The 288,358-nt window shown below is 38.6% G+C and overlaps 1 protein-coding gene and 1 long non-coding RNA gene across 2 annotated transcripts; one reads left to right on the top strand and one right to left on the bottom strand.

Annotated features, from left to right (window-relative positions):
• The first annotated feature begins 113,028 nt into the window (after positions 1 to 113,028).
• DLGAP2 (DLG associated protein 2) lies at positions 113,029 to 262,434 on the top strand. Its single transcript, XM_065679172.1, has 11 exons — positions 113,029 to 113,304; positions 179,542 to 180,611; positions 196,367 to 196,578; positions 211,176 to 211,323; positions 214,918 to 215,137; positions 234,476 to 234,825; positions 245,181 to 245,266; positions 246,437 to 246,852; positions 255,256 to 255,347; positions 259,765 to 259,917; positions 262,216 to 262,434. Exons 2-11 carry the CDS (start codon positions 179,610 to 179,612, stop codon positions 262,432 to 262,434), a joined length of 2,898 nt encoding a protein of 965 aa, XP_065535244.1. The 5' UTR covers positions 113,029 to 113,304; positions 179,542 to 179,609.
• Positions 262,435 to 279,799: 17,365 nt separating this feature from the next.
• Positions 279,800 to 282,851, bottom strand: LOC136014413 (uncharacterized). Its single transcript, XR_010612685.1, has 3 exons — positions 282,766 to 282,851; positions 280,572 to 280,691; positions 279,800 to 280,414 (listed from the first exon to the last, which is right to left on the bottom strand). It is a non-coding gene; the product is annotated as an uncharacterized LOC136014413 (long non-coding RNA).
• Positions 282,852 to 288,358: the final 5,507 nt, after the last annotated feature.

Genomic DNA, 288,358 nt, shown 5'->3' with positions numbered 1-288,358 from the left:
ATAAAAGCATTTTATATGGCTCAGTCATCCAAGTAAAAGGGGACTGATAATTTGAAATTTTGCACCAATCCGTGAACTTTTCTTTACCAAACAGCTTATAGTTTTGTACAGGAAACAGGTTCAGTCCTAATGCAGTCTCAGACAGAACCTGTCAACCTCTAGTACTGTATCCCCTCCCTGACTTTTACTAGTTTGAGTGGGAGCTTCTTGACATTTTTTTGGTGACATCAACCTAAGGAGATTTGTTCTGCCATTGCTGCACATGACTAGCACATCATCTGTGGAACTGAGTGGGCATCTAAGAACTTACACAATTGTAGTGACAGGACAAGGGGTAACGGGTTAAAACTTAAACAGGTGAAGTTTAAATTGGATATAAGGAGGAAATTCTTTCCTGTTAGGGTGGTGAGGCACTGGAATGGGTTGCCCAGGGAGGTTGTGAGTGCTCCATCCCTGGCAGTGTTCAAGGCCAGGTTGGATGAAGCCTTGTGTGGGATGGTTTAGTGTGAGGTGTCCCTGTCCATGGCAGGGGGGTTGGAACTAGATGATCTTGAGGTCCTTTCCAACCCTAACTATTCTATGTAGTAAGGATGGCAGGATAGCTGAATACCAGTTATCAGCACGTATTATGTTATAGGGTAATTTAAAAAAATATAATTATTTTTGTATTTTAACACATCTGTGCAAAACTTCAGCAGCCCAGGTCTAAATATGATGTACTGTTGCATCTTGAGTTTATTCTGATCTGGTGCTGCAGTAGCAATCACCTTGCTATGTAGGAGAGCGTTGATGAATGAAACACACCACTTTAAAATTCTAATTTACTTAACACAAGTGTATAGTAAGAGATAACACTTCATAGAGGATTTCTGAATTTCAGAAGCAAAATGTGAAGAGCAAACCAAAAAAACATGTATTTTCTTTTGCCAAAGGAGTGTGGGACATTAATCAGATGCAGCATCCTAAACCAGCAAAGATACTGCTGGAGCAGTGATCTCCCTGTTTTTCCTTTGTGCTCATTCTTGTAGGGGCTATGATCTTATATACCTTCTTTTTTTCTCCTTTGAATTTTCATTACATGTAGCTAGTTTTATGTGTTTTTGTTTATGGTGTTTATTTTCTTCGTTGTGTTCTAAAAGCAATGCAGAGCTCTCCAAGTTGCAGTTCTTTTAGGAACATTTGCAGTATGTGCTTCCTCCCCTGGGTCTCAGTGTTATACTGAATGTGTTCTCTCCAGACACCTGTTACCGCACTGTGGTTTTACTCTCAAGGACCCCTTCTAGAATACAGGCTTTACTGTAACCATACTGAGCAGTTACTTGAACAAAACTCTGCAAGGCTGCTGTTGACCATGCATCATTGCAGAGATCCAACTTGTACTCCTGTTGTAACAGAAGAGTCACTACATTCACACATACATCAGTCTAGACCTCAGTGTTTTATCTTTCGGTGGATAGTGATCATTAATGTTTTTACATTTTGTACTGATAAGGAAGCATAATGTTTATTTTACTACAGAAAAAGAAAGAAGCATAGAAATATTTAGAATAAGGCTTTTTTTTTAAGAGTTAGTGGAGGCCTGGAGGAATAGCAACCCTCTATGATACAAATGCCCTGCTTAATATCTCCAGTGTATATAAATGTTGATAACTATTCAAAGGTTAAACAGAATGCTACTATAAATTGTAACATATTTTCTAATTTGTTTGCCAAATAGACCTGGTTCAAACATTGTTTCAGCAGTGAAACATTTTTTCCACTTAACTGTGTTCTGCATCTTTTTCCAGTTTGAGGTCATTACCCTGATGGGGAATCAGAAAGAGCAGAGAATGCTCTTTATTGTATTAAAAGAGTTCTCGTGAAAATCTGTGTGCTGATTGCAGATTTATTTTAATAGAATATGCCATGGTGCAGTTACCCACAAGAGGTTTGCATGAAATACCATGCCATATAATACAACTGTGCTAGTGGCAAAACAGTGCCTTCAAATGTGCTGGTTTCAGTTGCTGTGATTTTGGGGGGGTTGTTTGTTTGGTTGGATTTTTATTTCGACTTGATCTAGTTTATAGCTTTCTTAAAAGGAACTGCTTTTTAGGTGTAATAATCTCTGGAGGGTTTTACCAGCTCAGGAAGCTAGATGATCGACACCCTGTCTTAAGGCATTGCCTACTAGCACAACCCAGAAAGAGGTACATCCCTTTTGTGACATGCTGTTGGCATTCCCGTTTACTTTGTGGTTACTATGAAAGCCTAGATTTCTATCAGCCAGTTCTTGCCTAGCAGTGTCTTCCCCTTTTTATATTAGTGCAGTTGTTAGTATCAGTACTTTGCCTACTCTCCATTGAATTTTATCTTCTGAAATTTGAACGCACTGAACTTTGTCAAGATTATTTTAAATTCTGATGCTGAAGAAATGCTTTTTGTCTCTAGAGTGATATGAATGCAGCTGATCTGCAATTGTGTAAATCATTGTGGAAAATATATTGTAGTCCCAGATTTGGGCCTGCACTGAAGACATCCTACAAGTTTGGTGACTCCAAGTTTGATAATGGCAGGAATGTTTATGGGTTTTTTTTCCACTGTTGTGTTTCTCTGTAGTAGTGGTTATATTCAGGTTATAATTAACAACAGTGTTTATTAGAATTTGCAGCAGTATCACCAACAGTAAAGTTATTCTTACATTTCCTGATCAGCAGACAATTGATTGGCTTTATTATGCTTGGGAAAGTCTTACTAGCTGTTTATAGATTGTCTTATTTTCTTTTATGTCTTATGTTTTGATAGCTTATTTTGCAGTATTTTGACTATCAAAGATAGATTAATATGTTTCTAATTTCCTCAGCCTTTCTTTTTCCCAGTAGATAGAGGTGTATTTGCTATTCTGGTACTTCTTTCTGTTTTTGAAGGTGATCTCTCTGGTTTGAAACTGCTTTTAGCTAGTTAGAAAAGTTCTTTGCAGTTATTCATTCTCTGAAGCCTGGTATGTCTGACATTTCAAGATATTTTTCAGATTCTTTTCCTTTTCGGGTCTTCTATTTAAAATGCATTTAATTTGGTAGCTAGTTATAATTATTTTTTCTGTGTATGAAAACTGATGCAAAGTGTTAAACACTTTAGCCACCTCTGTGTACTATCCATATTTTTGTCTCATGTCCAATTAAATAATGGCCTCTTCCTTTCTTTTGTCTTCCCATAACTGCTTAATGTATTTATAGACTTTTTCCTCATTGCCTTTTATGTCTGTAGGTGATTGAAACACATGTTGCATCCCAGTCTTTTGATTTTTATACATATGAGACATGTAAGCTATCCATTATGCTTATCACATTAATCATGTCCTCTTTTTCTGTTTCCAGGTTATTAAGAAACTACTCATGCACTTAGAATGGTCTCTTCCTATTTTTCCTACATACACTTCAAAAAGGGGGTTGCTTTTGTGTATTCAGTATAGTTTCTCTCAGTAGGTAGTGGCTCTCACATGCTTATTTATCCTTTAGGTTATCTTTTTAAGAGATTTTATGTGGCATTTTTTTCCTCTTTTAATCTGTTTTGGTTGGATTTTTTCACTCAGAACAATGATTTCAAATATTTCTTTCATATAGTAAACTTCATTATTTCATAGTGATCCTGTATTAGCTCTGCACTGCCAGTTGATTCATCTATTAGTTAAAACTGAACCTACAATGGGTCCTCCCCAATAGCTTTTTCCATCTCTTTAAGCTTACTGGACTTTTGCACTAAAGATTTGATGAATTATGTACCCTAAAAGAAGAAAAACAAACAAACAAAACAAACCAAAACAAAAACAACAACAACAAAAAACAAACAAAAAACCAAACCAAACAAACAAAAAACCCAAAACAAACCCAACAGAGAGTCCCCAAAACCCCTATGTATTCCTTGACATTGACTACATTTTCTCTTACAGGGTCAACCCAGAGACATTCAATAGATCATTAGTTCTTCCTGAATTTCAGAATAAGTGTTCTAGGTTTGCAATTCAATACCTCCTTGCCCAGTCTTATTAAAAAGCAATTTTTTCACTGTGTCTCTGTGATATTTATGATATGTATAGATGCTTTTATGTTTTCCTTACGAGTACCCTAATATCTGGCATTTGCCAGAACATTCAGGTAAAATTCTATTATTCATACTCTTTATTTCTCTTATAGCCTTACTACTATGCCTAATTTCTGTGTTCTGTAATTACCTATGGGCTTCTTGCAACTGCTTATTACTCTAATAGCAAGATATCATTCATCTGCCTCATACTCCAGCTAAAAACTTCCTGCTTCCCGTCAGGTACTTTCAGTTATCTTGTGGGCTTTAGGGAGATTCTTGAGATTTAGTTTCCCTTGGGGATAACATAGGGATTGCCTGGCTGTTGGATTTTACCAGCACAATGTTCCATTGTTTCTAGGTTTTAAGCTTAATATACATGAACAATCACTTTGTCTGTCTTTAAATCTTCTCCTTAAAAGGTTAAGGTGTATGTGTAGATGGCTAATACTGGGCTGAACATCTGACATAATAACATGAGAAACAGCAGGATGCTAGAGGCAACCAAATGGGAGCAATTTACATGTAGATGATCCATCCTGTCCTTTGGTAACATTCAGAAGATGGCCACATGACAGACAGCAGGACACTATGGGTAATGAATGAAAGGTTTCCACTAGGTGAACAGAATTGAGGACCAAAGCAGGATGTAGCAGGGCAACTCTATCAGAATCACCAACAAGGGTAGGAAGTTAGGAAAACCAGAGCCAGTGAGGAAAGGGAAAATGGAGTGGGCTCTTTGGGTGGTAAAAGGGATGAGTTTGGGAAGAGAGGGGGGGGGAAAGGAGTATAAGATGAAGCAAGTCATCTACTTAGAGCTGTTTTGGGAGTACCCCTTGAGCATCTTTCTCATGATGAGTGCAGTCTGTGACAGGACAATGTATCTGTTGCTGCTGTGGCCATGCTGGTGTCTGACTGCCTTTAGCGGCCAGGATGCTTGCCCTAGGGCCAGTGAGGGACCTCCTAAAAGAATAGACTGGACATCCTAACAGAACCCTTGTAAATGCACTGATTTCAAGGTTGTGAAAGTCTGTAGACTTTGTAGCTTCAGCTCAGCAGCTAGAGAAGGGAGAGAGACCTAAATTTGATCAGATTGACAGAAAGACTTCAGTCTCAGCTTCAAAGTCAGCTGCATAAGCAATGGGTATGTGCTCCTGGGCAGACAGCACACAGTACTGGCACACAGCCACGCAGCAGCTATTAAGAAGCCTGGGAGAAAGACTGGGGTGAGTTTAGGAAAATATAGGTTAAAGAGGAATGGAAGGAAGCTGAATGACTACATGAGGGACTGTTGTACAGGATGGACATAAAATACGCTAGTCAGGACATAATTGGAAACAAAACAAAAAAAAAAAAAAAAAAGAAGAAAAATGCTTTTATAGACCCCACTTTTGGAACAATGTATTTCTAATCCCTGTGGATTTCCTCCAACACATTTTTTAGTGAAGAGAAATTATTTATTTAGCTTCCTCTTTCCGCAGTGAATCATCCTAATCTTTCAGGAAAATAATCATCACAAACTTTAGACTTGAACTGTGATAAAAATATAATTTTTTGCCTGTTGCTTTTCTTTCAAACTTTATCTGCCAATTATTTCTATTGTTCTGACTCGGCACTGGTAAAATATCACTCTTATTCTCACAGAACTAACATCATCTGCAAATTATCTCCTTTGTTCTGATGTCTTTTCCATAAAATGTTCACTGACTTCACCTATGACAAGCAATCTTTGTGTCATCCATTTGGGTAAAGAATGTAGTACGTATGTACCACAGCTCTAGAGCTGTTATTGTGCTGATCCCAGATAAAATTTTCTACTGTCCTCTGGTGTGCTGTGCTCACAAAAATAAAAACAATTAGGCAAATAAAACTTTCTTTTCAAATCAAACATATTTCACTTAAAATTCTAATCATCTTGTAAATGTTTGGGAATCATTCAGCAGTTTCTAGTCATGGATAACTCAGTTTTAGTCTTCATGCTTATTGCTGCCATAAGATAAAGTACTAGTGACCCCATCTAAATCAGACAAATAAGGAGGTAGGAGCCAGTGGCTTTGATTCACAAGGTTTTGACACTGCTGTGGTTGAAAATGTTACCTTTGGCCCTGCTTTCTTACCTGCTGGCGTTGATAGCCTTGTCATCTGCATTTTTCTCTCTTGCAACTTCAGGTACTTCAAAAGCCTATCTGTCATCTGTATGTCATTCAGTTCAGAAAGACTAGACTTAGAAGACTGAAAAATACCAAAGCCTGAATGAAAAAGGCCAAAGCCATCCATGCAACTTGACACAGTAGAGGGCATCAATCTGACTTCAAGTCATTCTCTTTTAGCTCAAACAAAACCACAATCATCATCCCTACTCATACATCACTGAAGTTGCTCTTCCCTTAACCCATTAAAGACTGCTTTATCTGTTTGTCTGCAAACAAAGACTCAGCATGGTTAGATCACTGTTAATGTTCTGAGAAGCTGCAGTTAAGTAAGTCTCCTTGTTTTCTTTGCAATTTGATAAAGCAAATTCTACCATTATGGATAAGAATTGCTGAAATTTATTAGTGAAGTGGAAAACTAAAAGATAAGGCACAATGTATCTTAAACAAAGTTGCTTTTTTAATCACAAAGTTTACACAGTAGCCATTTTATGTCTTTTTTCTTTGCTATCTCAGAGCGCACTACAGTTGAGCACAGTAGCTTTTTCAGTGTACAAAAACGGTTTTGGTAACGTTAAAGATGCTGTTTCTCCCATCTGTATTATCTTCTTTTTGCCTGGCAACTTCCTATGATATATGGTAAAATCTATGAGAAAAATCAGGTGTTATATTGTGATTAAAATATCTATTCATATCAACCTTCATGTGGAAAGGTTAGTACATATTTGCATGGAACACTTGTACCATAAACTTCATGCTACATTATTTTGTAGACTATATATGAAAAAAAACCCCACCAAACAAAACAACCAGCCAGCTTTGAAATTCTCTATCATATACTGATTAAACTTATTAGGTCTTTTTTTTTATTTTTATTTTTATTTTTTAATGTGCCTTTGTCTTTATAACTGAAATTACTAAAATCTGCCCTAAAATGATCTAAGCTAGTTTTCCATGCAGCAGCAACAAAAATCTCAATTTCAAGTATGGTTTGTAAGACATACGCTGGGATCCTCTGAGGTATGTTCACTTCCCAGTAACATGAAGTACCATTTGCTGTCTCGGTGGGAATTGACAGATATTGAATGTCAAGCCTGTCACTTGTCCGTTTGTACATTTTGGACTTTAGGATTGTGTCACATGGGAGAGGAATGATACTGAGAGAATGGAAGAAAAATGCATTTTCAGGAAAGAAAATACTTTTCTCTATGGAGACTGGTATATTTTTAATTGCAACTGTTATAAGCACTTGTCTGGCATAATGGCTTTGGCATGATGCCTTGCATCAAAGACGGCTAGTTCTACGGCAGCGTCTGCAACCTGAGAGAAGTGGTGGCTCCTTTTGTAGCCTTTGCAATCTTTGTGCCCTCCATGCCTGGGTGGCTTGGTCACTTCACATAGCTCCTTGACACCTTTATCAGTCTGTGTGTGTTCACTGCGCGCAGTGGGCAGCATAACTTTGCCTTGCATTCACCATTGCCTACAGGCATATCCACAACTACATTCTTACTCTAGATAGCATGAGCAGTGAAAGGAATATCATTACATGTACACTTTCCTTCAGATAACAGGGAAGACAGTAGGTTATATTAGAGATGGAATATTTTTTTTTGTCCAGTATTGTTCTGGTAGCTGGCAGGAATCTGAGGTAGGTGTTATCAAATTTAGGCAATAGTGCCTATTAGTTTTTCTAATGTAATGACCTCTCTTTATGCCATTTTGACAAAACTTGAATATCATGATTCCTGTTATGAACACCTACTTTATTTCTCAGCCAATGCAATCTAATATATTAGTATGGTCTCAGCTGATTTGTAACAGTGTTGTTTTAGCTTTATAATGAGAGATTAAACAAATAAATTTAACAAGATTACTCTCATAGAACGGTATGAATTTCCAGCAAATAGGATTGTGGAGCTAATTTTCTGGAACCAGCCCCTCAACCACCTTACCTAAAGCAAATGCTGCTGGCCAGTATATCAGCTTTCTTCATGCCCCTTCAGGAAAACAAAAAATGACAGTAAAGACAGAGACACGCAGATAGAGACCTAGTCTGTACTCAAGAAGCCCTTTTGTAGCTTTAATAATGATCATTAACATAATTATTAATCATTATTCTTTTCTTTCCCTAGGCAAAGTTAAGGATTTATTATGCAGGAGTATTTATTTCTTACACCTTTGGCTCTGGTTTTGACCTTATTTAGTCCATGAAATTAGAAACAAGTGACCACCTCTGATACCAGGAAGCTAAGGGAGGAATTTTTCTTTCCAGTATTCCACTTAAGATGTTATTATACCCTGGCTCATGTACAGGTTTTCAGCAAAATATCACTTACTGAAAGATTATTATTTCTTTTAGTTCTCTGTGAAAATGTATGTTAGGACATTCTGACCCATACCCACATGACCATAACACCTTTATCCTCCAATGACCACTTGTTCACATTCAGAAAAATCACAGTCCTTTCTCTAACTACTCATTGAACAGTAAACTGTCAACATAAAAAAATAAAATCACTTGATGTTACCCACTGGAGACAAACAGTGGAAGCACTTACAAGAACCTTTGAGCGCAAGGCATTATTTTATGATTAGATTTTAAATGCACCAGAGTTTTGTAAAACATACCTAACTCATTCAAGCACAGTGCTCTTTTCTTCAACTTCATAGAGAAAGGAAAATGTGGCTGCTTTATGGGGGGAACCGTTATGTTAAGCCAGTCTGCCTGGCTGCTAGGCTGATAGGGAAAGAGTGAGAGCTTTGAATGATTAGCAGAAAAGTAGACAGCACTGATTATTTCCACTAAGGGCCAAAGGCAGGGACATAACAGATCACAGCAGCCTTTTGCAGTTTATTTTTTCATTAAAGCAGCACAATCCGATTCCTCCTGCTTCTCATTTTCTACCTGAGAAAACTCTTCACAAAAATAACAGAAAATTTTGCATCAGACACAGCAATAAAAATATCAATAATATTTAGGAACCTTCTTGTTGGATGGTAAAAGCAGGAATTTGCTTTCATAGTATTTAACATGTTGCAGGTTTCATCATGCCTGTGATAGACACCATTACTAAAAGTTGATTTCTGTGAAAAAGGGCAGTGATGTTTGTTACTTATTCCATGACTAGGGTAAGAACCCCCACAAAATCAGAAAATACCAGATTTTGAACTCGTTGAACACTGCATAAGGAAAAGGAGCAAATTCTGTATAAGGCTGGATCAGCCATGTTTCAGGACTGTGCTGTGTTGGAATGTTTTTCTTTGTTACAGATACTGAACTGCATGAACTGGTGAATAACTTCTATGGAGTCCCCCCTTGTATCCATGCCCTTTTTATGGAACAGCTTTCTGGAGCTGGTCTTTTTCCATGGTATACATGGTCATATGTTTTCATAGGAACTATATGGCATCACAGAAGTGGCTAGGAAGCTTACTTGCTGAGGAGAGAGGATGCCTGAGAAATGGGAGCAGCCCATTGGTTGCCTGATGACCAAACTAATCAAACTGTGAAAATAATGTTTCATTTTTCTCTGATAAACTAAACATTTCAGCTTCATCCAAGCTTGGTGTAATTTAAGCTACGTAATGTGTTGAAGGTTTAGTTTTGCTCCAGTTGTATATACAAGCAATTGCTGAAACTCTGAACTTGGATTTCCATAGGATAGAAATTCTGATACGTGTTAACTAACTTACCTTGTAAGTGTTGCTAAGTACCTAGTACATCAGTGAATTAAAATGTTAATTTAAAACTAGTCTTAATATGTACAATAAATATATTATTCAGAAGTAAATATGGCAATATAATTCTGTTCAAAGATATGAATCTAGAGGCATCCTGGGGATGAAATCTGTGTCAGAGGCAGTTTCATTCCTATTGTCCTACTGAAGTACTAATCAAATGACTGGTAATAGAAGCAAACTACCACTTTGCTCAGTAAAGGCAAATTTGTGGTTGTGTTGTTATATGAAGATAAGACTGCGTGTTTCCTGCCTACCAGATAGAAAAGAGGAAGCACTTAAAGGAACAAGAAAGAAATAGTTGGCATATAGAAATGTACAGTAAAGGTCTTATATTTTCTTGTGGATGTGGGTTGAAAGTTCTCCAAAGGACAGTCAAGATCTAGAGAGAAGTTCTGAAGAACAGTGATTTCTGTTCTGTTAAAAGGAAAAACTTTGTTTTTCAATAGCGGTTAAAAAGTACTTTGAGATCACTAATTCTCTGCAAATTTAAGGGATGCAATCAAAGAAAGCATTTACAAATATGTTCTGTTCTTTGATCAAACTGTAATTAATACCTGGTATATGTCATCCATTATACTAAAATTCTGCTGAATATATTTACTCTGATGACTTGTTACTGCAAGATTTGCTAGTTCAAAATTATGTTTATGCTGAACACTCCAATGCTACATTATATTTGGAAAGCAACCATTTTTCCATTAATGCTGGAACTAACGAAAGTATGTTACAGATTTGTGACCTATGTTCCTATGGTACACTAGCCTGGTCCTCCCTCCTCCTGTTCCTTATAAATAACCTTCCTCACACCCCAAGAAGAAGGAAGAAGGAAGTCTTCACTTCCTCTGTAACATCTGCTAAGCCTCCCTATTCACAGTATGCTTGGCTCTCTCCCATGTCCCCTAAATCCCAGCTGCTGGGGAAGGAGCAGCCTGTATAATAGCTGATTTCAACATAATACTTGTGCTGATTGAGAGACCGAACAAATCTAATAGTTGCTGAGCTTGTATGGCTGCCTTTCCAATAGGGGTCTTAATTTGAGTTTCTGTTTCCTCTGCCCAGATGCCAGTATCCTCAGATCTTTTAGCAACTTCTAAGTGTCAAGCTCCCCTGTGAAATGCAGAGCAGTGGATGAAGATGATGGGAATAGTGTGTAGGAGAGACAGAGAATTGCCAAATGGTCAGATAGTTTAGTTACATATATTTAATCTCCTTATCAAAGCAAAATTTAAAAGGAGAATGAAGTTGGAGAAAGGGAGCAGCTTGTATGTGTGTGTCCTGGTCCACAAATGGACTTCAGGTTAATGGCACATCGACATCGCTCTAGAGACTCCCCAGTATTTCTGGATTTACTCTGAAGCAGCCCCATTCCTTCCATCCTATCCAAATCTACCTACAATTCACCCCTCTCTGATCCCCCAAATTACTTCCCCTACCCATGCCCCACAGTCACATATCTCTTCTTCTGCAGTGCCCCTGCTCCTGCAAAACTGTCACAAGCCTTGGTCCTATTTCCTACCCCAGACTCTCAGTTCTGTGGTACCAAACCTTTCCGCCTCCACTTCTCCCATGGGACGTGGCTGAGCTCAGCATTCCATCTACCTATTTCCCCAGCCAGGTCCAGGTACTGCGATTTACACCAGTATGTCTGAGTTGATGCATTGCCCTTATGTTCTGGATTTGTTCCGAAGTCCCTTGGACAGACCTGTTGGCTGCTGCAACATGTACCTTTCCTAGGGCTTCTTGCTTGCCTTGCTGATATCGATGTCGTGATTCTGGCAAGGATAGAGACCTGTTCACAGAGGAGAAATCTGCACAGAAATGGCAGTGAGCACTTGTGTGTGAGCACTGTAGCGATCAAGAAAGAGGAGTGCTTACTTTGCAGGAGAAAACATAAAGGGCTTGACAAGTAATACACAGCAAGGAGAAGGCCAAGAAGGGATATGATTGCTCTCCATAAATATATCAGAGAGGTAAACAGCGGGAAAGAAGTAGAGTGATATTGTCTAAATGATATTGCTGGCATAAGAATAAACTGGCCATGAATAAATTGCAGTTTGCAACTTATAGAATGATTATAACCACCCAAGACTGAGGCTCTGAAGCAGCATTGTAAGAGCAGTAGAAACAAAAAGAGCCTACCTAGGCTTGGGTGGAATTTGTCACATCATCAGTGACGCTGGGAGAATCTCAGTCTCAAAAGCACTAGCACTGGCACATCACGTTTTCATCTGTAGTGCCCTGCCTCGCTGCACACTCCCACACAGGCCAGAACCAGGTGGAGAATTCTAGAGGGTTCTTAATAAATGCCTTAAGCACTAATAATATCGCTTTACTTGGTGGTGCATCTATCTATTAATGTAACCTGTTATCATCTTTGCCTTCTTTTCTCCAGCAGCTGTGAAATGATTTGATGGTTTTAATTATTTTTCATAATAACCCCCAAATTCCTCTCTTGATTAGCTTCCTAGATGAGATTTCCATTTAGTACATATTCTCTAACTTGGTGTTTGGTTTCCCTGCTAATTATCTCACATTTTTTCTGTGTTAAGCTGCATTTGCCATCTGCTCATCCAGTCACAAAAAATAATGGAAAACCTTTTGAATCCAATTGCATTCTCTTTAATTACTGGCTCTGTCTCCAGTTGTGTTATTACCCACAGATTGGAAGATCTTGGGCCAAATAATTGATAAAAACCAGTGAGATTCCTTTGATTTTGGCTGAACCATGGTGACACATACTGAGATCCTGATCTTTCACTTCCTACTGTTGTATATTTTAAGTTCTCCATCTTTCAAAAAAAAAAAAGTCTGAGTCATGCTTCTCTCCATCTTCAAACACAGTATTGCTGCTGTGTTTCCCACACTTAGACTCAGCTCCTACTGTGAATGAGTATTTCCTTTAGCCATTCTCTGAGTGTACTCTCTCCAGGGAATTCAGAAGTTAGCAGCACTTCCAAAGAACTTCAATGTCTCAGTCAGTGTGAACTGAGCATTCATTTGTGGCTATGCATATGTGAACTTCTGCACATGTTTTGCAATGCCAGTGCTTACAACATTAAAAAAAAACAACCCCAAAACCAAACAACAAACCACCTTTAAATTCTCATATGTATCTTTTCTTCTTCTTCTGGCTCTACTGTTTCTTTTTTCAGCTTCTCAGTGTTTATGAATACCATTTTGCTGTAATTATTTTAAGCCTTACACTTACTTGGATTCTGTGGTGTTTGTTACCTCCTGGTACTTGTTGAAAAAATATGTTCTTTTTATGAGTTGGTCTCTTCAGTCATAGATTCTTGTTACCAAGCTCCTTCTCACAAAGTCCATTCTTAAGCTTTGTACATTTCTGCATCTTTTGCTAGATTCTATGAAGAAAAATCTCTTTCATGGTAGACTCTGTTATTTCTAAATCAGCTGAATTGGATTTTGGAGTTATTGCATAACGACACCTACCATGTAAACTATGGAGTACTGATCTTTCCACTGTGGAAAAGTATTTTGTATAAGCATAACCCTTGTACATGGTTAGTTTGAACAGTGTGACTAAAATTTCATGGCAAGGACACAAAGTCATAGGTAACACAGGTTTAATGCAACATTTGATCTTGTGTATCGGAAAGAATAATGTTCTTATCAAAGGCCTTTTTAAAAGCAAAGTTGGGGCTTCTAGTTAGCTGGACAAGCAAGCTGAAGAACTGTTTAAAACCCGCCTGGATTTCCTCAGGGCTACCAGTTCTTTCGTATTCCTAATTGTTGTTTCTACAATTGATGCCATTGATCTCGATTTTTCTGCTTTATAAAAAGAAGTATCAGTTGAATAGTAATTGTAAGCATCACATTCAATGCCTGCAACTGCAGATAACCCCAGTTTGGGGTTTTACCTAAAGCTTTGTTTAAGAGATACTTCTCTCCTCTCAAATATAATTTAACTTTTTCACATGAATACTTGTCTTTTCCATTTTTTTTAATTTAATTATGCTGCAACATTATTACATTAGCATAATCAGAATATGTACATTGTGATCTCTCTTAATAGACAGAAAATAGGGTAAAGAGGAAGGAACAGATAATATAAATTTCCTTTATTTTTCATATAGAAGCATTTAAGGCTGTCCTTAATCTGGGCCAATTTCACAGCAGACACATTTCAGAAATAAAAGAGCACTTCATTCTGCTGAAATCAGTGTTAATATTTACCTGTTTGCTTTTGTAGGTTTTGCATCCTGTGTAATTATGTGAAAGGATGTAATTTCATATCCAGAACTGTATTTTACTTTACTGAAAAATCATCTAATTATTTCTTTATTTAAACGCTATGGGACCAGATAGAACTAAAATTATGACCCTAGAGAAAATCTTGTGTGCCTTCAGAACATGAAATGTTAAAAAAGTATGTGCAGAAATGTTTTGCGAATATTCTCATTCAGACTCCTCCAGGTAGTTTAGATGCTAAATGATATTTTTTTTTGATTGTTATTAGCAGCATGATACTAGGCTAGACCACTCGTACCATAAAACTTCATGTAAGCCAAAGAATTTACAGATCTAACAGATAAATTTATGTTATTACTAGTGCCTCATAATTAGTTCATGAAGACCGTACAGTTATTAAAAAGGCCTGAAATATTAATGAAGAATTATATATATTGTGAAACTTGTTTCTGCTTATAGTCTACCTCAGCCTGAGGTACTCAAGTCAAGCAGTACTTGTCCAATTACATCATCCAATAACTGAAATAGTTTAAATAAGAAAACAACTTAGGTTATAGCTGCACTATAGCTATGGTAAATCATGTTATTCTCCTTTTTTTTTAGGGATGAAGTACTAAATTTAAAAGACATTTCATACCTCTGTATGTCTGTTTTCTGTTGATTAGTAATTCTGTGGTGTTTCTGTGATTAAGACAATTTAGCATTATAAACTACTCATTTATGACATTTATTTGTGAGCAACTTCTGTATAATTATTTCTCATTTTACTGTTGAAAGCTGGATAATATTTTTTCATTACTTGTCTCTTGCAAGTAATTAAATATTATTTCCTTGTTAATAATAATCTCCTTAGTCTCAAATTTTCAGGAATTTACCCCTTAGTTACATCTTGTAAGTAATTTGATGGAGGCCAGTAAAACTGTAGGAATCACATACGTGCCTGTTCATAGTCTCTAAATTCATGCCCAGCCCTGCAGATAACCTCACTCAGGTGACTGTTTAGGGGTCAGTCAGCAGCATTTACTATGGTTATCCAAGAGAAAAGGCTGCATTAGCAACAAACTTCTTGTGAGTGAATCAGATTTTCTCCCTTTTAAATGTTCAGGCAGAAAACCAAACCGAGGGTGGCAGTTTCTTGGCATAGACTTTGAACACTGGATCATAAACAGAAAACTGCTCAATTGTTCTGTGATTTTTCTTTTTTTCTTTTTCCTTTTTTTTTAATGTAAACTTGTTTCCAATTTCTTCTTAGGGCGTAGAGAAAAGTTCTTATTCTAAGACTGAAAGAGACACAGTAGAAATGTCATTTAATGAATCTGGAAGAGAAAAAAAAGGTAGTTCTGAAGAACAGAGAGAAATTGGAGAAATTGATTTTGCTTTAAACTCAGTTGACTAATGTAAGAAATTACAGGCACTTAATATGGACTAGCGTCTTTTCTGGGCTTCTGCTTTTTTACTGTCTCGAAAGTGATGAACAGTTATACAATTTCATCTTATGTTTGACACTACAAAGTGTTTCATTTCCAAAAGGCAATAATATTCAGATGGGGCTATTAACAGTATCCTGCCCTTAGGCTAGACTGGTCAATGAAATTTGCTGCAGTGATGTTAATGCCAATGATTTGTACTTAATTAGCTGAGTATATTATACATTAATTTAATCTGGAGACTTTTATGAGGGTTTTAATATATTAATAACAATGTCTGAAATACTTGCAAGGCTTGTGCTGAGATTCTAATTTCGGTGATGTTTAAGAATCAGACAGAAGCATCCCATATGAGTTTGGGTGTTTGCACTTGAGGTTCCTTGAAGTTTCTAAGCCACACATAGAGATCTGTGATAGTTAGCAGTTACAGTTCTGGTGTAGTGCATGTCAACAATTTTTATTTCAACCTTAGAGGTCCTTTCAATGATTATGCTTTGTACATAGACTCTTAACACTGCAGATCTGGCCTTCTTTGTAGCTAACTATTAAAGAAATCACCAGACCATTACGAAAGTATAAAGGAAGTGAAGGTCAAATCAGTGATAGACGATGCTAGCTTGCTGCAGGAATCTAAAAGGTGAGGTTGCCTGAAAGAAGTACACATTGCTGTGTACATGACGCACTGAAGAAAGTAAAAGGACTTCTACAGTTGAAAAGAAATAATAAATTTAAATCTGCTGTTTCAGCTTTGCTTTGGGCTGTTTAGGGTTGAATTTATGAGTGTTTTTGCAAAAAGATTAGACTATTTTTCAGTCACTGATTTCCATATCTCAACTTTAGCTTCATGAAATATCGTTAGACTCTTGACTTCTATCTCTTTATTGAAATTCTTTTTATCAAAGGATATGTCCACAGTTCTGATTAATGTTCATTTAATTTCAACTGGAATTTTGGATTGGTTTTGTTTATGAATGTTGGTAATGAATGTTCATTATGGAAAACTTGATGCATAAAACATTTATTGAGGGGTGACCTCATCAATGTTTACAAATATGTAAAGGGTAGGTGTCAGGATGATGGAGCTAGGCTTTTTTCAGTGATATCCAGTGATAGGACAAGGGGCAATGGGTGTAAACTGGAACACAGGAAGTTCCACGTTAACATCAGGAAGAACTTCTTTACTGTAAGAGTGACAGAGCACTGGAACAGGTTGCCCAGGGGGGTTGTGGAGTCTCCTACACTGGAGATGTTCAAGGCCCGCCTGGACAAGTTCCTGTGTGATGTACTGTAGGTTATCCTGCTCTTGTGGGGGGGTTGGACTAGATGATCTTTTGAGGTCCCTTCCAACCCTTGGGATTCTGTGATTCTGTGATTCTGTGTGTGATTTATAGAATCATAGAATCATAGAATAGTTAGGGTTGGAAAGGACCTTAAGGTCATCTAGTTCCAACCCCCCTGCCATGGGCAGGGACACCTGACACTAAACCATGCTTCCCAAGGCTCTGTCCAAGCCGGCCTTGAACACCGCCAGGGATGGAGCATTCAGAACTTTCCTGGGCAACCCATTCCAATGCCTCACCACCCTAACAGCAAAGAACAACTTCCTCCTTATATCCAGTCTAAACTTCCCCTGTTTAAGTTTGAAGCCATTACCCCTTGTCCTATCACTACAGTCTACATATTTCCAGATATGCTCAGTTTTGTACCTTGCTCCAGCAGCAGGGCTTAGTCCAGGTATGAATGCTCAGTTCACCAGAACTAGTTAGGAGCTTGGAGCTGAAGTTCGTAGCTGTTTTACAGAAATTGAAACTTTTTTCTGTTTTGCTTAACTCACTAGAAAGTTTCTGTTACCCCAAATTAATCATTATTTTATATTGTAAAAGATAAATTTAAGCACTCTTGTTATTTTGAGCTTAGGTCTGAGTCCTGCAATGAGGTCTTTGTCCCTTTGTCATGTTTATGGTAGAGGTCATGTGTGTATATCCAGTGAGATGAAAGCATTTGAAATCACCAACAGAGCAGACTGATTTTTTTCAGAGAATGTTCAAGATGGAAAGGGAAGCCTATTTTTTGTCAGTTCACTTTTATATTTTTCAGATTCAGTTTATTAACACTTACTTGGCAACAAATGCCATATAGGAGAAACAGATTTTTGTTTCTTTTTTTGAAATCAAGTTTAATGTTTCACACCAAATTTGTGTTTCTTGTGTATTTGCCCATTCCCACCTGAAGACAGCATTTCAAATGGGGAGCAGAGACTATATGGAAGCTCTTATCCTGAGATATGCAGATCTATTTAGAAATAACACTAGATCTCAGAAGTTGTTATAGACTAGTCAAAACAGAAAGCCTTACAGAGGATGGCTCAGTGCTCTAGTAAACAAGTTTTGTTTCCCCCCAGCCTGTATTTGATCCTGTATTTAAGAAGGAATCCACGGTGAATTTCCCCTGAGGACAGTAGAAAAGGCTCATACAGCAGATCAGTCCTAGAGCGGTAGTCTCCAGCTGTTGGGAGACATTGCCTGGCACATCGGAATTTGCTGCTGTAAACTCCTCAAGTAGTCACTTAGCATGTGAGTCCACTGCATATTTGGGACTGGACGAGTTCAAAGCTTTAGTCATGTGTCACAGTCTTTTTGTGTTTGAGTGCCATTTCATTAGGAGCTCAGAAGTGTGTCTGCAGTAGTGCAGTCTGGCTACACCCTGGCCTGCGTTGGTACAGCTGGTAGGTTAAAGGGATTGGCACTTCAGATGCTGCAATTGGAGTAGTGCCCAGTTCTGGCCCCTGCCCATCCCTAAGCCAGTGTAAGAAACACACACAATTTGAAAAGTGTCCAGAGGATGGCCACCAGGATGTGTAGCTGGAGCATATGATGCACATGGAGACACTGAAGAGACCTGGATTTGTTCAGAGAGGAAGCTAAGAGGAAAACAACGCTAATTGCTGTCCGCAGCTGCTTAATGGATCATTACAGCCAGATGGAGTCAGGCTCTCAATGGACATGCACAGTGAAAGGACAAGAGGGAATAGGTGATGCAGAAGGGAAATTTCAATTAGACACAAGTAAGAAACTCTTCATGGTGAAGGTGGTTAAACACTGGAACAGTTGCCCAGAGTGACTTGGTTCTCCTTCCTGGTGGATTTTCAAAGCTTGAGTGGGCAAGGCCCTGAGAAATCTAATATTACTTTGAAGTTGACAGTGCTCTGAATTGAGGGATAAAGTCCTAATGATCTCAGGAGGCCTCTTCTAACCTGTACTATTCCTGGTTTATATATATTACTGGCTTTACATGAAGGATGTCATTCAACAGTCTTGCCCAGGTGTGGATACATCCTGGACTTGATCTCTTCCCCCTTCCAGCGGCTGCATAATTTTTTTTGTACACCCTTTGTATTTAAAATTACTTCCTTAAATCTTTCAAGTCAACTCCCCATTCAAATGCTTTTAAAATCTAATTCCTCTTTGAGAGAAAAGAAGAAAGGAGTGAAAAAATCAATTTAACCTTCAAAGTACCAGAGTATCAGAGTGTGTGATCTACTCTATGACTGTGCTGTCCTATTCTGTATTTTTTGCCATGTATCTTTGGCTCTTTGTTACATCATGCTGAACTTTGATTTATTTGGTTTTATGATGCTCTGAGATTATTGATGAAATCTCTTTAAATGAGCAAAGTGAAAGAAGAGAGAGAAAAACAGGAAGAAAGTAAAGGAATAACGATAGATAGCCTACTGTCTACTAGTAATAGGCTACTTTTGCATTAGTACAGTGTTGAGATTTGACTGTGAACCTGCAGAGCTCCCAGTGACACTTGCATCGGCTCCAGGGGCGTTTTGGAGCAAGCCTCTGGTGCAGACTGTCTTCAGTTTTGTATTTCACAGAGCTCTTATGGGTCCCCACTCACAATTTTTTACCCCCAACCTTACTCACAATGGTGTTTTCCATGAAGATGCCATGATGCGATTAAGGGGTGGTAAGTTTCTTCCCCTCAGCTATGGGGAATGTCAAAGCTAGCAAAAAGAGTGTAAAAATGAGCAGATAAACATGTAGGTTTGCTCTGTATAAACACATCTTCTGGTCTTTTTTGGACTCATTCAGGGTATTTGGACTCTCCACTTCGATACTGTGCTTTTGAAATGCGTATCAGAAATGTGCTAAAGCACATATATTTTATTGCTGTGTTTATGACTGTTCCTCTGTAAAGAAAGTATTTGTGTTCAGATCACCAAGAGAAACATTAGTTGGTGGGCTTCTTTTGCCTTTTTTTTTTTTTTTGGTTTTTTTTTTTTTTAGTGGTTTATAGTTTTCTATTTATTGCTTCAATTATTTTTGTTTCCCTATGAAAATATTTGATTGTCTGATCTCATAATTCTTTTCTGAAATCTCTTTTGGCATGATTAATGCATGGGCAATGTGTAAAATCCATATGGAGAAGGATCTGATGTGCAAGTATTGTGAATAGGTTCTGGCATTGCTTTGAGCATGAGCCTTATATTTTTATCTGTGGAAAAGAATAGGCTTTTAGTAGCTGCTTTATGCATTTCATTGGATGTCAGTTCATTTGCTCAAAAGGAAACAAAGTTTGCTGCCAGGTTGGTTGATTTTCTTCTGCTTTAGGCTCACTGTATTTCAATAATGGCTATTCTGTATTCTGTTTTTGTTTAAAGTGAGTTCTTTCAGTATCTGCCCTTCTCAGAGCTACTCATTCCCCATGCTCTGACTTTCCCAATATAGCCCAGCTGCTGATCTCTTAAGGGCAGTGTCTTTTCCTATTGTATTTTTCTCATTCCCCCGAACTCTAGTAGATACTTGGTTTTACTAAACCCAAGGCCTGATGCTGGGCAGCAAAAGGCCCTTTGTTATGAACAGCACAGTTAAAAGGAAAGATTCAAGAAAGCTGAAATTGTAAACACAAGGAATCTCATCCTGAGAGTGGTCATACAATAAGTGACTAGCAGTGAGAGGCAGGCAGGAAAGTAGGCTCTTATGCTCAGCAGGAAATGCTTGTAGAAGTAGTTTCAGAGGGATGAAATACATTTATTAGTTATATCCACAACAGTTCCAAACAATTGTTGTTATTACATTTTTAGTATGTTCTGCATGATGTACTGATGGCTGGTATTTTTATGTGTAAGCACTATTGTTCAGGAGAATAAAAAAGGTTTCAGGATAGACAGATCTGTTTACACTCATAAATGTGTGTATACATTTATATGTATAACAGCATGCTTTATTCAGACTGCATAACTTGAGATATTTTTTCTTTATTTCTTTTATGACAGTTTATGGAAATAGGCCCAAACAATATCTGAGTCCAAATATAGTTGCCTTCTCTTCCTATTATACTATTTGTCAGCACACAAAATACTGTAAGAAATAGTGGTTTTGTGTAGTATCATTTTGATTATTTTTGCAACTCCATAGTTTCAAACAGTTGCAAGGAGCACCTGGATTTCACTTGCTTTATGTGCATCATGTGAATAGTGCTCTTGCTGCAAAGGCAGACCAACAAAGTATCCTTGACTTCATTCTTATGATAGCAACTGCTTAAAGTACCTTTAGTGAAATTCCTGTATATAAGGATGAGATGAGATCTCATCAAGTCAAGAAAATAGTGCTGCCCAAAATTAGGCCAGTGGCATTCTTAGAAATATATGAATGTTGCAAAAGTGTAAATATTCTGCTCTTCCTGGCAGTTGAAGAGCTCAGGTCATGTGCTGTGTGAGGCACTTAGAGCTTTAAGATACAGCTAAGTTGGAAAGATTCCAAAGGAGAAAAGGCTGGTTGCTTTTTTGTAGGTGTCTCTCAGTGCCTTACTTACATGAATGACTGAACATGGAGCGGGAGACCCCCCATGGGATTTGCTATATCATCAGTGTGGAACACAGAGGCTGAATGTGAATGAGAGAACCTTAACAGACATGATAAAATCTTGCTGTTTATGCTATAGGTCTCTTATGCTGCCATTTCTGCTGATGGTATTGTGCAATGAGATATCATAGAGTCATAGAATCATAGGATTGGTTAGGTTGGAAAAGACTTTTAAGATATCAACAAGTGTAAAAAGCTGCAGATAAATAAAAAGATGTAGGAGAAAAAATGAAAAGAGGTAATGGAAAACATAGTTCATAATACAGCTTTTATTGGCGCAGTTATAACCATGTATAGCTGTGTTTAGATGCAAATATTGGATTAAAATACTGAAAATTATTAGAAGCCTCCCAGTTAAGCCTTAAATTATACCTTGTTTTTCAGCTGCAGTGAACCTCAGTATAATGTATGCCTACCCTGTATCTCTAAGTGTCACAGAGTTCTGTTTCACTGACATCAGTAAAATGATGTAAAGAGACATTGATGAAATAGTGTCAGCCACAGCTGCATTTCTTGCCATTAGAACCAAAATCTAAAGCACTATCTGCTATATATCCTCTCTGGAACTTGATCTCTTTCTTCATTGATCTTTAAATTATTATTATTATGCAGAAATGAAAGTGGAAAATAAAAAGCAAATCAAGAACTGTTTTCTGTGGGGCCAACTGTAATTCTCTGTTAGACAAAAAACACCTCTAGCTTTCCTCTCACGCACTGAATTCTGAATTCAAACAGGCAGTAATAATAAGTAATTATATAACAGGGGTATCTTTTTCTGGCCATTCAGTAAATAGATTTAGACAATGATGGATGGAAAAAAGATAAATATAAGCAACAGAGAACATACATGTTTGTAATTAAAATTTAAAATACTACAGAGAAGGATGGCAGCAGAAAGTTGCTGCCGAGGGTTTCTGGTAGTGTCCCATGAAGAGAGACATGGTCTCTTACACAAATGAAGTGGGAATACAAAACATGATGTTTTGTACAAAATGATGTGGCATTATTCAATGCACAAAACCTGATGTGGTATTATTCAAGGGATAGTTAGAAGGGCTGACTGCATCCCTTTTCTGAATGCAGTGCTGAGGTGACAAGTCATCCGAGCACTGCATCTCTCATTTCCATATTATTTCTTGTCTTACCGTCACTTCCATGTATCTTGGTCAAAACTCATCCAGGTTGGACTCCATGACCTGGATAAATCATAGAATCATAGAATAGTTAAGGTTGGAAAGGACCTCAAGATCCTCAAGTTCCAACCCCCCTGCCATGGACAGGGACGCCTCACACTAAACCATGTCACCCAAGGCTCTGTCCAGCCTGGCCTTGAACACTGCCAGGGATGGAGCATTCACAGCTTCCCTGGGCAACCCATTCCAGTGCCTCACCACCCTCACAGTAAAGAACTTCCTCCTTATATCCGATCTAAATTTCCCCTGTTTAAGTTTTAACCCGTTACCCCTTGTCCTGTCACTACAGTCACTAATGAAGAGTCCCTCCCCAGCATCCTTGTAGGCCCCCTTCAGATACTGGAAAGCTGCCATGAGGTCTCCACGCAGCCTTCTCTTCTCCAGGCTGAACAGCCCCAGCTCAGCCTGTCTTCATACTGGAGGTGCTCCAGTCCCCTGATCATCCTCGTGGCCCTCCTCTGCACTTGTTCCAACAGTTCCATGTCCTTTTTATGTTGAGGACACCAGAACTGCACACAATACTCCAGGTGAGGTCTCACGAGTGCAGAGTAGAGGGGCAGGATCACCTCCTTTGACCTGCTGGTCACACTCCTTTCGATGCAGCCCAGGATATGGTTATCCCTGTTGAGAGGCCAGTGTACTTTAAAGTGTAGTTAAATATTAAATATCATCCAGTATTGTCTTTAAACTGATTCAAAATATTAGTAATATTGTGTTGTCTTAGTTTCATTGCATTATACAACTTGCATGGCTACTTTGAATTGTAATTTCTTCATAATGACAATTTTTTATTTTTCATCTGGCCCACTTGTTGTTTTCTTTAGTGTAGTTCTTTATAGTAGATCTTATTGTACTTGCACAGGCCATACAAGAAAAGTATATATAAAGCAAGGAACAGTGAACATGTTTAGCAGAATAATTTATCTTTACTCAATTTAAAATCAAATGTTGAACTCAGCTGTTTGGAGAAAGTATGTTGGCATTTACATATCTGTTTTATTATTTTTAGTTTTACTTGTTGTTTAGGTTAGACAAGAAAAAACTATCAAAATAAAATAAATTTTATTGTAGCTGGGGGGAAAAAGAGCTTGTGTCTTCATGATAAATTAGTTTCTTCAGAAGATCTTTCTCATGACCTATTTTGTTAGCAAGTTCTTGTATCTGGGAAGATTATTTATGTTGGCTAGACCATTTCAAAATGATAGAGTGAGATAAATGATATAAATACAGGTTTTCCTTGTTCTATTGATTTACTGGGTCCCAAATCTCTGAACACTTGCCCATCTTTGTCATTTTACTTTTGAGAACAATGACGAAGAAGTTACTCACATGTATGAGTTTGCAAGAATGAACATCTTTGTTAAGTGCAGCTGATTAACAACATGCTTATTGTTAACAACATAAAAATAGATAAGTCCTGCAAAAGTATCAAAGTATCATTGTAATACTTCAGATGAATCAGATATGTAGAGTCATAATCCATTACTAAGAATTATGAGAAGAAGCTTAGAAATGTCTTTGTCTGAAGTATGTTAATGTCCCTGTTCATATTCCATCTGAACATGCAGTACCTTAAGCACTTTCACTCAGATGTCACTTCATTCAACACGGGCCATGCATCAGAACTCTTACAATTGGTGGGAGACTTGGATCAGGGAACTGGTCTTACTAAGACTTGATTTTATTCCATTATTTTTTCTGAAGGAATGTGAATACCAACTTGCATATGGGTCAACAGACAGTGTTCTCATTGCAGACAGGCAAACTACATTCTGGGCTGTCAAGATGAGTATCATCAGCAAACTGAGGAGGTTATTATTTACCTCTGGTGCTGGCGAGTCTGTGTGTGCAATACTGTGCTCAGTCACTGGGGCTCTCTGCTTCCAGAAACCGGAAATAATTGGAGGGATTCTAGCAAAGGGCCCTCTGGTCAGAATAGCTGAAGGAGCTGGGGATATGTAGTCTGTTGAGGTGAAGATCCACAGCAGACAACAGCAATTTGAAGAGTTACAGACAGGATGGAACCAAAGTCTTTTTGGCGGTGCAGGGTGACGTAACAAGGAAGAATGGCCACAAACTGAAGACTGAGAGATTCAAGTAGGACCTTACAAGGCTGATGCAGCCCTGGAGCAGGCTGCCTGCTAAGGCTGTGGGAATCTCCATCCTTGGTGGCTTTCAGACTTGATTATCAATGCCCCAGCTGAGCTGAGCCTGTGTTGGTGACAGTCCTCCTCTCAGTGGGAGGATGGATGAGATGACCTTCAGAGGTCTGTTACAATTGACATTTCTCTCTTGCTGTGAATGCTAGTGTGAAGATGTAGCCCAAGTCTAACACCTCTTACAACACAAAAAATGAATGTGTACTTACATAAAAATGATTTATTGATGTATCTATCACATGCTAACATAGGTTTCTAAGGCAGGTTAGGTGCTGTTTCTTTTCATGAACTGGAAAGCCACCTTAACCTTTTAAGACTAGTTTAGTAGTTGAATGTTAATGCTGAGACACCCAAACTTAGGTGAGGTACATCTCAGCGGAAGCAATGTCATTTCACCTGGTGGATAGTAAGTTTTTGCACTGTTGTTGTGTCCTTCATTGCTGTTATCTGCCTCCAGAACTGAAATTAGAAAGTGTTCAGATTAGTAAACATGTTTAGTACTGAGCTATATTCCTGAAAGGTCTTTCCTACCGTGATACAGCGACGTTCTTACAGAGAAAAGACATTGTAGTAAGTTTCAAAACACAGTTTCTTTACAGGATCCTAAGATTTCTGTATAGTGTAAACCTAAAAGTACTTGAATGTGATGTTTTATATGATTTTAGTCTTGGAAACTTAGAACATACAATGTTTAAACAACAACTATAGAATGTACAGATCTAAATAGACTTAATTATTTCTTCCTCTCTCACACGCACACAGAGTATCTGTGGAAACCAGTGCCCCATGCAACTTCCATGTCATGTTCATGTGTCTAGTAGAAGTGGTTGTATTTTTGTTTGTCACTCAATCTGTATGTGTCAAGCACAACAAAAAAGAGTATCTAGCCTTATCCCACAGTAGCAAACGACAATAGGGAAGTTCATAAACAGAGGGTTACTGGTGAATCATCCACATCAGCAGCCAGTTTCTTACCATTGTAGAGAGACAGGTGCTGCTGTCAGTTCAAAATGATTCCCAGCCTCTGGAAGGCATACACTGATGAACTAAAAGATACAGACATACCCCCCTTAAACTCTTCCCAGGTATGCTGAGGTAGGGGAAGAAAGACCTAGGTTGCCCAGGAGCATGGACCTTAAACAAACACCTGAAAAGTCCAAAAAATGGCAGGGATAGTGCTCATGCCTAACCAGCTTTTGGCCAACTGTCTGACACCAGTCATAGCTGCAAGCCTTATTTTGCAGTTAGATTGCCTACCCTGCTGCAGATGTGCAATATTGGCACTAAGTTATGCAGTGAGGAAAAGACGGAAGCTAATAATTCGTAGTGTGGAGTAGGGACCTTTGGAAGATGGTGTTTAGAGCTGAAAAAAGTCAGGCAGATTCTTTGAATTGTAACAAACCAGTGAAGCAGTTGTTAGCAAGACATAGAGGATCAGCAAAAAGAAGTTCAGAAACCAAGTCTCAGCTTGTTCTTCCTAATTAATCAGGATACTAAATTGCAGAGACAGGCAGCCCCTTTCAGTAGAACCTCACAAAGTCTTTGAATTAAAAGGGAAAAAAAATCTTCTGAGCTGCTTCCTCTGCACCACTTCAGGTTGTGGCAAGAGCATTTTTCATCCAGCAGTGAAAGAAACAGGCCTGTGCTACCTGAGACTTTCCATGCTTTTCACTGGGAGGGGTTCTCAAGCTTGCTGTTAGGGTGGTTTGAGTTTGTCAGATCTGCTGAGGACGTTGGCTAGTCTATCAAGATATCATTCAACTACGTGTTTCATGGTGTTGAACTGCCTTAAAATCAATTCCTATCATGCAACTTTATGCTGTTTTAAAAGTTGCGATCCACCTATCAGCAGCAGAGTTTCCTGGATAAGCATATTTTTTTTTTCCAGTTCCTTTCCTTCATGCACACTACAACCCCTGGCCACAGTAAAAACCCAATGATTAACATTTTTAAAATGTATGAAAGATGTAGGGTCAAGTACCCTGCAAGGCTCCTGTGAGACAGCCTCTTGTCTCTGTGGAGAAAGTACTTCTAAATACCTGGCAATGTCACCATGACTCTATAAAGGTCAATCTACTCAGGGTATGTGTTTCATATTCTAGGTTTCTGCCTTTTTTTTTTTGCCTTTGACTGAAGATCACAGCCAAAGTCCAATCTCCTATTTGTCATTCAAGGGGAAAAATAATTTCAGACAGCTTTTGAATAAATATCAGGCATGTTAAATTGCATTTTATACTGAATTTGTATAACAATGTATCCACGCACGCGAGTATGTGTGTGTGCGTGCCTTCACATGCAGATATATATTTGCTTCAGCATGCTTGTTGCTGTTAGAGATGTAATTTTTTTCAGCTGTGTGTTAAAATGGAGATTTCGGAGAGCTGTGATTTAAAATATACTGTGCTGTCTTGCTGTAGTAAGACTTTTCCCAGTACATCAGAATTATCTGCCAACTTGATTACATTCCCTATGATTTCAATTGATTCTGGTATTTAGATTCTAAACAGAAACTTTGTATTACAGATTGATGCTAACACCTGAAAGTAGCTCAATCTTGAGGGATACTTTAAAATTTCTCCTCCATGTGTGTATAAATGTGTACGTTCTGCAAAATAAATTTCGTGACAGCCAACTTCCCAGTGGTGGCGTGTGAATAGAACAGTAATTGTATATTTAGAGACCGTTGTTTGTTATGATGGATTTTTATTTCGTTCACTTCTATACTTGAATATTTTGAAGAGCATAACTGCACATTTACATTGACTGTTTGACTTTTGCCTGGGAGGGCTTGGAAGTCTTTTATGAGAAAGAAATATAACAACTCTGTCTCTTATGGTTTGCTACCTCCGATAATAGAATATTAGAAGACTTAAACTTTTTATTTGAGTGGCTGTTGTCATTGCAGTATTGTACATCTATAAATACAAAAAAGCCATGTAGAAGAAAAAAGTCCTGCTACATGAATGCATTCAACTGGAGTCTGTGAAGGCGACAGTTATATAAATGTAACTAAACATTTATATAGTTCTATTTTAAAATTCTTCCTGCAAAAATTCTTTTTTGAAAGTTGTTTTGCAGCTGTTAAAAAATGGGTACCAAAAATAGAATTGCACTTTTCATGCTTTGAGTTCTATGAGTTTTGCTATACTTGAATGCAATTATGACTGATCTTAAAATCAATAAATTATAATTTATCTCTTTCTTCTTTGCAGAGTCACAGTGTACACTCTGTGGGGAACCTGAAGGTGAGCATGTTTTTCTACTAATATTTTTCAGAGCAGCTAGAGGTGAACACTTGACTCAAATGACACACATGTACAATAGCTTGGAAAAAGTATCTGAATGATGAGAACCAGTGAAAGACATTCTTCCCTATTTTAGATATCAAAAATGAATTGAATTAAGATGAGTAAAGCACAGTACATGCTCCAGGCAGGAAACATCTTAAAGGACAAATACTCCATTAGAGCAAAAATTGAAATATTTACTTCATACTCTTTTGTGTGTTTGTCAAACTAATTTGGGGTCAGAGACAGTGTGAAGAGACATTTAAGGACATCACTTTGAAGATGGAAAACAAAGAGACTGGACATAAAAGGGAACTGAGAAAATGTTTCTATAATTGATAGCACATTTACAAAGAACTATGAGGGGCTAACACTTTTTAGCAGCTGAAGTGAATAAATATCACTTCTGAAATAAAGATAATTAAGCAATAACTGTTTTTCAGTGCAAATACATGCCCACGTGAAGGTATTTGGTGTTTTATTTTGTTTGGATTTTTTCCAGGTGACTTATTAAATGCCAAGGTGAGACCCACAATTTACCTAAATGAGCATGACTTTTAAAGTAGGCCATTACTGAAAAAATCTCTTTAATTTATTTATTTATTAACCTTGGAGCTCTTAGAAGCAAAATGTCAAAAAAAGCTGACCTTAGTTTCAAATCAGCCATATGGAGTCTTTCTAAGAAACACAGTCCAAAACAGCAAATGCAAATGCTGGAGCAAAGTATATTAATAAAATTAAAATAATAATAACAACAATAACATCAACAATAATAATGATAACAACAATAATAATAATCTAGGCTGTTCCCAAAGTAATTCAGTTTTATTATCTTGAATAGTTTCTGAAAAAAATGAAAAAAAGAAAATTGAAACTTCCAGGGTTTTATAAATTTAGGAAGGAGACATTATTAAGAGATAAAGCCTGGAAGGGAACGGCTTTGAGACCTTGTAACTAGTGAAGTAACTCAGTAAATTAAACATTAATAATCTGCTTCTCCTTTGTTATCTACTGACAAATAATTGTTTTTAGAGATTTGTTTTGCCTTTGCATTCCTTTAATAAACAGAAAATTCTTGATTGGTTCATTTTCTTTGTCTTTCATTTGATGAATTTATAATAGCACAGATACACATATGAAAAGGAAAAATAAGAAAAATATTTGTTTGCCTTTCACGATATTCCTTTCATTATAAATTTGTCAAACTTTAACGTTATGTGTTAGATTAGTTCTGTTTTATTACATGCTATGTCTGCTTTACAGCAGTAATTCTCCTTTCTTTTCATTACTGCTTTTATACCTGTTCAACTTTGCAAATTTTAATAACTGTACACGGACTTTGTAAAAAGGGAATTAAAAAGAAAAAGTAATAAAAATGTTTAACATTTATGTGACTAAAAAAAATACCACAATCAAAAGATAATTGTATGTACTGCTGTAGGAACAGTCCTCAAGAACATAATGTTCCATTTTAGGCTGAGTAGAAATGAACTTTCCCAGGAGTGAATGTCTCCTGGATTACCATGCTCTCACCTCAAACACAGTATTACTGGAATGCCAGTCATTAATTCTCTGTCTCAAATGTCAACATATTGTCATAAATATCAGCTTAGATTCATGATAAGATTTAGAATTTTTGGGGCTTTTTTTTTTTTTTTCAATTGGAATTTCTGACTCTTTTCTGTAGCCTTCAGAAATCTGCTATATTCTGTGGCTTGTGCTTTGCATTTTTGGTATCTGAGGCAAATTTTAAGATTATCAGTTAATGGCAGATACCATTTGCCTCTGGGTTCCATTTTTACTCCTTTTCAGATAAAAAAAAGAAAGTAGAATTCAAAGTTTACTACATACATTAATGTACGTTAGTGTATTAGGATGAATTGCCAAATTGTAGGGTAGATATGCCATGGTGTAGGCCTCCTATATTAATTTCAAGTAGTAAGCATATTCTTGTACATGAAATAGAAGATATGGAGAAACTTCCCTCACCTGGGAGAAAGATAAGGCTTCACATCTCACCCCTTCTGAGTTCCTCTGAAGCTGTTTGTGCCATTTATTGAAAAAACCCCTACAGGCAGCTAGTGGCGAGTTTCTGAACATCTTCTACCTTCTGCAAGAAAGGTGGCAGGGTGGAAGTGTATTGCAAGCCACAAATTCTGGTTGTGAAATTGGTCAGCTGCAGTCCTCACTGTTCTTGTGATGGTTTGTCCTTTCTCTAACCATCACACCCCTTTCAAAACCAGCAGTTTGTGCTGCACTTCAGGAAGCAAATGCATTTGTCTAATACACATTGTTGCACAGCTATGGGACAAATTGCGTGCGTGTAATATAGAGCAAAAAAAATACCAGATACGGGAGGGATCTGTGTCGCAATAGATTTTATGTTTCAGTCTTTCATTTCACCTGTAGAATTTGTAGATGGTTGTGTGTTGTGTCCTCCTTTGCAGCCCATCTAAAGAGAATGAGTTGAGAAACACTGAGGTCTCTGAAAATCTGTCTTTTGTATGAGCTGAAAAGTATTATGTGTTCTGTTTCAAAAATCATGGGTTTATGAGTTTGCTCTGCATTATTGACAAGCACATCAGCTACCACTCTTGTCAGTGAGAGATGTTTGAAGACCAGGAAGCCTATTTTATACTGGTAGGGAACTAAAGTTGTAGGAGGCAGAGATGGTGGTCTGATAAATCCCATTAGTGTAGATGCTTTGAGCTGTTGTGTCTTCTGGAAATGCAAGAGCAGCAATGGCGTATTTTCAGACAGGCAACAACAGTGGCCTTTGCAGAAGGGATCTGCAGTTGACATATTACGTTGTCATGGTAAACACTGTTGGGTTGTTTTACTTTTGTTTTTTCCTGCTTAGATTTCAAGTGAGGATGGCATGTTATAAACACGTTTAGCTCAGTCACTGTGACAGCCAGCGTACTGTTAGACTTGTGTAGTCATGAGAACTTTCAGGAAGAGTTATGCCTATTAATCCTCAAGCAGAAGTTTCTCTTCTTTCTAACTCTTGGTATTGCTTCATATAAGTTTTTGAAAGGACCATCCTAACAAACATAATTTTCTGTATTACCAAAGCGGTGACCAAGTAAGTTTGATGGCAGCTAAGATTTCAGTATACCACTCTGTCTTCTCAAAGCCTGTGTAAATGGAAGCTTTTCTTCCAGTCTTTTTTAATATCCTTCACAACTCCAGTAGTGAGTTACTGTTTCTATTCATGGATCTTTGCCTCTCTTTTTTATGATTATTCAGTTTCTTTCTTTCTTAAAGATGAACGGGCAGTCCTGTACAATATCAGTACTTCTCAACATTTGCAAAAATAGGCACCTCTACACATTCTTTGATAGCACAAGCTTTATCTGAACACGCAGATCTGGAAGACATGGTATTAAAAAGGAATACCTCTGAAGGGGATGTTTCTAGTGAAGTCTGAGAAGAATTCATACAATGTCTGGCTCTGTCCAGCATTGCAATCTGTTGCCTGTTTCAACAGAGGAAAATAAGGATGAAGATACAACTGGTTTCAGGTAGTCCTTTAGCACCATCTGCTACTGGCAATTGAGACAGAACACTGGGAACAATCGCCTTTCATCTGGCTCTCTATTGATAGGGTCAATGTTCAGGACTTGTCGCGATCTTAGTAGCTGAGATAAAAAAACTGTGGAAATTTGTTTGCATGTCCATGGGAGAGAAAACTCCAGTTGATGTTCCTGCAGGTATTAAAGCTTTCTTTCCTGTTACTGTGATGCTGATAGCAATTTCCAATTTATTTAGAAGTATTCCATGATGAAAATAAGATTCTCTGTGTAGAAGCCCCTAATGAATTATGGCAGTGGTAGAATACACTGAGCAATTATGCAAAGACCTTTGAGTAGGTAGCAGGCAGTCCTATGTACAGTTCACTTTGTTATCTGGTACCTCTTGGTCCTGCAGTCTAAACACAGACTGTAGCATTCATTCTGCTGGAGATTTTAAGTGGCAAATGTCCTTTTAATTCCACAGCATTTAGTAATCAAGTCTGTCTCACCATGCATTGTGAAAGATACCGATATGCACAAAGGCTATGATTAACAATACTCTCTTCTTTGCTGGGATCTATATTAACTTTAACATCATAGAAAAAAGACTCATTTGTCATTAGGAACAGTTCAGTGAATATGTCTAGTTAGGATGATAGTTAAAGAAAACAAGCAAAATATGAATGTTTGTAAGGAATGAGTTGGAGAGTACAATGCGATACATCCCCACTTGTGCATGCCAGAACTATTCTAGCCTGAAATACTGAGTTGAATTTTTGCTCACCTCTACTACAAGAGAGGAATATACAGAAGAAGTTAGGAATCTAGAGGTGTATAGTAAACTTTACAAGATACATAAGGAGCAATCCCACATGAATGAATATTGACATGGTTTGCCTCATGTAATTTAGAGAAGGTACCACTCAAAAAAAAACAACCAACCAACCCACCAAAATAAATCTACTGCATTTTTGTAGTACTATGGTAAACGAAACATCCCATTTTCCGTGGAATCATGGATACCATGTATTCCAGTTTCATAATATATCCAGACCATGTAAACACTGAAGACTGGAGCAAGTATAACTGCGAAAAGCAAGTGCAGTTATGGAACTTGCTGCCACAATATGACTGCTGAGATTGACCTCTAATTCAATTAACACTGGATGTTTCAGTGAAAAGCAAGAATGTTATGACAGATTTGGGATAGAGTGAAGTCCAGTTGTAATCGGATTCTGCTTCAGCATCTCAGATCCCTTCTGGGAAGTGGTATGCACCTACAGTTTGAAGACCATGTGGTGACAGGACAAGGTGGGGGATGGCTTTAAGCTGAAAGAGGGTAGATTTAGATTAGCTATTAGGAAGAAGTTCTTTCCTGTGAGTGTGGTGATGCGTTGGCACAGGTTGCCCAGAGAAGTTGTGGATGCCCCATCCTTGGCAGAGTTCTTGACCAGGTTGGAAGGGGCTTTGAGCAACCTGGTCTAGTGGAAGGTGCCTCTGCCCATGGCTGGGGGGTTGAAACTAGATGATCTTTAAGGTCCCTTCCACCCCAAACTGTTCTGTGGTTCTGTGAATTAAGTTTGCCTATGTTGGTGGTTGTTAGATTTACTGGCTTAACAATTGTGATAGCAACCTCAGAACAGTGACTTTCTGTTAATTAGTAAAGTGAAAGTTACATGTAAAAGGAAAGTTTAGATGAAACATGTTTATTAATGTAACTCAAAGTGAACACCCTTTTTTTCTTAAACTTGTTCAGAAGGTTGAGAATCTTCTGATAATTATGTATTATCTATCAATAAATCCAAGTGTCAGAAGCTTGGTTTTTACTACTGATTTACATTTTCAAGCTAAAATGCCAACATAATTTTTACGTTCTCTAAGAAATTAGTTCGTGTAAAATTTTTAACCAAGTTACAGGAATGCAAAAGGATGTCACTCATTTACTTATACAGAAGTTTCTAAAAAAGCAGAAGGCCTTTTAATTTGAATAAAAGTTGAGGATGGATTTAATTGATTTTGGGGTTTTTTTAGTAGAAGAATTTTGCAATCAAAACAAATAGTTGAATTGTTTGCATTTGCTCACAAGATGCATAAAATATTCAGTAGAATTTGGTAAATACAAGAAATACAAATAAATGACAGCACCAACAAAAAATTCTTACCTTCCTTGAGGAAAAAAATGTCTTTTTCAGGTGTATCAATATTAGAGTGGTGGATTTATTTCAGGAGCTACCAGCTTTGGTGTCTTCTGTGCTCTGGTTAATACTAGTTGAGGTTTGGGGAAAATTAAGTATGTGATTTTTTGTATTGTTGAGGGAGGGGGTTAAAATAAAGAATCTGAATGGTAGGTAGTTCAGAAAAATACCTTAAACTTGGCAGTATGTCTTAATATTGATGATGTTCCATCTGGGTAGTTCTGGCTTTGAATATAACATTTCCCTGGGTATCTAGTGGAAAACTATTACAGGCATATTAATAACTCTAGAGAATTTTGCTAATCTTCATTTCACTAAGTTTAACAATTAGCAATCCACACTGAAAACTGGCAGTTTTACCACTGTTAGCAATGACTTTCAAGAGTCCTGTAGTCTTTTTATACTTATGGTGTATTTACTAGACCAACAGTCTAGTCAACACAATCTGAAGTTGTCTAAGGAAGGAAAGTCCATTTCAGAACACATTTTCCTGAATTTTAAGGAAACTATAGCACATAATGAAATCTACTTTGCTGAATTTTAATATTGCTTCTTCTCCTGATAATTGTAAAAATATCACAGTTGTTTGTTCAAAATGGAAATTTTCTTGTTCTGTATTTGTAACATTGAAACAGTTAAATAGATTATTGTTCCTGCTATCAACATTAATAATAATAATAATAATCTGAAGTGATTGACATAAGGATGACTTTATTCAGTAATGTATGAAAAAAAAATATGTAAATGATCCATCAAGCTCTTTGATCTTCCTGCTTTGGTACATTTGTATGTCAGCACCTTGGTTTTCGGCAATGCTCAGGTTTGGGTGCCTGTGTGAACTTCCTTGCTAACAGTTAAATAGGTTCTAGTAAAATCACTGGTAGTATGAAACCTCCTCCTGACCCAAGAATTGCTGATAGACCTTTAATTTCTTTAACATTTTAGCTACTGCTCTCAAAGTGAAGTGATTTGACTTTTCATCTTCATGTAAACTTTTCCAAGTTGCATAGGAATGTATTGCTATCATTCTTTACTGTGTAGTCTGTAAATATTGACTATTTAGTCTTTGAACAAAAGGAAATATGCAAGTTAGTGACATTAAATACTTTTCTTAAATAAAATAACATTCAGAATTTAGAGAATGTTCAAAACTAAATGTTTCAGATCTCTTTCTCACTAGGCTAATCTGTCATATTTTACTCATTAATTTCTTTAGGATAGCCAGTTATAGTATACTCACAGATGCATTAGTCTTGAACGATGGTAAGTTTTATATAAAGTGAAGAGGTGAGATATGTGTCATGATTTTTAGCAGAGTTACAGGATGTTTTGATTCAAACAATATTGAACAGCATGTTGCTACTATATTTTCATGTTGCCTGCATTTGGACAGACAGCAAATGTTGTCTACAGTATGCCTGCTGCTTTCTCTGAAAGATTTAGTTGCAGAGAAAGCCCTCAGTGGCTAAATATATTTGAAATATTTAAAGATTTAATTTTGAACTCTTCTAAATTCTATAGTTTACCTTTGTGTATTTTGCAAGGTTATATATGGCATTAGTAAAATTAATATTTTTGTCTATATTCAAGGAATAAAGTTCCTATAACAAGGCATAAAGTTGCCCATTTTATTCAGTTGTATTTAAATCAGCAACAGGATACTTACAGGACTAGGACCTCTGTAAGTTAAGTGTGAGATATGGTGATCTCCATTTCAATAGATTTCGTTTGCAGAGATTCTTCTGTAACTGAAGATAAAAGTCCTAAAATAAAAGATCTCAGGTGCATTTTAAAAAAATTAACTATTTTCTTTACAGAAGTGTTTTCCAGGCCTTGAACTGTCATTTGTATTCAGGCTAATCTAAATTCAGTATTCCTCATATGTACAGGGAACAGCTGTACTCAAAGCTACTTTGTCGTCCTTTTTTTTTCTATCTCCTGATTCACTCTCCTGGATAGTGCAAATAAAAAATAGAACAAAAACAAGCAAACAAAAACCTGATTTAATTTGAACAATAGGATGTAATCCCAGATGCTGAAGGTATTATTTGTACATTCATTTGACATTGTTCTGATTGTAAAAAACCCAAACAAAACCAAACACAGGGACCATCTCATCTTTCCTGCTCCAATATGAGTAAATAAATGAAAAGCTGATTTGATTTTAGGGGGTGGGGGTGAGAGATGGCCTGAAAGGTCATGGTCAGCACACACTAAAGATTGTATGCAGCTTCAGTAATGTTTCTTCTACCCACAGTGAAGTAAATTGCATGTGTTATAGTGCTACAGACTTCAACATTTGCTGGGGTAGGGACCAGTGTGAGTAAGGTCAGTGCAGCCTAGAAGATGCTGATGTTTTATATTTAACTTTGCATAGAAGTATGTATGTACACATACACATTTCTTTTTTTTTCCATTTTTCTTATTTTGCTATGTAGCACTCTTTTGTATTACGTAAAATGTCCTGTTTTGAGTATGCTTATGTGTGCCAGATTTGTTTGCTGTATGTTAATTTCTGCAGTAGCGTGTTTCTCTTAAAGATGTTATTTTACTTGTATCATAAATGAAATATTTACTTTATAGTGTAAACTGTCTGTGGTTTCCCTTAGCTTCTAATTTTCATGCTTTGCAATGCTTGGGATTTGTGTATTCATTCAACTGTAAAACTCCTTTGTACATATACATAGTAGATCTCTTTAAGTTGAACAGTAATGTCTCCTGAATATTGCCTGCAGCTTCTAGCTTACTTTATATTTTAGAAAGATTCTTCCATGCCTTTGTAGGATAAGAAACATAGTGGATTTGTGCCAAAAGAACATACAGATTACTTTTTTAAAGGGAAACCAAATTTCAGCATAATTTCCTTATTTAAGTTAATAATGATTTGACCAAGTAAAGTTGAAGCGGCAGATCTTATGGTTCAGTTTTAAATTCTGCAGTGTATAGCTTGGGGTGGACAGATTGCAAGCTTGATTTGACTTTCACCACATCACTCCCTGGATCTCTTCCTTAGTCCCATGCTCAGGGCATGCCCAGGTGGTCCATCTGCCTCTGCAGATTGCTGGTTGTAAAAGTTGAACATGAATGAGATGCAGTGCTGCATAATATCATGGGATCTTCTGTGTGCAAGACTAAGTTACTGTTTCTCAATCAGTGTTTAATTTTTGCAGGTGGGGGGAAAGTCTTAAAATAAAAATTGATGGTTGTAAGGTTTGAGCAGCACAGCTCTAACAAAAAACAAAGAAAAACTTCCCTTCCTATCACTGTGCACTGTGACCTTCAAGATCAAATATTTCCAATCCATCTTTTGGAACCCTATGCACAAATAAATTATATTATTATTATTTCACACATGTACACATTCTGTTCTGACTGAGCAGATAATGAATGATTTTTACTTTGATTCTGGATCATCAATCTGGAAAGGTGAAGAAACAGTGTACTAGGAAAAGGAAGCCTTTTCTGAAGCCAAAAACTGCATTAATTTAGAAGAGATTTCCATGCAGAAGGAATGCTGACTTCTCCTAGAGTGTACATTTGCATAAATCTTAGATAACTTCTGGCAACATTCACCTCAACAATGTATGAAAATCCTGAGCTGTTATGCAGAGCTACAACTGGTATTAGTGGAAATACTATGTAGAAAAAGAACAAGGACTTTCACAGCAAAAAACTTCAAGCAGAATTATTCAGACTTCTGTACCTGATGATTATTTTCCAGCAGTTTGCCTTGCAATTTTAGTCACTGGCATCATCACACACCTTCTGAGATATTAAAGCCAACATTTGTCTGTGATAATATGTGACAAAGGAATAGCTTTGAATATGTGGTTGGGAATACTTTTTTGTATCTGCTGATTGTCCATGAAAATTAAAAATATGATGGCAGCAACTGTGTTAATAGCAATTAGTTTGTGCAGTTGAATGTTAAGCATCAGTGCTTGTCTCTGAAAAACATTTCTGAAAAGTCTTGACGTGGCATTGTTCCAGTGGCTTGAAAACCTGGTTTCCAACTGCATCCAGAGGCATGTCCTCCACAGTGCAGTTACTAACCCAGTGATGGTTTTACAGGTTTTAACCCCATACAATATAACTGAAACTTGAGTCAGTGGGTATTTACCCACAGCTAATTTTTCTCAGTGGTACAAATCAACTACCACTGTGTGCCTCAGCATGCTTAATAAAAGGAATAAGCAGTTACATTAATGATGCATGAAGGTCATGGTTCAGTCTTTGTTTTACTTAATGTAACCCTTACAAAGGGACAAATTTATTCTATCATATATAGGACTTCAGACATGGTTTAATATGGATGAAAAAGAGGTGTATTTTTCACTGTTTAGAATGGACTCAGTTTTTAATTAGAAACTTCAAATGCTGAACTCAGTTTCACTAATGTCCATTATCAACCTTCTTTATGAGATGGACTAATTATTACAACATGGAAATAATCCTTCTTTCAGCATGTGTGGAGACAGTAACTTCTCAGAGTTTTATTTTGTGTTAAGTTAACCATTGCATTTTCTGTTTGCCAAGTGTATCATGACAGTGTCCTTTTTAAGAACTGAATGTTTGTGTTTGCAAATCAGACTCCATTCTGAAAAGAAACTTCTTAAACTGTTTCTCAGCTAACAGTGTCTAGATTCCATCTCAACAGTCTTGGTGCTTTAGCAAGAGAATGCAAAACCACATTCCTGATGTAAATTATTGTAAGTTATGGGTTTTGTGGTCAATGGCGCAGAATCTAGCTGGAGGTCTGTGACTAGTGGAGTTCCTCAGGGGTCGGTGCTGGGACCGGTGCTGTTTAATATTTTCATCAATGACCTGGATGAGGGAACTGAGTGCACCCTCAGCAAGTTTGCTGATGACACAAAACTGGGAGGAGTGGCTGACACACCAGAGGACTGTGCTGCCATTCAGCGAGACCTGGACAGGCTGGAGAGTTGGGCGGGGAGAAACTTGATGAAATTTAACAAGGGCAAGTGTAGAGTCTTGCATCTGGGGAAGAACAACCCCATGTACCAGTACAGGTTGGGGGTTGACCTGCTGGAAAGTAGTGAAGGGGAAAGGGACCTGGGGGTCCTGGTGGATAGGAGGATGACCATGAGCCAGCAATGTGCTCTTGTGGCCAAGAAGGCAAATGGCATCTTAGGGTGCATTAGAAAGGGAGTGGTTAGTAGGTCAAGAGAGGTTCTCCTCCCCCTCTACTCAGCCTTGGTGAGGCCGCATCTGGAATATTGCGTCCAGTTCTGGGCCCCTCTGTTCAAGAAGGACAGGGAATTGCTTGAAGGAGTCCAGCGCAGAGCCACAAAGATGATTAAGGGAGTGGAACATCTCCCTTATGAGGAGAGGCTGAGGGAGCTGGGTCTCTTTAGCTTGCAAAAGAGGAGACTGAGGGGTGACCTCATCAATGTTTACAAATATGTAAAGGGTAGGTGTCAGGATGATGGAGCTAGGCTTTTTTCAGTGATATCCAGTGATAGGACAAGGGGCAATGGGTGTAAACTGGAACACAGGAAGTTCCACGTTAACATCAGGAAGAACTTCTTTACTGTAAGAGTGACAGAGCACTGGAACAGGTTGCCCAGGGGGGTTGTGGAGTCTCCTACACTGGAGATATTCAAGGCCCGCCTGGACAAGTTCCTGTGTGATGTACTGTAGGTTACCCTGCTCTTGCAGGGGGGTTGGACTAGATGATCTTTTGAGGTCCCTTCCAACCCTTGGGATTCTGTGATTCTGTGATTCTGTGATTCATGAATTGAAATAAGCCTCTAAGCTAATGTCATGAACGGCACCATGGAGATTTTATTTTTGCTTCAGTAATCTTCAGTTCATAGTATTGTTATAGCAGAAAATTAATTCCTTTACTGACAAAGAACATGTGGACATTTTCTTTTTGCCTTCGTTTTCCTTTGTATTTACTGTAAATTACTTTTATAATATTTTTTGTGCTGGACAGTAATTTTTGCTTTTCTGGCCATGGTAGAGTATCTCATAAAGTGATTGTTTAATCGCTTCAATATTTGCCTTGTATTCCAGAAACAGTGTGGGGGAGCTGGAGGATATTACTGAAGCTAAGCCAAAATATTCTACTTTTTTGGTCTATGCTAGTATGCTAGACACTTTAAGGTCAAGAAAAGTCCATGTGTCATATTCCGGCCTTTTTTTTTCTGATTCTTGATACCACAAGGTTTATGTGTGTATTATGTTTTCTAGGTAACCAGCTGCTTAAACCCAGCTTGGGAGAGAGTTTCTTTGAATGATTTATTTCACATTGTAAAAATGCTCATAGAAAAGAACATACTATGAATGCCTTTGACATGAGAAATTCTTTGGAGGCATCAGTAATTTAGGAATGCTGCTCAATACCAGAGGTCTCTGCCTGTAAAACTAGGTTCTGAGTGCACTCTGGTTTAGGTATGGGGCTTGATTATACTTTATATTACTGAATGTCTTCTAAGTGATCTAAAACCTAAAAATGTAAAGGAAGAAATGCTTACTTTAGACACAAGGCTAATAATGTATGGGATTAAACTCCAACAGCCATAAATTTAGTTGTAGCACACACAGGCTGAGAGATATTGCCAATGGCAAACTCAGCTTTTTCAGGAGTCTGAATTACACTTTTGGTACGTAAGCGACAGATTCACTGACTGATGGAGGACTTCAGGTAGCAAAGGGATTGCATTCCACATAACAAAGGAGAAACCAGAGTTGTGGAATGGAAGTGGGGTTTTAGATGGTGGGACTTGCACAAGAGCAGAATTGTGAAACCATAAAGAACTTCTGCACTACCATCAAAGGATGGTCAAAAGCAGCAAGGAATGAGCAGAGATGTCTATCTGTGTTTTATTTTTATGACACTTTTCTTGTGAAAAAACTGCTTTTCTTGTTCTGGATCATGAGTTATGTCACAATAAGCTAAGTGTGATTTATATGCAGAATCTTCATAGATCTTATTTATCTGTTAGTATTCAATGTCTTCAACCTTGAAAAGGGGAACTCAGATTACCCACAACCCAAGGCGAGACAAACTTTTTCATGATCCCCCAAAGCAACATAGCTGAGCTCCAAGTTCTTATTCTGTGAGGTGGTAGCAGAGAGATCACGGGAGGAGATTAAACACACCCCTTTATCTTACTGGGGAAACCAAATACAGCAGCAGCATCTAGCAGAAAAAGATCAACTGTGGATGTGATAGAGAATGTAACAGAAGACAGAGGAACTCCAGCTTCATCATTGGAATTCTTGCTCTGTTTCATTGATGCAGTTTTTCCCAGACTCACAGCCTCCAAAGGTTGGTGGGTTTAACACCTGCAGTGAATTTGCTGCCATTTCAGCATTTTAATGTCTGTGGAAAATGTTCTCTGCTAAACTCTGTATTACCTTTTTGACATAATTTCTTCATGCTAGCAAGCTCCAGATTTGATGTGTCTGAATGACTAGGCATCCCAAACTGAAATTATTAACTTGTTTGAAATGGAAAGGCTAAGGAAATTTTGCACTAAGATTCTTCTACAAGATAAGTGAGGTCAAAAACTTTGTTCCTGCACCTGTGCTCTATTCCTAATATTATCTTTTAGAAAGATCAGCCTCTGAATATGAAGACATACAAAGACTTGTGAAAGATCTGGCTTACTTTGTAATAAGTTTTAACTAGACATTGACGAATCAATCATTCCAGCTCACAGGGGAAAGAAATAGGCTATTTGTTACTGTCTCAAAGAATGATGGAGAGAACAGGCAAAAGAGTTGGAGGAGGATCCAAAGCGGAACATTGACTGAAACAGAAACAAATTACAGCCCTAGCTGACTGTGTAGTCGGATGCTGCCCCTGCTGACTGATTGCAAGGTCTTCTGGTCAAAGTACACTTCATATTGGGTCTAAGTAACTAGCATTCTGTAGCAAATGTAAGGTATCCTTACAACTAAAAATGAGATTACCGATTAACATGTGATGAGTTATATTTTCAGTTAAATCTTTAAAAAAACCCCAAACTCTAGAGACGTAAATTCAGTACTTAAAAAGAGATAGGAATGTTCCATATTGTATTTTGGGACACAGATCCATTTGCAAATAATATATCCTATTAAATAATATGCTCTTGTAGCTAGAAAAGGAAAATTTTACAGTCACGATATATGGCTTTCAGTATATCTTTTTTTGTCAGAGAGTATTTTTTCTAAAAAAAACTTCTGCCAGAGACTTAAGTGGTTCCAACTAAGAATTAAAAAAAAAAACAACAAAAGAAAACAAAAGAAAAACCCCAACATTTGGATGATTTTTAAGGTTTAAAAGCTATGGTAATAAGCAATGCAATTAAACACTGCTATTTGTTTCTGAAAGATACGTAGGAATCCCAAATTAGGACATTTTTTGTTGTTTTATAGCCTGGTTTATTAACAAGGGGAATTTCTAATTATTATTTTTTTAATGTAGTAAAAGAAATGTGTCATATTTTAAGCTGTTGCAAATCAGCATCACACAATGTTGTGCTATTCAGTAGGCAGCAATATGACCACAGTAATAAAAGGTTCTGAGGTGGAACCTAGCACATATAGCTAATTTTACATACCTAATGCTTACACACAAGATGTTTATACTTGTTTTGTAGTGATTATTTGGTTACTAAATTCTAAATTTCAGATAACATATAGTATGTTTTAGTTAAGTTGAGAGAGACCTGCTCGATAAGCTTTATGATCTAAACCTGGCTCAAATGTATCCAAAAAGAAATTTACGAAGTGGAAGTGACACTATTTAGCAGAAGCAACACTTCAGTGTAATTTGAAGGAATGAATGGTAATTGTTTTCACACTAAAATGTTGGGGCACAGCAGGGCAATTCCAAGAAGTGCCAGGATCTTCCTCCCTTATTGGCTTAGAAAGAGATAAATGCATTGTAAATATTCACATCTTTGATGTTCCTTATAGATCATTTTTCACTCTGTGGTAAACATCTCTCCTGTCTCACCCTGAATTTAGTGCCCTACATCTCCACGCCATTCTTCTTTCTGTTTCCTTGCAGCGTAATGCATCATACTCTGTCTACTGTTAATATATGCACAGTGGAGGATTTTGTTTCTTGTTTGAACAGGTAATACATTGATTAATAAATGCTGCATAATTTATTGAAGAAGTCATTGCTCATACAGTGATAAGTTAAGCTTTCCTGCAACACTGAAGTTTTGGCAAGCTTCTTTCTGACTGTAATTTTTTGTGGGTAACATTGATAGAGCATCTCTCCTCAGGAGAAGTGACTATAATTAAGACTAATTTTAAAGAGGTGACCTGAAATTCTAGTTTGAGGTTAATTTTTAAAGAAAAGGTCAGACTCATTGAGAAGAAAACTTCCAATATAAATATAGGGATTCAGGTGACAATGTGCTTACTAATGTTTTGTAAAATAAATATACTCAGTAGCTGATTGACAAGCTTGCCTTTAGAAGATGTGAAAGACCCTTCAGTCCCTATTCCACTTAGTTCAGAAGAGGGACACGAAAGCTTAGTCCATTTTCCAGATAAATGCCCTGGTCTGGTTTATAGGCTAATGCAGAACAGGTCTCCAGCGGCCTCTCTAATAATTCTTTCTTTGAGACAGTAATTGGTTGTTTATTCATAATGGTACAAGAGAAATAGATAAACATGTAAACCAGAAATGGAAGCAAACCTGAGTCACGTCTTATGGTTCTGTTTATAAGGAATAAAAATGAAAAGTGCATGGAGACGACAGCTCTGTTCAGTGAATTATTCCATTTTCATAATTTCAATCTCTTTAATATTTCCTATGATTTACTTCTCTTCAGTTTAAGATAAGTTAATGTGGATAATAAGATCTAAACCATGGCCTCCTTGTATGCATCCTAACATGTTTAAGAGACATTTGTAGAAACATCACGTTTCGGAGAGACTGCGCACTGGATTACTAGGTGTAAAGCCTCACTATTTACAAAGGCAAATTTACTGAATATTATTTTGAACAATAAAAAGAGAAGCTTATTGTGCTAATTGCCAGTAGGTTTCTGGATGGAGTTTATGATGCTGATATCAGCCTGTTTGGTTTGGATTCTCTTTGACAGGCAGCTTCCTTTAGAGTGTGACACTGAATCTACTGTGCACACTGAAGTGCTTGAATGTACAGACCTGGCTAAAGCAATGGGGCTGCTTGTTTCTGGACAGCTGCCGCACCAGCCTTGCTCTGTATGACCTTCATCAGCTCCCAAGGGTTAATTTCAAACTGAGCATAAAGCAAGTGGCTTCCCACAATGGCTGACTAATCCAAGTCTGTCCACTTAACGTGATTTTTGTGCTTTCAGTGCATATGAGAAACAAAAAGACAAAATAATACTCTGTTCTTTGACATGTTTTGTTTACCCTCAAGTCAGTTTGTGTCTCTTGCCATTCTACTGCACTTAGTAGTGAAACAGCCTTGATCCTCAGAACACATTGTATGTTTACATCAAGTAACGAAGGTGAGCTCAAGGGCTGCTGTCTGAGTGCAGATCAAAGCTTCACTGAGTGGGTTGGGTTTCAGTTTTGTTTTTGTTTTTGGTGTTTTTTGTAATGAGAAAAAAAAAGGTGCTAATGTAAAGAAACATTATATTCTTAATTAAGCATATAGCAGAAATTAAACATAATTCTGAACAGGGCATACCAGTTTCTTAAGTAAGCTTGATATCCAAATTCATTCCGTCATTTGCCTCTTTTCTCAAACTGATGCACAAGAGAAGGTTGGCTAAACTGATCTACAAATTATTTTCCTCTGTTTCCTCTCTGTTTTCCTGTTTGTCTTATTTTTACCAAGTAGACTTCCTAAAAACCTAAATCACATAACTGAGTATTAGGACTTGTGATTGTTTTGTTTACTAATTTTTTTCCAGGGTGGTACACTTAAAGGATAAGGTAGCTCAATGAGTGGACAGAGAAGAAACTTGCAACAAGAGTAATAATTTCAGACCAACATATAGTTCCCAATTTTAGCAGAGAAAAGTAGTAAATATTTTTAAAACTCCTTCATATCATTCTCTGCTTCCACTGCCTCTTCTCCCTAAATGTCCATGAACTGCACTCATAACAACACCACAAGTGTCATACGTTAGTAAGTATGATGCTTGACAGAATTGCCCTGGAGGTTCAATTACTTGGGTATGTAATGATGAATGAAAACTGCCACAGCTCTCAGAAGATCTGCAACAGACTGGCAGTTGTTTGATCAACTGTGCAATCCCTATTAAAGCTCTGGTGAGACTGGAGTGTTTCAGTAGTTACAGAATATAGGCATGTCAGACATTTGGCTGTTCCCAAAGCACAACAATGCTGTGGAGATGCAAAAAAAAAAAAAAAAACCTCACTTGCAGAATTGCAGTTGCTATGCTGTGTCTGGAATGCATATAACCCCAGGATAAATATTTCAGTAGCTGAGGACGAGCAACCTACCTATTGACACCTTTTCCAGAAGGTGAAATAACCTATTCTTGGAAAATATCCAGAATGGGAGAGGTTAAAAAAAAACAACAGCAAACCAAAGCAGGGTAGAGGAAGGAAGCACCATGGGAGCTGCAAAAATATTGCTGGTGCAAGGTGATGTAGAAGCTTGGCTTCTGAGTTAGTCAAAGGATGATTATCACAAGACACTTATGCATTCTGCTGTTGACCTACTGAGCTATGAAGGGAATGACAGCCATCCTCTGCAGGATCTCAGGAGACATTCTGAAGTGCATGGTTGTCAGGTCTTGGACCAAGAACAGCATGTGCAATTTCAAATATAAAATTCAACTGTGAAATTGCTGGCTAGTGTCAACCAACAGCCTAAGAAAGGTTAATACATACTGAGGTGTCTACTCAGCTGTGCAACTGAGCACATGATTTGCCTTAAGCGGTTAAGTTTAAATATTTAATTATATTTCAGTAATAATCAGCTGAAGCCTGTGTTGGCATTTTTTGTTGAATTAGGTATATTTGTTTGACAGCTGTGAAAAAAGAAATGCTATTTGTTTCATAGATCAATAGGACTGCCTCACCTACCATTGAATTCCTGTTGAAAAGTATTGGCTAGACTCATAGCTAATTCAGCCTTAATTGTCAAGAATGTAAAACTGACTACTACAGTGAAGCTAAGTGAAGTGGGATGATGAAAGTGGGGATTTGGGGCTATATATTGGGAATTGCAAGGGTACATGTGTGCATCTCTTCTGTGCTGTATTTGCGTAGTCAAACTACCAAAAATAAAGAACATCTTAAAATGATAAAACCTCGATGTATCTGAAGTGGGACCTGTTTATGAAAGAGTTTCTGTATGCAAACCTATATTCTAAAAGCCTCTTTCCATGACAACATTGCTGCTGTTATTAACTGACAGTCAGGATGCTTACATCTATGTTATCAAACTAGTGCATTTTCTATATACAGATATCCCATGATACCTCCAGCAGTTAATGCGTCCTCTGTAAACATAGAGAATGAAGTTTAGTTTGCTGTTGAGCAAAGCCTCCTTTCAGGTGTCTTTGCTGTTACAAAAACAGTCCAAGTCTGTTTTTCTTGCAAGAGGCATTCACACAAAAGCATATATGTATCTGTAATGAGTACTTTTATCACTGTAATCAGTTTTGAGCTTAATATGTTTAATTTAATTCATTGACTATTTAATGTAAGACCTCTATGGTGGGAAGGATGAACGGTGAATGATCTGCAAACCTCTTCTATTTTAACTGTACATTCTAAAGGCATTTTACACTGAATTGTATTTTTTTTTTTGACGTGAAAATTGGCATTCTGGAAATATTCTAGCATTTGATACTAAGTCTGTTTTCTATATATACACCAAATTCTTCTGTGCCTACAGCTGTGTCCATAGTTTTCAGTGTGAATCAGTGTGCTGTATGTGTAAGTGCCCTTAGTTTTAAATGGTTTTAGTCTAAAAACGTATATTCTCATTTTAGATACAAAACACGTCATAGCTATAACTATTAGATTGCTTGAACATTTGAGTTGTACTAATATTTACCTTTTCCTGCAAAATGATGGTGAAATAGCTGAGGAAAAATATTTTGACCAGCTTTCCCACCACTTGCTCACAAGTGCTATTTGTTATTAGCTTAGGTTTTTATTTATTTTTCTGGTCATTCCCAGGAAAGCATCAGGAAACCATGTGTTCTGCAAAGGGAACAGCTCAGAATGGTGCCTTCCGTAGTGTTAGTTATGGATGAAGATTTTTGATATGTTTTGCATTTTGTATACTGTGTTTTGTACACCAATCCATCATCTTGTCCTCCTCATCCCTTTAGTCACTTAAAGTGGTTCCCGAAGAATGAGCTGCCTCTCATGAAAGAGCTAAAAGCTCTTTTTAATTTTTTTTTAATAAACTCCCGAGTTTCAACCTGTAGAATTCCTGGGGAGGAATTCTGAGGAACTTGGGTTTTTTTGGTTATTAATCTTTATAGATGTTCATAAATTTAATCCTAGACTTGTTTCCAAAAATTAAAGTTCATTACTCAGCTGCAGCACAACTTACCAGTGACACAATTAAAAAATGAGTGGACCAAATTGCTATAAAATGCAAAATATGGTCAGTGACCTATAAATTAACCTTAAAAATATAATTCAAAAGAGTATTTTGTTCTAGATGTCTGGTAAAGATAAGGACTGGAAGAACATGTAAACCCTGAACACCATTCCTAGTAAGTCCTAGGTGGGTTATATATCTCTGCCGTATACTGCAAGTAATGGTGTCTCTCCTCTACCCTGTGCCCCTTTCATCTCTCACTGCTGTAGGCTATTCATCATCTTACAGATACAGTTATTGTCCTTCTTTCTCCCCCAGCTCTTCTCTTTTTGTTGTCATCTTTTCTCATTCCTCAGCAACTTCAGGATTCTTCAGACTCACCTTCAAACCTCGTATGTCAAGCCTGCCTACAGCTTGGCTCACACTTGGCCCTGCTGTGACTTGTTTACTTTGATTTAATTAAAATGCACCCATCCAGAACTCTGGGCACATTACTGACTGCCCGCCTTGCAGAACCTTTAATTTCTGCAGTATTTTCACACTGCTTTCTCTCTGTGCCTGCAACAACCTCCGTCTTCAATTACAAGCAACCTAAAATTTCTCCTTCAAAATCACCTTTGAATCCTTGCTAGGATTTAAGTACCAAACCCCAATTTTTACCTTCTTTAGCAGGGCAGGAATTAAATTTATTTCAGTCACTGAAGAAATAAACTACAGGAGTTAGGAAGGTTTATGCACAGGTTAGACTAAGTCATTGTTTATTTGTGGATTCTTTTTTCCTGATGGTGTTAGGATTTTTATGCTAGTGTCAGGAGAGTAGCTTTTTCATATGAACACTAATTCCTGTGCTATGGCTGAACAAAGCCTGTTGTCCTCTGTTATCTAAGAACCGTTCTAATGGGAAGATTTAGCAAATGGGAAAGTGTGTCTTCCTAAGTGAGCAAGTGGCTAATCATGTTCAGTGATTTAAAACAAAAATAAAGAAAACAGTGTGACTTCTTATATACAGAACCTTGGCTTTACTCTTAAATGCCAAGAACATCGACATCACTCTGTTAAAAATGAACAATTCAATTAGGAACCTGAATAAACAGAATTTTTTAACCTGTTGGATGCATTTGTTTTTTCAAGTAAGGGACCTTTCTTATCCCTCTTTATTTCTTTTCTTATACAATTGCAGAATCAACTAGGTTGGGAAAGACTTTTGTTTCTGTTTCTAGTTCTGCCCTCCAAGCTCTTTCTCACCCTGTCTTCCCACTCCATCCTAGTGCTGCTCCTACTCTCTGCATATTGCTCATGTATTCTGGATTTTGTTTGATGTTTTGATTTTTTTCGTACTCTATAGCCATAATCAAACATCCTGCACCTTGCCTGCCACTACAAAGAGAAGTAACTCTGTGTGTGAGCAGGCAGGGCACAGGGGTAACTACAAAACCATGGTCAAAATGCAGAGTCAATTTGCTTTTGTTTCCTTACCAAGTGGGGGACCCCTGAAGCAGCACCCAGGCTGAGGCACACAATGGGAATGCAGGCACTGTGGAGCTTGGTCCATGCTAGAGGATCACTGAACCCACTGTTTTCACATGTATTTCAGGGATTCATGCAGGTGTAATTTACCACTGTGCTTTGATCCTTCCCACAGCAGTGCAGGAAGCCCAAGCATGTTTGATACGGTGCCTCTGGGTCTATCACAGCCCTATGTTTTTAAAACACAATTGTTCTACTTGTCTAGCATGCAAGACTAACAACAATTAGTATGATATATATGTTTTTCTACACCCCACCTGCAAGTCACTTGTGTGTGTTTACAATCCTTCTTGTCCTTCTTTCGTTACCTTCCCACACCTTCAAGTCTGGTGATCTGACCTTTCTTTAAAGACCTCTATAAGGTGAGATGAATCTTCACTGACTGTAAAAGCCATGACAGAAGCAGACATCACAGAAGACTGCAGATATCAGCTCTTGGTCAGAAGAATCCCACACTTAGCAACTCTTCCAGTTTTCTTTGATATGTGCTCTGGGAAGGCCTGGATCATTTGATCCAGCAGTTGCTCAAGATCTGATACTGTCTGGATTTCCCAGTTCTGCCTCTGGAGCCTCCACAGAGACTCCTAATGCTCTCATTTCTGTGATTAGAGAGGAGAAAATGTTTCTTGCTTATACATTGCTGGGTGGAAAGAGTAATCACTGATACTGGAAGTAAGTGGTTTAGTACTTAACAGACATACTAGGACCTTAACTCAGCACTTTGGATATAATGTGGATTATGCTTCTAGGTTCTCTAATAATAAATGCTAGAAAGTACTTTAATTTCGGTTTCATAATTTAGCAAGACTTTAGTTCATGATCAAAATATTTGTTTATCTACCGCATGCTTAATTCCGTATTTCTTCTAGTTGATGTCACATTTCTATTTATTCAAGTATGACCTAATCTTTTATGGGTTTGAAACCCAAAATGAGGTCTTTTTATTAAAAATATTTTTATTCTATTCAGAGAATCACAGAATGGTTTGGGTTGGAAGGGACATTAAAAATCACCCAGTTCCAACCCCCATGCCATGAGCAGGGACACCTTCCACTAGACCAGGTTGCTCAAAGTCCTGTCCACAAGTCCTGAACACTGCCAGTGATGGGGCAGCCACAACTTCTCTGGGAAACCTGTTCCAGTGTCTCACCACCCTCGTGGTGAAGAAGATCTTCCATTTATCTAATGTAAAGCTACCTTCTTTCATTTTAAATCCATTTCCCCTTGCCCTATTACTGCTTGCCCTCATAAAAGGTCCATCTCCAGATTTCTTGTAGGCCTCCTTTAGGTACTGGAAAGATGCTGTAAAGTTCCCTGGAGCCTTCACTACTCCAGGCTGAGCTAGCAGAACTCTCACTCTGCCTTCACAGCAGGGGTGCTTCAGCCCTCTGGTCAGCTTTGTAGCTTCCTCTGGACTCACTCCAACAGGTCCATGTTCTTGTTACGCTGGACGCATGAGAGCTGAATGCAGTACCCAAGGTGGGGTCTTGCAAGAGCACAGTGGAGGGAGAGAATCACCTTTGATGCCTCTGTGACTGAAGAAGAAATTTTACTTCCTACAGGTTAGAACATATTATATATCTATTTAGTAATATATAGCCAGCCAATGTGATTAGTTATGTAGATCAAACAAGGGAGACATTTTTAGCAGTAGAGCTCAAATTTTTATTAATTCTACCCTATTTGGATTCTGTTTTTTTCTTGTGTTGTAAATTAGCACAATTTTCCTTAAAAGATATTTTCCTTTTTAGTGTATGCTTTGAGGTTCTAAAAATTTTGCTTTGTTTCTTCTTGACCTGCAAGAAAATAACTTTTTTCTCAAATGTTTTCTAATTATTTTAGTATTTGTGTACAAAGGCCAATTAAAGCAGTTCTGGAGAAGCTGAAAGAATTTATTTCAGAAGCAAAAGATTCTTCTTGCTAAGCTTCACTCTTCATATAAGTCCTGCACTTGAGCAGTCTGTTCCCCAACATACAGTCTTAGCTCCTTCCAACTCCTTTATAACAATATATTCTGACATTCAAAACTGCAAAAACAAATTCAGAGTACAAAACCCTTTGAAATATTCAAAATGCACAGTGTTTCATGTACTTCTATAGGTATTTGCTCTATTAGCTGATACTACAGTTACCTTCACAAAGGCTTTATCATATGAACAATGTTTCATTACATTAAGTTTACTCATATTTGCTATCTTTTCATCTGCAAATTCAGCTGAAAGTTTGACCAAAGAAGCAAAGCAAAAATTTACTTTAGCTTGACAAGAAGGATAAGTAGCTGCTATTTAAGTCTCTTAAGAGAGAAAAATGGATTGGACTAAGTAAATAGAATGTGTTCTGAAATCCTTTGTATGCAATTTAGAGTTTCCATTAATATGTTCCATCATAAATTTAGTTGTTTCTGGCTCTACGAGATCAGTCAACGTTATTTCATTTTAGTGTCGTCTTGCTGGATAAAGCTCAGTGGCAGTGCCTACACTGATGTGCCTTTGAACACAAGACTCAAAATCTACTGGACAGGGTCCACAGTGTGGCTTGGATTAATTGTACCCATTGGTCTAGATGAGTTCGTTAACTAATCGCTCTTACTGTACTATCAGTGTACTATGACAGTGGCAACCCTCTGACTCTGCATCCTGGACATATGATTTTGTTGCTTTACTGTGTACCATCATGAAGACCTTTCACATTCCTCAGTCTACTTGAGTAGTCTAGGAAATATATTTGTGTCAAAAGTGCATTCAAGATCATAATCCTTTATTTTTCTCATAAATCTCAACATAATATCCAGCCTAGTGTGAGACTGTGGTAATTAAACTCTATACTGAAAGCTATGTGCTTCATGGATCACTGGATATGCTAATTACATTTTACTAGGACTGTCACCTGTATTTATATTATAGTAAGCAATGGAATAATTGCATGTACTTTGCAAAATCAGAAGTTATGAACACATTTTAATTGTGATGTTTTGTTGCTTTTTGTTGTTCTTTTTTTTTAATAAAACATTAAAATCTGATTTTTTTTTTCTCTGTGCACAGCTAAATGAAACCAAAATCTTAATCTAAGTAGGTCTGCTGAGTCTTCTGTTCACTTAATAAAGTGTATAATTGCAAAGTATGATGTGTTTTCTATCGCAGTTCATTTTACATGTCCTTTTACCTTTCTCTAAATTGGAACGAACAGTTCAAAGCTTGAATAGAATAAACAGATCTATTTTGTGTAATTCAATAACTGCTGAGAGAGGGCTCATATTGCACAAGCTGGGATGTTATCGATACCATTTTTCTTCACTGCCATGGTACATGAGTACTAACTTAAGGTCATGAAAAAATAGAGTATCAATTGGATTGCAATAGTTTTCTCATTTTCAACATTGGGGTTTAGGAGCTTCTTTAATTTTATTTTAAATTTTATTTTTATTTTTTATTTAGCTATTAGATGCAAGCAGGGAAAACAGGTAACGGAATGAATATGTATGAACATCCATTTCCAATGTTGCCAAATTCTTGCTTGCATTTTTCCTGAAAATAGCATAATGATAAATGTGACTTCCTTGCCCACCTTCTTTAGAAAAAAACACAACAGAGGGAGAGTTAGGCTTGTTGCAAAATTAATACAGGAAAATCACAGGAAGATGTGGAAGGTAAAGTAAGAGGCTATACCTGTCTGACCTTTTTATGGAGCAAAAGTTTTATAAACAATAAGAAAAATAGGTCAGTTAGAACCTATCACTATTGATTATATTTTTTCACTAAAAGACTGCAATTTCATGATAAAGAATCAAGCCATTAATGTTATTAAGTGGTATTTACCATAGGTGATTTTTTGATGTTTTGTCACACATTTGTGTGAAAAATAATTTTTTCTATAGAAGTTCCAGGTGAGGAACTTCTCAGGAAGCTATACAGATGGATGGGTTTTTTGGTTCTCTGTTCAGCTGCCAGAGAGTCAGCTCCACAAAACTGCAAAACAAAGTCTGGTCCAAAATTCCAAGTAAGCTCACAGAGAATGTGGATAACAGGAAGTGAAAAAGAGGAACTTTGCTTTAAGCAAACTAATGCTTTTTAATTGAAAGAAACCAAACAAAACACCACAACAACTTCTGATGGTATTCTGATTCCCTATTTGTCTACTTCAAAATGCTGTATTATAAATCACAAAGCTCTGACATGCATTTCAGTCCAGCACAGTAACAGCTTACCTCAGTTCTGCCTCTGAAAGGTCTAGGCATTTTTCAGCACTTAGAGGTGTGCGGGTTGGTTACCTGTTCAAACGCAGGGCTGTGATTGGAGTAACAATGCAAATTCTGAACCATGATAAAACTCTTTCTGTACGTGCTCCCCTAAGAGTAGCAATATGTCTTCAGAAGGACGCAATTTAAAAACGAAATTCCACTTTATTTATATTAAAAGAAATGTCTCTGGTTGTTTCCCTGGGAGCAATGATGACCTTTTGATTCTAGCTGCGCTAAATCCACTCCTACATAAATTTGAGTACTTTGAGTATTTTTCAGATCTTACATCTTTTTATGATCTTTTAGGTTTGTTTTGGGTTGTTTTTGTTTTTTTTTTTTTTCTCAGTTTCCTGTTCTGTCGTGTTGTATTTACCAGTCTGCCCCATTTTGTTTAAACTTCATTGTTCTCTGGTAAATGAAACAATGTTTATTTTTGCAGAAATGTTACATATGTACTGAAAATTACAGGAGTCCCATTATTTTAGCTTGAGATGGTTGTTCTGAATCTAATTCTTACATCAGTAGGAATTTTTCCCCTCTTAAAGTATACTATGGTTTATGTAAAAAAAATCAAAGCCTGATTCTTGAGCAGGACATCCATATAGCAGCTGAGTAATCAGTATCATGCTGACGGTCTCGGTTTATCCACCCTGTCTGGACATCAAAACAGAGCTCTTAATAATAATGGAAACATGGGACAGGTGATTTAACTTTGTAATATGCCTTCGTTGTGATAAAATTGTTGTCCGAGTTATCTCAGGAACTTAGGTAATGTCAAAAATGAAATCCTCAACCTTGTCATAGTTTAATGTGATGGATTTCATAGTCCATTCAATATTGTATTGTTTCATAGAATCATAGAATAGTTAGGGTTGGAAAGGACCTTAAGATCATCAAGTTCCAACACCCCTGCCATGGGCAGGGACACCTCACATTCAACCATGTCACCCAAGGCTCTGTCCAACCTGGACTTGAACACTGCCAGGGATCGAGCATTCACAGCTTCCCTGGGCAACCCATTCCAGTGCCTCACCACCCTCACAGTAAAGAACTTCCTCCTCATATCCAATCTAAACTTCCCCTGTTTAAGTTTCAACTCGTTACCCCTTGTCCTGTCACTACAGTCCCTGATGAAGAGTCCCTCCCCAGCATCCCTATAGGCTCCCTTCAGATACTGGAAGGCTGCTCTGACCTCTCCACGCAGCCTTCTCTTCTCCAGGCTGAACAGCCCCAACTTTCTCAGCCTGTCTTCATACGGGAGGTGCTCCAGTCCCCTGATCATCCTCGTGGCCCTCCTCTGGACTTGTTCCAAGAGTTCCATGTCCTTTTTATGTTGAGGACACCAGAACTGCACACAATACTCCAGGTGAGGTCTCACAAGAGCAGAGTAGAGGGGCAGGATCACCTCCTTTGACCTGCTGGTCACGCTCCTTTTGATGCAGCCCAGGATATGGTTGGCTTTCTGGGCTGCGAGCGCACACTGAAGCTGGCTCATGTTCATTTTCTCATTGACCAGCACCCCCAAGTCCTTCTCCACAGGCCTGCTCTGAATCTCTTCTCTGCCCATCCTGTAGCTGTGCCTGGGATTGCTCTGACCCAGGTGTAGGACCTTGCACTTGGCATGGTTAAACTTCATGAGGTTGGCATCAGCCACCTCACAAGCATGTCAAGGTCCCTCTGGATGGCATCCCTTCCCTCCAGCGTTCCTTCAATAACCGCATTGTCAGCAGAGGTTTTCAAAGGTGAAGTTACCATTATATTCTTCACAGTCATTAATCGTCTGATTGTTTAAGTATGTATCGTTACTTAAATACTTGAAAGTCTGCAGCTACTAAGTTGGCATCTCCAGCTAAAATGGATTCATCCCAGTGATTCAAATAAATTAGAAGCTTGAGGTGGCTTCATCCATAGTTGTTAGTTTAGAAATCTCATATTAAAAGTGGCATATATTACTTGGTCCTACTTGATTCATCCGTAGTGGTCAATATCAAATGACAATTCAAATAGATGACATCAAGGAGAAAAGTAATTTAGTCCAGTCTCTGAGCTCTGGCAGGATAAACTACACCTAAACAAGCTGTGCCAGCAATATATCTGTACTTAAAAACTTCCAAATACATGATTCCTGATTTCTTTTACCCTAAGAATTGAGAAGTTTCTTCTCTAGGGGAAACTGAGCAAAACTTGGCCACTGAGCAAACCAGATCACCCTTTTGTTTATAACACATTTTTGCATGTTGCAAGAATGTTACTCTGTATTCTCATTTTTAAACTAATAAAAATCTGTGGCTTGAACCTTTGCTTAGAGGTTATATTTTCTACTTTCTTTTCCAAACCCTTTTACTGTTCTCTGCAATTTTCTTCATTTTATCTCCATCTCCCTTAAAATGTTGTTGTGGGAAGAGGGCACTTCAGTATTTGGAGCTCACTGGTGCTGAATTGAGTGCAGTTATTGCATCTTTATCTGCTCAGCTGCTGCTTACCCTTTTACTCTGTGTGTTATGACTGTGTTTGATTGCTGTTTTCCAGCCTCAACACTTGGTGCTTGCTTCTACTGAATTCCAACCAGCTACTGAAATTTCAGTCCTAGTCTAAAAGTAATTTTTATTCCAGTCTCCAGTGTGCTTAGAACCCCTCTGCACTTAATGTAACAATCAAATTTGGTCTTGTCTTTGTCATTACTTCAGTGGAACTGATTAGAATGCTTGGTAGATCTCAGCCCTTACAGTCCCCAATCTAGTCCCAGTTGAAATCCTCTTCCAGTTTGACAGCAAATCACTGATAATTGTTTGCTGAGAGCAATTTCTCAACTGGCTGTCCACCCACCTAATGGTGATTATATCACCTGCATTAGCTTATTTATGAGAGTATTATATGCAATAGTGTCAGAACTTTTACTAAAAGTCAGGATATATCATATCTACAACTTCCTCTTTATCCAGCTAGCTTGCCACAGAAAGAAAGCAAACTGGCTTGACATGATTTCTTTTTGACAGATACATATAGGTTGTTTTGCCATCTTCTAAGAATTCACAGATATAATAGGTTTGCCTCAAAGTCAAGCTCAGGAAGTGTAGGCTGGATGAGCAGATGGGGTGGACTGAGAACTGCTTACATGGCAGGTCTCAGAGGGTTGTGATCAGTGGCACAAAGTCTAGTTGAAGACCTGTAACTAGCTGTCCCCCCATGCGAGGGTCAGTACTGGCTATGGTATTGTTTAACTTATTCATCGATGCCTTGGATGCAGGGATAGAGTGCCTCCTCAGCAAGTTCACAGATGATACAAAACTGAGAGGAGTGGCTGATACCCCAGAGTGCTATACTTTCATTCAGAAAGATCTAGACAGGCTGGAGGGACGGGCAGAGGGGAACCTTTTGAAATTCAGCAAAGGCAAATGAAGAGTCCTGAACTTGGGGGGGAATAACTCCATGTACTAATACAGGCTGGGTGCTGATCTGCTGAAAAGCAGCTCTGTGGAGAGGGACCTGGGGAGTCCTAGTGGACAACAAGCTGTGGATGAGCCAGCAGCTATGTGCTCTTGTGTCCAAGAAGACCAGTGGTATCCTGGGCTGCATTAGGAAGAGCATTGCCAGCAGGTCGAGGAGGCAATCCTTCCTCTCTGAGTAGCTGAGTAGCCCTGGTGAGGCCCTACCTTCATTACTGTGTCGAGTTCTGGTCACAAAGAGAGACCTGGCACTCCTGGAGCAAGTCCAATGGAGGACTACTAGGAGGATTAACGGTAATGGTCTGGAGCATATCTCCTTAAGGCAAAGCTGAGGGAGCTGGGCCTGTTCAGCCTAGGGAAGACTCAGGGGGGACCTGATGATTGTGTATAAGTATCTCAAGGGAAAGTGTCAAGACAGTGGGGCCAGATTCTTCCCAGTGATAGCAAGTGATAGAGCAAAAGACAGTAGGTATAAACTAAAACACAGGAAGTTCCACCTGAACATGAGGAAGAACTTTGTTACTGTGAGGGTGAATGAGCACTGGAAGAGGTTGCCCAGAGAAGCAGTGGAGTCTCCTTCCCTGGAGATATTCAAGAGCCATTGGCACACAATTCTGAGCAATGTGCTCTATGTGACCCTGCTTGAGAGGGAGGTTGGACTCAATGACCCCTGGTGATCAGCCATTCCGTGATAATGTTTAATACTTAACTCTAAAGTTATTAATTTGACTAGGTGGTTCTCTGTTAGCCCTGGGAAGTTTTTGTTTGTTTAGTGTTTTTCCTTGTCCTACAGGTTCTTGAGAAACGCTTACTAATATTCAAAATTACAATGGGTAATTTCCTAAAAAGTCCAAAGTGAATATTTTCAATCTCTACTCCAGTGCTTGCATTTGACTGATCCGCATCTTTTTTTTTTTATATTTTCTTCATCGGTGCATTCTAATATCCTTGTTAAATTAATTCTCTTAAGTAGGTCTTCACAATTTGTAATTTGTGTGAAGATTTAGGAACAGGCAATGGATAGTTTAGCTGCCTTTTTATAATCTGAAATTTGGTCTCCATTCACTTTTACATTCTTTTGTTTTCATCATTCCCATATAGTTATGGACCTTTTCTATTGCCTTTTCTTTCTTGTTTTATTAATACCTTTTTTGGGGGGTTTTTTTTAGACTTTAGTATTTTTGATTTCATGTAAACTACTTTTTATCTTCTGTGGTACGTGCTTGTTATCATACGTTTCTATGCCTCCTTTTCTTCTTTCAGATCATTAAAGAGCTCCTGGCTCAGCCAGGAAAATGTTTAACTTTGCTTCCTCTATTTCCTTCATATACACACAATTTGTCTTTGTGCATTTGATAACAAAGAGTACAGTCTTGCTAATGGGAATATTTTCAAACTATATGCTAAGATTAATTGAAATATGGATTGCTGTTTTTCTGCATGTACTAGGATGTATTCCTTGAGTAAGCTAGTAAATATTCTACTTTGTTTTTCTTAACTAAGAAAAAGCAAGACAGATTTTGAAGCTTACACACAAAGATGAAAAACATCTCGTCGCATTAATGATAGCAGAAACAGAAAAAGATGCAGCTTTCAGCAGACCAAGTCACTTAGATTAGCAAGCTGATAGTTGTTGGAGGTTTTCTATAGCTATTCACAAGAACATTCAGTTCTTCTGCACTTGATGTTTTGGTCTGGAATGTATCAAGAGTGGCTTAGCCAACTGGGTTGCATTTTCTGTTCCCAAAGGTTAAGGCTGCCGGCAGGAATTAGAAGATACTACCTCTCAAAGAGACAGATGCTGTCAATCGCATTATCAGTTACTTTCTTTTATGTAAGATAGCAACTCTCAGCAGCTGCAGAGCCTGGAATTCAGTAGGAACCAGCGGCTGGAAGATGTTGCCTTCATTAGTGCCTCTGACGATGTTGTCATTCCTAGTTCTTGGTCCTGTATTAGCCCTGTTTCATAGCACCAGCTGCCTCTACTGTCTCCAGCATCTCTCTCTTAAATTTCTTACTCCAACTTTTTCTTTATGAGACATTGGAGGTATTTGAAGTCCATTATCCATATTTATTTTATTGAACCTTCCAATTAATTTAAATATTAACTATAATAGCTGTTTTCCCAATTAATTCCCTCCCTCTAGATTCTCACTCAATTCCTTGCTATTAATTAAACTTAAATCTGACATAGCTGCAAGCTGGCTCAGTTAAAGGGAAGCTCTGTCCATCCTTCTTTACTTTCCAGACCTCCTATCATGGTATTGAATAAACTGGACTCTTCCTTCTTCCTGAATTCAGAGGAAATATACCTCTTATAGAGTATAACACTTTCTTTTTTTGCCTGTCCTTAAAAAATTAATCTTACCACTCAAGTCACTATTGCAATTCTGTGATTTGTCTCACAAAGAAATGGTGAAAATAATCTTTCTGTAACTCTGGTGGTTTAGTAGACAGATAAAACATTCTGTCTCAAGAGAAAATGATTTCACAAAGAATTCCAGAGACGAAGTATGCATACGAGGGTCTAGTAGAACTTTAAAATACAAGCAGCAGCTTGCCTGAGTCAGGAAATAATTTGAAAGCTGCAGAGTGTGGGCACTAGTTATTTTTCAGTCAGCCAAAACACTCTCTTCTCTATAGGAAAAATGTTATCATGCAGCAGCAGGCAACAATGCACTTTACTTGAGAATTTTTGCCAGAGTGTTGTAAGGATTTCCAAAGCTTTATATAATATCTCCCCATTTATCATGATGTTGTTTGCAAATGGAGTAATGTCAGAAAGCATCGCTGCAGTATTTTGTGTGAATTTATTCTTATTATAGAATCATAGAATCATAGAATAGTTAGGGTTGGAAAGGACCTCAAGATCATCTAGTTCCAACCCCCCTGCCATGGGCAGGGACACCTCACACTAAACCATCCCACCCAAGGCTTCATCCAACCTGGCCTTGAACACTGCCAGGGATGGAGCACTCACAGCCTCCCTGGGCAACTGATTCCAGTGCCTCACCACCCTAACAGGAAAGAATTTCCTCCTTATATCCAATCTAAACTTCCCCTGTTTAAGTTTTAAATCGCAAAGTGTGGCTATCCCTACTCTGATTGCTTAGTTTTGTTACATTCAGTCTACTCTTGTTTCCCCAAGTGACAATATTTATGGTGAAAGACAACACACATATGTTTCTTCATAACAAATTCTCAATAGGTTTTGATTCTGCTAGCCTTAATCTCTTACATACTCATTTACATAGGTTAGGAACCTCTTTGCCTCTACTTATGTTATATATATATATATATTTATACTAGTTGATATATAAACTTACAAGGGAGATTTATAATCTAAATAATTATCAAAAGCAAGGGAGAATATTGTTTGTGATTTCAGTGCTTGAGGTAGGAAAAGTATTCTAACCATTAGGGGCCTGCAAAATCACTGTGAAAGAAAACACTGGGAGAAGCCAAAACTCTGGGAAAATTGCCTGCTTCTTGCAGCTCCTAAATGATGCATTTTTACTTATCCTTTCTGCAAAGTGTCGCAAATGCAAAGTTTGTTCTTTTCTGATACCTAAATTGATGTAGTGGCGTCTGCTGCTGAGAAATGCTGAGCCTCCTCAGCTGGGAGAGAAGGCACTGGGAAGGCTGCTTGAGTATCACATGGGATACATAAAACAGAATTCTATGAAAGGTTGGCTCCTAGGCAGTTCAGATTGATGTTGGAACTCCTGACTTTTTTCTCAGTATTCCTCAGTTCTTCATGCATAAAATGGGGCATAAGGAAAAAAAAGCAATTTGTGAAATACTCTTAAACTCAAGTTGAATAATCTGTGAAGCTAATAGCTACAGATATTTGACTGCTTACTGAGACAGTAGAATATTGTATAGGAACATGTTAAGTGAGCACCCAGAGTTCTGAGTGAAGCCAGAACCCTGTGGAAAATAGAATCAGGTCATGTAATTCAGAGCAGTAAAGCTGGGGCAGCAAATTTAAGTAGCCCAGGAAACTTTAATTCTTGCACTTCCTATTGAAAGGCTCATTTATGAAAATAATGGTCTTTAATGCATTTTATGTGTGTGGACAAATTTACAGCTGGTTGGTTGCTGTTTGTGAAGTAAAGTGTAATTAATTGTCATGCTGTTTACTTGTTTTCCAATGGAAATAGGTTTTTTTTATTTTTACTTGTTATGTGAAATGGTATCTTTTAGTACCTTTACAGAATATCAAGCAGCTTGTCCTAATTTTCACTGTGAGCAATAGATTCTGTCCAAAGGGAAAAACAGACAAAAAAAAATTCAAAACAACAACAACAACAGAATTAAAAAGAAAAAACAAACAAACAAAAAAAAAACCACACAAAAAAAAAAAAACAGAAAAAACAAAAACCAAACAACCAACCAGAAAAACCCCAGACCACAGCTGATATGTCAGTAGGAACTGCAAGCAGCAGCTGTGAGCTGTGGACACATACTTGAGCCTGATGAACACTCAAATTTATTAACCTAGGAATACATACAAAAAATCTTCCAAAGAAAATGCTGAAGTGTGGAAAGGCATGTCTTCCCTCACTGTCCTCTCCAAAGAGAGCTGTTGCCAGTGCTTGTGCCAGCTTATGAAGTCTGGCAATTGGTTGACAGTGTATGGCTGGCTGTACCACAGGGCTAAGTAGAAGAAGATCAGATTATCTCTACCACTTCAGTTAGGAGCATAGGCTTTTTCCTTGACATCTATTTACTCTGTGGGGGAATCATGTTCACCATAATCCACAAGAGAGAAAGCTGGGAGAGGAGCACTACAGAAAACGTGCCAATATGAAGCAGTGGGACCAAGAAATATTCTCACAGCAACCTCACCATGGTATGGAGTACAAACCTAAACCCAAGCAGGCAGCTGTGCATAAAATAGCAAAGAAACTCAAAACAGAGCATGTGGGAAAATATCAAGGGTGTACTTCAGAGAGCACAGTTCATTGTGTCTCTTGCTTCTGACAGACTGAACATCCCTCTTCTCAGAGCCATTTCTGAAATACACTGCAAGACTGAAACACAGATCAGAAGTTAGGTCCAGTGAAATCAACTGCTTCCTCCAACAAAGCAGTGCAAAAGAGCTATCAACAAGTCCTTATGAAACTTTGCTTTAGTAACACATTTCCTCTGGACTGTGTGGGAGGGATGAGTAATAGGCTCTCACTGTGTTTCACTCATATACTCTTTCATCCCAGAATGGATACACAGTATACTATTTTCTGGAATCTCAGCAGTAGACCAGTTGCTTTGCAATTCATCAAAATCGGCTATTCTCTATTTAAATAAGTATTAACATTTCTTCATAGTACTTCAAATATAAAGTGTCGGCATACCTGTGTTTAAATATTTACTAGAATTTTCATATATGTTTAAAAATGTTGAAGATCTGTCAGATGAGAGGCTAGAAACTGTTGCTTTCGAACCTGCGAATAGTATGTGCTATGTTGGAAAATCATAATTTACCTAAAACTTTTGTGCAAAGTAGTTCAAATGCAGAGACTGTGTTTCAAATTATCTCAGGTTTAGTAATAAAAACAGACAAAGTGAAGAAATGTTGAAAAGCGGACCTACATTGTTATAATTTCTCTGAAAAAGTTAGCTATGAAGGTCATGTTGCCTGAGGGAATCCCATTTCTTTCTCATGATTTATGGTTTCCCCTTTCAGATATTTTTTTACTTTCTCCTATCTCATCACAGTAGATAATTCCATTCTGTCCACATCATGCCTGATTATTTCCACCTGTGCATATATATGTGCATATATATAAATACACACACATGTATATCATATAATATGCATGCTTATATACATATATAGATACATACACCATTGCATGACAGACCACTTTAGTAACTGGCCTTAGACTCTTAGTCTACCTACAAGCTGGCTGTTGGATCCCAGGTCCCCCAGTTAGAAAGTGGCACACAGACAAAGCAGCTGGTTGCTGGTATGCAGACCTCTCATCCTATTTGCTATGTAGTCCAGCTTGATACTCAATAGCATTCACCCATGCCCACTCAGAACAGAGGTGCATTGACACAGAAGGTAGATAAAACAGGATTAAATGTGTATATAGAATAAATTATGGTAATAAATCACAGGGCATGGTCACACAGGCGTACTGTGCACTCTCCTATTTCCAATTGATTGACCCTTTTTATCCCATCTACCTTCTGTGCTCCCACTCCTCTTCCTCCCTGTGCCACCTAGTTACCTCCCTTTCTCCACCTTTAGTCCTTCCATTAAACACCCAGTAATAAATTTCTCACATTCCCACAATCTCTTTAAAATATCCCACTCCCAAAATTTTACACAGTCTCCAAAAATATTCTTCCCTGTCTGTTCCACAGTGAGTCTCCTCATAGACAACCACCCCCTTCAGCATGGAAGGTAGTCACACAAGGGTGTTTCTTTCATGGGGTCATCTTGGGGGGTTTCACCCTAGGACTATGTGCTAACCATTCCCATTGGTGGTCTCAGGGAGCAGGAGATCCAGTGAGCCACTTTTGACTGGTTAGGTTACTTAGGTTCCTCTACCTGGCATTGCTCCTCCAGTCCTTACTGAGGTCTTTCTGTTTATGCTGATTAGCTTTTGATAAAGTAATGTAATGCACGGGAAAAACCTTCACCCTGCCCACAATATGTAAATAGTACTGCTTTGTGGAAAAGAAGTTATCTGTATTCATTCTTTGAAAGATGTTGTCAGTACAATACTGGGAGGGGATTTTTACTAAAATCTAGTACCAAAAAATGGCTTACAAGCACAGAGAAGATTTTTCAGAAGCATTTTAACAATCAAGAGTTGATTACAAATATCAAGGGTAAGAGATCTCTAATCAATCTTTCAGTTTGCAGTCTTCTGTGGTGGGCTAGTATTTCATCCAGTACAAAGCCATTGTGTTCTGCTTAATTTCTCACTCCTTAGTACTTGTGAAGTCCATTTTCTGTGGCTGAAGATTCACTAAATGTCCAGGATTAGCTCTTGCTATCTAAATCATATTTAAGCTGTATCACTTTAACGTGAAATGACATTTCAAGGTCCTTTACACAAGGTGCACGTTCACTGAATACTGTGGTGTCCAGTGCTGATCAAAATGACTGAGAGCATAATGGGGAAATAGGTGAGCTTCCCATTCTGATTTGGGGCAAAGGAGAGTTAGTACCCTTGGCAGAGTTGGATACAGAGCACAGGAAAGACTGGGATACCTGGAGAAGAAATGACAAGAAATCTGGCCACATGTACTCTCAGAGAATGTAAGGTGCAATCAGGTCTATTCAAACTTCATTAGAGTGTTTAAAGTGGGCCACACGAAAAAATCTATTTGGATTTGTACTGAAAAACTTGGAAGGCAAACAGTGTGTATTAATGACAATGAAATATAATCAAAGAATGAAAGTATAAAGTAGAGCAAAGCTTATATGTATGTGTATATGTTCAAGCTATTAAAGCTAGTTCCTAAAGGTTAAATATGGTTAGAGAAGGACCGGTGTAGAATGGGAACAACATGACTATTAGTTACATATGTATGTTAGTACACACTTGTGCAATACTATCTCAAATCCATGTAGAACTAAGTTTGGTGTCTGCTGTGATTGAATTCCAAACCACATACATATATGAGAAACAAGAGGTTTTATTTGTTTAGTTGTTTTGAGGGTTTTTTTGTGCATTGTATGGACAAATTCCTATTAAAAGCTTTAATGCTTACTGTAAGTTATTCCTGTGTATTCAGCACTCACACCTGACATGTGAGCTAATGCAAAAAATCAGTGTCCTTCAAACATTTCTTTAGTTTATAGGAGAGGAATATCAACTCTGGAAAGCAACACTATTACTTTACAAACCGTCCTTCACAGGGAAGGTCATCATAAGATACTCAACAGAGATTCATAAACTGAAGCAGATGAAGATGAATTTTACTCTGGTTTGTAGAAAAACATGAACTTATATCAATTTTACAGGACAGGTAAAGCATAAATCTGCAGCAAAGAAAGGCTAGTAAAAAGACCAAGTGTAGTAAAGAGATTTGTCTTTAGACGTGATTATGAGGTAGGCAACAAGTCAGTAAAGTGAGAGGTGGTAAACTTCTATTTTTAGGACTGAGAATTTGGGAAGTTAAGGGAGGTGAGGAGGGAGGGAGAGAATGAGTCTGGATAACTGGTGGATGGTGGATTAATGAGAAAAGGATGAATTCTGTGATGCTTTGGAGCCATTTAGTAGGTTTGTGTATGAAAGGAGAGAGTTAAAAAAGATAAAAGACAATGAAAATTCTGGTCTGAGCCAAAGGGTAGGTATGTTTGCTGGTGCTCAGTGGGGAAGCAGGTAGAAGGAATTGATCTGATTCATTATGAGGTTTTGCAATCTGGATTTTTGTATGAGAATGAATTGTCCAAGAAAATCATCATAATCAAGGGAGAGAAGGAAGAGTATAACTCATCTGACCTCAGCTTTAAGATAAGGTAAAATTATGCCTTAGGGTTGCCTGTTTTTCATCATTGACTCTGGAAGAGAACCTAGATGACGAAGGCGGATGCAATGTCTGTATTAGATATCTATATTTGGTCAGTGAAACACCCTATTCCCCTCCATCCTGCATTTCCTATGCTAATTTTCATTTGTGTAGTTCATCTTTGTAACCTCAGGAGAAAAAACATATGAGGCTAAGAGAGCGGGTGCTGAAATTTTCATGTGTTTTCAGCTCTTTAATGAGTGTAGTCTGTATCGAAACTGAATCGTGTGTTACAGTGCCCAAAGCTGATATCTTCAGGCCAAAAAAAAAAAAAAAAAAGGAAAAGAGGAAAGCAAGACCATAATCTACTCATAAATGCATGACCCGAATCCTGTGTGAGAAGAGAACCCTTGCTGAGACACCTGCACCACAATCGTTTCCCATTTTCCTCTCCATTTCCTCAAGCTGTGAGCACACAGACAGTTCCATGAAAAATTAGGGCTCCTGTCAGCTGCTCTGTTTTGTTCTGGGGGGTTAGAAGAGTTAGAAGAAATCGAGAAAACAGATATAGATTTTCAGTCTCTCTCCACTGTACTAAATAAAAAGTCTATCTGTGTCTTTGCCAAACTTAGAGGATGTGAGGTCTCTAGATGAATATGAGTACATGTTCAACAACACATACATCTTGCTGAAGACCTTTACGTGCAGTATTACTAATATGTAATTATACAACTAGAGTGTTAAGACAGACTGAAATTTGAGATGGGCTGTTAAAAAGTTAAGTAGTAGTTATACTAATTTTCATTAGCTTTCCTTCTGAAACGAATGTCAGAGCCCCTCGAGTACGCCCAGTCTCTTTTCCATCTCCAAACTTTCTGTTTTCACTATGTCATGTCTGTCTCCTACTGTTCTTTCCTTTTATTTCTCTTCTCACACATTAATTTAAGAGTATGTGACACCACTGCCAGTGAAACGTGCGGAGAATTTAGAGTGGCTGTGCTTGGTAAGCCCGGATACTGAAAATACTACCCACTCATGCACCCCTGCTGTTACTTTTTTCTTCTTAGCTTAAGGATATGTGGCTTTGCTGTCACTGCGGTGCAGTGTAATGGAGACAAAAGCTGGTTGTCCTGCCCTGGTCTAACAAAAAGTTTTTACAGATGGTCACTTAGGGTGTTGTTACTGGGATGGCCTGCTTGGGATTCAGCAGAGATTCTAGGAACAGTGTGGGTGGGAATGGCTTCACCTGCCAGACTTCTACCCTGTCTCTGGCACCATGTGCTGCACAGCGTGATGTGGGGACAAGGACTGGAAACAGCCTGCAGAAAGAGACTGTGTAACTCAGTATCCTGCTGTCACTGGCAACCATGTCACATAAAACAGTAAAAGTGCGGAGTTACACTGCTAAGCTGTGGTAGAATCTGTTTCAAACCTGTTTAGCAAGATGCTCAGAGTTGTTCAGGTGCTGACTGGAGAGAATGATGAGTAAGAGGGCAGAAAGGTGATAAATTTATTACTGGAATAAGTAGGAATAAGGAAGTAAGAGGCTGGGGAGAAAGAATTGTAAAAAGCAATAAAAGCAGAAGAGTAATGTACTGAAAGGTTTGCCTTGGCAGAGAGCAGGCAGGGTGAACGGACATGCAAACCTTAAATGCTCTGAACAGATCTACCTCTGATCACTGTGGCAAACTTAAAGTTTGCAAATATATTCAATTACTGACAGTTTATATCTGGTTATTCACCACTTGTAGTCAATTGGGAAATAGCAGCATATTTATAAAATCTCTTTTGCAGATGAAGTTACTGTGATAGTTCTGTATTATTGGGAAGCTTTTGGCAATGTGAAATCTGAGGACAGAAATAAGAATTGTACCTTTCAAACACAGGAATAATTTGTTCCTTTTCATTATTTAGCTCAAGTGAATCATCCCTGCCCTTCATCTCCCCAAATCTAAAGATTGTCAGTATAGATAAAAAGAAAATGCATCTTATCCTAGCATTTACCTTACTTAATTATCTTTTCTTTAGTGAGGTGTTTAGGATGGAGATAAACATTCCATATATTGCCTACACAAACAATAACGTAAATTAGTATTTATTGTCAACCTAATCGTAAAATATCATCTGATTTTAGCTCTATATTGTTAAGTGTAGTGGTACCAATATCTCCTCCATCTTTTAAAGATGCTTAGTGAGATGTGAAAATTTTTCTGTGCCTTAAACTCTTGTTCACAAATTCCAGGTAAAAATACAGCTTCCAGATTTATCTTGTGGGTTTGGGTTTTTTATTTTATTTTCTTTAATGACTGAAAACTTCAATCTGCTATTTAGTTTTCAGAGAGTTAAGGAAAAAAAACCAAACAACCCTCTTAAGTATAAAGAAAATTTCTTGGTAACAGGGTTGGTCTTTGCATTGAAAAAGTACTGACCAATGCAAGGCCTTTTTTTGTTTTAACTGTCTTAGTCTAATAATGTGGTTTTGCTGCTGGAGTTGTATAGTTTGATTCCCACTGATCATGAACTTAGGTAGAATATAAGTACATGCTATGCGAAAAAACCCGCCAGAACTGGTCTTCTGAGTAGGTCAGTGTAAATGCTGTAATCACACAACCCTTTGCCCATGTTCTGTCTAGTTCACAAATGTTATGTTCTCTTGATACCATCCTTGAACCATCTGTTCAGTCATTCAGCTGTAAAACCAATGAACATTGTATAATTTGCTTAAGTACTTCTCTTAAAATTGGTAACACTCGTGTCTGCCTAAAATATAGATTTCCATTTAAGAAAATAATAATTGATTGATTTTTTCTTGTTTACTTCTGGTTTGCAAAGAGTTTTGAGGTGTAGCACAGCTTTTGTAATAGCATTTTTAAACGTGCCAGCATAAGTCTATTGGGAGTAACTAAGTGTAAATACCACTAATGAGTAAACAAGTGTTTAATCCAGGTTGGGCAGATCAGTGTAGGAAATGTTTAAATCCTAGAAGAAACAAACAAACAGGAAGTGTGGTGCTGCAAATTATTTCTTTTGCTTTGTGAGCTATTTATTTCCAAATCACTTGGAAACCTCATTATGAATTTGTCGTTTTCAAAATACCAGAATGTTGAAAGGTGATGGAGCAAGAGAAAATACTTGAGGTCAAGGAGGCAGTAGTATCCATAGTGATTCTCTCTTATTTATAGCATGAACAAATGAATCTGGACTCAGTTTGCCTATTTGTATGTCTGCTACTTAAATACTTTTCATTCGTGTTACAAGTCTGTCAAAATAGAAAATACTGTGTGAGGTACAGGATTTGGGCTGCTTCCCTGCTTGTGGGTGACCTTATCCCAAGTTTTCCATTGTGTGTGTTGCTTAGTCTCTTTTTCTTCACAGTAACAGCAGTTGTCCACAGCCATATATGTTATGAACTTGTCATCTGGATTCCTCATGTTGTGCCCATGCCTGGAAGCTTTATCGGATGCTCTGTTTGATCCCTTTCTGTTCACTTTATACCTCTCCTCTCTGAAGGGCTTCTGGTCATTGCAGGATCTGAAGAATGACAACAGCCTAAAACAATCCTATGATTTTGGCCCTGACTTCTAATTAATCTCTGTTTTCATTCCCGTAGAGATCTATGATTGATTCTTAGAAGGCCCTGTAAGTCATATAAAGAGCACAAAGAAGTAGAATGCTATGACAACGTGCTGCAGCAACAGGGAGAACATCCAGTTCAGCTTTAAACTTTTGCCAATGTTTCTGTAAAAGAATTTATTTGAAGTTTGTCACATACTTGCCAGCTAACTGTCCCTCCTACACGAAAATCTTGAAGTAACAATATTCTCTTTCCAAAAAGACATGTTTAGAAGCAAAATTACTGTGGAAAATAACTGAGCTGCAGAACTGCTTTGTGCAGAACCTTTGCCTGTAAACCAGGTATGCTGAACTTATGTGACTGTTTAACTGTCTAATGAAAATAACTGTCACAGTAAATACCTCCTAGCATCCCCAAGAGAAATTTTGCTCACTTTCCAAAGGGAAAATGTTAAGGACAGTAAGAAAGTGTCCTATAACTACCTCTAAACTTTCAAGCTCAGAGTTTGGATGTAGTCATGGCTTCTTCATCCGCCTATTTCTAGCCTTCTGGGTGCCCTGGTTTGCAAGGCAAGAATACACAAGTTTGTGACATGGTAAGAAGTCACACAATGCTTTGTCCAAGTCTCTGTTTCAGGTGACTTCAGAGGTCAGGATCTCAGAAAGTATTACATAGTGTGGTCATGATTCAGTTTACATGCAGCCAAAATCACTTTCCCTAATATTTATTAGTCTTTAAAAAGAAATAAAATTCAAACTTAGTAAGATTTGAAAACTCTGAGGAGTCTGGATTTCAGGCTATTATCCTGACTCCTGGTATGTAACCTTAAACACAAGATATTAATAAATTATGCACTCTCTTGGCTACTTATCCACCAAATTTGTGTTGCTTTTATTTATACATTTTTTGAACCAATGTAAGGCAGACTAATATTTCAGATTATGTAAAATGAATGAGGCTTTACAAAGGTTAAGTTTCTAATCAGCATTCAAGGCCTTACATCATTTTAATGATGTCTTATTGAAAGAAAGAAAGAAATCCTGGAAGGAGTTTGAAACAATAACTAGCAGATTGAAGGTGAGACCATAAATGAAAAAAATATCCTGCAGCCCAGGACCCTTTCTGGTTAATGTTCTCTGCCTGAGCCACATTTTCCTCTTCTTTCAAGCATGCATTTCGTGTGCTTAATACAGCACTCAGACACTCCCAGTTTTTACTGGAAAAAAAGCTTGACAGAGTATATTCACCTCTCTAAAGATCACCCGCACATCACTCTTAAGCTTCTGAAGTCAGAGAAGTTCTAGTCCTGCTGAACACAGCAGGACTTTGGCTGCTGGCCCAAACGGCTATTTTGAAAAATTCTTTACCTTTTGCATGGGTGATCAAAGGTGCAACGGTGAGCCTGACAAGGTGGCAGTGCTGCTGGGACACTTGTGCTATAGCTCCTAGAAGGACAAAAGCTTAAAATTGTTTCTTATAGAATTCAGAACAGTAGAGAGTGTATTTGCAAATATATGTTATCAACAAATACATTTGTTTCACCAAAGAAGCCTGGAAAATGTCAAGCCCAGAGGGTGAGTATTTTAAAATGATGATGTGAAAACAGGAATGAGATTGGAAAGTATTTTACAACCTGTATTATAGCAGATTTTACCATAGTAAGCAGTATAATACCTTGCAGAAATTTCATTCTGCTCCTGCCTGTTCTGGAGAGATTTCAGTAACAGTCTGGCTAGTTTGTTTTGGTTTTGTTTTTTTTTTTCTTTTGTGGTACAGGATGACTACAGTAGACAAGTCCCTTGTCACTGAACTGGCCATTCATCAAGATCTTAACAGTGTGGCATTTCACAGGTGTCTGTGCAGTTTACAGTGCATTATAGATTGCTTTTGTAATTGAGTGTTGCTTCTTTGTCATGACAGACTGGAGATGAAATAGGGTACAAATAGCAAATAAGATATAAAAAGGTAACATTTAATTTATGTAATTAATGAGCCTTTAATAAATTGTTAAAAGATTTTCCTTACAGCAAAATTGTATGGCCTGTGATAACTTTTTCATATATCCTGCCTAAAACAGACTCTGCAGGCTCTAGCTTGAATTAGGCAATCACCTTGTGATCACCTTTCCCTTATCTTTGTTTATTCTTTCACAATCACAATTGTAATCCAACCAACAAGAGGCAATAAATTCCAAAGGATAAATTGTCTTTTAATTTCTGCATGTGCAGTGCCCAACACAGAAGGACCTCCAAAAAAATCAAACGATTGATGCTAATAAAGGCTGATAAAACACCCCAGCATTCCATCAACATCCTGCGCTGAAATATATTTTCAAAGCTTCCTCTTTGCATTACCTTTCTAATTCAAAAAAGGAAGAATAAAAGGCATGATAGTGAAATATCATAGGACCTAAGGGATTGTTAGAAAAAAATTACTGCTTATTTCTAAAATGATGTGTGGAACCTTTAATAAGATAAAGGAATTGTGGGATACATTCCAAGAACTGGAGAGTTGCAGATAAACACTGAGCATTCGAGAGAGAGACTGGAAGGAAAACAAATGCCTTTGAATATAGTCTTGCCATATGTTTGTAAGGCACTATTGCTGTGATGAATACCTAAGAACTTTTATTTAAGGACCGTTTCACCAAGGTCACCTGTCTGGGTTGTTTGCATAGTATTCAGGTGTAAGTGTTCAGGGAATATACTACATTACAGTACCTGATGCATAAACTTTAGCCTTTTACATCATCTATCATTCCACTGGTGGTATAGTCATAGTGAAATTCTGGTTAGCTACCTTTGTAAGTAATTTTAAAAGTAAGGCTGGAAATCTGCTCTTGTGTAAGAATAATAAGAGAGAAGATGTAAAATCCTGGCTGAAGTGCAATTATTACATATTTTGACAGGGACTTAAGTGGATGAAAGACTTCTTACCAGGTTTTAGCTGTCATTCTAACTGCATTCAGGTTTGGAACAGAAAGAAGGGGCTTCACTGATGTATCTGCATGTCTGTTAGGTGCTTTGCTTCTAATAAGCATGGCTTTGATTTATATAGTTGGAAAGTACACGTGATATGACAGCTATTTTTTAAATATATAGATATAAAACCAAACTAAATTCTGTGAGTCAGATGAAATTTAGATTTTTTCTCTTGAACATTCAGGACTCTTTCTGTCCAGGGTGCAGTGAATAATGAATAATATCCAGGGTTTGCTGCTTGGTTTTCAAATTAAAGGTGTATTTTGGTATAATATCATTAACAGAATGAAAAGTTAATTAACAATAATGGATTAAATTTGTATGCATTTGTTAAATACTACTTCTCAGCAATAGATTTTGCAAAGTATTTTATGTAGGTCTAAAGTCTGATCACAGTTCTCTTACCAGCTCTTTCTAGATTACTAGGAGAGCTAATAGGTTACCGTCAGGATTTGAGCCCAGTTCTGAAGTGTATTGATTTGTGAGTTGTCTGCTAATTACAAATACTAATATTGCTGGTAGGAATGGCATCTAGCTGTGTGGCAATTCCCTTGTTCATTGTTCTGACATTTCTAGACCTAGTATTTCATTGTGCACCTGTGCTGTGTCCCTAGTGAGTTTATGAACTGCACAGCTGCTCTTGTTTGTTGTTAACAAGTCTCAGTCTCACACAGTTTTCTGTTGTGTGGAAGACTGCTAGATTTTGACCAGTGAATCTTTCTCATCTCAGCATTGAGGACTAATTGACTATTTCGTTGTTAGCGTTATTCAGCCCTTGTCTCAAAATAAAACATCATTTCTTGTTTTAGCTTGCTTATGGTTTTAGCTTGCTTTATGTTTGAATTCCTTTTTAAGAGTCTGTCCTTATTTTTGTTCCAAAGAATAACTTTTGTTTGGTGACTAATAACGTTATGTTTAGTCAATATGATTCTTAATATCATTGCTCAGCGCATGTTTTGTGGTAGATGATGTTCCAATCACAGCGTGTGCCCTGTGTCCTGTGTGGCTGCCAGCTGCAGTACAAAATTTTCTCCTTTTATTTAAGTAATTTTGATCTTCCCTGGTGATGAGTTTTGCAACAAATGCATGGCATTATGCCACTTTGGCATAGCCCAGGGTATCTCATGATGGATGCTTAGAGCACTCTAGGGTTTTCTGCTGTGTAGGCAGTACTCTTTTATGCGGTTTCATGACATGAACACTGTTACTACCCTATCAATGTCTGCATCCAGAACTCTTTGCAGTTATGTTTGAGATCTTGCAGAAGGAGACAAGACATCAAGAGAATTGGAAAAAGGCAATCACAGTGCTTGACTATAAGCAGAACAAAGAGAACAATCTGGCAATTGTTGTCAGTTAAGATCAATCCTCAGAAAAATTCTTGAGCAAAAAGTCAATTAGAGTAGAGGAGCAAAGCACTAGCTGTCGTGTATCTTATATTTGATGCAGTACACTGTCTAGGACACTTTTATCAAGAACCTAGATGATGGAATAGAGAGTGAGTTTCTTGTATCTTCATATGATCCAAAACTGGGAAAGACAGCTCTTACGCTGGAGGATGGGATCAGAATTCAAATGGTACTAACAAAGTGGCAAACCTTGTGAAAATATACACCAGGTATTATTTACTGCAGTGATACACAATGGGGACAGTTGCTTTAGTGGCAGTTTTTCACAAAAAGCTGAGCATGAGACTACAGTGTTACGAAAAATTCAAGCACAAGGCTGAAGTATAGCTTACAAGATGTGTGAAGTAATCCTATAATCAGGAATAAATGAAGCATGTGGTAGACTAGCCAGCTAGAGAGCTGCACTGTACTTCAAGAGGTACGTGGTCCAGTGAAGACAGTCCAGAAGAAATGAATGAGATGGGTTACAGTTCTGGAAAATTTGGACTATTTTGATATTGGAAAACACTTTAAAATGGCAGAGTCAATGAAGAACTGTCACAGATTTCTTGGTAAGTGATGGAACCTCCGCTACTGGAAGTTTTTAATATCTAGGCTGTCCTGGGTTTAGGGACACATCTGCCATGACATAGGCAGACAAATTGGTCTTGGAAACAATGTAGATACCATTTATTTTACCTGCTGACTAAGCAGATAAACTAAATTACCTTCAAGCCCCATTTTTCTCGTATTCTGTGATTATTAAAGTGTAAATTCAAAGTTTTGGTCACAGATGAATTAGACACCAAGTAAGTGGTTAATATATCTTCATGGGTCATTACATATATAGAGGTTGACAAAAAAGTCAGGGAGCAGGGGGATGGCTGATTCTTCAGGGCCAGAGAGCCTGGGTGACCCAGTGCAGATTGTCCCCTCATCTATGGGGCATGGTCACAGGGAAGCCGAATGCAGACAAGGCCAGCAATGAATCAGGTCCAGGGTCTGCCGATAGGTTCCAGCCTGGAGCAAAAGGACATGTGGCCAGAAACAGGGCTGGAGTCATGGCTATAAGATGGATCCAAAGTCCATCCAGAAGCCAGGTCCAGAGACAGAATGAACACAGGCTGCAGCCTTTGTCCAAGGCACACATTGAGAAGATGAACTGCCAACAGCACAGGTCTTGGGACCACCGAGGAAACAGGGTCAGAAACACCCACACACCCATAGCATTGCTCAGGCGGGGAACTGAGGGCTCTGAAGTGAGCTGAAATGGGCTCCTCCTACCCCGATGGGGTGCTGTGCAGACTGTTGAGGGCTGTTTGTGCCCTCAGGGGCCTGAAAAAGCAGTCATAAAGGAGTGTGCATGATCTCTGTTTGTTCTTCATGAGGAATCCCGGCTTGATAGACACAGAGGTGCGTTGTAATTATCATACAATCTCTTTTCTTCAGAAACAAGAGGTTTAAATTCCAAGCATGCAATTCCATATTGTATTCATTAAGCATTTTGTTTTTGTAAACTAAGTTGTGTAGTTAGGAATATTTTACTAAAACTAAGTAAGCAACAATGTGTTAAGAGCTTTTGTTTGACTTGGACAGTTTTGGCAAGGCTGGTGTAGTTACACGGAGCTGTCATTGTTACTGATGCTGATATTAGCTAATATCTGTGATAGACACTGGTGGAGGAATTGAAATTCTTCCATTGTCTTCTAAGCAGGTCACTCTTATAGCTTTTTCTTATCATCTGACCTTGTTCGTGCTTGTACGTCTGTCAAGGAGCATGCTCCTGTTTGATTTTATTGCTTATTTTAAAGATAGGTTCTACCATTTTTCCCCATGTTAACAAGTAAATTCGAGGAATAAAGGAAAAAGTTATTTAAGAGCAGCAGAGTCAGGACCTTGCAATAATTTAGCTGACAGAATCTCACATCAACTGCATCTGAATCTATTCTTGAGTATACTAATGTTTTTGAACCATTAAACCCAGGATATTATATTATTTTTCTGTTTACTAGTTCCCTCCATGCACTACAGTGGTGGTCTTTGTCATTTTTTGCTGGGTTGGTTTTTTTTTCCCCACTGAATTTAGACTAAATATTCAATCAGAACATAAAAGTTTTCTGTTGTATGGTTTGTATTCAGCTTGAACTACTTGGTGTCACCTTGACGATAAAACTGGGATAGTGTAACAGGTGCATATTGTCTTGTTCTTCCTCACTGTTTTTCAGATGTTATGTTTTGGCATGTTAGTGACTGTCAAGGGAATATTATTGATCTGCTGAGACATCTGCTCCACTCACATTAATTTGACTATTCTTTTGTGAAAGATGAGTTTCTTACAACTTCCCATTCCTAGCACAGTAATACTGGCCAGGTCTTTGCAGCTGGAAATTAAACTTATTTAAACTGCATCTCTAAATTACACAGTTTTTGTTTGCTCCTAAATGAGTGCCTTTCTTTTTGTTGGAATTATCCCATCATAAACAATTTAATGAATAAAAATCTAAATATATGAATAGTTAATTTACTTTTAAAATGCATTTTAACTCATTATATTTGATATAGCAGAAAAAAAAAAGCAAAACTTTTTGTCATAAAAGAAGCTTTAAAATATTTTAGGGAATGAGACAGAAATGAAGCAATTGACCTTCTTATAAGAGGAAATGAGTTAGTGGATCCAGGCAATACTATACTTTCAGTCATATTTCTGAAAGAAAAATCTGATCATTTTATTAAGTTGAGGAGGGAATAGAGCGGAACTCAGTCGGGAAGTGACATGCTAAATGCAATAGAAAACTGGCAGGCATCTTTTAAACCTGATGTATCCAGTATCCAGAACAGGACCTCCAGTTTCCTTCCTTTAATTTGATCTGTGATTCAAAAAAGCCTTTTGTATCATCCAACTTGAAAAATGCACTTTTGTCTTGACTTAATTTAATGGAAACAGTACAGATTTAAAAACTCTTGAAGACACAACAGTCATATAATCCAAGTAATTTAACTGTCCTTGGTTTAAGTAAAGCATTATTTCTAAAAAGTCTTAATTTGTGTCTCAAATAAATTTTATTTCAAGAAATGAATGAAGCTCTGCTTTGAACGTCAGTTTTATATTTCCCTGTAGTTCTCCTTATTCATACTCTTTTATATTTTAGAAGTAGTAAGCAGATTAGAGAATAAACTGGTTTTCCATCTGCGTTCTAATTTACGTGGAACTCAATTAAGAGGAAACAAAACTTGGTGGAATTTACCACTCATTTCTCTTACCTGCCTTATGAGGTGACTTATGATTACTTTATCTCTTGCCTGTTGTGGGAAAGACATTTCTTCCGGAAACTTGCAGTACTCTGGTAATTACTTAGGAGCAGTTAGCTACTTTACAGACCCACATGTAGGACCTAAAATATGTAAATATCCCCTGTGGTGCCTTCTAGATTCACAGAACCAATGGAGTGTGAACTTGGAATGAAAAGAAAGAGAATGAGGGTGCATGTGGAGGAACACAAACAACAGAGGGAAGTTAGCATTTCGATGATACAAAAAAAGAGTGATGATAGTGAAAGGTCTGAGCTTTTCGATGCAGAGAAACAGTGGCCGAATATATGTGCATGATTGAGTGATCACTGTAACAGTTTCTGTACAATGCTGCAATCAACCTTGACATCTTTGTGACCATTAGGAAATTTCTACAAGTATAGTATTGCATGTACAATGATTTCTGCAAGGTCTTGTACAGACAAAACTGTACCTTAGAATGCCAATAAGTAAAGTCTTAACTCTGATTTTAATCCTTAAGAGAAAGTAAAGTCAGACCTTGTGAAGAAATAGCATTGAATTCTGGAAGGGAAAAGGTTTTCTGTCTCAAAGTAGTGATACCATCTCTCTTGAAAGGAGTATGTTTCCATGGACATTGACAAAGTATGAAAAGTTAAAATTTCAAATGCTCATTAATGTAATCTAGTGTTACACTTCAGGTGATACTGTTCTGAAAGAAAAAATATCTTTGGAAGCCTGTGGAATATAACTATGCAAATATATGCATAGTTACATAGGTAGGTACAGATATATTTCACTAGCAGAAGCTCTACGAGCCCAAGAAACGGGACATAATGTTTCTGTCTGCGCTAAACCAATTTTGCGATTTTCTTTGCTATCACTGAAATTTGAAATTATATTAGTATAATTATGAGTGCACTGTATAGGATGTGCTCTTGCTTCCATAGAACTCAATGGCAAAATTTCCATTAATTTAAATGGCAGCAAGAAAGATCCCCAAATGTTCCCATTAAGCTGTTCACAAGCTGTGCCTTCTTCATGTTAACCAGCAATGAATTTAGTCAGTGCAGCTGATCATTTCACATTAAAATAATAATAAACAGATGTGATGACAGCCTGCCATTTTTCATTCCTTCAGTCAAATGCTTGATGTGATGGACTGTGTGATTTCTTCATTTAATGAACTGGCAGCTGAAGATGCAAACTCTGTAACAGACACAAATCAAAAATGCTCACAAAAGAATCTTTAATGTAATTTAAGAAATATTTTAATGAACATCGATTTGTTCGTCGGCTTCCTTTTTCAGACAAAGACCTTGCTGAGTGTTCTATGTTTAAACTTGTACATTTGAGAGAAGGAAATGGAAGAAGGAGGACCAATGCATTCAGCTGTTTTTTTGAGTAATGCAACCACATGCCCTGTATAACCAAATAAGCACAAAAATTCAAAATAGTAGAGTGACAGCAGACTTTGTTTAACATAGATTCATCAAAAAGTCACAGGCATCATTCTACTTTTTTCCCTAATTTTCATGTATATAAGAGAATTTTCTCCCTCTGTACATTATGAATTATGTTAAGTCCAGATTACTGTCTTCTCACACACGTAACTGTAATCTGTGGAACCCTTTACATATTTGGGCAGGGAAAAGAGCAAATCTTCCTTTTCTTCCATGGCAAATACTGTCTAAGGCTTTCTCCTCCTTCTCTTTTGACCCCTTTACTCACCTTTTTTGCTTTTGAAGACACTTAACAAACTCTATTCTTTTCCATTAGCCAACTGTTCAGAAGGAAAGGACAATGAAAATGTAATATTAACATGTTATGACAGAAAAATTGTACTGTTTTTCAAATACCCAACAGCGTTCATTGTAGTTTGATTTTACTTTTTTTGCCATAAAACTCTGGTAACTTGGTCTATTATAAACTACATAATGCTCTTTGTGGATTCTTTCCTGTCATGCCATCACTTAAAGTTTTCCCTGTTCCTGAAGAAAACAGGCTATGAATCTGTGTTGCATGGAAAAATAGCTTGAAATCAGCCATCTATTTGAAAAAGGCAATCCCTGGATGCATCCCTATATGCCCTTTACCAGTAGAGCCAGTGCACAGTTTTAGAAACCATGGAGTTTGATGCAAGATGACAAAAAATCACGTCTTTCCAAAAGACTGATGCACAGATATAAAATCGTGGAATCAGAATCGTTCTGGTTGGAAAAGACTTTTAAGGTCATCACATCCAACCACTAACCTAGCACTGCCAAGTCCACCACTGAAACATGTCCCCAAGTGCTACATGTACACACCTGGCAGTGGCAGCAGCACCAACTCTGCTGGAGTGCAGAGAGACTTTAGGCAGCCTTCACTAGCACTTTGATAGCAATGATGGAGGACACCTATCATAAGTGGTACAAGTATTGTAATTTGACCCCCCTGCAGTTCACCACAGCCTCACTGCCCCATCTTGAGCCAGGATTTCCCAGAGGACTACCACAGGCGTGCTGTCCCCACCACATTTGGAATGCAAAATTCATGCACGTAGATTTTTGAAGAAACATTCATAGCTGAATTGTGGCTTATAGCGATGTACTTTTAAAGAGACGCTTTAGTACCACTTTTCGATGTGACATTCTTTGTTCAGAAACCGTTCCTTTTACAAAAGAGATTTCAATACAAGTTTTTACTAGTAAGTAGTAATTATTTTCTTACTAATTCCTATAAAGTTCTATATGCAAATCAAATTAAAAACTTATGAAAGAAGACCTGTAAAACTTTGATACTTGAAAATCTTCCTAAATTCTGTTTGGTTTAATGTTGGGTTTTTTTCTCCCATGTATCAATGCTCAGTGCTCAGGTAGATGAGACAGAAAACCTCATTTACTCGGATAACAAAATATGACCCTGAAAGAGTATGTTATAATTGATTGAGGGTAGAATGGCAGCCTCTTGTTTGCTGACATGTTATAGATAGATTTATTGTTTCAGGAATAAATACATACTAAAATGCCATCTTTGGAGTTGTGGCTTGACCTGTTCCTTTTTTAAAGAATGTGATAGAAATCTGCTCATTAATGTTGCTTTTAATTTTCTACTCACGTTTTCTTTGAGAGTGTTTTCATAAAAGGCAGAAACATTGACCCATAGCTCTTTTACAATATAGGTTGGCACTGAAGAATATTGAATTAATAATAACTCTAGCCTGAAAACATATGGAAGCATTTCCAGGACCTAACATGAAACTTCTAAGTGTGTGCCTTAATTGGACAGTTAGTTTAACTGTGGCTCAAATATCATCAAGAAATAGATCTGATCTCCCCAGAGCTAGGAGTAGGAGTCTAATTTAGGTACCTCTTCTTTCTGTTACCAGTTTAGGGAGTCTGGATACCTAAAAATAAGCATTGTGAATACTCCACGAAGGCCCAGTTGCAAACTTAACATTTGACAAAACCAAGTGAATTAGTTGTGTTACTTGCAGGTTAAAATAATCCCCCTCTAGCTACTGCTGTGATTGCTGAGAAGCTTTAAAAAAGCTTTCTGGCTCAGGTATTGTCCTAATGCTCATTTGCAGTTACTAACATCTCTGTATCTTTTCACGGGGGACTTAGGTGTTACTTAGCTATGATTTCACAATGATAATGCAGAAATTATGATTTAGAGCACTAGGAAGGTCATGTATAAATAGACTCCATAAGTAACACAATAACATTATTCACCTGTTGTATCCCACTTTACTGTGTTTTAGTGCCACACTATCAGTCACTGTTACGTGGGAAAATTGAAGCACAAAGCACTCAGAGACACATGCTGTTCTACCAAACTCTGATTTGCTTAACCCTGCTACGTAGTGAAAGGTAACACATTAGGTATAATTGCTGAGTTGGAGTAGTGAAATGCGGTGAATAATAGAGCTGTCTTCTCTGTCAAGGGAGAAGGATGACCCTCAGGCTCTGATCGGGTACAGCAGTCCTAACCAGGGCAGACATAGCTGAATCCATTCTTCTCCCTCTTCCTCTGCCCCCGTTTTTGCACAGGCTGTTGTTCTCAACCCATCTTGTTACCTCCATTGTATTTTCAGTTTATTTGGATTGTCTGTGTGTTGAATGTGTATTTCTTGTCCCCTGTCATGACCTAAAATGGATTCAGCTCAGTTCTTGAAGTTGTATTCCTCTGATGACTGTTAACTGGCTATCTGTGGCTTGTGTTCATACCCTCAGGCTCTCTAAAACCATACCATGCTTGTCTCTTAAGCTTTAGTTATCATATTGTGCTTTAACTCTCAAAGGCACCCGCTAGAATCCTGTGATTGCTCAATCAGCAAGGGACTCCCAGTAGTTAAAGTACTACTGTAAAAATACATTTTTGTATTTTTCTTCATCTGATCCAAACCAGAAAATTTATAACAGAGCTAACATTACTTGGTGGTGCAGAAAAAAATACCAAAGACAGCCTCAAAACATCAGTTGACACTTTTTCCTGACAATTTCCTAATCTCCTTGCGTTACTCATGACACTATATAGCCAGACTGACATCAATATTAAGAAGTGTTTTCTTCATAAAGATCATTAGCTTTGATTATCACATAAGATCATTCTGATTTTCTACATTTAAAATTGGTAATAGACCTCAATAACCTTATCAGTAATCCAAGGGATAATATTTAGCATGAATCAATACTTACGAGCAGAGGTACAGCAGATTTTATTGTGTCCTTAAAAATGTGGTCATGTTCCTGTGGTCATTATAGTAACACCTGTTACTATATTGACTGCATTTTTGCTATATATATTACATTCAGAAGACTGTATTTTCTTTTTAGAGATGAATATATAGGATATATTAAAAAATTCCATGTTCTCACAATTTTTTGGATAGTCTTACTTCAGGCATTGTTCAGCTAACAAGCCCTTTTTAGGGGAAAGGAGGCTGCTTTTGCAGGATATGGCAGAGTAATATTAGACAACAGCTCAGCTTAGTCTTTCCTCTGGTACAGTATACACTGGATTAGCCATACACACAGTTCTGAATACTGCCTTAGTCATTAGTATGTTTTCAGTGTCCACCTTTGAAGAGTTCTGTTACATGAGACATACCTGACTCCCTCCAGTACTTTCTACTTCTTTGAGACATGAAACGCCCATAAAATATTAGGGGTTTTCCTTTAATATTTTTTTCAGTTTGACAAAAACTGGTGGAATATATTGGCAGAATGGACCTTGTGAAATTAGTCAAGCATAATGTTCAAATAATTAAGAAGAACCCAGTACGCTGTTTTGTAACTTCCAGTGTTCATTTGTCTAGCCAACAGTGAACAGCTATTATATCCTGGAAGTTCCTGTCCTTATGGTATAATTGCATGCTTTTATTTTTATAATTTCTTCATACTCGGAAGAACAGTGTTACTTGGGTTTTAGTTGGGGTTTTAATGTTTAGAAGTCTGTGTGATGTTACCATTTAAAATTTTCAATCCCGGTTGACTGAATAGTATATGCTCAGTAGTTTTATTTTCATGTCCCAGCAAAGAAAAAACACCAGCTCACTGTGTTTCAAGGACAAAGATTTTGTTGCGTACTTGTAGTTTTTCAGGACCTTTTTTGGTTTTTTTGAACAGTGGCTTTATAACTCATTGGCAGCTTGGTATGAAATGAATTGGATTTGAGAGATTATGATGGGGGCAGAAAATTATTTTGCCGGAAGGAATAAATATGGCATGTAAACCACTTAATAAAACCCCTATGAATGATTCAGCCTATTGGTTAATAAATACACAGTGCCAAAGCTAAAATATCTTGGTTTTGTTTTCTACTTCAGTTTTTTAACAAACGCTGAAACTGTCAGATCATATAGTTCATTATGCTGGCAAATAAATACAGATTGCCACAGCTAAAATACCCATGGGTTTGTTTTGCACTTGATTTTTTTAGGAGAGATTTGTTGTTGTTGTTGTTGTTTTTCAATAATACAGACTCCTGATTAATAAAGTATTTCAAAATATTTAGTTAGTGGTTATTATTGTTCCTCAGTGTTTAGACTCACAGAAAGACTTTGAGTGTCACAAGTACACAGGCAGGCAGACTGACGTATTAATACTTTCATACCAGGGAAGAGAGTTAATTTAACCAACTAAGATGCATGGAATATTTTTAGCTCTTATCTTTTACAAATATCGATTAAAAATTCCAGAATACCAAATTGTCGCTGGTGGTAGCTCTCATAGCATAGTTACTCAGCTGTTTTGTTTGCCTGATTCTTATTCTTTCTGTAAAGTGTATTTAGGGAACAAGTTGGGGAGTTAAAAAGGACCACTGCAAGCTAAGCTTCAGGATGATTGAAAAAGAAGAAAAAGAAAAAAAAAAAAGAAAAAATATTTTCTAGGTTATGTAAACCAAAAGGCACCACACTGGAAAAGAGAACCTTACACAAACACATTTGCAGGTATGATAAAAGAGCAGTGTGCAGCAAGGAAAAGGCTTTATTGCTTTATAACTTTTATGATCGAGTACATGTGAATGCAGTAGCTCTACATCTTCAGCACAAATGAATGCCATACCCACAATTCCAGCAACCTTTATTCTATTGAATTACTTCTCAAAGCTTCCACCTCTCTCTTTTCACAGTCTTGCTGGTTTTTTTTCCCAAGAGAAAATAAAACAGAATATGACATGACCTCCTGTCTTTGGCTGACTGTTCTTCTCCTTTTACCCTTTTCTTCACGTTCAGAGAAGTTTCTCCATCTCTTTCCTTCTCTCACCTTTCCACTGCTTGAATTTCTATATCGTTCATCTCTCCTTTGTAAGATCATGCCTATTTTATACCGAACTTTTCATTACTTGCCACAGGCTGTAAGAGACAAGGTTGCCGCTATTTAATGGAAACTTCTAACTCATTGCTAATTCTTCTTGACTTTTCTGATGTTTTCGTTCCTATGTCTTACACAGAGTAATGCTTGTTGTAAGAGTGACTTTTTTAAAACTACACCTGCACAGCTCTGGTTACAAAGAGTTTTACTTCTCACCTAGCAGACAGACGTGATTACAGTAAGCCAAGTCCTGATTCAACCAACCTAAGATATATCTACAACTTAGAATCTGCTCTTTCCTCTTAGCTGTGATTCCCACAGGTGGGGAAGCTATTTACTTAGAGCTAGTTAATGGGAAAAACAATCACAAGAGCATTGATTGACTTCAGGCTGTGTGTAGCTGGAGCAATGTGTGTAAATAGGATATATTTATTACTGTCCTCTGCTGATATTTTAAGACTAATGCATCTTTACTGCTTCAAAAATGCAATCTCTTTCAGAAATCTGATGAGCTTTTTCTACTGCAGTGTGTGATTCACATATAAACTATGTCTTTCTTGTGGGCGTTTAAATCTGGCAGTCTGCATGCAAAACATCCCTGAGCCACAAGACATCTCTAAAAGCATATAAAAGACACTGCTGTAGTCTGAACATTTAATTTCTTCTGATGAGTTACTACTGCAAGAGTTTATAAAGAAAATACACATGCATACATCCATTTAACGGGTAAAGAGAGCACTGCCACACAACGGATTCATGCCGGTTCTTGAGTAAAGAGCATCCTAGGTGCACATTAAATGTGGGTTAACTGAACCAAAGGAGATATGGCTGCGGCAGTGAAGTTCACACCATAACCTGTCTAAAGTGCTAACACTGTCAAACTAATGTTAGATTTATTCTGAGCTAGGCCAGAAAGTGCCACAACATTTCCCTTCCTGAAGATCAAGCTGTGACAAACAGGATGGCAAATGGATAGTCTTTTCTATTTCATCATGTTTCAACACTAGATATCTAAAGATGTAGTGCTGAGCAGGGATTGTAATCAAACCCCTTTGATTTATCATGTGATATTTTTCAGCTTTGCAAAAAAAAAAATAAAGGTTTTTCTTTCAACTGTTTTAAAGTTATGATAAATAACACATAAATCGATCTTAAAAATGTTTGTCATAAGCAGCAACAGTCATCCAACAAGCTTGATTTTCATTTGTGTTTTAAGAACAGAAAATTTTCTGATGGGTTTCACAGTTATGAGAATGACTGGTCAATTTACAGATTAGGCAACTAGAAATACAAATGATAATTCAGGCCACAGAATTAATAAATGTATTTTGTAAATATTCCACAAGTTTAGGAAAAGTATTTCTATTTTTTTCTGTGTATTATTACTGACAGTAGAAGGCTATATAAGAAATAAATAGTAATAGACAAACCTATTACTGGAACAAAAAGTGACTGTTTAAGATTCCACTGGTTTGGAGGAAATGCTACCTGGTTCAAATACTATTGTGTAAATAAAACCTCTGGGGAAAGAAAAAGAAAGTCATTGCTTCAATAGGGGTAGAATCTTCTTCCCTCTTTCTCTATCTTCCTTCTTGCTATGAAAAATGTGTGCTGGAGTCTGCTTTCATGCTATTTATGTATAGATTCTAAATGCCTCCCTGTTCTAGCACCTCAATAGTGAGGTTATCTTTGAGCTATGTTATGAACAGCTTTGGCAGTTGTTTTAGTCTTTGGCAGTCTTTGGGGCTGGGTTTCTATAGGGAACAAAGTAACACAGGTGGACTTGCAGTACTGATTTTGTGACTAATTTCTGAGGAAGTTCTGAGTAAATAGTGTTTTCTACCTTGTTCTTAATGTTCATTTCCCCTTTTGGCCAGTCTTAGCTGTAGTTCTTCCCTCTGTGGGTGGGAAAACTCCCAGAAGATCTGGGAAGATGTCTCTGGCAGTATTTGTAGGTATGACCCTTTCTTCGATTTCACATCTAGTACAAAAGAGTTAAAACAAGAATGGTGGTTTATACACAGCAGAAGAATCTGATCCAAATAAAATCCAGGATGTGTTTTGAGAGCAAAACTGTGGTATGAAAATATGTTGGGTTGAGTCAAACGATGGAATATTTTTTAAAATAAATCTTTTTAAACACATTGTATAATTTGGAGCTCTATGTAGTTGCAACAAGGCTGATACAGAGTTCAAGGAGCTTTCAATTTTTCCATTTTTATCTCTAGTTACAAGAACTAAATCTTTTTTCTGGGAAATCAATGCTTAAATTGTAAGAAACTCACATGCATTGGTACAGGATGCAAACTAGACAGAACAAGTAGAAAACATTTTGTTCTAGGGTTCATGAGTCTGTTTTACCCCCTCTGGGTACAGATTATGTTTCAGGACATTTGAATAACAGTACAAAAAAAAAATAATCAGTTCCCTTTGTAGCTAAATGAACTATGAATTAAATTTGTTATCAGATGACCAGTAGCTGCTAAGCATTTTCCAGCTGAGTAAGCTAATAAACCTATTTACTCTTTATGCACCAACAAGCACAGGCCCATTAGCTGCAGATGCTTTCAGCAATATTCTTTGACATATAGAAGGTCATTCTCCTTTCATTGTCTTCATATCTCTATAGTTTCATGGTTAGCAAAAAGAACAGCTGCAATAGTTCTACTGAGTAGCTAATTAGTAATTTAAAATTGCAGTTGTAAGATTTATATCCCCTTTAACCTAATTCTGATGGATTAGTGCTTTATATGCATTTACTTTGAAAACTCTTGATTTAAACTGAAATCACCTGTGCTAATTTAAATTGTCAGAGGCTTTATTAGAATTTGGTAGCAAAAATACCTCACACATCAAAAGACCTTGCTCCTGTTCTCTTCTTTGCTATGCAGCATTTGAGTGTTCGCTTACAAGAGTCCTGTCACATGGTGGATTGTGCAGAAGCTAATGGGTGATTTCACTTACCATGTCTTTTGCTAAGTACTGCATACTTTCCCCTTTTCTAATGAGGTGGCAAGACAGGTTTAGTGTTCCAATACATTTCTCAGAAACTGTTGCACCCTTGTAAGCTTCTGCTGTACTAAAATGAAAATGCATTATTACTTTTATTGCCAAGATGCCTGTGTTTTCTTCAGCAATTTCAGTTACAGCTGCCACGCTCATTTTCTGTGCTCTCTTGCAAATATTTCCCAGAAGGATGCATCCTGTTCACAGTACAAGTTCATGACACAAGAAACATCAGCAGGAGACAAAAGAACAGACTTCATTTTTGCTTTACAAGAGAGATAAATTTCATGATGTTTTTCTTGTTGAATCTATGGAGTGCTGCTTCTGGACCTAGGAGTTGTTCTGCTTGATCAGAGCAACAGTTGTTTTAAATTCATATTCTACTGCAGGGAGTAAGATACCTGAAGGAGAATATATTCCCACCAACTCCATCTAGAAAAAGCTCTACTGCATGCTCTTTTCCCTTCTGGGGAGTTTGTATCCTGTCTAGTAATATCCAGTAGTTCCTATTATTTCCTTTGTTTTCAATTTTATTTCTTTTTTCTCTCATTATTATGCTATGTAAGCTCCTCAAGATCAACAGAGGGATTTAAATATCTGCTTACATTTCTTTGGGATTCTCAGTTTTCATTTCACGCCTCCATTTGGGTAGAGTGATTTCCAAGTTTCTACAGTTCTACCACGTTGCGGTAGAACGCGTCTGTAATTGCTTGTACCAGGCAAAGGGTGAATACTCATAACATGTTACTTTTACTAATGGCCTAAGATTTTTAAGGTATTTTTACTGTTATTATATTTATTGATATTTACTGTTATTATTGATAAAAGATACTAGACATACCTTGAAGTTAAATGATAATAAATCCCTTTTTTTATTCACTCATTTTTCTGCATTCCTCAGAGATCCCCAACTGTTCAGATTTCAGTCGGGGAAAAAAATTTTAACTTTCTTACTCACTAAATTAAAATTGACAGTGAACCTTGAAACCAGCTGCAAGGGACTTTATGTCATCAGATGAACCTTCCTGCTTTAAGGCAATTTGTTCTGGAAGAAATATGGCTGGTTATACTGTTTCTTATTGCTGCATCAGTACTGGGCTGTGCTACAGATTAAGAAATCTACCTTGCTTAGCCTTCATTTCTGTGTATTCTTTGAGCTCTGCTGGCATTGACTTTTTTTGAATGGAAATGCTGTCCTTTCTTTGGGTTGCCTCACAGTTTTTGGCATACTTACTTTGGTTGCAGCAGAACAGGATCCAGACTTTGCTTCTGCTTTTGCTTACAGCCTCTTCCTGGTGTTAGTAGGATTCAAGTGATTGGTCTTGGTCAGGTCCTTAAGCTGTTGTTTCACAGTTCTGTGGTTAAAGCAGGTGTGAGGAAATTGCAAGTACTTAGGCAAGAGGTAAATAACTGTATGACACAGAAAAGTGTTTTTCAATGCCTTTAAAATTCTTATCTCAAAACTTCTGAAATACCATTTCTTTTCCACAAAGAGTTTGAGTTTGAAGAGCTCTTCTATATATGAACAATCCTATGTATAAATACATAGGTCCAGATTATCGTAAGAGCTCTACTGACTTCAGTAGTCTCCATCAATTTCCATTCTCTGCAAACCTGACCTCTAGACACAGTATTTGAAAGCTTATATTGTTAGAGTTGTTGTTCCATACCATACTTTGTTCTGTTAAACAGCTGCCTAGGAATCTTATTTTCTGAATTGGTGACCAAGCTGCCAACAAACAATTCTTCACCCTTCACATCTGGTACAAAACCCCAGAACTTCCATTAAAAAATATACCAAATAACTGATAATGTAAAATCTTTCAACTGAAGGAGCATAATTATAGTGAAAACAAAACATGTGAGATCAAGAATATACACAAACCCTGAAATAATAAATAAACCCTGAAACAAAGCGTGGTTTAAGAATAAGAATAGAGTTTTAGACAGAGGGACATTGACTACAGTATTCTTTTTAAAGAACCTATCTCTTCTGCTCTGCACTTTCATGTAGAGAAATTTACGGTGTAAAACAGTTGTTTCACTTATGTATGCATAGTCTTGTAATTCTTTAAACAATTTTTCATAAGAAAGTTATGCCAAAATCTGAGTAGGCAGTCTGGGTCTTGAATCAATCAGATGTTTTGCTGTGTACCTCATGACCTGTGCTGCACCTTTAATGGTGCCTCAGAAACGCTGTCAAAGGCCTTCACATTCTAAAGCAAGATTTCTTTGAGCAGAATTTAGAGCAAACAGCACTTGAAAACAGAAAATGTCAAAATGAGTGGGCTAAAATAACTAGTACTTGTCCAATGATTTCCCCCTGGCCTCCATGTCCTCGCAGGGGTCTTTTCTTCCCCTCTTGCTCCCAGCCCAGGAACATTTCAGCTGAGTCCTGCAGTGCCTCAAATTGCATGCAGTCCCTTCTTCACAGCTAGGAAAGTTTCTCATTCCACGGAGCCAGGCTGGGTTCCTGTGCTCTGACAGGCATACTGACCCACGCCATCAGCTGTCTGAGCCCTCGTCACTCCTGTCCCTCCTCCTCTGGCCTCGCTCTGGAGACCTCTCTCACAGAGCACATTTTTGCACTCTCCTGGAGAGGATCAGCCCTGCCCTTTCTCCACACACTTCACCAGATGGATGTACAGCCACCAGAAGGCAAACAATGGCTTTCTTCCTCTGGCCAACCATTGCCTATAGAAAGAATGCATCATATAAAAACAATAAATAAAATAGATATTTTATGTCCCAGTTGAATAGATTTATCTTTTTAAGGAAATTTCAAAAGACAGTTTGGGCACCAGATGCTGAAATTGAAAATTATACTATGCTTCCTTTTCTGAAATCCTTACACTGACATTTCTAGGACAATTCTAGTTTGTCTTATTACGAATGTATTACAATATTCACAACTTCTGATTCACATATAGCTTTTCAAAGTGTTTCAGTCCCATATATAGGCAACAGAGAGAAGCATGTGTCATTGAAGACAATCACAAGGATCTTTCCTCTCTGTTGACATGATGGTGCTTACTTCCAGAGGAGTGATTCACTAGGTGTAAATTAGGGAGCTATTCAGTGTTTGGCTTTCTCTGGGGACCAATTTGGATTAAAGCTAGGTCTCCTTACATGAATGCTTATTCTTGTCACAGCACTGACATTCACTGTCTCCACAGCCTTCCTCCTGGAGTTCTTGGGCTGTGGTATGAATACTGATGTTAAACTGATTACCAAGATGATCCCTCCCCAAATAACGTCTTTGTAACTTTGAAAATTTCCATGGCATGATTTACCATGCAGCCCCACAAATTGCTGCATACCCAATATTTTGTCCATTATAGTATCAGATCATAAATTTAACTCACTGCTCCTGGAAGCCCCATGCTCGGTTTCAAGACAAAACTAAAGCCCCAGAGCCTGACAGTTACCAATGCCCTGCCAATGTTGTTTTGGTTTAGCTACAAAAAATTGAACTTCTGTACTTCTGACACACTTGAGCACAGGTTTTGTGTGAGCTGTTCACGCAGTTTCTATTGTTGCTAGAGGCAGTTTCAAAGTCCTTTCCAGTCAGAAAGATCATCTCAATTTTCATGTGCTTTCACAGCAGCAGTAATAGGCTGGTGAAATATGGCTAACTGGAAATGTAAACTTTATGAGCAGTGTCTGAACTTTTAGCTCAATGGCATTAACTAAGGCAAGAAGGGAAAATAGGACTGTTGTGTTTAACATGAAATAGACCTCAGGAGTATGTCCTTCATTCTCCTTATTTTTGTTTTATTTATATTTAATGAACTTTAAGAAAATGAAAAATAAAAAAGTGTTAAACTAGCCTCTTCTATGGGTTTGCATCCCTGAATGCAACGCTAGGGAATGTTCCAGCCCCCTGCCTCACCAGAATTCTGGAGGAAGGGAAAAATATATTCTCTTAATTTCTTCAAATCCTCACCCTTCCCACCAGTTGTGCAACCATACCGTGGGGGTTTTTTTGGGTTGTTTTAGTAATATTTCAGATTAAGGGCTCCAAGGAATAATAACTGGGCAGAACTCCCATGCCGACAAGAAAAATACCCTCATATTGTACCTAAGTTCTTACTGCAACTTTTGTCCTCCTGATCTTTGCAGTGACTTCCTTTCTGATGCACCAAAGGACTACTTAACAATTGTTTTTCTGTTGACCTTAATGAAGACTACCTGTAGCATTCCCAAGCTTCACCAAAACTTCAGATTTCTAAGAAATCGAGTTACATTCCTGAAAAGGGTGAAACTTTATGACTAAAAATAACTATAGTCACGTGCATAGAAATAACATCACTGATGTGCTTAGAAACAAAATGATAGTGTTGCTAGTTGCTTATGACTTAAGATGAAAGAGCAAACCAGGGCTTTATTTCTACAGCCTCTCTGTAAGCAAGGAATAGATTGCATTTCAACTTTATCTTATAAAGCCAGGTGTAAACTTACAACAGAAAATGCAAAACTGCATATATGCAAAGCCCTTTTTATGTCCATCGCTTTTGCTATGGTATTAAGGTTTCTGTCTGACACTGTTCCTTTTGGTCTCAAGTTGCTTTGAATTTAATGAGAAGCTTCAAGGAAGCACCACACTGTAATCTATAAAAGAAGATTTTGTTTGTTTTTTTTCCTACGCGAGTGCTTCATTTAGATTTTAGCGTTTCCCACAGTGCTTCCCACAATTCTGTGTTGCTCTTAATTGTGATATTCAATTTGCCTTTTTTCTTTCAGTTTGGTCTAAGCTGAATCAGCACAGGAACTGTGTGAATATGTAGTCCATTATGTATCTTGAAATATTCCTTCATGTGAGCTTTAAGGAACCTTTTAAACTTACTCTTCTTTATATTTTTAAGCTATCTGTATTGCACTGAGATTCCTCTTATGTTGACAGAGCAGAAAATATATAGGTCCACCACTGGCTGACTGGCAAGGACCAATCTAATATTAACTCACAGTATTACTAGTAGATCCCTGTAATAAACAAAACATATGTTTTCAGAAAAATAGGGCAAGAAAAGAACACAGAACAGCCAGTCTATCCCCTGCCTCCACAGGACTGGGGACGCTGAACAGATGTTTGGTCTAACATGGATTTCAATGATTCCAACGATGGAAAGGCCATAACACCCCCAGCAGGTCTGTTTCTTTGCTTCACTACCATGCTGTTAGAAAGTTCAGCTGTTTGACCCAAGTCTTCTCTGTTTCAAAATAAGCTCCTTAATTTTTGCGTATGAAACTTGAAATTGATTCTTCCTTCCCTTCAGCAACAACAATTCATGCAATTGAAAGCTGATATTGTACCCTGTTGGTCTTATCTCTGATAGACTTAAAAGCAAATGCTCTTTCAGTCTTTTTTCATAGGTCATGTTTTCCAGAGTTCTGATCAGTCTCTCCTCTATACTCTTTCCCTTGTCATATCTGCACATGGCTCAGGACCTAACCTGTTCTGGATGTGGAAAGAGAACGACTTTCCATGCCCTGTAGCTTATTCTCTTATATATATGTCCCACTATGATGCATATTTTTTCCAGAAATAGCATGATATTGTCTACTCATATTTAACTTGTGCTAAACTGTAACTGTAATAACAAACACTTTTTGTGTAGAGCAGACTCTTGACAACTTGTCCTCTATCTAGTGTCCAGCAATTAATTATTCCCTCCTGAGTTCATTATCTTGTACTTGTCCTTAGTGAATCCAATCCTATTTTGTTTACTTTTTCTTCAAGAAATTTCTTTAGTTTTTCAAGGTAATTGGAAGCTGTCCTCGTGCTGTCCCAGTGCTGTGCTGTCCCACCCGACAAAAAATAAGTCAACAAATCGCCATCACCCATTCATCAGTACTGAATGGGGACACCCCCTTTCAACTGTGAACTACTAAGTGCTATACAAGATTTTGACTTTCCATCAATTCGATATAAATTAATTTCATCTAGAATGTGTCTTTTACAGTGTGTAATACCGTTGTCATGTGGGCCAGTGTCAAAAGCCGTAAGAAAGTCAATGTAAAAGATACCTAAGTAAGTCTCCTCCTCTCATGAGAGACTATTCTGGTGCAAAAAGAGATCAGATATTCAATTCTAGGCAGACTAAATCTTGCCTTGTATTCTTCCAAGTTCCTATACACCCTTACTTGTAAAATTTCTCCTTTCTCCAGGATTTGTATTAGTACAGCTTTATGACTAGTCCTGTGCTCCCTGCCTTCTCCCTTTAAAGGTTTAAGCTCTGTTTTCCCTTTGTAACCTCTTAACAGCTAGTCCATTCTCCACAAGAACTGAAGTAACCTATTAGTCTATGATGTGAAATAAATGTTCCTACTTGTCCTACAAGCCACAGCTACCGAGGAGCAGTATGCTTCTGCCATAGCAGAAACCTGGGAGCCCCCTTCTCCAGGCATTTGTCTCTAGTTACCCTGGGCTCTGCTCTGGGTCTAGCCAGAATGAACAGTACAAAGCCAATCATAGAAAGGCATAAAAGAAAATCCTTGAATTAAAAGGAAAAAAATTTCTATAACTAACAACTGTATGTTTGTCCTCTGTCTACTTACAAAAGCCCTGTAAGAAGTTGTTCCACAATTTTTCCATAGTTGTACTCACATGTTAGTCCAGTTGTTTTCAGGTCTGTCTTCAGGTAGAATAAATCACCCGTGGATATATGTCTTTCTTTGTTGGTTCTAGAAGGAGACTAAATATTCAGCATATACTGAATAGCTAACTCTTCCTAGGCTACATGCAGACCAGTAGTATTGCTGGGAATAGGCCAACACTTCCTGAATTCCTTGATCTGGCATTCTACGTCTTTTATTGTTGCCTTTGTGCATTGTATTACAAAGGAGAAATTTCATGTGCAGCTAAAATCTAGGAAGGCCAACCTGTGCTATGTCTCTGTGTAGGAAATGATTCATTTTTTTCCCTTGAGACTCTGAAAACTCCCAGATTACGAGCATTGCTAAATGTAATGCAGTATCTCAGTTTTATTTTTGATGCTGTTTTTAATTCCAGCACCTACTTTAAATAAAGTACACCAAATTACCAGGTATCATTTTGAAAACTGCCCTCATAGTTAGGGGTTGAAATAATATATATTAATTATACTAATAGAGATCGATGTGATTTCTGATTTTTGAAGTATTTTATATGTTACTGATTATAGTTTTCCGCTTGGTCATAGTGGAACAATGTTATTGGAGAAAAAAATAAAGGAAAGATGAAACATATTATTCTTCCCCTTTTTTTCTTTTCTTTTTCTTTCTTTTCTTGAAGCATTTTGGTTCCTGGGCTCAGGGATGAAGTTTGGCAGAATATTTGCACAACCACTCAGCATTTTCAGGTTCTTTATATGAATTTTTCAGATCTTGTGTCTAACGGATTCTGCAACAAAATAAATACTTAAATGAAGTGAATCCCTTAGGAAGTAATCAGAGAGGCTGAGGGCTCTCTGTTTTGCAACACCTGATCAGTTTATCCATTCTTTGAGGAGATAGCATGTCAAATGTAGAATATGCAGCAACCAAGATGCAAAGATTCATTTATATGCTTTTCCTCTGTATATAATCACCAACAGTAGTGCTCACACACAAGGACCATCCATCATCCAGTGATGTTGGTGGTGGTGAAAATCTGAGATTCAGCTGGGAGCTTATGTGCGCAGCTGTCTCACTGGTAGAAGGGTGACGTGACCTATTTTCAACAGCCTTGTCAATAAAGTGATATTGATAATAATCCACCTTAAGGTACATGTGCAGTACTGAAGACATTGCTAAAAAATACGAGTCTTTATGATGAAGAGAGTTAAGGCAGATGCATAGGTTATGCATCTAGTAGTTGAATCTAGAGGCAGAAAGGAACTGGGAAAGACCCAGGAGTAGTTTTCTGGTGAAGCAGCTGGAGCTGTATGTCACAAGTTGTTGCTCCATAGGTTTAACTAGCCTGGCACTCGCATTGCCGTAACATCCAACTGCTGTCTCAGGACTCAGTGACTGCCTGCAGAGCAAAGGCTTGAAGAGGAGAAAGGAGTTGTCAATGTCATAATATCTCTGTGATGAGAAAATAAGTATATTTTATATTTATAATGTGTGAGGAGGAAAGGAGACCAAGACTAGGCAAGCCTTGTAAGGAAAGGAGCAGTAGAAGTGCAATGTGAAGAGAAGTATGTGGGGACAGATGGTGTATGTCCTTGGGACCTCGAAGGATGGTAGCAAACTGTACTTCACCATTGCTGCTCTAATGGCTTAGAACCCATTTTGTTTGGTTGTTTTTTTAGTAGACAGCTGAATCTACTAAAGTAACTTAGAGCAGATATGATAAGGATACCTTCAATCATGGTTAAAGACATATCGATGTTATCAGATTCTCAACACTACATAAGCTAGGGTGAAATACTGTTTGAATTTATTTAAAATCCATTCAAGAACTGGAAAGCTGTACACTTTCTTTAGAACACAGAAAGACTTGAAAAACAGGTCTTGTAGCGCTGTCTCAGAACAGAAAGAGAAAGGTAAAAAATTCAAATTTATTTAAAGTTAATTGTATCTTTTCTGAGATTATAAAGCCAGTTCTGAGAAACTGTCTTGCCTGAGCCTGCTGACTTCAGGTTTCTCTCATCATTAATCTTTCTTACATTGTGTGTCATACTCAGTTTTAGTAAGGCAATTAAACTAAGGAATGGGAAAGATAGATATTATCCTCTCCACTTTATGTCAGTGCAATAGTTTTTCTAACAACTAAATCGCTGCAAGATTTGTAGGACACAGAAAACATAGCTCCCTTTCATGAAAATAATTTCATTCACTATAAGTGTGTGAAAATGATTGGATCTTCCAGAATCTTTCTGACCAAGAGTAGTAAAATTTACACGTCTTACAATTTTAACAACAGATCCTCTCATAAAGTTTAGTTGTATCAGGTTCAATGCTAAGTTTTACACCAAGACAAGAATCAAAAGTTGTTTAGACTGCTTTTTTTTCCTTTTGTTTTTATCTTTTTTACATTGTAACCAAAGTTCCTGAGAGTCACACTATAACATAAAATTAGAAAGTAGTGCTACCAAAATATGTTAACATTGCCAATAAAAACAAGTGCTACCAGAGGGTTTCTTTGAGTTTTCTAAATTGCAGGATTTATTTTATTTTGTTTATGGATGATGTCCGGAGTTATGAGGTTGTTTTGAGGGGTTTTGAGGGTTTTATTTTTATGGCTCTCATGTTATCAAAAGTAATGTTGCATGGAATTTCATATTCATAATATACCCAGATAAGAAGACATTGCTTCTACAAAGTTTAACCAGTTCATTTGGAGGCAGATCTATTTCCATATCAGAGTTGGCTTTAAAGAAAAAAAAAATATGCAGCCGTCCTATTGTGTTAAGTAAACTCCAGAATATATAATACGTAGACATGGTAAAATATGAAAGCGGGTCTTCGTAGTTTAGAAAAGATGAGCTCAAATTATCTGCAGCAGACCAGACCTGATTTTCAAATGCAGTTAATTTTAGAATATTCTGGTAATATATTTTATATTCTTTTCCTTCCATTTTAAACTGCTGATCTTTCAAGACTGCTCCCAGAGAACAAAGCAGTTTCAATGCATTTTCTCTCAGAAAGCTTTTCAAAGCTAAAGGTGGTCAAAGTGAAAGAGGCCCGTGGCAATTTGGCTGCTTGCCTGTTTGCATTTCAGGGCCCCATATTAACTTGTGCCTCACAGGTATGTATTCTGGGTTTAGAGGTGGTAACTGAACTGTTTGCTCTGTTTTACCTGTGCATCCATGCATTTCACAATAATCTTCAGAACAGTCATACCTAGGATTTAGGTTATGATTAAATAGTTGTTATTTCGTCTAATAGTTCAACATTTAAAATCTACAAAATTAAACACTTTTGGTGGTGAACCATGTTCTGTACTGGAGTAATTCCATTGACTTCAGTCAGTTACATGATGAAATAACTTTCCTCCTCTGGTTATATTCTACATGAAAAAATATTGAAAGGACAAAACTGTGCTGAAAGCATGCTAAACCAATCAAGTGAAGCAATCAAATCTGGAAATGCCTGTGGGCAAAAGCCAATTCAGCCTTTACTTTTTTCCCTTGTGCATAGAGATTTTAATTACATTATCACAAACTTTTCCCCATGAAATCTTTTCTCCTGCTTCATGGTCTTTTCTTTCTGAATTCAGTGCAGACTTTACCCCTATGAAATCAAAGGGAGTCTTGCAGTTGTTTCTGATATAACTCTGGTGTTTATCACTGAAAACATTGACAACTTTTTTAAATCACCATTTCAGAAGCTGGCTATTGTTCAGTGAATGAGACATAAGCAGCACATCATTGTGCAATTTTTATTGTGTGCTTCCTTGTGTTGTAGACTGTTGACCCATTCTCATAGCCTTTTATTTATATGGTGGAAGTTCCTTTGTCCCTTTGTCTCCATCCAGTGGGAGAGGTCAGTTAGTTAAGAAGGCAAGTTCTGTAAATTATATTTGATAGAATCATAGAACAGTTTGGATTGGAAGGGACCTCAAAGATCAGCAATTTATTTGTTCTGATAAAGGCTTCCTCACAGGAAAACATATTCAAAGAAAGCAACAGCTTGGCATGATGTGGACCTGTCAACTTGGGCCCTGAAGCATAGCAGCTAAGTTCAAATGGTTTTGGACTACAGCTATTAATCTTGAGATGGCTTTTTAGCTCAGATGCAATGTGTCATGAATGGGCCTCTGCTATTTCATGATCCTAGTCACTGTGCGTGGGGTCAATAGGGGCCTCTACAACATGCTTGCCTTCCCCCGTTTTTAGCATTCTCAAACATAGGCACAGGCATGCTTCTTGTGCAATGCCACATAATTTGCTTGGAATTTATGAACTTTCCTGATTTCCATCACTTTCTTTAATAGCCTGGCTAGTTCATACTTCTCTTCATTGCATGGAGTGTGGGAACCAGTGAAATGGAGTACCTATTTCGTGATTTGAACTTTTGTATTCTGTAGCTTTAACATAGTTCTTATCTTCTTCCAGGCTCTTTATGCTTCTGGTAGAGAAAAATACATTTTCTGTCTTTTTATTCTTTTCCCTGAAACCAAATCACATTGGTTTAAATTAAAAGTTTCTCTAGAATTTTCCCCTTGAAGATGTCTTTCACAAGACCGGCCTATGCCAGAATCTGTCTATATACTGAGTGCTGTGATACGACAGGACAGAAGGAAAACCTACACTTGCTGCTCCTCTCATTGACGTCACTCTTGAGAAAACTCAATAAGAGCAGGACTGTGGCTAAATGTTTTCAAAGATTTAATTAATTTTAACACAGTCTCTTCAGACATTGCCACAGGCTTGGAAAGCTTCAACTAAACATGAAGTTTGAAGAGGCACTAATGAGAAAGTAAAAAAAACCCCAAACAATCACCATTTTATTTTAGCATAATTTTTTAGCACCTATGTTGACTGATTATCTTTGAAATATTAAGATTAATTTTTCTTCATTTTCAGAGTACACAGAGCAGTTGTCAGAGCACACTAGATTTCTGAACTAAGATCCACATGAGAGCTTAAATACCATTTTGCAATAGAAACTGATTTCCTTCATGTCTACATCATATAGCTGGTACCCCAAAAAGGATATTTTTCTCAGAGTCCAAGTATTTGTTGACCTGATGTAAACTTTAAACCTCCTGCACAGTACTCATGTATAGTGACAAAGTGATCCATTTCAGCTTCAGTGATTTAAAAGCTCTGAGAGATCTGTGCAATTATTCTTTGAAATATCTTGGAAGCAGAATAAATAACAACCAACATTACTTACATTTGTGTTGTTTCACTAGTGTAATCCTTAAATTCTGTTTTAAGACCAGTGCCTAACAAATTCCTCATGCTTTCATTGTAAGACCTTAAAGTTTTTAGTCCTTATATTGGAAATATATTTGCCTTCCATGTAGAAACTTAATTTGTGGCTGTTATTTGGTTGTGGTTTTCCAAATTAACATTTTACAATTTAATGGCTTTTTTTTTTTTTTCTTTTTAACTCCTTTGTTTGTCTTCTGGGATGTAGAAATGCTACATTCCTCTAGCATTAATCAGTCTCTTTTGTATACCTCTTTTGGAGATTACAAGATGTATGCACAAACTGTGCCAAATCTCTTCTGACTTTTTCATCTGGAAAGGCATTATCTGTCAGCAAATTCTTGGGCTTGCCACATGGAAATCCTGTGCTTTCAAGATTTTTTTCTTCCTTTTAAGTACCTAAGTAGACTTTTTTTTCCCACTAGCTTTTGAAAATCTAATGTACTTAAAAGACTCAGCTTGTTTAGTATAACAGCAACTGTCCTAATATTTAGTAAGTCACTGAGTCAGCTTTGTCATATAAAGCTCAACTTGGTACTTCAGTACTTTACCTGTCAACATATAAACATAGTTATTTAGCCTTTCTGAAACCAGGCAGGGCATCAAAGGCTTGAAGGACTGCTTAATAATAAGTGCTCAGTTTTATCTGACAAAAGGCAAAAAAGAAAGGAGAATGAATATGAAAAAATACTGTGGCTTGGCCAGCAGAAGGTAATGAATGATATATGAAAGACCAGATCAAGCTGCGCACAAATCTGAAAGCAATCTGACATGAGTTAGAGGAAGGGAAGTTGATGCTGAGGTGAAAATGAGAGAAAATTATCTTTTGTTTAAAAACGCCTGCTGATTCAAGAGCCTATGTTTATAGAAATTTCAAGGAACAAGCAAAGTCACTAAAAACAGGGAAAGTGTGAGAGAAAAGGCATTTCCAGAACAACAGAAAGAATGAGATAAACTGAAAAATCTGACAACACAAAGAAGCAGCTTCCGAAAGATATGTCATAGTGTTTGACATGAATAGTAGCGTGAAGTGGAATACATGAATTTCACACAATTTCTTGCCTTTCTCATGCAGAAAGCAGATTGAGAAAGGGACTGCAATAAAACTGAGCGGATACATTATTTTGCAGTTCACTTTTCAGGAAACTGCTGGAGTTTTAATTATTTTACTTTCTGGGATAGTATTATCAAACCTCCTCACTTGCCCAGTGCTTCCCTCCAGAATTGCATCAGAAGTTTTCACAAATGTCTCAACATTGCATAAAAAGGTTAAGTTTTATTTAGCATATTTTTACTTCATCTATTGTATGTTTTTTTGGTCTGGAAAATTTGATAGCTTGAGAGTCATGGTATTACCATATCATGATGTGCATCAGGTTATTACTTCTCCTTAATTATGGAATGCGTATGTTCCACATTAATGCAAAATAGATTTAAGTTTAAACTTTTCATATGGAAAGAGAGTGAGATTAAATGCATAGGTTGGATTCCAATAGACTCTTAAAACTGTAGCAACTATTTAGAATCATAGAATGTTGTGGGCTGGAAAGGACCTTAAGATCATCTAGTTCCAACCCCCTGCCATGGGCAGGAATGCCTCACCCTAGACCATGCCTCCCAAGGCTGTCTCCAGCCTGTCCTTGAACACTGCCAGGGATGGAGCATTCACAGCTTCCTTGGGCAACCCATTCCAGTGCCTCACCGCCCTTACAGTAAAGAACTTCTTGCTTATATCTAACCTGAGACCTGATGAAGGAAGCATGTTGCTCAGGACTGTGTCAAGAGGGCTCCTGAATATCATAGAATTATAGAATAGTTAGGGTTGGAAAGGACCTTAAGATCATCAAGTTCCAAGCCCCCTGCCATGGGCAGGGACACCTCACACTAAACCATCCCACCCAAGGCTTCATCCAACCTGGCCTTGAACACTGCCAGGGATGGAGCACTCACAGCCTCCCTGGGCAACTGATTCCAGTGCCTCACCACCCTAACAGGAAAGAACTTCCTCCTTATATCCAATCTAAACTTCCCCTGTTTAAGTTTTAACCCGTTACCCCTTGTCCTGTCACTACAGTCCCTGACAAAGAGTCCATCCCCAGCATCCCTATAGGCCCCTTTCAGATACTGGAAGGCTGCTATGAGGTCTCCACGCAGCCTTCTCTTCTCCAGGCTGAACAGCCCCAACTTCTTCAGCCTGTTTTCATATGGGAGGTGCTCCAGTCCCCTGATCATCCTCGCGGCCCTCCTCTGGACTTGTTCCATGTCCTTTTTATGTTGAGGACACCAGAACTGCACACAATACTCCAGGTGAGGTCTCACGAGCGCAGAGTAGAGGGGCAGGATCACCTCCTTCGACCTGCTGGTCACACTCCTTTTGATGCAGCCCAGGATAAAATCTTCGGCGAAGAAGACTCCACAACCTCCCTGGGCAACCTATTCCAATGTTCAGTCAATCTCTGAGTAAAGAAGTTCTTCCTTATGTTCAGGTGGAACTTCCTGTGTTTTAATTTCTGCATTTTGCCTTTCATTCTCTTGCCTGGCACCACAAGAAAAATCTGGCACCATTGTCTTCACACTCTCCCTTCAGATACTTATACACATTGATCTCCCTGAGCCTTCTCTTCTCTAGGCTAAACAGGCCTATCTCCCTCAGTTTTTCCTCATAGGAGAGATGCTCCAGACACTTAATACTTTTTGGTCCTTCTCCGAAGTGACAAGTTATAGGAGGGAAGGCAACAGCCTTAAGTAGCTCCAGGGGAGATTTGTATTGGATATTAGGAAAAAATTCTTCACTGAAATGGTTGTCAAGCATTGGAACAGGCTGCCCAGGGCAGTGGTTGAGTCACCAACCCTGGAGGTATTCGAAAGATGTGTAGATGTGGCACTTGGGGTCATGGATTAGTGGTGGAGTTGGCGGTGTTGGGTTAACAGACTCGATGATCTTAAAGGTCTTTTCGACACTGATTCCATGATTCTAAGGTGTTGATTATTCAATGATCAGTCATGCATCATTTAAAAAGTGCTCCTGAGCTTAAAAATGTTTGTAAATGTAGATGTAGACAGTTGTAGTTGTAGAGAAACATAGTTATAGACAGATGTAAAAGATCAAGTATATTAGGAAATTTGTTCTTTCACTTCTTTTATGGCTAAACCAGCCACACAAGTGTAAGTCACTGTGGAAAGTATGAATAATGTTTGTATTGATGTTTCTGAGAAACTTTTTCATTTATTTGTGTGAGTTTGTTTTATGTATGTACACAATGAACTTTGAGTGGGATTCAGCAGCTGTAGCACTTAAAGTTACAGTGTCCCTGTAGATACAGCATGACTTCCTCAAAGCATTGGGACTATTACAAATGTGGTGAGGACAGCACACCTGTGGTAATCCTCTGGGAAATCCTGGCTCAAAATAGGGCAGTGAGGCTGTGGTGAACTGCAGGGAGCCCAAATTACAGTACCGATGGTAGGTGCTGTCCATCAGCACTATCAAAGTGCTAGTGAATGCTGCCTAAATAAAGTCTCCCTGCACTCAAGCCGAGTTGGTGCTGCTGCCACTGTCAGTGCTGCATCCATCACTGCAGGAAACTGGGGCTGGGATTTCAGCCATAATGTACTTGAAGTTTCCTGATGAGAGCTACTTTGGAAAGCATTAACATTCTGATCTCAAGATGGCTATATGCAGTTGGAGTTTCTACAACAGTTTCTGATGTTATTTAAAAACCCTGTATGAGTTTGGATAAACCAGTCCTGAGGCCATGATTACGCTAGGAAGCATGACAGAGAGAGCTTGCTTGGGATCAGCAGAACAAGAAAATGAATTTATGATGGCTTTCAAAATGTAAGGAAATAAGTTTTGGGGATTTTTTTATTTTTAATTGGTGGCTGTTTTTCTTTTTTTTTTTTTGTTGTGGTTTTTTTTTTTTGGGGGGGGTTGTTTTTTGTTTTTTATTTGTTTTGGTTTGTCTTTTTAAAGCAAGACTTTAGTAAAGAGATGAGGCAAACATAAATTGTAGAGGAAGAGAATCAGAGCATGATCCAGTTAAGCTGGCCAGGGTCAGTCAGTCCAAGATTCTTCTACTCTGAAGTATGTCATCACTATGAACCTACTAAAGAAGCTCAGCCAAGCCAAACTAGACCTGGAGGGTATGTTAACAATCAGGTCTGTCCAATATCATAAATACTATTTATATAACCTAAAGGTTTTTTATAAAACCTAAAGGTTTTATATTATTAAATGGAATATGAGCATTTATTCTGTATAGGGGGTGGTGATATTTTAACCCAAAAGCCCTGCTAAATACAGCTTCAGGAACACAGAAATGAAATTAAGGACAATATATTTAATTAATATTTGCTACCACCCAAGGGGAGGGAATCCCGGAAAGTTGATTGTGTCTTAAGAAAGCTTTTTGTTTTAGTAAGGCGCTTTAGTAAATCTGGAAGTGTATTTTCCTCCTTTATCATGTTGTTTTGAATAGAATCTTTTAAGGATAATGTGCATTTGGTAGTATTACCAGCTTTGTGCTTTGGTAGTATTACCGGTTGTGATTATCACAACTACTATGTAAGGATAAATTTGCATCTGGAATAACAGGATTTTAGGTCTCCCACTGGCTTCTTCTGCTAAAGCATATCACATAGCAGGGGAGAGGCTGCATTACATAAAAGTGCCTTCTGTGTGAGCTTGTAAGAGTGATTTCTATAGGTGCCTAGGTGTATGGATGGAGAAATTTGTGAGGATACAGCAGGCTGCAGAAAGCATGTGCAGCAGTGTCCCAGACACTGATAAGCTCCTGTGATTGGCAGTCTGACTGACTCTGCAAGAACTGATAAACTTGGGGCACCAAAAGTAGGCCACATCTGGCCACTTGCCCACCCTGGCATCAACAGCCACTTGTATAAATAGGACCACATTTAAAAGGATGCTGCTGCTACATGCAGCCAGGCTGCAAGGTTACATACAGACCTGATGAAATGAAAGACCTTTTGAGGGACAATGTGGAAAGCTACATAGGAGCCCTCATGTGCTGTTACCACTCCATGCCTCTGCACAGACAACTGGGGTTGTCCTCCCAGACATGCACTAGTGGTAACTGTGAGTCAGTGTGCAAGCACAGAAGTGAGCTGTGTGAGCAGACATGCATGGGCAGTGTGAAAGGTTACCAGCTATCATTAATATTAGATGGATTCTATTAGTTTTTGTGGAATAATATTAAATGAGAAGGCAAAATATAAGGCTACAAGCATCATCCTGTACAACTGTACAATGATTCTAAGAGGGTGGAGAAAACTAGCAGTGAGTTTTGCGCTAGAGGCTGGCAGGAAAAAGGTTGGCTTTGTCCAGGACTCAGGTCTTTGAAACGGCTAGTTAAAATGAGGCTATCAGATTTAGCAGCTACAAACCAGCTAATATAGGTCTGTATCATCCCCATATTATTCTTGTGGCTATCTCAGATCCACATCCATATATGTAGATTCTTTTCCTTAAAGATGTTTTTGTGGTGAGATTCAGCTCCAAATACTTACACTATAGGTTATGTAGGGAACCTTCTAAGCATGCGCTGTATTTAATGAGAGATTTTTTTCAATGGAAAGAGCTGTTCTAACCATTCATCTGACCAAGACTGATTTCCACTTTTTGATGTAATTGATTGATTCGATTTCCTCATTGGAGCTAATGGAAGCTCAGACACCTAACTCACATGAAGACAACTCGACTGAAGAAAAGTAAACTTTTATCCCACTCTTAATGATGTCATAGTAAAGAACACAGACAAAATGAAACCCTGGTTAACACTGCACGTGTGATCTGCCTGTCTCAATATGGTGCAAATTTTAACCGATAGATTGATGGTACCAGGTTTGTTTGTTTGCTTGTTTTCCTTTGAATTATTTCCCAGAGTAAAAGTAAGTTCAAACAAGCAGTGCAAGTGAGCAGTGGGTGTGTGACATGGTGATTCTACTCCTGTGAATTCCTGAGTGCAACCTTTATGCTCTTTTTTCTTCTCATTGGGGAAATTTTCACAGGAAAGGTTTACATTCCCATTAAAATGGTAATCGTGCAGTTAACAGGATTAGTGATAAATTAGTGTAATAATATGTCAATGAATCATAGAATCATAGAACAGTTAGGGTTGGAAAGGACCTTAAGATCATCTAGTTCCAACCCCTCTGCCATGGGCAGGGACACCTCCCACTAAAAGAAAAATAAGAAAATAAGAAAGAGTATGAAAAAAAGTTTTTCTGCAGTAGGTTAGGGCACAGGGGCACGATAATGATAAATTGTGCAGACCCAAGTCTGGTCAACAGGACTATGTAAGAGTTGCCTCTACTGCAAAAACAACTTTTTGGTGAATAATGCATATCATTTCCAAAGATGAAGGAAACTTTCCCCCTCTAGAGGCTAATGCAAAGAAATGCTTACCTACTTGTAGTTTACCCTCTGGATTTAGATTTGTGTAGAACCACATTAAACCCAAAATCTGCGTGCAGCCAAACTCCCAATCCAAATCCAGTCCTTGGAGTTATATGTCAATAGTTTTCACTGACCTAATTGTCAAAGCTATAGTTAACTGTACATTAACTTCTGGTTAATGCAAAGCCATCTCACACATAGAGGGGGTGTCAATGACTGGCTGCAGTGCAGTGCTCCACCTAGGCATGATGAGGAGCCAACCGAGAGTTTATAGCTCAGAATTCAAGGGTTACAGGGACAGGTGACATTATAGTGGAGTCTGCTACAGGCTGCCCAACCAAGAAGACCAAGCAGAGGAAATCTTTTACAAACAGATAGAAGTGGCCTCACGTTCAAAAGCCCTGATCCTCAGAGGGCTTCTACCACCCTGATAGCTGATGTAGGGACAACACAGCAGGGCATAAGCAATCCAGGAGATTCCTGAAATGCGTTAAAGATAACCTTGCTCTCCAAGCGATAAAGAAGCCAATTAGCAGAGGGGCTATGTTGGACCTTGTGCTCACCAACAAGGAGAACATCAGGCTCATAGACATCTAAGCAACCTGAACGCGTACAGGTCCATGGGACCCAATAAGATGCATTCATGGGTCCTGAAGGAACTGGCAGATGAAGTGGCTAAGCCAATAGCCATCATATTTGAGAAGTCATGGCGATCTGATAAAGTTCCGACTGACTGAAAAAGGGGAAACATAGCCCTCATTTTAAAACAGGGGGAAAAAGAAAGGAAGACCCAGGGAACTACACCGTGGTCAGACTAGCCTCTGTGCTCAGCAAGATCATGGCACAGAACCTCCTGGAAACTATGCTACGGCACCTGGACAATAAAGGGTGTGTTCATGACAGCCAACATGGATTCAGTAAGAGCAAATACTGACTGACACATTTGATGGCCTTCTATAATGGGGTTCCAGTGTTGGTGGATAAGGGAAGAGAGAAGGACATCATCTAGGTGGCTTGTGCAAATACACCTCTTGTGGATAAGGAATTGGCTGGATGGCTACACTCAAAGAGTTGCTGTCAACGGCTCAATGTCCAAGTGGTTATCAGTAACAAGTGGCATTCCTCAGGGGTCATAATGGGACCAATGTTGTTTAACATCTTTGTCAGCAGCACTGACAGTGGGATTGAGTGCACTCTCAGCAACTTTGCCAATGACACGAAGCTGTGTGGTGTGATCAATACACTGGAGGTAAGCGATGACATCTAGAGAGACCTGGACAGGCTGGAAAGGTGGGCCAGTGCAAACCTCATGAAGTTTCACAAGGCCAAGTGCAAGGTACTACACCTAGATTTGGGCAATCCCAAGTACAACTACAGCCAGGGCAGAGAATTGTTTTAGAGAAGCCCGAGAAGAAAGACGTGTGGGTGTTGGCTGACAAAAACCTCAACATGAGCCAGCAGTGTGTGCTCGCAGGCCAGAAAACCAACCATATGCTGAGCTGCACCAAAAGAAGTGCAACCAGCAGGTCTAGGGAGGCAATTCTCCTCCTTGATTCCACTCTTGTGAGACCCCACTTGGAGTACTGCATTCAGTTCTGCGTCTCCCAATATAAGAAGACATAGACCTCCTGGAGCAAGTCCAGAGGATAATCAGAGGACTGGAGCACCTCTTCTGTGAAGACAGTTTTAGAGAATTGGGCTTGTTCAGCCTGGAGAAGAGAAGGCTCCAGGGGGACCCTAAAACAGCCTTCTAGTGTCTAAAGTGGGACTACAGGAAGAGTGGAAAGGGCATGTAATGACAGGACAAGGGGGAATCGCTTTAAGATGAAAGAGGGTAGATTTACGTTAGACATTAGGAGGAAGTTCTTTCCTATGAGGGTTGTGAGACACTGGAACAGGCTTCCCAGAGAAATTGTGGATGCCCCATCTCTGGAAATGTTCAAGACCATGTTGGACAGGGCTTTGAGCAACCTGGGCTAGTGGAAGGTGTCCCCATCCATGGCATGGGGTTTGGAACTAGGTGAGCTTTAAGGTCCCTTCCAACCCAAATCATTGAAGATTCTATAATCTTCAGCCACTGCAGCTGTATGCTTGCTCTTTACTTTCTTCTTTGTGACTAGCCTAATTTTTTGAGTGGCTGGACCTTGCTCCTTTCTTCCTGTTTAAGAAGACATGAGCTTTAGAGACTTCATGACCCAGGTGTCTGTGCACATCCACAGTGGCTCCTGAGCTCTGCTGCCCAGTTATGTGCTTTTAGTGAAATAAGATTGAGTCTAACTATGGAAGTTTAGCAAAACAGAGATACTCATATCCTGCTGGTGATATAGAAGCAGGAAGAAATATTTTATTTTCAAAAGAGTATGATTTAACATTCATTTAGCTTCTCCTAACCTTTCTAAGCAGATATCAGCTCCCAGAGATGGTTTGGCATTTCATCATCCCACTGACAATGCCATGGAGAGCCCTTAATGTTAAATGATTTAAATGTGCTCTGCACCTTAAATATGTTTTCCTGTGTATTGTAAAAATGATCCCTTTCATTTGGCATTGGTACTCTGCCAATGAGTGCCAGTGGCAGCTATACCCTTCTTTGATATTTTACTGCAAGAACAACACTAGGAGCACCATGTGAGTGGAAGTCAAAGGTTGTGTACTGGATTGTGCAACGTACACTGGTTTGAAATACGAGAAACAGGGCCCTACAGGCAAGGTATAGACAGGATTACATCTTTGCTAATCAGCCTTAGGAAAAAACAATTACCTTTTTGGCCTGAAAAGCTTGTAGCTTTGCCAACATCAGTTTTGCATTGATCTGATGAAATGAATGTGGTGTACCAAAGATACTGCTTGCTGAGAAGTATGCCCTCTTTCCCTTTTAAAAATCATACCATACTATGTAACTGGAAGTCATCTTTATCATCAAATCAATCTTTTTTCTACTTAAATCAATGACTTATAGTATGAATTGGGAATGGATTGCATGAATATAATTCATTGCTAATTGCTACTGTGGACATGCCAACTATTTTGCCGTAAAGAGGATGGAAACGTGCTTCATTTGTGTGTACTCCACTTTCATCTCATACTCCTGCTGTTTGCTTAGGAAGTCTTATGTGTGAAAGTGAGTGGTGCCAAATCAGGGCAATTCATCAAATACATAGAATGGAGGCAAACTGGATTCCACCTGACCAGGTTTACTTAGTTGAAAATCAGTCCAAGAAACTGCAAAGTCTTCTCAACAATAACAAAAAATGTTTTTCTCCTGCCCATGATGTCCATAGAGGAGTAGAAGAAATCTTGTGGCAGAGATGAATACTCCTGTTGTTTCAGTCACAGAAAAGGTTTCTTTCCATTATAACTGCAGTAATTGCATGTATTGGAGTCTAGCAGGGAAATGCTACACACTGTATTTATCTTTATATGGGAAACTTTACATTGCCAGCCTATGCAGTGTCAGTTCATATCATTCTTTGTGAAATGTAATGATGGAATTGGGGCATGTGGATCATGATTTGTGGGTTCAATATACCATAAACTATTCTGGTTTCAGCTAGCAAAGTAGGTCTGATTTGATTTAACATTTCACAAAGGACACATGTGCTCGGGTGACAAACTACCTTGTTTTCAGTTAGTGTAGGTTGACTTGTTAGAAAATAAATGCAGCCACAATTTACATCATTAGCTTAACACAGAGTATTACAAAGTAGTGCTGTTTTATGCTGAGACAAGTGCCTAATTAATTTACTCTAAGTTATCTGCATTAGTTTCAAGATAGCATTTTCACAGTGATTTCTGCTGCAAGTCAGAATATGTACATGTGCTTTTCAGTACAAGTCCCACTTTTTCGGTTTGGGTTGCTTTTTTTTTTTTCTTATAAATCCCAATGTCTGAGAAGATATGGTTTCACTGCTATAGGAAGAGGACTTTTATTTCATCCTTTCTATTTCTTGAATTTTAAGTTTTTGCATCAGGATACTTTCTTCAATAAAATTACATAGAACAGATGTTTTCAAACACATTATTGCTGTGGCACAGTATGTGCACAATGCCAGCAGTTTGGCAATTCAAGAATTACACTGGTTTTGGATGATCCTTATGGTGGCTGCATCCAGTCTGTTTTCAGACAGCAGTCACTGCATAGCTAGATAGATATCCATTTATGCATAATATGGGCTTGGTAGGGTTTTTGTGGGCTACTAGGAAGCAACAATGTTCTTTTGTCTCTCAGTCTCTGGAAGGAAAAATGCTGGAATTAGTTTTTCTTTCTGCTGTACATTACGATAAAGTTTGTTATGATGGTAGAATCAGAATAGTTAGGATTGGAAAGAACCTGAAGATCATCTAGTTCCAGCAAAGCTTGAGACCCCACATACTGGAAGTGTTAGGTAATGCATGCTGTTTGCTATCCTGGATTTCAGAAAGCAATTCAGTCTAGTACATTTATCACATTTTGGGTTGTTTTCCTGCTGTGTTCACTCACAACAATAAGAATGTTCTCAGTCCTCAGGAAATTTCTCTCATTTAAACAGTTGCAAATTATTAAAGCCAAGCACACTTTCCTCTTGTTTCCGGTAGAAGTGGTATATCGAGGAGTTCATTGGTAAATATTTTCCCAATAATTTCTTACAGTCACTTACTGTATTACAAGTTCAGGCTTTCTGTGGCCTAAATCATTAATCTAGAGTCTTATAGGTATTGATTGCTGCAATCAGTAAACAAAATCTTTTTTTTTTTAGATAAAGTAGTTTAAAAATGGTGCTAGAAGTTCCTAATAAAGTGCCTAAATTGCCCAACTACCTTTTTGCAGGCATTGCTACTAAATACATTTGATTCCTATAAATGCCAAGTGAGCTCATGTGTACACATATCAGAGTAAATTGGTCAGTCACAATCTGCTTGCTGTGCTTTTCCAAGAGGACATAGCTACTGCATGCCTCTGCCATCCTACTTGTGCAATGATGGGAAGAAAGACAATCCGAGGGCTGTACATGCTGTCACGGCGAGCTAATTGGGAACTGGTGGACTGCTCCTAGCAATATGCTCACATCCCTGTCTTGCATGACAGAACACTACCTACAAAAGGGGGTTTTGGCCATGTATGTCTGAGAATTAGCCTTACACCTTGGTAATGCAGTAGCAATCCTAACCGATCTTGTGACTGTACTTTATCAGAGCTAACTACTCTTAGTTCTGGCTACAGATTTACAAGTGAATCTCTGGGTATAACTCCTCAAAGTTACTAAATACGTATGTTCTGTTAAGAACACAGAATTTCCAAAGATGGGACAAAGCACTTCAAAGACAAAGTTATGGATTCTGGTCCCAGTGCAAGTTGGAGAGGGATCATTCTGGTGCCATCAGTGCTACTGGTGCACCTTCCCACTCTCTCTTCAGATAGGAGTCAACCAGTGAAGCCCTTATTTATGCCTTACGAGGCCAAGAAGGAATACTTTCAGTTCTCTTTTTTTTAAAACAGCTAATTTTTGGAAAAAAAAATAAAAAAAAAATATGAAAGAATGAACACTAGGATGGACAAAATTAGGTCTGTTATTTGTTGTGATCAAGAAAGAAAATCTTATTTTTAAAATGGTATAATCTAAAAAGCATTCTGCAAATTTCTAAATATTGTTCTTATGTACAATCTCAGAAGAAATGCTTACACTGAAGATGCAAGCTTCTGAGACCATAGCTTCATTAAAAAATACTAATTCCTATTAAATTCTTATTTAATTCTTATCTAATTGCAATATATCAACCTTAAATTAAATGAGTTTCTCATAAGTGTTCATCTTCAGATTTTATTTTACATCTTTACAAAACTATGGAAAGGAAAAATCTCCATAACGTAATGCTAAGTGTTCTGGTCTTGCTTTTCATATATATATATATATATATATATATATATATATATACATATGTCTAAAATTTGATTTTGATGATAATGTGATATTTGGTACCAGGTTTGGTTTTGAATTTTCAGGTTTTTCAATATTAAATTAGTGTTAAAGATTATTTTTCACTGTTTTAATTTCAGATTTGGATTCTCTAACAGGGCATGCATTTCCAGGTAATGTGGACAGTTAGATTAGATTATGTTCTATGTTTGTTTTATATTGAATTTATTGAGTTTTCCTTTGTGGGGGGCAAACGTTAATTGGGGTGCTTCTGACAGCATTTTGCTACATGTCAAAATTGTGCTATTAGGGTTTTTTTAAAATTTCAGATAGATGAAGAAGTTGCTACTACATGCACTAGTTTAAAGAATAGAACTGAAAATCTGCTTGAAATATTAACTGTGGTATCTTTAATATTAAACAATTCAAGGCAGGGAGAAGCATTAACCCAAAATACCAAATCCTAATGAAAAGAATTGAAGTTAATTTAAACTTGTACATGATTCTGTAAGGAAGAAAAAGACCCACATCTTAGTGTTTAAGGAAAGCTAAGATGCAAGAAATACAAGGCTGGATTTCTAGTTCTCTTACTAGAAATATATAGGAAACAGGTTTTGAACAGCAAGAACGTCATTTCAGTAGAGAATTAAAAAAGGATGAGAACACAATTATGTTAATTCTCTGGATTCTACCGTATGCATCCATTTCTATGCTGTGTGGAAATTAACTTTAAAAATTATTCACTCAATTAAAAATTTTAGAATCTTACAGCTATAATTTTTTAATAATTCAAACATTTGGAGTTGGGAATTTTTTCACAGAAGGAGAACAGTGGAAAAATTGATGCTCAGTAATCATGTGAACTTCTGTGTTACTTGAGTAAAAATTTTGGCACAGGAATATAAGTGAGCATTCCGTAAAATAAGGTAAATCTTTGCTGCAAATGTGCAGATGCTTCCTGTACTCAAAATTCTCTTGCATAATCCTCCAAATAAATAGGTTGTGAAAACTAAGGAATATTTTTTGTATGCGAAAGAGATTCAGTAAAAATTTGTGACTGTATATATCATTAGAACAATATTAGTCTTCATTATGTAGTTGGCTTCTAATGTGGCTATTTCATAATATAATATTCCTCCTTCAGTTTTTGTTTATAAAAAGTATTCTTTAAAAACTATGGGACAGTAGATTTATTTTTTTTGAGGTTTCCCAAGCATTCCTTCACTGTGGCATTAGGTGTGCTGCAGGAACCTCAGGAGAACAAATGATCAAAAAACTATTAGAAGTTCATTATCATGAAATTTGTCTGCAGTGTGGAGCAGATCCAGATACAGAGTCTGTCAGAGCTATTTGTACTCAAATACAGCAGCAAACAAGTGATGTCTGTGTGAGATGTCAGAAGAGTGTAAGTGCAGATTTTGCCATTTTCATCCCAGATGAGGAGAGAGACTACATAGTTCGGTTTTCTTTGAGTAAGGATACTCATGGTACTGCTTTATAGGTCCATCTTGTAAACATGATCTTCAGAATTGCTGTCATATATATGCGTGCATCAACAAGATAGACATTGAGACAAGCAGTATCAGTGTATTTTTTTTTTCTTTTTAAAAATTGAGTCTTCTTTTGGTTTTGCACAAATATTTTGTGTTACTAGATAGTGCCGCCATGGCGTGTCCCATTCTTACTTTGAAATGACAGTCTTAACATAATGAGAATGGTCGATACTAACAGCCCTTATGTTAATATGTATGCTCCAAATTATGGTAAAGAGAAATCATCCTTATTCCGTATGGAAAATGTCCTGAATCGCTAGACAGGTAAATTATATGCCTGCATTACGTTCCAGGCGTAGCTGTACACAAATGACCTGTTATGTAGCACAGGCAGAAATATTTTTGAACTTTAACTCACTGTGAAAGGGATGTAAGAGAAGAGTAGAGGTAGCTGAGAAAAATAAAAGCCTGGAAACAGGGACTTCACTTACATAGATCTTTATTTGGAGACTCACTGTATAGCCGTGCCACTGGACAGCTCGCAGAATGCTAGAGGAAATAGTTCCCATTTCACAATTTGCCAGGGTGGAGACATACTCTTTTCACACACAACTGTAAAAGCAACAGAATGTCCTGTCTTGCTTTACTCACTTGCATTTAATAATTAAGCCATGACACTATTCTGCTAAAAGATTGTAGACTGTATATTTAATTACAAATGTAGCTGTATTAAACACTGAAAGGGATGCTTATGTATCTGGTTAAACTGGAAAACACCAAACACTAAATCCATCCTGATACCTGTGTTTAAACATGGTAATTCTATTTAACTCTAGTAACTCTATATGAACTTCAGGAGACAGTAAAAATCAAGGTGTTACTTAATGCTTCTTCAATAGCAGTTACTTAATTAGATGAGATACATCCAGATGATCTCAGTGTATTAACAGGTGGTTTGGATCTCACACTGAACAAACACAAAGCAAACTCATTGAGATTTACAGTTATCTCACTTTGGGAAAAGCATTCCATCTGAGGTAATCCAGCAAGATTCATTAACAAGACCTCTGGTGATCCAATAGTTTTTAATGTGACCCTTGGCCGAAAGCACAGCATGAAACAGCTCCTTTCCAAAAGTCATGTAACTGCTGGTGCAATGCCGGGTGGGTGCTAAAGCCAGGCATGCCCTTAGCTAGGCAGACAGCTAAACTTCTGACCTAATCACACATTTCCCAGGTGTTTTACATCCAGATGGCTTCAAATTCATGTGAGCTCAATTAGGATGTAACTGTTTGGTGAATTTCAGGTGAAGTATTTTCCCTATCACCACTGGCCACTGTATTAGCTTCCCCTGTGTTTTCTGTAGATGTGGACAATCTCTGCTACTTCAGAGACAGATCAGAATATAAACCACAGCAAAGTATCTGTCTGGTTTTTATGTGAAAGGAAAAATAATTTTTTTATAACCCTTGCAGTTGATCAGCTGAAACCCTAAAGTATGAGATTTGATTATAGTCATTGTCTTAATGCAGAGCTGCAAGTGTTATGGGCATGTTGAGAACTTCCAGAACCTGGATTAAAGCATCTCTTTTACAATGATATCTAATCTCGTCCTAAAGCTCCAAGCGATGGCGAGTCCACCAGCTCCCCTGGTAAGCCGTTCCAATATTTAATTACCCTTAGTGCTAGGAAATTGCAATGTTGTGGAAAGGTTTAATTTGTCTAATTTCAGCTGCCAGTCTTCCTTTTGCTATGCCTTTGTCAGTAAGACTGAAAAGTCTCCCTTTTCCAGATATGTTTTCTGAGCAAGTTTCTATGAAATACTGATTTGCAGTATCCTGTGGAAAAGGATGCACACAGAAGCTTGTGTTCCTTTTCTGGCTGTGTCGCCTGGCTTAATGAAGTTATTGCCTTGATCTGCAAACGTTGATCCTCCATATCTTTAGACTATCACAATTTTAATCCCGTTATGACTACTACACAATTATAGTTAGTAGTCAAGACGCCTCTCAACTTTCTTTCTGGTAAATTGGATATGTTGTACTCTTTAAGGCTCACACTGTAAGACTGGTTTTCTGACAGCTGTCCTAAGAACTCTCCATTTTTCTCAAAAAAATATAAAGAATATGTTCATGTAGAGATTTTGTAAATGCTGTTCTATAGAAGAAAAGTAATTTCTTATTTGTACATAACACCTCCTTTCTCACTCTCCCTTTTTAGGCATTTAGCTACAGTGCACAACTGCCATCTCAGGTTGCAGTGTCTGTGTCAAGCAATCCAAGTAGTGATCCCAAAATTTACCTAATAGAATAGGAATGAATGGTTTCCCTCTAGTTTGATGGGGCTAACGTGAGATAAGAGGAGGAAGGGAATGCTTCTTTAGGAGCACAGGAAATCCAGCGTCTTCCAATCTAGCTATACCTCGGTGGGCACCTAGTTTTGGTGATCATTATTCCAAAGAGAAAGGAGGATTAGCTAGCATGTATGTGTCTCTAGGGAGCAGGATGAAAAAAGGGATAAGGACTTCTGTAAAGATATAACATTTCTTCCTGACTTTCAGGAGCCTGCTAAACAGAAAATGTGGTGCTGGTAGTCCCTGTAACTGAAGGCTTTTTCTCAGTCTTCTTAAGCAAGTTACTCTTATTTACTCAGATAATTACACTCCTTCATAATCCCACCCATGCCTTCACAGTAGAACCTTGAGAGATCTGGGTTCCAGAATTATGTTTTTCTATCTGACATATAAGTGTGCCACAAAACTGGCCAGGTTATAATGCATTAAACCGTTCCTTGGGCCTTTGCCTCACAGAATAGAATCTTCCATGGTGTAGGTCTTTGTTCCCAGATGTTCCCAGTCTTCTTATTTGTTTGCTTCATAACACATTTTGGTGGCAGTAACTTGTCCAAGCTGTTGCAGTACTTCGTCCAAATAAATTATTTGGTTTCCTTATAATTTTTTTTTTTCTCTCAGTAGTGAGGAAAAGATGGTGTTTTGGACTCCAGCTTTTACTTGAAGGATAAGTTATGTATTTTATATAACAGACTTAATTGTAAGATTTTGGATAGATGCATAAAACTGCAGTGTATATAAAGGCCAAACTGAGGGAACCCTGGCTTCCAGGGGAACGTCCTTAGGAATAGACTGCTTATGAGTTGTGTCTGCAGCAGCATAGCTCTTGCATTCATTACATTCCTTTTCTGTGCAATGGCCCAGAGATAGAGAATGGCTCTCTCACAAGTCCCTTTGTAGACAGAGAAAATACTAGTTTGGGGTTTTTTAGATATGAGCTCATGCCCTTGGAATTGCAAAGGCACCAAGGTATTTACTGCTACACTGAGTTATGCCCATTCAACTGCATATGTAATAACTGTTGTATGGTGTTCTTTCCAATGGCTGTGAAGTGTGCTTGTGAATTCTTGTTCTGATTGCATATGTAGTAATTAGCTGCCATCCGAGTTAGGACTCTACAGTAGACAATCCAAACGCACCTTCTGCCTCTCTGTTGAATTTACTTTTAATTGAGCCTTGGCACAGAGTGTTTGCTTCTTTCTTTACTAGCACCCCAAGGTATCCAAACTTTTTCAGTAAGATTTACAGACTTTTTCATTTTATTAATGATGAATTCTATTTTGTTGCAATTCTTCTAAGTAAGCTGGAGGTTTTACAGAATACCTCAGGGACAAATCTGTGGCTGGTTATTTATTTTAACTGTTCATTGTGGAAGATGTAATGCTAGATTTCAACTTCAAAATGTTTCCTTTTTTTTTTTTTTTTTTGTTTTAAAGGCATTTAGTAGTCTAGGGAAAAGGCTGTTGTCTTCAGCACTATTGGTAAACCTAAGAGAGCTAAGTGAAATGAGCATTCTCAGGTCTTCATATAATAGCTCTAGCTGTGGTAGGAATTTGGTATGTGCAGTCCTCTGGGAAGTGCTTAGAGAAAGAGGGTCTCAAATGCTAAACAAATGTGAACAAAAATATCCATTTTAATTCCTGGGTGTATCTGATCAAAGTAGTTGGATGGCAACCTGCTCGCTTTCCAGAAAAAATAATACCTTGCCCATATAATAAGCCTCATTTCACAGATTAGTTAATAGCCTACTGAACTGTGCACTTTCCTATCCACAGATCTGCTAGGTCTAAAAGTTAAATGGACTTTTCATTCATTACATCAGTAGAGGGGCTTTGTGGCTGAAATCAAAGTTTACCTGAAAGGGTCTGCTCAACCATATTATTTGCAGTTACTGTAGTATTGAGTCAGAGGTGCAGAAAGTTTCATCTTTATCCTTTTTCTCTGTCTTTGCCCAAAGCATGTCTAAGGTTGGGTAGATTGTAATGAAGAATGGATGTTTTAGAACAAATAACATGGAGTGGTATATAGTACAAGAATATCAACAACAGAATATCAAAATTTAACTTTTTTTATTAGAGTTGACAGATCTTTAAAAAACAAATTTTAGAGATATTTCACAGATGCTTTTGGCTACCTATCCTCTTGATTTTATCCAGGCAAATGCGCCTGCCCAATGAATTGAAGTCCGGCAAAATGCTCGTGGGTTTTTTCTTTCCCTCTAACCTTTCTACTGAACTCTAGTGACATTATTTTTGATTTATACCAAATTCAAAGAGAGCAGGACATTTCAGCTTAGGCTGAGTACAAGCTTGATTAAAAAAACCCAACGCTAAAACAAAATATAAAATGAAAGCCATCAAACCATAATGGAGTGGAGTATGATGAGCTAGTAGACAAAGCAAAACAGGTCACTCGCAGTTGAACTCCCTTTGTGCTTCCTGTTCTGTAAAATTCAATGGACAGAGCTACAAAGAAGAAATAAGCCTTCTTTCATCTACTATACTTCATCTGGTATAGGCCTTATCAGGCTTCATAACATTTTTAACTCTGTTAATTTCTTACACATCTATGTTTGCCCCTTGACTTTTTTGTCTCAAGTAAAAATTGTGAGGAGAAAGCTTCTGTGTACAATATACTTCTTTTACCTTTAGAGACTTAATTAGGATGTAACTGTGCATAGTCCTGCTGTTCAAAATATCAGGCTGCCAGATGAACCCGCAGGTAGAAAACTAAGTACTACATACCAAAGTGGTAAGTCTGATATGTGGATTTGCACTGGGGAGAAAGGCTTAAAAAATTATTTCAAATGAATAGAAATTTATTTGCACGTCACTGAGCAAACCTTTCCAGGAATCAGGATGCATTCAGCATGTGCACTGGGGAAGCTGAGCTGGGGCATGCACAGCACTGTGTTGTACCCCTGCTCCAGAATGCAGACTTAGTCATGGAATAACAAAGACAGGAAAACAGACAAAAATGACTAATTGTGCAGGAACTTGACAGTTGTGTGAATTTCATTCTTTTATTTAAATATTTATTTATCTATCTTCAATTTCACCTGTTCATCTTTCATTTAATATGTGGGGAAAAAAAGGGGGGGGTACAAACTTTTCTTGAAAATGAGGTAATTTCAGAATTACAAGGAGCTATATACTCTTTTAAAATTATGCGTTTTGCAGAGACATACGATGCTGGTGCTTTGTGACATGAGTTTATTTTAACCTTTGGATTACTTGATCTCATTTCTTTGGTTCTTCAATATGATTTATAATTCTTCTACAAGAACTGTATAAATAGCTCTTGCTAGAGAGGCACAGATACTACTACTCATTACTTAGCCATTTGTATGAGTTATACAAAATCTTGATGAGTTCTTCGTAATTCTTGGTCATATCTAATATCAAGTTAAGGATTAATTTTTAATTGTACTTTTAATTCTTTTTTTTTAATATTTTACTAATTATTACTCATAAGTGCTCTGGGGTATTTCATGCTAAGGGTACAGGATGAATCAGAGTACTTACATATACCTCATTTGTTACCACCAAACAGAATTAAAAGGAAATAAAATTTTAGCAAATAATAGCTTGGACTTAGCTAGATACTGCAGAGCTATATAATGTTTTTCTAGTTTGCAAATACATGAATTCATGGCTTGATCCTTCTTTAAATAGTCATTTCTCTTTAGAAAAATCTGCCACATAATTATTTGAGAGCTGCAAGGGCAACAGTAATTATGACATTGGGTTTGTCATATTACCCCGAATGTTCTATTAAGGCAGTGATTTGTCTGTGCTGTCATTCAACTATTCTTGCTCTACATTTAGCCTGTGCTGCTGCTGGTAATTGTTTTGAGCCTATCATGTTGTTGAACATCTTAAATAGCCCCTGCACTTCATAATGTTAAGAGAAACAGGTCAAATGAAGACTGAATTGTTAAAGTCTCCTGGAAGAAATATATTTAGATGTTCTAAACTAATTCTATAGTCCACAAGAACTCATACAAAGAAAGATATTAAACTAGAACTACAGCCAAAGGCAAATCCTTAAGGAGGATAATTTAGATTTCAAATTGAAAAGAGGACAGCCATGTTGGCTCAAAGCATAAATTTGACTTAATCTGCCAAAGTGTGGAGTTGTAATAGATTCTAACATATCTATGAAGTATTGTGTATAGCTATTGAGCCTTCAATTGTAGTTGAAAACTTTGCCTCCTCACTTAAAATCTGTGTCCTTTAATTTCCTCACTTTCATAACATGGATAAGATGTAGCCTTTTCCACAGCTAAATATCGAAAATGCTTTAAAATTTTCAGGTGGTAGTTGCTTAAAATAGACAAGCATGTACTACTGCATTGACGAGGTTTCTATTTACTGTGATTACATACTGTGCAACGCTACTTATATGTTTAGGCCAGCTTGTAGCAGCTGAAGGTTATACCTAGAATATTTTATAAAATAAGTAGTTCATATTATTACATATTTTTCTATATTTAGAACTGGTTTCCAGGGCACAATATGAATCATGACCATTATGATACTTAATGGCCACTTAAGTGATCAAGCAGCACTTCTGTATGAAATTTAGTTCTATGTGTAAACAACAAGGAAGATTTTAAAATGATAGCTTTATAGTGTAGTTCTAAATTATTCTTTAAATATTGCTTTCTCAAAGATTATTTTCTCTAAAACAATGTCACCTCAGGATATTGTTTAAAATTGTGATTATATTTTTGAAATTTGTAGTTGTTTCAGACCTTTTTTTTCCCCCTTTCTCTAAATGAGCAGTCTCAGTTTTGAATTATGAAAGCTATACCAAGGAGAATAGATATTCAGATAACTCTCTACAAGCCAACAAAATCTGCACAGAAGTTTAATGTATTGCATAGATCAGCAGTCAGGAATGTCATTGCTTTTACAAGATTCTTAACAAGAACAAATCATACTGCTGTATAAACGTATTCTTCTGAAAATATTAAATGACACTACTTGAAGTTATAATGAAAATACAGAGTCTTTGCCATTTCAAAGTAAAATTGATGATATAATTTAAATTTTATTTTTAACATAGCTCTGAACTGTTTTCTTATTCAGATCTAGGCCCAGGAAGCGATCATAAGGATCACAGATGATAGCAGCTAGTGCTTTCCAGAGCTGTCTCTACCTCTGTCTAAACAGCTTAGTGTTTCTATTATCTTCCATATACTTGTTGAAGAAAGATCTGTGAAGAGCTGAGTTCCTTAGGGTCCCTGTCAAGGGCTCAGCACAGGAGAACTTTGGAGACAGAGCCTGCACTTCATTACAGAGTCTATCAAACGCAGTGACCAATACAGCTTACTTTCAAAAGCATTCCTTACCCATGCACAGGCAGTGATTCACTTGCTGACATCAATTAGATGTCTCCTCCAGAAGGAATTTTTCCAGCATCACTGAGAAAATAGTGTGAGATATTATTTTCTGCAAGGCAAGGGCTGCAGGCTGGCAATCCTAAACTTCCAGTAGGTAGAATCTGATTGTGCTCCCCCTGATCTTTCCATTTAGACCACAGCCACCAAGGTGTGAAATTTCCAAGTACCTATACTGAGAATTTTAGTTCTAGTGTTTCTTTACTTTCTTATTTTAAAACTTTTTCACAGACTTTTCTTTAAACTGAAAACTATGGAGTCAGATGTTTTAAAAAAGTACTTTAAAGTGATTGAGAATCATAACAAGATTCACAGAACCATTGGGGAAGCAAAAGACTTACGGCTATGGGAATCTGTCAGCAGTGTGTTAAATTAGTAACTGTGTGTAGGCTCAATATGAGATTTAACAGGTGTCCCAGATATGTTGTGCTGACTCTCTGCATTGAAGTGAATCTTATTCTGGTTACTATGGGGAGGAAGGAGAGAAAAAGGGATTTTGCCAGCAAAGGAGCTACTTCTGCACATTCCAGAAAGAATCAGAGAAGCATAACAGCAGGCCAGCTTCAGGTGCCTTTCACTGGATCTCCTGCACTTTAAGAAGAGACAGTTAGTGCATGTGGGTTGAGGATGGTAGAGAATCCCATGAAACACAGCTGAGAAGGAAGCATTTTATTAGCCTACATCCGAAACAAAAGCAATACCTTCCTCAACATGTTTCCAACATGTTTTGTCTGTTTACCATGTCAGAGTCTTAGAAGCACTTTTGTATTTTGTAAACTGCAGTGACAATGAAGCCCCTAGAATGGAAAGCAGCTATGTTAGCTAAATTATGTTGCCTGTTGCTATGGGAACAGTAGCTCACAAATTTTTATGTAAGCGCTTGAGCTACAATTCTTATGACATCTTGTTCTAATAAAGCGATGTTTATACTTCACCCACCATCAGGGTTTTGCTTTGTTTTAATGACAGCATTGGGCAGTAATCCCCAGGAGCAACTGCTGAAATAATACACCATTCCAAAGAAATATTTTTCATAATCATTAACTGAGCAATTTTTGAATTGTAACATAATCGGGAAGATATCAACCTTTAAATCTGATTTATATCCCCATTGCCAATGGTTTAAATACATACAGCTACAGGAAAAAGCAGTCTAACCATTGTTGCAATTAAGACTTTACCTGCCTCCTTTCCATATCCCTTTTATATCCTTTTTTGTTTTAATTTGAGATGTAGCCAGAAATATTCAATATTAAAATTGGCTTTGGAAGTGAAGCCTAAGCCCTCATGCATTTTAAACAAAGCCTGGTTTCCTATTATATCTTATAAAGCATTTTCACTGAATCCAAACAAACATTTTTTTTTTCCCCTGCAGAAAATTACCTGCATTCTTACTTTCCACACCATGCAAGATGCACCCACTGTAACTGTTCATTTCTTATTCAATAAAATAGTGTTATATTTGTCTCAAATCACAAATTAGAATTTGAAACTCATTTTCCCCATAATATTATTTTATCAAATTGCGTAGTTGCTAAATAAAGAGAGGATTATGTACCTGCAAGAGATGAGAAACAAGCCAAGCAAAAGATGTTTTCCCTGAAACACTGTATTCACGTTAAGCATGTGATCCAAATAAAATGGGTAAATATTATGAGAAGAAAGCATTTTTTATCAATATGGAGATGCACTCACTAAAACATGTAAGGAGATGCACTCAATAAAAGATGTAAGATATAAATGTAGGAAGCATTTTCCCCTTAAAAAGATACTATTTTTCAGTCATAACATGTAATAACCTCATTAAACAGAGTAGTTATCTTTAAACTCTTCAGCTTCCACTTGCCCCCATAATTTGTCATCTAGGCTCACTTGTATGGCCATCATCTCAAAGACATCCCAGAGCAAGTGCATTCCTTGGGCAAACAAGGCATGCTCTGACAAAAGACTTGCACAGTGTTCCGCCAAGCATTTTGAGGGTCTTTGCTAGGATCTTTATTACTGTACCAGCAGGAAAGATAAGTAGTAATAAAAACCATTTCTTTGGTCTTTATTTTCTTTGATCAAACCTTCCTTTCCTCCTTGTAGGTGTAATTATCCAGCCTTTCCTATTGTAGGACAGGGTCATCCCTTTTGGACACATCTGATCTGAATCTGTCTGACATGTACCAGTTCAGTGAACCATATCATCCAGTGCCTGTGAATACATCTGCCATAGTGAACTGAAGTGGGCTGGGATGCGAGTCCCTGCACTACCATGTGGCCACCCAAGTAGTTGAGTGCTGGCTCATTATGCTGTGTTGCTCATGTATGTTTCAAGAACTAAAGCTGGCCATGCATCTTTCCCAAAAGAACAGTTATGATAAGGCACCTTATTTGTGAAAGTAGAAAATGGATGAAGTGATTTCAGTGGTACGAGCAAGAGCTGTATAGTGTCAGCCTACCTCAAAGCCTTTGTAATGGCCCAGACCCATTTTGTTTGCATGTGTTGTGGTTTAACCTCAGCCAGCAACTCGGTCCCATGCAGCTGCTCACTTGCTCCTGCCAGTGGGATGGGGAAGAGAGTTGGAAGGGTAACAGTAAGAAGACACATGGGTTTAAATAAAGACAGCTTAGTGGCTAAAACAAAAGCTGCTTGTGCAAGCAAAGCAAAACAAGGAATTCATTCACTGCTTCCCACTGGCAAGCAGGTGTTCAGCCATCTCCAGGAAAGCAACAGCTTTGGAAGACAAACACCACCCCGTCCTTCTTCTTCTCTCCTCCCTTCCCCCAGCTTTATATGCTGAGCATGATGCCATATGGTCCGGGATATCCCTTGGGTCAGCTGGGGTCAGCTGTCCTGGCTGTGTCCCCTCCAAACAACTTGCATACCCCCAGCCTTACACGCTGGTGGGGTGGGGTGAGAAGCAGAAAAGGCCTTGACCGTGTGTAAGGTCTGCTCAGCAATAACAAAAATGAACCTGTGTTATCAGCACTGTTTCCAGTACAGATCCAACCCACAGCCTCATACAAGCTACTATAAAGGAAATTAACTCTATCCCAGCCAAAACGAGCACAATGTGTAAACCAGACTCATGCAGGTAACCCTGAGCAACAGTCTGTACTTTCACAGAGATATTTTCTCATTCTGACTATTGCGCTTGTTTCCTCTGCGGCCATCAGATAGCTGAGTTTTCCCCATTATGGCCTACACAAAACTGTGGAGCAGTTCTTTCCGTGGTGTGTGTTATTGTAGTGCCTTTGAAATTAATTGAGCCATGACACTTTGCAGGGACTGAGAAATCACAGAATAGTTAGTGTTGGGAGGGACCTCTGGAGATCATCTAGTCCACCCCCTCACTCTCTAATACCTATGGAACTTTCTGAAGATATATTAAAAATATAACTCAGAACAGCCTGATGTATTTTTGAAAGAAAAGCTTTAAAAGCCCTTCCTGCAAGGTCTCATAAACAACTTTCCTTGCATGATAAGTTAAATAAGTTTTGTCACCAGGAACTTTTCTGCAACTGTATCTATTTTCCAGTAATTTCTGCAGTCTTTCTGCTCCATTTGATTTTTCTGTTACCGATTGCTGTCACTTAAGATGAAGAATAAATTGCATTCTTTCAAGCAAACCCAGTTATTGTTCCAATTAAGAAAGTGGCAGGACTCCCAGGTCAGGATTTGCTTCATGCACTAACTTCTGCCAAGGTGGATTATCGCTGTGTTTGTTGACTGTTGCACATTTTAGTGGCATTAGTGAACTTCATGTTTTTGAATAGATGTTGTACTATTCGCTCCTGGTAATCTCTAACATGTTGCATGAGGTGTTCTTATGTTACTGTTTAAGATCATAGCTTGTCTGTGTTTTCTTCACCTCTTCTGTGTTTTAGTGCTTAGTTTTTAAAATATTGCATGCAGTTTACATGGCCTTTTGCAAACCTCTCCTAACACATGTTATGCAATAGGGAGCATGTCTGCAATAAGAATGAGGGAGGTGATGTGAAAGTTTCAAGCTTTTTATGTCTTTGAACGATCTTTTTTATTTATTGAGAATAGAGTACATTTTGTAAAGAGGAGCTTTCTCAAACAGATACCAAAATCTTACTTGATTTGCACACAGCAAATTATTTTTTCTTGAAATACAGGCGTACTAAAAGAACTGAGGTATTTTTTTTTCCCATTTTTCCCATGATTTTCCCATCAGTGCTGGATATGCAAAGAATGCTAGATAAGGTTTTGGGTATGCTAGGACAAGATAAAAGTATAAGCTATTGCTGTCTTCAACTGTTTTCATGGTAGCCTTGTATATTTAATGTTTCTAAAAGGTATGAAAAATTGAAATTTTATGAATCTGTAGAGGCTCCAGACCAGCCTTGGCAAAACTTTCTTCTGGATTGTTATGGCAACTCTTACTTTTCTCAAACCCTGACACAAAGTTCAACATCCCTAAAAATTACATCGCTGCTTTGCCTGTGTTTTCATTACCCAACTGTGACGTAGCCGTAAGTATGAGCATGGGTGGGGGATTTTATAGGGCGTCCCTTGGAGCAAGCAGGTCAGTGGATTTCCACAGGTTAGGCAGTGGAGTAGCATAGACTGTGGCAGGGCTGTGGATGGTGGAAGCTCTCACTTCTGAGTTTGCAGATCTGGATGTGAGCAACACCACAATCTGCTAAGTGTGTGGGTATGAGAAATGGGAGGGCGGTGGCCTTCTCACCTTTTGTGCCCTGGCCTCCAAGCTTTGAGTTATTCAGCAATATAGGAGGCTTAGCCCACACTGAGCAGTTACTGCTCTGGATAATCTGTGTGCCAGGTCTCAGGGGCATGCAGTGGCATCCGTCAGGTGGCAAATGAAAGCTGGGTTGCATAGACTCATATAGGCATTGTGGTATAAGGCTTCCCAGTGTGAATCAGTGTCCCTACATGTACGAGTCGCCTCCTGGAAGGGTTCAGGGTAATAAATAGCAAGCTACAAAAGACTATTGTTAGTAACTACAGTCTAGAACTAATTGTCGTATTTGTTTTGCTTACAGTTTCACTTCTTTTTTTCCCAAAAGAATTTTAAGTCTTCCTATGAACTGGGTTAAAACTGATAAGGAGAAGAAAGGATAAGGATAAGGAGCAGGAAATGCAAAGGGCTGTGGGAGCACAAGGGCTATGGGTGTTTCTTGCCAGTATGCTGCAGACTGGCACGGAAGGTCATGCTGTTAGCTGCCATATTTGGAGCTTCCAAAAGAGCTCAGTTTGGAAGAGAAGACAGCAGGGAAGAACTCTGCTTCCAACTAGACCCTAGTCACTAGTGTGTGCACCTCTTATGTTAGCCCAAGTGTTCAGAGGGTTGTTTTTCTGTATTGGACAAGAAGTTTTGAAAAAGTAATTTAATCTTTGGCTTTGATTCTAGAAAAAAAAGAAAAAATCAGCTGGTGTTTAATTTTCCTGGGGTTTTGTTTGCTTGTTTGTTGGGGATTTTTATTATTTCCAAGGAATTTCACCAACAAGAACTCTGACGTGGTTTACTAGTACATTAAGGACCTTATTCTACATTTGAATTTATATGGTGACATTCATTTCACCTGACTATGTACTTACATTGTAAATGTCTATGTTAATGCTAGTTACCCCAGACTCACTTTTCAGTAAATGGAGAGAAGCAAGTACTTTCAGGATATGATTCATCTGACCTATTTAAGATATCTGTTTTAGAATTAGATGAACAGCACCCTATACACCCAATAGCACTTTATCTCAACATTGACTATATATGGACTTAACACCATTTGCTAAGATTTATTTAGGCAGTCGAATCTTGCTCCTGTTGAGTCAAGTAAGCACACTAGAAAAGTTCAGGAAGTAGCACTTCTAAAGTACTTTATGTTGGTATTTTGGTAGAATTCTAGTTGATTAACACAAATCTTTTGTCAGTTTTTACTGAATGATAAGTAAAATGTATTTTCCATCAGCTACTCTTCATAAGAATTGCTAATGTATTAAGTATACAGCCAAGTCTTAATTAATCAGGATAACCGATGAGCAGGGTAACTTGCACAAAATGAATTCCTATTTAGGCAAATGGAAATACTGAAGTCTAATTTCCCATGAATTGTGTTCATTCTCTGACTTTCCACTCCCCTCTTCCCAACACTCCTTTACTGTCCCACAGAGCAGCCCAATGCTGTTGCTACCCTGCAACTGGGTGAGCATTGCCCAGCTAATACCCACATGCCGGCTGGGCCCTTGGCTTCTGCAGACTCCAGTGTCGTGGCTGCCTTCTGTCTCAGTGGAGACTCTATTATTCATTCCTGTACTCATTTTCTGATTTTCACAAATTATAGCTAGGAATTCTTTTTCTCTTTTAAATCAGACCGTGAATTCAGTCAGTGGGGAAGCTGCCAGCTGTCAGACAAATGGACAAACTGATTGCATAAGTCAGATCTTCTTAACAGTCTATGCTAAAAGTACAAATAAGACATATATAAATAAGACTACCAGAATATGTAGTGAAATTGTGGTTGTGGACATCTACTATCAATAATGCTGTTGAATATGCAGTAGGGATATCCCTAAATTAGTATTTATTTGAGTGGTAAATCTTCATAACACAGTGTCACAGGTATACATCCATACTCTTTAAAGACAAGGTTCAGTCAGTGTTCGTAGTAAATCCTTAGCTGCAAAAATGCAGGCTTTGCTAGCTGAGAATGCAGTGTTTGAAGTGTTATTATGGACTCTCGTTGCCAGTGAAGGAGACTGAGGCACACACAGTGTTGACAGTGAGCATGGGGAGCACAACTGAAAGTGGACTCTCAGGAGAAATGTTGGTTCCAAGCCACATGACAGCAGCACAGGCTGGGAGTGAGCAGGGGCAGCAGACCTTGTATGCTGCCCGCAGCAGGCACAAGGGACCTTGCCATGAGGAACTGTCTTCCACTTGGGAACACTTAGGGTGTTGCTCCCACCGATCTCTGCACTGGGATTACTTAGTCCAGTGCACAGGGGCTCCTGCCCTTTGACCCAGCTTTACCCTGCTGTTCCATGCTTTTTGTGAACTTTGTGAAGAATAAATTTTAGCTGAGCTGATACCTGGCCCTTTCTAACACAAAACGTTTGGCAGCTCCTCAGGTGCATAAATAGGCTTAACAGTGTTAAAATCAAGTTAGGTCAGCTTAAGGTGGCTGAGGCTTGTTTCTGCACTGTAATTCATGTTTCTTTCATATCTCTATACTGTTAGTCATGCATGAATTCATCCTGCTCAGGCTCCGAGCTGGTCATTTGTGAGCAAGTTTCAAGCCAAAAATCCATGTGGCCATGATTAGCGTGGTACAGTATGGAGCTAATAAGGCCCTGCCGGGAACTGAGCTGAAGCCCAGTGCTGTGCTAAAGACAACTTGCATGGCTATTGCATAGAACTTGACTCAGACATAACCATCAGAGCCTGCATTTTTGCAACAAGCTATATACAAGACCCTCAATACTGAAAATCTCATGTTGTATTTTACCTGCAGTTTCATGAAGGAAGAGCTGACTGAGACATTGGGCTAACGAACAAGTGTTGCAGAAGCACAGGATTCAGAAAACACTGTTAAAGCTGATGATAATTGTGAACAGCACCTGTTCAAATACGGTCTTTCAGATGGAATAGAGTGCTGCTTAAAATGCACTTTTAAAAAGCAGGCTCTGTATCCAGCTGCCCGAGAGAAGTCTCACAAGTACTTCTAAAGCTCTAATCATGATGCTGGGCTTTTCAGGCCTTTTTTTTTTTTTTTTGATTCTTTTTTTTTTTGCTGATACTGGCTTAAAAGGTCAGGGAGTTCATGTAACGTTCATTACTTTGACCTAGCAGCATCAGGCATCTGTAGCAGTTAACTCTGTGGCTATTAGTCTCTAAACCCTTGGAGTGAGGGCTAAAAGCCTCAAAGTCCTGAGCTTTGAGTTTTCTCATGTTCCAACAAAAAGATTTTGCTATTGAAAATGACACAAACTATACCTCAAGTGTATCAATAAGGTCGTAATGTGGGGTGGGAATAGAAGAACTAGAACTGACTGCCCGCTTTAATTCTTACACAGCTAGAATACACAAGTGCATATTAGAAACACAGGATTTGGGAATTTGGGTGGTTCTTTTTTATTATTTAATTTATTTATTTATGGAATAATATCTGTCCCTAAGGCTTAGTGAAGTGCTTCTAATCAGTAAGGCATCCGGCTGAATAAGAACTCACATTAGACATTTTACTTTTATTTGTCTCCATAGAAACTGAATGTTCAAATGTGTTAAGTTATTTTTGTCTTTGGAGTCTTTATATGCCTCAGTATTTGGACATGTGCTCAGGGGAGAAGCTGTGATCTCAATTAAACTGTGTTGCCTTATGTACCATCACCAGGTGAATGAGATGTATTGGAATGACTGGTGTCGCAAAATAAACTCTGGAAGGAGAAATTCAGAACTCTGTATTGCAAATTGTCCTGGGTTTACCTAGGGGTTAACCCTAACATTCCACCAAATTACAAAATCTGTGCATGAATTATATCCTATTCAGAATATCCAGAGCCAGCATTTTGTCACTGTTGTGCCTTTGAAGTCTAATTCAAATTGGGAAGGCCATTGAAAGATGGTTATCAATGTGGCTGAGTGAAATTTAATCTCACTTGGTACTTTGTTTCTCATCAGAGACATTATAATTCTTCAGAATCAAGGAAAAAGACCATTGCAGCTGAGTTAAAACTCACTTTATTTTGCTTTTTAATTTAGAGTTTTGTTAAAGAAAAGCTGTTGTCCAGATTAGGAAAGCTCAGATAATGAAGAGCTTCCGAGACTGGCTCAGTGGTAGAGAGCTTCAGTAGCAGCACTTCAGAGAATGACTGCTTTCCATCCTATGACTTAGGACAAAAGCTGGTAGTTATTTTTATTGGCTTTATTAGGATACAGGTAATGTCAGAAATTCAGTTGCTGGGTGTTGTTACTGTACTGAATTGGTAGATATTGGTATTAAAGTTTCATCACTTCCTAGTCAGTAACAAGACTTACCCTCTTTTAAAATAAAAATATTTTTATTGCATGGAGGACAATGAGAATGACTGATGATAAAACAGCAACCATAAACAAAAATGAAGGCAATATGAAGCCACATTCATTGTGTCATATAATAGCTTACATTCATTTGTTGTTTGCTGTTGCAAGTCAGAGAGACAAAAGTAAAGGGAAGCCATGGGAAGTGCAGGAAAGATGACACCTAGAACATAGTGACAGACAGAAAGAATACCATGCAGAGCCAGAAAATTGTCAGCATACAGCAGAGAACAAGCTCGATATTTATACAGATGCTGTGACATGAACACAAGAACATATTATGTCTCCATAGCAAAGAACTTTGCTGCCTCCAAGCTACCACACAGTAAAGTCTCTAATTTCTTGTCAAAGGCTTTAAGTTAACTAAAGCACAGACACACCTTTAGCCTGCAAGTGATAAGAATCCACGGGATGCTAAAAAGCAGTTTTAAGGAAAACACAGTAAGCAGTTTCATGGAGAGGTATACTGGAAAACAGGTCAGATAGCAAAGGAAAGGAGTACAGTACTTTTATGTTCCAGATAGCTGTGTACACTCAGAGAGATGCCCGTTAATTGCATGGTGCTGTCAAAAAAATGCCATGTTTTATGGACTAAATCCAGTTCTCCAAGTTTATATTTTCTTAGGGTACACAAAGCCATTTTTTTAAGACAAGTAAGTTTGTGTAATCAAATTAACAGAAGGCATTCTGAGCAAAGAGCATATGCTATGAATGGCGTGCTATCTCTCTGCAGAGGGTAGTCACTAAATCATATAAACCAGATGCTAGCAACTATCTTGTTAGCTAGAACATATCTGGCTTCTGAGCAAGCTGTACTTTCATTGTTGCAGCGCCACACTTGCAGAATTATTTCTTGCTTTAAGAATCACAAATATGCCATCTTATTTTTCTGAAGCGAAAATTGAACCAGATACAATGCTGTGAAAGAATACTCAAGTGTGAGAACTCCATTCACTCATAAAAGATGGAGAAAGGTTGATGTAGTATGCAACAGAGCTAATACTTTTGTAGTCTTCAGTATAAATGTGCAGTATTCCAAATCTGTATGAGCCACTTGTTAAAACCTAGGATCACACAAAAAAAAACCCTAACAAATTATAAGGCACCTCTGCAGAACCTCCGGCCAATGTCCCACTCATAACAATGCCAATCTGGAGTTGCTCAGGGCCTTGTAAAGTCAAGTTCTGAACATCTCCAAGCACGGAGATATCTGCAGCCTTACTAGAAAACTTGCTCCAATGTTTGACAGTCCTCAAGGGTGCCCTGTAATTCACAAAGGACCCCCAAGTCCTTTTCTGCAAAGCTGACTTCTAATCAATTGGCCACCAACCTCAGCTGTGGCAAGAGGTTGTTACATGCCAGGTGCAGGACATTTGGCATTTGTCTTGAGTTTATTACCATCGTGTTTCTCTAGCCTGTCGGGTCCTTCTAAATTGCAGTCCTAATCTCCAGCATACTGACCTTTCCCCCTAAACTGACACTGTTGCTGATGGGGGACTCTCCATTCATCCAGACATTAATGAAGGTGTTAAGTAGTACTGACCCCAGTTTTCACCTCTGGAGATGCCACTAGTATCCAGTCACCAGCTGAACTTTTTATTAGTGATCACAACACTGCAAATCCTCCTGTCCAGCTGATCTTGCATTCCCCATAAGAATGGATAGTCCACCTATCCAAACCCATGGCTCTGGATGTATGAATAGGGGTTAGTTATACTAATAATACATGTAGTATTTCTGAATGTTAATGCACTGCATTTGTATTATTCTCACTGAAAACGGTATGCTTCCAGTACATGATTAGTATTTAGTCAGTATACTAAGATGTTTCTGGCTGTGCAGCTGTTTCCACTTCAATTCAAAGTGTCTTTGGAATTGGGTGTTTCAAATACAGATATTATCTTATTCTGCATTTGAGTACTGTTCCAGATGGACTGATAAGTGATTATTTCTGAAAGCAATATTATATGGCTAAATTCCTATAGGCCTGATCCCAATAATGCTGAAATCAATGAAAATAGACCCATCAAGGTATTAAATGAGACTCGGTGAACTCCCAAGGTGACATTAAACAGATGTAGTTACATTACAGAGGCACTGGTAAAAACAGCAGCAGAGTAGAGTATAAAGGAAGCACCTTAAGTACGATAGTGCTTAAACTACTTAAACTGTAGTTTAAACCTTAACCTGTAGCATTTTATTAAATTTGCAAGATTTCACTATAAATATTCATGATACTACTCATCATATTGAGAATTCAGATGGGGGTGAGGCAGTAATGCTTTAGGCCAGGACCCCAAGCAAGATAGTCAAAAGAATTTTGGAAAAGCATGGGATATTTAAAATATGCGTTATAAAAGGTATCACAGTAGATTTGGGTCCTTGTCCTGCAATATTGACCCATTTCTTAGTGCAGACGGAGTAGATGCTGAATTAGTATTGAGATATTATAGTGAAAAGCACCAAAGAAATATAAATATTTTCACACAAAGATAAACTCTGTTACTTTCAGAAATATTCAAGAACAACAGTTTTGCTACCTTAGCTGTTTTGGGGAATGATTTTTCCCTTTCTGATCAAATTGGAAACCTGCTTACAGCAAATTTCAGTCCTATAGAATAGTCTCAATCATAAAGAATCCACAAAAACAGTGTTATTTGCATTTTTTAAATGGTATGCTCGTATGCTTTCACCTAGAACTTTGAAGCTTTTCAAGTAATACAAGATTAGAGATGGTTCTGGAAGTTTTGAGTCACATATGAGCACTTACCTTTATGTGTTAAGGCCAGTATAGTTCTGCTCCTAAAACCCTGCTTTGGAGATGAATTTGTATGTATACTTCTAGGGTTAACATTCAGATTTCAGAAGGGATTTTCTCGCTGGAATCACCCTAAAATACATTTAAACCCAAAACAGAAGCTAAGAATGGAATGACTTGGTTAAAGAAAAAGAAAAATAATGAAAAAGAAAAAGCATTTCAAAGGGCCCTGGAACTGAAATGGTTCTGCCCCCTTTCTGTAAAACAGATACATATTAATTATTTAAAATAAATGTACCTCAAAGTTTTTCAGCAGTCTTTCATAAAGCCTTTCATTAACAGTGAGACTCTTAGCGCACTTTGTACAGGAAAGTGAAGCTCCCAAACAAAAAGTCAAAAGAGTAATTTCTCTGAAAAAGCTTTTGTAATAATTTGAGCTGAATCCTTGGATTCATTTGGTCAACTCCATCCAGCTTTCTGCACCAGAAAGCAAGCTGAATAACTCAGATCTGTTTAATCTGACTCTTGCAGGGTACATGTTTGTTCACTTTGATATTATTATCCAAAAGCATCATAAGCAGACATAGAAAGATCAGATCAATAATATAATCTACTTTATTTCTGTTATTACCTTGATTTTTCCAAAGTTGCAGTAGTTCTTTCTTCATTGGTTGAAATTGTTCCCACTTAGAAGCGCTGTCACGGCTGAGGGGTGATGGAAGGTACTGCTTTCTTGGAGAAATTCTGCATTAAATATAGGTCATTGTAACTGCACTGAATTGAGGGAATTTAGGATGGTATGCACACAGCAGCTTGGCTAACAGGACTGTCATGAAGTGATGATGAGGTCACTACATGGTCATGAGAAAGAGCTGCCTCTCTCCTTCCTCCCTGCTGCCAGTCAGGAAAGACAAGCTGAATAGCACTAGTACAAAACACACAAGCAATATAATCAGTGCGATTACCTGTCCAGCATTGCCAGTTTTGCTGTGTGAGAGTTATCACAGTTATTACTTTGTTTTTAAACAGAAATAGCATTTGTGTTGCTGCTAATAATAGCTGTTTAGATTGTAGTAGCTCCACATGACTCTGATAGAGTACCATTCCTCATATTCACTGGGGGAAGAAGTAAGTGAAGGGAAAAAAAAAAAAAATCACATATTTTGTAGTCTAATGACTGCTGTATATTGAGATAGACCAAATTTGGAAATCTCATGAACATGGAATATATACCTTTCATGTCCATTGGCTTTTCAGTTGCACAAAGGTACATTAAAAAATTACACTGCACATGAATCTTCTAGGATATTGATTAGACTTTTATGTTCAAGTGATACCTCTGTAAGTCTGTCATCTTGATATTAGATTAAAGCTATTTGTATTGCTAAGGTAGTGGGAAATGTATCCTTACACAGCTTTTGAAGCTGTTATTCATGAGATGTCAGTTACTTTGAACACCTCAGTAGATAAAGAAGTGTGACATCTGAGTTTTGTAGTTCTTAATATGCTTTATACATGTATTATTAACAATAGGGTAGGAAAAAGTGAAGATATTTGTTTTAGGCAAGTGCATTTCTTTGCTTTAGGCTGTCACAATTACTTTAATCTTTTCAGATTTGAAGTTTGAACGTAAACTGAAGATCTGTTATTAAAACCCTGACAGGTCGTGCAAGATCTGATCCTGGATTATGAGCATCTCTGAAAAACTAAAATGCTGCAATTGCACAGAATTAAATGGCAAATCATATACAGAGAGTGAAGTGAAAGAGATTTTGTAGAAACATGTTCTTTAGTTTGAATCTCAACAGTGTCTCATGGTTTTTCACTTCATTTTTGTGCTTCAAGTTGGAACAGAACCCGCGTTTGTCCTGATTTTTTTATATTTTCTTCATGTTACGCTTTGGATTTCAGCTCTCTCTCCAGCCATGCCAGAGGTTCCTCACTGCCTGGGGAAACAGTTTAGTTTAGAATGTCTTTGGGTAGGGTGCAGGAATAAGATCTGTTTGTGTATACTTTATTAAGACCAATGTGTTGGGTTTCCATTTACTTCAGTGAAAGACAATTTACAGTTTGTCCTGAGTGTTTTGTGCAACATGTATAGCATGGTCCGGACCCTAAGGTAAAAAATAATTTTCAATAACCTGCTTTTCATTTTTGCTGAATTCAAAAGATAGGTAGAATTTCCCCCCCTTTCCTAGCCTTTTTGTATCAGCTTCAGGGAGAATTGCTTCTGTAGTGTGAGGAAGAATAAGTGTTAAATAAAAATACAAGGAGAAAATAAGTACGGTGTGAAGTCTAGATAGTTTTCCTGATTGCAGTAGCTGTCATAGAAGTTGCAAGTCCTCACTTCTAAGGTTTCTGTTCTTCTACATTTACTTCTTTGAAATAAATCCTAAGAAATCATATGTAGAATACAGTTTAAAAAAAATAAAAAAAAATCTCAGGATGAACCCAAATTTTAGGACACACGAGCATCAAGACCTTTGCCTCTTCACCTTTTAGCTACCTACCTTAAATACTTAACATTTTCTGGTTTGGGCTGACAGCTAGCTTTTAATCAACCATGTCAATTTGTTCCTGTCTTTCCATTTCCCCACCAATTTCTGATGTGACATCTTATCAAATGCCCAGATGAAATACTGACAGATTGCTTTCATCACCTTTCTATCATCTATTTTGTTGGTCTCACTTTCAAAGAACTCCCTTGGATTTGTTTGGCAAATTAATATTAGCGAGTGTGGGATTTTGGTTTTTCTGTCCTTCATCTCCTAAGAAGTAGACACCGTCTTCTTTAATGATTGATATGAGTGTTTTGCCTGGAGGATAGGTTGGCCTAGGGAGCTGCATTTTTCGTTCCTTTTCCTTTCTTGAACAGTGCCTAGTGTATGTAACTCTTTTCAAGTTGCTAGTCTGGAACAGCACAAACTTCACTGAGGCAGTCTACTTCTGAAGGCCCAGGTGGATGCCACTCTAGTGTCGGGGAGTAGGGGATAAAAAACCAAACCAACTTAAAAAAAAATAAATGTGTTCAAGTTTACTGATATCCTTTTAAGCTGAATTGTCACCTGCTGTAAGCAACTTGTACAGGGAAAGCCTGGAAACCTCCTGTCTGAATTTTCAACCAGTTAACCGTGTTTTGCAGCTGGTTGCACACTGCTGAGTGTTGTAAGCATAGCATGGAGGAATCAAATGTTAGGCTCCGTTTCTGAAAAGTTAAAGTAACTGATGAAAACTGAAGGTAGGGCTGTTTCATGAGGTGGTGGTTTTCACTGTCAATATCCTGCAAGCCGCAGAAGGTAGGGGCAGACTCTCAAATGGTAGTCCCTTGGCAGGGGATCACACAGCTCCGCTCCACAGGTGGTCGGTGCCACCTTCCCGTTCTCCATACCTACCTCCAGAGCAGGAGGTGAACAGGGAAGGGCACATGTTGGAGCATTCAGAGCATGAAGGGAAATAGCATGTGATGCTGCCAACCAGCTCCCAGCTGCTGAGCACCAGGATTTCTGCCTGATACATGACAGAGCTTTCTGCTCCTCCCTATGCTGTCAGCGTGTGGTATCATGAGTGTCTCTAAAATATGAAATCCTAGAGGAAGTTAAAAAAAAAAATCATCTGCCTGCTGTGTGACTTTTAGGTGGTGCTACAGCTCAGGAAGGATTCAGAAGTCTAGTTCTCCAGCAGTAACTTTTCAAAGCATTTACTGCATTACGATGAAGGGAATTTTCTGACCAAACAAAATACCAGTAAAGAGCAGAAGATGCTGGATAATTTCCTGATGCTGGATAATTTCCTGACCTCTCTTTGAAGCTGATTCTACTGATGCCCATGTTTAAGGTTGCCTGAATCTCATGTCTCATACCTATGCATAAATGAGTTTCTTTCCTTTTGCATTCTCCAATAGGATTACAACTGACATTTTATTGATGGACTCTTTCAGGGACTTTTCCCTGATATATTCTTACTTCAGTCCTAGAAGACTCCTATGCAAATTTCTGGAAAGGTCGATGTCAACTTTCCTAGTGTTGAATTATTGGCCTACTGTCCCACACAAGGACAACAGGACATATGACCTACTTAAGTAAGGATCAATGAAGGCTTGATATAACTCCTTTGACATAATGCAAATATGTACATTTTGCTAATGAAAGATATTACTTCAAAATTGATTCTATAATATAGTTTAAATGTGTGGATCATTAAATAACCCTGATAGCGTAGTCTCCAGAGTCATTCTATTAATTTCCATCCCTTTATAACTAAGAAAAGGATATTTTTCAATTATTTAATCCTTTGATTATCTCTCTATTTCATCTTGTAGAGAAGGGCAAAATTTAGTATCATTCCTTAGATTTGAATTTAAATACAGGTATGAGCTGGCTTAATTAATCATCAGTGCATATGATTAAACAGTAGAATACCTACCAAACCAATTAAAAGATAGCTAGCACTGTCAAAGCAACTTGGCAGTATATAATGGCTGGAAGATAAGAATAAAGACATAGTGCTTGGCCGGTTTTCCCAGGCAGCAGGGAATGCACAAAGCACAGGATTAAGAGAGCCAAACAACAGAAGCAAAGTTTTAACATCTTTACTTACACCCAGTGTACTATATTCCTGTAAATGTTTTTATTTAACTTATTTTTATGAAGGAATATATTTATAGAAAAGCTGTATGTTTTCCTATATGAAAGTGCAAATTATAATATCCATATGTTTAATGACAATGGTATAAGTAAAGACTCATTTTAAAACTGTGGGGTTTAGCTTCCAATAATGATCATTTTAAAAGCTTTAAAAACCTGGGGGATGGGGTGAAAGATGGACAAAGAGATTCATTATCCCATACATGTTTGTTTTTTTTTTTTTAATGAACAATTGCACACTGCTTTGGTGTCCTTAGATTTAGTGAGTCTGAAATGAAAGTGATTTTCACATATTTATATGTTTCTCCTTTGTCACTTTAGTATGACAAGATTTACTATAAGGATAAAATTTAGTAGCATTATTCATTGCCAATTAACTGTAAATGTTGCTCTGCAAATTCTGTCCTTTTCATAGAGGCAGGAAGAAGTCTGTGTGATTCTATTTGCTATATAAATAGATAAAACCAGGATTAAAAGACCATGCTCCACTCCCTCCCAAAAGTCTCATTGTAACTGCATATTTAACAGCGCTGACATAAGGTGGTTTTGAATCAGGTAGAAAAAAAATTGTGATTTAATTGAGGTATGTGTTAATTCTGCTTCAGTGGACATTTCAGACATGAGTCCCCAGGGAAATCCAGTCCCCCAAAAATAAATAGAATCAGCTGCAGATGAGGCTCAGCTTTTTATTGTGCTTTTCAAAAGACAGGCTGTGCTTAAACACAGCCCCAGGTTCGTGGTATCCAGTGTACTAACAAGTCACACAGGTTTTACATGCTGCAGCACACTGCCATTCAGAAATAAGTAAAATAAATAAAGAGCAAGCTCGAGCTTCTCTCCATGGCAACCACTGCATTGCTTGAGCCTCGTGTCACTTCCCCAACAACTGCACATAGGAAAATAATCCAGCAGCCAGCACAGGGAAAAATAACAGGGAGAGGTTTATAAAATCTGCCCAGGCTGTCAGGAGTGGACTTTGGGCAGGCTTTTAAGGTTTACGTGTTTTAACTTTGTTTCAGTGTATTCTGCAGTATCTAGTTTGTCCTCACTGTAGCATAGGAGGCAGGAGATGGGTGACTAATGGGAGAACTAAAGCCTGGATGATGCAGACCCTTCTTCTTCCCCTCTTCCCTTCTTCCCCTCCTTCTGCCTTAGGAGACAGCCTTGCCCTGCTGCAGGTCTCATGGGCAGGAAGGCAGGAGAAAGGGCAGGCTGCCCCTGGGGCTTTCCAGAGCAGTCAGCGCCAGGTTACTGCAAGCAGTTCTTCCCAGACACATAGGTACCAAGCTAAAATGACCAGGTAATAATAAAGCAGGCTGTTGTCAACAAGAAACATTAATCCCTGAACTGCATTCAGCCCTGCAAAAGTTGTCAGTTGTACCTCCTTCACCTTTTCCGCTGAATCCATTTTAGTCAGGAAAGAGGGCCATATTAAGGCTTCAGCTCAGCCCAAATGTGCTAACATTTAAATCCTGGGGAGGAAATGGGAACAATATTTACATGCCCACTCCAATCCTCTTTACAAGTTTTCAGATACAAATATTAGAAAGAGGTAGACATCGTGGTGGCATAAATGTGGACTGTGCTCTTTCACAGTTTTACACTTTGAGCAGGCATTTAAGCAAGGCTGACAGCATAAGCTGCTGTAAGGACCAGGTTGGCAGTCCTCTAGCAGCATCTTTGTCTTACTGCACAGATGTGATCCTTAGTGTTTCTGATATTTTTCCTGCTTAATAAAGTTCATAAAGAGTTTAAATATGGTGGTGCTTCCTGCAGCAGTAGAGAACAAATTTTGTGATCTTCAACTGCACCATATGAAGGCCCTCCAGATCTGTTTCTCTGCTAAAGCATTCTACATACTTTGGTACTTAGTACCATGTGAGAGACAGAAACTCTGTATGCAGACTTTATAAGTATACACTAAGTAAGTATACATATGTGGATAAAGTGTGCACTTTGCAGCTGTATATATATGCATTCTTCCTTAGACCATCCCCAAGCCTGATCATAAAAGATTTTCGGGTTGCTTTAAATCCATTTTATGTTATATATATAATGTTAAGCTTATTTTGTTTTAGACAAACATTTTGTTACACTTTGCAAATGTGCTACACAGAGAATTGCTAACTTTGCAGCACTGTGGCAACCAGCAACCAGCGCTGAATCAGGAGATAGGTGGCTATTTGAAGAATTAATGCAGGGATGAGGGGAAAAAAACAACTTTCTGCTTTGTTGTTAGGGATGAGTTGACTATAAATGTCTTTGCAGAATACTTTCTTATCAGATCAACAGGTCAATTTGCCAGGCAAATGTTCTAGTCACTGAATTAGAGACACACACTCTTCATGGGTCACTGGATACTTAATTATTTAGACAAGATGGAACAGCTCCATCTGGAGAGAAAACAACATTAGCCTGGTGGTTAGGGTACTCGGCTGTCACTGAGAGATGTCAAGTGTCTGCATCGAAACAAGCAGCATGTAGGCACCAAGCAGGGCATCTGACTATTTATTTGCATTTTGGCTGTTCTTTAATAGCAGTGTTTACTTCTTATCTTCCTCAAGAACACCCCTGAATCCTTGATTTTGCTCCAATGACGATAAAAGATCCAAGCCTCTTTTAAAAGCATTATTTATGAGGAAGAGGTTGGCTAGCAAGACTTCCAAATTAACTGCTCAGAAGCAGTTTTGGGTCATCTTTTTTTTTTTTTTTTTTTTTCTAGTGCATATGCAAAATCTGGTGAATTTAGTAAATTGAATTTCTTAAGGGAGTGTAAATATGTGCATATAAGATTGGGAGAATAGGAGGAGAAAAGTGAAAAAAAAAAAAAAAAAAAAAGATGTCATGAGGAGAGTAGTCAGAAACACCGCTTTATTGATGCTGTTTTCCAGAAGCTGCTTTGGAATTTTTCTTCTTTTTTAATTTAAAGGAGCGTCTGCACAGCTGCACATCCTCTATAGCTTGTTTTCTACTCACAAACGTTGAACAGCTTTGCTCTTCTACCATGCCTTGCGTGGGAGATGCTCTCTGCTAGGTGATCTGACTCACTTAGAGTCAGTCAAGGTCTTTTCTTTCTTTGTGGGACTCCTGCAAATGAAGTGTTAGCCTGCTTGGAAAAACAGAGGAAACAGCTCAAGTCAGTACTTGAATGTCTTTGCATTACCACTGAGAGTTATACAAATATGTATCTTCATAATTTCAGGTTTATGGTACCTTTCTACATGTAATGAGGTATGTATGTCATTTTTAACACAGACATTTTAGAAAGCTGTGTTATTGCAGGCTAATTTAGGTATATTTTACAGCTGGCTGTGACAGCTCTGTGCTATAGCATCATTCGTGAAAGTTCTTCAAAGGTTTCTTGGGGGGAACAGAGTCAGGGTGGAGGTTTAGGGATGTGTGCAATAGCAGGCTCAAGGTGCGGAAACTTTTGCTTTGGTTAGTGTGAGTACCACATACAACCTGCTGACTTCAGCAAGAGCAGTATTTTCATGTCCAAAGATAGATTTGACCCTTCATGACAGAGTGTATATGTCTTACCCTCGTATGGTTCCTGGAAATAGCTGTAATAGGTATTTTACAGAGATGTGTGCAAAAGCTCAAAATCACTTCAAAGGATAGTTACCCTTTGAAGTAGTCAGCCAAGACTAATTACCTTATCAAAATTTGAAGTGACATACTGAAGTAGTCATTTGGATGCTGTATCCAGATAATAAATGTTCAGAATGAGCCTTACCTTGTATGTCTGCACTATTCTAATGCCTCTGCCAATCACATACGCATCATAACCATCTTTAAACTAGTTTATTAAGTACTGGTTGCAGAGCAGCCAGTGTAGACTACAGCTTTGTGTGGTTTACACGATGCGCCTGTTTATTTGTACCCTGAGCTCAATGTTTTGTGGCTGCAGCAAAACATCTGGAAACACCAGCTTGGAGGAGCCGTTGCTGACTACAATATGGTCAGAAACCTTTTGTGAAGCTGGGGGAGCCAGTTGTTGGTTCTGGGTCTAAAGGACTATTTTCTCGATAGACACAAGTTTGCCCTCTCCTACTCTAGGGCAAATGAAAGTTATTTGAATGTGGCTAATGGCATGATGACCCAAAGCTAATATACCCTCCTTTGCAATTGGCTTATTAACTGAGACTCATCACTGTGCTAATTGCTTTTCATATTACAAACATAAGCTATGCAGGACGGACAAGCAAACACATGTTGGCTTATAAATAACTATTCAAACACATAATGAGCCAAATTGTTGTGGTGGAAATGCAAGTGAGGCAGACACTTCTTGAGCCCAACTGTCTCCTCTGATTTCCTATAAAAGCCTAAATACTGTGTGCTTCAGATGGAATGTGAAAGGGATTTGGGATACTGAATTACCATAGCTGAGTTTACGTCTGCTGCTTTTTCATCTCAATGGAAAGCATCCCAAATCTCAGGTTTTGACTTAGCATAAAAAAGCAAGAGTAAATCCTTTTGTGTGATTTATCTGTTAAAACACAGAAACAACTAGAGACTGTTTATTAGTCTATGAAGAGCAACTGGCTCATCGCTTCTGTCTTTAACAGTTCTTTTGTGTTCATAGCTTATCTGAATAATACATTAACCAGGGATTCAGGAGACCTAGTTATTAAAATTAAAGTAGCCTGTGGCAAGATTTCCGGCAAAAGAAAAAAACAACCCTTACTTTACTGTTTCCCAGCTCATAAATTGTGATAATGATGCTGACTCTTCCATCATGAAATCTGAGATGTACTGATGAAGAGAGAGATATTTATTAGAAAGAGATATTTTTATAATCATTATTTATTTCTTGGTTCACTGAACAATAATTATTGAGTAATATCTAGTGCATTTACATATTAAGATAGGAAATTTTATAGATATCTTGAGAGGGCTGCTTAGTGCAGAACATTACAAATAGAGTTTGAGGGAGTAAATTAAATAGGTAAAAAAATGCCTAGCTTCCGTCTCCTGAGGAGGCTTAGGTGCTTCCTACTCACTACCTAGTACAGCATGTTCCAGATGAACAAAATTAGTAGGAAGAGATTTGATTCTGAGAGAACATGAGATGGTAACACAGTGTGGATCTGAGATCTAAATCTTAGGACTCTTACGCAGAAAATAGATCCTGCTTAGATAGATAGGCATCATCTGTATTGTATTATTGTGGGTAGTCAGACTGGATTCGAGAATATAGATATCCTTGTAATTCTAGCTCTGAAAGTGAGTGCTCTAAGTCAGAAATAGGAAGTCTTTGTCAAAATGATTGCATAAATTCTGGTATCACACACCTACACCAGAACAAGGATATGAACCTTATTTTTTGTCTGAACGTCATCGATTATAAGCAAGCACTGATTTCACAAGAGTAATACAAGTGTATATAGTTGTGCACAGAGATGAAGCAGATAGTTTCCTTTTCTACAAGCATTAATTACTATCACACAGAAAAATTTCGAGACCCTTTTCATCTCCGCAGCTTTCAGTCTTATATTTCTAGAGAAGAAAAGGCAAGAAAAAAAGCCAAAAGAAAGAATTAGAGGCTGCATTTTGGAACAGTATGTAATTTTAGTACAGATTGACTTAATCTCCATGTTAATGTTTATCACATGTTAAAACATTAGTTTTTCGTGGAGAATAAAAAGAAAAATCTAATAAATGAAGGTTGGGAGGGCAGAAGGAGAATTCCTGGATTTCTTCAGCAATAGTTTAGTAACAGCTGTAGCACAGCTGAGTTCTTACAAGTGTAGTGGGAAAAAGCTTCTCCATTAATGGCAGAGTATTTATCTTATGTTGTTCTCCAGGCTCTGAGTCTAAGTGCTTTGTGCCAAACATAATAAAATGGCCAGGATTTTCATTAGAGAAAACGTAAATCGCTTAAAGCAAATACGTTATGAGGGAAACTGTCAATGTGATAATCGTGCACTCCTGTCATTAAAATATAATGCATTTATGAATATGCTAACCCTCTAGACCATTTACTGTTAGACTAACTGGAAAAGTGCACTGGGAATATTTTATCCTTTTTGTCTTTGTTTTGTTTTGTTTTTGTTGCTACATAGCCTGTAGAGATTGCACATGACAATGTATCTGAAAAGTGTTATAAATTGGTCAGGATGCCACTCTTCGCCCAGTCACAGTCAGACATGTGTAATAATATCATTTTAAGAATTACAAAATCGTTTGCACAATAAGTTAGCTTGCAAATCAAGGGAAATGACAATTTTCACTGTTCAGTCAGTGTAACCAGTTTAACAAAGTGGGGGCCTTTGCTAAATATGTGACTGTTGACTGTATTGGATGAATCTTTGAGTATATGGCAGCTCAGATGCCTAGCACACATGTGGACACCTTAATTGTGTAGTTAGTAAGGAATTAAATCTCACCCATAATATCTTACAAACGAACAATAAAATATAGCCAGGTGTTCAGAAGTTTTATGTTTTCACATTAACTGGTCAGACGGCTGTAAGAGCCACTTGCTGCCCTTAACATTCCAGCATGGGGTGGATATTATAGCTATATATATGTTAGTAAACTAAACACACCCAGGGATGGTGCTGGGCAATGAAACTGTCTGGTGTGGTCTGACTTACCTTTTGTAAGTCTGTCAACCTCCAAAACTCACCTGTGCACATAGGTGCTTGCATGCCAAATGTCCATTGGGAATGGCAGAGATCTGCTCAGCTCCCTGCAAGGTTCTGATCCCACAGCACTGCTGGAAATGCTTTAGGACTTTTTGGGGTATTTTTTGCTAGATGGCACAGGCAAAACACATGAAAACACATGTTGCAGACCATTCCAATGATTTGTCCATGGATCTGACTACACACCAGAGAGTGGGAATGTTCCTGGGCATTGTTTAATTTATTAGTGTTCTTAGAGTTTATAGACAGCACTTCTCACCTATACAACTTGCAGGCTTTTCCTCTGAATTCAGCATGATACAGCTGGACTGGAAGAGTGTGATGGTGCTGTGATTAAAATGTAGCAATGTGGTTACAGATGAAGAAAAAAACAACACAAACACTGATCCCAAAAAATCAAGAAATAAGGTTCATTTTGCTTTGTGTCCACCTTCTCATAGCTTATGATGGTAACTCAGTACTGGTACAATGCTGCAGCGTTTCTCAACGCTTTCTAGTTATGCACACAGAACCCTGGCATGGGAAGGTAAATGGTGCCATGGAAACAGAATTTACATATAGCCTTGAGCAGGATGATACTGAAGTGTAGGACTAACAAAAGCATATATAATAATTATGTTAAATATAGTCTAAATGTGAATGATTCTTACAAGGGAACAGAAACTAACTCAATAAATTTGGGTTTGCCTATTTTCCACCTCCACTCCCTGAAGATCTATCTCACAGGACAGAGAAATATGAGATTATTATTCTACAGCACCATGCATACTGACTTCTAGCAGTAAGATGGGTTTTTTGTACTGTGTTTGAACACATTCTCAAGTCAGATTTTTTTCTGATTGTTTTGCTGTAGGAATAATACAATTATCTTTAAGTGTGCTGCAAATCTTTCCCATCATTGACTTCAGTACAAACTGAAATTGTGATAGCAAGAAAAATTAAACTTAAATGATCACATGCAGATAGCCTAGTCAAAGGAAGCCCACTAGCTTTTGTAGTAAAATATGGATTAGGTGAATAGCAACATTTTATTCTCATACTTGTGTTACCACTTTCTCTTGTATTACTTCAATTTAACCAAAAAGCAGATTGTTTCCCTTATTTCATTCTTTTGTTTGTTTTGCACATGACTTTTTTCCCAAGTGTTGCTGAAGTGTTGCAGCTGCCAACAGATTTCTTTGCCTGCATGCTTTACTTAGTCTTTACATTGCAATGTCTTCACTACTGCAGCATCTCTCCCTGTATACTTGAAATTCTCCACCTAGCTATTCAGATCTATAAATAGCATCATATGGGTGAAATATAATTCTGTATCCAAAATACTCAACAGGATTTAAGTTTCTGTCCCTATTAGTTTTGAATGAGCTGTCCCAGTATGATAGGATGTCTGGAATGTGTGGTTTAGCATGTAGGGCATGAAAAAGAAAACAGTTCATAACTAATCATTGTTTTCTGTTATATTTTATAACCATCATATTTGCAATCATTGTATTTATGAGCCTGCAAGCTGGAGAAGGGCAGGCAGAGATCAGGGGAAATGTAAAGGCAGCAGCTGTCCCAGTCTGCCCTGCTTGCGGTGCCAGGTAGTGAGCAGCCATGCAAGGACAGGTGGATGGACACAGCCCTTCCACCCAATGCTGCCTACCCCACTCCACCTCAGCACTGCTTCCCAGGTGCCCATCACAGCCACTTTGGCAAGGAAGACCTGAATAAACTCAGAAATAGAAGATCATGGGCTGTCTTTGAAGGGTACAGCTGTATTTCATGTAAGAGAGATAAAGTAGCTGAGGCAGAAAGACTGTCACTTGCCCAAGGTTTTAAATCAAAGCAGCAACAAAACCAGTAATTAGGAGCCACGAGTTCATGATTCACAGCCTTCCCTCATTGCCCGGATGCTGCCACTTCACCATTCTTTTATCTTTTTTCTGTCTTTTTTTTTTTTTTTTTTTTTTTCCAGAAAGTTAACTGCAGTTGTGAATTGTAATTCATCTTCCTTTGAAAGCCCAGGGCATGAAAGCCTCGACATGCACTGTAAAGCATGGCCAGTGGTACAAGCCTGTCTCTTGCAAATTGAGAATAGGATATTGAACTCAGTTTTGTGTATTAAAATGAAATATTTATCACAAGAAATTTAGGGAAAAGGATGCTGAAAGGTCAAATTTTCCATTATGGTCTAGCACCAGAAAAGACAGCACAGATCTTCAGAGAAAAGCTGAGGTAAAAAAATTACTTTCTTCTTAACCTTGCTATGTGGACTCTTCATTTATTTCAGCAAACAGTGTCCTATTGCTATTCGACCCCTTGGCCCTATTGACATTCTACCTTTTTTTTTCTTTTAACTTTCATTAATTCTTCCACACTTGCAGGTGCACTTTTTTTGCATGCTCAGAGGCAGCTCTGTGAAAGTAAAATCTTTACAGAGGGAATTCTTTTGTAGCTTTTTCCACTCTCTGATTCATTGTAAAGTTCATTTAAAAATATATGTGAATCTTCCACTCACTCCTACCTGATTAAAGTTAAACCTTTACTGCAGCTTCCCAGATGCCCTCTCTGCAGTGTATGGTCTGGGTAAAACCTGAAAGATATTTTTTGCAGCTTTCTGGCTGCTCAGCCTGCTTATCTTATGCCTTTATATTCTTCAGTCATTTCAGACTTTTAGCCAATGCTTTGTTTGAATCCTGTTCATCCTTCCCTTGTGTTTCTGTCATTGTTATCAACTCGTGTTTGTTTTTAGGAACAAAGGAACCCCCTCACCCTGAAGGAGCAGGTCTTTTATGAGGTTCTCTTCTAGTAATCAAAACAATGTTCTCCTTCTCTTGGGTTTCCCTTGAAATATTTATATACCTTACAAAGCATGATTAAACTTGCTTTTAATTTGCCCTTAAAGCTTTGTAGTTTGCGTTGTCCTTGTTGCTGTTATCTGTGGAGAGGTCACACCCCAAGTCTTGCATCCTGTCCCTTTTGCACCAAACACAAAAATGCAGAAAATCAGCTTCCTGTTACAAACATAATGCTCCCCAAATAGAAGACCCAGAGAGGGAAGGGAGATGGTATGCACTGCAGAGTGATGTTCAGAAAGCAAAAAAACAAGTTCTAAGAGTTTCAGTATAGCACAGCCTGTACGAATCATGAAGGGGCGTTAATGGCAATACCAGAAGAGTAGGGAAAAGAAAGCACTACACTGAAGAAATTTAAAAAAGAGATAAGTAAAAAAGGCTTGTGAAGTGGCACCATTTCATCTCAGTTAGATTTTAATTTCGATGGACAGTGATGGGAAGTTGGATACAAACATTTTTGTCAGGGTGGCTCCAAATAGGCTCCAAATAAGTAGTCTCAGATTAAGAGATACTCTGAAAAATACTCTGAGATCTTAGAAGACAGCAATAGAAGAGACCCATTATTGGTCCGCTGAGTCATTTCTAATGCAGGACATTATCTCCGTAGTATATTTTTTCCATTGATGTAGTTACTTGGAAAACAATTTAAACAAACTTTTAAGTTTTGAAAAGCTGTCTTCTGGGCTTTGCTTTGCTTTGTTTTTCTCACAAAGGTGGCTTTGCCTAGACAAAACAAGACAGTTGGCATATCTGATAATGGAAGTTTCAGGACTCCAGCCATGTAGTAAACTAAATTCTGGTTTTATTGCTAATGACTAAAATCAGGAAAACAAAAAGCAGGTGGTAGCATCACCTACCACAACCTTGTAACTCACACAGAGCCTCCAAATTTCACATTATTTCAGCAAGCAGAAGTAATTGCCAATAGAAAAAATGACAGGTTCATTTTGGCCAAAAGTGTTATTTTCATATACCAGAGAGAATATTGGTGTTAAAGATTCCTGAAACTTAAAAACAGTGGGGGGGAGGGGAGGAGGGAGAAGGCGGGGGGAAGGGTAGTGGTGCAAAATACAAAATAAAACACACTTTTCTAGAAGTTTTTTTAAAAGTTGTTTTGTTTTGGTTTTTTCATTAAAATTTTTAAGTGATTATTGAATTGGAAAGTCTTTCCTATTGTCCTCAGTTAGACACTAAATAATTAAGGGGAAAGGGCAATACCTAGTCTTTAAGTAGTCATCTAGACAAACAAAATAGAACACAAGAGCCTGTATTCCTTAGATCAGACTAGATTCAGTTATATATACTTTCATGTCTTAGATACCTGCTGCCCATTTACATTTAGTTCTTGATGATGGGGAAGGAGATGGACACTATTGCATTCTTCTGTGGTACAGGGATATCATTAATATTTAGCATAAAGAGGTAAACTAGTGCTCACTCAAGCGCTGAGTTGTCAGTCATCAGATTCTGTTGATTATTATCTAAAGAATTGGTTAAATCTTCCATGGTTCTTAAGCTTTTACCAGTTCCTTTTAAAAGACATCCTCACTTGTATTCTGCATTATTCTCCACCTTCTTCTAGGAGTATTTTTTCCTGTTTCTTTTCAGAAAAGCTGTTTTGTTTTGGTTTTCAGGAGGGGCTTTTTTCTTCGCTTTTTTTTTCCCCCTAACACACACAATTTTTACACGCGAAAGCTGTAGTTGGACCTAGGACGAAGGATATTGAAATTCTACTTAATTCTAATTCAGCATAACCCTTCTCCCCCAGTCTTAAATTCTTCAGCCAGATTGGGTGGTTCCCACGGCGAGCCTGTCTCAGAGCTGCAAATTCTGCCTAGCTGGATCTCCAGGCTGCAGCCATGCTCCTAAGGAGCAGAGGGAGGGATCCAAAGCAAAGTTAATTTGTTTCCCCTGCTGAGTTCTGGTGAAGCTTTGTTGGGATCAAAACATCTTCATAAACATCTTGACTCCAGTGAAAAGGAGACAGAAAATGCTGGATATTTTTCCAAGCAACATTGGTGTTAGCAAAATTTCTTTTCAGTTTTGCCATGAATGCTTGGCATTATGCAAGTGCTTGATTGGTGTGAACTATTTCTTTTTCATCTGCTCATGAGTTGTCTGTTACCTCATACACTATACTTCTAAAATACTTTTCAAGCAACTGTTGGCCTTTCACCCATTTCAACAAATTCAGGCAAAATAGTATTCCGTTTAATTTTGCTGGTATTAACATCTTTCCTGCTGGCGGTATGTGTGTAAGCAGCTGTTGTAGTAAATGTACTGAATGTTTGGGTGTATTGATACATCGTGTTATAGGAGGCTCAGGATGATGAAATAGATGTAAGATTAATGAAGACAAACAATGTAGTGTTGGTAGCTGACAAAAAAATCTTGAATGCGTTTAGATAAATAATCTCATAAAAAATGCAGGTTAAATAGCAGGGAATGTTAATTACTTACAATCTAATGAGGAAATTAATTAAGGCACAGCACAAGTACAAAGGAAGAATGCCTGTTGCTTTTCTCAGCAGATAATTGGTAGCTTTGAAATACTGAGAAAAGCCAAGCCTGAAACATAGAAGGATATTATAGGACCTATTATTTCATGTAGAAGTGAGTTGTAGGCATGTATCGAAAGGAAAGTTAACTTCATAAAAGAGTCTTTAGAAAAATGATACATATTAAAATATATATATATATATATAGAAGAAAGAAGCCAGTAAAATGGTATAGCAATTAAAGCAGGCCAGACATGTAGTTAGAATCATAGAATCACAGAATGGTTTGGGTTGGAAGGGACCATAAAGATCATCTAGCTCCAATCCCCCTGCCACAGGCAGGGACACCTTCTACTAGACTAGGTTCCTCAGAGACCTATCAAACCTGTCCTTGAACACTGTCAGGGATGGGGCATTAGGCTATTAGGCAATTAGGATTATGAATCATCCTTCCAATTATCTTCTGAAAGGTTACCACCTCAGTGGAGAAGATTGAGCAAAATACATAATTTCTCAATGTGAATTATCAACAGTAGGAGAAATATATTCTTGGCAAAAAAAGTTTGGACTAGTTGTGGGAAAGATTAAGGAAAAGGTTTTGTTTGTTGTGGGGAAGGATCTTAGGATCAGGGAGATGGTAACAGTCTCATGTGTATTCTGCTACAGTAGGATGTCTTAAAGATTTCAGACAGAAGGACTCTAGTAATCTGTTATAAACATGATGTTCCTGCTTAGTGTACTGGCTACAGAATTTTCCAATTTGTACCTGGCAAGCAGGCAGGTGGTTTCTATTACTATATCTGTACTATTTATGTCTTATAATCTGATGAATCATGATGTAAGGAAGTTTTATTTTTCAGACTGATTTTTTCCTTTCTATAGATGTATCATATGCCTTTTATTTATGGTCAAATGGATAGAAGGAGTAATGGTTAGGAGAAATGACTATAACACACAGACTGAGCAGTGATTTACAGATACCATGTTAGTTCTGTGTTTGGGAGCTATTTTAATGGGGGTTTGCTTGTTATTTATAGCTTTAAATTGGAGTTTTGAGAAGAAGAGAGATGTTGCCATGTGAGAAACCAGAGAACAGCTGGGGATGTTCTAGAGGCTCCTAGTTATACCTGGGACTGGTTCCATGTGTCCAGAATATCAGTAGCATAACTTAGCAAATGGCAAAGCAAGCCCTATCCTGTCCTGCTGTCCTGGACACCATTATCAATGGACACAATTATACTGCCATCAAGTGTGATTTCCACAGGTTAGTTGATGTAGTTAGCTCCAGTACCAATGGCAACAAAACTGCTGCTCTTCAGGTTTCAGTGAAGGTTCTACCAGGACCCTGTGTATATTCCTGGTGGCTGAAGCCCAAATTGCTATTGCTTAACAACTGTTGATTCCTAACTATATTAAAGTTACATGTGCTATGAACAAACCCTAATCCATTCTTAACAGAAAGACATACGATATTAAGCAAATGTGTGTATGTGTGAGAACAGAGGCCTGGAGATGAACCAGAGCAGTTAATCATCATGTGGGAGATGTCAAGCTCACTTCTGTAGTTTTCCAACGTAGGAGGTCTTGTCCTCACTACCTAGTTGATGCAGTAAAGTTTGGGGAGTGGGTTTGAGTGGAGCGTTTAGTAGTTTTTTTATAGCAGTGAAAGCATTCCACCAAAATATGTCCTGTTCCATTTCTTTAAAAGGTGCCAGCTTTTAGCCACTGATAATTCTCCTTTTATCTATAAATCTGAAAACTTTAGATGAAGTTCCATGGAGAAAAGACCCCTTTATGGAATGACCTGTAAAATAATATCCTCATATATTTGCATTTGGGTGGTACAAATGATGGTAATTTTGAAGCAAGTGCAGATGATATTCAAACAGGTACTGGAACTAGATGGTCGTTAAGGTCCCTTCCAACCCAAACCATTCTATGATTATTTGGAGAATTGAACATTTGCTTTGTACTGTAGCTTTTCACAGTCAGCCAACTTGTCAGGATTGCAAGTTTTCAGAATTGCAACAAAACTGTATGGTGGGTTGACCCCAGCCAGCAGCCAAACCATCTACAGAACTTCTTACTCATTCCTCTCTCTCATGAGGCAGGGAGAAAATAGAAGGAAGGAGAGAATACTCTTGGACCAAGCTGATGACAGTTTAATAGGAAAAGCAAGAGCTGCATGTGCAAGCACAGAAAGAGAGGAATTCATTCACTATTTCCCAATCAGGAGGCAGATGTCCAGACACTCCATGGAAAGCAGGGACTCACAACCCATAAAAATCACTTGGGAAGACAAGTTCCATAACCACAAACATCTATGCTTCTTCCTCCTCTTCTGTATGGGCTGGCACAAAGAAAGCTAGCTCCATCCCAGCCAGACCTGGCAGAAACTGAAACTTTCCTTTCTTCCTTTTCCCTTCTTTCTTCCTTTTCCCCCCTTCTTTCTTCCTTTTTTTCCACCTTCTTTCTTCATTTTTTCCCTTCTTTTTTCCCCTTCTTCCTTTTTTCTCTTCTTTCTTCCTTTTTTTCCTTCTTTCTTTCTTCCTTTTTTCCCCTTCTTTCTCTCTTCCTTTTTTTCCCTTCTTTCTTCCTTTTCCCTTTTCCCTTCTTTCTTCCCTTTCCTTTTTTTCTTTTTTCTGTTTTCTGTGAAAGGCTGAAGAGGGGTATGGCCAATAATGGCAACATGACAAACCCAAACATATTCTGCTTTTTCTGTTCTACTTGACATTACTTGTCTTTTGGCATGCTTGAATCAGCCTCCATTTGTCTTAACGAATATTTACTCATTTAAATTCATTTCAATAGCTCCAACAGAATAAACTAGAAAATACCACGGCCACAGCATCAAGATACTTTAAGCACTTGATAATGAGTATGAGGCACTTGCTTTCTAACCGGAAACCTGACCCAGATAAAGTAACAGCTGACAGCTGCTTCTCCTAGGCTGAATCAATATCAAAATTAGTGGGGTCTTCTAAGGCAGATTTCCTTCTCTCTTTGACTGAAAGAAGAGACCTTGATACATTGATGCAAAAAACCTTAGGTCTGAATGAGCTGATATTTTCCAAGAATAGGGAAAAAAAAAAAATAGAAAAACAGCAAAACAACAACAACAGCTTTGTGTATCTATCAAGGACTAAGCCATGTAAAAATTCCTCAGGAAATCCAAAAGGATGGGATGAATACAATAAGGCATGCTCAGAGGTCGTGTTTGGAATAAGAAATTGCAGTCATGTGTACAGCACAGAGCTGTCGTGGTTTAAACCCAACCACAAACCTCGTTCACTCACTCCCCCCGCTTCTTGCCCTCCCCCTGCTCCTGGAGGGACGGAGAGGAGAATCGAAAAGAATGCAACTCCCATGGGTTGAGATAAGAACAGTTTAGTAACTAAGGTATAACTCAAATCACTACTGCTACCACCAATAATAATAATGGTAAAGGAAGTAACAAGGGAAGAGAATAGAACACCTCAGCACCAGCCAACAGATGACTCGCCCCACTCCCCCCAGCCGAGCACCGACCGATACCTCGTCCAACCCTGCAGTCCCAGCCCTTCCGGGTAACTCTCCGTTACCTCCTGGGCATGACGTGCTGTGGTATGGAATACCTCTTTGGTCAGTTTGGGTCAGGTGTCCTGCCTCTGCTTCCTCCCAGCTTCCCCTCCTCCCTGGCAGAGCATGAGGCTCAGAAAGTCCTTGGCCAGACCAAACATTTGAGCAGCAACTGAAAACATCGGTGTTATCAGCACTGTTCCCAGGCCAAAAGATGAAAACATAGCACTGCACTAGCTGCTAAGAAGGAGAAAAATGACTGCTACTGCTGAACCCAGGGCAAGAGTATAGCCATTGGTGCTTTCAGAGGTGATCATCCACGCTAACGTCCTGTGGGAGATGATTCCACATATAAGAACTGAGAATGCAGCAGTCAACTTTAACCCGTTAAATGCTTTTCATTCTAGAAATTGATGGCTAGAAAGTGATTGATTATGATGCTGCTTCTCAGGGTGACATCTTTTTGCTGTGTATAGTTTTAGCTGTCACTTTCACACAGTCAGGTTCTTCCTGCCATGTGTAAATACATGGTGTGTTTTCATCACACAAATGGCCTTTGCCATTTTCCCCTGGTCTGACTCAAAACAAAGTTTAACCAACTGAAGGTCTGTATGAACAGACTGCATAATTCCATTCAAATTAGCTTTTTGTTCTGGGTCCAGGGAATGAATACAAAAAGTTACATTACTTTCAAAATAAAGCCATTAGTAGTCATTAAAGCAGCAGTCAAAAGCAGGCAGCATTACAGCTGCATAAAAAAATGAAAGTGGAAGTCAAACATTACTACTAATCACTGCCATTGTCCTGAAAGAGCAGAAATTAAGCACTGATTTAAACTCATTTTAAATCCCATTATTGGGAGACCAAATTGCTAAAAATGTGGAGGCCTTACTCATGGATTTCTATAGAACAAAACCAGCTTTGCATTCTGAAAAACTCACAAATGTCCTTAACAGATATCAATGACAGCCTAGGAACCATATCCAGTTGCATGGGTAAATAATGGGTGTATAGAGGCATGTACTGTCTTGCTGATGTCACTTGACTTTACTGGGGTGAGAAGCTGACAGGTTATTTTATTCCCCTTACACTTTTACTCTGAGATGACAAAGGAGAGGTGAAAGTTTTGTGGTGATGGACACCTCTCCTGTGGGAACTGACAGAGTTTGCTAATTCATTTTCATCCAATGAGCTTGTCACTACCAGCCTGGGCTTGATCTGAGCAGTGCATCAGAAATTAAAATCCCCATGTTCCATTTGCAGCTCCCTGTCCTTTCTGGTGCCCCTATTTATGGACTTAAATAAACAAAGGTATGGAGAAGCAAAATGGGCCCAACAGTAATAATTTGTTTTGTTTGTAATGTGAGCTTGAAGACTGTTATGCAAGCATTTCTTCTCCTTCCCCAGAAAATACAGCAATGAAATGACTATATGTAAATTCCCAGCAAAGAGCAAATGTTTAATGGGTGTCCTGAACTGTTATTAAAGTAATATTGGTCAAAAAATAGGTTTCAATTGAAAAATACTATGCTCATGGTAATGATACTGCCCAATGTAACACTAAATTCAACTGTGTTAATTTCCCGTATATTTTGTGTCTGTGATTACCAGATCACAGTGAGGGCCCTGCTATGCCACTGGGTTGCTGTAGCTTAGCAAGTGATCATGTGTCTGCTGAGCCTTGGTAACTGAACTTGCTTACACCATTATACTCCTAGCAAATAAAAGCTAATTCCAGGTACTTTTAACACCCCCAGACTATGGCTTAACTGATTTTACTGACCTTACAGGCAGGTGGATAGTTACACCAGCAGAGCTGATGCATTTAAGCACATTAAACCATCAAAATTTGATCAGGTATCTAAACCGTTATTATTGAACACTTTTTTTTTTTTTTTTTTTGCTGAATTTGTCAGCTGTGTGAGCTCCTCCAAAGAACAAATTGGATATATTTCTAACTGTGCAATGTTGCCAGGGCATGAAAAGGCCAGGCTGACAGCTGTCCAGAGTATCTTTAGCTTATTGCAGGTACAGGAGAAGAAAGAGCTCATGTGCTTAATGTCAGTGATTTTGGCTCTGTGTGTGTATTTGCCCTCATACAGACCTCAATGAGAAGTTCTTCTCGTGAACAAGGTCTGGAAGCTGTTTTACTTGGGTTGCTCGAGTAGGATTAGCAACGCGTAAATGTGAAAGAAATTTAGGTCATCCTCATCCCAGTGTAGCAACTACAAACATACACGCAGATAAGAATGACCTCAACAAATACCGCCTTTGCTGAGAGCAAATATTTGTTTTCAGTTTCTCCATTCTTTTTTAACCAATCACAACAATCTGGCTTAATATCATTTTGCTCTAAGCCATCAACCGAAGAATACAGGTGAAGAGCCCAGCCAACCACCCCCTTCCCACTTGTCCTTGGAAAGGTGGGCTTGACAGTGATCAGTCCAGAGCTGCCCCCTCCTCTCCATTATTAGTGGAAGACGAGGGTACCCAGGCTTCAAGGTGCTTCAGTGAAAAGCCTGTGCTTGTGAAATGAAATGAAAAATTCCTTTCTTCTGCTGAGATCAGTCCAGCAAATTTGAGGATTAGGAATTTGAGGATTAGGACCCAAGCATGTGCACACCTTCTTGCAACATCCTAAATATTGATTCTGCCAACCCCGGATTACACAGTTTATCACTTTACTTTCTAGTTTCACTGACCACAAACAGAATTGATTCTCCTGCACCTTTGTTTCTGGTTTTGTCATAGGGAAAGTCCAAATAACCCAGCAGCTGCACAGGTTGTAGTTGAATGGCACCGCCACCAAGCAGAAAGGTGCACCTCAGCCCCAGTGTCATTGGTTTTAAAATGTATTGTGTCAGTATGTCTGTGTATCCTAAGCAGCCACAGAAATACATACTATATACCACACGGTTTCTAGAGCAGTCACAGAACCCATGCAGAGTGCTAAGCAAACGCATTAGAGGGAAAGCTGTCCGTGGTGAGGTAGCCAGCAGAAGCCTTTTCTTTGTAAAGCACAACCTTCCGGAAGCTGAAACTGTTTATGGGTCTGTTCCAAATTCCTTCTTTAAGTAAGAATGTGGGGTGAAAAAAAGAGACTTTCAGTTGTTGAAACACCCCTTTTTGACATTTTTAGAAGTTTCATTTTTTCCAGCTTGAACATGTGTTGCTTCACATCTCTTTTAACTTGTGAAAAAAATCAAAACTGTATGGAATTATTTTGAAAATGTATGCGTTTCTTTCATTTTAGACTCTTAACAATTTTATTAATATTAAGTCTAAGTCGGGATTCCTTAATTTGAAGTTGAAGATTGCTATGGGAGGGGAAAACAGTTTCTTTGCTGTTTCTAATTACTTTCAGTCCTTCATTAAAGACATTGTGGTATTTATAACTCAGTATAGCATACAACTGGGAGTACACATGCTTGCACAAAGTCTTCAGGTGAGCTTTAACCTGTAAAATATTGCTTGCATCTCAAGAATGTTATGGCTGAGGGTGGAAGCAGAAGAGGAAAAAAAGAAAGGAAAAAGTGGTGGGAGAGGGTTAAAAGGAAAAACAAAGAAAAAAAAAAGCAGATCTCTGAAGTAGATGGGGAAAAAAAGGGCTATAGGACAAGGGGAACTGGTTAAAGCTGAGAAAGATGAAAGGACGCAGATGACAGAATAAGTCTTGCATTGCAAGTGCACTGTGGGAGAAGGGAGGAAAGGAGGCTATGGCAACTAGTGACCAATCACCAGAAAATATTTTAAGTCTAAGGGATGGATCTGAGCCACTGAGCATAACTTCAGTAGTATCCACAGGACAATGAAAACAAAGGACAAAGAAATGTGGTATCCTGATCCATCAGTCTTCACCTGTTATATCTGCTCCAGACCTCTCTTGAAGAGGAAACCTTGTTGGGGTTGTTGCTGTTTTTGAGAGGGAAAAATGGCTCATTTAAAAGGTGCTGGTGTTTCATATGTGCTTATATTGCCAAAAGGAAGCTACATATTTTATGTACTCATATTTACTAAACTTTAAAAAATAAATCGGTGTCAGTCATACCAACCCAGCATTTAAGTGTTAACAAAAGTCATCATCAAAATTGGCTTGTGTAGGAATTAATATATTTGAGCCTTCCTTCTGCTCTCCTTTCAACCTTTCACATAAAGAAAAACCCATACGCATCTCATCTCTGGTAATATAGAACTTCATCATCTAATGTGAAAAGGCTTTATTGAGGGTTTTCAAAGCTACAGCTACTAATAGCTAATTTCAGTGGAACTGCTGACTTTGCCCTCAGAGCCCAGCAGGGTCAGAAGTTTTTTATGCCAAATGTCTCCTACCATGGTAGATCAGTGTAACAAATGCAGTTGTTCTCTAGTGTTAAAAGATCTTATTTACCAAACATTTGAAAGACAGGGACAGTGCTCAGACCTTCTGCCTTTACCATAAAGCAAAACTGTAAAAACATCATGCCATGACCTGATAGTAATAATGGTTGTAGATCTGACTGTGTTTTTCCAAACAGTAAAGGAAATACAGTGGGAGCATATATAGTTGTAACCAGAAAAGGTAAAGGTTACAAACCCCTTGTTTGACATTGGAAATTTCAGTAATTGTTAAGGCGAGTCTTAAAGAAATACTTTTCTTCAAAGTGCATTTGAAATTAATTTGAATACTGAAAAGGCTAATTTCATCTAAGTTTATTTTTTCTAAATGTATGCTTAATTTTCCATGCATGTGCAGAAGATAAGATAGAAAAAAGATCATTAAATATGTACACCCCTGCAGTAAGACAAAGTTTCTGTGTTTTGTCTCCACAAACCAGGAAAGTCCAGAGACACTGTTTTGTGTATTTCTAGGACAGGTGTAAGCCAATTTTTCTGAGTGTACTCCTCTTTCACTACTGGGCTTTGTCCTACACTTTGTCCTGGCATTCCTCCTCACTTTGATCTCTTTCATATAATGTTTTAATATAATTTCTTCAGGTGTTTTAATAGACTCAGTGAGCATTTTATTTCTCTGACATCACAGTTAAGCCTCTGCAGCTGCACAAAATTGTTCTAACTGTGTTCCTGACCTGCATTTTCATGCTGCCAAAGCCCAAGGTAAACTTCTTGGACCTCCTCAGGTGTCTACTGTGGAGGCAGCTACACGTCCTTCTAAGGGCTCTCATAGGAGGTGGAAGATAAATGCATGCAAAAGGCAGTTGTTGCATTTTACCTGGGGTGAGGAAAAAGGATGGATTCCAAAGAGCTGTAGGAGGGAAGAGCTAAAGGTTTTTCGGGGGTATCCAGAAGTCTTGGGCTCACAGAATAAGGGTCATTATTCACAATAATTATCTAATATATTCTTTAATATTCCCACTTTTTAATACTGAAGCGTTGGGATTCCTCTCACAGATACAGAAAAGCAATAAAAGGTAAATGGCTCATTCAGAAACTTGACAGAGTCATTCAGCTTTCAAAAATCAAGGAAGAAAGGGCTTTTTAGGAATTTCGTAGGCTATTTGAAGCTCATGATCACACAGAGCTGTGCCTGAACACAATGTGTTATCACTGGCTCACTCTTTTTGCTTGCAGTTAGGGTTGTTAATTTTGATAAGGGGAGGTAGAATTATTGAACTGAATTAGTAATTTAAATTGTAGAATGACTGAAGAGTGAATCCGCTTTAAAACTCCACTGCATTATCCAAAACCTTTTTGCATTTACTACTTGAAAAGGGGCAGGGAAAACTTGCAGATCTCTAGGGTAAATGGGATAAGGCAACTCAGAAAGGCTTCCAAGGAGCAAAACAGCCCTGGCTGGCTCAGAAAAGGCTGCTGTGGGAACCAAAACCTTTTGGGGTGATCACCACAATATTGCTAAGGCAACCTATGGTTTATGGATGATTTTCAGCTGCCAAAACTGGGATGTGGGAGTTGGTGCTGCCAAGACCAAGATGACCCCTGACAGCTTCTGTGATCCCCTGCAATATATTTCATTTTATGCTTTTTCCAAGATAGGACCTGGGGAATGCAGCCAGCTTCTTCTTCTTGATTCAATAGGCTGTATGCCTGGCTACTTTTATCTGATAGTTGAATCCTGGTTTCGCAGTCCTGCTGTCTGGAACGATGATGTATAACAGTGGACAGGCCAGATGAAAGCAAGAGACCAGGAATTCCTCTGTCCTGCTTTTCAGGGGATAGGGAGCGTGACTGTTTGGTTTTGGCAGTCTTTGTTGTAACCTGAGAGCTAAGTAAAATGCTGGGATTCTTCAATATTTATTAGCATAATATATAAGAGAAATGTGGTTGTGTTTGGAAAGCCAAACAAGTTGTCTCTCTTAGGCACTACTTAATATGAATAATGAATTCTCTGAGTTATGAAATGGTCAAATGAAAATATTAAAACAGCAGAGAACCGCATCATGCTGCTGGAAAAACCCATACTCTAAAGCTCTTTGAATTTCTGGCTGCTGTGTCTGAAAATGGCATAGCAGAGTAACAAAAATGTACAGAGAAAAGAGAGAAGGATGATGAAAGATTCAGAACAGCTTTGCTGTAATAAAATACTAAACAGACTTATTCCTCAGTTTGGAAAAGGCAGGACTGAGGCAGGAATATGGTAGATGTCTGCACAATTATAAATGATATAAGCATAGTGAATAGGGATCAATGATCCATTATTTTTCACAAGCAAAGAACTAGGGATACCTAATTAAATTATCAGGCATCCTGATAAACAAACAGAAAGGAAATTCTTTTTCAAATAAAGCATAATTAAATTGTGAGGTGCACTGGCACAGGATGCAGTAGAGGCTATCAGTATAAATGGGCTCAGAGAAGATTAGATGAATCCATAGAGGATAGATCCATTGGTGGCTATTAAAAACTATGGTCTAGATTAAACTTCTATGTCAGGAAGTCCCTTAAGCGCTGATTGTAGGAAGTTGGAAAGATATTCTAGCAGTCTACATGTTTGCCTTGTTTCCAGCAGCATCCACTTTGAGGCAGTGCTGCAGCCAGCATACCAGGATAAACAGATGTTTGCCAGATCCATTAGGAATACATTTATGTGTGTGAGAAAAAATAAGAACAAAAAAAAGAAAGGGCATGATGAAAAAAAACCAAAAGTAACTTAATTGAACAGCAACTTCCTTTTACTGTTGATACTTTTCACACAGGCCTCTTACAAAGGCAACCTCAATAACCTTTAATCTCCTACTATCATCTGCAATTTCTGCTTCAACTAGAATTTTACCAGTCATGCTGTGCTTCCATGTATTTATTGCTTACCAGAGTGCTATCAAAACAACATACAAGAATGTTCTATTGACAATATTGCTAGCTGGTCTGCATCTGTAGTAGTAAATTAAACAGTGCCAGGACAAAGGCACAACAAATAAGAATCTGGTTATTTATAATGTTGGTTAGAGAGGTCCCTGTCCCAGTTTTAAGTTTGGCCAACTAATTTTCACTGTCCCAAATAATTTGAAGGCTGGACTAGGGATTTAGCACAAGCAAAGCACCATTCTCATTAACAATTTGAAGTTAATGTAGTAGTGGAGGCAGCCTGTTCTTGGAGATATGGCTAGAGCATGCCAGTTGGTCTCATGGCCAGAGAAGACGCCTTTGCCATGCCTGATTTACAGAGATGATGTACTATTGATTGCATGTAACCTCTTGGAGATCAAAGACGAGGTTTGCACAGGTGACTTTGGCCACTTGGGGAAGGTCCAAACCAAGCCAATTAGCTGTCCTCCAGGAGGGGTGAGGGGCCACAATGGCACCCAGGAATGCAAACATTTGGTCATTTCCCTTAGGTCAGGATCAGCCGAATGACAGCTCTCAGTGATACATCATGATGTAGCAGACTGGGGACGCCTTTGGCTAGGGTCAAAAGTCACCTGCTTTAACTGGATAGCAGGCTAGTGGATTTTGAGGTGCAGCAGATCTCTCTTCTAGATCGTTAAGTATCTCTAGTCTGCAGGAGGCGATTCGGTTTCCTCAGATGGCGTAGTGATCTGGTGAGAGTCCTATATTCATACTCTGGACACATTTTATGCTCTGTAATTAAGTGACCAAATGAAGTTGCACCTGCTGTCTAATCCATACCTTTTAGGGCCTATGTTTTCTTTCATCTGTTGTCAGAGTTAATATGCCAGGTGCTATACAAGAGAGAGCTAAAAGAGCAACAGCTACCATAGGGAGCTTAGAGGCTGAAAAAAATGCACACAGGGAAAAAAAATCGGTGGGAAGTCTAGAGCAGGCCAGTAATAAATAAATTAAAATCCAATGAACTGAGAAGTTCAATATCAGTTGCAGTTCAGTCTTACTCTTATATTGTGGTGGAGAAGGCAGTTAATTGCTTGTAAGTCTTGCTGATGTGAGTCTTTTAAGGTATGTGAGCAACAACTCCACTGAGACTGGGGCCTATTTTGTGGATGGCTAGGTTATGCGGGAAATATGGTTAGGAGATAGAAACAGCATGTCTGGTTATTAAGAGCAGAATGATAGAATGATTGAATAAAAGGTGAGGGCCAACACAGAAGCATATCTTGGTGCAAGACTTCGAAGGTGAAGAAAGAGAATTTAAAACTGGTATCTCAGTCTTAGAGAGTAGATGGAGTGGTCAAGAGTGAGATGATAAAATTGAAAGATGGGTAAAGTTATTATTAAACTGAGGAAAAACAGGAATATCAGATGGTTTCTGTGTAGTCACTGTCAAAATGCTCTCTGAGACCATAGGCAGACAGGAACAGGATAGCAGAGACTGTGTGTCCATTAGCTAGTACAGAAACTTCACTTCTCTGACCCAGAACACAAGGTAACATCCTACTGACATGCAATCCGGTACCAAGTGCAGCTCAGGCACGATTCAGAATTGACCCTCAAGAGATTGGCTGTATCTCCTTTACACAAGTTTCACACAGCTGTAATCATTGTGGCCTTCAGCAGTTTCATTTTGGATTTATGTTGGACTGTAACCTCTTCTCTAGAGATGGAAAACTGAGCAGGAGAAGCTAAGGCTCCCTCTGTGCTTGTAACTCATCAGGAACACATCACACGCCCGAGCAATGGCAGCAGTCATCCCTACCACAGCTCAGGCCCTTGGCCAGATGAGGTCCAAGCCAACCAGAGCTTAGCTAGGAAACGTCTCCTTAGCAGGGTAAGCAATAGTGCAAGCTTGGGGCCATTCCTGACAGACATTCAGCTGTTGTGAGGACAAAAGCTGTGCCCTGCCAGCTCAATCTTGGGCACTGGCCCATGGCATTTCCCACTGTACGTGTCTCCTGTGCAGTGTTGCACTGGAATACATGACAGATCCATCCCATTTTTAAAAAAGAAAATGAGCTATTACATGTAAATGAAAATTTGTGCTCTCTTATTTATGCAGATCACAGCATCATTTTACTATACATTCAGCTTTCACAGAAACAGACATCTTTGCACTTCTAAGCCTATTATATTTTGTCACTATTTTGAGTCCTATTGAGCTGGAAGACTTCTCCCACTACTGTTTAGTTTCAGTTTCCAAGGCAGGTTTTTACTTTCTTTTTAGACTGGTCTATGATGTAGTAGTTTGTATGTTGAGAAGGGATTTTAACTAGTAATTGTGTTCTTTGCCTGTGGTCTGTGTGTTCTGTACATTAAAACCTTAAATTTTAAATCACCCGATTTTCATAATCTCACATTTGTTTGCAGTTCATTGCCCATTGAAACGTTCCATGCTAAGACTACCATTTCCCTCTATGCCTGCTTGTGTAGAACATTTTATCAATAGGCAAAGAGCAAGCTAAAATACTATAACTCTAGGATATAGAGGAGGTGAGTGACATAAAATTAATGCACAGATTTTGTGGCACTTGAATTTCAGCATGCATGAGAATTCGGTGATAATCTGACTGACTTCGTTACCATGAGATATGAAGGTTGCTGTTGTACTCATGAATGAAGCATATGCTTTTTATTTCTATGATCAATAATAAAAACAGTAATTTCTGGGAAAATGGTAAACTGAATAAACAGACCATGTATGTCTGCTGCAGAATTTGAAGTACAGTTTGACCTCACACAAAGATTTCTTTGTAATACTGAAGAGCTACTGAGACTTCAGATTAATTTATGCTTCATAAGTGCAGAATACAAAAATTGAATCTCTTCAGGGGCTGAAGGACCTGACAGTAGCCTTTTGAAAAGACAGTCTAAACAATGAATTAGTGATGTGAATAGGTAAAGTCATAAAATAGAAAGAAATAAGAAGTACTTATGCGTAGGAAGTAAGCTAATCACTATGAAAGAGCTACTCATATCCCTCATGCAGATTCACAAACCTAAGGGAATCACAAAGGAATTCTAAGTTCCTTTGAAAGATTTGCAATTGACTCTATTCAAAATAGAATATGGCTTTTGCAGAATGGAAATTCTAACTTTTTTTGTGCTCTCTATAGGCTCTTCTAGACAACAGACTCACTGACACTAACAAATGTATTCATGTATTCATTTATTTCTACCAGAAAGAAATGAATTCTCATCCTAATTCTATGGATAATTGCAGCAGAAAGAGATTTACAGAACTGTCCAAATTTGCACAGGAATTCTTACAGTAAAGTCAAAATCTGACTTATGAACTCTGTTTCATGACCTTTCCCTTTCATTTAGAAAAGGAAATTTATTTTCTTCTTTTTTTTTTTTTCTCAAATGCACCAAATCCATAAATGTTTAGTCTAAAAAATAGCCTAGTTTTAGCCAGAGCTTGTGAGAATAATGCCAACTTCTTAAGGGAGAAATAATGTTCCAAGTTTTATTTTATGTGGATCATTCTATTAGGGTTTCTGAATTTATATACATGATACAACTTTGGAATAAATTAATACCTTCTTTTTCAGAAATGTAAAACTACTGTTCCAATGTAAAGATTCTGTATGATGAAGTTAACAGTAAGATCTCCTACCTACTTACATTAATATGAAGGAACCTTACAAATATTTTTGTTATAACTCTCATTTGATTCCGTACTCCTGAGCACCAAATTAGAGGGCAGGCATATGAGTTACACAATATAGGCAAATCATGTGAGCAAAATCTCCATGGAAACTGCCTTATTTGTACTTTTATTTAATTAGAGTTGTCCATTGCTGCTCCAAATGAAATTTAATTTAAATTCATGCACCAGTCATTTTTAAAATTGTGTCTGACTTTTTATCCGTCACTTAATGAGCTCTCGTGTAGGCTGTATTTTAGCAGAGAGTTTATTTAACAATTGAGTTTATAAACAAGATGTTTATTTGACAGCTCAGCTTATTCAACATTCTTAATATCTGCAGGACTTATTTTCTATGCAGTATCTACCCATTGTTATCACTTGTATATTCTTAATCTCATGAATTTTCAAACCCAGGAACAATTATTTGAGAATATCTACATGAGTATATTCACCCATTTTTTTCTTACTGTGAGATAATTGGGAAAAAATCGTATGAATATGCTATCAAATAAAAAGTGCAACCAAGACAAGGAAATACACAAAATGCATATATTTGTTAAATGGAGCATTGAAACAGGCAAAACAGCATGCCTGTTGTAAACTGAATCACAAAAACCAGCTTGCCTGATACAGGGATTGAAATGCCCTTAAGGAAAGTCTGAGCTGGTTCAAACTTACAGGAATGTCTGCATGAGGATATGAGGAACATGAACTGATGTGAGTTCTTTAGAAGTCATCAATCCTTGGTCATGCACTACAGAAACATGGTCTGCAGTACCTGATATTGTCTTTCTCTAAAGAATTGGTGGTTGAACATATAGTGAGAGGCTATGGAGTACTCTGTTCTTTCACTGTTCTTTTGAGGTGTCTATGCTTGCAGCACACATAGATGGCAAGAAAGAACACAGTGGAAAGCTGTATATACTCATCTTCCACTTTTTCCACTGGAAAATATTGACAACAGGACAAAAACGTGTTTTTTTTTAATATTTAAAGATAGTTATAATGTACTTACAAGAAATAGATTACTGTGATATTTTGTATCCTACCTAATCTGTGCATTCTCAACCCAATCTTGTACCTTAAGGCAGTGTTACTGGCCTGATATCTGAGCTAGGTGCCAGGTCCAAATTAATTTGTGTGCCAGTACAACAAGAGTGCAATCCAGAGCTGACAAGTTGCAGTTCTGAAAGCAGTACAGGCATGGTAGCAAATGGCTGCACTCAGGCAATGCAGATTTCTGTGCAACTCACTGCAGTCATACAACATAGACATATCATCTGAGCATGAATATTTGTCTAGAACTGCAGAAGTTGTCTTTGGCACAAAAGTAAATATTATTGATAGGAGAGAGTCACCAGCAAAGCATTATCAGAGTTCAGAATTGCAGAATTGAAATGGTTGTGAATAAAAGGTAAAGACAGTGGCCTGAGAATCACAAGTGGTGTTATTTTCATCAGAGGTGGGAAGTGCTATAGGTACAACTAGAAGACTGACAAAAATTATTCTTCGTGTAATAAGTACATTAAGGCTAAAAGTCAGTAGAATTTAATGTGACTAAGGTAAGCTGAAAAGAACAATCTAAGAGATGTTATAAAAAAGGCATTTATGAATATTATGACACTAGTGTTTGAAAACATCTGGCAAAATCAAAAAGAAAAAAAAAAAAAAGAAAAAATAGAAGAATGCCAGAACAACTGTCAAAAAGGAATAGATACTGCAGGTAGCACCTCAACACCTTCACGGCGTCAAAACCAAACGGTAATAGCTATCACCGACTGGATTTAAAAAATACTGGAGAGTTTATAACTGGATATACAAAAATATCAGAGTTATTTAATAGCTACTTTGTTTCTGTCTTTTCAGAAGAAGAGGGTGGCGATCTGCTCAAGTCGAGCTTCAGTTTTCCAGGGACGCCAGAGGAGGAGCTAGGTACAGACACCATCTCTCAGATAACTTTACTGCTTGTCCATCCAGAGGTGGGGTGTGGAGGCAGGAGGCTGCTCTGTGGTACAGCTTTTCTCCAGCCGCAAAGCCCACAGCGTTAATGAGAGGCAGTGTTAACAAGAGTGGCCAAAAACTCTCAGTTAAATCCTTCTGGGAATTTCTTACCTGCTATGTAAGGGTAGAGAATCAAAAGCAGAAAAGCGTCAAATTTGGGTAACATCCAGGCGACTAGGAATTCAAAAGAAGGTGTTCAAGGGAATTATCAACTTTCCTTCTTCTGTCTTGTTCTTCCTGCCTTACCCTTTAAAGAACATAATAATTGCAGAGAGAGTTTTCAATGTTACCTTTTAATTTTAAAAAATAACAGAAGCAAGAAGAAGGCAGAAACTCATAGAGCCCGTGAATGAAATCTTTATACCTCTGTCTCACAAAGATAGCAGAAAAAAGACCCACTGGCTTTAGTGTAGCCAGGTTTATACCTTTTAGATTGTGCAAAATGGAGTTTCTGGTTTATGTGAAATCATCATCCATTGCATATATTGATTTATATGCAATTATTTTATGTGGTTATTTTTGCATGAGAAATATGGAAAGTAGTTTTCCATGTGTTTGCTAGTTAAAGCTCCCTTTATATTTCAAAAGTTTGTGTAACAGTTATTTTTCTCCTTTTATGCATATGCTTCTGTTAATACATCTCAACAGTTTATTTTGTGCTATTAGGATATTTTTATATTTGACAAACATATTATAAACTCTTGCCCTGACCTTATTGGTGTGTATTGATAGGAAGATTAATCATAGTTGATATTTTAAGAAAAAAAAGCCAACAAGTGGAATAAATTCAGGCAGGAAGTGTCAGGTCTACGGAATCTCTTAGAACAGGATTTTCTAAAACAAGTAGTGTTGCCACTCAGTTGCACTCAAATCAGGGAGTTCCATGAATATTCGGTGTAAAAACACCTGTATCGGATATTGTTTCTTCACTTAATGTTAAAAAACAAGTGAAAAAGAGCTAAGGGATAAGATCCAGAGATCGGACAGAAGTATGTGTTAAGGAAGAGACTGAAGAACCTTCAGGCAGTTTCTGCCTTAATTAAAATGGTGTAAGAGGGAAGATAAGGTTTAAGCATGAAGCTCCCTAAAAATCTCACAAATGAATCCTATGGAGGAGTCATGGAATAAGATGAAATTAAGCTGAAATTAAAAATTAATTAAGCCAAAAGAGGGTAACTTTTGATTAGATATTAGAAAAAAAAATCTTTACTATGAAGATGTTGAGGCACTGGCACAGGTTGTCCAGAGAAGCAGTGGGTGCCCCATCTCTGGAAGTGTTTAAGGCCAGGCTGTGTGGGGCTTTGAGCAACCTGGTTTAGTGGATGGTGTCCTTGTCTATGGCAGGGGGTTGGAAGTAGATGAGCTTTAAGGTCCCTTCTAACCCAAACCATTCCATGATTCTGTGATTGTACAAAGGAGCACATCTCTCAGCCTTCTTGGATATTTGGGGGGTTTTTTTGCCCTTCTTCCTCTTTTTACAGCACACAGGAAGGAATTCAGATGTCCCAGGATAGAATTATTCTCATTTAACTGTTGGAAAACAATTCAGATGTAGATGTCTAAACTGTACATACCTGGACTTCCTTTAGAGTCAATGAAGAGTGATAGATTTTTCTAGGACATAGCAAATTTAGCCTACTTTAGAAGCCTAATGGAGGGTGAGATGAATCATGCCCTAGAAGTATGTCAAAATTCTTCTCCGTCCCATTTGGTTGAGAAAGAACTGCAGAATTTTGGAAGCCAGAGTAAATGATGTACAAGTCAACAGCATTAAATGTCAGGTGCCTACAGGAGTAAGTACTCTCATATGAAACAGGCAATCAAAGATACGTGCTAAACTGATCAATCATCCAGCATCCTGATTAGGAAGATGACTGGGGATAAGTCAACAGAAATGAGGAACAAGAAAGTATAAAACAAGAATAAAATTGCAACCAGGCTACCAAGAAACTAAACTGCTTTCAAAAACTTCAGCTATTTATGGCCAGAGAACTGAAAAAAAAAAAAATGCATGCCAAAAGCAAGGAAAGATCTGTCCTTGCTCCTGAATTTTGGGTCCCTATTGGAGTCCTCTGAAACTAAATAACAAAGATTGCTTTGTAATGAATGGGGAGAAGTGCATGGCTTTATTATCCTCAGAAGGAAATCCTGTCCTCCTGACTTAGCTGTCAAACTGTAGATGGCCAAAATAGGTGGACTGGATGCCATTAGTAATGTAAAAAACAAATGATGTCCCATTTTCTCTTAGAGAGATTCACTTTAAAACAAGGAGGAGCATACTATGGAAGATGGAAATTGGGAAAATTTTGTAAAAGTTTTGGGATAATCAGTTAATTTCAGTGTAGGCAAGCTCTGCAGTTACAACTGTGCTAGTGATGAACACCTCTACAAACAGCTGGGACACATCTGTCTGTGCTCCAGTGTTGTGCTCTGTTACTTGAAGATTTGAGTTCAAATCCATGAACTGAACATAACACTAGGGAAAAAGCTATGAGCTATTAGACTTTTCTCAGTCTCCATTTCTTCTTGCTATTGCACGTGTATAAAGTGAAATATTCGATGGAGAGAAGTCTGAATGTGGATGGATACTCTAATGACTGGGCTATTGGGCGCACTCTATATATGTATACCTCAATGACTATGTAATTACTTTGTATTAACATCCTCAGGCTGAAGGACTGCTTAGAGACATGCATTCCTGAAAAAAAAGAAAAACACACAGAAAGGGCTTTCCTTGAGCAAAAGTAATTGCCCCAAGTCAAGGCAGAGAAGAGAAGATATTCTTTAAGGTAGCTCTAACTGCAGGGCCATTCATTATTCTAGACTCGCTGTCCCAAGGAGCTTCAAGTTACTATCTGGTACTGAAAAATCTCTGCCTCCAGGCCCTTATTTGTAAAATGGGTTTAATATTTCCTAGTGAGCTTTCAGGGCTTTAGTGGGGATTAATTAATGTTTGCACAGCATCTCACCAGAGTGAAAATGCTGAATAGTCACTAAATAATGTTATTAACACAATGATCCACTGCCTTAATTGGGAAAAGGTATCAAGGGGTGGGACTGATCTCAACTCTTTTACGTTATTGATTCTATAAAAGACTATTCATTAGTTAGAACAGGCAGAAATACAATGGATTTCTTCAAAAGAAAGCTTACCCAGGCATTCATAGTCTGCTCTTAATATATTTCATAGCTTTTCAATGACCATTTATTTGTTAACAGAGTCCAGGGTGATAAGTATTGTCATGGTTACAAGATTCACACTCACACCAAAAGTTCCTATTCTTTCATTAGGAATATCTCAAATAAGCAACCTGATAAAGGTAGGAGGGCATGGTGGTAGGAGCAGGAGATCTGACATGCATGACTCGAGCAGCTCACCCTAAGTCTCATGGAAACTGGAATTCTTCGAATTTCAAGCTTTCTTCCAGCTGGTGTTATAAAATATGAATAATGACTGTGTATTAGAAAGTAAATGTTATGAAACTACTCTTTTTTATGCAAGCTGGAAACTTCTGACTAATTTACTTTAAATATATATAGGGTAAATCAGCAATTTGCTTTGGGTGTCAAAAACAAATAGTGCAATCTTAACAAGAAATATATGGGAAAAGTGCCATGTTCAAATGGCATTCAGATAGTAAAACTTGTGAACAGGGAAGATGGGATGAACTTCTCTTTAAATATAGATTTTAATAGGTAGTACATGCACAGAGTAAAAAGGGAAAAATAATTTAAAATTAAACTTCTTTTTATAGGTATGAAAACATTTATTTTACACACGTTTAACACTTGCAGCTTCTAATGTTGCAAAGAGAATTGCACTAAAGGCTTTTTGTTTCAGTAAATTACTGCTTTCTTTTCAGGAAAGGATATTGAGCTGCTGTTACAAAAAAGGTTAAAATCTATAAAGCAGGTTGCAGTTACTAATAGTGCTTTTAACCTGCCCCAGTTGCAAAGTAAACTGTAAGAGTGTTTAAGGGCAAGTTACAAAATGTATTTTTATTTCACAGTTGATGCAGTCGTGCTTTTGATTAATTGGTACAGTTCAAGTGTCAGGCAGTAACTTATGGTTATTCAATCACTGCTGATTACATGATCATGCCTTTATGACCATATGTGTTTAAAGGAAGAAAGGATGTAGTCATTCTTGAAATAAAAAATAAATAAAGGCCTGACTTTCCCAACTTTCTGTTTGTCATCCAGCCCTCCTCAGTGCAGTCAGTGTCTGAACACTTTGCATTTTTCATGGGATTTAGCTTCATATAACAGGCACAACATGAAATTTTCCTAAGGGCAGACAAGGCATTGGCAGTGGATGCTTAACTCTCCCCTGTGCCAGATCACCCTAGAGCATCCAGGGATGGTTAAACAGCTGTAGACTTTGACTGAAGCTGGTGGGACTTCAGGCACACACAGGGCTTAGTCACTGAATGAACTGCTGCAGTGACACTTATCCCTGTAATTAGCAGGCACAGTAACAAACACTTTATTTGAAATTCTTGGATGGGCATTATCCCACAGACTGTTTCCCTGCTTTCTGACCCAAACTCTTGGCAATACAGTTACTTTTATTCTTGTAATATGGGGAACTGAGGTAAGGAGTCTACAAGAGAGATCCACAAAGCTTTAAGCCAGTGAGACAAGATCAGGGCTCTCTGTGGCCACTGTCATCACTTCCCACGGCCTCATCCTGGACCATACAAAAAAAAATAAATAAATCATGGCTAGACAGGAAATCTTGACTGCTGATTTCCTAAATTAATCCTCTAACCAGAGGGTTATCTGTCTGCCATATAAGAAGAATATGTAGACAGGTGGTTTGGTATGGAGATACAAGTCTTTTAAACTTAAAGGAGTTTTTAAATATGTGATGCCCCAAAATGTCACTGTTGCTTATTGTGACTAGACAGAGATATAGATGAAAAAATAGTCCTTTTTTGTTAATTCTGTCATACCTCTAAATAATTCCACTCCACATCCTTCCTTTTCCTGTACCCAGAAACTAGTAGAAGTAGTGTAGAAGTTTACTGATGTGATGATTAAGACCACAGAAAATGTTAATGAAATAATGGGGAATGTTTTTTGGAAAATAAATTTTTAAATTTAAATTTCTTTTAGTTGTGCTTGAGAGCTTATAATTCACAGTTATAGAACTAAAGAATATACTATGGCCTAAGCATCGCATAAAATCATACTACCTATCCTGCATTTTAATTATAGGTTGTTGGCCATAAATGCTTGCTAATAATCTGCAGACCAGAAGCTATTTCTAAAAGTTAAAAACCTCTTTATGTCAGATAACTCTGCAAAAATCCCATTAGGCCCAAGGTCAGTTCAGAAACAGGAGAATATATTTGTAAGGATGAAAGATTAAACAAATAGTTTATTTGTAATGAATTATTCATCCATTTCTACTGCAGAATACACCAAGAGGGTTAAGAATTTGTTACTGTTTTTGTTTCTGTTCTAAACAATATGTGCATTATGACAGGGCTGAGGAGGCAAGTTCTGTTGCAAAGGAAATATGTTTTTCCAAACTAGGAAGCTTTATTCCATTGTTAGATCATATCTGGACTACTAATTCCAGTGTCTGCACTGCAACCAACGAAAGACCTTTAACAAAAAGTGAAAAATAGCTTCGGTAAAGTTTCACATATGGGATATAGGATGTTAGCAAAGGAGGGACATTTCTCTCTCTCTCTAATGCCCTAGTGACCTCTGTAACACTGGATGCATATTTTACCCATAGTATATACTTCCCCGTAGAGTGTGCAGCAGTTGCAGTGGAGATGAGAGACTGACTCATCTGACTGCTTTGCTGTGCCTGCCTTCTTCATCAACTGTCTTCACTGTATGGTCTCCTTTCAAAAGGATAAAACGTTCAGCCTTTTAAATGTATTCCCATGATGGGCATCTTAAATGGCGTGGCCTGCATTTACCAAGAAAAAACATTGCTATGCTCTACCTTCTTATTCTGTATAGGCTGCTTAGGCTGCATGCAGAGCAGGACAATTTGTACTGGCACAACGAGGGTAGTTGGGAGTACTTCCAGCATGGAGGTACATGACCATGGCTGTCTCCCACAGTGATGGCCACGCAGGTCACTGACTCAGTTTGTCGTCCTAAGGGAATTTGCACTAGTGTAACTAGTGCAGCAGGGTAAATACCAAGAAATAATGCAAATACAGCCCAGTCTTTTAATGGTGAGTTCAGTTGTCAACTTTCGCCAAATTTCTTATGCAATTCTGTTTGTTTTTTCCATCTTTTTATAAAGTTATTTCTCTTTATAAATAATCAGACAGCAGCATATCTTGTCTCAAAGTAGCCAAGGGTATGGGTACTTATACCACCACTTTGTCCCAGGAGCAGAGCTCGCAGTTTGAAGTCACTGCCACATGGAAAGACTGGGTGTTATTAGTTGCGGGAAAAGGTGATTAATATTTGCAATGTTTCTCACAGACCCAAAACAGAGCTCAGCCAGGCAGAAAAGAGACAGCACCCTGATTTGAAAAATTCCCAGTCTGAGGGTTATGGAAAGAGGGAGATTTTCTGCCTGTTACTATGACAACAGGTTTAAAAGGAAACTTGTCATCAGGCTATTTCTTCCTGCACCCCATAGGAAAACCAGGATGAGACCTCCTCCATCTCAGTGGGTTGAGCCGAGCAGAAAAGTTCACAATACAGTGACAAAACAGCAAGAGGCAGCACCAAGGGGGTACAGCTGAGCAGATAATGATGATCTCCAAAAAGGAAAAGAAGTAATTGGTTTGGGTCAGACCAAGGCTGAAAATCTAAAATTTTTGGTGAATGAAAAGGCAGCAAAAAACTGATGCTGAAGCAAACAGAAAATCAAATGATTTTCTTCAGTTCTGACAATTGAAAGCTGTATTGAATGTTTTTTTATTTTTTTAAAGGGCATTTTGAAATAGAAAGGTGTTTTAGATTGACAATAGTGGCAATAATCAATGCTTTTGAGAATTAATGCTTAGGGTATTTCTTTCCCAGAAGAGCACTCTGCAAAATAAGCAAAATCTTTAAAATATATTGAGGCTTTAAAGAAATAATAAAAGGCAATTTAGAAGAAATGTATGATAGGTACTTTTTCTTGGATATAAAAACATTAGTTCTTGCAGTCCTCTCAGAATTACAGAGGATGGTGAACTTCGTCCGTGGTGTAGCATCATAAATAAAAGAGAAATTCAGAGGAATTACAGAAACACTAAGCAAAAAATACCCCAAAATCATTCAAGGTAGAAGTTCATAAATATCATCATAATTTTGTTTGTTTGATTTTCAATTAAGAAATAATGATTAGAAAAGAAACCCCAGAGATTTGGTAGTTCCATTTATGTGAATGTCTGGTCCATGTGGTTTGGATCCTTGGGCTTAAATCTTGGCCATTGCGCTATCAATGGCAGTATTTCAGCAGAACTGATTTCATCCTTCCATGCCACTGACTTAGGGAGCCTTCTAGGCTTCTAACACATTTATTCCAGTTGTGCATGAATAGTGCTTTCTGTAAAATACAGCCCTGACTAGAGGTGATCCTCCTCAAATGACACCAGGATTCATTGGTAAACTAACAAAGAACTTTTCTCAGCAAATATTTAGAACTAACCCCAACCCCAGTGAAGTTAATGGGAGATCTGACACTGTTATCAATGTGACAAGGATTTCCCTTTTACTTCAAGTCATATAGATTCCTGTGTATATCTTTAGGATGTACTACCTATTAATTTGGCTTTCTTTAATTACTGAGAAAATTGTTTGTTTTAATGACATCAATGAAAACTGATTGTCTCCCATATTTGACCTAGTAACTGCAAGGAGCAACATTTTCTCCTTCAGGAAAAGAAGACCATAAAGCCAGGCACAGTAAGGAACAAAAGAAGTTTAATGGTGCTGAGCTAGCTTTTCTTCTCTGCATTTGGAAGCATTATAACCAATTTTCTTATAAGCAATTTTTTAATAATATTCACATAGTGAAGCCCTGGTTGACTCCATATAGCTGTATTTCTGCAGAAGAAAGCTTTTGTGCTAGTCAGTTTAGGTCAGTCTTATCCTTAAACTTTCTTTTTTTTTTTTTTTTTTTTCAAAAACTTTGCATATCATACATACTCTGTGAAAAAATTTTAGTCATAAATCATTTAATGGACTTACCTCTGGGACAGCACTGTTGACAAGGTGTATAGTAGCAATGTACTTCAAACTTGAAAAGCAGTGTGAAGGTCTGTGTGCCACATAGCAATCAATACTAGGACAGCATACACTTCAAGCCAATGGAAATTTTTCACGATCCTGAGGACTCCCTGCATCCCTCCACTTAATCCCTGGAACTTCTTGCAAATCCCATATTATCTCTCATAGGTTTCTGTCCTGTCCTTAGTTACAACATGGGAACAAAACTGTGCCTTTCATGCCCCCCATACAGTTCAAGTGCTTTTCTTCCACCTGTAAGAAGTTTCCACGTTTCCCGTTTACCACATAGGGCAGGCTCTGTTTTCCATGCCAGGCAGTCAGTGCTGTAACCCTGCTTGAACATGTCACTGGTCACAGCTTTCCACAGTGATCACAGTTCTGTATGCTTTTCTTCCTCCCAGTATATTTGTACTATGTGTCCTATGAAATTCAGTGCTCCCATCTCCTACCATATCACCTCAAAGATCCCATTGTCATTGATCCGCAGTTGTTCTGCACTCATTTGACTATTTTCCCTTTTAGCTGATCATTCTTATTTACCTTAGAAATAAATCCCTTGGGATGTTGGATTGTCAGTCTACTAATCTGTATTTGAAAGACGGATGGAGAAAAAGTCAGAGTTGGTGTGCTGAACAATATGATTAAGTGCCATCAAATATTTGCGGACATCTGCATCAGTGCTCCAAACCCTGACTGTGTGGAATGAATGGCAGCCCTTCACGTGCTACTTACTTCTCCCTTTGGGTTTTCTGGCTTTGCTCTGAATTGGTGTGTTCTGGTCACTGATGCTTTTTTAGGAATATAATTTGTATGTCCATTTTTATCTAGCATGGGAGTTATAAAACCATCTTACCCTTAGTCATTATTCATCATGTGGTAACACTGAATTATCTTGGGCTGTCAAATCATTTTCCATGCTTTAGCATTAGACATGTGGCTCAGATCACCTAAATTTATGTAATTATGATGTATTTTTCTGCCTCAGAACTCATCGTCCACAGCTTTCATTGTAGTCAGGAGAGATAAATATGTAGATGAAGGGTGCTATTCATCTGACATCTTTTAGGTGTGTACTTCATGCCAGTTTCTCACACTCCAAAATAAAACTACATCCAGACAACATGTTTGCAACAATCTTTGGCCCATATTATTCTTGAAACCATATCTATGTGTTGAAGAGTTCCATTTACATAGTATGAAACTATGATGGCAACAGTTTAACTGTATGAATTGATCACATCCTGTTGCTCTGTTTAATCTACTAGTATAAACACAGCCATAGGTGCCTACCACAAGGTCCGCTCAGGATCCTGAATAGAGAAGTATTTCATTTTCAAGCTCAAGTGTCAGAATAAGACCAGAATCGACGTGCAGCCCATGGCTAGCATTTGACAACCTTGGGCATTTTGGAGTTTGGCTTTAGGTCCTCCTGCCTACTTCTCTCCTTTGGCTGTGCAGGGAGACTGGGTGTATAAAGTACCCTTGTTGCAATAGTCCTGAGAGAGCAAGTATTACCTGGTTTGGGGGGAATATTTCCCCTCTGTGTTCAGTATTGCAAGAAAGCAGCCTGAGATGTTAGAGAGGAATTCACAGATAGGTGAATGCACTGCATGCAGCGCAAATGCATCAACTCAGTGTAATGGAAAATACAAGTCATCTTCTAAAGATGGAGGTTAAAGTCAGGTAGTCACCCTATTCATAATTTTATGTAAATGTTATACAAGGTGCTGTGCTACATAAATAGGTTGGAAATCTCAGGAGATGAGAATAACAGCTCAAGGCATTTCCAGAATTTCTTCCTTGCACTTGTCACATTAGTCACTCCTCTTAATCTCTGGGAGTATTCTTTTTCAAGGTTAGACTGAAACAGAGGAAAATACTATAGCAAGTTAATGAGAAAACAGTGATCATCTAATGCTACTTACCAGTCTTTGGGCACACAATTAATTTAATACTTAAAAGGTACTTGCTTGATTGATATATTTGTTTTTACACTGTTTAATATCTGTACTGGTTATAGGTTATACTGGGTTTTTTTTTCATAGTGTGTTTCAGCACTAGTTGAACTGTGTGAAACAGAACAAGGCAGCAGTCCTGTTTTCTATACCACATCTTTTTGAAAGCTAGATTAGGTATCTCTTTTCAGCAATGCATTTTACTGGTTGCACTAATAGAAAAGAGCTATTTATTTTCCAATGAAAAGAAACATCCACAGATGTTTCAGATAGGTAAGCAGTTTACCAATGGGCTTATAAGGTTAAAGCAATTTAAGTTAATATTTCAGTAGAAAAAGAAGTGCTTTGCAATAAATAAATAAACAAACAAACAAATAAAAGCAAAAATCAGGCGCCATTTAGTAGTTCCAGGAATTATTATCATGCTCTGAAAGCTTGCTTTCAATACATAACACACAATAAGACTTGTACAAAAAGATTGCTGGAGATATGCACTTCTTTTGAATGTCAGAGAGGCTTCAAGTGGTTTTACAGATTTTCTTTAGCAGTGTGGTGGGTTGACCCTGGCTGGATGCCAGGTGCCCACCAAAGCCCACTTTCCCTTCTTCCTGAGCTCAGCTTTACTTCTGAACACTTTACCTTCTTTCCACCAGTGGTCCAGGGGGACGGGGAATGGGAGTTGTGGTCAGTTCATCACACGTTGTCTCTGAAGTTCCTTCCTCCTCACACTCTTCCCCTGTTCCAGCATGAGTTCCCTCCCATGGGAGACAGTCCTTCACAAACTAAGAAAAATTGTGACCAGTCCCTTAAGACAGGCAAATGGACATTCGCTTGGAGTAAGAGAACAACTCTTCTAGCATCAGAAAGTCCAGAAGTTAAAATGGGGGGAAAAAGCAGGAAAGGACATGGCATAACAGGAAAAGAGTTTAAACAGACAGGAAGGGATCCCATCTGTCAAGATTAAGCGTTGACATATCTGTACGGTAGCTTCTGAAAACAAGAGGTTTAAGGGATTATTAGGATTTTGGAATTACTGGATTCTCTCTGATGTAACATCCGACGTCTTGATCTAGGTCCCCCCACAGTCTTCATGTATTATCTGGCTTACCACTGTACTATCTCACTATCCAAGTCAATGGAAAGATTCCATTTTTCTTTGAAGAAACTTTAAAAAAGCCATTCCTGTGCTCACATATAATCCTTTTTTTTTTTTTTTTCTGTTCCTATTTTTTTGTCTGCTTTGGGTTACATTTATTTGTTCTTCTGCCTCTCTCCAGTTCTTTGGTTCTGATGGTGGCACTTTCTTTAAGGGACTAGACAATATTGTCAATTACTTCTTTTTTAGTGATCACTCTAAGAAAGCTTAGGAACTGCTGGGGAAAAAAAAAAACCACAAAAAAAACCCAAAAAAGCAACAAACAAACAAAAAACCCACAACAAACACCACTCCCAAAAAGCTTACACTTTCTTCTAGATATCATTAAAGGCTGTTTATGATTATGGTAGTCCTGGGGTAACGGTTGGACTTGATGATCTTAAAGGTCTTTTCCAACCTATTTGATTCTATGATTTTATGATCTTCAAGCCATAGACTAAAATTCCAGTCCAATCTGCCATTATTGGGTTAATCTGGCATTATTATACCAAAATCTTATTCTTAAAGGATTGAGAAAAAAACATTATTACTGTAGCTCTATGAATTTTTATGAATCATCTGAGCTGCAGTCATTGACCATAGACACACTTTTGCCCCCTTGCAAATGCTAGAAAAGCATGTTAGCTTAATTGAATTTTAAGCTAGCCCATTTTTCTTTGTGTTTCTGGCAGGCTAAGAGCTAGCACATGGTCAATTACGCTGGTCTGGTACCATACCGTAATTCATTCAGCCAAAGTTCAACTGTTTCTTTGAGCCCTGAAACAGGCCCCCCGAAGAAAGTTAACCAAATAGTACAAAGCACAGGTGCCTTGGTAAATTTATATATTATAATGCAAAATTTTGAAGATTTTCAGGGGGTTTGTAAGAAGAAGTGGTGGGCATAGGACTAGCCTGGGACATAGAATAGGTTTGATATCCCAAGCAGAGCCCAAACCTAATGCGAGTGATGAATTTAATGATTCACATGTAAGCAATTTGGGACTTTATCTAGTATCACTTATTCTCTGTGGCAGATTTAAGAGGGAGAAATTGCTTTCGGAAAATGCCCCCTTCTTAATTCAGTTTTTAATTATTTTGATTATGCTTATTAAATGACTACGGCAGTTTCTAGCTACTGTGTTTTAAACCAAAAAAAAATCAGGCATTCCACGAGGCACATAAAATGCTATAAGGCTGTGAAAGCAACATTCAGAAAATTATTTTTCTGTAGTTGCACTGAGCTAGCATCACAGGGAGTCATGAGGGATGGAAAAGCTGTTGTTAGATTATCCATTGCAGTCCAATCAAATCATGATGTCTCACATTCCTAGGGATGTAACAGAATGAAAATGTTTAAAGCCTTCTGGGCTGTGTTTGATGCTGTGTGAAGCCTGCAGAAGGGACTAGCAGTTCCATGCAAGAGAACTCATTTAAATGAGTTTCTTATTCCTGTGTGATTCTTTCTTTTGTTCTGGATCTCTGCTGTGCTGCCATGCTCTTCTTTTGTCTTTTTTTTTTTTTTTTTTTTTTTAAATGCATTGGCAGGATGTAGTATGAGAGTTCCTTCATTCATAGATATGCAAGATACTGACGAAAAGGCCTGGGGTTGACTCTCATTGTGCTGTCAGTTTGACGGAAAAGGCCCCTTCCACCTCCCTCTGGCTCATTCCACTATGAAAATGAAAATCAGCAAATCCACAAGCACTTTGGAAAATGTTGCCTGTATTCAGTTTCCTTTTCTGTAAAAGGAGAATAGTGCCTTCCACATCTCCTGGGATTGTAAGAACTGATGCAGTAATCTCCATCACATGCTTTGGGTACTCTTTATGGGAAGCACAGACGAAGTTCAACATATGGACCGTTATTAGTCCCCTGATAATGCTTGGTAATATGCTGAGATAAGTACCATTAATTACAGTGCTACTTATGTGGCTGAATCCCAATGCACTGTTATAATTTACTACCTTATCTATATATAGCTATACTTTTAATTGGATAATCAAAATTATGTTATTTCAGAGAAGCAGTTTATTTCCTTTTTGTAACTACATTTATGCAGGTTATTATAATCCAAGTAGTACAACAGACTGAGTAATCAATACTTATTTTTATTTTAATGTGAAAGTAGCCAAGAATTAAGTTAACGAAACTGGTATTAAAAAAAAAAACAAAACACCAAAACAAACCAGAAGCAAAAAAGGAGATACGTACCCACACATCAGTTTCACACCATGATAAAACTGGAGGTTGGATTTGGACCTTTAAATCCATTTTTGGCTTTTGTGTGGCAGAATTGTGCCTAGGATAAAGAATACTTTATTTATTAGTTTAATACTACATTCATTTTAAAGCATCATGTGGAGTTCTGTTGAAATTAGGATGCAATAAAATTATCTAAGCATCTTCCACCATAGGAAATTTAAAGCATTTAGGTTATAAGATTGCTGATGCTAAAGACTTGCAAGAAATTGCATTCTGTACTGAAGGTATCATGACATAAAACTTATTATTTGAATAAAACTAAAGAAATATGGGTATTGATTTGTTTCATGACCAACTCCATTGAGTTTTTACCAGCAGTAGGAATATGATTTAGGGGAGTTTTGTCATATATTTAGAAAACCCTCAAAGTGCTTTTGGCTATTGTGTTATCCCTGCAGGCTGGTCTCCAGTGTCCAGTTATGTTGTTATATATAACAAGTACATATGCTCTGGCTTCAATTCTAGTTGAAGCCTTCAACTTCCTCGTATCGAGCACCTGTGCAGGATTATTTAGATTCTTTAGAGCAAGTTTGCAGAAAAACTCTGCTAAGTACGTTGTATAAACACACATCTGTCTGATCCTCTAAAAGATTGTCTTGCATCCTATTTCTTTGTCTGCTTCTGAAATGTTGCTTAAATAAGCTGAAATTGAAGAAGTAAAGTGAATACAAAAATCAAATTGAAGCATTTCTGGTTTTTTTAATTCTGTTTGTAGCATTTGACAGCTGCAAGAAATTGTATGACAGAGAAAAAAATCAAAGGCTTTGCTTACAAGCTACTCTTATTTAGTAATCATGCTTGTTTAATAACCACAACTCCATAGGAACAAATAACTGAGTATATAAAAACCTGTAGCTTGTACCTAAAGGTGGGGGGTTTATATCATGAATATTAAATAAATATTTTGTAGTTTGGCTATAAAGAAGAAAACTGCCTAATAAAGACCTTAAATATATGGTATTATTGCTACTGGACTAAGAATAAATGATGTTCAATACTTCTGGACTAAGGATAAATGATGTTCAAATAGTATGAAATACTTATTCGTGTTTAGTGATATAAAAATAAAACTTCATTTCAGCATGTTCATATTCTTTTTCTCTTTGCTTTTTATTATTTGTGCTTATGAACAGTGAACTTGGGATCCTAAAGCTGAGATTCATTTAAGAAAATGAAATTCAGTTTGTGGTACGAAAATGGCTCCATGGAGAAAGGATACACTTAGGTTAAGATACCCAGCTTAGAAACCACAGAAATAGAAACTAGATCTACGTAACTTAAATGACTAACCACAAAGCTTGACATATGAATTACAAATATCAAATAATAAACAGAATACTTGAGTGTATCCATTAAATCTATTTGAGTACATTTTCATAATGAATAGCTTCATAAAATGTAGCACTCCTAGCAGACAATTTTGCAAACAGGAAGGAGGCTGCATTCACCCCATAATTTGCTTGTAGTGAGCAATTTTAACCAGTTTTACAATGGTGAACGCAATTCCATGAATGGTCAAACTTTCCATCAAGCACATAGAGAAAAAATTATTAGTTTTGCAATATTCTTGCATTTTGCAAGTTAATCTTTTAATCAGACACATAACGTAGGTTTTTTGTGTTCTTCTGACAGACCAGCAGTACTCATGGTCACCTTCTCAGCACTTCAATGAAGAAAGATACTCTCCTGCTTCGAGGAATATGAAAGGATTATCTGGCAGTCGCAACCAACCACAGTTATGTTCAGCTCATACCTGTGGCTTAGCATCCCCTGAAGATTGTGAACACACCCACGACCATATTCACCATGGGCAGGAGCCAAGGCAATCGTATCTTCTCAGCCCCACAGAGAGTTGCCCGATGGACCACCATCGTTGCTCGCCACGCAGCTCCATTCATTCTGAATGCATGATGATGCCCATGGTAATGGGCGATCACATGTCAAGTAGCACTTTTCCCAGAATGCACTACAGCTCACATTACGACTCCAGAGACGACTGCGCCATGTCTCACGGTAACCCTAAGATTAACCGTATTCCTGCAAACCTTTTGGACCAATTTGAGAAACAGCTTCCTCTTCACCGGGATGGGTTTCACACTTTACAGTACCAGAGGACCTCAACAGCTGCGGAACAACGCAGTGAGAGCCCGGGAAGAATACGCCATCTTGTTCATTCAGTCCAGAAACTTTTTACTAAATCTCATTCTCTGGAAGGATCATCCAAGGGCAACGTTAATGGAACAAAGGGAGACAGTCGAGGGGATGACCATCACCATGGGCACCATTCCAAGCACAGCAAAAGGAGTAAAAGTAAGGAGCGAAAACCAGAAAGCAAGCATAAATCTGGAATGAGCAGCTGGTGGAGCTCTGATGATAATTTGGACAGCGATAGCACTTACCGTACCCCTAGTGTGGTAAATAGGCACCATGCAGATCATATATCCCATTGCTATCCTGAGGCACTCCAGGGGCATTTCGGGGATCTCTCATTGAAGACTTCCAAAAGTAACAATGATGTGAAGTGTTCAGCTTGTGAAGGGCTAGCTATGACCCCTGATGGTAAATATATGAAAAGGAGTTCTTGGTCCACGCTTACAGTAAGTCAGGCTAAAGAAGCGTATCGCAAATCATCACTGAACTTAGATAAGCCTCTGGTTCATCAGGAAATCAAACCTTCCTTGAGGCCATGCCATTACCTTCAGGTAAGAGGAAGATTTTTTTAAGATTTGTAATGAAAAAGGATCACAGTTTATGCCATAATTATAAAAAAAAAAAAATACAAGGATAATCTGTGTATCTCTCAAAGAGTATCTCTATGGCTCACCTAGTGCAGATATTCCATGAAAGTGAGAAAAATAACTTTTGTCTTTGTTTATACAGCACAGATTAAAAACTATAAAACTGTTGTGATATAAATTAGTTTAAAGTCAGTGGGTGTGTTTTCATTTTTGGAGTTCACACTGAACATCTTGATAAAATCCGTTCTCCCAGCAGTCTGCAGGCTAGAAAAAGTGTTTTGGATACACCTGTGTATGAGCAATCTTAAAAACAGGCTGTGTGGAATCCTGGTTTTGTGTTCTTTTATTCCTTTGTGCCGTGTATTTGTTAAGTTACAGGAGAATGGGTTTGCTGGTGTGTTCAGTTGCTTTATTGTGAGGATGACTACTCACAAACTTCCTTTTAGTGACTAGATCGTATTGAACTGAGCCTGTTTGAGGCCATACTATAAGCCATACTATAAGCTATCCTTGTTAAAAGTTGCATGGGTACTTTAGGGAGATAAATATTTCAGGCGTGGCACTCAGACTATTTGTGGTGACGTTCAGCACACTTGTTTTCTCTAGCAGCACCCAAGAAGCTCCCTCTTTCTCCTACATTTAAACTTATACCTGATGCTTGCTGCCATTTGCCACCCTAAAGTCATACTAATTATGATACTGCATCATGATCTGATTCTTAAAGTGCTATGGGTTTAAAAAAATAGCTTCCAGAATACTTTTTGTAGACATTTACACCGTTAATATGGCCTAGGTCCAGCACAGTGCCATGACAAGTGATGTTAGCACGTCAGGGTGTACAGAGAGCTGCAGTGGAAGCAGAGCAGAAAGGAGTGAATAGCCAGGATGATAACATCTTCAGCAAGCTTTGCTGCTGGGAAAAAAACTAATATACAAATTTTCACTTAGGTATTTTTACCAAGTACAGCCTGCAAAGCCCACATTGTTCTGAGTACCTCCTCTTTTGTTTCTTTTTACGGAACTTGTCATTATTCATAGCTTAACTGATTCTCACATTAACATTGGAAGCCTCCACTCCAGATTTACGCATTTAGAGATTTTCAGTTCCGTTGGGATCTGCAGAAACCAGCACAGACTAGTGACAACTGTTGTACTTGTGTGTAGGGTTCTCTCCCCTCTGAGCTATAGGGGTCCAATAGTAATGAGACACGCTTGAAGAGACAGATCTTTTCAAGTACATATGCAGATATCCAGGATCAATCTCGCCTTCTAAAACCCAGAAAGTTCCTTATTACAGAGAAAAGAAAACGAGATTGCAACCCTCATAGCATTACCATGCAAATTGATTCCGATTTTGGCTGGCAGCTGTGATATTTTATCATATCCAAGTACAGTTATCATGTATCTAAACCAACCTGTACTTTCCTGGGAATTTTTAATCTAACTCAACAAGGCGAAACTGGAAGTGCATCCTATGCAGAGGCTTCCACTTGCATCTGTGTTCTAAAACCACATGTACAGCTCCAACACTGCAGAGGTTAGCTTTTTCCTTACCATGGCATACTCCTACGCAGATAGCTCTGGTTTCTCTACATCTCTGCCAAGTTTTGTGCTTTCCTTCTCATCATGTTTCACTGTTTCTTCTTCCTCTTTCTTTAGATCTCACTTTTATTTTGCAGAAACACTGGTTTTCACTTTTCATGGATCACTTTCTTCCACCCAACTTGTACCAGCATCCTCAAGTGAATGTGAAACACTGAATTCACAAACTAACCTGCTTATTGCTAAGGTTTAGATCAAGCTCAGTGGCAAGCCTAGGGAGCATATTATTGACAGAGTCATTGTTTTATGCTTTTTTTTTTTTTTTGTGAATTGGGAAGAGTATAGAAAGGGGTTTTCATCCAGTAATGAGGAATGTTCATCCACTGGTAGTTTCATCCATCTTAAAATCTAGGAGAAGTGAATTTAAATTTTTGCTGAGACTTTATGATCTTTGGTTTTAAGCCCTTTTACAACTAAGGATAGTAACCATTTGCTATTCACAGGGATCATATAATGGAAATTTTTTGAGACTTGAGTAAGCAGTTACTGCCATAAAGAATCTATAGTCATGTCCAAACCAATAATACCAGGAATTCTAGAACAGGAATAGTCTCATTACAAAATAATAAAATAAAATATATGTTCTGCAGAATCTGAATATGCCATTCAGACCATAGATATCATTCAGACTGAGTAGATTAGCCTGAATAGGCTTATTCACTAGCCCAAGGTCAGCAAACAAAGGGACCCTGCTCTGTCAATGTCATAACTAAATGCTTAGTTTCGAAACTTCTGCTTTGAGGGATGCTGTGCTGTCACACTGTAGTCATTAAGACCAGAGATATAAGTTTCATTATTAGCTCTGCCATGAACTTTCTCTCTGACCCAGGAAATGTAATCTGTTAATCACTGCACACTTCAATTACTCTATCTACAAAATTGAGCAGGGATATTCAACTTTTCTTATGGCAATGTAAGGAGCATCAACTAGGAAAAGTAGAAAAACATGTCAGGATCCCTAAACAGGATAGTTTACTGCATTGCTCCAGAATATCTGGCAATGAAAATTCAAGGGATTATGAAGTTGATTATGCAGCAGCAGAATTCCCTGAGGTGCACAAGTGAACAGATTAGGGTTAAACCCCAGGCCCTTCACAGGATCTCTGTGTTTATGGCATTGCAACGCATGATATTAAAACACATGTGATGTCAGCTATATATTTTTAAATTCTCTTTAAAGCAAAACTGTGAAATTGTAGTCTTTATAGATGAATACATAAACATGTATCATAATAGTGAAAATTCTTTTTCTATGTTTACATATTAATATTATAAATTTGTAATATATATTATAAATTTGTAATATATATATAGCTTTTATTCTGTTACCTAGTTATATACAGCCATAGAATGGTTTGGGTTGGAAAGAATTTTAAGATCATCTAGTTCCAACCCCACGGCCATGGGCAGGGACACCACACACTAGACCATGTCACCCATACGAGGATTCACTGTACCCAACTTACTTTTCTATCTACTGGTATCCTTCTTGATATTTTTTCTTTCAATGCTTGTGTGAAATATTGCTACTTTTGTTTTCCACAGGAGAGTTTTGATAGAAAAAGTCCAAAATGGGAAGACCATGGCAGTGTCTTAGGCCCGTGCTTCAGACCATGTTGTCTGTATTGTGTTTCTGGGCTTTCATTTTGTCTTCTACAGTAATTACTGAGCTCCCTCTTCCTTAAAACTGAAACTCTGAAGAGTGAACAAATGAAATTTCTTTCTAAGAAGGAAGCTTCTAGCAAATGCAGAGATACCTGAAAACAGGAGATGACAAAAGAGGTTTTGAACGCGTCTGCAAATTATATGATTGTCATGTCCTAGAGTTGAATGCAGTGCAGATATTTGTTTAACCTGTTAAATCTTGAAGTTGTCTCTTCGAGCTCCTCTCGCAGTTTTATATTCTCTGCTCCTCCACAGATGATCCTTGCAGCTGGGGGATCTCTTGAACGAGTAGTATGCTGTTGGAAGTTAGTGGTGATTCAGCCAGAGTGCTTTGCTCCAGCATGGGTGTTCATATGGCCTTGAAGTGGACAGTTTCAAAGAACTAGTAGAAATTAAGCTGCATAAAATAGTGATTATTTTTCTCATCTACAGTTTGGATCAGATTTGCATTACCCTGTCACAGTGGAAGTGGTGGGAACAAGCAGAAAGAAAGGAGAGGAGAAGAGTGGGAAGCCTGTTTGGGCTCCAGCTCATTGTTAAATCAATTTAGCTGTAATGTGAACCAGACGGTCAACTAGCACCACAAGAATAGACAGCAGCCACTTTTAATTGTACACTAATAATATTTATCAGTTCTCGTGAATGATTAGCAACAGGTTTTATGCATTAGCCTTTAATTTTTGTTTTGAATGCAGATAAATTGAGCTACAAATGCATTTCTGGGCACCAAACTCTTCTGTCATCTCACTCAGCAGGCAGAATAGCCCAAGTAGATCACACATGCAGTAAAGCACGCTTTCGTATAGTTTTAGCCATAGCAGCTGCTACTGTTTTACATGTCATTTTAATTTTAATGTAAAATATGTTAAGAAAAAGATAAATGAGTTGTGATATCTCTTCTGTCTTCATCAGCTGTTTTGGCTAATTAATTTCAACACATATACAGTGCAATGACTTTGATTAATTTCACTCTGAGTACCAGTGAGGAACAAAAATTTTTCAACATAAGAAATGGATATGAACTAGAGAGCTGTGCTAAAATGATGAATGCAAAAGTGTCGCTTCCAGTTTCCAGAACTGAAACACTTGTTAAAGAAAAGTAATTCCTACAATAAAGCCAAAAGACTGGCAAGAGCATAGCACTCACCATCACTGAAGTTCTGGAGTACAGTGCTATGTGTCACTGATTAATATTCCTTCCTCAGCCATTCAGCAGCCTGTGAAGCAGCAAGCAAGCAAGGTAAACATACCACAAGGTACAGTGAATGAATCAGCACTAAAATAACATGTTGTTCTAAAAATGGCTTCAGCCCACTCCTGTCTTCCTAGTGCATTCAAGTACTAGCGTCATCCTTTACAGCAGTAGAACTGCTAAGCGTGTGGGTAATAATGTCAGCTGTGCACTCTGCAAGATGAAAGAAAAGCACAAGAGTTGGTCTCTTAAAAAAAGAAAAAAAAAACCAGTAGTTTCAACAAGGCTCTTTGCTGTTTTAACTTATGCCTACATGGAGAAGAGCTTTGAGGACAAGCTGATGGATGGATAGGCATTAAGCCTTCAGTTACATTTTTCCAGGAACTCTGCTGGGGACGGGATGGATTCCCACAAATCCCATTGCCCATCCGTGGGGTGGATTTTAACTCAGTGCACTTTTCTCAGTGCTTTGTCTTTGTGAAATTAGATCATATCTGTTTGCTTGACATAAATCATAGAATCAGAGGATGGTTAGGGTTAGAAGGGTCCTTAAAACTCATATATGAACTAGAGAAACTACATCCAATACTCTACCAACTGACGCACACTGCGGAGCTAGCCAGAGCTAGCAGAGTTTGGATACTAGCATCCCATTCACTACCACCCACACTGTCTTCACAATGATTTATGACCAGCCACCACTCCAGAATTAACTGGCTTGTTTCCACAGCAGGAAAAGCTAGTATAGATAGCAGGGTAGCTGGGTGGTCTGCATCCTAAATCAGCAGGGACATGTGCTGTACCATTTTGATTTCTACACCCTCTTACTGTCCCACAAAGATGTCTCAGCTTGCCCTGTGCCCTTCCAGTCAGGAGTGAAGATGTGCAAGAGAGACCTGTAATGCCCAGAGAGTAAGGAAAATGATGGGACGGTTAACGGCCCACAGCCTATTTGTAGTATTAATGTCAGCCTGCAATTTCTGGTGCAGCACCTGGGGCCACTCTGTGGAGTTATTCCCCAGGTCAGTGTGGGTGGAATTCTATAAAGAGCAAGAAGCTCAACCACTTGTACTTGTTCCTTGTGATGCTCCCTCTACCATCAAATCTGAGGTATTGCACTTCAGATTTTAACACCATTTAAAAAAAAAAAAAAAAAAGCACACTTCCCTGTGTTCACAGAATGCTGATGGTTTTGTGCGTCAGAAAACCTGCAATACTTCTTAAATGCCATATCCAAGGAGAAAAGGAGGGGAAAAAAGGGGGAGAAAATTAATACATTCAATGAATGACAGTGTAAAGCTCTGACCAAACAGTTGTCTCAGTTACTGGTATCTTGACTTACTGTGTTAATCAGTGATACAAGAGAGTACTGCTCCCATGCGCATGTATGCTCATATTGACTGAAATTAATTGCTGAAGCTGTTTTCCAAACAAGAGTAGAAAGATTTCTGAGTTAGTATTTACTAAAAGCTGCCAAAACAAGTCCCTATTACCACTGAAATGTCAAAGCCTAGAGTAGAAAAGGGAGACGTGATCCCACTGCCCTTTAATCAGGGGGGATTGTCCTCCTTTATAACATTAGTACAGTGTGTTGCCAAATTGTTTTTCAACATTTACTTCACTGAAGCTGAAGGCTGACCTTTGCAATTGTTACTCAAAGGTGTCGCTGGGTCTGAAGAAGTTTTCAGCCAGGAGTAACTTATTATTTTATACACTCAGGCCAGTCACATCTATCAAACAGGACTGCCAGGAATGCACACTCAGGGCTGTAATGACTGCAGGCTTGCTGCTTAGGGCAGACCCAGATCCTCTCCTGAGCAGTCTATGCCATTTTTTCTGCAAGGAGTTGACTGTAAAAATGTTGAAGCATTCAGAAATGTTGCTTTGATTTTCTTTTTGCCTTCTGGTTTTGGCCATCTCACAGTGCTGTGCTTAAGGGTTGTTTGTTAAAGTGGAGTTGCAGGCGTGTTTAAATGGCTGAATGTCTCATAAACAAGGTACTAATAAAACTGCCCTAGTACTTCTGGCAGGACAACTGGTCTTCTGAAAAGTGTGCAGATATTTAAGTGTTATGCAGTAGATAGACAGGGGAAGAATACTAATTTTACTCTGTAAGCTAAATAATTACAGTCATCTGGAATTCGCTGTTCAAACCTTAGTCAGTCATTAGTTAAAATGAGAACAATGAATGAAGGACAAATATATATACTATATAGCCTTTAAAATTGTTTGTATTTTAAAGACATGCACTGTTTTTTCTGTAGTAACCTTATAACAAACAGAAAAAGAAAAACAAAGGTTGTATCATTTCCTGCTTAGATTAAATAAGACAGTGTTTAGGACAGGCCACCTTTTGGGTTGGCCCTGGTATACTGTGTTTAGCCCTGTCTAGCCTTATAATACCTCTGCAACACTGGAGTCCTTGCTACATCTGCAATCTCTGTGTTTTAGAGGTGTTGTGCCTTGTAATTATGTTGGGAGCACCTTTGCTTTTGTTCCCTTAAGGGAGTTTTTTCTCTTACTCTATATTTCTGGCACCATGAATGGTCTGTGGGGTCTTGCCCCACTCACACAGGTAATGATAAGGTAACAACTCTGAAGTGTCTGCAGTGGTAAAGGCAAAGATATTTCCTGGGGTGCTACAGGTGATTTTGGCTGACAGGTTATGCAATGTTGAGAGCCTAGACTGAAGGGGCTGATGATACTTTATTTTCCCATTTCTGAAAATGGCAGGTGACCCCCCTTGAGCAGGAGTGTATGCCTCATGCACTCTGAGACTCTTGTCTCCCATGGCTTCGTCAGTCACAAAAAGCAGGCTATTTTTCTTCATTGTGCTGTGCAGATAGCTGGGCTACATTCACTCTGCAAATGTGGTTCGGGCAATTCAGTTTACCTCTCCCAAAAATATCACAGAATTACAGAATCATGGAACAGTCTGGGTTGGAAGGGACCTTCAAAGGTCATCTAGTCCAACCTGCCTTCAATGAGCAGGGACATCTCCAATTAGATCAGGTTGCTCAGAACCACATCCAGCCTGACCTTGATGTGTCCAGGGATGGCACATCCACCATCTCTCTGGGCAACTTGTGCCAGTCTTTTACCACCCTCATTGTAAAGCATTTTTTGTCACATCCAGCCTGATGTGAGAACTCTCATCTTTTAGTTTTAAACCACCACCCCTCAACCTATCACAACAGGCCCTGCTAAAAATCTCTCCACATCTTTCTTATAAGCCCTTTTTAAGAACTGAAAAGCCACAATAAGGTCTTCTTGAGTCTTCTCTTCTCAAGGCTCAACAACCCCAACTCTCTCAGCCTGTCTTCATAGGAGAGGTGGTCCAGCCAGCTAATCATTTTTGTGGACCCTCTCTGGACCCTTTCCAACAGGTATTTATCCTTTTGGTGCTTGGCTTTAGCAGAATTTGCACTGTAGTTAAATTAATTCAATTTGTAGCAAAAGATGTAAAGGAAAAAGATTGAGGTGCTGTATAGATCTAGGTTCCCTTTTAAATACAGGCAAAGCCCTCTCTTTATTCAAAAAGTCGAAGTTCTGGCACAAGATCTCAGTGATCTCTGGGCTTAGCAGGCTAAGATCAGTTACAGTGTGGACAAGCCCCCCACTGCTACCTGACTGCCCTTCACTCCACCATATCAAAACAGCACAGAATCCAGAGAGTCCCAAAGGGACTCAGCAACATAGCAGAGGATTTGCAGGTGGCTGTACTGCAAGGGTCTTTGCCAGCAATATGAGCACAGCGGGTCATGATGCGGGAATGTGGCCAACATTCACCCAAACAGTATAAACAAAGCCACAGATTCCTCACAACACTGTTTACAGTACTCAACCCTCCTCAGATTACAGTTCACATTGTTGCTGGAGAACCAGTTAGGAAACATGGTGCTGGTTCTGGTTTTTTGGTTTTTTTTAGTTCATCACTGTTGAGATATGAGTTATAGAGTATTTAAATGAACGCTGTTCTGTAGAAAATAGCATAGCGGCCAAGCAATCTTGAGAACACTGGGCAGAAGTCTTCTTTCCATCAAGGATCAGCTAGCTTTTCGTGTGTAGCTTGGAATTACATGTGAAAAGCTAAAATCAGGCAGTAAATAATGCTGGTTCTGGTTTGCCTATTTGAACACCTCCCAGCTGGAATATTATGTCTGTGTTCTGTCATCTACATGGGTGCCCAGTCCATCCCCAGCTCCCAAATTCCTGAATTCATGTAGTTTTCAGCCTCATGTAAAACAAACGTTGTTTGGGATCTGTGTGATTTTATTCCTCTTCCTGTGGTACTATGGCTGTTCACAGCAAAGCTGGAGAGAAGAGCTGGCAAGGCAAAGATACCTCTTGCTTTCTCAGTTTATCTCCTGCTGTGATGGACAATGTCAACAGACTTTTGGGGAATGCTGCAAGAACTCTCCGTGCTTCTGAGCTGTCAAGAAGTTCAGGGAGTAGTGGGTGGCAGGTGAAAATTAAAGCTAATTACAAGGATTGGCATTGTTAGTGGTGGGGAGGAGTCCCTGGTATATTTGTAGAGATTTTTGAATGGCTTCATTGTATAATTCATGTTCTTCAAAAAATAAATACATAAGCAGATTAAAAGAAGCACAGAAAAAAACTAGTCCAAAATGTGCACTATGAATGGTGCTGAGATGTAGACACAAGGTTAGCTACTGAGGGAACAAAGTTTTATATTCAGAAAGACCTATGGGGTCTAGGGTCCATATCCACTTAAAAAGGTAATGTCATTAGTGTCATTAACTTAAGAAGAACATCCTAGTAATTGGTCAGTGTTCCTTCTCCAGCAAAATTTGTGAAAACACAGGATGTCCAGCTGCCAAATCCCGTTATAACATCAAGGAAACTTTCTACCATGTTAAAAAGCATTTTTGTCTGCCTTGCAAGATCGTCATCTACTTACATATACTTGCAGTGGCGCACAAAGGCTTTTTTTTTTTTTGAGGCTCCTTGAAGAAGGTGTGATTTAAGAGAAAACATCTTACCTACGTTTTAGATTGTGTCCTTCTATTTTTTGATTTTTGGGACATCTTCTTGACTAGGCAGAGAAAGCATACAATTACAAAAATTATGTATCTACTACATAGTGTTTCTTACCCTGCTTTTTATCATCAGTAATCTAATTTCATCTACAGACAGCTTCTGATAGTAAAATGTGAAATGTATATTTCTAAAATACTATTTAGGTCAGAATGAGTATTTCAGAGCGTTTTACATCTGCATGCTAATTAAATTTCACAGGACTGCTATGAGGTAGGTAATCCTCATTTTAACCTTTGAGAATGAGAAGTATGAGGAAGTGATAGCTCCCTCAACTGAAGCCATATATTTAGAAATGTTTCATTCTAGATAATAAAGTGATATGCCAGATTTTAAGCAAATCAGTAGTTTAGTGGTGGAACACCTTTAAAATTATGGAAGCTGTGAGCAAACTGCAGACTGTGCAACTGGAGAATCAGGGGACAAACTTACCACCAAAGTCCAGTCAGGGGTCCAAAGCCCTTTTCTTCTGAAAGGTCTAATCTGAGCACAACCAAGACACCCAAGAGGAAGGACTTCTAGCAAAACATAAGGATAGTGACTCTCCTAAAACAAGGAAATTCGTTTTCAGAGTAGCAAAGTTTCTAGGAAGTTTCTCATTGTGAAGATGTGAGCTCAGTTTCTTCCTTAGCCTGTACAGGGTCAAACCCCATCTTCTCAGTTCCCCAAACTGCATTCTGAGCAGCAGGCTGAAAGGCAATTTGCAGTGGAGGAACTTTTGTTGTTTTTTTTTAACTAAACTCCCTCATTCCAGGTAAGTGTCTGGATCACAAGGCTGCAACACACCCTTTCTTTGTACATGAACAGCCCTCCCCAGGCAATCTGTCAGTGTTCCCTGAAAAAGCCATGAGTTACAAAAAGAGGAGGGGAAAATGCTAGTTTATTTATCAACCCTACGTAATCTCCTTACCAAGCACTTCAACTGCTATGGATTAGAAGGTGAAAAATAACATCTTCCACTTCCATACCTGTTTCATCATGGAAAGGAAGAATAAGGCTGCTCAATTCTTTGCAAAAAAAAAAAAAAAAAATCTCAATTTGTTCCAGTTTTAGGTTGTGAATGGGAAATTACAGAAGGGCCTTTCTTGCTGCCTGCAATAGCATACAATGAACCCAAGAAAAAAGTGCTTTGCATTTTGGTTGCTAACCACAGGGACCTTTTGGATGCTACTGTGAAGGAGATAACTCTTCTAAGTGCCTTTTATGTGGAATTTGGGGTTCTACATACAGTTCTGGAGGTCACTCTCAGGATCAGCTCCATAAAATGTGGAAAGTTTTAGGTACCAGGTTCTTTAATAAAATTGGTGCTAAGTGACTAATGTAAGATATCACACTGAGTCAGCAGCAGAACAATTAAAACATCCCAAATATCCTGAAGCTGGTTGTGCTTCTTACAGCAACAGTGCATGAAATTTATGAAAGAGACTCATCATTCTCTGTAATAGTTATAACCAAACCAGCAGCCAATGACAAAAATTAAATGAAAAGATCCAGAACTTGTCAGGTCATTGTCTTACAAAAATAAATTCATATGGTAATATGCAGTCTAACTCCTCTGTGAAAAGAAACTACACATACAAGGTTTCATGCTAACATCTAGAACAGGAGGAAGGCCTTTTTAGACATTATAAATATCAGCATTCATCACTATATGCAAGTAGATAATTAGGGTGATTATTCCAAATTAGCAGCTGCAAGCCCTGCAGATGGGGATTTCAGGGACTGGTAACTATTGTAAGAAAGCATTTCTGCAAGCTTCAAAGCCCTTTTCATGTTCTGGAAAATGCACATTTAATGACCCTCACACATGTTATTGAACATTTTTATTAATATTTCAAAATAAAAATCTTTCCTGCCCTAGTGTAATGCTTCTGCTTTTCTTTAAAGCTATGTTGGGGTCTGCAGTGGCCTGGATTTGGAAAGATTTTTCCAAGTATTTAATCTATCAGCTGAAATAAATGATGAACAAAGCTGAGCTGGGACTCAAATTTTGCTTTGCTGTTCTCAAACCATGAGGAGAAACAATGTCAAGGGTCCTTTCATTAACTTCTGAAGACAGCAAAAGGGCTGTAGCTGTTTTTGTAGGCTTTGCATGAAACCTTCTGAGAGAACATGTTGTCAAACTTGCTTGCCAGGATCCAGAAGCATTTTCCTTGTGTTCATTGTATTCTGCTCTTTTGGATGGCCCAAGGTAAAAAAATATACATATTCTAATTTCGAATTTTCAACCATAAATGCTTCTGTGATAGTCAACAAGTTACTCTGATTAGAAAGGGATTCTTGGTGCATCTCTGTTAGTACATCACAAGCACAAATGGAGTGGGCTTTTGCAGTTTTTACCTCTTATGTGAATTCATTTAACTTATGAATTCAAAAAGCAAAAGAAATGTAATCAACAAAAGCCAGCAAGGCACATAACTAAGATATGTCCTCATGAAGCTCCTTATCACAGTGAAGAAACTTAATTTCTTAGATACTTTAATGTAAAAATCAGTCATTTCTGTCTTTTAAAGTAAGATTTCAACTTCAATCAACAAATAAGCCTGTAATTACTCATTTAAATCAGTCCTTATCTAGTTATTTGAACATGGAATTTCAGACAAAAGAAAGTTGGGAAACTAATAATTTTTTTCCATTTGAATAAAAGTTTATTGATCAATGACTTTTTGAACTTTCTATTTAATTATCTTCAAGCCAAAATGGAGGAAAGGAATTTCAAGCCAAAATAATTATTCTATAAAAATGTTACAAAATTGTTGGGAAAGTAAAGAAAGCACAACCCCACACAATATTAAGACTGCGCATAATCATTCAGCTTTAAGCTTTAGGGCAGAAAATTCAACAGTATAGCTTTCAGTGGGCCCATGTAAACCCCAATAAATGCTTTTTCACCATTTGGATTTCTATTTTAGTATGCTGACATACAAGTAATAAAGAAGATTTAAAAGTGAGAGTATGTTTGTATTATATAAATTAATGTTTCTTAATATAGCACTGTTATTCAGATTTTTACAGTTAATTGTGTTGCCAGCTGCAGATAGCGAGAAAAAAGCTCAAGAAAATATGTTTATTTTGTACACTACAGGAGCCTGGCTGTTACAACTATCACAAACCTTCCTCCAACATTAATCTTGTGCATACTAGGTATAGAAAAGAAATTAGGATGATGCATTGCATTTACAGGTTTCAAGTTTGGGAGGATTTTCATGCTTCCTTCCTAACCACTGTCCAAACCTGAATAATATGAGAAGTTTGTTTCTTTGCATGATCTAACCCATATATCATTTAGATTCATACTCTATCCTATTACTTTATGTAAAATTCATAATTTTTTTCTCTGATATTTTTCTCTAACATTTTTCTGATCTGTGCAACCTGTTTCATCTCTTATCAGGCTTGTCCAATCTTCCTTTTTTCTTTCCTGAGCTTGTTTCTTTAACACAATATCTCTATCTTTACTCATTCAACCCCTTTTGACACTTCCTTTTCTGCTTGATCCCTTTTTGGGACTCAAAACACCAAGTCTGTTCACCTAGTGTGTGACTAATTCATGTATCCTGACAGGGCAGTAAAGATGTCAGGCGGATCGTGTTAGTTATTTAAATCTGATCCCCAAGACTGGTGAAACCAATGGGAGCATTTGCTTCAGCTCTGCAGTGAACTCTGTCTGTTTGAAAGACTTTATTAAACATCCTGCTTTGAAGAAGCTTCTTAATATATCTTTAACTGCAAGTTCAGACTTATAGTGTGTTGGTAAATAATGCCATTGTACTGTTTCATATATGTGAAGGCATTAGGCTGATAAAGGATTGAATGCTGCCAAGCTCATCAGCCCTGGTCCACTGATGTGCTCTGTCACATCTTTATTTTTAACCATGAGTCATTATAATGACTTTCAGAGAGTTGCTTATAGCCTTTAAGTTAAGTAAATGCTCAAGGGTGTTTCTGGATTAGGACCAGGGAACTCAGCAGCTTTGAAAATTAATGAAAAAAAGAAAGAAACAAACAAAAGAATCAGCAATACATAGAATCATAGAATAGTTAGGGTTGAAAGGGACCTTAAGATCGTCTAGTTCCAACCCCCCTGCCATGGGCAGGGTCACCTCACACTAAACCATGCCACCCAAGGTTCTGTCCAACCCAGCCTTGAACACCACCAGGGATGGAGCATTCACAACTTCCCTGGGCAACCCTTTCCAGTACCTCACCACCTTCACAGTAAAGAACTTCCTCCTTATATCCAATCTAAACTTCCCCTGTTTCAGTTTTAACCCATTACCCCTTGTCCTATCACTACAGTCCCTGATGAAGAGTCCCTCCCCAGCATCCTTGTAGGCCCCCTTCAGATACTGGAAGGCTGCTATGAGGTCTTCACGCAGTCTTCTCCAGGCTGAAGAGCCCCAGCTCAGCCTATCTTCATATGTGAGGTTCTCCAGTCCCCTGATCATCCTCGTGGCCCTCCTCTGGGCTTGTTCCAAGAGTTCCATGTCCTTTTTATGTTGAGGACACCAGAACTGCACACAATACTCCAGGTGAGGTCTCACAAGAGCAGAGTAGAGGGGCAGGATCACCTCCTTCGACCTGCTGGTCACGCTCCTTTTGATGCAGCCCAGGATACGGTTGGCTTTCTGGGCTGCGAGCGCACACTGAAGCCGGCTCATGTTCATTTTCTCATTGACCAATACCCCCAAGTCCTTCTCCGCAGGGCTGCTCTGAATCTCTTCTCTGCCCAACCTGTAGCTGTGCCTGGCATTGCTCCGACCCAGGTGTAGGACCTTGCACTTGGCATGGTTAAACTTCATAAGGTTGGCATCAGCCCACCTCACAAGCGTGTCAGGGTCCCTCTGGATGGCATTCCTTCCCTCCAGTGTATCAGCCGAACCACACAGCTTGGTGTCATCGGCAAACTTGCTGAGGGCGCACTCAATCCCACTGTCCATGTCACCGACAAACATGTTGAACAAGACCGGTCCCAACACTGATCCCTGAGGGGCACCACTCGTTACTGGTCTCCAGCTGGACATCGAGCCATTGACCACAACTCTTTGCGTGCAGCCATCCAGCCAGTTCTTTATCCACCGAGTGGTCCATCCATCAAATTGATGTCTCTCCAATTTAGAGACAAGGATGTTGTGTGGGACAGTGTCGACCGCTTTGCACAAGTCCAGGTAGATGACGTCAACTGCTTTACCCCTCTCTATCAGTTCCATGGCCCCATCATAGAAGGCCACCAAATTGGTCAGGCAGGATTTCCCCTTAGTGAAGCCATGCTGGCTGTCACCAAGCACCTTGCTGTTTTTCATGTGCCTTAACATGCCTTCCAGGAGAATCTGCTCCAATATTTTGCCAGGCACAGAGGTGAGACTGACTGGAATACTGGCAGAGACAGTCTTGCTGAGTTTATCTGTAAGTCTTATATCAAGGCTGATTTCACTTTGGATTAGAAAATATGCTCCTGCTCACTTCTCTGCCAATTTGTGGTGCAGACAGATATCCATCCATCAGCTGTGGTCTATCCAACTACCAATCTTACTACTTAAAAAAGCACCTCAACTGCATGAAAGCAGCCTCAATCAAATGTATTAATAAGTAGCTGGTTATGTTTCTGTTATATTACAGCCTTTTATGCAAAACAAGCTATTATGTAGTTTGAAATAAGAAAAAAGACAAATTGCCATATTTGGGTTGTTTGGGTTTTGGTTTTTTTTTCACAGAAGTTTGTCCTGAATCAGAATCCTATCCATTTATGCCAAAATCACTGCCTAATTTAACTAAAATCGTTCACCTTCCTCAATAGTAGCTAAAGACTAAACAGAGTTGATAAAAGACTCTGAAGTGCTCAGCTTTCAATGAGTTTTAGGTCTGAAACACCTGATCAACTTACTGTTATCAGATGAAAATCTATGTGCAAACTTTTAAGAGGCTAGGATATAAGATAAGGTACTTCCTGCAGTGTAGAGCATGTCTACAAATACATATTGCAGCTCAGCTCACAAACCATGACTTGATTGTTCCAGTATTTATAAACCGAAATTTCCCAATCTTGAAGTTGGAATTATGTTTCCAAATCATTTGGGGACCTTAGAAATTTCTTTCTGAGCAATCTGTTTTTTGAAGAATAAAAAAATCATGACCTATCTCTGTAAAATGACAAATTAAAGAATAATGCACATTTCACATGCGTGTTTTATGGTCCCATTAGGTACCTCAGGATGAATGGGGAGGATACCCAGCTGGTGGGAAAGACGAAGAGATCCCCTGCAGAAGAATGAGAAGTGGGAGCTATATTAAGGCCATGGGAGATGAAGAAAGTGGAGACTCTGATACTAGTCCCAAGACATCACCAAAATTAACGGTTCGACCAGAGTCATTATTAAAATCCATTGGACAAAGACCACTGGGAGATCATCAAAAGTAAGTTTCATGTGCCATGTTATACATCTTTCTGAACATTGCCATGACTTGGGTAATTTTTCTTTGTGTCTTAATGGTCAGCATCCCTGAGAAAATATGATGCTGTTGTTAAATATCTAACTTTTGTGTCTTTGTTTTAAATTAGCTACAGTTTCTTGTGATTATTGGATGAAAACCTGCCATGTTTTTCCATCCATATAACAAACCTGCTACTTCAGAAAGAGTTTTTTATGTTTACTGAAGAAAATATATCCATTTTTACCAAAAGTTTAAAATTCTGAGTTTTTCATTGTTAAAAGGATTGTTTTATAAGTTTTTGTTATTTCATTGCTTTCTCTGAAATGGAAAATACACTCTCTTCTATACTAGGATCAGAACAAATTTATAATTCTATCATATATTTGTCATCTTACACCTTTTTTATCAGTACAAGGTTTTATGTATCAGCTATACAATATCATACTCCTTTAAACACATTGTGGTGGGTTTTGTTTGACTGTTGGCTTTCTTTTTACATTCTTACTATTTACTATATGGTCTATTAAATAACTAAAGAAAATTTTAAAACTACAGGAAAGTGTGTAGTTATATGTTTCTCTCCATTTTGTCCTTTCAGTATATCATTTTTATAAGTTCACTGTATGTATATTTCTAAAGACACTTCCAAAGTGGTAGCCTACAGTTTCTGGGTATTTGACTGGGTATTTCTCACAGCTTAGAAAATTGATCTTTTTGCCTGGGCAGAATACATAAAATGAAGAAATTAAGAGTGAAACCTTTGATCAAAGGTTGTTTATTGTTCTGTAGATAATACCATGTATAGTATGCCATAGGGACTCACTTTTTCATAAAATAAAACAAAACAAAAACCTCAGGCAAAAATTCTTTTGGCTTAATTAAATTGAACTATTTGGTTTGCAATCTGGAAGAAAACCATCAAGTTTCACTACTACCGAAGAGAACAGTTTACAACTCTGTTGTTTCAAATGACTTACCCTCACATCTCTGTAGCCTCAATTCAGATGTACAAAGACGTCAGTTCTATAAGCTGTTGTAAGATTTCTGACACACCATGAAACAAGACTAACAGGTTTTTGCTCTCCATTGCCAACTGAAATCCAGGCAAGATACCCTAAGGCATCTCAAATAGTGCCAGAGACCTATGTTTAGGCAACTGAGCCAATTTCTGAATGTGAGTCTGAAAGATTTGCTAGAATATTAGTTCCAGTGATGAAAATGTGGCCCATAACATAAGTATTGCTGGCAGACCTGTACCTGGCTAATTTCCAGTGATGAAGAGCCCTTAATGACAGTGGGTGGAGGCAACATTTGAATTTTTTATATCCTCAGTCATTGTATCTGGGCTGAATTTTGGTTTTGAGGCATGCTGGTTACATTGACTGGTTCAGGCTGAATATGTGAAAGTCCCTAGGAAACAAAAAGATGGTTAATTTTCAGCTTGTGAGTGCTCGTCAGTGGGAGTTGAGGTCTTTCACGATGAGGAGCCCATAATTTTTCATCCATGGTAGAGATGCATGTTGTGAATTTTTCAGTCCTGGATTTTCTCATAAATAGTTCTGAAAGTTGTGGGTCCTGCAAAAGGGCAGTTATTCTCGTGGGATAAGATGTGCTAAGGGAAAGTGATCTAACATCTGTGGCTTGTTAAGAGTGACCCTTCTGAAGGCAACAGGGTTGAGAAGAGAAGAGATGGTTGATTTTCTCAGACTTTTACACATCAACCAGCTGTCTTCCTGATGGCAAATTAAACATTTCCAGAACACAGGTCTGAGTACAGAAACCTGACCATGTACACTTAGAATGTTTTGGAGTATTCCTGAGCAAACTTCTCAACTGGGTCTATTAGCACCGTCCCAAACACTGCCTAGCTGTGTTTTCTGGGCATTGGCATAGGCCAGGGATCATTCCCAGAAGACAGTTTGATTGCAGCCATCCTGTTTTGAAGCGTATATCATGTCCATTTTAGTACCACAAACTAAAATTTTTCTCAGAGGCAGTTCTAACTTTCCAAGTACTTAGACTGAATAAAATGTATTCTGTTCTGTTCTTCGTTTTCGCCTATGGTTGGGCCTTCCACAGTTGAATGTAGATAACAGCACAAATTTTCCAGTGAGTGGCAGGTGCTTGCCCTAGACCCCTACAGCTTATAAACAGATACAGGCAGCATCTAGACACAAGGACTCAAACAAAGAATGTTTCAAGAAAAGGTCTCTCAGAACTGTTAACTCCTGAAGGCAGATGGTTATTAGTAGGTCAATACCAAATGTATCTTCTGTCAATTTTCTATGTATTGCAAATACACGGCTCAAAATATAATTAATTAATTAATATAATATTAATATAATTGATTGAAACATAGGTACAATGCTGATGCTGTATATTGATGCTGACAGCTGTGCCTGTTCATGGTCCCAAAGGATTTAATGGCATAGTTACCACTAACAGTAGGTGGAAAAGGAAGAAGCTTTTTGTAATACTGTGAAATATTATTAGGGCTCTGTTGAGAATTTGTCATAAACACTGCACTGGGAATAATTGAGCAGCCAGGCTGCTGCTGGCAGATATCTTTTACATCCTCAGTTTTTCCTTAAACTGAGGGGCAGCACCTTGATTCTGCCAGTCTACCACGCATGTTTTTTTTCCAGTGAAATACAGGCAGAAATCTGACAACTCTTCTGGTTCTTGTATGTCTTTCTTGAAAAAAAAATCTGTAAAGTTCAGCTGTCCTAAAGCAGTCGGAAAATGTCTTGTCTCACAGTAACACAAAGGGCTGATCCTAAACATGAGTTTCAGTACCAGCCATCTCCTCCCAGAGCATCTCTGTCTACCTGTCACTGTGGATACTTTTACATCCAGTGGATTTTTATGAAGGATGTAGCAAGGAATGATGGTTATGGAGCCTTCCTTCCTCCTCCAGCACAGTTCAGTAATCCCACTGCATGCCGAGTACCCTTTGTACAACTGATTCAACTGCAAAGCCAGAAGCCAAGATTTTGAACAGCATTCCTGCATGTATAGCGGGGCTCAATAGCATTTCTGGCATGTATTATGTGAAATTACATGATTCAAGATGTCAGCTGCATTAGCTGGCTTTTTAGCTTGTTTACCAGGATGGAGGGAGCTAATGCACAGAAATAAAATAGGTATAAATAAGTACTCTCTTAGTCTTCTGCTTGGGTGACAGGATAGCTCAAACCTGGGGTCTGAGAGAATACCAGTAAACCTGTAATGAAAACTGGATATTGGTAGCTGTGGCAGTAAGAAAGCATGTATTGGTTACCAAACATATGTAGGTGGGTTTCGTAACACGAAGCCTAGTTTTTCTATCACTATCCTGATTAGGATAAAATGAAAATTAGAACAGCCTTCACTTAACCTACAAAAGACCTTTGACGTGTGTGCATGCTTCTTCTCTGAGTTTTATCAGGTCTCTTTGCAAGGAGTTTTTTTCCCATTTAAATTCTGCTTCTATTTTGACGGAAGTAAGCCCCTTAAGTTTGGTTTGTGTTGCTCAAAGATTCAGGAAATTGAAGATTAAAAATTCATAAACAATAAAAATGCGTGTTTGTATCTGAATAAATAGTTTTATTTAACAAGATGCAAACAGGTAAATGTAACTGATTTAACAGAAGCATTAAAATTCTGAAATCCTTTCTTTTGAGTTACTCCTGGAAAGGAGTACATTTTACTCTGAGTGGGAATAAAAAAGTGAAGGGTGTGCCACTGCTGGTTTATGCAGATGACAGAAACAGGGCATGAGCCCAGCCACTGCCATCTGATCACTACATCTGTTAAAATGCTCACACCGCCAGTATGGTCCCCAGCCTGCTCTCATCCTAGGCCACCTAGCTCCCTTATAGGTAGTGCCCAGGCACATTTCAGGAATAATCTGATGGGTGCAGACATCCTCTCTATAAGATAAGAAAGTGTAACTTTCCAGGTCAGTTGGCCAAAGGGTTAGGTAATGAATCTAGCTTATTTCTGAGTATAGCTTATAGCCGTATTGACTCAAATTTAGCCGGATTCTTTTTACATTAAATGTTCCTAAATATCTAGATCACCCACTGAAAATAAATATATTTCAGTTCTTTCTTTGTGGATGCTCTTTCAAAAGACTAAATATTATGTTGCACTACTTCATCCTATAACATTAAGTCGAAGGCCAGTGTAATTTATTATGATTATGTAATTGCATTTGAGTGAAATATAATGCGATAAGGCTTGCTGTGGTGGAGACAGGACATATACTTGAACCTGCTTCCTTTCCAGCTTTCTGCTTTCCTGGAACAGTACCAGAAATCCCATTTATTGTGGAAATTATCTTGACTCCCAATAGCTCCAAGAGAAAAAAAAAAAAAAAAAAAAAAAAGACTTTTTTTTTTTTTTTTGCATTATTAGACATACAAAATCTTTCAGATGTCAGTTTTGGTATCCTCTGAACAAATACAGGCCTTCTGGAGGTGAAATGCAAGCCATTTCAATTCAGTCCAGTTTTCTGCTGTGCTGTGATGCTACTGCAGATGGAGTTACACTGTGTTGGAAGGTAGCTTGCAGAAGGGAGCTCGCAGGAGGTAGGTAGTGTGCTGGTTGGTATCTTCATTTACAGTAAAGGTCAAAACAGGTGAACGGTTTATGGAACTGTTAGCTGGAACAAAGGGAATGTCTGTCCTGAGTAAATTTTGTGCAATTCTGGAAGAGAGACTGCCCCTCATGATTTGTAAGGGTATCCTTCCAACTCAGTAAATGTAATTCCTCTGTATTTATAACAAACCCAAGCAAAGCTGAGAGATGGAAGCATCACAGACACTGAGCTCCCGAAAGGAAAGCAGAAAAAACCCAAAGAATTTGGGACTATGTGATAGAAAACCAATTCTATGACTGAAGATAATACTCCAGTTATTTGGTGCTTCTTATTTTCAGGAAAAGAGTACTTAATATACTGATTATGTAATGAGCAGGAGAGCACTGTAGAAATAGCAAGTTCCGTTTTCAGTGTCTCCTTTTTGAAGTGTTGCAAAAGACTCTGAAAACTGTCTAAGGATTTAGTGAAAAGGGATAACAATAGCATTTAGCCTGAAGTAAATACACTCTATTTGAAGATCATACTGGTATCATTCACACAAATGAATAGTCGTGCTGTGCTGAAGTTTTCCATTATGATCTGAAGTGACTCATGGGAACTAGACACTGCAAATATGAAGATGAAATAGGTTAAGTTACAATAAAATCAAATCAGTGACAGCAATGTGGACTTTTGCTTTGTGAACCTCTAATGGCAGACTTTACTGTGGCAGCTGGTAGCCCACACACCTTAAGCTGATGAATGAGCAGGTAGGACAAAAATGTAGTGTTTCAATGAGGAGGGAAATCTGCCATCACACAGTATCACACTACCACTGCACAGTACCAGTAGTACTTTAATTTGTCTTGGCTATGCTCTCCATCTAATCCTCTGCCAGGTTTTGGCCTTCTATGGAAGTAAGCATCTCATACTTGGAGATGGGGTCACAGAGAAAGCCATGCCTCCCTCAGGTGTTTAGTGACCTTGCACTGGATATTGTTAAAACCCATAGCACACTTGCAGAGCACAATGCATGTCCATATTTCAGCCACCCTTCTTCACAGCCTACTATCTCAACTCCAGACCCACTTTATCCAGTATTTTAAGCATATATGCCTAAGACAGTCCTGAAATGGTTGATATGTTTTCTGGACTTAAGGTAAACAAGACCAAATCAGTGGTCTGAATTAAAAGTGACCTTTCCCTGCTCTTCCTTTTTTCAGAGTGAGATACTGGGTCTTTTCATAGCCACACTAACTTGTGCTGACTTAGAGAATATCTGCAGGATGTCCCAAGGCATGTCCACATGTTCACTTCTGCAGATTATTATGGCAACAAAAATGTTGCCAGAGCACACAGCAAGGGAGTTAAACTGCAACAAGAAAATCTGACAGCACTTAACTGCCAGAGCCCTTGGCTCAGCAGGAACCATGGAATAGCACATGCTCCTCTCATACATGGGACATCTCCATTTTAAAAGGAAAAAGAAAAAAAAGTAGCATTTGTAACCGTTTGCACTAACCACAGCATACTTGCAACATGAGAAAGTGAAAAACCGAATGAGAAATTTGGAAGCACAGCATAAGACAAAACCTCTGTCTTTTCCCTCATCTTTGACCATGGCAGTGGCAAGGCAGTATTGCTAACTAATGGACAAATCTGTGGGTATTTCTCCTAGAGAAATTCTACTTGGTAAGTACACAGACAGAAAGAAGTCTTGATACTGCAGGCTGCAGGTAAATGTGCACATGTGAGGAGTGAGTGTGCTGCAAAAACATCACAGATTGAGAGTTTAAGCCCAGCTTCCTTAGAGCAGTTAACGTCCTATTCCGATGCTATCTACTGCTGCGCACCAGTGATGCAAGACTTTTTTTTAATTTTTAATGGTAAACTTCAACTTACCATTAACTCTTCTTCTGCATTTTAAATTAGGAATGGTTTTGAAGCCATTCCTGAGAAATATCTTCAACAGAAGAGATGGAAAAAATCACTGGAAAAGAAACCTTCATCTTTTATATGCTTTTTATTTATCTTTGTTTTTTTCTTCAATCTTCTGACTCTAAAAAGCCTCATTACACACTTCATTAGTAGCTTTCTGAGGCCCTATAGTGTAGCAGCATCTACTCAGAGTCTCTGAGGGGTGAAATTGGAGATTTACCGAGGAGAGTTTGAGGGCTAATTGCAAAGCCTTATCAACTAATAATGCAATCAGTAGGCCACTGGCACAGTGATAGCGTTCTCTGCTGCAGTCAATAAGATCTGGGTTAGATTAGTCCACAGGGTTAAGAGGAAATGTTGATGAAGGGCAGTTAGTCATCTGGCTACCTAGGAAGTATCTTTTATGGGGTCAGAAGAGGGTCCCCATCCTTTCTTCCTTTGCAGAATAATAGGAAACATTCTTCAGCAGTGTTAGGCACCTTGTCCTCTTAGAAGTAGCACAGTTTGAAACCTGGGGAGTAATTGACTCCAGATCTCCTGCCTCATTGTAGAAAATACCAGCTTCATGTTGTAGGGCTGAAATGTATTACCCTGGATTAGGAATGGAAGGGGGATCCTAAGGCTAACAAAGTGCAGAGTCTTCCCAGGAATAAAACAGGCTTTTGTCAGATAGGCGCAATTATGTGATGGATTGCAGTGAAAATCCAGTAAGATTCAGGCCAGTCTCACAACCACACATACTGAGATCCAAGAGAAATGTGTTTCTGGTTCTTATTCATTCTTGCTTTCAACAAACGTGTTAGTTTTACTTTTAATTTGAAAGGATTCAAGAGCTGCCCTTCTCATTCATTTAGTTTTTAATAAAAGACTGTAAAGTGTGTGTGTAGCAACACTTCTTCAGGCAAGGATTTGAAAATTAAGACACTTTGGTTAAAAAGCAGAAATCATGTATGTGTTTTCAGTTTTCATTTTACTCTTTTTTCCCCCCCAAATTTCATAATCTAGTTAATATCTTCAACTTCTGCACAAAAAGGTCACCTATTTGCTTAACACCTATTGGCTTTAATGGACTTACATGTATGTTTAAATTAAGCTCATGCTCAGATGCTTTACCAAGTCCTGATGGTCTACATTTGTTCCACCTAATTGAGGTTTTTTGCATATGTACATGTATATATACCGAAAGCAAATAAAAGAGAGAAAAAAAAAAAAAGATATAGCTTTCTGCAGCAAATTATGAATATTTGGATTCCATAATGGATTTAGGAACATACAGCAAATATCTGAGTTCTGCTTAGATCCTCAGATCCATTTACTGAACTGCTGCATGATGTTTAAATGCCTCTAAGTTTTGCCATAACATCTGCCTGTTTTGTTGTTGCTGACCAATTTGCTGCCTACTCTCCAGGGCAAGCTCAAAATAGGATATTGGAACAAGACTTTTAGGATTAGCTACATGTGCACATCTGTCACTTCTTACAAACAACAGCTCTGAGGTTAGATTTCCCACATCAGACTTTTTTCTTATTACACGCACATCCTGCATGATTTGGAGGACAGGCTTTATTGAGCCTACATCCTCTGTATCTTTGCAAGGAGTGATCAAACCACCAGACTGTTTAACTATTCTGGATGATTTCCTCTTATTCTCTTCTGCTTCATGTTGTACAAAATCCCTAAATACTTACTGACGAGAGAGATTCTGTCCTAGCAGCGATTAGTAGGCATTTCACAAGGACAGAAACAGCAGTCACCATCTCTTTGCTAACATATTCCTGCAACAAATCAAATATTCAATATCTTTCGGGCACCTTTTTAAAAAAATGATACAGGTCAATGGTGAAATATATATTTATTTTGGCCCAAATTCTCATATCTATCAGTGATCAAAGAGAAGCTCCAGTCTGGCAAAGATTAGAAAATAAGTTCTTTGCTACAGAAAAAATCACCAGATTTATGAGTACTTTCATTTTTTTTCAGAGCACCATACTAACTGTGCTATTCCAAAGGGAGAATCAGATTTAATGTCTATGCTCTCCAATGGGCTGCATGCAAGCACATCTGTGCCCCTTTGCAGAGCTCTATTGACTTCAACGGGGATCCAAAGAGACACAGTATGAATTGCAGCTGCTGTACAATGGCACTGCTCACTAAGCTTAATCATTAGATTCTGGTCAATGAGTTATTTCATGTACCTAAAAAGACGTAGTTAAGATAGATCCAGATAGAGAAATGAATATCCATTGAAATGCAAATCCCTCAATAAAGTAGATGTTGATAACTAATGCTACCTTGCTAATCCTACTGCAACTCCCTTTTAGGTGTCCAAGATGAATTCTTTTACAAATTTTATCTTTTTGTCCCGGAATTATACTTCTGAATTGCATATGCTGATTTAAACAGAAATGATTGTACATTCTTGAATGTTCCCATTCATTCTCAGATTTTTGGACAAATGCAGGCATGATCATGAAAAGAAAAAGGTATGATTTTAGATTATTACAATTCCAAAAATTAATTTGATGGAAAATGGACTGTCTTTATATCTGATTCTCTCTTAAAAAACCTGATAGACCCAGTCAGACTCAGAAGGTGACTTTCTTGCTGCAACTTTCAGAGGCCTAGGAAGATTTAATTCACATTTTGTACATTCTTGACTCAGGGTACACTGGTGGCTGAACATTTGACAGAAAACAGGTACTCTGGGGGCTGGTAGCTATTTTGAATGTGAGTAGATCAAGAAATGACCTTGGCAAGTGTATGACATTTGCTGCATTGCTGGCAACATGTTCATACTTTTTTAAGCAAAGGTATTAGGTTTATGACAAGTATATTATACCAAGTATGTTCTATCAATCACTTATTATAAAATACAGATGGTAAAAAAAAAAAGCAGCAGTGTGACAGAGATCCCTTTCTCAGGAACCATATGCCCCATGTTCCCATTAGGGCTGTATTGACTGCCAAGTGCTTTTTCTCAGGGAGAAGCTAGGGGGGTTCTTTTGTTTTGTTTTGACCCTGAGTTAGCTATAAGCTGTAAAACTATGTCAGCCTCTAAATCTGGCATTTCAAGGTGTCCTAAAAGTGAAATCTTATTGTTTTATTGTCAAACATATTTTTTAATCAAATGACAAAAAGATGCAGTGGCTGCATAAATTATGGCACAGTGATGTGTGTTGTAATTGTAGCTTAAAGTAATACTTGTCATACAGCAATGACAAGAGACTTCAGGAAAGATGCTACAAACCATCCTGGGTATTCATCAACATCATAACTCAGTAATGACAAAGCATGGGCTGAGTGCTGCACAAAGTGTTAGACTTTGAGTGGTGCAAGGTGCAAGTAGGAATTCCTCAAATCCCCCTGCAGCATATGCTGAAGTCATTGGACTGCTTCAGGCACTGTCCATGGTTATATGACCTTTCTAAAAGTTATATAAATCAATGGAATGTAGGGAAAAAAAAATCAAACCAAAACAAACAAGGTTAGCTGTTTACTGGCTATAAAGAAAGCATCTTACTCCTTTTAAAAATGCGCAGCTAATAGAGGAGGAAATAGATGGCTAAATAATAGATGGCTACAGAGAAGAAAATATGAGTCCTTCTCTTATCATTAGTCAGTGCTTGATTGCAGCTATTGGATTAGCTTACATGATTGTTCCTTTCATTAAAACGTGTTCTAAATAGCTCTCTAGTTCTACAAGTCTTCTGTTAGAATGGCATAAGTAGGGAAAAGATCAGGAGATGAATATGTGCTCTTCCCTCTCCTGAAATCTCTTGACAAACATTATTAAATGCTTTCTGGTTACAACACATATAAAATTAAACTTCCTCCTGCATTTTTATTGCACTGAGTTCTGTTAAGGATGGCTATAAGACATCAAAACAGTTAGTTTGTACTTTAAAGAGAAGAGTTTTTGGGTTTGTGGAAGCTAATGTCCTCAGTGAGAGAGCAGGATTAGACGGCTGTAGCAGGGGTGAGCTGGACTCTGTTGACAGAGGTGTTAAGGGTACTTTTGTAATCTGCAGAGGACCAAAGTAGGAGAAGTGGCTCAATTCTGGCTTCTGCAAGTGTGTTTTGGGAGATCTTGAGCAGGACAGCTGGGTATTAGGATTCTAGAGAGCAATAGGGATTAGGATGTGGGTTGGTCAAGAATGAAGGAAAGTATACTTGGAGATTTTAGTAAAAGCATGTTCTGGAGCTGGAGGAAGGGGCAGCTTTCAGATAGGAACAGCAGGGCGTGAGGTTTGTATACGGAGGCCTGAGTTTTTGCAGACTAGGGGAATCCAAGAAAAGGGAGGCTGTGATGCAAGACTTTTAAAAATGCTAAGCAGGAACTCTTTTTTTTTATTCCTGCCTCTTCCCTTATTCATCTTTGTTGTTGTTGGCATTTGCAGCCTAACCTCTTTCCCATTCATTCTGTTTCAGGGTGACATGCTATCCCAGATATGCTAACAGATATGCTACCACATATATTGTCCCAGATAAGCATACCTTATAGCTCACTTTATGCACTTACAATATTTTGTCCTTCCCGAATACGCTCAGGCAATCTGCTGAGTGCTGACAGTGCTGTGGCAAATTTAGCTATCTTCACTGGGAGTCCTAAGACTCCACTTTTAGAGTGGAGGTTCTCAAGAGCTGGAAGGTTACTACATGGGTTTGCTTCATTCTCAAATGTTCCTTTGTGCTTTGAGCCTTGCTTACAGCTAAAATACTCTTCATTAAATTGAAGACCTATTCCTAGCTGCCCTGGAATTCCTCTGAAGCTAATGGAAAAGGGAAAGCAACACTTGAGCGAGAAAAAGCTTTTAAAGGGGAATCCATGTCTACAATCTGGTCTTTCTGGAAAAGCAGCTGAGGAAAGAGCTGGCATACTAATTTAATTTTTCCTATTAGTCTCATCCTCTTCTTTTTCCATAGTACTGAACTTTAGAGTCACCTCCTTGATGTTAATGTGTGTATTTGTCTTGTAGTCCTGGAGATGAACTGTCAAGGCATCTCATTTGCTCATGTTTCTTTTGCCCTTCTTCAATGATCCTCTGGAATATAAGATAATCTACTAGAGAGGATAAAAGAAAATAATTTTCTTTTATCAAAGTGGTAGAGTTGTGGTGTTTTGAAAATGAAAGTCAAAGCTTATAGATAGCATGGATGTCATTAAAAAGCCAGCATTTACCAGTGTTGTGTGGTGAGTGTTTCGTAGCATTGTTGACAAAGAAAGTTCCAACAACAGATAGTGACAAGTGAGACCAACGTTCCCATGTAACTTTTGGTTCTTTGGTGTTTTGGTTCTGGATCATTTTTATAGCAAAGTCATCATTTTTGCCATGCATTGATGTGTTTATCGTAGAAGATAGCTTTGAGTGTAGGTCTTAGAAATGAAATCTAATCATTTCTTTTGACTAGGAAAATTTCAAAGTATTAATCAAATGGATATGAAATTCCTTTTGCAGCCTAGTGTATGTAACACTTTTATTTTGCTACAGTCCTATTAATCAATTTATCTTCTCTGTCAGGTGAAAAATTATTTAACTATCAGGGAATGTCCAAACTCATCCATGAAAACTCCACAGCTTAGCACTACCATGGAATACTGGGCTTCTTTCCCTAAGAAATTGTTGCTGTAGAAATTGTTGATTGCATTTAATGATAGTGATTCCTCACAAGGAACTGGAATGTGCGTAATAGAATACTAGGTTGCTGAGCATTACTTAGCAAAGGAGACAGTTATTAGGATCCAGTTTAAATTAATTAATTTTTAAAGATTTTAGAAAATTATTGCTTCCATCTTTTCTTAATGTGGCCCATGTTTTAATGAAGAAACCTCAAACATCTCTTTCACAGACTGTTCCTGAACTCAGAATCCCAGATTTTGCCACCTAATAACAAGCAGAAGGTCCAGAGGGAGCTCATCTAACTGTTCTAAAAAAAGTTAAATTAACAATACCAGACAGATTTGGTAAAGCATACGCAAAAATCAGAATGGCACAAAAAAGGTGATAAACATCAACCTGCTGCCTGTAGAGGAAGGGAGGTTTATTTATATCCAGCAACGAAATATAGATAGGAAGGCTCTGCACCACTTCAACTGATCTATTATATTTGTCTTCATATCCATGGGAACAAAAAAAGAAAAAGAAAGTGCTGCTACAGTTCCTGTTTTCATCACCTAAACCCAAATTAGACCCACTATCAGATGGCTATATTAATCTGCAAATCAGTTCCACTGCAATGAGTTAATTAACCTCCGATCACATGCCTGCATCAATCTCATGCATTTTCATTTTGGTTTTAGCAGTTACAGCGTAGTTTCACCATAGTTTACCTCCGTCATGATGTTACAGAGGTATTCCATAGAAATCACTGAATAAAGACAGGAACAAAAAAAAAATAGTTTTTTCTCCATGGAAATTTCTGAAGAATTAGGAAAAAAAATAAAAATGCCTTCCTTGCACCAAGATGAAAACAAAACCTATCCTTTTTCACTGAAAAGGGCAGCCTGTCTTAGAGGAGCAGATAGCTCAGCCATTGCCAAATGCCCTGTGGAAGCATGGCTATGTCTATGTTGACCCTGAGATGGCTAAGTCAGGGAGAACACATGGAAGTACTTGAGAACTGATCTCCCAAGTATAAGGTCAGAAAGATCTAATAAACCCGTATGCTCTTGTAGCTGGTGATTTGAGGGGACCTTGGGTCATCACATGTCCAACATCAAAGGACACGACCACACAGGGAGCTGGAGCTGAACACTATTTGCTTCTCAAAGCCATGATTGAAGGTCTGAGATTCCTCACCGAGTGGTCCTCAGGGACTGAATCCACTCCAGAATCAGGTTTTGTTCAGTTACTGAGGAAGGCTGAGTCCTCCTTCAAGCATCAGCCTATGGTCATGCCCAGTGTTTGATAAGAAACGAGGTCTAAGAAACGAGGTCCTGGTTTGTGCCTCATTTTGCACTGGGAGTTGAACCTGTGCTTTCTCGTTCACTGAGTGGCCTGGTCCTTCCAGAGAGGAAGCTTCCGCTTTCACAGGGGAATTTCTGGCAGCCCAGACATGTCACAGCCATTGCTGGGCTGAGTAACTGCCAGCTCAGCTCGAAATAACTGTGGTGCCAATCTTGACAGATGTTCAACTGTCACAAATGTATTGTTCCCAGAAACTGTGTTTTTGTTAAAGTTATCTTTAGGGAATAAATATTAAAACTGCCTTTTTACCACATGAAACCCGGCATTATCTGAAACATTAATGAATTTATGCACTGGTGTCTAGAGGTGACTGTCACGTGATGACTAAAATCTGATTTCCAGAGGTTCTCAGAACTCTGGTAAACCTTGGTTGTGACCTTCATTTTTTTAAATTTCGTATTCAATGCAATGTACTTCTCTTTGACTTACTTATTTTCCTGGAATCATGGGTAATGTCAATATATTGAACATGAAACACGAACACTGTTATACCCTTGTAGCGAAAGCATACTGAAAGGGTCTCAGTGTGTTAAGGTCTGTCTCCCAAACTGGGATATGTGCTATAAGGAAAGTGTTTCTAGAGCTTTGTGTGGTTGCTCTGAGTACCTTATTAATCTTCTTTTTTCTTTTTTTTTTTTTAGCTGAACATGGGATATTTTGATCTTTTGTAAAAATATTTCAGTCCTTTGAAGATAAAAGGTCTCTTGATGCCTAACACCCTGATGAAAAACAGATGACAAGTAGCAGATTTTGTCTATGAAGAAAGATTTTTAGTTACTTTGGTTTGCACCTTAGCTCTGGTTCTTGTGCTGTTGACCTAGACATTCTCTTTTAGGAAAGTTCAACATTAATAGCCAGGAGGATTGATGATGTTTAAATACAGTGAACACTTAAAATTTCAATCATCCGGGTGGCAGAACTGCAGAGAGATTCTTTGCCTGTGCTAAGGTGTTTCACTACAACAGATCTGTGATGCTTTATAGACAGAGAGATTTGGACCCTGGGGAATGGATTTGTTAAGTCTCATACAAATTACTGTCTTTAGTATCTTAATTGATTCCATCTGTAGTCTTACACCCTTTCCTTTTTTTTTTTTTTTCCTCTTTCCTTTGTAGTCAGAGCTACCTTCAAACTGCAAGTGACGTGCCTGGGGGTCACAACCTGGATCCCTCTGCAAACTACAATTCCCCAAAGTTTCGCTCAAGGAATCAGAGCTATATGAGAGCAGTGAGCACGCTCAGTCAGGCCAGCTGTGTTAGTCAGGTGGGAAATTCTTGTTATAACTTTGCTTATAGGTTAATTGCAGATGCAAGAGTTGTTACTAGTGGATGGTTTTAGTTGTTGGGCTTTCTTTAATTAATAGCTAACCGAGGATGCAAATTGCCAAAGTAATTCAGTTCTAAGGAATGCAACCCTTGTGCAAAATTTCAAGGGAAATACTGAATGCTAGAAGCAAAGGGGCACTGTCACTCACAATATTTTTCATTAAAAATATAAATACTGTTATTTTCATTTTCAGCCTATATTATATATTTAAATCATAAGAAGTCTCCGAGTGAGCATAAGAGGCACACTCCTACAATACTTACCCTCTGAAAATACCTACTCTCATTTCAGTAAATGTGAGTTGCCAGATTAAGATGTAGATTGAAATAACTGTGTTCCATAGGAGCAGTGATTCATCTCTAAACTCAATCCCTCACTCTTCTTGAATGAAAGAATAAATCCCATCAATTATTCTATGTATGGGGACTTCTGAAAAGAGACATTTTTCCACCCTGTTGATTTTATGTTACTTAGTTAGACTAATTCATGTTCAAGTGAGATACGAATCAGGCCTGAAGTGCAAGCAGCCTTATGGGTATGTGCATGTTCTGCTTAATGGAGGACTTTACATAAAATTTCCAATGTTTCTAATGGTCATTGGTCCTATCATTTCTTTCCTGTGTTGCTTCTTGAGAGGTGGGCACTGCCCTCTTCTCAGACGTGTGTTACTTCATTTTAATTTGACCATTTAGTGAGACACCAAAGGGTATAGTAGCTAATTATGCAAAATGGCTATCTTAAAAAAAGTCTTTTTTTTAAGCAATTTTATGTTAATTCACATTCATTTTGTACTGCATGGCTATTCAGGCCTGGATTCAACTCATCTAACTTGAGGCTTTTAACTAAGGCAGCGACTAAAGCTTCCTCTGTAGTTAATGGAGTGAAAGCCTTTCTTCCAGGACAACACACTTCCCGAGCAGGCTGACAGCCCTCTGAAAATGCTTGTCTCCACTGACTGTAGAGAGCTGGGAGGGACTAGTCACCTGACTAATGCTTTTCATTCAGATTCCTTAACTTATGTGGGATAAATCTAAGTATAATCTTGCATAGCACAAATCAGAATTACACAGTAAGTCATTTTCCAAACCTTTCATTATTTTACAGAGCTCCTTTGTGAAACCTGCCCCCATCATTCCCATACCTTGGTTTTCATTACTCTGGTTTGGTTATTTTCTACCTTTATTACACTCCGGTTTTGAGAAAGTTTGACAAGAATTAGATCCTGCATTCAAAGCATTTTGTTGGCTGCCACAAAACAATGCTGTAATACAGACCTATTCTAACATGTTCTGCCTCTTTGACCATGGCTATGCGTGGATATGTTCACTGAGCTGTCCATAATGATTAATGGGTTTCAGCAGTGGTTAAAATTCTTCATTCCTGTGTGCATTACCTGGAAAGATGTCCACCATAGATTTCATTTGCAGGTAGATTGCTCAATTGGCCAGATGAACTAAACCTGCTGGATACAGTTCCTTACTTTCTTTTCTAGTCTTCACTAACCTGTATAATTTTATGTCAGTCACCCACTTCTCACCTCACAGTCCAGCTGTTTCCAGACCAGTAATAAATTTATTTAATAGACACTACACAAAGTAACTGTATTAAAAAAAACAAAACAACAAAAAAACCAAGTTCTGAACCTTTACTGTTTTTGTTCTTTTTCCATGATGCCATTGTTTTCTTTTCCCACCTACATAACAGCAGTTTGTATAGTTTGTGGTATCTTTAATGTCTTTTTTGGCGAGATCTTTTTTCACTCTTGACTAAGGGTATAGTCAAGAATGATACTGGGTTCCATGGCTTATTTTTTTAATTTAAGTTTTAAAACTTCTGATTTTTCTATTGCCAATGACCTTAGTTTGAAAGAAGTGGTTAGGACTTAAATTGTTTATGAACTAAATTACCATAAATTCCCTGATCAATGATGTATGCACAGTATTTCAGAGTAAGATTTTTTTTTCCTAATCTTTTCAAGATTGCATTAGTCTACTTAACTTTATTAGAAGCAAATTTTATGAAGGGTAATGTAATTCCTTTCAGAAGAGATGTAGTAGCCAAAATGTCTTACATGAAATTAAAGTATCAGTTATTCATTATCATCAGAAGTTCCATATGAAATTTCCATTTACTTAATCAAGATCCTAAAACGTCTGAAACATTCGCACTTACTGTTTCCATAATGAATAATGTTCTAGGAACAGTAATAATGAAAAATGCACTTAGCACTTAGCAACTGTTTAGAAAAGGTAATATCAACTGGATGTTCTGTTTAGTGATGCTACAAATTTGACTTGGTATTTATAGTGATTCTGATTTCTAGCACTCTCTTTTTTAAAAACAAGAAGTCATCAGGAGGTCCTGCATTTGTCTCTCCAGTGTTAAACTTCCTATTTGATTTTATATTATCATAATTTTGAATTATTCTAGTACATTTATAGGTAGTTAGGCCCGACTTCAAAGAGCCTGTTATAAAAAAATTAGATAGAATTTAGGCACTCATCTTCAAAACTGCAATATACAGTTCCCTATTGAGAGGTTCCCTAAACCTGGCCAGCCTGCCTAAACTTTGTTTATCATAAAAGCTACCTAAAAATGCAGTTTTGCATCATGGCCAGCCTGCAGGAAGTACCATCAGGTAGACGCAGGCTCCTGCCCAACCCCTGGAGGGAGCTGGAGGGGAATGCTGAAACCCCACAAGGGGCTGACCTGGCAGGTGATGCAGGTAGGCACATGCAGTGTGCTCTGACAGGCTGGGATCCTCAGCACACTTGGTGACAGAAGTGTCAGGCTTAAAATAATGCTGCTAAAGAAAAGGTGGCAGTAGTGGCTGCATTTCATTTTCCCATGGCAGTTGAATGGCTAACCCAGGTAACCAGGAAATGAGGTAGGTTTAGGACCATTCTCAGCTGAAGCATTACTTTCTCATCTGACTACTTTTCACTCTATTTCACGCAATAGTTCTTTTTTCACTGGACACAAGGCTAGATGCAGTATTTCTGAAACCTTTCAGAAGCATCACCTCCTCTGAACTTACATGTTTTTGACTATGAGATACCTCCTTGAGCCCCTTTATAGTGAGAGGAAGATAACCTGTCACACAGGCTAAATGTCCACATGAGTAGTAGCTTTGCTGATAAGGGAGGAAGCCAGGAAGTCCACCCTCACCTTTTGAGGCTTATATTAGTATAGCTGATTTCTGTTCTCCTGTCTTGGCAGAACATGTATTTCTATCAGCACAGAGTGATCCTGTTGGTTACCATTAAATCATGCATTTATAATCCTCTGGATATGCCAAAAAATATTAAATGTAAAATCAATTTTATGGCATGTGTGATGTACTTACTATATACATATAAACAGCTGATATAAGTTAAAAAAATGTGAATGTGATCAGAAGGGATTACTACATTTTAACTATTTGCTAAAACAGTTCTTCATCAATGTACAGGTGTCCATTTGAGATGTTGAGGCCGTGATGATCACAAAAAAGCAAGTCAAAAATCAAATGCATTGTTGTTGTTTATTCAGATGAGTGAAGCAGAGGTTAATGGGCAATTTGAATCGGTGTGTGAATCAGTGTTTAGTGAAGTTGAAGCTCAGGCAATGGATGCCCTTGACCTCCCTGGATGTTTCCGAACAAGAAGCCACAGTTACTTGCGTGCCATTCAGGCAGGCTATTCCCAAGATGATGAATGTATACCTGCGATGGCATCTTCCAACATCACCTCAACTATCAGGTCAACCACAGGTAAGCAAATTACACTGACCCTTCCAATGTCCTGCATGTAAAAACATGTCTTTTTGTTTTGTAAAGGGATGTTTGACACTGGAAAAAATTTCCCTGTGTAGTGATAATTTTGACACCAGTATTCTTACATTTGTAATATGCTGTTGTGGCTACAGTCTGGAATAAGCTCCCTCCGGGGAGAACCCTGCAAACATAATATAATGACCTGGAATTTTGACCTTCATTTTCCATACAGACAGTTACCCAGATGCAACTACAAAAATGCAAGTTCAAATGATATCATTTAGCTATTATCAGACCTTTAGATATTTTTATCTCTCAAGTAATTAATCTTCTAAAAGAAATCAGTTGCACTAATTTTAACTTAGGCCCTTAAAGTAAAGAATAAAAAAGAGAAGCAAGATTTTAAATATTTGGTCTAAATACTTTCAGGCAATTAACTACGCAGGTAATTAACTACTTACTCTTAGAAAAGGTCTAACCAGTTTTATCAGTACTCTGAATCATAAACATTATGGCACGCTTTACACATCTGCTATTACTCATCAGTAACCATTATCGTGCATTGTTGTACGATTCACAGTTAGCGTCTTTGGAAGTTTTTCAAGCAACTTTATTTCTCTTGTTAGTTGCTTAATAAAGATAATAACTTTATTCATTTTAGCATATTAGCATTTAGTCTTGGTAGAGAAAATATTGCACAGATAGCAGTTAAATAATTAAAATGATATCTATAAGAAATACATATTCTTTCTTAAGTGATCAAAATTCACTTTTATGTCTCCAAATACATTAATGTCAGTTCCTAATTATGATATTTTCCTTGCCACATACTATGGAATTGTAGTGCAGGCTACCTATCTACAAAAGGTAAAAATAGAGCTCAAGATATATCACACAAAAATACTTTTTAAATTATTTGCTTGACGTATCTGTTGTATGACAGATCAGTGGGAGCTTATAAAGGAAGTAAGCTGAGGCTGAATAACATAAATCTGCGTTTCAGAAGTAGCATAAAATGTTATTTTATCTCAAGTATAGTATTTTAATTGCTATATATAACTTTCTGTACGACCAGAATTTGTGGTTTACAGTGCCACCTCTAGGGATACTTCGTTTAATTGAGATGCTGTCATGATACAAAATGAGATTTTATTGCTACCCCAGGGACTAATTTTCATAAATGTCATATGTCTGTGTGATTATTGTGAAGTAACCTTCCATGGCAAAAGACACAACTAAATATCTATTTTGGTGTCTGACTCCAGATACTGAACTGGAATACTTTCAGAATTACTTTGGTTACCAAGTTAATTGTTTTTAACCTATGCTGTTTGATTTTATGTGCTAGATAAGCCTGAAATTCTCACTGAAAGGAATTTATTTTCTTCAGGACAAAAAACTGCTGAATAATAGAATATGTTTGGGAAAATAACCAGATTAGGCAGTAAATATGTTTGCATCCCAGTGTTTTCATACCTATGAGAAATGATTCACATTGATTAGTGGTCTGCTGGTTAAATACTGTGGTTTTGAAAACTAGCCTTCGTTTCATGGCTTCTCCCACATCCTGGAAATGGTTTATCAGATCAATTTTCTTGCCCAAATATGTAATGTTTCTGCTTTGTTGTTGTGAGGTGATATTGACATTCTGGAGCAAAAAAAGGATGATGTGAGATATTTTCCTGAGCCAAAACCATTTCCAAGCCTATGCACTGTATACAGTTCTGAGTGTGGTTATGTATTCAAAATAATATCTTTGTATCACTAAGCAAAGTTTGACCTCAGCTTCTATGTAAGACAAATATTCAAATTAGAAATATTTATCTAATTTACAGGAAGAGTAAGGATTATGTGGTTCACTATTAGTTGAAAATTTCAGTTCTTTTTAAAGCCGCATCTGCAGTTCTTCCGTATTTCTCTCTTCAGCCCCTGTCACTGTGGAGGGAGATGCTTCCTTTGCTATCATTGCTATAACTCAGAAAACTCTTCTCCAGCCCTGCCTGGAAATTGCAAAAGAAATAGTTACCTGAAATGTGGAAATGGTGTTGGCAGATATTTGACATTTATGTGGGCTTCATTCAAATAAATGTCAAAAAGGTCAAAGTTTCACATCAGCATTAATTTACAATTCAGTCTTTTGAATTCCTAGGAAAATTAAATTACGTTGATTCCTTTTTAGCTTCTGATGTAGCAAACTCTTCTTGGAAAAGAAACTGAAGCAATTGCTTAGACTATTAACAGTGCTGCTATTTAATTATTACTTGAATTTTTAGTGATATAGGTCATGACTTCCCCTTATCGATGTTGTAAAGCAAATCATAACACAGGCTTAGCTAAAAATTAAGTCATGTAAAAAAAATCTAAAACAAAAAAAAAATTTGATCTATGTATTCAATTACAAAATTATGGTATAATATAGCTTGCGGTTTCCTAAAAAGTTCTTAGATGCATTAACAACTTTCAGAAGGTACTAAGGTTGCAATTATAATGAATATTATGTGAGACATTATTAATAGTCTCTGTTAACAGGGTTTTCTAGTAGATGGAGCAAGAACTACCAGGAGCTAGCTCTTCTTAAATGTGTACAAATTTACAGAGAGAGCCAATGGTTCATTGGTAATATCTATGGTACTAATGAACACATTACTTTTGCACCGAAACATGTAGTTTAATTATTCATGGAACCAAGCTTTTACACTTCTGATGGAGACTGTATGAATGACAAGACACAAAGCACTATCTGTTGCTCCAGATATAAACGAATGAGAGAAGTTACAATGCAGAGGAGGCAGTCAGCATAGTTGGCACACTGTAAGCTGGACCTGGACTCTATGTGACCCCTGCTAAGACTCATATTTCATTGTGGTTAGGGCTTTTCTAGCCATTCCAATTCATTTTGTAAAGAGAGAATAAACTCAGTGAAAAATACTTTGTGTTAAAAGCCCTGAATGACAGCATATGCTTTCTGTTGCTGAACTGTATCCAGTTGCAGCTGTCAGATGCACAGCTGAGAAAATACAGCTCCAGCTGCTGCTGCCTCCCACCTTGTCCTTCTGTCACAGACAACATGTAATTTCCTGAATAGGAAGTCACAGAGCGCAGTAGTCATCCTAACTGCTATTGCCTTATGTCTTTGCTACTCTTGCAGCAGTGGTTCACTTTTCAGGAAGAGTTCATAAAATCTAGGTCACTTTTCCAGGTAGTTCCAGCTTAGTTCTGTATTGTCTGAGCCTATCTGTATGTATATAAGCTCCGCTGTCAGCTTGGAAAGCTCCTTCCTGGTAATATGTGGGTAGTGCAGCAGAGCCCTGCAGGAGGTGTGCAAGCTACCTGAGGTATCAGACTGTGCTACCACCAGCTCAGTGTGTAGTGAGCCCTGGCTCCATAGTCCTGCTGGAAAACAGAGGGCAGTAGGCTGGGAGCAGTGCTGCAGTAACATGTTATCCCACCTGCAATACCTATCTTGTCTAATTGAAAAGTAATTCAATCACCTTGGTGCAGCTCTGGATTGTACTATGAAGATACAACCAATGAGGAGGTCTGGAAGATATTAACAACTCTACTCCCTTTTTCCCCTTCACCTGAGAGCATAATTTTATTTTTTTTCTTTTTTTTGTAACATGTCCTATATGTAGAAAGAGTCTTGCATATGACTTACTCCGTATGTTATAGAATATTTCAGAATGTTTCCTCAGGATTTTTCCTGCTGATGTTTGGTTTTACCCTGAATGCAGAAATATTTGCAATGGTGCTGGAGGTAGCAGTTAGGATGGTCTGTTGTGAAGCAGAAGAACATGCTAAAACCCCTTCTGTGACACATAGAATCATTTGACATTTGTATATTTGGCCATCCAGGGTAGCCTGAACACCAGGTTATCATCTGTTTAGATGTGGGAGGCACACTCAGTTTCTTCTGGTGGCATTAGTATACACTATATTGTGAGAGATACTGCTGCTTTAGCCTGCTGCTCAGGATACTCAGCCATTAGGTGGGATATCTGCTCAGTGCACATTTGAAACAGCTAAAGCAGAAAAGACTAAAAATCCAATAAGGATGAACTGAAGCACTCCAGCCATTGGTATGGAATCCTTCTCCAGCAACAAGCACTGAGTGGCCTCAGTTAAGTTCTTCAGCTTTCAGGCTGACTGATAAATAAAAGGGCACAACCTTTTCAGTTTCTTAAAATTCCTTCACATTTTCATCTAACCCAAGTATTTCGGCTACAGCTGTATTTTTTGATGAATGGGTCAATGATAGACAAAGTCCACTTAGCTATGGATTTTAGCAAAATGAGGTTTGGGTCACAGTACATAAAGACTTCCTGGATTTCTGTCCTATGTTAAGTGTCAGTCCAAGATCACTTCTGTTTCAGGGATTTCCAGCTGATCTTGAGAGAAACAGAATGAAGTACTGCTGATTTCAAAGGATATAGTTACTAGCCTTAAGTGGCCAGTATGTTCATGGATTACAACTTCATTTTTCTAGAAAACGTAGCATACTGCAAACCTGTCAGATCAGTTGTATATGCACCTCCTTTTATCTAATTCATAGTAGATGGCTCTGCTAAACTCACTCTTACAAAAGAGTCCACTGCAAAAGACAAGTAGGGAACTGTCTTTTGTCCATTTTACTTTTCTCAGCTAGTGAGACTCTGCTTGGCAATGAGTAAACTTCGGAGAATTCCACGCTTACTGAACTATTGAGCACTGATTCCAAAATCAATTAATTCAAACAAGGTCACATTGCATGAGGGAGTTTTCAATTACAGCTCATACAATTACTCAGAATGCCTGAGGAACTGCAGGTTTCCTTTTTCCTGACTTAAAGCTATTTTCAGCTTTCCATTTTCGAAATAAGGGGCTACATAGGGTGAATTTTTAGAGCACGTTTGATATTTAGCCACAAAACCCTCCTTGACGATAAATAGATTACATGGTCGTGTACCTACAAACATAAAGGCATAAGAGTGTGATATTTCATTGAGAAGTTGTACTGTTCCATGGTACAGCTACCCCTGCAGACTGATTCTGGTTGCTATCTGAACACTAATGACAGTAGGTATTCTTTTTGGGTTTGTTATTAGGTTGGGTTTTTTTTTTTCAAACACAAAGCAGGCAAAAGTTTAAGTCATCATACTACTACATATGGTGCTATTGCAGTTCAGTGAATTTCAGTGAAGGGTCACTAAGAAGAAAGGTCACTAAGAGAGAAGGTCTTGAGCTTCTCTCCCATGAGAAAAGGATAAGATAACTGGGATTGTTCAGCCTGGAGAAGAGAAGACTCAGAGGGGATTTTATAAACATATATAAATACAAAAATCTGAAGAACACACTCCCCAGTTCCTAAAACAAACATGTTTTATTATCAATAAATGTGTAATTTCCTTTCATTTCCTTAAGAATGAGATACTTCATCCAGGTGGCTACTGAGATATTCTTAATCAAACCCACTTTGGCTAGGAAAACCCAGCCAAATGTGGGAAAACATATGCATGAAGTAACATCTCCACAATTTCTGTTCTCTATATAGAAATAAATGTTGAGTTTTAGAGGTTTTGGCTGGTATCCATTGCTAAGTAATAGCTAGCAGTGGTATCTACAACAGGTATGTTTAAAACCACAAAACCAAAAAAGTCCAAATAAGATACAGAAGGCTGTTGTCCCAATTATAATTTGCCTGTTGACTTTGCTTAATTACTGTTGGGGCTCTATGTAAATATCTGGCACTCTAACTCTCTGCAGGAAGCATACCATAGATCTCTGTGAGCATTTGGGGATCCTGAGTTAATACTTTGATGCTATGCCAACTTCTGTGCCTATACTGGGAGAATAAATCTTATATTAACAAAGGTTGAGCCCTGGTCTACACTTGAATACCCACACATAATTTTCATTGCTCTGGGTGTATCTGGGGGAAATAATTAGTCTTTAATTCTTTTAAATAGATTGAATTTCTGCTGCTATGATGACACTTGCTCTTGAATAGCAACTCTACGTGGTGGACCCTGGGAGTCATATAACGATAGAATGGTTTGAGCTGGGAGGGACCTTAAAGATCATCTATTTCTAACCCCGTGCCACAGGCAGGGTCATGTTCCACTAGATAGACCTGGTTACTCAAAGCCCCATCCAGCCTGGCCTTGAACACTGCCAGAGATGGAGCATTCACAGCTTCCTGGGGAGAACTCTTCCAGTGCCTTATCACCCTCACAGTAAATAATTTCTTCCTAATATCTAGTCTAAATCTACCCTTTTTCAATTCAAAGCCATTCCTCCTTATCTTGTCACTACACGCCCTTTCAAAAAGTCCCTCTCCAGTTTACACTAGGAAGAAGGTGACACTAGGAAGAAGGTCACTAGGAAGAAGGTCACTAGGAAGAAGGTGACTTCTTCCTTCACTAGGAAGAAGTTCAAGGTGTTCAACAGAGGATAGCCAAGGAGCCACTGCAACTGTTTAAGTCTGAGGTTTGCTGAGATGGAGTAAGGCTGTGCTAATCGGGTCTGCCTGGCCGCTTAGTCTCTTCACACTGATGAAGCATGGAAACAGTTGGAGCAGCAGCCAGGAGCTTTTCATGATTTTCATTCTCCTTGGTAGAGATGATCTGCAGAGACAAAGATAAAAAATTAAGTCACTGCCTACCATCTATGGTTAGTTTGAAAAATGTGTAATGAGTGTTTTTCCTTTGCTCCTGCTGTTCTGCACTTAACATAATTCCTCCGTAACCTATTAGATTTGCCAGACATCTGGTTCTTTCTTTATTAAAAAGGATACACATGCTCTCTCCCTGGCATAATTTGGCTTTAAAGCTGTTCTGTGGTATCAATTTTCACAGAGTTTTCTCAGCTTCATTTTCTGTAGGATATTATATTAAAAAATGTATAAGAAAGAAAAAAAAATCATGCAAGGCAGGTGATTCACTGCTTAATGTTTGAAGCCTTCCTGACATGATAGAAATTAACCATGGCAGAGGTGAACCTCAGCCCAGCTATTCATCTTGAGGTTGCCAGAGGGTTTTGTCCTCAGGTGGGTCTGTGCAGCTGGGAAATGCTCACAGTGTGGCTATGTCTGGGAGTTCATCGAACTCCATTGTAGTTGCAATAAAAAAGAAGGCAGGACCCCTTCCTGCCAGTTCTTCTCATTCTGTCTTACTCCATGAATGAAAAAGACCTCTAAGGAGTCTTCTAAAAAGCTCTGCATATGTTTAATCATAGTTTCTGTTGAAGGTATATATGTCAGTAGCGATAATAATGACATGCACTGGAACTACAATGCTTGATGTGCTGGGTATACAGACATCATTTTGATTGCATTTTGACATTAAATCTTACTAGCTCTCACATAATATTTCATCCATCACAGCCTCAGTCCATCAATTCATGTAACTGATACATAACTGTCTTGATGTTGACCTTATATTCATAGAATCACGGAATCACTGCCCTTGGCTTTGTTACGCTTTCATTGCAGGAGGCTTATGAGCTGTGTTCTGCTCTACCTTCTTTACAGTAAAAAAAAAAATCTTCCAAAAACCTGTGTGTGGAGCCACAAGGGAATTCTTCTCTTGCGAGTCCTTGCAATGGCGCAGGGGCCAATAGAATATATGTAAGAAGGAGGAAAGCTGCACTTCAAAATAACAACAAACTACTTTACAGCAGGTCAGATCTCACTTCCATAGGGACACTTCCACTTCTAGTGGCTAGCAAAGCTATTTCCAAAAATGCATTATTGGGCATTTAGGGAGGGAAGTTCAGGTGCTTTCACTACTCTTCTGCCTTATGGCAAGCACATTTTGATTAATGGTCACCACTTATAAATGTGCTACTGCTGAAGAACATTATTTCTAACTTCTAAAACTGCCTTTTTCAGAACAGAATGCTAGTAGGTAGCTGCCACCCAAATCCTTCCCAATAATAGAGGCATCCGAAGGTAGAGATAGAACAAGTTTTTCACCATTTAAATGAAGCTGTATCTAGGTTTCAATGTCTCAGAGTGTTCAGTGTTTTCTGTTTCACAGTTGCCTTTAGTTTTACTTCCTGCAAATTTTATGGGGGTTTTAACATAAAAACCTCTTGGGATACTTGAGGCTCTCTGCCAGTCTCTCAGCAACTTCCATCCTCTATTTTCACTTACCTGAAATTGAGCTTGTACTGAAGTCTCCATTTCTGTGTCAGGAATTTTATTTAGGCTCACATCTGCCTTAGAAGGGCAATTGAGAAACCTGAGACTTAAAACATAATTGTAAGAGGATTACAGAAAATAAAGATGCTGAAATTGATTACAAGGGCACAACCAGACAGAATTAGCCTTTGGCCAGGCAGGTTATCTGAATGGTATGGGGTTTGCCTCCAGATTAACATAGATGCTTTCATGCAAACTAGTAATCTAAGTTCCCAAGACAATAAATTCAGATTAGTTGGAGGCACTTGGCTGGTGACATTTGGGACCTACGAGAGTTGCATCAGTTTAGACAAGCAGCTTGTAGGCTAGGCAGGAGGGCCTATGACCTCTAAAAAGGTGTTAGAAAAACATGTTTAGGTGATTTTAACTCAGACGAAATGTAGCATATGGATTCTGTTGTGCACCAGCAGGGTGAACAAGCCCATATGTATACTGAGGAGCCTTATACTCACTTAATAGCACCCCGATACTTTCCAACAAACTGTATTCACTGTAGAGCCAAGGTTTAGCCTCAGTATACAGTCCATTAAAATATACACACTGGAAACCAAAATTATAAGAGCAAGACAAGCAGCTCATTACTGCTCCTCAAGGGCAACTAGAGGACAACCAAACAGGGTTAGGAAAGGTACTGAGTTTGAACTGAGTAACCTATCATTCAGCATTCTAGATCTGAAAATGGAATATTAAGGACATGTTAACAAGTCACTGTTTTTATATGCATTTTGTTACCATTTGGGACAGTTCTGTGTCCAGAAAAACACATATATTTCCACTGTCTTCTTCCCACATTAAAAAAAAAAAAAAAACAACAAAAAACCCACAAAAAAACCCTACATTAAAATTTAATTCATAAAAATTCATCTCATCAATTATGTATATCTAAAATGTAACTGTCAAAGACAGACACACTAATGGCCTATTATAGTCAATGAAATGCTATTTGTTTCCTTTAGGACTGGTATCTATTAGGAAAGAAGTTGTCTTCTGGGCATCCCTCTTTCTCACTGTTGTCTACACAAATAGTCTACAATGAGAGCATAGCATAGGTAGCTAACTTTTACAAATCTGAGACAAACATCACCCCTATTGAAACTGCATTACGGGCTGAATCCAAAGGTTAAATCCTGGTCCCACTGAAAACAAAGATAACTGAGAAAGCCATGCTCTGACTTTACAGGGTTGAGAGCTCAAAACCCAGAAGCACCATTTGCTGCACGTAAATGACAGGGCTGGCAGCCTGCAAGTAGCTTTCTGAACAGTCATTTTAGCACTGGTACTGACTCCATCTGCATCTTGGGTAAAATGATTTCTTGATTTGACGACTGCCTATATTGTTACCAATCTCAAGACTGCACTTTGAGATTGTGTCCAAACTTGTAGCTCTCTGTAGATTCAAAGAATGATTTAAAGGTATTGAATTACATTTAATTAAAATATTTTGTAAGCAGTTAAATTCTTTCGTGTAGGACCATTATCATAATGCACTCTTAAAATTATTCTACTGTGAAGCACTTCCCTAAGATTAAGCAAATAAGCTGTTTTTCTCCTCCTATTCAGTTTAAAATTCCTTACTGTAAGTTAAAGAAAATACCAAGCAGCACGTAGCTATGGGAAGAATGAGAATAGAAAATACACAAGCAAAACCAATGGTAAGCCTACATATGTCCATGAGTGGGCTTAGGAGGCTGATGGCAATTATGTGACTTGAGTGATAAGGCTATGTGGGAGTTCAAGAAGAGATATTTTTATTATTTTAAAGTACAGCATTACAGCAATATTGGTTTGATTCAACTGAAAAATGTTTTCAATTTTTTCTATTTATGTCAATATGAAAAGTAAGAGTCCAGTAAGAGTCTTTTGGAGCTCTTTTTTCTCTTTGTCTCTTACTGTTTTGATGATGTGACAAATGCCATCTGTATTCCTGAAGAGCTGCACAGAGTATAGGTAAAGGTCTTTTCTGAAACCAAAAAACTGAGATGGTGGGGTTTAATGCAACTTCAGTATTTTAGAGGCACAAAGGAACTATTTAGAAGAGCAATACAGCTGTCAGCACTTTGCCATGCTGCCTACAGGCTGCTGGTTAGGCTATAATTTCTCGCTAATTAACTGATCTAAAATAAAACCTTTTGTAACTTGTCCATCAGCAATCCATGAGGTTTGTGTTGCCCACATCTCTTTTAACTTTGGCAATGGCTTACAGTTTCTGATCTTGATGTCTTGTTTGATTTGCATTTCTGTTTTGTGACTAACATTAATTACACTGCCAAAACAGATTTTATCATTTATGTAACATGGGCTGCCTACAGACCTAAGTTTCCTCAGTATGGAGGTAACAACTTACACACTGAATGGCTTGATTACAGTAATTCCTTTTATACTGTTCTCCTCCTGGGAGACTATAGTGTGTACTTAGACTTCAGCTTTTTCCAAATTTAGTGGTCACATTTCCACTTAATTGTTAGCTTCCTGTACAAAATCAGATAGATGTGTGAAACTTAAGCCTAAAAGGGTCTACTCTGAATATTTAGTCTAACCTGGTGCACACACAGATTAAAAACCCCACAAACTCATCCAGCAATTTTGCCTTACCCCAGTAAATTCTGAATGAGGTTATGTGTCATGCTAAGGATTTCAGTCTTTTTTTTCACAAGTGCTATATCAATTCTGTTTAGCAGAGAGATGTCAAAACCAGATGCTACTTAAAAAATAGCATTTTATATGGGGTTCGACAGCAGTGACTCAGTGGTGTGCTATTTTGAAAAACTCTTAAATATAGTCACATACAAAAAACAAATCTTATCTATGTCACTATGTTATGACAATGGTCCAGATCCTGGGTTTATGTGAATTGGTCTGATTTCACTGACTTCAATATTAACAACATGGTCTTGTCCTTGTGCAATCAATTTAACAGAAATAAATTGCTTTTAATACATCTGTGGACATACAAAGGGATCTTGAACAAAACTATTACAGGTGGTATGTAGTAGCTCAAGCAGAAGAGATCAAGGAGTTGGAAATTAGGAATCAGTCATTAACGCAGGCTTTAACAGCCAGCTCAGAGGAGATGTGGAGCAAAGGAGGTGAAGCTCCCACTTTTCCAATGAACACAGGTAACAGAAGTGAGGAGAGGTTATTTCCCAGTGCATACCAGAGTCCTACCAGTGCTATCACACAGACAGAGCTTTTCTCTCCCCCCTTTAGTAATTTCAAAATTAGATATCATGATCTGAGCTAGTTGCCCTTGATTGTCTTTACAGTTGATGGAGAATAGTAGGCACCTGCATAAGATGATTCATTTCCTGGTAAAATAAGTATCTAAGATGGGTGAGAATTGCACCCCGGATTGCTTGTTTTTCCCACAGTAATTCTAAAAGAGATCAGACAACTAACTTGGACTTGGATGACTGTTTTTTAAGTGACTAATGTGAGGTGAGATGGATTACCATGTATGGTTCTCAAATACTGTCTTGAAGGTATGATATAATTCATTGCTACTAAAATATTCTACTTTACAAACAAGCACAGGATGAATGCAGCATTTTAACCCCACGAACTATGGCAACATGAGGCCATACATTAACATCTTACTTTAGGATGTAACAAATATCCAGGCTCACTTAATCATAATACAGGTAAAATGACTCATCAGGAGAAAGGTTAGGAAGTTACAGTTGCCTACCACCCAAGCAATGCTTTGGGTTATTTATTTTAAATAAAATGCAGCCCATCATATAAACTGTGCTGATAAAATTCATGTATGTGTAAGCAGTCCTTCCAATAAAATAGCTCAAAAAAATACCACTGTGAATATATAGCTGTTTCTCACTGCTTAATCTGGAAAGCAAGAAACAGGGCTCTTTTCACAGATACCAAGTGCAGAAAGACTCTTTCTCTACTAAGAAACTACCTGGTCCCTTTAATGGCTGGGATTCAATATGGAGGGCTGAATGAAAAAAGGGAAGAAGCAGGAAGATAGGTTAATAACTAAAGTATGTGTCTGATTATATTTGAAGGAAGTCTATCCAAGATTGGATTAAAAGAATTAACTTCATTTAAAGCAAAATTGTCTCTTGAATTTCAAGCACAGTGTGACATTGGCAAGTTTTAATGACTATTTGTGCAAGGTTTGAATGTTCTTACAGCTAAAAAAAATGCTTTCATTACCTTAAAAATGGAGAAATACTTGAACATGGACAGCCCTCAAAAATGACAGGATCTTTCACTAGTAGAGTAGCAAGCGAAGATGTCTAGGGAGACTCAGAAAAAAGGGTTGGAGGAGCCTGGATTGTTTGAGAGCATAATGTGCTGATGTTTCAGTTTAAGTGCAGTGTGGGTGTGTTTGAGAAGTCCTATGAAGGATTTGCATTTACATTCAGTTATTACTGCCTATGATGAGGTAATGGACTAAAACACTTGTTTTCTATGCAGAGCCTGAGCACATACTGCTCCAGCACTGTAAAGAGAAAGTAGACCCCAAATCACTGGTGTAGGCCTTTGAGGTGGCCACTGAAAAACATCAGACTTGGATCCAAACAGACTAATTTACCTTCACCTTTTATCCTCATTCTAACAGATCACTTTTTCTTATTAAGTAGCCAGAGACTACACATGTCAAAACTAGGATTTCTAAATTGTCTTGTTAATAACTAAACTTTGAAGGCATTTCTGATCCAAGAAGGAAACCTGTTCCTGACATCTCAGAATTTGACTTTCTGAAAAGCCAGATTTGCTTTGTAAAAATTAAACTGGCCTATTTGACACTAGTCTCCTTCTAATTTTGCTTGTCATTGGAGACCAGTGTGTCGTCGCAGGAGTCACGGACAACGCAGAGACGATCAATGTGATCAAGCAATTGCCAAAGTTTATTGCATTTACACTGGGTTATATACCAATCTCGTTCTTCAAGCTTGTGTCATATCCTCAGATACAGCAATTCCATTGGCTAACATTCAAAGGTTAATTTACGTCATAAGCTTAGAAACAACAATTCCATTGGCTAACGTTCTAACGTTCAAAAGTTAACAATGTCAACTTGCTAAACATTGCTTGCCAACCACAACTTTTCAACATCTTAATTCTGCGGTTTCACATCCTAACTGTAAGACTATACAGCATCAGCAGTCTTACTTCCCTAATATGCCACCCCAGACACTCTAGTTATGTTAAGGCCCAAGCTCTCTTTATTTCAATTAAAGGAGCACGAGTTCTGTCCAAGGCCTCTTGCCTCTGCTCACAGCTATGACAAACCTGCCCACACCAGTGTATAATGGATGTTGACAAAAGGCATATATAAAAAGACGTGTCCCAACTTCCTCTCTTTTAAACAGGGACTTGTATTCTTATCCATGGCTTGGTAGAAAAATCAAGAGTTCATTCTTTTTGCAGCAAGTAAATTCGTTTTGTGTTTGGTTTTTTTTGTTTGTTTTTTTTTTTTTTTCTCTAAAGATCTCTTTGATTTCTTAATGGTCTTTTTAATGCTCATCACTTTGTTTTGAGAAGTAATTGTATGCATTCATATGTATATTTTTATTTTAAGAGTAGCTCAGAGGTCCTGATGACCATGATGGAGCATAGGGAAGAGATTTCAGGGCATTTCAAGGACAAGTATGTTAGATGGTACTGTAAAACCCTTTGGTTAGAACAGTATTTATGATGGTCAAACGACTATACTAATAGCTGAGTAGTCTTTTCGTGCAGGATTAGATTTAATTGTGTCCTTTCATTATAAGCACTCTTTCCTCTTCAGAAACAGTTTCAGGGTTAGCATTCACCTTCCCTGTGCAGAGTAGATATTCTAGCATTAGCCTGGGGTCTGCACCGTGTTCCTCTCAGTGCTGTGGTTCCTCAGAGGAGCACTGCCTGCAGCAGCATGCCTCCAGGGCAGATCCACACTCCCTGCAGAGTAATTATCCTCCTTCTGAATAAACCTTATAAAACAGAATCCAGTTTACTCTTGCCGTGTGTCATAAGGGACAACTGTTTCCTTTAATCGATGGTGCTTTCATGTAAATTCATCATCCAGTTAACTTTGTGATCTCAGCCTAAATAATGTTATTTTGACTAAGTGCTTAGTGGTTATACTGATTTGTAAAACCCCCTCAGGTAACTCTATCTTGCAAATGGACCAACAGCAGTGATTTATTAAAAGGCTGCCTTTTGAAAAGTGTTCTGAATGTCACCTGCGGCCACTGATATTTCATCAAATAGATCATGTCTCTCCTGCCTTTTGTCTTTGAATATCCATGGATAACCTGAAGTTATATCTAAATTGAATTATTTTAGTCATTTTATTTCTAGTACTAACTGTGGGCACTGAAATGTGGGCAGAGTAACTGATGTTTCTATGGCTGTAGCAACAGTAACCTTAAGCAAGATTACTCAAATAGAGTGTAGATTATGAGGGTTATTCTGCTTCTAGCTATATATCAATTAAATAAAAAACAACAAAAAAATCCTGTTACTTCTGAATGATCAGGAGACTTTCATTGGATTTCTATTTTATATGTCCAAACCATCAAATTGCCGGGGTCCAAAACATCAAATTGTTCTCTAGTGCTGGGGTTATCTTCCTGCTTTCTCAGCAGTATTGCCGTAATATCTGGTACTCTGGTTCTGACTAGTGTTCCCAACAGGGATCACAAAGGATGTATGAGAAATTATTGTGATTTACAGAACAGGTCACTTGTAGCTGTCTCTGTGCCAAATGCAGCACTGATAGGCAATCTTGTGCATGTGAGGGTCATCTGGCACTTAAGGTATCAATCCTCACAAACCAAATCGATGTGTTACACTTTTTCCTGACAGAGTGACAAATTAACACATGCTATGCTGCATTGCTTCCTGCTTCTTTCTCCGAAACAGTTTATACCTGGTGTTCATCATTGTTTAGTCTAGCCCACTGTGAAGCAGCACAGAACCATTTTGTTTTCCTCTAACGAGTCCTTCCTTAAAGGAAAATCCAGTGGAGCCGATTGTACATGTTTGAGTTGAAGTGAGGGAAGTACCTAAACAGTTGATACTTTGATCCAAATGGAAGTCTGAAATATCCATATAGTTTAGGATTAGAACAGTTTTTTACCATTTTTATAATTTTTTGTTTCGTGATCAGAAGCTAACAGATGGGCATAGACTGTATCTTATAAAAAAAAATTTCCTACTTTATTAAAAAAGGAAAACAAAATCAGCTTTCTATACTAAGATAACCTGTGAATATAGGTTGCAGGAAAATTTTAGTTTCTTTTTCGTAATTCCTTGTGTGTTTAGTTTAAACATTAAAAAGATATTTACCTCTTGTGCCATCCACTTTCTTTTCTTTGCATTTCAGAGCAGCTATAGATTTTACAAATTGATTAATAGCATGGCAGAAGGCTGTTGTTTTTACATTTCTTGAGCCTCATTGCTCAGCAGCAGGATTGGTGAGAGAAATATCAGGACCACCCAGCACACGCATGCTAAACCACTCAGAAAACTAAAGAAATCGGAAATCCTTGGTGTTTTCCTGTGAGCCACAGAAACAAAAGACGATTGTCCAAAACTGATGTTTTATATGTCAAAACATGAAGCATGTCTCTGCTTCTACTGAAGTCCTCAATTTAAGTCAGTTGGAAGTGGTAGTGCAATAGCTCTGCCCTCCTGGTGGTCTGCTTTCGCACACCCCTCTCCCCACACTGCGTTTCATCCCCGGCCTTTGTGCTGACTGTGACACCCAGCTTGTCCTGCTTTGACAGAAGAAAAGGATCCTCTGTCCCAGTCTTGTTTCTCCCAGGTCAACTTTCAGCACCAGTACCGTGGATGGAGTTACTGCAGCACTGCCCTTGGCCCGCACACAGTACCCTGGGGCTGCATTGCCAGCACCAGCCCTTCCTCTAGGGATATCAAAACCCACCACAGCTGTGGAGTTACTAGAATGATGGACCCCAAAATGGAGAAGATATGAAGCAGTGATGAGGAGGTTTTATATGCTTACTTTGAGCCAATAATCACTAACGCCAATAAAATTTGCGAGGCAGTGGATGAAGCAAAGCTGAGAGGCGCTCCTGTCCATCAGCGTAAGAAGGGGATGATAAATGAAAAGGAAGTTCATTTTCTGTTAGGAAAGGACATGTTTCTTCCTATATATAATATGTGGCATGTATGACTGCTAAGGCCAAGAACTGAACATGATAGAAAAAGATATTGCTGTTGATAATGGGAACATTCATGAGTGTTTCCGTGATTAATGGAAAAAAATTGAAAGTGACATAAAATTTTATGCTTCAAACCTTAGGCCAATATTTATTTATTAGAGACCTAAGACCACACATGAACAGTAAACTATGGATTACAGGGTTACTTTTCTCCTTTAACAAGTCCCTAATCTATTATGTAGTCACCTCTTAAGTCAGCAACACATACCAAGTTTATCTAAGACAATTTTGATCAAATTATTCATCTAAGCTATCCCATTTACTTCACTAGAACTGCTTGAGTGATTAAAGCAAATAGAACTGGGTGGCAAGATTTGCTTTGCGAATTCAAACCTCCGTCCTCTTACCTGATTTTGTTACACTCTCCAATTAGTCCCAGATTTTTGAGTTTCTGAAACTTGTTCCAGATATGAACTCATTAACTGGTAGAGATGAAATTTTTATTCCCTGCTCAATATTTGATCTGTGCGACTGTAGCTTACAAATTAATCGCATTTCTTCCTGCCATATTTCACTGTAAATATGTAGCGAGTTTCTCACAAACTTTCAGTCTTTCTCCTGATTTCTTCTCCTTAGTGAACCTTTGTGGGTTTTTCAATTCCTGTTTAGTGCTCCTGACTAAATGCTTGCCAGAATACTGCAGTAACTGTAATACTTGCTGCTTTAAGACATGTCACTCCACCGAATCAATCAGAAATATCCAGAATAAAGTATTCAGTCCTTGGGGATAAGGAGGAAAGCAAGTGACAGTTTTGGTTTTGCCACAAGGAGAATTTTTCCTTTTTAGAAATGTAAATGAAGATTAAGTTAGCTATGAAGGGTTGCAACAGAAGTTTAACATTTATATTCATTAGGCAGAGAAGTGATCAGCTGCCCAAGTAGTAGGGATAGACTTGCTTGTGATGTTTCATTATCACATTTACCATATGTTTCATTATTCACTGCTATTTCTTCTGCATGAAGACAGACAGTAAAAAAAAAAAAAGTAAATTAGTATAACAGTGATAACCTGTCTTATGTTATAGGTAAAAATAGCTTCCTGTTCTGAATTTCACTCGCCCTATGGTCACTAATGTTTCCCAGCACGTTGATCACTTGCATCTATATTTGCAGGGGGAAGGGGCAGTATTATGGCAACTTTCATCTTACTGAAATAATTTGTTAAGAACTACTGCTTGAGCTCACAAGACACTGTTTGAAGATCCAAGCTTTAGAGCCTCTCCTTTCTAAACTTTCTGTATTCCCTAAAGCATCTGAAAAACATTGGGTTTTTCTTCTTCTTTACTGCTGGTTACAAAACTGACAAGAGATAAGATTGGTGATAGGACAACAAAACAGCACTTCAAAAAAAAGCACAGTCTCACACTGAATAGCATGTTTTCATGTTTCACTCCATTGGAGTAATTTAGCTCAGAGCAAGACTTCCTTTCAATCTCTACCAGAACTGAGCAGCATTAATAAAATTATATGAACACAAAATTATTTGAATAAATGCAAATTATTAGCAAATTCCTAAACTTGTTTTTTCTTTCCAGAGAGCTGCAACATAGCCTTATATCAAAAACACAGTTCCAAGGTTACCTGAGTCACTGTTGCCATGTCCAGTGCATTTAACAACACCAGAAAAAAGCAAACCTTTTCCTTAAGTCATTCATTATCCTGGTCTATGCATGTATACATTATGCTATTTCACTATCATTGATATGGGAAAGCATAATAATTTTCTTCATCTTCCTGCAATTACACAGGAAATTAATTGGACTTGATTTTCCTGTACAGGAATACATAAAGCTATATCATGACACATTTTTGTATCAGTTTCTAATTTTATGAATTATGATTATATGTGCTCTGCAGAAAAACACTTGCATAACAGAAATGCTCACATTAATACCAACAAATCGTAGTGGGCTTAGGCAATTAGAGAATTCAGCTATGTAATATTAATGACTAAATATCTATCTCTATGAAATCTCTAAAATTTTGTCAGAAAGCACTAATGGCACAATTCTGCATCTGTAGAGCTTTCTTGGATGTTTTATTGAGCCTTTTGCTGCAATACAGAATCTATGTTAAACCAGCCTCAGACCTGTTCTGCTCATCAGACTGAAAAATCATAGCTCTGCTCATGTGTCTTCAGTTCTCCCACTGTTCCAAACCTATTTTCATATCTATATTTCCATAGTCTCTGCATTTAAGTAGATTCTCCTTCAGTGCATGTTCTAAGGATTTAAGGCTTACTGTAGGATAATAGATAAAAAGACACCGCTTTTGGTATTCCTTGTAGTTTTTGCTTGCTGTTGTCCAGGTATCTAGCAGCTTTGCATATATTGTAACAATTTTTGCATGACTGGAATTCCTTTTTTAACTGTATTGTGGATATTTTTATAACATATGCTTCTTGTGTAAGTAGCCAATCTTGCCTAATTCCAGCCAGTACACCTGGAGGTATTTTTACAGATTAAAGTATTGCATACCATAAAGTAGAAGTTTCTGAATAGTTTTGTACCAGTATATTGATGCTACTTTCTCAATACACTATATCAATGCACAGCCCACAGTTCAGGTGATAACAAAAGGGGAAAAAATAAATCTTCCTTTATTTCTCTTATCAGCTTTACCCCATGCTGAAACAACCTCAGAAGCCGTAGTATGCACCTGCCCAGTGCAAGTCTTAACACACACAAATCTTTACTGACTCTCTCAGCTTCACTGTAATCTGAGACTCTCATTTGCACCCCTTGCTTCATAGCTGAAATAAAATGTTTCTGTGAATACCTATCTGACTCCAAAGGACATTTTCAATTAGTAGTGCAGTTCACAGAGCACTTTGTTACACTGTCTTCATTCTAAGTAGCATAATCTTAATGTTAAGGTGATTTCTGTTGTAAAATTTGTCAGATTAATCTTGATTTCTCTTTATCTTTCTTTTTTTTTTTTTCCTTTTTTTAATTCTTTCTATAGCTGTAACTTACACAAGTTACAAAAAAACACCACCACCGGTACCCCCTCGTACCACTTCTAAGCCACTGATATCAGTCACAGCACAGAGCAGCACAGAATCCACCCAGGATGCATATCATGACAGCCGGACTCAGAGGATTTCCCCATGGCAGCAGGATGGGCGAGGGATGTACAACTCTACTGACAGTTTGGACAGTAACAAGGCCATGAATCTTGCCTTGGAAACTGCAGCTGCGCAGCGCCATGCATCCGAGAGCCAGAGCACCTCGATACGCACCAGTGACAAGGCCATTTTGGTGTCAAAAGCAGAGGAGTTTCTTAAGAGTCGACGTTCCTCTATAGGGATCCAGGTAGCCTATCATAACATCTGTCTGTGATGAATTGCTTGCCTTCTTTCTGTAAATAGCATAGAATGAGTCATTCAGCTTCACTGGCTCTAAAAATCTAACAAACAACCCCTGGCTGCTTAGCATGAATTGTAATTCACATCATGGCAGCATGGCTGTGCAGAAAAGTCTTCTGCTAATATGCTGTACCTGGAAGAAAATGAATGAATAAATCTCTAGGGAGGTTACCTGTCATTAACACTTGATACGAAAATTATACTGCAGAGCTACAGGTGAACAGCATGTTCATCTCCTTCCCTCCATGAATTCACAGTCCTTTTTATAGAATTACACCAGCTTTAAAATGCTTGACTGTATTTTTCCCATTATCTTTCTCTTCTGACCTTGGAAAATGTGTAATGCTGCTGGATCTTAAAGCTACTCAAAAAGAATCCCGTCCCCCCCTTACTTTTAGTTGTGCTGGGAAGAAGGTACCAAGGAAGAGAAAGAAATGTGCTGGTGCTGATACAGCATAATTACAGACAGCAAGTAATGAAATAGCATTAATGAAAGCAGTCTTTGAGCATTCCTCCATTTGTCCATCAAAACCCACAATATTTACTTCACCTGACATCATGTGTGTCAGACTGCAGAAAGCTCAGTCACGTTGTGTTGTTTCAGCCAAATGAAATAAGGCAAATCCAAATGCAAGTTTTGATTGATTGCTACTCCTTCTACTAAATGGAAAATGCTAGATAGGTAGCAATGGTCGTTTGTATAAATCTCTAGGAAATACCAGGTAGTACTAAAAATCAGGAATTTGAATTTGCAAAGAATGTGAAGTCCTTTGAGACACAGGAGTAGAGGTAAATTTAGGCTTCTGTTCTGCTGAATATTTAATTTCAAGTAGGTGAATATCCCCTTTTACAGCACTGGGTTCAGTTCTGTGCTTAAAAACCTCTGCTATTGCCAGACCAACTATAGAGAAAATGCCATGCATTTTGGAGTTGTTACAGGTGTTGTGGAGACAGTAACATAGGGCTTGGGAGACAGCAACTTAGATCTTGAGAAGGTAATGTAACAAAGGCCAGTGAGAGAGTGCTCATCTACTAGGAAGCATACTATTTTAACAGTAGTAATGCTATTTCCATTAATTTCACAAGAGCATCAGAGAAAAGTCTTTGGGATAAGCACATCACAGCTACTGATTGAACTTCATTGTTTAACATCTTAGTGTAATATAATTACTTGGTTCCACAATGTATTAGACTGATAGGAAGGCATAGGCTTTGCCAGCAAGCTGCTAGTCCATTTCATGACATAAAAGCATTTGCTTCTGCTTCTCTAGATGCAGAAGAATAGAATGCAGTTCAACAGCAATGGTAAAATATTCAGATGGCTACTTTTCAAATGTTTTACAAGGCAATTAGTGTATCCTAAATTGTTCAGAGAGGGGCTTAGCAGATAACAGTGAAAGGCTCAAAGAAGTAGCAAATAATTTTTGGCACCTTTTAGCCCCTAACCTGAAACTCTCTTCAGAAAGGAATAGTGTCTAGTGTTGTTCTTATCTCTTCTATACAGCAGCTGTGCACAGTCGCATTTAACAACGTTGGTGTCTTGCTTCAGTATTTCAGCAATTAATTCTGAAATTTTGATTGCATCACTTGGTCCTGTTTCTTACTGCAGGTGATGACCAGTACTTTTCACTGGGCTCTGACCCTTCTTGGTATCTGGTTACTTTAATAATGAATGCTTATATTGCACAAAAACATCTGTGCAATGATTTCCATGGAGGCAGCTGGTATTCTGTAGCAACTCGGCATCTGACACTTGGCCCCTAATAATGGTCCTCAGGTGCACACGTTGAAGAAGGCAAATACATTTTGCAACAGCAGGTCTTAGAAGGATGAGTGAGTTGTTTGTTATCTTTTGAGAAGTATAAACTGCTTGGTTGTAACATTTGCCATTAGATGAGGTTAAAATTGCAAAATCACCCTCAACACAGTATCCTGAGGCCACATTTTAGTTGCTCGGGCTTTTTTCAGCAGTAAGTTTCAAACTTCACATTGATGTGAAAAGTACCTTTCACTCCCTTGTGCATTGCTAAGCAGAAAATGCATTTTGTTGTGTTTCTGTTGCCAGGTTTGTAAGGAATAAAAATACAAGGTAGAATATTCTTATTACAAACTACAGAAATAGTAATTTATTCCCCCAAAATACAGTGGAAGACTTTAATTTCTTTTAGACTTCTGCATCAAAGCACCTTAGAAAGGGATGTTTTTTATTTGCATATTTCCTTGATTGACTAAATTACTTGTTTTCTCATTAGCATGCATGCCAGGATAATGCATTGAATTTGCATTTATTTGCATTAATTAATTTGATATCAGGATGGTTAATTTGGGCATTTTTTAATGTTTCATTCCATTAACACATTGGTGTTAGAATGCTTGCCAATGGAGCTTCTTACAGGAGCAGAGAGGCATGAAGATAAAGAATGACCACTGATGCCTCTCATTGTGAAACTGCTATGCGCACAGCCTAGGGCTCCCATGTCTTTGGTACATATGATTTCTGTAGTGTACATGTAAGGAATAGAAGTCCTTTTAAAAAGTCCTGGCATACTAGACATGTGCTATAGGGGTGGAACTCACACACAAAGGGAGCCCAAGCAGCTAGAAGGGCACTGGATTTACTATGAAGATCATAGCATCCTATCTGCATGGACAGAGAACAGCACATATATGCTAATCCAGCCTACAGTATACCTATTCGAGGTGGGAATATTGAACAAAAAAGGTTTAGAAACAAAGCTTTTCCAGAAAATAGCTGCTGGGGTTTTGGCTGAGTTTTTTCACTGCCATATTAAAATCAAAAGGAATATTGTCTGACAAGTCAGTAGGCACTGCACAAAATGTTGATGCCTAAACTCAAATGCATTGCAAAATACTGATTCTGGGATTAAAAATTTAATAAACATTCTTAAAAATATATATATAAAAAAGAATGAAACTCTAGTAATTCTAGTGGTTATAGTCTTTATATCTGTCTTCTATCATGACAACAGAAGACTAATCAAAATATTTGAATTGAACTGGAGAGTAGAGATTGTCTAGAGTAAAATAGCCACTAAGTCAAAAACAAGGTTATTGCTAATATATTTTCAGGGGTTTTCTTTGCTCTTTTGTAAAGCCTTATATATATGCTAATGTTTAACATTCAAACACTGCTCTAGTTATAAACCATTTCATATTAAAAGAATTTGGATTGTGAAATATATGAGAAAACCTGTCAAGAAAATGCTCCTTATTTATTTCAAGTGTTTCAAATCATGCAGTCCTTTATTTCTTCTCTATTTAAAAGGTATCAGGGCTTCTCAAATTAACAGAAACCCTGGAAGTAGATGAGACGGAAACAAAGGTTTTAAATGTGAAGGCTGATTCATGATGGTATTTTTGGAGATAAGCACCAATTGTAGCATACAGAATGGACTCTGTCATCTTCATTTATTGTCAGGAGATCATGCTTCAAAATATCTAAGTTTTTTTTTAATCTAGGAATCTTCATTAAACAAATCATTCTTATAAATCAAAGCTGTATTCACGAGGATTAGTGCAGTAACTCACCTTCTTAGTATTTTGTGTCAAAAGAGGATCTTCTGCATAGTATTTGTATATATATTTAATGGGATTATTAACATTGTAAGATAAAAACTTGTCGAAGAAACTCTGCAGTCTCATGCTGGAATTTCTCTTTAAGGCAAAGCATTTTTACCCACGTGGCATTACTTACTTTGATGAGCATCTACATTTTCTTTGTACTGTTTAGGTTACACCATCCTTGTCAGTGCTCTACTTAAGTGTACACATAGCAATCAAAAGAAATATTCACATTGATTACACTGGTCTTAGGATCATAAGTTTTAGAGGCAAGCATTGTTCATTCTCCTCATAAACACGCTGTCATACTGTACTTTTGTAAGAAAATTGAGTGAAGTCCTTGGCCTGCAGAAGTGAGTGAAAGTTTTGATAACTCTTCTGTGGTACAGAGGCTATAACCTAGCCTTTATAGTTAACATTGATCTATACAGTATATATATATGTGTATATGAGTCAGGATTCACAGGCTTAGCTGGTTAGCAGAGTTCCCAGCCAGTGGTTGCATTTTGGTCTCCTTGTCAAAAAGCTTAGCAGTTGGAATCATAGTTAAAACAAAGCAATGGTTATTTTAAAGACATCTTAATTTTTACTCTTTTCACAAATTACTGTTGCTTGTTTTCTTAACTGCCATCTAACATAATGAAACATTCAACGTGGGGAAGACACAAACTGCTGCCTTGCAGAATAATTGTTTGTTCAGAATAATTTGCCACTTAGAATTAAATGCATCAAAAAAGTTATGAGCAACCACTGCTGTGTATGTTATTTCATTGTTACTATCCCATATTGGCATGACACAAATCTCGTTTCTAACTCTGGCATGCATTTTTAGTGCTTTCTTGAAAGACCGTCAGAAGTTTTCACCACATTGTAGGATATTCTTGTGGTAATTAGCACTTACTGTGCCACACAACCTATTTGAGTAGTCCAGGTGTTCTGCTGGGAAGTAGTGGAGCTGCAAAAGGGAGCCCTGTGGTGAGACACAAAAAATCACTCAGGCATGGAAGTGTGGGTTTGTTTGGTGGCCTGTTAGAATCATAGAATAGTTTGGGTTAGTTCCAACCTCCCTGTCATGGGCAGGGATTCCTCACCCTAGACCAGGTTGCTAAAAGCTCTGTCCAACCCGGCCTCAGGTGAGTTCCTAAAAGTTATTTTGAAATAATATGGGGTTTTTTTGACTGATAAAATTATTCCATCAGTTAAGGAAAGCAGTAGCAGTTAGTACTACGGTTTTATTTGAAGTATTTTCCCTACCTTCACTGTATATGTCACTGCATACAAATGAGATCTCCCTGTGACCAAGAATGATTATCTGCATTCACAATTGCATGTACTTGATCTTGTGTCAAATGTAGTGGTTTTTTCCCTTTTTTACTCATTATCACTAAGAAACCTATGTAAGAGAGGAAAGGTGAATTGTTTCCCTTCCTGTGCATCATCACAGAGATTGTTTATTAAATTCTAATTATAGAACAAATCCATTACAGCAGTGAAAACCCATTGAGGGCAGTGAAGTTGCATGGGGAGAGATAATGTGTCCTGTAGGACTCTTATTACTGATGCTTATGAGAAGGAAGAAAAAGACACCAGGTTAAAACCTGTTTTCTTATGCACTGAATATATTAACTTCAGACCTCCCTTAGAAACAGTATGTATGTAGAAGCTTGGACAGGAACTTATAGGACGCTACAATGTTATGTTGCAATGCTCAGGTTTAAGAGCAGAAAAATACTTTAATGCAGAAATAAAGGTTGCTTTTAAGTAGTTAAAATTTGCAGATAAAAAAACCTTAATAGATACTTTGAAGGAATAATTTAGTTGCTGCATACTTTTCTAGAATGAGTGTCTATAAACAAACCTCAATTGATTATTACAAGGAAGTTATTTGCAATAGTGATTTGCATTTATTCAAATAATTTTGTGTTCATATAATTTATTTGTGGATCATTTATTACCAAGGCAGTGTCAGTATCTGATACTTAGCTTTGAAATTTTGGGTTGGTTTGATCCGCAGTGACTGATCACAGAGGTTTCATAGTAATAGTATTGTCTTCTCCTTGTACTGGCAGCAAAAAACATGGAGGGGAGTATTATGCCTTTGTGACAGGTAAGACCAATAAGACAGAAATAATCTCAAAATGCTCCCTTATGTTTATTATGAATCTTTTAGGCATACTATATATCAGCAAACCAACATTTTTTCATGGCATAAAGTGCCACATTTTTAAAGAAGTTTTAGCTCTTCATTTGCAAAGAGAGGAAAATGAACTGCTATATTAGATCTATTCCACTACTTTCTTATGCTTTTGGTCAGTGTCTGGCAACTTTTTTGTTTCCTCTTCTATGTGAGACTTGCTCATAACCAGATAGACATATAATTCATCACATCATTTTGCTTTACTGAGATTGTGGGACAATTTGCAAATATTAAGCCCTTTATAACCCATGCAAGTATTAAAACAGCAATGAATCACAGAGAATAACAACAGATTCATTAAGACTTATTTGACAGAGCACTGGAACAGGTTGCCCAGGGGGGTTGTGGAGTCTCCTACACTGGAGATATTCAAGGCCCGCCTGGACAAGTTCCTGTGTGATGTACTGTAGGTTACCCTGCTCTTGCAGGGGGGTTGGACTAGATGATCTTTTTAGGTCCCTTCCAACCCTTGGGATTCTGTGATTCTGTGAGTTTCAGGAGTTACACAATCAAACCCAAATGTATTACTTTTCCTTCTATGCTCGTTTGAATCTAGCCTGGCCAACCTGAATAAATCTAAAGAGTTTCCTGCTGTCTTCTAGCAGGAGTCATCATAATATCTGTCATTCAGAAATGAAATTTATTTGTTCATTTTTCACTTTGTGAATGCATTTTTTTATTTTCTACTTGTGTTGGTATTTGCCTCCTTTTTCCAGATTTTTGTTGTTATTGGTCATGGAGGTTGTTACAATATTTGAAATCCTAGATTACACACACAAAAAATTTGGCATTCTCATGCTGTTACAAGGCACAGTGAGGAAATTAAAGCATTAAAATATTAAGGCAATCATCAGATCATTTAGTCCGTGTCAGCCTTGGAAAGCTAAAGGGAAGGATAATTTGCAAGAGTTCATATTTAGAGTTAACTAATGTCATTTTTATTTTGATACCTGGGCCATCATTTTCCTGATAATTTTTTTTTTAATAAAATTTTGGAATATATTATTTCATTTATGCCTGTAAAGTCTAGGTGTCAATTGCATATTGAGCAAATTAGTCAGGATATTCTCTAGGTGAAATATCAATAAGGAAGTGCTTGAAAGCAAGTAGATTAAAAAGACTTTTTCTCAATATGTTGCATCAATGGAAAGATAACAGCCCATAGAAAATATAAAAGGGAAATCTGTCTCCACACATCAGAAGCAGAGTTCAAAAGGAGATGTGCTATATCTGTTACTAAAACAGACAAAGTATCTGGCAAAAACAGACAGGCTTTCAATATGCATTGTGGAAGAAAAGTATGTATTGCCAGTCTTCCTGCTTTGTTCCAACAGCATCAATTGGCCGAACTGATGTTCTCATGGAGACCTTTGCTTGCTTATATCTTTAGACCATCATGTTTCCAGCAGCACTGTGAGCTGCTGAGGCATCCTTGTGAAAGGCAAAAGTCTTTCTTCTGTCCATTGACCACTGTTCACCTCCACAGTGTTTCTAGCTGTATGTTAGCCCCGCAAGTATGGTATCATTGACCTTCTACATCCAGCAATCTGGCCTTCACTTCATCCCCCAGGATTCATTCAGTAGGTCCCAAGGAGAATAGGATATAGAAATGGCCATCCTAAGGACATCAGTCTATAAAGGAGATGCAGTCTATGAGGGAAGTGCAGTTGGTCTATGAAGGAAGTGCATTCTCTTCCAGCCTAAACCATTCTATGAACTGAAGGTGAAGACTGACATGTGGGGACATGTCAGCTTGGCTTCTTTTGTCTGGCTTCAGATCAGATCTGGTCTGACACACACTGTACTGTCCCTCCATGCTGAGCCATTGAATAAGCAGGAAGCCCTGTGTTCCCATCTGCTCTCAGCTGCTTTCTAACACTTACTAACACCTACCAAGTTCTTTTCACTTTTCAGACTCTCAGACTTGTAATGCTGTGGAGCCTCTCTTGCACCACTGACACCATTATATGGCGTTACAGTTCATCCGAACAAGTTCAAGAACCCTGATCAGCAATCCCACAAAGTAGAAATAACGATGTTGGTCCTTTCCTTTGGACCCAGTGCAGTAGAATCATAGAATAGGTCAGAATCATAGCATAGTTTGGGTTGGAATAGTCCGTAAAGATCATCTAGTTCCAACCCCCCTGCCATGGGTAGGGACACCTTCCACCAGACCAGATTGCTCAAAGCCCTGTCCAACCTGGCCTTGAACACTGCCAGGGATGGGGCAGCCGCAGCTTCTCTAAGCAACCCAGGGCCTCACCACTCCCAGAGGAAAGAATATTTTCCTAATATCTAATCTTACTCTACCCTCTTTGGGTTTACGGCCATTCCCCCTTGTCCTATCCCTACATGCTCTTGTAAAAGTCTCTCTCCAGATTTCTTCCAGTCCCCCTTCAAGTACTGGAAGGCTGCTCTATAGTCTTTTTGGAGCCTTTTCTTCTCCAGGCTGAACAAGCCCAACTCTCTCAGCCTGTCTTCATAGCAGAGGTGCTCCACCCCTCTGATCATATTTGTGGCCTCCTCAGGCCTTGCTCCAGCAGGTCTGTTTCCTCCTTAAACTGGTGGCCCCAGAACTGAACACAGTGCTGCAGGTCTCATGAGAGTGGAGTAGAGGGGGAAAATCACCTCCCTCAACCTGCTGGTCATACTCCTTTTGATGCAGCCCAGGATGTGACTGGATTTCTGGTCTGCAAGTGCATTTTTCTACCTCATATTCAGTTTTTCATCAACCAGTATCCCCAAATCCTTCTCCTCATGGCTGCTTTCAATTCAGTCTCATCCCAGCCTGTGCTTGTGTTTGGGATTGCGTTGACCCAGGTGCAAGACCTTGCACTTGGCCTTGTTGAACTTCATGAGTTTCTCACAGGCCCACCTCTCCAGCCTGTCCAGGTCCCTCTTGATGGCATCCCTTCCCTTCAGTGTGTCAGCAGCACCACACAGCTTGGTGTCATTGGCAAACTTGCTGAGGATGCATCAATCCCACTGTCCACATCCCTGACAAAGATTTTAAATAACACTGGTCCCAATAAGGACAGCTGAGGGACACCACTTGTCACTGGTCTCCACCTGGATAGGGAGCCACACTTCCTGAGTGCAACCATCCAACCAATTTCTTATCCACTGAGTCCACCCATCAAATCTATGTCTTTCCAGTTTAGAGACAAGGATGTCATGAGGGACAGTATCGAATGCTTTGCATAAGTCCTGGTAGATGACGTCAGTTGCTCTTCACTTATCCACCAATGCTGTAACCCCACTGTAGAAGGCCACCAAATTTGTCAGGCACAATTTGCCCTTACTGAAGCCATGTTGGCCATCCAACACAGTCCGAGCTGTGAGCCAGAGCAATCCAGGTGTGCTGACTTCATCATGCTACCTGCGTTATCATCTTACGGTCATTAAACCTTGTCAGAAGCACTGCCATGTGAGGCTGTGCACAGAGACCTAGCTTCTTCAAGAATTATAGTCCACCTGTATATTTATTTCCCACCATCCTTCCCCTTTCTCTCAGCATCCTTCCAGAAACATGGTGAGATTGGGACTATGAAGCTGAGAGCAGCTGCAAAGGCCATTGGGCTCCTTCCAGAGGTGCCTGTGACTGCTGCAAGGGGAAAAGTGATGTTGTCTTCATCACAGGACATACTCTTTGAATCCACATGTGGAGTGTATGTATTGAAAAACTGGTTGCTGGTATTTTTTGATTTAACAGGGAAAATATCATTCAAAAGGAAAAGTCAGTCCTAGTCTTTTTCTTTTTTCCTGACTCCCTTGATTCTGTATAATTTGCATTCTGCAGCACTCACTATGTCTGTGTCAAAGACTTGGGGGTGGTGCGGTGGTGGGGAGTGTTATATAAAATCCCACAGAAACTTGCAAAAGCAATGTGGTCTCAGTTATGAAGAAAACTCCACTGTGAATATATTTCAGTAACTGTGTTTCAAATGAGAATACTATAAAAAGTGCATAAATTACTTGCTTGATATAGCATTTTCAGGACCATGTTATTAAAAGAAGTGCGATATGGCATTCTGCTGTATCCCTCACGTCATTTAAATGGTTCTATATTTGTGAACACAGTTGTCGATAAAATTTCATTGCAGCGTTTCTTTTTATCCCTTGCAAGTTTATCAGGCTACTTGAGATTTTATTTTATTTTGTAAATCAAGACTATAATGAGACTGTTTTATAATAATATAAAAGGGGCTATCCTGTGGATTCCTTATTCTAAGAACAGCTCTTCCAGACTAAGCTTATTCCCTGCTTCCACTGAACTGAGTAATTGCATCTGCTTAGGTCTGAAATAGGGAATTACACAGCAGAACAGAAGTACTTGCGCAAAGCTTCATCAAACACAACACCAAAACGGGGATACCAGGCTGAATGTATATTTCATTTATTTTACTGTGCTAGGTGTTTCTTAGTGGTAAGAGAAGAAATATGTAATTAATTTTGAATGAGTGCAGGTAGAAATAGTGCTAAGTTGCACTCACTCTGCAGATGTATTTTTTGTGTTGAATTAGGTGGAAACAGCAACTGATTCAGATACTGAAAGCAGAGGCCTACGGGAATACCACTCTGTTGGAGTACAAGTGGAAGATGAAAAAAGGTAATTCAAGCATATACAAAAATCTGTAGTGTACACACAAATGTAGCACACATTTGTAAACAGAGTTAATAACAAACATCTGGCAAGTGCTGCCTCTAAATAATTCAGAGACAAATTTCTCCTATGCATGGCGGTCATTTGGTAAAATTTGTACTGATTACTTAGCAGTTGCTTAATATTTAGTTAACTTTGCAGTTTTTAATTGGAGGGAAGGAAGTGAAAGTCTTACATTTAAGTAGTGGATTAATATAATTTCATTATTGGCAGAACAAAGAGAGCTGTATATTGGAATACCCTTCCTTTGATAGGACCCCTCCTGCTGCTCCAGGCTTTCCCAGTCCACACAGGGGGAGATAATGGTTAGGATAAAACACATGGTATCTGTATCCTAAGCTAGCATCATCTCTGACACTTCTGTAGCTTTTTTAAACTGCTGGCCAATGTATTAACCTACAGGTTATCCCTGTCAGGCACAGCCTTTAAGTGCTGGACTGGGAGCATTATCTCATTTCATGGCAGCTGTCAGACAGTATCTACCTCCTAATTGCCTTTTACCATCATTGACTAGAAGTAATTTGAAACAATAGGCTCAGACGTGAAAAGATTTCACAAATAATCTTTGCTTCTCTAACTTTTTAACATAAAGCTTTTCTAAAATGTCGTTACTTGGTGGCATATCACAATAGAAAATCAACATTTAATGGTTACCCTATGAGGCAAGTAAAAATATAACAGTAATAGTCTTAAATTAGTTTTTCAGATTTTCAGAATTTATCTAATTGCAATTCTTAATTTTTGAAATATTTTATATATGTACTCTACAGACATCTATCAGAACCTTGCATCTCTGCTAGTTATTTCCAGTTCATTTAATAGTATACATGGTATTTTGTAGTATAAGAATAAATCAATATTTGCTTCCAGATATAATTTAAATGATTTTCTTTTGTATCTTTGCTCAGATCAATGATGCTACTATGCATTTTGATTTTCCTCTCTGTTGCTACTCACTGTCTTATTTTAGTGAGGTATGCACAAAGGAAACATATTTAACATAAGGTCCAAGGAGAAAACCAGAATCCATTCACTGAAACATCATTCTGTGTCTCTGTATAATCACACATGTATTTCTATGTCTTAATCTCTTTTCTTTCTTCCCTCTTCACCAAGGCACGGACGATTCAAGCGCTCAAACAGCGTAACAGCAGCTGTCCAGGCTGACCTGGAACTGGAGGGCTTTCCAGGACACATCACCATGGAGGACAAGGGACTTCAGTTTGGCTCCTCATTCCAGCAGCACTCAGAGCCCAGCACACCCACCCAATACAGTGCAGTGAGAACTGTACGGACGCAGGGACTGTTCAGTTACAGAGAAGATTATAGGACCCCAGTTGACACCTCAAACCTTCCACCACCAGAACCCTGGCTAGAGCCTGCCATTGAGACAGTAGAGACTGGTCGAATGTCTCCTTGTCGACGGGATGGATCTTGGTTTATGAAGTTGCTGCATACTGAAACTAAGAGAATGGAAGGGTGGTGTAAAGAAATGGAAAGAGAAGCAGAAGAAAATGATCTTTCTGAAGAAAGTAAGAATATTTCAGTATCTTTTCTTATAGATGTCTGCCACAGTAAGAAATCTATTAGGGTAAAGTTGTGGTCTGAATCTTTTCCTTACTCATTTTGTAGCACCAAAGATATAAGATCCATGTCCTGCAAGCTTTGCAAATTGTCTTTTCCTGGAGTAAGGTTCTGTAGTAGTTGAGGAGGCAACTGTAGCATCTAGTGCAGGATCGAAGTCTGGGTGTTAGAGATGGCTCTAATGGTGCAACAGCTCCACCCACAGCTCCAGCTCTGACACGTTATTCCCACTCATATGCCTTCGGCACTTGACCCTTTGCCAGAGCACACAAAGTGGTCCTACGTGAACATCTTTTTTTGCCATTTTCCTGAAACCTGAGCATTTGCCTCTTATTAATGATCACCCATTTTTAACATCTTTTAGTTTCTATACAGGCACTTCCACCTGTCATAAAGGGTCTGTTGGAAGAACAGAAAGGAGTAGGCAAAAACAGTAGTTAAAGCACTTCTGCAGTTACACAGGTATATGTGCTATTAGATAGTTCAGCTGCATTTTCTTACTACAGTTTTGTCAAGAATCATTATTAGTCTCTCACATCCTGCGGACATCTTGAAAGGAGTGATGAGGTAAAGTGAAAAATAATGTAGACTATTTTGGAACAAGATCCAAGCCAGCACTAATGATAGTAATATATCAAAGTGGTCCTAGCACTCAGTAGCCAGCTCCCTGTGATTCCCTCTGAGGTCAATTATCCTTGCTCTTCAGGCTCAGTTTTTATAAATATTTCAATCCCTGCCAATCTGAATTATTGTCTCAGCTGAGATTTTCTCAGATCACAAATTAGTTCATATTAAGTTTTCTTACTAGCATCTTTTCCTGCACTCTCACAAATCTCACCATTGCCTCTGAATACTCTTTCCCAACCATCTTCTTTTCCCCTCAATGAGTTCTTGCTATGATCTACCCTTAGGTCTTGAGCCAGGCCTGCATGGTGACTAAAAGGCCAATTTCTATTTCTTGCACTGACCTTTTCAAAAGGAAGAATGTCTAGGTTTTTACCTCGTCATTTTTTATTTTGCAATCATATTTCTCCAGTATGTTGTGTACAAGTCTGCCAAGTAGCAACACAAGAATAGAGGTTGGGAGAGCATGCGGTTGCTTTTCTTCCTTCAGCCTCTGGTGCTTTCTGGAGTATGGTTTTGTCCTTCCAACCCTCCTAAGGGCTGTTATAGTACAAATAATATAATATTTTGCTTTGTTTAGCTAATGTGAGGATTTCCAAACCTTCTTTCATAATGGTTATTTTGTTAACAATTTTTTTTACTGCATGCGTCTTCTTTTTCAATTCCCCAAAAGTTTGCACTGCTGAATACTGACATTTCTGTGCCAACATTAAGTATCCCAAAGCACCTGCTTCCAACATTGCTTTTTACTGATGCAGGGATATCAGTGCTTACGATTGGACACAGCAGATCAAAGAGCAAGACTTTGATCTCTTTGGAAACAATAAAATTATTAGGGAGCCAAGGGGAGAAACACACAGGCAGTCAGCCCCTCTCCTTCCCTAGGAGGCCAGTGGGGAGTCTGCAGGCAAGGGTGTGGGCTTTTCCTACCTCCTCTCTCTGAAAGCTCTTTTTCATGAGCAGCCCTAATCAAACCTGCAGCCACATGAAATGTGGCTCTCATGTCAGTACTCTTTCCTCACTAGAAGGCACAGTGAGGGAATTAGCTGTATTATGGAATGTGACACTGTACTACGTTAGGAAAACCTGGAGGAGCTGGTTTTAGCTGACTACCCATTCCAAGATGCAGAACCCTCCCTCCCATCATGTGAAGCTATGCTCTTGCACTCCAGAAATAGTCTGAAACACCTTGCTGCATGAGGAAATGGATATTAGGAAGGGAGTTTTCAGTAAATTGTGCAGAAGGACATGAAGACAAATTGGACTTTGGTAATTTTTCTTGATATTTGGAGTTAGTGACACCCTTTTAACCTGGAACATTTCAGTCAGAAAACAAAACTTAGTATAAGGATTTTATGTTTCCCCATTTGCAGAGTGACTCTACACTGCAAGAGAAAAAGAAAGAGCAATTCCCTGATACACAGTTACTAAAGCACAATGGAAATGGACCCTTGAAATTCCCTTTTTAAACTAATCAATATGGGTTAATTACTTGTATTTGGGGCAACATTATGACCTCCCTAAGAGATTAAAGAAGTTGTTATAGAATCAGTCTATATAGCATATGCAAAACCAGAAGTTTATTTTCATCTGATTGTCAAAGGTGACACCCAGACTTCTGATTTTCCGTTTGATGTGACTCATTTCAAAAGATCTTCCTCAAATAATCTCCAAATTACACTGCCTTTGAAATGGGATCCCTAATATAAACCTAATATAGCTTATATCAAGTAAAATTAAGTTATCAAAGAATTATTTTCACCAAGGGAATATGTTTCACAGCATTTTAAAATTTCAGTGTGAATGTTTTTTTTCCTTTTGACATATTTTATATCCCCAGTTTGAGCTATGAAGGTTAAAAGTTATGTATCCACAAAAACTGAGGTTTAACAATATCCCAGCATGAAATGTATCTTGACATATTTAAGCATTTGGCAGTTCCCTGAAGAAAATATACGCAAATGGTGGAGACAGAAGCAACTGAATATGTATTCCCATCTTCCAGCAGGAGCTACTATTCCCAAAACACTTCACAGCGAAGTTTGCACATTCAAACTGTCATTGTTGATGCTGAATCATTTATTTTTGGCCTGGTTATATTAATTGTACCTGAAGACCAAATATAGCTTTGCATCTCTTAGGGGAAGGCTGTCTTTATGATACAATTTCCATTTCGTTTTAATCATGGGAAAAGTTAAAATAGAACTGCATCTTAGAAAACAATGTCATTTTTTGCGTTAACACAATAGCCCTGAGATCACAGAAAGCTGTCTGATTGCTGTATTGATTTTTTCTTTCACTGCATCTTTTCTCCCATAATGTTGTTTTAAGACCTTCACTCATCAGGTCTTAGGAAAGGAGAAGATAATCTTTACAGCAAAAATAACAACTTTTTTCACAGAATTTGCTTATTTGGTCAGGTGCCATGAGCTGTATTTTTAAGCCTTTGCAGAGTTCATATATTGTTTGTGGGGGCAGTTATTTCTGTTGTCAGTGTTTATTATAACACATATAGATATCTAAAACATATATGTGGCTGTAACTGTTCCCAGGGTAAGTCATCCAATGATTTGCACTAGCAGGGTGCCTTCAAGCAAAGGTATGTGTTTCTCAAGGGTCCTGACTGAAGTTTCGGTTTTACACCCTGAAAATTGTGTTTGGCTGTTACTGGCGTATCGGTGATGACAAGAAAAACACCCTCAATTGTCACAAAGCTATTGAAGACCAAAAGGGCCAGGACTCTGACACCTGCTTGTAAGCTCTGTGATAAGAGCAGGGAGGGGGAGAACAGGCAAACTGGGGAGCTGCACTGCCTGCTCACAACTTGTAGGCGATGTCTAGCAGAGGGAAGCAGGAGACATCCTGGGCTTCTGAATGCCACGTGCTTGGCCACTGAAGTATTTCAGTTCATAATTTAAAGGGAGAACAGCCACAAAGTTTACTCTTGGATAAAAATCCTAAGATAGGTGCAAAACAAAAAATAAAATAACAGCGATTGTATAAAGTATGCCAGCAGAAAGATATTTTGCTGGTATCATCTGCATTATGGTCAGGAGCTCTACTGGAATAGCTGGCATAGTACAGTGAACTCTAGTGGGCGAAAAAGCATTAGAGTGGGAGCTTAAAATATCACCCTTCTCTCCCCTTACGTCTTCATTCTGTGGATGCTGTATTTTATCTTGGTAATCCTTTGGCTAATATTTCCACAGTATTGCAAGGGCTTTACTAACAGAGCCAAACAGTAACAGAAAACATAGAGTTAAATCTTCCATGCTTTGAAAAAAACCCCAAACCTCCCCCCCACCTCCAAAAAAAAAGCCTACAACTAATTTTAGTATACTCATCAGTCATCCATAGAAGCTTTCTTAGGTGTCTGACCAAATACAAGTGATCCTTTAACCAAAGAGAAGTGATTGACATAATTTCCCAATGCTTTTCGCAAACCTGTCCTTCAGGAACTACTGAAATCTATATTTGGAATGTTGTGAATGACTGTAGAATGTCTTAATTGCCCTGGAACAGTCTTTAAAGTTCCATAGTGAGGAATGCGATAATTTCTCCTAACATTTGTATTGCTCTACTCAAGTTTTCTTCTCTTTGATCTCAGCTCCATTAAGGTAAAAAGAAAATCTGCACCAAGTCCCATTTGGTGTGCAAGGACTCCATTGCCTGGCCTGCCTTCCAGAGCACTGCAAACTTGTAACTGTGCCATCCTAAAATGTCATCTCACTCTGAATGTTATACATTTATTATTACACTTACTTGCTGTGTTGATAGTAAGACATATATTTCTGAAGATTACTAATTTAGGTTTAGAGATTAGCCAAATGTTATGCCCTGTTTTGAGTTAGGAGGATAAAATAAATGCCTGCCAGTTTCAATATTTTTTCCAGGCACATAGACTCTGATTGTTTGTGGGGCAATTTATTTAAGAGTATAGAAAAAAATGGAACAATCAAATGGAATGAAAATTTAAATTAAAACATGTCATTTAAATAAGCAGTAATGAATGCCAGAAGCAGATTTATTGTTAGTAGTTTCTTATTGCTGGTGCAGCAGTGGCACAATTGAGCAAAGCTTTTAACCTGTCAAGAATAGAGTTACAGCATCAGACTATAATCTTAGTTTCATCAACATAGACCTAGTTTTCCCCCCTCTACCTTTGTGATAAGAAACCATTTTCGATTACAAGATTTTGTAGCATTCCATAACCAATACAACACATATATATTACTTGCAATTTTGTAATACACTTATTGAAGGGCAAGAGACACCATTGCGTTAATTGTGTATATTGCATACAGGCAATTTACAAAATCTCTATGCAGCATATAAATCCTGAGTCTGCTTCTACTGAAGTCACAGGCAGGGTTTTGTATGTCTTTAGAGTAGAAGCCATACAGGACCACGCAACAAAAACGGAGTGTTTCATACGCTGCAGGGAGCAGAATGTTTGTTGTGTGACTCTCCTCACATTCAAGTAAATACAACATTATCTTAATAGAGGGAGGATATGGATTGTATGAAAATTATATATATTTATGTGTGTTGGTAGATTTTATCCTCATTTATTTACAAGCAAATTTTTCTAGGCATTACCAAACATCTCAATCTCTCCAGCCTCTAACATTCATCATTCTTTCATGGAGATAATCAATCTGCACTCATCAGAATAATTCCCCAATGCATGAAATTAATAACAAGGTTTTGGCTGTCTATTAACATTGTGCTAAAGATTATGAGTTGAAGTGTTTTAATACTTCAATTTAATTACAGCAAAGCAGAGTAGCATGAATGTGAGAGATTGTAACTTCTATGTTTTATTACATCTGATTTACTTATTGAAATGGAAAAAGATCTTTAGTAAATGGTCGGGCAGTAATTATATATGTGTATTCACTGCTGTGACCCAGTGGCATATGCAAGTAGCCCAGAACTACTCTTACATCCCCAGCTGATGTGTATCACACACCTGGCTGTATTCGAGGCCAGGCTGGACAGAGCCTTGGGTGACACAGGTTAGTGTGAGGTGTCCCTGCCCATGGCAGGAGGGTTGGAACTTGATGATCTTAAGGTCCTTTCCAACCCTAACTATTCTATGATTCTATGATCACACCAAGATGCTGCATTGCCAACCTAGGTCTCATCTGGTCTGACTGGGCTTTAAATCACCAGGGTTTGTTGACATTATCCTTCAGGATAATGAAGACAAAGCAAATGTTTATTTAATATGGCGGTTGGGGTAACTGTGAGATTCACAAAAAAGTATCAGTCATATGTTGATTCTATCAAGATCGACTTTTCTGCGGTTGGGCAAAAACCACTGCCTTTTACTCAGGCTATGCATTTGAGCTATGGACTATAAAATTTAGTGGAGGATACTAAAAATGAACTTTACTCACTCTGAAACAAGCACTACAATCATCAGCCTACAGAATCATCCTCACTCTCTTTCTGCCCAGTGAACAGCTGAACACAGTGTGGAATAGGCAATGTCAGGGACCTGCTACAGCACAATTCCCCATCCGGGCAAAGAAGGGACTCAGACCCCATGCTGGGAGTTCATTTTATGTCCTGAGCTACAGAGCACCAAGGGGAAAGTGGAATACAAGGCTATTTGTCACTTAAGTCTTTGCCTTTATTAAAAATGCTGAAAACCAAATTAAAGCGATTTGTTTCAGATCAAATGAAACATTTATTATTAATATTATTATTTAGACTTTTGTATGTTTGTTCAGGTTTTAACACCCAAAACATTGTTTTCCATATACCAATAACTCTGTAGAAGAAGGTGAGGGGTTTGGTGATCAAAAACCTCAAACCAATTAAAATGCTTTATTCCAGTTGGCCAGCAAAGCAAAGCAAAACCAAACCCCAGTGAATTACTCACTCAGCCCTGAACAACTTAACCCTTTCACAAACAGGTGACACATGGGACTGATGACTTAGGCATACTGCTGTTTAATTTAATGATGCAGTGCGGCTGTACTGTTTGTCTAACAGAAAATGGAATAGAGTTTAAGAACCACAGCTCTACATATTAACACATGTTTTGAAAGTTACAGAGTCTGTGTGTTTCTACAGAACTTGAGCCTAAATCTTCTGTGCCTAAAGCTGATCTCCTGCTGCTACCTGTGGTTAAGCAGATGTTTTACTAGTTTAGAGAAAAGCAAAAATAAAACCTTAGTACCTCTAACAGAACTCCTGTTTCCACGTGCCATTCACTCCCCTCCTATACTTATTCTAAATAACAACAAAATGTTAAGCCCTACCAGAGTTTAATGTTTTCTGTATCACAAGCTGCAGATCCATTCTGCTGTGCTATCTGTATCTTCATTCCACCCTCTGCATCCTGTTTCAATTATCAATTTGTTTTCTTCCGATTGAATTAAAAGATGTCAGAGTAATTCCTGTCTCACCCCTACCTCTGCCTCTTTCAATCTTTACCCTAAGCATTGTCTAAAGATCTGGAAGTTCTCCAGATAAAATCAATCTTCCATTGAAACCCCAGCTTAAAATGCTTTTTAAAGTTCTGCTTTTTTCAGTTTAGAGATGGATGTGGAAGAAAGGAAGTGTAGGAAAGAACATGTAGGAAGGAGGTGTAGGAAAGTATATTGCTACCCACAAAAGTATGGTATTTATCCCAGCAAATGTGGGAGTCTAGGAGGAGTTAGTTTCCTAGGGATAAGTCACTCCCCTTAGCACTCCAGCCAATAGAATGAAACAGGCATCTCCAGTAAGAGATTCAGCTCATCTAAAAGTAAGGGCCTAACATGGAGGAGCTGATGAGTTTGGATTGCTGATCACAGAGCACCCGGAAATGTTGATTTAGACAGATGACTCTTGGAAGAAAAATCAGTAAAATGAATTTGGTCCCTTTCTCCAGTGCTTAGGCGCACTATAAATTGCAAGTTCACTGACAGTAGGGAAAACCCAAAGTACTGTGGGGACTGATCATTATCCAGCAAAGACCTGGAGCACTCATTTGTGTCCTACTTTGTTGGAAGCTCCTATGCTTAGGACTTTGTGTATTTCTCTGGGTAGGCAACCTGTAACTCCTGATGGGGGTACCAAGACATGTTTCAAAGACATGATTCCTCTGAGGAACTCATCCTTGTGGTAGGAATATCTTATGTTACAGTGTAATATATTAACCTTACCCTCAGAACAGAGCTCACCCAGGGATTATCCACACAACTGAGTGAAGTCATTTGTGACTACAGAACTAGATGACCTAAAGTACATGTAAATCACTTTTTGAGATTGGAGGGAACAGGCATCTAACTGATTCTTGAGGAAAGACTATTTCAACTGATTTCAATTTACACAAACAAATGTAAATGGAGGGACAGGGGGTGTAATTTACTTTGAAATTTAAGGTTGTTCTCAAAACCAGGAATGTATGCTCACTTCAGGAATCTGTCTATACTCCCTTTTCTGCTTCCTTAAGCAAATACAATCTTAGCTGTTCTGACATTAATATATCATTTGTTATTGCCAAAGAGTAAGGTGCCTTTCCTATATCTCTATCTTTTTCCAAAGAGTAAGAGCTTTCCTATATCTCCATCTTTTTCAGAAGTATTTTACATATATAATAGCAAGCAACAAAACCAAGTATTTACTTCCCTTATAAAATAAACAGTAATTTAAACTACATCTTTTTTGAGCTGCATTTTGCATTTACTGCCAAAAGACACCTATTGGTAATAATTTGTCTGTATGCTTAGTCCTAGGTAAGATCCGCAGTGCTGTTGGAAGTGCTCAGCTCCTCATGTCTCAGAAATTCCAGCAATTTTATTGGCTTTGTCAGCAAAATCTGGTAAGTCACTGTGTCTGGCCATTCTTGAAGAGTTTAATGCTATTCATCCATAGATATTCCACAGAACATAACTAAATTTTAGAATCTAATATTTTTGCATCAAAGGCAGCAACAAAAACACATATACTGTACCCAAGCAGTAGCATTCTGAAATGTCATTTTCATGTCTCAAATTTTGTCTTACTGCTCCTTTGTGGGGCTTTAATTTAAAGTATTTTGTTAGGATATTGTTATATATATTTTTCCAAACCAAAAACATAATTTCAGAATTTCAGCCTGGCTGTTTTGTCTTTTACTTTTTTCTGTCTTTATTTAAAAAAAAAGAAAAAGAGAGAGAAAGGAGCAAATGCAAATTTTCTGAGACATAATATTGTGCCTTATTTTTGCAGTACCTAAAATAGTAGCTGTATTTCTGGTAACGAAGGAGAAAATTTTAGCACTGCAGTAAGTGGAGAACAGTAAAATAGCAAATTAGGGGAGAATGCATGTTCCAGTTTTCTACCTATCTGAAAATAGGACTGATCTTGGAAACAGGAATATAGATAATGTTAATAAAATTGGGTTTCATAATTTGCATTGCCAATTATACATAAGATATCCTAGGGCTAAAGGAACAGATGCAGTCTATTCCTCGTGAGAGTTAACTGCTATTGTTCTGGAAGTTCATTAGAGACTAATTCAATTCTAAACGTTATCTTCATTAATATGACAGCAGCCATCAGTGATACACTCATTGTGGCAAGATGATATTAATCAACAGAAAAACATAATTCATCTAACTACAGCTAGTGGTAGAGCACCTTTCTTTGGCTCACTTGGAAATTAAGTGCAACTTTCATCTTTTGACTGCTTTTACACCATTATGTATTAAAAGGCCTGAATTCTGTTGCGTGCATGATAGCAGACATGACCTCTATGTCTGGTTAGATACATTTCTTTAAATGCTAGTATTTGCCATATAACTTCTTAAGGCAAAACATTAATTCTTCATAAACCTACTTGTTACTTTCCATCCATAAAATTAAACATCCAGAATTCCTGAAAATGCAATCAAATATTACTGAGAAAGTCATGCCAAAAATGTCCTACTCTCTGATAGAAAATGGTAAGATATATGATCCTCATTAGGAAAGAATCCAATTATCCACTTCAAAGACTCTGTCAAAACAGGAATTTTAATAGCTGTTACAGAATGACAGAGGAAATATGCAAAGTCAGGCAACCAGGAGATGACCACATTTGAAATACGAAATACATCATGTCTGCTCCCTATCTAGTCATTTGTTTCATAGTGAAAGGAGGAAATCTTCATCGGTGTCTAAAAGCTTCTCGCTACAAATTTCAAAGTGCCCTCCATTACCTGATTGATTAAGCTATGCAAACTAAGATTTGGAGAGCCTAACCTCCACTCCACTTCATTTACCTTCAAGTGGGTCCAGCACTTGTGCTCAAGAGCATTACTGTAATAAGAAAGGCAGCTCCTGCTCAGCACGGCTGTCTGAGGTTTGGAAGCATGACCAGTTCATTACTGCAAAAGCAGTAGGAGCACATTGAAAGCTCTACAGCTTTGCAGACAACATGACCAAAAAACTGGCAAGATTTTATTTCTCTCATTCTTATTTGGATAATAAACCTCTGAACTCTGTAACAGTAGCTTTATCCTACTTTTAAGGTGTAGGCTCTGAATATTCCTTAGCTTCATTAAATCAGCAATGGGCTCTGCAGAAAGCAGCAACTGCAGAACTAGACTTTTATCTCATTCATGTTTTGAGGCTTTTCTTCCTATGCCTAGCAGCTGAGTTTGTTGTTAAATAGTCACTTAGCGAGTATCCACAGCAGGCTTTCCATCTGCTCCTAAGGCAGCATCCCTGTGCCCCACAGTAGCACCGCCAGATAGCACCTTTCCCCCATCTGAAAACATCTAGCACTTACAGGGCTACCACACAGCAGTTTTCTCTAACACTGTTCAACAGCAATAAGCATAAAAGTAGGACAAAGAACAGTGGTGTTTACTTACGCCAATTCAAAATGCAGCAGTAGTTTAGGAAGAGGAATATACTTACTTATACCGAAATTTAACAAGGAAACTCGCTCATCACCTATGGACTTTTTCTAAAGGGTCATGGGATCTTCAAGTGACACATTTGATTATGCTCTGGGTTAAGATCTCTTACCAAAGATTTTCACTTAGGGTAAATCCATAGAAATATAAGCTTTGATGAAGCTGTTTTTAAGAACCTGGCTGGCTATCTCCTGCAGCATACTGTTCCACTAACTGCTGGAGAAAAAAAAATCACTGATTAATAACTACTCCCTTCTGCATTATTCACATTATCTCTTGTAACACCCTGTTTTTTCTTTGACATGTCCTCCTCCATACGCTCTAGTCAGCACAGATCCCGCTCAGCTCGTGAGATCATCACTCAATATGTCATGGTTCTGGGCAAAAACAGAGCAGCTCAAGCACCTGCTAGGTACTGCTAGGCTTTAAGTGCTTTAGGCTTCGTTCAGAAGGAGGGCTGCAGAGCTGAATTCCAAAGAAGGTACAAATAAATTAGCAGCTTCCGAGAAGGAACTGGTTTAAGCCAATCTTTTCAAAACTTAGCTAGCTGTAATAGTAATCGTTTGTGCCAGCGTTTATCCATGGACTGCAGACCCATAAGCCACAGCAGCAGGAGGCAGCCCTCTTGTGTCCACGCAATGCATGACACACTCCACTGCAAGCAGCCGCGCTGAAGGCTGCTGCAATCTTCCCAAACACAATGAGCAGAGTGGGGTCAACAGAGGTACAGGAAAGCAATTAGCCTTGATTCAGAAGGCAATGACATTTCAATGAGTGGCATAATTTTATGGCTATTTGGAGGGAACTGGAGAGAGGAAATGAGAAGACCAGGCTGGAGAGAGCAGATTGCAATGTAAGATATATTGCTATGGGACCATTCTGGCAGATTTCACACAGGAAGTTGGTTCCTGAAGCCTGAGATGTTGACCTCTGTAGAGTAACTAATACACTGACATAAATTTTAAATGGTTTTGGAGCAAACTGGGATCTACCCAAGTAAGCTGTTTTTGAGGAACACTAATCTAGAGATGTATCATGTTTCCCAGAAGTCTGTTATAATCTATATGGACAGGTCTGCTGAGTCCCTGAAGCTTCCTAAGAAAAGGAGACGCCCTTCTAGGAAAGAAGACTTCTAAGTGGATTGGTTTTTAGGCTGCCTCTTGGCCCAGATTCCTGAAAGGGTTTAGGTATAGGTCACACTTCATGTTGTAGTGTCCAGCTCCAAAGTACTCAACTCTCACAGTGGCATCTGCAAAGCCAAGTTTGAGTAACAAGTCCTAGTTTAAGACCCTTATATTCAAGGGAGAAATTCAACAGAAATGCTGACTTACCTCCCAGGTTTTAGGCAACGATGTGGAGTTGTGCTGAATATCTAAAATGCTCCTTTGTCCACTAGATTTGTGAAAGATGGGGCACAGAGCCTTGCTTCAGCAATAACACCAGTGTTTCTAACATAGTAAAATAGTCATTACAGCTTTCACCCAGAAAAGGGGAGATACAGAGTCCTTTTCGCCTGATTTTGACTCCATCCAATTCTGTAGACGCCTTAATGGCTCCCTTCTGCACTGACAGGGAAGAGACATTTCTCCATCATCTTCGCAGAGGTGTTTACCAGTTAAGCCCTATTTCATTAAAATGACAAAGCTGTCTTCTTGAACAAGTACCAATACAGAGCATAGGGTTAAGAGTCTGCATACAAAATTGTCTTTTTTATTCAGAACTGATACCAGGTTAATGGTCAAATGGAGGCTCACCTTGCTAATTGCTACCATCACTGTTTGTTCCATTAAGTCTTGCAGTACCTGTGTGTAGTGCTTCCCAGTGCCTGAGCATGATTCGACTCTGGAGAACAAAAGTCTACCATCCCCCATCAAAATTCAATGCCTTATGTATACATTTGAAAATGCAAAACACTGTAAACATTGAATTCAGCATAAGCTGACTACTTCTTTGTGGCATTATTTTACCTTCTGATCAGCTACCATGAATGCAATTTTTAACCAGAAAGACTTCAGGCTGTCTAGAATATGAACCACATTTTGTTTCCCTTTAATAATCAGCAGGCAGAGGCTGTCAGCTTGCTCCTATTTAGGAATGCAGGTCAGCGCAGCATATGGTGCTAAGGAGCTTCCCATGCTGCATGGAATCAGGGATGCTAGCGTAAGATATCCAACTCATTCATTTTTGGGCTGCGTAGGAGGCGCAACTTTTCAGTCACAGCTCCAGGCTGTAAAGTGCGTGTAGACTTAGCACTGAGCAGCACTGTAGCAATGTAATCTGGCGTGATGCCTTTGCTGCCTCAAAGCACGTTGTTTAAAGGCTTCTGGTTTATTCAGATTGTCTCCTTTGTGACAGGACCCGAGTGCCATGCCGAGGCCAACTTCCCAGGACCTAGCAGGTTTCTGGGACTTATTGCAGCTCTCAATTGAAGACGTCAGCATGAAGTTTGATGAACTGCACCACTTGAAACTCAATGAATGGAAAATAATAGAATCACCTGAAAGGAAGGTAAGCAGACCATGGACAGTACCATTTACTCCCCATTTGTAGTCCTGCAGTCTCCTTGTCTTAAATACAACAGTGAATACACTCCAGAAAGTATCTAATTGGTATGGCCCGATTTATACATGGAAATCTTCATCAGATATGAGGGTTTTTTTCTTTTTAACAATGATGAGCTGAATTGTGTAACAAATAAAATGGATTTTGCTAAGTTAGTTTACTCCATAACACTTTTGTTCAAATTACTTAGATTTGCATTCTAAAGACTAGAACTTAAATATGTCCTGATTAATTCAGACTGAGGACAACAGCCCAAGAATCCAATCAAGGTAAACTCAGCACTGTTCTACATTTGGGGCAGCTGAAATCTGAGCACTACAGTGTTTAATCCTGCCTGCACAACACAACTGATACTAGAACAGGTCTGAGTTAGACACATGTGGCAAAAGAGCACAAAGTCATACTAAGTCTTGGCCCACAAAGGCTGGGGGACAGAGAGTCATGCCTGCATATCTGCCCTAAAACTCCACCACCTGGGAGACACCCTGGCCATGATGCTTACAAACCGAAGGTGGCATATTGCCCACAAAAGCAATGTAATTCTGAAACTGTCTTCCCCCCTTTCTAGAGCTCAGTCCCTCACCTTGATTATCCCACTATCCTTCCTGATTATTTTATCAGTCACATGAAGACAGCATTTGGTTTGAGTCAGTACTGTTGGCCTCAGGTGAATACTTGTTTGGTTTGGGAGGAATTAGGAGGCATTTTGACAACTCTTTCATTTCTTCATGCTCCTCTTGGATTTTAATTTTCAGCCAACGGGTTGGTGGATGGTGAGTTTGCAACTCTTGCTTACTAGTGACAACTGGAAGTAAGAAATTGTTATAGTGACAGCAACAGTGATGTTCCTAAGAGGGAAATTACTAAAAGTGAAGGGGGAAAAAAAAGAAAAAAGAGGTGGGACAGCAGGAATGGAGCTGTTATGTTCCTGTCTGAAAACAGGAAACAAAGAAAATTAATGCTGGAAGAAATGGCTGTCATGGGGAATAGCATCTTAAACTGCTGCACTGTTCCTGTTGAGATGAGAATGTAGAACTCTGATCTTAAATAACATTAGTTATTTAGACTTGGCTAAAGCATTTTGGCAATAGACTCAGAATTAGTTAAAAAAAAAATAAATTACTGAACAGTGTAAACCATAGGTGAATCAGTTCAATTTTTGTATTATTTGAATCCTGCTGTGCATCAAATTAACTGTGTTCTCCATAAGGAACAGCCCATACTCTGGACTATTGCTATTACTTTAAGAAGTGATTGAGCAATCAGTCATAATAACAATACTATACACTTGAAGTTGTGGAGTCTCCATCTTCAGAGCTATTCAGTCCAGTATTAAATATCACATTGAAAAACCTGCTTTAACTTCAAAGTTGCATCTAATTTCAAGTGGGTTTTGAATGCGGGTTGTACAAGATCACCTCCAGACGTCCCTTCCAATGAAACTGTTGCACGATTCTACACGTGATTCTACGTTATCTTTTTCAAGGCCCTTATTTCATATTTCACAGTCTAAATGGAGTAAAATATGAATTTCATACTTCAAAACAATTCTTCATTTAAAATCTACAGAGCAATTTACAGCTACTTTGGTACCAAAATCTACTGACTCTCACTTTATAATATGATAATTCTTCACTATAATTTTCTTTTAAATGGTCCAGGCTGGCAAGCAGAACAATTAGCCCAATGTTCCCTCTCTGGCTGGTGCTTGCATGTTTCCATTCAGCAATTCATGGGGGAGACTAAACTAATACACAGCTGCTATCTCATATCCAGCTGAGCCTAAACTCAGTATGATTAATTTAATTAAACACGCTGTCCTGCTAATCTTAGACAGTCTTTTCATTTGATCAGACCACACAGATGCGCTGAATTCTTATTGGAGAGCCAGTGTGTGTTTCTGTTTATAATGGATGTAATAATGTGTCAGCTAAAATTAAACAAATTCTTATGAAAGGGAGGTATGTAGATTGCATGTGCCGGATACCTGCAAGGCCAGTAGAAGTCTGTTAGAAGGCACAGGACTGCAGAATTTGTGATGGCTGCTGAAACAACAGGGTGTTGCCAGTGTCCCTAGTGTAGATAGCTATTCATGTAACCTATTGGTCAGCTGATTGGAGAGCACAACTTGAGCATGCTTGATGTATGTAGCCAGTATTTTGCATTTCATGTCTTTGATTTGCATGCTGTACTGACAGTACCTTCTGCACGCAGTTCACCCTCAGTTTTAATACCCTGTTGCAGGAAGAAAGAAAGGTTCCTCCTCCTGTACCAAAGAAGCCCCCAAAAGGAAAATTCCCTATCACAAGAGAAAAATCTCTGGACCTACCGGACAGACAGCGACAAGAAGCTAGAAGACGGCTAATGGCTGCTAAGAGAGCAGCCTCTTTCCGACAGAATTCAGCCACAGAGCGTGCAGACAGCATTGAGATATATATCCCAGAGGCTCAAACCCGGCTTTAAAGACAGAATGCTGCAGAGTTCCTTTTTTAAACAAAATGCTTGTACAGTTTGTCACTTACCTGGTAATTTTTGTCTCATTCTCTCCACTAAATATGCCCTTGCTGTTGTGTTCTTTGTGCCATAAGCACAGTGGAATGCTTTTGATTTCCTCAGAATTTGCTGAGCTCACCGCAAGAACGACTTCTTTTTGTATTTATTGTCTGACTTACAATCAGCTACAATGGATAGGGCTTGTTGAGACCTGACTTATCCAATATATTCTCAGAGGACAACAAGAAACACCTCTTGAGATGGAACCCAGCTTACTTTTTTGTTATTTATATTTTTATAAAATGTGTGATAATTAGGGATAAGAATAACAAACTATAAACGGGTGCATCTCACCATTCACTAGAGGCATTAGCTAATCCAAGTAGAAGGTGCTACAAATGTAAAGAGCAGGAAAGAAAGAAACCATTTATCTCTCTGACCTCCAGTTTCTTTTCCTAGAACCCAGCTAACATATTTACCCATGTGCTCTGCCATTCTTCTCATCTTTGTTACTGCAGAATAACATTAGGCCTCTCATGTCATGTCAAGTTTCTGGAGATGAACAGGGATATCCAGCCACTAAAACTCCAAAGTTCATCAGAAACCAAGAAGCATACAAGTCTGGTGGTGGTGGGAATGCCCACTGAGAAACGTTTGCTGTTAGCAGTATAACGACATTCTGAAACCTAAGCAAATTTATAATGCAAGAGGACTTGAGTGATGGGTGAAAGGAAAACGGAAGCCTTAAAAAGTTAGATCTTCTGTAGCAAGATGTGTAAAGAAAAAGTTATACGCGCTCCTTCGGAACATTCATTGCATTTTTAACAGTTCTTTTCTGTGTTAACCTTTATTTTATAAACGTTCTCTCTTTCATTTCAAGAGCTGTGCTACATGGAATATTTCAAATGCTCACAATGTTCTATCAATTGAGTTTCCAGGGTATCCTTGAGAAAAAAAAAGAAAAAAAAAAATCTTGCTTGTTTAAAATGCCAGTTGTGATGTTGTAAACAGTTTAAGAAATATGAATGTGAGTGGTAAGTATATCTAAGTTTAAATGGTTATGTTAAGGTAAAGGTGAACTGTGGTTTACAGTTGTATTTTTTTTTTAGAACTATTTTTCTATGCAGTATCATTTATGGCAAGAAGAAGCTTCTTGCTTGCTTCAGACATAAAAAATAAAAAATGTGATTGAAGAGATAAGTGATTTCCAGTTATGGAATATAGGAAAGATCATATATTTTCGAGCCTCACATTGTCAGAAGAGAGAAGTGGTAACTGCCACAGGTAAGAGGCTTTAATTTAAAACAAATTAAGACAGAATTATTCCACTTCACCTACCTTCCACAGCCAGCTGAGCAACCCAGCACTTAGAAGTCTTCAGGTGAAGACGCAATAAGATGAGAATCCCACAGCCCCCATTTCCAAGGTTTGAATCCTACTGAGCACTACTTTAGGTCAAAACAGTCCAAACCCAGTGAGATAGACAGCCCCAACTACCGCATCCTCTGTTTTCCTGCTTTAACAAATGCAATGTATTTAGCCATAGGCAGAACAGCTATTTAATTATACTCGAGCACTTTGGTTCTTCACCTGATGAGCACTTTAAATCTGAATCCCATGCACCCTGCAGCCTGATGGATGACTGAAAACACGAAGTATTGTAGGTTATGCAGATCTGACATTGCTTCAAATCTGTTTTGGTTTGTTTTGTTTAAATTTTTCTTTTTCCTTCTCTTTTTTCCTACAGTGTGTAGTATTAAGCATGAGTTCTGTCTTTGGAGCACAGCTGATAAGGCATGTTTAGCTTCAAGATATGAATCTGTAGAGATGAAGTTTTGAGAAGTTTCTGTGAGGAGAAAACCCTGTAAATTGAGCCTGATATCTGGTATATACTTTACCAAATAGCCTTAAACTATATTTGGAAGCAAAAACCAAGACGAATGTATATCCTTCCAAAATGCAAAAAAAAAAAAAAAAAAAAAAGGGGGAAAAAAAGAAAAAAAAAAAAAGAAAAAAAATAAATCCCTGAGATATTCTTCTATAGATGAAAACATTATATTTCCCATCCCTCCTGTTTTCAAGGCATTTTCTATTAAGGAAAGAGCTGAATCCTAGGTAGTGTACAATATCGATGCTGCTTCCTACATTTGTTGTACTAGTTTAAATACAAATGTACCTGCAGACACTGGCATCTTTAATCTTGGAAACTGATGTCTTATTCAAAGTGGAGCTGCTAAGTAGGAATATCCACACAAAATTAAAGCCAGTGTCTTTCCTAGATTTAAGAAATTTAAAACAGACACCCACACCCCTATACATATATATCTCTATGGCAGCTGATAGATATTGTCTGATTTTCCTGTACAATTCAAGGAGAAATCACACTTGACTTACTCGCTTGAAAATCCCCACTTACAGCACTGGGTCATGTGATTAAGACAAGCTGTATTTGATCCTGCCACTAATCTAAAGACAAATGGTAAAAATAACAGATTACAGATAAGCTTAGATCCCAGCTGACCTAATAATGCTGCCTTGGAGCAGTCCGTGTAACTCCTTATTTTAGAACCATATTTTGATAGGGTTTTTTATATGTTGAAATTTTATTGGATGTTCTCTGGCAAAAACAGGCCTGCGTGAATGATGCCAGCCCCATATTTTACATTTCCCATGCCACTATGGGAAAATGTTCAATATGAGCTTTGCATATCTTTGATTTCTGTCGGTTCCGCCTTTGTCCCCCCAAAGAAAAAAGAATCAAATGTAAACTAGATGCCTACTGGAAAATCTGATGTTATCTGTGCATGTTACATTTCAAAGTGCAATATATTAAATTTTTGTACAGGTAACATTCTATCATTAAAGGCAAGCAAGCCATTTCAATTTACATGTTGTACATCTGGTTAGTTTAGAAAAATAACGTTATGCTTATCATACTTGTGTTGCAAATAAATCAAAGTCAAATTGCTTCAGTCCCTGACATGAGACACACAGCACGTGGTATCCTAATAAACATATAAACAGATCAATCGTAATCTGACCACACATCATAAAAATATAATTCAGTTACAGAACCAGCGTAGGAGGAACATAAAAATAAGCGCAAAGATAGAAAGTGGAATGCTTTCTACTAAAGAGACTTCTTGGTGTAGACCCACACAGAACGGCTGGATATAACAAAATAGTCTAGTGTTTAATTAAATACTAATTGGACTGATATATATTTTCACAGATGAAAAGTATAGAAAGTCTTTGTTCATTTCTTCATCACCTGTGAAACACAAGTATAATAAACAGAATTATGAAAATTTAAATAAAGAAAGAGACCTGACTGGTAAAATTGTTGATATTCACCATACTTATTTTTGCTTTGTGTATTTTTTTGGATTTAAAATTTTTTGTAAATTGGTGAAGTACATTATGAAGTGGTTTGTTATTTCATGTTGACCTGATTAGAATGGCCTTTGGCAGCGTGCAGACTAATAATGTTGTACAGTTTAATACCAAAACCTGACATTTTAATTCATGCTTGAACCTTGTTGCTATAATAGATTTGAGATCAATCAGGAAGGAATTAAAGCGTGCATAGGAAAGTGTGTGGATTTCATATATATGTAGAAAATACACCTCATATAATGGAAATTATTTGTTTTAAAATAAGCCCATGTCCTGCTGTATCAGTAAATTAATACTCCAGTTTCATCTTCTTCAGCGCTGCATCTACTATGAAGTGAGGGATTCTTCAGTCTTTGGGTGGTTTTGCAAGGAAAAGAAGTAACTGCTGTATTATGATGTGCCATGCGTGACCTGCAGTCTCCTCCTGCCCTGATGGAGCTGTGCCCCTGAGAGGCTCCTGGCCCCATGGCACCCTCGGGCAGCACCACTGCTGCCTGCCAGGGCCTCCCCAGGCAGGTCCATCTCAGCCTCCCTCGCCAGGAGCAGCATGCCTCCAGATCAGCCCATCTCAGCCCCTTGCATTCAAAGCCTTGAGCCTGCCCTGCCTGCTTGGTGGGTTTGACGTCCTCCTCGGCGTTTCAGTGTGCGGGCCAGGGGCAAGGGGGCACACTGGGGGCTGGCCCATCAAGCGGTGGTTTGTGCATGTTAATTTGAGGCCTGAAGCTGGTTTGGCAGCTCCAGGTGTCAAGCTGTGTGCGTTGAAAAGTTGTGAAATCCTGTGTAGCAGGAGCCTCAGTATTAGCTTAAATGAAACGCAAAGCAGCGGTACTCTTGTTACTCTTCCCAGAGCATCTTATGATGTTTGCACCTGCAAACTGTGTTCAAGGTGAGGAATATCAGCAAACCCCCTGATGTCTAGAGAGTTGCTTCCTGGTGTATGACAGGTTGTCACATTTATACAGTGCCTTTCATCCAGAAGGATCTCCAAGCACTTTATTAGCCAACACACAAACTCCCGGCTGGGCTGCAGCTGGGGCAGGTTACCCTGCCCGCGGCCTGGTGAGCCAGCACAGCAGGATGCTGGGGGCTCTCCCGCCTGTCCCATCCTGCCGGGAAGTTTCCTTCCACACCACTCTCCCAGCACCCAGGAGGACCTTTACGGTCTGAGCCTGTGCCAAAAGAGAAGCAAAGACTCTCTGAACCAAGAGCACAGCAGAGGCAAGGCCAGGGCTCATACTGTCCCTCCAGGGTGTAGGCAGGGAATGGAGAGCATCAAATTGAATTTCCAGAACAGTATCTGCTTTCTCCGTTCATGGCGATGGCAGTGAGGGTCCCTGTGGTGTAGGAGCTCCTCTGGGAGGGTGCTGCAGGAGAGCCCTGGCCACTGCCAGAGGCAGGAGCTGATGGCACCAGCAGCTGAGCCCTCTCACAGGGGATCTTGGCAAGTCTCTCCTTCGCAAGCTCATTCTCTCCTAGCTCTTAGTGGGAGAGACCCATCTGGGGCACGTGCTGCAGAAGCAGCCCTCCCCTGTGGCATAACTGCCAAGCACCCTGTTGTCTCTCCAGGTCTGCCCTCTAGACAGTGTAACATGAGGGTTAATGTGGGATGCAGGCATAAGGATTATGATTTGTTTTGGGCAGCCTCTCTTCACTGAGACTCAGCTCTAACCCTGAGGGTTCTTTGTATGGCAGAGCAATGGAGATGCCTCTCTGCACTGACAGGATCAGCAGACTACAGGCAGCCATTTCATACTGTAGTTAACAGAAAGACAATATATACACACCTACAGATATATATATATAGCAGTTTGTCGGTGTCATGGTCTCAGACAGTAGGACCCAGGAGCCACAATCAACACTCATGTTCCTGTAGACCATGCCAGTTTCTTGCAGAGCAGTCTCAGCACAGACACACATGGCGAGTTCACTGCCCAGTGCAGCCCCACAGCCCATCTGCAACTATTCACCATGTTCACCTCCAGGGACCATCTTTTGGGAGCAGCTGTTTTATGGCATACTCACATGCATACAGACTCCTAGCAGGAATGAAGCCCTCTGTATAGGAATACAGAAATTGCTTAATTTATCTCCGAAATGCAGATACCTCTATGGTGTAATGCTGCAGCTGCTTTAACTACATAATGGGCTGTTCAGGACAGACAGTATAAAACTGAAATTGAAATGAAAACTTGCCCAAAAGAGGATTTCCCCAGCATATTCAGGCTGATTCAGCTCCTCTTAATGAAATAAAATTTTAATGGCTGCAAGAAGCCATGGCACTCATTATATCTAAAAACCATATTCCAGATCCCTTGTCATTAAATGCAAATAGCGTTTCATAAATGATAGTCACAGAAGAAAACTCCGTGTTCATAGTTCCACCTTTCCACACATGGGTATTTCTCCCATTACTCTTCATTGCTGAAACAGAACTGGGCTTTTAAAGTCAGATCATAGATAATGTAAATTAGTATGTCTACATGGCTTGCTCTTTAAATTAGCAAACACAAAACAAGTTTTCATCAGCTGGCAATTTAATTCTCTATTTCATTAAGGCCAAATCATTATTTTTTCTAAATTGGCTTTGTTGGACAGGGTTTTTTTACTTCTCTACTACAAAACCATGAATATTTTCACCTAAACTTAAATGAGGGGGAGGCTTATTTGAAGATATGGTCATTATTCACCAACACAGCCCATCAGTGAGGATTTTCCTTCTTCCCTTACTCTTGTTCCATTCAACACAGCACTTCCCATTCCTAAAGCTGAACTGTCATACAGGTTTGTATTTTCGTGAGATGAGATAAATTATTGCAGAGCTTCAGGCCAACTTCTGATGTCAGTTGTATTAGGACCAATGCTAAGAAATTGAAATCAGAAAGAAATGTAAGATTTGGATCAGTATGACTGAGATCAATACCTGACTCAGCAAGTCCTGCTGTGGTAGAAAGGACGCACTGTCTGAGTTAGAGAGTGTGTAATTACTTTGTAGGATGCAGTTCTTCCATTCATGTAGGTCACAATCAAGCAGAGGGCTTGGTAGTAGGTTCAAGTGTCTGATGATTGTCCTCACAAAGAATTACTAGCTTTGTTCATAGTTACCTGTGGAATCCACATGCTCATATCCATGCTTTGATTGACCCTTTGGAGGTTTAACGGTACGGCCATCTCATTTTAAAAGGGCTCAGCATGTATGTATTCTTTAGTTCAATTTATATATTGATTTTATGAATTAAGAAAATTTCCCTTTCAAGTAGCCTGACTCATACTGCTCTAGAACTGTTCTTTCCTGAAGAAAAGCCACTATGACTGTGCAGAATTTTCTGTACGGAGACAAAACTCATACTTCCATTTACCATGTGACATGCCAAAATATTCAAGTGTGGCCTAAGGACTAAATTAAATGCCTCCTATAGAATTTCAAGGAATGTTAGAACCAGGAAACTAGCTGTTTAGTTATCATTAAAAGTATATATAAATATATATAAAAATATATATACATAAGAAATCATATCAACAATGAGGATGAACTGAGTGCCAAATATTCACCATCTGTATAAAGCTACACTTCACTAGAATTAAACTATTTTATGTAATTCTCTTTCTCATGCTTTTATGGTTCTTTTGATAAATTCTATTTAGTAGCATGCAGGATACCTAAATTGAATGTACAGTATGTTGTTTCATTGCTACAATAATTTCTTGCTTCTCAGTAATATCTTCTTTACCAGAATGTTATTTGTTACTTTGAAGACATATTTGAGAATTGGTTTATTATTGAGTTATTCTTTTTCATGGTTCTCTACTCACCTCCAGCTGATTGTAAGAAAATGTGCTTCACTATTTTGCCCCATGGCTCTTTTATGAAGCTGCCTCTTTCAATTGGTTTATGTATTGTTTATGTTCATCTCCTGTAAATAATTCTGCAATTAAATTTTTTGAGAAAAATAGAGTACACTCTTTATTACATTTTAAATTTTGCATTAGTTAAAATATGCCATTTCCAATCAGACTATTGTAGACCACACTAAGTCATTACTTTAGATATGTAGCCCTTTGAGTGTCAGGAAATTCATTTCTAATAAGTTCGATAGGGGTGTCTCTGAATTCAAAGTAAGGCATGTTAAAAACCTGAAGGAATGTGGCAAATAACTGAATCAATCAGCTATATATTGCCATTGATGTGCTTTGATTTACAGTCATTAGTACTATACGTACAGAGTATCATGCACTGGTTTTGAGTCAGGCCGTTGAGTGCCATTAACAGAAAGAACAAAAGCCTCTTTTGCATGTAAAGCAGACAAAATTGAATTATTTATGATTCTATTTGTAAGCTGTCATTATTGGGCAGAAGTAACTGAAAGAATTTGTTTTGGAAAGGTGAATCCTGGAGCATCTCTGCGTGCTTTTTGCTGTTTGTAACAATAAGCAGAAGACCTTTTAGCCCACTTTATGTTTTTCAGCTCTTTCCAGAACAGAAAAGTCTTCTATTGGGAATGACTTTAGCATCTCAGCAGAAAATTTGATCAATTCTTTGCACTGGCCACACTTCTTGTTAAGACAAAAACCATGGCAGGCATGAAACAAAGATGTGTGGAGTCTCTGAGTCTGAATAAAGGAGGTACCAGAATTACTATGATAAATCCAAATTTATTTGGCATACAAAAGTGCTTTCTTGTATAAATCATTGTATTTTTATTATTAATTTATTATGTATACTACTCTAACACTCAGAAATCCTGGCTATGGACCAAGATAAATTTGCCCATTTACAAAATTAAGAGATTTTCCTTAAAAAAAAAAAACAATAAAAAAAAAATAAAAATTATACAACCTAACCATTAGGTGAGAAACAACAGACAGGCAGATAGAGGAGAGAAAACAGGGGAAAAAGAGAGATGCTATTAGCTAAAATGAATAGCAGTAGTTGCAGCATCCTAGCAGCCCATCAGTTGACAGTCATTTCATAGGCATCAGAAAAAGAGAGGATAATGAAGAGGGCTGGAAGGTATCCTCAGGGACCTTTTCCCAAGAAGGGAGTCCAAGAAAGATGTTTGAAAGTTTAGCACAGAGATGACGAATTTTGTCATCATGAGTCAAGTGGAGGTAGAAGCTGACATCTCTGTAATTAATGAATGATGCTAGGGACACCATGGACAGGTGAAATAAGAAATGTTAAAGGTCTTGGCAGTAAGACCAATAAAATTAAAGATTCACTACTCTGCTGGCTCATTTGTATAAAGGAATTTTCATCTTTAATACCTGTTTGGAAGACTCAAAACTTTCCAGCTACACGTCAGCAGTTCCAATAAAAATGAAAATTACAGAGAGAGGTCATTAGAGCAGCTTAGTGCTTCTTTTTGTCTGTCCCCTAACAGAAGATGTTATTACCTGCAGCATCACTCACAGCAGTTCTGTACTGATAGTTACAACTTAGAAAGGCCTTGATCACTTCTAGCTGAAATTCCAATAACCATTAGCTTGTTTTAACCTCCATGAGTTCCCTAAAATAAGATGATCCTTCCTGCAGTCTGGAAAGGATCTCAGGACTAACAAGCAAGCTGATTCTTGTACAGTAGTTTTACAGATGGTTTACAGTCATTGCTGATGAACTAGTAAGGTCAAGCAAAGCTGAAGCATACATGTGGCATATTTTATTTCAATTGCTGAACCAAATAATCAGGTGCAGAGTACATGTTCTGGAATTAGTATATTTATTCCAGTTGAACTGCACTGACTCTGTCAGTGGGTTTGTGGAAGGCTGTTATTGTTTAAACCGTAGCAGCACAGCTGAAGTGTGAAAATTCTGAGATGTAGACAAGTGCCTTACATAACCTATTCAAGCCCTAACACAACCCCTGCACAGATTCTGCTGTGATTGCTTAAACAATCAATTTATGAGTCGCTAGAAGATAATACGATGATAAAAACCAAGCAACATTGATTTGCCAACATCCTGTCACGTCAACCAATTAAATTTTCTTCTTTGACAGGATGAATGGCCTAATGGATTAGGTAAAAACAGTAGGCTATGATAGATCTCCACTTCATTAAGGCTTTTGATACAGCTCCAGTGTTACAATTTTATATAAAACTAGGAAAATATTGCCTAAGTAAAATCATTGTAAAATTAAATCTGATGAAGTTGAAAATGCATATACGAATATCCCTGACCCACTATGAAATCTGAAGAGCTTTTGAAATGAGAGGGAAAGGGAGAATCTTGCAACAATCTAACCTGCTTTCAGTACTAGTCAGGAATTTAATTGAAAACTTTGGTGATTTACTGAATTTAACATTAATTGATCGTGTGATGCCAACCTGAGAGCAGGTACAGGGTCTATAAAAGATATGTTCAAAATTCTCAATGATCCCAAAAAACTGGACACACTTTCTAAGTCCAATGTGATGTAATTCAGTGAAGAAAAAATGCAAAACGCTAAACTGAAAAGATGTGATCAAGCTCCAATGTCACAGAATATCCATTTGAGTACAGCAAGGAAGATGCGGGCTCTGGTGGATCATGAGCTAAATGAGACCCAACCTGATGCTAAATCAACACAAGATAAGTCACGTGGTCTTAAGGAAAGGGGAAATCTGATAATGAGTGTATTAGTGTATCATGAAATTAGTGTGGCTTAACAAATTATCGTGTTGTTTAATCATCCATGTATACACAATCATAAATTGTGGCACACACACATTATTGGCCTTGACATTGCAAGCCAAGCTGAAACAAATTACCCATAGAAAGAAGTCTTTAGATCCATAAAAAACAAACTGGGGTATCTGCGGCATGGCTCATCCTCTTCCATCCAGGCTGCTCAGTAGCCATCACCATGGGCACTGCATTTTGCTCTACGTCAAGTGCCTAAGACCAGCCTTAGCCCCTTTCAGGACTTGAGTGGAGATTGTGCATGTCTCTGTCCCAGGTTTGAATCATGACAGGGCTGGGGCAGAGAGCAGGGTGCTTCCTGTGTACTGGACTGCCTGTGTTTAGGAACCAGACTGTCATGTTTGGGCAATGATGGAATACAGACTCTCTGAATCTTGCTATCATTATCTTAGCCACTTCTACCCAAGCCCTGTCTGAGATGGCAGAAATTACCCTCTGAATCTCAGGCACATGCTCAAATGCAAAATGTTAACAAGTGAGATAGATAGGCAGAAGTGTTTCAGAATATCTAAAAGTGCCACTGAATGACTCAGTCCTCAGTCACGTCACTGAGGAAGTGGCAAGCCAGATTCTGGGGGTGTAAGGACTTCTCTTGTATGCTACAGAGAAGTTCTTCTTTCACTCTGCTCAGTACTGGTAAGGTATTTGTTAGAGGATTAAATCCTCTTTTGGAGGAAGGGAGAAGCATGTAGAGAAAATTCAGAAGAAAGTAACAAGGATTATAAAAGATTTAGAAAGCATGACCTACGTAAACAGAGTTCAGAAAATGATCAAGAAAAGACTCAATTGGCTCAACACAAAGAAGTTGTTATGAACTGCTAATGCAATTGTTTCCCCATTCCCTGGAAGGTTATTATTATAATTACCATAAAATCCTAGTCTTCTGTTTGTTTGTTTGGTAGTGAATCCTGGAAAAACTGTTTAGCCCCAGGATTCAATAACACAAGGTAACAAGCATACCCTATGCAACCTTGCAGATATATTTGACATGTCGGAATCCGCTGGAGAGCCACAAGAACTCCATGGGCTGCACACGTGCTCTGAAAGGGATGTGCCCAGATCACTGGTCCCCTCCTCTCACTTAACTCATGATCCTATTTATAAGCAACTGGTCATTTGCAAGTGTAAAAGAGGTATTCACCCACCAAAGCTGTGATTGCAGCTTTCCCAGGCAGGTCCAGGCTACCCTGGACCGCAGCCATGGCTGGTTCCCCAGCATCTCCTTGCTTGCTTGTACCTCTGCAGGCCTCAGCACAGGGGGGCATGGCTGGACCTTCACTTCTCCCATGCATTAGTCTGTCTGTCAGATCACAAAAGGAGGAAGCCGGGCCATCCTTGCATAAAAGACCTTCATACTAACTAAGTAAAGGAGTTGTAGAAAATGGGCAATAGCTGCTCAGTCAGCAACATGCTTTCCTCTGCACAAGGTTCATATCCTTTTTTTATTAGCAGGCACTGGACTGCTTGAGATATTGCAATTAAGGGAAAAATCAAAAGAAAGTTTCTGCTCCACATGAGGAGAAACATCACCTCAGCCCTTACCACTGAATGGAAGCTCAGCTCCTGACCAGGTGAAGTAATTAACATGATCAGCCAAAATCACTAAGAAAGTCCTTGTGGCTGTTTGTGGTTATTCTGTTCCTCACGACCCACACTAACTCACTTGCAGACAGTGCATAAAGACACAGAGGGGCTTGCTGTCAGAAGGACTGTGCAACCATCGCTGCTGTACTTGGTTCACCTCCTTGCAAGTGAACCTTATCACGCTCACTGCAGAGCTTGGCACTGAAATGCTTGAGGAGGACAGGGCTTAGGTCAATGGAATGGAAAATAATGACAAATCAATTTAAATGCAGATCCTTGAGGAGTGTATGATAATAGACTGCTTCAAACAAATTTAAAAAGGAAATTAGCTTTGGTAAGAATTGAGGATTCCAAGTATTAAAAAGTGACATAAAACCAATCACAATAGCGGTGATAAATCAGGTTTGCCAGATAGGAAATAAATCACGAGTGAGCAGTAAGGGAATCAGATGAATGCGATGCTTTGGGGTTTGAATATGTCAAAGTAAATTTTGTAAAATATTTCAAAATTTATGAAGCATTGACAACATCTTACAAAAAAAAGCTGGCATTTACAGTTTTATGAATGTTTATATATTTGTAAGAGTTTATGTGGTTTTGTATGTGTGTATGCATATATATATACATATGTATATGTATATATATAATATGTATGTATATATTTATCCATACAGAAATAAAAGACAATCAACTGTAAGTTTTATATATATTTACTTTTTTTTTTAAATGGCAAAAAGATTCTATTTGGTTTGGTTTGTGCATGTCTGTGTCTCAGGCTAAAACCATTTGCTTGTGTAAGTCATGGAAAGTGGAACCAGAAAAGGTGCATGAGGAGAATGGGGCTGAAGAAAGGGAAAACCTATACATAAAATCAAATATAAGTGCTACTTTCCTTATTCTTTGCTTATTAGGAATATATGATTACTTTAGCTGATTTGAAGCAGGAGTTTACCATAATTCTGCTTCAGGGTGAAAAAGCATTTCGGGGTTAATTCACGCTATGTATCATCTGTTTCTACAGGCAAATCCCAAATTGAATACACACATGCATATTGTGCCAGAAAGCAAACAGTCTGTGCATGAGGGATGGGCTAATTCATGCACTTTGACACCTTCCAGCCTGAATTAGGACAGGTAGTTGTATCCTTTTAGAGACAAACTGCTATGTAACAAACTCAAGATCTTTTATTCCTCCACTCAGTTTGACTTCATTCTCCCAAGATATTTCCAAAATGTGTTTTAACAATCAACTTATTTAATGTGACATGGATTAAACACAGTTTACAAGAGCATCCTCTTTTGCAACAATTAGTAAGAAGCTGTAACACTCCATTAGACTCTACATTTTGACGACCAAGTCAAAGAAGAAAAAAAGCCTAATACCTGGAGTTAAATGTGAATCTCTATCTGCTCAGTCTGAAGGGTCATTTAAGGCCACATATGTACAAGCTGTGACGGAACATGTGCAACATGCTTGCTTGTCTCCAAACATCAAAGTAAATAAGTATAATCAAAATGGTGTAAGTCAGGGGTTACACGGTTCTCCCTTGAATGACCTGTTTTGGAGGAGAGCAAGGTGATAACAATGGAAGGCCGGGGTTTGTGCAGGGGAGGCCCTGAGGAGCAGATGGCAGCACTTCATGGCCACTTGAAAGACTTGTTGTAGGAATCCTCTGGGGCAGTTTTACCATCTGTGAAGAGCTTCACTTCCATGACACTTACATTGTGAGACCTAACAGACTACGACCCTTCCTTGGCTTCTGTCTGGGACCAAACTTTTCTCTTCTGGAAAGCAGGCAGAATAGGTAGCTCAGTATTTGTCTTTATTGTCACAAATGAAATACCTGTTAACAACTTCTGTGATGATATGTCTTGTTATCTGGTGTCAGATGCTTCATCGAGACCATTGACTTTTGTGAAGAAAGATTAAAGGATTCTGGTGAAGCTGCTGTTGTATTTTCACCTGTCAGGAAAGGTTAGGTGAGCTCACGGACAAGATGAGTGATAGCTCTGAGTCAATTCATGAAGGGGTGTAGTTTGCAAGGTAAAACATATGAGGAAAACCATTCCTGGGGATGTGGGTGGGAGATGTCAGAGATGGATAGGAGGGAACAATAGCTGCTTTTCAGTCACAAGCTTATTTCCAGCAGCTAAAAATGAAAGCTGATTATAATCAAAATAGGATCTAACTTGCTGTAATTGTCCTTGCATTAACTTACATCCCCCCGGGAGATCTGGATTTCAGAAAGCTTAAGAGGGGCTGTCAGCCCTTTCACCCCCTGCCACACCACCGGGCTCTCTCTGCTCGTCTGCCCCCTTTCTGGAGCTCTCAGAAGGTGTAACTATTATTTTCTCTAGCTCTAAACAAACAGACACTATCAGGGGCCTGGGATTTCCCTCCCTGTGCAGCTCTGGTTAAAAACAAACCTCCTTTGACCTTTCTTGCTTAGTTTTACCTTGTTCTGGAAGGAACCTCACTGCTTCTTTCATTAAACCAGTATAAGCAGTATAATAAACCAGCGTGCATGTGGTTCTCCCATCCTTCTTGGTCAAGAAGGAAACACAGAAACAGATTGAAGGATGCCTTTGAACACCATCCGGAGGGACAGCATGGGGAGGCACTATATTCTTCAGCTCTTTTTGGATATGTCAAACAGGAGGGAAGAAGCATTCATCAGTTTCATTTTGCTAGTCTGGAAAGCATGAGGAATGACAGGAATACACACATCTCCTTCCCAACCTGCCCTCCTGGGTGTCTTTCCAAATGCAGGTGGCATGCAGTGGATTTGCTGCAGCTGGGCTGTGGGGCTTGGCACAAGGCAGAGTGCAGCTGCGGTGTCCAACCAGCTCGACCTGCGCTTCTGAACACAGCCGTCAGTGTTTTAGAAGTTTATACTGCCACCCGTTGTTGTACCTGAGCACATCTGCCCAAAAGAGATAGCAAACTCCTGATGAACAGGTTTCACTCGCAGTAGCACACTTCCCTTCCTGGAATCCCAGCTCCCCATCACAGGAAACAGGTACATTTGGGAATAACAGACTCTGAAGTGTGTCTGCACAGGTTAGGGTGGAAATGCTTCTCAAAGGCAAAGTGTGATCAGACACTGGAGTCATTGTGTCGTGGTTTAAGCCTAGCCTGTCACTCAGAAACCACGCAGCTGTCCGCTCACTCCCCACCCCGCTTCCTCCCCCCACCCCGCTCCTGGAGGGATGGGGAGGAGAATCAAAAGAATGTAACTCCCACGGGTTGAGATAAGAACAGTCCAGTAACTAAGGTATAACACAAACCACTGCTGCTACCACCACCGATAATGATGATAAAGGAAATAACCAGGGAAGAGAATACAACCACTCACCACCCACCGACCAACACCCAGCCCGACTGAGCAGTGATCTAGCCCTTCCAGGTAACTGACCCCAGTTTATATACCGGGCATGACGTGCTGTGGTATGGAATACCTCTTTGGCTAGTTTGGGTCAGGTGTCCTGTCTCTGCTTCCTCCTGGCTTCCCCTCCTCCCTGGCAGAGCATGAGACTCAGAAAGTCCTTGGTCAGAGTACACATTTGAGCAGTAACTAAAAACATCGGTGTTATCAGCGCTGTTCCCAGGCTGAAAGTCAAAACACAGTGTTGCACCAGCTACTAAGAAGGAGAAAAATGACTGCTACTGCTGAACCCAGGACACATTGGATTCTCTTTACAGTGCATGTTTTTTCTCATCCAAGAATATTTTGGCCTCAGCTTTGTCCCTCTGCCACAAGGGTTTTGCTCCAGATGTCAGCATGTCACAGTGGGGCAGAAACAAAAATTCAGGTCTTCATAACCTCTGAAGCTGAGCATCCACTGCCTGACAACAAGATACATTATACCACACAATTGGAAGCAACTGCACCTGCAGGCGGGTGTAACGGGAGCTATGATTCCTATAAAATGAGAAGAAAACTGTATTGAGGACTGGTATACCTGGACAACCAATGTATGCTGCTGTGATAAAGGATTCTGCTTTCCTGTAGACAGAGCTTGCAAAAACAAAAAGGCATCAAAACAATACATCAACAGCTGGTGCGATGCAAGGCACCAAATTCCAGAATTTTCTTCAATGGTGTTGATTCCATTCTTTCTCAGAGTTTGGGGGGTTTCAGGTTGTTATATAGTTCTGCAAATGTTTCCTTGCACCATGCGTCTGCTATTCAAACACCTTTGCTTTAATTTCAATTTCATTTCCTCCCTTCAGCTTCATCTGCTATAACAGGTATGCACATCAGGCTTGCATCTGTGTGCACAGACACCAGCACACACACGCGCACACACAAGTGTGTGTGTAGGTGATAAATTCCTTTTACACAAGTGTTTGCCACTACTGTAGTTCAGTATCAGTTTTCCCACGCCAGTTTTCAGCATGTGATGAAGTTATCTGGCAGGACATTTTTAAGCAACAGAATCCTTTTCTATAAGCAGGACTAGGAAGAAAAGAAAGTGCATTTTGTTTGTACTTTTAAAAATGTGAGTAACATTTCACCACCACCACAGCGCTGAGGAACTGGATCATGTGTCTGGAGTAAAGCTCAGCTCTGCACGAGTCATGTGTGGAAAGCAAAACACAAGCCACTTGTGCATGGGATGCTGGAGTTTGGCAGCTCCAGGGCACAAAAACCGTGCAGGGCCCAGCACAGGGCAGGATGGGAGACCAGGATTTTCCCTCTACTTGTTTCTCCCAGTTTTGAAGAGACTGAGAAGGAACTGGGGAGATTTCGGAAGACAGGGATTCTCTGTGGGCATCCTTCTTTGTACTTTGCTGTCTAGTGCCCAGGACTCAAAGAAATCCGGCTCATACTGAGGAAGGAGGGGAGCAAACCTGGAGGGGAGGAGCAGGAGAAGAGCCAGTGGGTAGGAAGGTTATGCTCCAGGGAACAGGCAGAAATAGATGTGAAAGAAGTGTTGAATGTGGCCAAGGCCAGCTGTTGGGTTGGAGCAGGACTTCCTCCCCAGCCCAAACTGACTCCAGGGCTGCCCAGCGTAAATGTGAAGCTACTCCTAGCCAATGCCTCAGACAAAACAATACATCAGTACTCAGCTATGTCTCAGTGCTCTTAAGAAACCAGTTCCCATGGAGGCCACCAAAAATGTCGGCAGGACATGAATTTTAAGTCCTTTTAAATACCAAAATGGACTTTAGCTGGGGGTAGAAGGGAAGGGAGATTTTAAGTAGACTGCACTGAAAGCCACTTGCAGGGTGCTTACAGCAGAAAACAAAACCTGTCACTCACCCAATAAAGCCCAGATGTAATACAGCTTCTCTTTAGTCCAAGAGAGCTGGTAGAGAGCAGGATAAGCAAGCTCCCAGCCAGGGCATGGAGGGTTCCTCAGAACTCTCCCTCCCTTTTACTTCTGCCACGTAATTTGCAAGTGTGAGAAGCTACAGGCAATGTCAGAGATTTACAATACAGCAAGTGAGAAAATACATAATGAAATTAAACAAGGTTCCTATTCCAACACAGAGCACCTTCAATAATTTTAATTAATGGCCAGGAGACACATTACAAGGCACAAGACAAGCAAAGAGGCATAAATGAATAAATAAAAACATCAAGAATCCTGAATCATAGAACAATTTTTTTCTTGTTTTATATGCTGTTTTTCATTCATATTACAAAAAGCACCTCACTCAGAGGTGTAGGTAATATACAGATCTTGTTAATGCTTTAAAAGGAAAAATAAGATGAACACTATAAAATGTCATAGATGTCATTTAATTTCAATAATGCATAATCAATCAGAATGTCAGGAAGGGCCAGGAGTATATTTGCTGAACATAAGTCAAGACAGGTATACCAGATGTTACAAAAGTACATGGTCACTGAGGCTTTGCTCTAGAGAACAAACAGATATGTATTTGTTTGAAAGGACTGCATGAGGGCTTGTGTCAGAAGCATTTGGGATGCATTTCTGAATACTGGGGTGGAAACGCTGTTAGTTTCATATGGGAAGAAAAAAGTACAATTTGAGAATGAAAATTTGTGGTAAAAATCAGGATGAACTGTGATAACAGGAAAACCGACATGAAGAAATACCTTCTCCAAGGCTGCAATTGCCCCTCTTCTCTGCTCCAGGGCACCTAAACAGGCAATGGCCAGGCAGAAGAATCACTGAAGGCAGCTTTGCTCCTGGCTGGTTTCAATCCATGCCGAGTAGCTTTTCTCTAATGAGGAGAGTAACATCATTCAGTATACTTGGGGTTGGAAAAATCTGCTGTTCCCACTCTTGAAACATTAAGTATCTTTTGTGTTTATCCACCTAGAGAAAAGACACAGAGCAGTTCAAGATTTACTTTAATGGGCTACAAATGGATTCTCAAAGCACTAATAAAGGATCATTTACTGGAGTCTGATGCTAACCAGGATATTAGCGGGCATCCTAGTTGAGAGTAGGGAGGTTAAAGGATATTCCTCACCATCTGTAGATGTTATCTTCCATAAAATCTTGACAGAAGTTTCCTTCCATTCTCTAGCACCACGATGGATTAATGTAGCTCCACTGCATTAAAATTACCACCGCCTTATTTGGATAAATGCTGTCCACACCATAAGAAATAATAAAAATTGAGAAACCAAATATAATTTAAAAAGCCATTCCACAATGAATTGTCCAATCCATTACTAATTTCTCACTAAAATAGCCCAGTTTTGCAAATCATCTCAGCACCAATGAATCAGAATATTCTGAAGGAATGAAAAGAATGATGACAAGAAAAAAGAACTTACAGCAAGTATTTACATGTAAACCAGCTAATAAAGTAAGTTCATCTTTAATTAGGCTTAAAAAAAAGCTTCCTTGATATTTTTGATGAACAATTTGCGTCCATGTTTGTTGGTGTAATGTAAAAGTAAAGAGTCATGCAAGTCCTATTAAATTTCAGAAAATGCTTCACAGGTGCTCATAAAAATAATCTGTTTAGTTTATACAAAAATCGCTGTCTCATCCACCCTACCCAAACTCAGAAAACTGCCATGTCACCTGATTACACTATACCAGTATTGTCCAAGGGAGGAAATGCTGGGAATTAACAGACTTCTTGATCTAGCAAGGAAAAGTGTGACAGGCAACACAGACAGGGAAGCTAGGCTGCTCCAAACTGTGGAAAAGGCGTGCATTTTAAAACTGACATTAGTCATTGGAACAAGCTGCTTATAAAAGCAGCAAATTCTTCCGTTCTTTTGTCCTTCAAAAGCACAATAACCGGCTTTCTGAAAATAAGCACAGTCAAACTCAAGTGATGAAGCCTGATAAAGGGAATGACTCTGTGATTATTAATGGCTTTTGATGTGCAGGAGGTTAGGTTACACGCTCTAGTGATATCATCTATCCTTAAATACTCTGACTAAATACTGTATTGTACTTGATTCCAATGTGATGATCAGAATTCAGCAAATCCTTCTTTTTCTTCTCCATTTTATGTTTTTCTTCTCCGTTTTATGTTTTTCTTCAGAAAACAGGGAGAAAATTGCCATGTGCCTATTACTGCTTTGCTATTTTCTACCCTCCTAAACCTTGATAAGAAACAAAATTCACTTTATGACCCCCTGACAATAATATAGCATTAATAAAAATGAGAGCTGAGGCCATTATATTTAATATAGCAAAGTCCACAGAAATGACAGACACTCATTGTACATGCTGTAGCTTTAGGCATGGGGGATAAATGACAAGATTTTAGGGACTCCTCAGGAGCTTCAGATCTCATTTCAGTTCTACCAACAAATGAACACTAGGGATGTTTAAGTAACTGTTTGCTTTAAAAGCTTATTTATTTGATTGAAACAATAGGGGAATTTAAATTCTGCAGATCTGTGTCATGCATGTCCTACACCAGCCTACTGCCTGCTACATCTTCTTCAGTGGTATTACCATACCTGCTGGCAAAGCAATCTCCCACTGCATCTCCCATTCCTGAATGATTTCTACCACTGAGTTAAGTTTAATGGGAGAGCAGATACTGCGACAAACTTGAGAAGTGTTGAGGTGATGCAAAGAAACAGCGCCAGTGATATTTCTCCCGGGCAGTCATTCTGAGGTGTGGAGCTGTGTGTCCCTTTTAGACAGGGGCTTTCTAAATATCCCCGTGTCTGGTGCCATGCTTTCAGAGAAAGTCCTGATCTTACCCTGGCAGCACTGCTATTGTCCAGATAAGAACATTCATGCATCCTTCCCAGCACCAGCTTGTTGCAGACCCAGGGGAAGACAAGGCAGCCTTGGCTGCCCAGTTGGTTCAGGGTGCCGGCAGGGAGCAGGACACACGGGGCATCAGTGGACTGTCCCCTGGGGTACCAGGAAAGTGCTGGGAGGAGATGGGTTACACCCACACCTGAAAACTCCAAAGGCTGGAGCTTTGACTTAGCATCAAAAGGTTCGCCTGCAGTGTCGCGAAAGACGAGTCTGCACCACGGTAGGAGTCTGCGAACCACTAAGAGATGCATCCCTGATTCACCATTTGGGGTTGCTGTCAACAAATCCTACCCCAGGAGAAAGAGTCCTCTTTCGTTGTAAGAAGCCAGGATTTATGTTCAAACACGGAGAGAGAGTATCATCTCCACACACCACCCCTCTACCCTTCTGCGTACAGACAAGCAGCGCGGCAGAATACTCACGGAGGCTTTGCGGTTGCTGAGCATTAAACCGAACAGTTTAAGGCGTTCTGCCTCTAATAACAGCGCTGTAATTTGCTGGTGGGTTGGAAAAAACGCTGAGACTGGGAAACAGGCGGTTTCTCCTTCCCTCCGCCCCCCCGCGTCCCCTGCAGTCCCGTCCCTCCTTCCGCTCCTTCGCCCCGGACAGCAAAGGGGAGACGAGCCGGCCACGGGCACGGGCAAGGCCGCGGCGCGCACCTGCGGCAGCACTGCAGCGCCCCCCTGCGGCAGCACCGCAGCGCCGCCGGGCAGAGCCGAGGAAAGTGCAGTTCGTTTCTGTACTCGGAAACGGGTGTTAAAACCAAATAAGGCGGCAGAGACACCAGCCTCCCGGTACCTGGAGGGGCCGATAAGAAAGCTGGAGATGGACCTTTTACAAGGATATATAGGGACAGGACAAGGCGGAATGGCTTTAAACTGACAGAGGGGACATTTAGGTTAGGTATTAGGAAGTTCTCTGTGAGGCTGGTGAGGCACTTGCACAGGTCGGCCAGAGAAGCTGTGACTGCCCCATGCCTGGCAGTGCTCAAGGCCAGGTTGGATGGGGCTTTGAGCAACCTGGTCTAGTGGAAGGTGTCCCTGCCCATGAAGGGGGTTGGAACTGGATGAGCTTTAAGGTCCCTTCGAACCCAAACCAGTTTGTGGAAAAAAACCCAAAACACACACACAAACCACCCCCCACCCCCCCCCCCCACCCCCCCCAAAAAAAATATTCCACAAACAAAAAAAACAAACAAAAAAACAAACCCACAAAAACCAAAAGCACAACAATCCCCAAAAAGCCCAAATCCAACAGTGAAAACTGGGAGCACAGGTGAGTCCTTCAAAAGTGACCTAGGTCCCGAGCTGCTTTGGCTTTTGGGTGCTGAGGCTGCCTGGAATCCACTGGCAAATGCTGCTTCTACTGCGAGAATTTGGGGCAAGGAGAATTTCCCAAAAACTGACAAACCCCATGAAGGGATGTACAAAAGGGTCAGGCCTTTGTAAAGAGAATACCACAACCTAGTTCCCACCCGGAAGACGCTATCCCATTCCACTTAGTTATCCATTAACCTCTATTGATGGGTCTTGTTCAACATGTTTGTCGGTGACATGGACAGTGGGATTGAGTCCCCCCCCCCCCCCCGACAAGTTTACCAATGACACCAAGCTGTATGGTTGTTGATATGCTGGAGGGAAGGGATGCCATCCAGAGGGACCTTGTGAGGTGGGCTGATGCCAACCTTATGAAGTTCAACCATGACAAGTGCAAGGTCCTACACCTGGGTCGGAGCAATCCCAGGCACAGCTACAGGATGGGTAGAGAAGAAATTCAGAGCGGCCCTGCAGAGAAGGACTTGGGGGTGCTGGTCGATGAGAAAATGAACATGGGCTGGCTTCAGTGCGTGCTCGCAGCCCAGCACGCCAACCGTATTCTGGGCTGCATCTAAAGCAGTGTGACCAGCAGGTCGAAGGAGGTGATCCTGCCCCTCTGCTCTCGTGAGACCTTACCTGGAGTATTGTGTGCAGTTCTGGTGTCCTCAGCATAAAAAGGACATGGAACTGCTGGAACAAGTCCAGAGGAGGGCCACGAGGATGATCAGGGGACTGGAGCACCTCCCGTATAAAGATAGGCTGAGAAAGTTGGGGCTGTTCAGCCTGGAGAAGAGAAAGCTGCGTGGAGACCTCATAGCAGCCTTCCAGTATCTGAAGGGGGGCTATAGGGATGCTGGGGAGGGACTCTTCCTTAAGGACTGTAGTGATAGGACAAGGGGTAACAAGCTCAAACTTACACAGGGGAAGTTTAGATTGGATATAAGGAGGAAATTCTTTCCTGTTAGGGTGGTGAGGCACTGGAATAGGTTGCCCAGGGAGGTTGTGAGTGCTCCATCCCTGGCAGTGTTCAAGGCCAGGCTGGATGAAGCCTTGGGTGACATGGTTTAGTGTGAGGTGTCCCTGCCCATGGCAGGGGGGTTGGAACTAGATGATATTAAGGTCCTTTCCAACCCTAACTATTCTATGATTCTATGATTGCTGTGGTGTATCATAATGCCACTTTGAAAATTATGTCTTAACCTTTAGCAAGTGAGACATAGCAAGAAAAGTCTTTCGTAGCCAAAATACTTGTTGGACACAGCACCCAAATCCTTTCTGAGCACTGAATTTCTGAGCACTGACACTCAGAAGAGTTCAGTCATAAATATTTACTTTTATAGGGTAGCCACACCACCTCTAATAAGAACCTCTTGATAGTTTTTATTATGAAGCTTTTATTACACAGCTCAGTCCTGCCCTGTGCTTCACCTTACTTGTAATATTTGCAAATCACGCATTTAACCCATTAGTGGATAACACTAGTAGCGCAACTATTAATTTTTTTTTTAATGTTTCTTATAGTCTGCTTTTAGATTATACAAAGTTGTTAAAATTGACCACTCAGGAGCTACAGGAAGGAACTGCAGAGCTCTTGTACAGGAATTTAACTGGCCTCTCTCAGGTAACACTGAATTACACTTACGAACAACATACGGCTGCTTGTCCCCACGGCCATGCAGGGCCTCACAGACCCTTTGCTGTTTGATGGATATTATGCCTCACAACTGACCGCCAGGCGAAGCAGCATCCCTCACACCTTCCTCAAACCAGATGTAGACTTAGACATGAGAGTATAGAGGAGGACTCCACAGGCGCATTCCCCAACTTGTCCCTGTGCTCCCACCTCCTGCCCCAGGTGGGCAATGTTAAGAGGGCTTTGGCCCTACAGCTTCTGGAAGGGGCATGGGAGCTGGTCCCTGGCTGCTTAGGGAGATCCTGTAAAGCCAAATGCAACCACAGGGTGGAGGAAGAACTGTGTTATCAAAATTGCACCCAGAAAGCCAGTCTGGTCATACCTTCCCTGGGGACCACAGCTCCTGTCATCCCTCAGGAACGCTGCTTCCGGGAGCTGGATGCTAATCCCCCTTGGCTTCATTAGAGGAGCCTTTGGAAGAGCTGTGAGATATACCCATGGATGAGTTTGGTCTATTAATGTTAAACTCTTGGTTTTCTGCATACCTTCTGAAAGAATTTAACTTGCTTTATCTGGGGCCGCTGCAGTAGTATTTGTGAGTAATCTCCTATTTTGGTTAAAGAAAGCAAACAAAACATGGAAAAAAAAATGTTAATTCGAGCTGCTTCCTTCCTTCCCAGCAGAGTCTGAATTCCAAAGCTTCAGCTTTGAGTCAGCCTCCATCCATACGGTGCCTTGGAATGTATGAATGGGTGGTATGGCAAGATAAAGACTCCTGACATTAGGAAGCCAGCTGATCAGCAGACTGTGCTGGCTGGCCCTTTCGGCACACTGGCCCTCTTCCACCATGGACACGAATGTGAAGTGCTATGAAGGCGTCTGTGTGTGCTGTGGCTCTGCCTGCATCTTCATGTAGTTAAATCCCTGCTTAGGGGGTTAAGGTCTCCTGGGGTCCTGATGGACACAAAGCTGAAGCCCTGCAGGATGGAGCCATCGTAGATATCTGTTTCCATTGCTCCCTTCTCCACAGAGATACACATTTGGTACTAGCTATGCCCTGGATCCTGGACCCTTTGCCCTCTATTCACAAGAGAGACACCTACCCTCTGCACTGCTCCAGACCAGGGAGGGGCAAAAACGAGATAGCAAGGGCCTCAGAAATTCCAGATGAAACAAAAAGAAGCACACTGAACAAGCAAAAATATTCAATTAACTGGACAAAGTAGTCATTTAAGAGCATACAAGTGAGCTAGCTAAGGAGCTATTGATCTTGTCACCACACTGTTGCCTTGACAAAGCCTCCCAAGTTACGCTCTTCTCCAGCACATCAGCTGTCTGTGCAGAGCTCAGACTTATCCTTTCGCAGGTCCTGTCCCAGCCAGACCTTGCACCTGACTGTGCTTGCAGGAGAGCAGGATGGCATACTGACTGTGGATCCCAAGAGCCTGGGGCAGCTGGAGTGAACCCCAGAGCTCTGCAGCAGTCTGCAGATTAGTCTGAAGGCAAAAAGGAGTGTTAGTAGAGAAAGTGAGAGAGAATGAGCTGATTTTTGCTTCCTATATCAGAGGTATAATATCATGCTGCTTTCTTCTTCAGCCTCTAATTGTCAGATCCAAGTAGATTAAGAAACAGCTGCTGCTTCAAGCTGTCTTTGGCAAGTACACGGAGAATTCAAGGCAGTTGATGAAGTGCCAACCACATTAGCTTTGCAGCTGATGTGTCCTGATATGCTCCCAGCCAGTCTGAACAGCATGGGGGGCTACTGGACATGCAGTCATTGTGGGCTGCGACCACAGGTCCACGGCTATCTGGAGCGCCAGATGCAAGCAACATTTATCTTCATTCTGTCTCTCAAATAGTCTCAGTACAGCAGGTGATCAATCATCTCTTCCAGAAAAGACCTGAAATCCCAAAGTCCTCAGAGATCGTGGGGAGAAGGACCTCTCTTTCTCTCTCTTCCTCAACCTTGCTGTGACACTCTGCTCCTGTGTTGTCACAAATCTCTCCAGCTGTTTCCATCCTGTCATGGAGGTTGCTCTGTGCCCAGAACATCCATGTGAAATGTCACCTCTTCTTCTAATGTGGTGCTGGCTCATTTGATGTGGCCTTCTAGAATGGAATTACAGGATTGGTGGATCAGGGAAGAGCAACTGACGTAATCTGTCTGGACTTGCGCAACGCATTTGACACCGTCCTGGAGGATGTCCTTGTTTCTAACCTAGAGAGGCATGGATTTGATGGATGGACCCCTCAGTGGATAAGGAACTGCACTCAAAGAGTTGCGGTCCAAGTGGAAATCAGTGATGAGTGGCGTCCCTCAGGTGTCAGTATTGGGACTGACACTGTTCAACATCTTTGTTGGCGACATGGACTGTGGGATTGATGCACCCTCAGCAGTGACACCAAGCTGTGTGGTGTGGTCAACATGCTGGAGGGACAGGATGTCATTCAGAGGGACTTGGACAGGCTCAAGAGGTGGGCCTGTGAGAAACTCATGAAGTTCAACAAGGCCAAATGCAAGGTCCTACACCTAGGCTGGGGCAACTGCAAAGATGGATAAAGGCTAGGCAATAAGTGGGTTGAAAGCAGCCTTGTGGAGAAGGACTTGGGTGCATTGGTGGATGAAAAACTGAGTATGAGCCAGCAATATGCACTTGCAGACCAGAAATCCAGTCACATCCTGGGCTGCATCAAAAGGAGCATGACCAGCAGATTGAGGGAGGTGATTCTCCCCCTCTACTGCACTCTTGTGAGACCTCACCTGCAGAGCTGTGTTCAGCTCTGGGGACCCCAGTATAAGAAGGGCACAGACCTGTTCGTGCTAGTCCAGAGGAGGGCCATGAAGATGATCAGAGGCCTAGAGTGCCTCTGCTATGAAGACTGGCTGAGAGAGTTGGGCTTGTTCAGCCTGGAGAAGAAAAGGCTCCAGGGAGACTTTAGAGCAGCCTTCCAGTACCTAAAGGGGGCCTATAAGAAATCTGGAGAGGGACTTTATACAACGGCATGTAGGGATAGGACAAGTGGGAATGGCTTTAAACTGACAGAAGTAGGTTTAGATTAGATATT

The sequence above is a fragment of the Lathamus discolor genome, chromosome 5 (genome assembly GCF_037157495.1).
Source record: "Lathamus discolor isolate bLatDis1 chromosome 5, bLatDis1.hap1, whole genome shotgun sequence".
Taxonomy (NCBI): Eukaryota; Metazoa; Chordata; class Aves; order Psittaciformes; family Psittacidae; genus Lathamus; species Lathamus discolor.
The sequence above is the reverse complement of the archived record's forward strand: the minus strand, read 5'-3'. Positions and strand labels throughout refer to the sequence as shown.

What these genes read in the sequence shown, in the direction of transcription:
- DLGAP2 (XM_065679172.1), top strand. Translation starts at nt 179,610, where the DNA reads ATGAAAGGATTATCTGGCAGTCGCAACCAACCACAGTTATGTTCAGCT. An exon ending in GGCCATGCCATTACCTTCAG is followed by an intron (nt 180,612 to 196,366) that starts GTAAGAGGAAGA and finishes TGGTCCCATTAG; the next exon opens with GTACCTCAGGATGAATGGGG. An exon ending in AAATGATCTTTCTGAAGAAA is followed by an intron (nt 246,853 to 255,255) that starts GTAAGAATATTT and finishes CTGTATGCTTAG; the next exon opens with TCCTAGGTAAGATCCGCAGT.